Source organism: Lepidochelys kempii, chromosome 13 (assembly GCF_965140285.1).
Source record: "Lepidochelys kempii isolate rLepKem1 chromosome 13, rLepKem1.hap1, whole genome shotgun sequence".
NCBI lineage: Eukaryota > Metazoa > Chordata > Testudines > Cheloniidae > Lepidochelys > Lepidochelys kempii.
Genome location: NC_136392.1, coordinates 400288 through 687113, shown reverse-complemented (window position 1 = coordinate 687113; position 286826 = coordinate 400288). Strand labels below are relative to the sequence as shown.

The window sequence follows — 286826 nt, the reverse complement described above, 5'->3', positions numbered from 1 at the left end:
GAAGCCAGGCAGGACTCTGGGGGAGTCTCCTCTCTCTGAGCAGCCTGTCTGCAGGACACACAGCTCACCTGGCTTCCACCTTCCTGGGTCTGACCTTGGCGCATTCAGCGTCCTCTGCCCCTCCGTGCGCTTCTGACAGAGAGTCCACCCAGGCGGGGTCCTGGGGAAGCCAAAGGGTCCTGCCCCCCAATTCCGCAGTCAGAGGTGACTCTCAGCCAGCCAGTAAAACAGAGGTTTATTAGACGACAGGAACAGGGTCTAACACAGAGCTTGCAGGTGCAGAGAACCGGACCCCTCAGCTGGGTCCATTTTGGGGGGCAGTGAGCCAGACAACCCCGTCTGCCCTTCACTCCATGTCGCTAGCCAGCCCCAAACTGACTCATCCTCCAGCCCCTCCTCCTCTGGGCTTTGTCCCTTTCCTGGGCCAGGAGGTCACCGGATTCCTTTGTTCTCCAACCCTTTAGCTCTCACCTTGCAGGGGGAAGGGCCCAGGCCATCCGTTGCCAGGAAACAGGGTGTCGGCCATTTATGTACCCTGGCCCTTTGCTCTGCAACAATCACACCCCCTTATCCCACCACCTAGAGACTTAAGAAATGCCTAGGGGAAACTGAGGCACCCGTACAGTATTCAGAGGAAACATTAAGAACAGCCCCACTTCTTCACAGCCCACTAGCTCCATTACCGTCAGGGCAGCAGCCATGGCCCTGCAGGGGCTCCCCCCCCCCCGCAAAACGGGCAGGGCAGTGTGCAAAATCTGAGAGTCATAGATTCCAAGGCCAGAAGGGACCATTATGGTCATCTAGTCTGACTGCCTGGACAACACAGACCAGGGAACTGCCCTGAAGTAATTGCTAGAGCAGATCTATGAGAAAAACATCCAGTCTGGATTTAAAATGGTCAGTGATGGAGAATCCACCAGTATCCTTGGTAACTTCTTCCAATGGTAAATTACTCTCACTTAAAAATTTACACCTTATCTCCATTCTGAATGTGTCTAGCTTCAACTTCAAGCCATTGGGTCGTGTTAGACCTTTGTCTGCTAGATTGACAAACCCATTATTAAATATTTGTTCCCCATGTTGGTACTTATAGACTGTGATCAAGCCACCCCTTAACCTTCTCTTTCTTAAATTAAATAGCTTGAGCGTCCTCAGTCTCTTACTATGAGGCAGGTTTTCTAACCCTTTAGTCATTCTCGTGGCTCTTCTCTGCACCCTCTCCAGTTTATCAACGATCCTCCTTGAATTGTGGGCACCTGAATGGGGGACAGGATTCCAGCAGCGGTTGCACCAGGGCCAAATACAGAGGTAAAATCACCTCCGTGCTCCTGCTTGAGATACCTCTGTTTGCTTGTCCCAGGATCGCAGGAGCCCTTTTGGCCCCAGCATCACACAGGGAGCTCACGTTCAGCTGATGATCCAGCACCACCCCTGGATCCTTGTCAAAGTCCCTGCTCCCAGGACAGAGCCCCCCCCACCCTGTCAGGATGGCCGACAGGCGTTGGTCCTGGATGGGTCCATGTACATTTAGCCGTATTAAAACGGTTGGCACCCAGCTTACCAGGCAGTCACAATCGCTCTGTAGCAGTGACCTGTCCCCGGTGTTAATTATCACGCCCTCCAATCATTGTGCCATGTCCAAACGTAACTAGTGGAATCTGTTTTCTCCCAGGTTTCTGATGTAAAATGTTAATGAGCATAGGGCCAAGAAAAGACCCCTGTGGGGCCCACTGGAAACATGCCTGCTCCATGGCCAATCTCAGTTTAGTTACATTTTGAGACCAATGAGCTAGCCAGTTTTTACTGTGTTGTAGCTTTTGGGGCAGCCCCTCTGCGTGGGCAGTGCCCACAGTGCCTGGGGGTGAACGGAGGGGGCAGGGACCAGTGTGGACGTCTCCACCGCATGGGGCGTTAATCCCTGCTGGCTGCTCGCTGCACCGCACACTCTGCTGGGTGGGGCAGAGCGGAGCGAGCTGCTGCCCCCGAAGTACTGAGGTGGAAATAAGGAGTTAGTGAGTGAGCAGACATTCAGTAACTCATGGTTACTGAACTGCGACAGGAACAACGGAAAATAATAATACCAGAAAATGTGGAGACGCCTGAAATCGTTAGGCCAACGGTTCAAGCATGGAGCGAGCACACCGGGGGAGCGGGGCAGCGAGCGTTTCACGGCTAGCTGGACAGGACAATGCGAGCCCTGCTGGAGCTCCCCGCCGCCCCTCCCGTTCACTAGCCCCTAGTACTCCCGGGGCCCTCGCTGCCTGCGGGCAGCTGGTGGCTCCCGTGCTGCATGCATGCACTCCTGGGGCAAGGAGCCGGCTCCGGGGGCACTTGCCAGGCTCCAGCACCTCAGTCCTTCGCCCATGCTGGGCCGGGTCTGCACCATGGGCGCCATTCGCTCCAGAGCCCCCACTGGCCCCCCAGGGGCCGCGTCCGACAGCCTCTGGCACAGCAGCCCCGTCGCCGGTGCCTGCCCGGGCCCTGGGGCGCTGCCGAGCTCTCCTGGCCCCGTGTGGCCCCGGGCCTCGCACGCTGTCAGTGCTTTACCACGCTGCCTTTGCTGTGTGGCTGAAGCCTGATGGATAGCTGCTCCCGCCAGCTGGCACGCAGCGCAGGGCCATGTTCCCCTGGCATGGCACCCTGTGGCGCGTGATGGCTCCAGGCAGCCAGGAACCCTGCCTCACTGCCATTGACTGGGGTGTTGTGACCAGCCCTTCTGCCTCGGGGGCTCGGAGCTTCTCTTGTGTTAATCGGAAGCTTCAGGATTTTATCTGCGTGTGTTCAGGCTAAAGCCCTCCGCCCCCCTTGTGCTACCAACAGCCAGAGCCCCTTTCCCACTGCAAGTTTGCTACTGCCTGAAACCTCCCCACCCTGTGACCCAGAGTTAACCCCTTGGGCGCCCAGCCCTGGAACTGCCTCCCCGCTACACCCAGCTGAGCTCCTGGCAGCTGCAAGGAACGCGTGACTTGTGGGCGCGACGCGGGGCCAGCAGCCAGAGCAAGGGGAAGGGGTACTGAAGCAGGGCTCCCACCTCAGGAGGCAGGGCCAGGCGGAAAGCTGGACCTTGGGGATTAGATCCTGGAGCCTCCCAGCCTGGCAGATCAGCACACGGGCCTTCCCCGCACCAAGCTACACGTGGGTGCATCTGGGGCAGCATCAGGAAAGCTGCTGCCTGTTGGTCCCCTGGGCTGGCAGTAGGGCCCCCGAGGGGTCTGCTCTGGCCCTGCAGGTCGGCCGTCTCCCAGGCACTGACCCAGCAAACAGACAGGAGGGCCCTGGCCAGTGTAGCCTGCTGGTAACGGGGCTAGGGGCTCAAACGTGGTGCAGGCCCGGCCCAGCATGGGCGAAGGACTGAGGTGCTGGAGCCTGGCAAGTGCCCCTGGAGCCGGCTCCTTGCCCCAGAAGTGCATGCACTTCCAGAACAACAGAGACAGGGAGCTGGGGGGCGGCCAAGGGGGCACAGCCATGGAGAAGGAAGCAAATCAGAGCACCCCCCTCCACTGCCTGTGGGGGCATGAGCTCTCGCTCACGTCTGGGGAGCCGCTGTGCCCCCTCAGGGCTCACTTGCGCACTGGCGGACCCCCGGAGGGCAGGCCCGGGGGCCCTCAGCCTGGCGTCAGCACTCTCCGCGGGGAGAGGGAGCTGCAGGGGAAGGCGGCAGCCGCTGGGTTCCCCAGGGCCAAAGGCAGAGGTAGGTGTGAGACGAGCAGTGGTGTGTCGGCAGGGGGCACTGCCCTCGCCCCGGGGCAGCTGTGGGCAGCAGAGCCAAGGAGCGCCAGCTGCAGACACCAAGGCTGTCCCGCTGAGGCCCACGGGTTCACTAGCCCCCCCAGATGCTGGAAGCCAGCGGATGGTGGCAGGTCCATACCTCCGCGGAGCTCAGGTCCCTGCCCCAGGCACGCGGCAAGCTGGGAACTGGGCGCCTGGCTCGAGCAGCCCTCCTGCACACGCCTCATGCTCCACCCAAACTCCCCAGGGCACATGGCCGTGGCTTCACACAGACCCCAGCGCCCAGCTGCCGGCCTCCATTCAGAGGAGGGCCCAGGTACCGGCAGCTGTCCTTGTTGACTGGCACTTGGTCCCTCCGATCTGGCAGCCCCGTCCCACTACGCTGTGGCAGATGGCGAGATCTGCTGATGCCGAGACATTCCTCGCCATCTGTAAGATTTAATTGACTTCCTGCAGAAGTTTGTTTTTCTTAAATTAAACCAGTTGTGAGGATAAAATTGTTAATTAAAAGGCCTTTTGATTAGATAGACAAATATTTACCAATTACGACTGACCCCAGCCATCCTTTTTTGTCTGCAAACTCAACAATCAGCAGTTATCCCGACAATTACATTTGCTCTGATGAGTTTTCCCTTCATAATCTTTCCCCTGTGAGCAGCTCTGCAGCTCTGGGCGAACCAAGCAGGAGTGGGAGCTTGGTGCTGCTGCGTGGATGGGCAATCAGGCAGCGAGGGGCACACAGCCTCCATGCATCAACACAGCCTGCACGCCGACCCAGCGCTCCCGCCTCAGGTAATGCACTCCAGGCCTTTCGCGCTCCAGGCACTGGGACAACGTTTCACTCACTCAGCATATTTGTGCCATCCTGAGTGTGCCTGTGATGAACAGACGTGTGTGTTCAGCATGTGCCCGCCCAGCTGTGCTTGTGAATTGTGTCACTACCGTTCTTGCCAAGGGGATTCGGGGGATTCAGTCAATTTCAGCCCCAGCATCTCACGTTGGGAGGCCGCATTTGTGTCTGGTCTCAGGGCCCAGGATGAGTAAATCTGGCTCACGCTGTTTCCAGGGGCGTGCAACAGAGCCATGGCACCAGGGTGACGTGCAGGCACTACTAACATGGTGGCAATGGCAGGCCCTGACGCCAACCTATTCAGTGTATGGGGTGGCTTTTCCAAGGGCGGGTGCTCAGCACATCCTGGCAGCCAGCCCCCTGCAAGGATTCCCAAGCTGGGCACTTGAGGGCACTAGCTACTGCTGAAGACTTTTGCCCAAAACTCCAACTTGGCCATCAGGATGTATCACCTCCAAGTTCAGGTTACAGGGCTCAAATTGGCTAGTGCAGGGGGACGGGAAGGAACAAATTCCCCACCTCCTCCATGTGCAGCATTGCTCAGCTGGCCACATGCAAATAAATACACTTAGTTTAATGATGCGGGATGCTTCAGTACTGGACAAGGCCTGAGGCAGGATGCTGATTAGGAGCCAAAGGGACTGAGGCTGAAGCCTCATTAAAGTTCCCAGCCACAGGGGTAAATTAAATCAAAACTCAGTGTGTCACCAGGGTCCTTGGCGCATTAGAAGGACGAGGCGACTTCTCATTCAAGGTGCACGGACAGTGTCAACCAGCTAGACAAGTCGGCCCTTCCTGTTAGCCAGTCCGCTGACAAATCCCTTGGCCCTTTGTCAGAGGGCAGCAAAGGCCTTTCCAGTCATTGCCAAACCCTTGCATGGAATCGGTGCCCAGATTGCAAGTGGAGGAGAGTGGCACAGAGAGGAGAAGGGACAGGCCCATGGCAGTACAGCCAGCAGCAGAACCCTGGAGGCCCGCGGCCCAGTCCTTGCTCACTTGGTTCTGGCTGGCTTTGCACGTGACTTTTCCCTTCTCCAGGAGCAGGCAGGCATGTGCGAGAGGATTATGCAGAGAGCTCCCGAACAGGCCCATTTCAACCACTCCTTCCCTACACACCCAAAGAAGCTGCGATCCTCCCCCCGCTGAGGAGCATGCCATTGGATCAGGCCATGTGGACGCAATGGACACGGTAGTGCCATAGTGTAGACACTTCCCATGGTGCCATGGGGGGGGTTTCTGTTGCCATGGGGACTCCACCTCCCCAAGAGGTGGTGGCTAGGTTGATGGAGGAATTCTTCTGGGGGTTGGGCTGGCACAGTGTCCGCACAAAGGGGTGGGAATTTTTCGCACCCAAGTGATGTAGTTAGGTCAATCCAAATTCTAAGTGTAAACCAGGCCCCAGCATTTGAGTCAGATCCTGATTCTTCCAGTAGCTGCTAACATGCTCTGGAGGGGTGTGGTGGCAGGTCAGCCCCTGGGGGCTCCTGTCAAACCACAAACAGCAGGAAATTCCCATTGACTAGAAATGAGAACCCAGTCCTCTTTGGGTAGCCAGCTGTTGACTTATGGTCCCCAGTATAACTAGTGCCCGCAGCTCTCCAAAGCCGGCTGGCTCCCTCTCCCCCAGGGTGGTTTGCATTTGAGTTTTTTTATTTATTTTTGTTGACAATTCTATCCTGTGCTGTCATGTCACATCTGCGGACGGATGTCAGGCGAGGAGACGCCGGGTCTATGGCAGCTTGCTGGGGCGGCTGCAGAAACGCACTCTCCAGGAGCAGCCTGTCGATTTTAATGTGGTAAGAAATTGATGGATGATTCTGAGTGAATGTTCAGTTTAAATTACCCATGTTCGGCTCCAGTCCGTGGCTAATTCATTAGACACACATTTCTACACAAAAATAAAAAGCTTCTGCATTCATTGTGCACGGAACAGGCTGAAAGAAAAGAGCTGGAAAAGCTGCAAACTCGTCTGACAGCTCTGCTTACACAGACAGGCTCTGAATGGTTCTGACGCCAGCTGGGCTGGGCGGGCCGGTCCCCAGTGCATGGAGATGCAGGCTGGTCTCCATAGCCCTGCGGGGCCTGATCCCACACCAGCAGGTGACCTAGCGCAGCCTTTCCCGCTCTTATTGCAGGGGGCTCTGAGGAAAGCTGTGGCCATTACCTGAGCTCATGGGCCATTCTGGTGCCCATCAGAAAGCAGCCAGTGTCTGGCATCTGGGCCAAGGGGTGGCTGGGGAGAGCTGGCACTTACAACCCTCCAATGCACTGCAAATCTCTGTGGTGTCTGGACCCACTGGCCTGCCCCGCTGTGTATGCCCTGTCAGTCCCCTGAGCGATGGGAGCTGAACGCAGCATGGAGCAGGAGCTGGGAGGGGTGTCGGGGAGGGGGGCAGCCACATGCTGCGGAGCGCGGTGGACGTGTGGGCGATGCGGCTCAGACGGCTGCTGTGATTGTCTCGCCGACACACAGAGCCAGAGCAAGCAGGCCCACGGGTGCTGCTGTGGCATCCGCGCTGATGGGGCTTGCATGGGGCGGGGTGGGGTGGGCTGGTGGCCCTGTGCAGAGCTGGCAGCATGAGGATGTGGCCGGATGATGGAGTGGGGGCAAGGAGAGAGGGGCACGCGATGGGGGGAGGTCCGATCATGGGGTAAGGAGAGCGAAAGGCCAGGTGGCAGCGGTAAGGGGGCTGTTCAGGGCTCTGAGGGGAGCCAGGGCACAGGCCGGGGCCAGGTTGGCTTTCTGGGGCTGAAGAATCCTGTAGCACTGGCAGGCCGGGGTGTGGAGAGGAGCCAGAGGAAAGGGGGTCGTGGGCGAAGGGGACGGCGGTGCGGGAGCCGGGGCCAGGGGCCACAGGAGGGGCCGGGCGCGGGAGTCGGGATGGAGCCCTGTGACCAGTTAATGGCACAGCTGCGGAGCAGCCAGCCGGCCCGCCCGCCAGTCTCCTGGCTCGAACGCTGTTCGACGCCTACTAATAGAGCAGAAGAGATGGAGGCGATTCCAGTAACGCTGGCGCTAAACAAAGAATGCCACACTCGGGGCAAAATGGGGTTTGAAAAGTGATTCCAAGGAGCCAGACTCCCCGGTCTCACCACACCCCACTCAGGGAGCAAGGAGCCATTTTGTTGACGACAAATCCTCAGGGAGGGCTGGGCCTGCCTTGCCAGCGCCTTTGCCAGCCTCGCTCCAAACGGCTCGCAGCGTGAGTTGAGCCCATGGCCGGATTGCCATGACAACTGCACTCTCTGCTCAGCGCGAGAGCTACGTCTTGACCAAAGAACTGGCGCTCGGAGAGGTACCAGGTGCCCTGAATATCACCCGCCGCTCTGTGTGCACACCGGGTGGGCGGCCAGCAGTGGGCAGGGCTGGGCATGGGGTCCAACAGCCGTGGGCCCAGTGCCCGCTCTCTGCTCCCCAGCGACGGAGCAGCAGGACATTCAGCACTCAGGCTTGGAGCCCTGGTCCCACTCCCAGTGCTAAAGGAGACGAAGCCACAGAAATATCCGTCCGGAATGACACGGATCCCCAGCGAGCCGCGTTGCAGCTGGGGCCGCCCTGGGAATCACTCGAGGGGTGTCCACACTACCACGTACGTGGGTATAAGTGATGCTGTCACGGGTGTCGGGGGTGAAGAAGCCACCCCATGCAGACACCGACCTACGGGCCAGCGTGCGCAGCGCTATGTCTGTGGGGGAGCGTCTCCCACCAGCACAGCCGCCGCCCTGCGGAGATGGTTTTATTACGCTGATGGTGAGCTCTCTCCTGTCGGCGGCTGAGAGCGTCTTCACCAGACGTGCTGCAGCTGCACTGCGTCTCGCGCTGACTATGGGAGCCAGCAAACTAGCCAAACCTCCCAGCGCCCTCTTCCCGCCTTGACGAACACCCAGGGCTGCCGTGGGCAGCTTGTGTACCAGCCGCGGCAGGGTCTTTCTTTCATGCCTGTGTAAGCGGCGTCTGAATGAGCTCTCCCCTGACATCTACTGATGAGCTGTGGAAGAGGATTTCAGGAGCTGATCTCCTTTGCTTGCCCAAATGGTCACTTTTGGCTGCTGTGGGATCCCCCCGTCTCCTTATTATTGGGGCAGGAGCAATAAAGGGTTGTTATCCTCGTTGTGTGAATTGAGGGCAGCAGACCTGTACCTGGCATAGCCTGATTGAGGGACTCACCCGCAACTAAATGGCACTCACTAGGCAGGGGACATGGGTTCCAAAGCCCAGTGAGTTGAAAGAGGGTGGGGACAGGAACTTGCACCTGGTGGCGTGGGCCCCCTTTAAGGTTTTTAGACACCATTTGACCCTTCTTCTCTCCATGGTGTAATAAAAGAATTAATTTAGACTTAATTGAGAGTCTTGTTACATGCTGCAGAGCTGAAATCACTGATACCTAAGTCCAAGTATTAGACCTGCTTTGGGATGGTGTCTCTATTGCAAGAAACTGCCCAGTGGGTACTAGCAGCGAGGCTCCCCCACGAACAGCTGAAACCACCGAGAGCTGTGTTAAGTGGTGGGCCCTGCACACATCTTGGTGGGCGGCTGGTGGAGAGGTGTCCAGTGGCCAGCAGGGTGGCTGGGGGAGAGGGTCAGAGCAGAGCCCCGCAGAGAGGTGTGGCAAGCGGCCGCTGGGGCGTTGAGTGCCTGAGCAGCGGAGCGAGTGAGGCGCCTCCTCACCCTTCCACCCAGAGCGGGAGGGGAACTCTGCAGATTCACCTCCGCACTCTGGGGCTGCACTGACCAAGCACAGCAACTGCGAGTGGGGTGCACAGAAGGGTCGGGCACATTAAAGGGACGTTTGGGTTGCTGGACTTCAGACCCTGAGGGGAAAAGGACACTGCCCAACATACTTGGGGGTGGGTCTTTTGCTCACGGTTTATGTTTATGAGCCCTGTTTGTGGTGTTTCCCCAAATTAATGCCGAGTTACTTCCCTCCTTTTATTAAAAGTATTTTGCTACACCCAGACTCTGTGCTTGCGAGAGGGGAAGTATTGCCTCGCAGAGGTGCCCCGGGGGTGGTGTGTAATTGTCCCAGGTCACTGGGTGGGGGCTTGAGCTGGTTCTGTGTCGCATTGGTGAAAAGGAAGCCCGAGATACTGAACCTGGTGTGAGAAAGCGGGACTGTTCTTAATATTTCCACTGAATAGTGTGGGGGTGCCTCAGTTTCCCCTATGCAGTTCTTAAGTCTCTAGGTGGTGGGGTAAGAGTGTATGATCATTGCAGAGCCCTAGAGGGCAGGGGTGTGCAGGGGTCTGGACACAGAGAATGGCCGACACCCTGTTACCCGGCCCTTGCTGCTGCTGGCTCCACCTGGCAGAAGGGTCACACCTCAATGGCAGGCTCAAGCTCCATGAAAGGTAGGAGGGAAGACCAGGCATTTCAGGACTGATCCTGACTACAAACAGCCTTTGCTTTGTCTCTTGGTTTAAGGGCTTCCCAAAGGCTGTTTCCTGTTGACAGCTTTGGGAATTTTGCACTCTCAGTGCCTTGGGGGGGGGGTTTGTTCCCCAACAGTCACCCACCCTGCTGTGGATTTTTATTCAACCCTCTTAGATGGTCTAATACTCTTAGAGATCCATCAGAAACCTTCCACTCCAGAGGGATATATATTATCTACATTTGATAAGACAACTTAATTTCTCTCCATGTCTGTTACTGGTGATAAAACCGGGAGACTTTTATGACCCGGAGTCCTCTGTAAGATTGTCAGGAACTTATTATACAAGGTATAACTGGATTTCTCTCCGCAGATGGCTCACAGCCATGAGCTGTAACGCAATTCTGCAGCACATTTGGTGGAATAAATGCAAAGAGCTTGTTCCAGTGAGTCAGATAAGAGAGAAGGGAACACGACTCTTGCAGGCTAATTCGGAATCTGATCTGCCTTTTCCTTGCTGTGAAGGACGAGTTGGGAAAGTGCATTTTCACATTTAGGAAGGGGGAGGGGACCAAGGCCTGTCAGTAGTCATGTGGGAAATCTTGCCGGATCCCCAGGAGGGACCATGCTGAGGAACTGGGCATGAGGGCAGGCTAGTGTGGCATTGCCATGGTTTGGCCCCGGCCTCTGAGGCTCTGTTCAACACCGGGCCTCCCTGCAGTTCCCACTTTCAGCTCCAGTGGAAGGCAGAGGAAGATTTGGAGAGCAGCGTGCACAGAGAGGAGAAAGAGACGCCCCTGAGGCTGTGCGACACACGTGAGACGTTAACAGCAAAACCAGCAGGCTGTGCTCCAGTTCTGCACACACCTTATACCTGGGGCCCGTGACACATTCCTCACGCTCTCCCAGTGCCTTTAGCCAAAGAGCAAAGGGCGTCAGACAAAGGGCCAATGGTTCGGGGCCAGCACCTGCCTTAGACCCGCCCAGCACATCTGGTGGGACAGCAGGAAATGCCTTTTCCTGGAGTTCGCAGGGGCCAGTTCCAAACCTCATCCCTCTCCTGTGGGGATGTCACTGGAAGCTGTGGGGCTTGGTGCCTGGCTGCTCTTTGTGGGGACAGGGTCTAGCAGTGTATTCCCTGGGATCATACGGGGGCGGGGGCAGGGGCACCATGGCGTCCCTCCTGGGGTGCTGTGCTCTGTGCCCAGCCAGTGCCGTCAGCGGGAGCTGGGTGTGCCGACTGCGCCCCAAGCTTTGGGAAGCCTGTGACTGACGCGGGAGTCACGAAGGGGGAAGGGCAGGAAGTGAGTGGAGCTGGGAGTGGGGTCACATGCGGACCCCATAATGAGAATTTGGACCCCCTCAGCCTACACATGGCCACTTGTGGGGCTGTGGGCTCCCAAGGGCCAGATCCTACCGTTGCAGCTCAAACACGAGGATCAGCACAGGACAGCCTGCTCGGAGTCCTTACACGTAGCATGGACCCGTCAGAGGCCAGTAACGCCAGCCCGTAGCCTGTGCGAAGCCTCCTCGTGCACCGCGGGCAGAGCAAGAGAACGCGCGGCTCCTTTGCCCTGCTCAGGGCTCGGGGCTGCGGCCAGACCTGCCCCGTGGGCACTGGCACCAGCTCAGCGCTGCGGCTCCCAGGTGTTCAACCGCAGCAGGGTTCCCCTGCTCAGCGCAGGCCTAGACGCCACGGGGCTTTGAATGCCGGCGGCCACTAGCACCCCCAGGAAGCCCAGCGTAGACCAGGGTAGGTGGGAGTGTCCGGGTGCCGAGTGCCGAGCCCGCTCCGTCCACCACAGCCCTCCTGCCTCACGTGGCCCGACGGGCCACACTGTCACAGGAGCTGGCAGCGCCGGCATCACCGGAGGAGTCTGTGCCAACACCAGGCATCTCCCGGAGGGCCCCAGGGCTGCTCGAAGGGAGACAGAGGGGGGGACCGTCCATATGGAGAGCCGAAACTGCAGCCAGGGGAGTTCCCTGACCGGACGGGAGCACGGGGAGAAACGCAGCTGCCAGAAGTGACTCACGTTCACGCATTCTGCTTTTCCCAGCTGAATCGGAGCGTGGCCGCGGGCCTTCCCGCACCGGAGATGAGGGATGGCAGGTCACTTTCTGAGCCCATTACGTGCCCTGCTCTCATCCTTTACAGTTATCACCGAGCCCGTCCACAGCTGTGCCCAGATAAAAGGTTGGTGATTTTTTATTTACTTATTTTTGATGTTAGCGTCCTGTGGGCGGCGAGCCACGCGGCATGCTCATTTATCTCCATTTGCTCCCACCCGCTGCCTGCCCCTAATTTCCAGCCAGAGCCACGGCGGTGAAACCTTATCTCGCCGGAGTTCGCGCACAACACTCGTGGCCTCGCCTTGTAGAAGTCCTGACAGGGCTATTTAGTGTCAGAGCAGCTGGCTTCGCAGCCTGGCAATGCAGCCAGCCAGCCTCACCTTCCCCGTCACAAAACCTCTCTTCTCTGCCGGGCATCGCTCCCGCACGGCTGCGCAGAGACCCGCACTCAACACCCTTGACTGCACACGCTCCGGGCTGAGGGACTCTTCCCACTGCCACGCCCTGGCTCCCCGGCACTGCGGGGGCGGCCGGGCAGAGCGCGGGAAACACGAACTGTTTGCAAAGGAAACATTTAAAACCAGCCTCAGCCTGTACTGCCACATCTTCACCAGTCTCCCTGGGACTCTCTAAATACCGACCCCAGGGCCCAAACTTCACGACACACACGTGCCCCCCCGCAGAGCCACTCGCCCCCCCCACGCTCCCTCCACGGAGTCATTCGCCCCCCCCACAGAGCCACTCACCCCCCCCCCCACATTCCCTCCACAGAGTCATTCGCCCCCCCCACAGAGCCACTCGCCCCCACCTCCACAGAGCCACTCGCCTCCCTCCAAGGAGTCATTCGCCCTCTCCACAGAGCCACTTGCCCCCACCTCCACAGAGCCACTCGCCCCCCTCCCACGCTCCCTCCACGGAGTCATTCGCCCCCCCCACAGAGCCACTCACACCCCCCCCCCCCACATTCCCTCCACAGAGTCATTCGCCCCCTCCACAGAGCCACTCGCCCCCCTCCCACGCTCCCTCCAAGGAGTCATTCGCCCCCCCCAAAGAGCCACTCGCCCCCCCCCAAAGCCACTCGCCCCCCCCCACGCTCCCTCCACGGAGTCATTCACCCTCCCCACAGAGCCACTTGCCCCCCTCCATGCCCCCTCCACAGAGCCACTTGCCCCCCTCCACGGCCCCCCCACAGAGCCACTCGCCCCCCCTCGGTCCCTCCCTCACCCTTGCATTTGCTTGGTGCTTTGGCATTACCCCGTCAGTTGACGGCACCAGGCTGCTGAAAGCAGCCACCTCTCTCAGCGCGCTGAGGGTCTGCATGCCGAGCACTGCGGGACGGCGCGAAGCGGGGGGCGTGGCGCAGGGAGCTCTGTGTTGGAGGATACGGAGGACAGGTCCCAGGGAAGGTTGGCACCGGAGGGACTGACAGTGCCGTGGCTTTGGGCTCCAAGGTCCACCTGCCCGCGTTGGGCACGCTGGACCAGTGACCCGGCCGGTCCGGCGCGCCGGACAGTTCCCGCGGCTCCCCGGTGTACCTGCAGTCCTGCAGATGGTGTCATCGTACACAGCCCCGTGTTCCTGGTCCAGCCAGGAGCCACCTGCGGGGCGGAAGAGAGTCTCCCTTTGCCTTCCTGAGCAGGAAGTAGGCAACTTCCCCCTGCTCTTTTCAATCCCGAGGGATGCTGGGTGTTCCCCTGGGCCCGCGGCATGGGCAGGGGGCCGGCACGTGTAGCATATGATCACTGGGCAAGCGGCTGTTATGTTGTTATGGGCAGGCAGCAGGTGTCCTTCGGGAACAGGCTTAAAATTCTATAGAGAAAAAGATTAAAAAACAAGTGTCTTATCTAGAGCAGCCCCCAGTGCCAGCGAGGAAATTATGAGTCTTATTGTCCAAGGTTAAGGAGTGAGAGCAGAGGCATGAAAAGGCTGGAGATAAGATGGAATGTTTTCTATTCAAATGAATGGACTCCACGCTCTGTAATAAACGCTCAGTGTCAATCTGACAGATTAATTCTGTGCTGAGATCCATTTAGAGCGCGGGCGGGGCGGGGGAGCGGTGGCCAGCTGGAGTGGCGGCATATCTGCCTTGGCCACTTCACAATCAAAGTAAAGCAAGGGCAGAGATCTGAAATGACCCCCTGCCCCCGCCCCAAGCCCCAGGAGCATTTGCATGACAGTAGGGCCTGGGGAGGACCCCAGCTGGGCCCGGGGAAGGTTTTGTGCATCTTTGCGACAGGAAGCCGTTTGTTCCTTGCGCAGTTAAACGCCAGCCACACAGTGCCCCATGTAGCAGGGGCCACCGGATCCCTCTCAGTCAGTCACAGCAAGAAACAAGCCCATTTCCAGCAAAGCAAACCTCTCGCTGCAGCTCGCCTCTCAGAGACTCCGTCTGCTGCAGAGACTCCTGCCCTCTGGCTGCATGGGCCGGCCTGCACCGTGCACAGCATTTCCTGCACTGCTGCACCAGCTCATCCCTACCTGGCCTTGCTGGGGCAGGGACCAGGGTCAGGCTCCCGAGTGACAAACAGCCCAGCCGTGGGCCTGTGCAGCCCTGGCATTACCCTGCACCTGCCACGCTGGGCAAGTGTGCATGCTGGGACACCGCCAAGCCCGGCCTCTCCCGCCTCCCAGCACAGAGCAGAGCAGGCACGTCCCTCCAGGGGCACTGAGGTCAGCCCAGGGGGTGCAGCCTAGATGACCTGACCAGCAGCAGCTGCCCCGCTCAAAGCCCAATCCGGACCCTGCTGGAGTCAGTGACAATGAACCCAGAGACTTCAATGGGGTCAGGATCGGGCCCTCAGCCACACCCCAGGCAAATAGCATGGCGCTACCAACAGGGATCGAAGCACCGCTGGCTCATGCACTGTGGCGCCTGCCTGAGGCCTTCGCACCGTGGCAGCGGGTGCAATGGTAGCTGCTGGGCCCTGCCGTCTAACGGGGGCACTTGGCTTGGGACCCTGCCCCGGGTGGCCTTGCGACACAATGCCATCTCTCCCCAGCCCTCCCCGAGCCTCAGACCCTGCCCCTGGGAGGAGCTGGGTGAAGTGAGGAATGGAAGACGGGGCACAGAGAGGAAGATTGAGGGGCCGTCAGGTCCTGGACTGGCAGCCATGGACGCTGCAGCCGTGCAGCTGAGTGCGAGGTGAGGGGAGCCATTTGCACAGGCAGCTGGGTGACCAGAGCTGGAGATACTGAACCTTTATAAAGAGACAGAGACAAATGACGTTCCACTGAAAATCAGAGCGAGCATGGGGAGGGAAGGGGGCAGGCGGGAGGCACTTCCTGGGGAGCAGCGTGCGCACATGAAGGTCAAATGGGAGCCAGGTCATGCTGCAGCGAGCGAGGGAAGGACCAGGAGCGAGAGAGCGACCTCCGGCTGCTGCAGCGGTGCTGGGGTGTGTGTTAGAGAAATAGACACATGGAACCGGTGGAGTAGCAAGCAGGGGAAGAAAGCGGCAAACAGAAAAGAGGGAAGGGCAAAGAATTGGAGAAGCGAGCAGGTGTGAGGGAGACGGGCGCTGGCCCCAGCCAGAAGGAGACAGTGCAGGAAGCAGCAAAGGGTCCTGGGAAAACCCATCAGCAAATCGAGCACAGCAGGAAGGTACGAGCCCCTCCCTGGGACCTGCCTTTGCCACACACAGAATGTGCCCCTGCCCTGGAGACCCTGAGCCAGGAGCCAGGCTCCTGGAAGACACGCGGTGGTTAACACAGCACACTGTCCCCTCGCGGTTCTCTCCGTCCCTCGCAGGCTCAGGAGATCCTGCCACCATCTCCCTGTGCCCACGAGAAGCCGCAGCCGCTGGCCTGGCTTATCCCCAATCCTGCACCCATCCTCTGTCCCTCACGTGGCCAGTCTCCCCTCCCCCCAGACAGCGGGGGGCTGGGACAAGGCCACGCGGTACTGGTGTCAGTGCAGAGTTCGACGTGGTGGACCATAAGACAGACAACGTTCATAGGCGACAGCGGGGCTCCCATCCCAGCACTGCAGGCCCCAGCTGTGTACCATGCCAGAGGCTGCCGGAGATCACATGCAGGAGACCACGCAGATGGTGTCCCAGGCTCTGCCCTCGCCCAACGCCATGCTCGGCCACTCAGCCTGTCTGGGCTTTGCCAGAGGAAGAGCCACATTGCTGTGCTGTGCCGCTCCCGGCAGTTGCCATGAAGGGACAGCTGGGAAGGTGGGGGACGTGAGCCCTGTCCCTGGGAGCCCAGTGCGGGAGGCTAGTTCCCACGGGAGCAGAGCACTCCTCAGCGCAGGGGCCTGGCGCATGCTGGGCACGGATTCCCCGCAGGGCGCTTTCAGGGGTCGGTCAGCGCTGCCAGAGGTGAGTTAACAGCCAGCTCTCACTGGGCCTGCTTCGCCAGCTGAGCACGTTAGCAGTCGCGGCAGCCCAGGGCCTCGGCTCTGCACGGAGCCGTGCGTGCAGTCTGGTGCCCGGAGCTGGGTCACTAATGACGCTGCAGCTGGGGAGAAGCCCGGAGGGCCATGCCACGCCAGCAAGGGTTAACAGCCACCCCGAGCTGGTCTCAGAGAGCCCAAAGTACTCTGCCTTAGAAATGCAAACAACATCTCAACTGCTGAGATAAAACAAGAAAATGAGTCTAAAATGCTTTTTTAAAGGGAAGTCGCAAATATAATCCTCAAAGGGCTTTTCCTTTGGACTTTAAAAAAAAACCCTAATATCTTCATTTCCATATCTTTTTTAAGCTAATTTGTGGAAAATTAAAATGGTGAGCCCACAAAGGCTGCATTTTAATTGAATCTTGTATCAGCCCTTGGTGAACGGTCTCTCCTGAATTCCTTGATTAGCTCCCTCCATTAAATCATTTTTGCATCATTTAGCCAAGATACCGTCTTCAGTCGGGCGTGGGACTTGGGGACCTGGATAACTCAGCTCTCCGCTGGAGCAGGACTCCAAATGGCTCGTGATGCTCCTGAAAACAGTTTCCTGGATGTCCAGGTTTGCTGCTCTCCTTCCAAACTGTGTGCCTGCTCCCACGGCCGACATCCCCAATGCCCGAGGACTGTCCCATGTCCCCCACCGGCACATGCTCACCAGTGACGCACACTCAGAGCTCTCTTCACGGGACACGGACCAGTGCCTGCCCAATACTCTCGGGAGGATGGGCAGACACACGCCAGGCCCTATGGAGCAGTTATTAGCAGTCACAGGGTTACTAACATGGGCCTCATTTCCTCCCCTGCCCCAATGCCACAGGGATGGGCTGGCAGCTGCTGTGGAAGAGTGAACTGTTTTTGTGCCTCCATTGTAGCCCAGAGTCCAACAGAGTCCAGCAGCCCCTGGCTTTCCCTTGAGTCACACGACGGTTCCTTCACCCCACGCTTCAAACTGGACCCTGCTGTAACTGGGCCCCTGGTCCCTCTGTGGCTGCAGGAAAGTCGGGGTCTGTGAGAGAGGCAGAAAGGAGCACATGGGAGAGTGGTAAAGGGGGAGAGCAGGAGGGAAGGAGGGAGAAGAGAATCTAATGCAAGAGAGAGAGCAGCTGGTGCAATCCAATGCGAGAGGGGAGAGTGAGGCAGGGCTGGGTGGGCTGCTCAAGGGGGCACCGTGCACAGAGTTTGGGACCCGAGTCACATACATGATGGTGATGGATAAACATAAACGCCAAAGTGGGACAAATAACTTCCCTCTCGTACAAGAGGAAAACCCTGTAATTGCGTGTGTTAAAATTAAGTAAATATGTTTTGGTGAAGTGAAAAACTATTGACTAAAATGGAGTAGGTAAGGGCAGTAACAGAGTGTCAGAGAAAATAAACAGATTTTAAGCAGATTTTATTTATTTTTATTTATCTCTAATTAAAGACAGTGCACAAAGCATCCCATGGGTGTTTCTGATAGCTGTGTGAAAGCTCCGCAACTGATACCTCAAGGGGTGGGATTGGGAACAGCTTGCTGCATTATCTCCTGATCGTTTTAAACTTACGTAGAAGTTAAAATATGGCTGGAATTGGTGGTGGTGTATATTTTTTCCTTCCTTTCTACAGGAATTATGTACAGTGCTCCTGTCAGCTAATTTCTAAGTTATTATCTGAAAAAACCCCCCTGGTAAGTAGCCCCTAGAATCATGGTTAAAATTACCCCTCCCCCAAAATCTGAAATGGTGAAGGGCACAAGAAAGACACAGGGGGTGCTGTGTGGGGAGGGGGAACGGCACGGGGGGAGGCACGGGGGGTTCTGTGTGGGGAGGGGGAATGGCACGGGGGGAGGCACGGGGGGTGCTGTGTGGGGAGGGGGAACGGCACGGGGGGAGGCACAGGGGGTTCTGTGTGGGGAGGGGGAACGGCACGGGGGGAGGCACAGGGGGGTGCTGTGTGGGGAGGGGGAATGGCACGGGGGGAGGCACAGGGGGGTGCTGTGTGGGGAGGGGGAATGGCACGGGGGGAGGCACAGGGGGTGCTCTGTGGGGAGGGGGAACGGCACGGGGGGAGGCACAGGGGGGAGGGGGAACGGCACGGGGGGGAGGCACGGGGGGAGGCACGGGGGGAGGCACAGGGGGTTCTGTGTGGGGAGGGGGAACGGCACGGGGGGAGGCACGGGGGGTGCTGTGTGGGGAGGGGGAACGGCACGGGGGGGAGGCACGGGGGGAGGCACGGGGGGAGGCACAGGGGGTTCTGTGTGGGGAGGGGGAACGGCACGGGGGGGAGGCACAGGGGGTGCTGTGTGGGGAGGGGGAACGGCATGGGGGAGAGGCACGGGGGGAGGCACGGGGGGAGGCACAGGGGGTTCTGTGTGGGGAGGGGGAACGGCACGGGGGGGAGGCACAGGGGGTGCTGTGTGGGGAGGGGGAACGGCATGGGGGGGAGGCACGGGGGGTGCTCTGTGGGGAGGGGGAACGGCACGGGGGGAGGTGGGGGGGTTCTGTGTGGGGAGGGGGAACGGCACGGGGGGGAGGCACGGGGGGTGCTGTGTGGGGAGGGGGAACGGCACGGGGGGAGGCACGGGGGGTGCTGTGTGGGGAGGGGGAACGGCACGGGGGGAGGCACGGGGGGTTCTGTGTGGGGAGGGGGAACGGCACGGGGGGGAGGCACGGGGGGTGCTGTGTGGGGAGGGGGAGTGGCACGGGGGGGAGGCACGGGGGGTTCTGTGTGGGGAGGGGGAACGGCACGGGGGGAGGCACGGGGGGTGCTGTGTGGGGAGGGGGAACGGCACGGGGGGAGGCACGGGGGGTGCTGTGTGGGGAGGGGGAACGGCACGGGGGGAGGCACGGGGGGTGCTGTGTGGGGAGGGGGAACGGCACGGGGGGAGGCACGGGGGGTGCTGTGTGGGGAGGGGGAACGGCACGGGGGGAGGCACGGGGGGGCTCTGTGTGGGGAGGGGGAACGGCACGGGGGGAGGCACGGGGGGGTTCTGTGTGGGGAGGGGGAACGGCACGGGGGGGAGACACGGGGGGGAGGCACGGGGGGTTCTGTGTGGGGAGGGGGAACGGCACGGGGGGGTTCTGTGTGGGGAGGGGGAACGGCACGGGGGGAGGCACAGGGGGTTCTGTGTGGGGAGGGGGAACGGCACGGGGGGAGGCACGGGGGGGTGCTGTGTGGGGAGGGGGAACGGCACGGGGGGAGGCACAGGGGGTTCTGTGTGGGGAGGGGGAACGGCACGGGGGGGAGGCACGGGGGGGAGGCACGGGGGGGTTCTGTGTGGGGAGGGGGAACGGCACGGGGGGAGGCACAGGGGGTTCTGTGTGGGGAGGGGGAACGGCACGGGGGGAGGCACGGGGGGGTGCTGTGTGGGGAGGGGGAACGGCACGGGGGGGAGGCACGGGGGGAGGCACGGGGGGGTGCTGTGTGGGGAGGGGGAACGGCACGGGGGGGAGGCACGGGGGGTGCTGTGTGGGGAGGGGGAACGGCACGGGGGGAGGCACGGGGGGGCTCTGTGTGGGGAGGGGGAACGGCACGGGGGGAGGCACGGGGGGGCTCTGTGTGGGGAGGGGGAACGGCACGGGGGGGTGCTGTGTGGGGAGGGGGAACGGCACGGGGGGGAGGCACGGGGGGGTGCTGTGTGGGGAGGGGGAACGGCACGGGGGGGTTCTGTGTGGGGAGGGGGAACGGCACGGGGGGAGGCACGGGGGGGTGCTGTGTGGGGAGGGGGAACGGCACGGGGGGAGGCAGGGGGGGTTCTGTGTGGGGAGGGGGAACGGCACGGGGGGAGGCACGGGGGGTTCTGTGTGGGGAGGGGGAACGGCACGGGGGGGAGGCACGGGGGGGGTGCTGTGTGGGGAGGGGGAACGGCACGGGGGGGAGGCAGGGGGGGTTCTGTGTGGGGAGGGGGAACGGCACGGGGGGGAGGCACGGGGGGGGTGCTGTGTGGGGAGGGGGAACGGCACGGGGGGGAGGCAGGGGGGGTTCTGTGTGGGGAGGGGGAACGGCACGGGGGGAGGCACGGGGGGTTCTGTGTGGGGAGGGGGGAGGCACGGGGGGAGGCACAGGGGGTTCTGTGTGGGGAGGGGGAATGGCACGGGGGGGAGGCACGGGGGGGCTCTGTGTGGGGAGGGGGAACGGCACGGGGGGAGGCACAGGGGGTTCTGTGTGGGGAGGGGGAACGGCACGGGGGGGAGGCACGGGGGGGCTGTGTGTGGGGAGGGGGAACGGCACGGGGGGAGGCACGGGGGGTTCTGTGTGGGGAGGGGGAACGGCACGGGGGGAGGCACAGGGGGTTCTGTGTGGGGAGGGGGAACGGCACGGGGGGAGGCACGGGGGGTGCTGTGTGGGGAAGGGGAACGGCACGGGGGGAGGCACGGGGGGTGCTGTGTGGGGAAGGGGAACGGCACGGGGGGAGGCACGGGGGGGCTCTGTGTGGGGAGGGGGAACGGCACGGGGGGAGGCACGGGGGGTTCTGTGTGGGGAGGGGGAACGGCACGGGGGGAGGCACGGGGGGGTGCTGTGTGGGGAGGGGGAACGGCACGGGGGGAGGCACGGGGGGTTCTGTGTGGGGAGGGGGAACGGCACGGGGGGAGGCACGGGGGGAGGCACAGGGGGTTCTGTGTGGGGAGGGGGAACGGCACGGGGGGAGGCACAGGGGGTTCTGTGTGGGGAGGGGGAACGGCACGGGGGGGAGGCACGGGGGGTGCTGTGTGGGGAGGGGGAACGGCACGGGGGGGGAGGTGCCAGGGGATTGTGTCTGGTGACAGGCACAGCATGGGGGCCCACCTGCAGGCTGAGCCCCCTCCCTGCCACATGGCACTCAGGTCACCTTGTCCTCCTGCCAACTTATGGCCCAGAGACACGTGTGCTGCTGCTGTCCCTCTCTCTCCTATGTCCACGCTTAATGGGATTGGCTGGCGTTTCATTTCTTTGCGTCAATTCTCCCAGCTCAGAGGGCAGACTCCAGCGTCCCCCCGTCCAGCGGAGGGGCCACGCTGGCCGCCCGGGTGGAGGCAGAGGGACAATGGGAGATTCGATGTGCCCAGAGGTCAGGGAAAGCCCAGCACCGTCAGGGGAAAGCATCTGCAGCCCTGGCCCCGCAGAGCGCCAGCCATGCATCGCCCCCCGGGGACAGCGAGCAATGACCACGGTGAGACAGGTGCTGGAGCCTGGCACCCATCCGCACCCAGCCTGGGCACCATCTCGCCTGGCAGCCCGCCGAAGCCTTTGCGACTGACGCACCAACGGTTCTGGGACGTTGTCACGGAGTCCCCGGGCGATGCTCTGGAGCTGCTCCCTGCGAAGCCAGGCAGGACTCTGGGGAAGTCTCCTCTCTGTGAGCAGCCTGTCTGGAGGGCACACAGCTCACCCAGCTCCCACCTTCCTGGGTCTGACCTCGGAGCCTTCAGCCTCCTCTGCCCCTCCGTGCGCTTCCCACAGCGAGTCCGCCCAGGCGGGGTCCTGGGGAAGCCAGAGGGTCCTGCACCCCAACTTTGCAGTCAGACGTGACTCTCAGCCAGCCAGTAAAACAGAAGGTTTATTAGACGACAGGAACATGGTCTAACACAGAGCTTGTAGGTGCCGAGAACAGGACCCCTCAGCTGGGTCCATTTTGGGGGGCAGGGAGCCAGACAACCACGTCTGCACTTCACTCCATGTCCCAGCCAGCTCCAAACTGAAACTCCCTCCAGCCCCTCCTCCTCTGGGCTTTGTTCCTTTCCCGGGCCAGGTGGTCACCAGATTCCTTTGTTCTCCAACCCTTTAGCTCTCACCTCACAGGGGGGAAGGGCCCAGGCCATCAGTGGCCAGGAAACAGGGTGTCGGCCATTTTCTGTGTCCAGACTCCTGCACACACCTGCCCTCTACGGCTCTGCAACAATCATATGCCCTTACCCCACGCCCTAGATACTTAAGAACTGCCTAGGGGAAACTGAGGCACCGCCACACTATTCAGAGGAAATATTAAGAACAGTCCCGCTTCGTCACATCTCTCCCCCCTTCGAGACCGAACTGAGCCAGGTCACTTTAGCCAGTGATCTGGGGAAGTTCGAAGCCACCAATGTTCCCATGGATGCCCCAGCATCTCTCCCATTCCTTGGTGGGAGTTACAACAGGCCCTTCCAGTTTCACGCCCTCCCTTAGGTCGGGGGTGGTTGATAGCACTCGCAGGCCGCATGTGGGAAGGTTTATGCGGCCCGTGCCCTTTTGCCACCCCAAAACCCCCAGCGGTCAAACTGGGATCGGGTCTTCTCCCAGCGCTCCAGTCTGGAGGGCTGCAATTCAGGCTCTCTTGGTTAAGAGCCCCCATCTTGACCTGAATCACATACTGTTCACTTACAGAACTAGCATGGAGACATCCCTTTCTCAACAACCTTGTCTCCCCAACAAGCTGGCCAAACACAGCCACTTGGTTATAGGACTGTTTAACTTTCTTAACAGCTTTCACTGCATCTGAGACCTTCTGAAAGCTATCCACACTGGATCCTTCAACAGGACAGTCAGTGGATCCATTCACAACAGAAAATTTCTGGCTGTTAGGAACTGAAATTTTCTTGATTAAATCACTTTCACAACCTTCAGTTGCAGTAAACTGCTTGCAAAGACTCCATGAGGATTCCTTTCTTGAGGGGTTTTCTAGGCAACAGTTCACCCTTCACAGAAATTCTGCCCTTACCCTCTTCATCTAGGGCTTGCTCTAGAGGAACACTTGTCCTGAGCAACAACAGACTCTTTCTGGGTCTCCCTTACATCCAGAATCACCTCTAGCCCATCCGGCGGATTCCTACACAATCCCCTTTCAGGCAAACTTACAGACTTCCTAGATAAAAGGTTAGAAGCATTCTCCTTCCCTTTGCCACAAACAAGTTCAGGAATCTTTTCCTTCTTGCGACAGGTTTCCACACCCTCAGTAGGTAACACAATCAAATCACCTTCCTGCTCTCCTTGTGCCCTGGCTAGGATCTCACCCTGATTAGACAGAGTTGCGACACCCTTTCCCAACAACACACTAGCAACTGGCAAAATACAAGCACCAGAATTGTCTGGGCTCTGGGATTTTACATAGACACTAACTGGATGCAACCTAGTTACAGGGCCATTCTCCCGAGCAGACACAAACTTAGGACCCTTCCCTTCCTGGGCTTTAGCTGAATCCAGAACCAACTCTGAGTCAACTACACGACCCTCAACCATCACAGGCTGAAAGGTCCCTTCTGTCTGCTCCACAGACAAATAAGAGCGGACACACTTTCTCCTTTCCCAGACACACAGCTTGGGACCTCTCTCCCCTTGTCCCAGCACACAAGGCTGGTCACAGACAACTGCTTGGAGACCGGGGTAGCTCCCTCCACGGGCAAGTCAATACCCCTGACAGACACAGACACATTTCCTTCACTGTCCCAATTCTCCACCCAGCTAACAGGTAAGGTCCAGGGACACTCCTCTTCCACTCTCCTCTCCTTCCCGCCCTGCTGACTAGACACAGCCATCAGCTCACAAGGCTGCCTAGGCTCATCCAGACTTTCCTTACCTTGCACCTTGCCACTCCCAACAGATCCCCTGCCCTGCCTGTGTCTCCCCCCACTCAGCTGGGGTCTCACCTCCCTCTGTGCTCAGCGCTGCCCTTGCTTTTCCCAGTGGGGTAGGCAGCGAGCTCGCTGCTTTCCTCACTGCATCAGAGCCAGCCTGAGCCCCCTCTCTGGTGTGCAAGGGGGCGGGGAGCATCTCTCTGTCCCACCCAGCCCCAGGGGTCTGGTTACAGGCAGGCAGGTAGCCTGAGCCTAGCAGCTCCTCCCCGCTGCCAGCCAGGTCATCTGCATTCTCACTGACCATTTCCCTCTCCGCCGATTGGTTCCCTGGATTCAAATTCAAACCCTTGGCAGTTACAGGAGCAGGGCCTGGATCCTGTCCCAAAGAGACACAGTCACCCCACAACAGGGTCTGGCAGCTGGTGTCCTGGAGAACCCCAACGGCCAGCCAGCCCCACCCCTCCTGGGTCTGCACAGGTATCTGGGCCATAGGCAGGGCGAGGGGCTTCGTCCCTGGGACCCTCACCCAGCTCACAGAGCCCCTCAGCCTCTGAGGCTGCACCATCCAGGGCCTGACAACAGTTCTCTCTGTCCCAGGATCTCGCCACCCCAGGAATGTCTCCCCATTGACCATCACCTTCCGCTCCCACTGGAGGTCCCAGGGGCCTGATCCCAGGAAACTCCACACAGACATATAGGTTGGGGTCAGGAGTGGGAGCGTGTCCACCTCCCCATCCATCTGGCTGACGGAGTCTATGGCCTTGGGACCCAGGAAGGGAGCTAGACACCGGGGCTTTTCCGCAGGGTCCCCCTGGTTCAAATTTCCAGCCTGCTCAAAGGCAGTGAGGTGGCATCCACATCCCACCCCTCCTTAACCAGGGGCAGCAATTTACTCTCGAGGTTCCCTGTGGAACTGGCCCCCCGGGGTCTATCCCCACTCACCCCTGGGGGGTCCCCTAGGCCTCTCCGCTCCCCCACCGCCAGTTCATGCTGCTGCTGCTTCTGCAGCTCTTTCTCGGGCTCTCGCTGTCTCTCACAGTCCTCTTGCTCTCTTGGACTCAGCTCCAATCCCGTCCATCTCCGATCCCCCGACGGGGAACCCGATCGTGAAGACCCTCGTCTGGTCGGGGACAGGAGTCTTGGCGATGCCTGGCTCCCACTCCAGCTGCTCCCAGATCCTGCTATAGCCCCATTTGGGGTCAGGAATCTGTTCCTTAGAGCGGTCATCCTCCTCCAGCTGCACGATTAACTCTGCTTTGGTGAACTTTCCAATGCGCAACCCTCTCTTTCTGCACAGGGTTACAATGTCCTTCTTAAGGAGATGGTGACAGGCCATCACTCCGCTCTTCCCAAGTTGCTGTGGCCTCACAGGCCTGTGTGCTCTCAGCTCCCCACGGTCTCCAGGGAGAACCCCTAGTGTGCCAGCCCTTCTCGAGGTCACCCCCTCTTTGCTAGGGTTGAGCTGCAGACTCCTGCGACCCGGGATCCCTCGCTGCAATCACCTGGGGAACCCTGTTACTGCAAAAGTCCTTCTCTCTGGTCACACACTCCCAGGGGTTAACCGCCCCCTGAAACCGTCTCTCTCTGAATCTTCAGCGCGCCTGGTCCCCGTCAATCCCCCTTCATTTTACTGCTCCCCAGTCACTTACTGCAGGAAGCGCCGTCCCCGGGGTGCAGTAGATCCCACCTCTGCCACCAGTTGTCATGGAATCCCCGGGCGATGCTCTGGAACTGCTCCCCATGAAGCCAGGCAGGACTCTGGGGAAGTCGCCTTTCTGTGAGCAGCCTGTCTGCAGGACACACAGCTCACCCAGCTTCCACCTTCCTGGGCTCAGAGCATTCAGCATCCTCTGCCCCTCCGTGCGCTTCCCACAGCGAGTCCGCTCAGGCGGGGTCCTGGGGAAGCCAGAGGGTCCTGCACCCCAACTCCGCAGTCAGACGTGACTCTCAGCCAGCCAGTAAAACAGAAGGTTTATTAGATGACAGGAACATGGTCTAACACAGAGCTTGTAGGTACAGAGAACAGGACCCCTCAGCGGGGTCCATTTTGGGGGGCAGTGAGCCAGACAACCACGTCTGCACTTCACTCCTCGTCCCCAGCCAGCCCTAAACTGAAACTCCCTCCAGCCCCTCCTCCTCTGGGCTTTGTCCCTTTCCCGGGCCAGGAGGTCACCAGATTCCTTTGTTCTCCAACCCTTTAGCTCTCACCTTGCAGGGGGGAAGGGCCCAGGCCATCAGTGGCCAGGAAACAGGGTGTTGGCCATTCTCTGTGTCCAGACCCCTGCACACACCTGCCCTCTAGGGCTCTGCAATGATCATACACCCTCATCCCACCCCGTAGATACTTAAGAACTGCCTAGGGGAAACTGAGGCACCTCCACAATATTCAGAGGAAACATTAAGAACAGTCCCGCTTCGTCATAGACGTGCACTGCAGGAAGATGAACCAGTGAGAATTCCTGGCACTTCTCTTTGGGCCCGGATCCTTGGGGACTCACCTGCATGGCTGGGTCTGGCAGTGCTGGAGTCTCCAGGCTGCAGCTGCCAAATGGAAACAGCACAACGGAGCGCTCGGCAGCCAGGCTCCAGCCTGCTCTGTGGTTCAGCCAGTTTCCAGGCCCTGTCCCTCCGGGCCCGTATCCCGCTCCCCCTGCAGATACAGGGCCATCAGCACGACCCGTCACACAGTGCTGCACAGTGCTCGATTGGCTGGGGGCTGGGATCAGCACACAGGATGGTGGGAGCACCCCCAGGCAGGTGGCTGGTGCCAGGCATTTGCACGAGTTACTGGGGATTCAGATACTCGTTTTATGCTAGTTTTGTTTAGAAATAAAAAGGCTTCTTTTGAGAACTCAGAATTTGCCCAAGTTGTCCCAGGCCTTTGGCTTCCTGTGGTTTGAAGGATCCTGGTTTAGACACAACATTTGAAGCATCTGTGCACAGCAAGGGGACCTGCTGAGCCTGCCTGATGCTCCATCTCCCCCTATGGGCAGGCAACCCAGATCACAGCCACCAACTGACCCCTCGGAGCCACCTGGGCCCCTGGCCAGCCACAGGGCCACCACTCACAATAGGTTTTTCTTAAAGCCCAAGCTCCTGGAGTCAGGTGGTTATGGGATACTCCACTTCCATTTAAAAACAAACAAGAAAAAGTCCTCGTGAGTGCAGAGAAAAGCCAAAAAACACAACCCCAATATCATGTCAGGAGGCAAAGGAAGAATACAGTTAAAAATATGACAGGTTTCAGAGTAACAGCCGTGTTAGTCTGTATTCGCAAAAAGAAAAGGAGTACTTGTGGCACCTTAGAGACTAACCAATTTATTTGAGCATGAGCTTTCGTGAGCTACACCTCACTTCATCGGATGCATACTGTGGAAAGTGTAGAAGACATTATATACACAGAGACTATGAAAACTCATTGTAAGGAGAGTGATCACTTTAGATAAGCTATTACCAGCAGGAGAGTGGGGTGGGAGGAGGTATTGTTTCATGGTCTCTGTGTATATAAGGTCTTCTGCAGTTTCCACAGTATGCATCCGATGACAGAACGAGGAGTAATGGACTCAAGTTGCAGTGGGGGAGGTTTAGATTGGATATTAGGAAAAACTTTTTCACTAAGAGGGTGGTGAAACACTGGAATGCGTTACCTAGGGAGGTGGTGGAATCTCCTTCCTTAGAGGTTTTTAAGATCAGGCTTGACAAAGCCCTGGCTGGGATGATTTAACTGGGAATTGGTCCTGCTTTGAGCAGGGGGTTGGACTAGATGACCTTCTGGGGTCCCTTCCAACCCTGATATTCTATGATTCTATGAAGTGAGCTGTAGCTCACGAAAGCTCATGCTCAAATAAATTGGTTAGTCTCTAAGGTGCCACAAGTACTCCTTTTCTTTTTAGTTAAAAATATAAATCTCATGACTTTGAAGCCACTGTCCTGGCCAGCACTGCGGGGCCCTGTCCTGCTGGAGGATGCTCCCAGTCACAGGCCTGGGGATTTGGTGGGAACCAGCATGGATGCACGCATACCACAGTGGTGCCTGGACAAGCCCTCTGCAAAAGCCTCCAGACCGTTTCCAGCATGGCCTTTGATGGGGCCTGGCAAGGGGTCCAGCAAGATCAGCCACATTTCTGGCCTGGCACGCGCAACCTCAACCTTACGGGGTGGCCATGGCACTGCCCATGTCCCCAGAGCATCCGGAACATGGCTCACCCATGTGGGGGGTGCTGGCCTCTCTGCAAAGCAGGCTTGCCCCATGCCTCAGCTAAGTGAGCCCCCTCCTGGCTTCCCGGCCCGGTCCAGTCTCGTGGGCTTTGCCAGCGCCCCTGTCAGGCTCTCACGTCCTGCAGATTAAGACAGATTTATTTAAAGTCCTTTTCACCCCATTAGATTTCTCTGGATTAACCTTGATCTTAGTAATAGATGCTATAAATGTAAGTCCCGCTCAGGGGGATTTTAGCCATATGTTCTTGGAAGGCAGTGAGTAGATAAATTCTTAGAGACGGTCTTACTGAGTGATTAGAAAGATTTAACCTCTTCAGGGCTGAGCATCAAAGCTGTCATGTCTCAGGAACCTGCCTGTCCGGCTGCAGGACTCAACTCTGGGGCTGCCTCAGAGACCCGTGCCCAGCTCAGCAGCCGGGGTTAGCACGCCCAGTCTCCCCTCTTCGGTGTGGGGTCGGATGGTCACCAGGGAGCTGGAGCGTCCAGGCTGGCGCAGTCAGTAGTGCTAGGAGACCCAGGGGAGATGGGCCCATGCTGCTGATCAGAGCAATCCGTTAGCCCTTCCCAAGCCCTGTGCCTGGCGTTCAACAGGGCCCTGCCTGACCCAGGGCTGCTGACGCGCTGAAGAGCATGAGCAGCCCCAGCGTGTGTTTGCTGCAAGCGTACTAGGGTGCTCTACGCTCCCCACCCGAGCCCAGGGACTGCAGCTCTGCTCTCAGCCAGGGGACCTGGCCTGCAGTGGGGCTAGACTGGAAGCTTTTCCCACCCCTGGGAGCAGAGGCACTAGCCCAGGGGTGGGCAAACTTTTTGGCCCCAGGGCCACATCTGAGAATACAAATCGTACGGCGGGCCATGAATGCTCACAAAATTGGGGTTGGGGTGGGGGAGGGAGTGAGGGTTCTGGTTGCGGGTGGGGGCTCCGGGCTGGGGCCAGAAATGAGGAGTTCAGGGTGCGGGAGGGGGCACCGAGCTCGGGAGTGGGGGTTCGGGCTCCGGCTGGGAGTGAGAGCTCTGGAGTGGGGCTGGGGATGAGGAGTTTGGGGTGTAGGAGGGTGCTCTGGGCTGGGAGCGAGGGGTTTGGAGGGCAGGAGGGGGATCAGGGCTGTGGCTAGGGGTTGGGATGTGGAGAGAGGCTCAGTGATGCAGACTCTGGGCGGCACTTACTTCAAGCTGCTCCCGGAAGCAGCGACATGTCCCTTCTCTGGCTCCTACGCGGAGGCGCGGCCAGGCAGCTCCACGTGCTGCCCCATCCTCAGTCACCGCCCCCGCAGCTCCCACTGGCTGTGGTTCCCGGCCAATGGGAGCTGTGGGGGAGGCATTTGCGGCAGGGGCAGTGTGCAGAGCAGAACCCCCTGGTTCTCCCTACACGTAGGAGCTGGAGTGGGGCCATGCCGATGCTTCCGGGAGCTGCATGGAGCGGCCCCCCGACCCTACTCCCTGGCTGGAGTGCCGGAACAGGGCACGCTCCAGATCTCGCTCCTCAGCGGGAGCTTGAGGGCCAGATTAAAATGGCTGGCAGGTTGGATCCAGGCCACGGGCTGTAGTGTGCCCACCTCCGCACGAACCCCACAAGGGTGTCCAGTGTGGGAATGGAGAGAGACGAGCTATGAAACAGGCTCTGCAAGGTCCTACTTACACACAGACCACAGCCCTGCTGATTACACAACCCGCTCCTGGGTCGATCAGCTCAAAGCCAATCACAGCTGTAACTCACAGGGCAGTGAGGACAGGACCCTGGTGTTCTCATCTAACCCTGCTGAGAAGAGGCAGCAAAGAGAGCCGAGTTCTGCTACTCTGCCACTTCCACCAGCCTCTCCGGAGGGAACGTGGTGGGTCCGAATTTTCCTACTGTAATTGCAGCTAAATCACCAGCAACCTCAACAGCGCAGTCCTGCTCAGTCTGCAGCTCACCGGCCGCCTTTGTCCCAGCTGCTGGTGCTGGGCTCCCTCAACTCACATGCGCTGATCCCCCCGAGTCTGAACAGGGCCCAGTCCTGCCCCTGGCTTGGGGTGCCCAGCATCACCATGGAGTGAGATCCGCTGTCTAGCATGGCAACCTGAGCGCAAGCAGGCCACTGGCCAGCCCTAGCCCCAGGGCTGAGCCCTGAATCCCGTCGTAGCCTGAACACACCACCCACGGTGTAACCTTGCTGGGCTCCTGCTTCCCAGGGCCATGTGCTCACGCAGCGCAGCACACCCACAACTCTGACACATCATGACACACCTCTCCCACACTAACAAACCCTGAGCACGTCCCTGGCTCAATCTCCATGTGTTGGGCGGGGGCCAGGGCCCGCGGGACTCCCTGCCCCGGCAGCCGTGAGACTTCTTTCCCAAAACATGGCGCCTCTGTCCCAGGTCAGCTCGTTCCCTTTGGCCTGGCCAGTCAATGCTGATCTCCTTCCCCTGCCCAAACAGCCTCTCCGGGGCCTCCCCATGTCCATCCTATTACAACCTTTTGCTGTGGCTATCTGTCTTTGTCCTGCTTGGGTAACTTCATTTCCACTCTCCCTGCTTCCCCCCCCCTTCCCACAGGAGGAGGAAGCAGCTTCTCTCAGCTCCAGCAAACACTTTGTCCCAGGGTGCTTCCGGCTGAATAGCCAGCGTTGGATTTTAACAATCCCGTTCCATTGTCCTGGCCTGGCAGAGACACTGCCCTGCCCCGCCCCTGGGCGGATACACGCAACTAACAACTTCCTAACATCAACCAGGGAGCATTGTGATCAGCTGGTGTGATGAAGCGGGACTGTTCTTAATGTTTCCTCTGAATAGTGTGGGGGTGCCTCAGTTTCCCCTACGCAGTTCTTAATTATCTAGGTGGTGAGATAAGGGTGTATGATCATTGCAGAGCCCTAGAGGGCAGGTGTGTGCAGGGGTCTGGACACAGAGAATGGCCGACACCCTGTTTCCTGGCAACTGATGGCCTGGCTCTTCCCTCCGCAAGGTGAGAGCTAAAGGGTTGGAGAACAAAGGAATCCGGTGACCTCCTGGCCCGGGAAAGGGACAAAGCCCAGAGGAGGAGAGGCTGGAGGAAGTTTCAGTTTGGGGCTGGCTGGGACATGGAGTGAAGTGCAGATGTGATTGTCTGGTTCACTGCCCCCCAAAATGGACCCAGCTGAGGGGTCCGGTTCTCTGCGCCTACAAGCTCTGTTTTAGACCATGTTCCTGTCGTCTAATAAACTTCTGTTTTACTGGCTGGCTGAGAGGCACATCCGACTGCGGAGTTGGGGGGCAGGACCCTCTGGCTTCCCCAGGACCCCGCCTGAGCAGACTCGCTGTGGGAAGCGCACGGAGGGGCAGAGGAGGCTGAATGCTCCGAGGTCAGACCCAGGAAGGGGGAAGCTGTGTGAGCTGTGTGTCCTGAAGACAGGCTGCTCACAGAAAGGAGACTTCCCTAGAGTCCTGCCTGGCTTCATGGGGAGCAGTCCCAGAGCATCGCCCAGGGACTCCGTGACAGCTGGTCTGACCTCCTGGCTCACACAGGCCAGGGCACTGCCCCACAATGATTCCCGGAGCAGAGCTTTTAGCAAAACTTCCAATAATGATTTACAAATTCCAGTGATGGCGAATCCATCCTGACCTTGGTACACTTCCGACGGGTAATTATTGCTCATCATTAAACCCATACACCTTATTTCCAGTCTGAATTTGCCTAGCTTCAACTTCCAGCCACTGGATGGTGTTAGCCCTTTCGCCGCTAGACTGAAGAGCCTGTTACAAAACATTTGCTAACCACGCAAGTTAGAACCCCAGATCACCCGTTACCAGGGAGCAGTTGTTGAGCCAGACGGAAACCAATGCTCCATGGCTCATCTCCGGCAGCTCCCAGCTCCCTTGGCCCTTTCACAGCAAGGAACTAGGTGAATGTTGCACTAGCCAAAGAGGCCCTGGCTGCTGGCAGGCGATGACCCCCTTGGGCAGGGAGCACTGACAGCTTCCACTCCTCTCTGGAGAAGTTGAGACCATGCCACTCGTGACACTGGACAGGGAGCAGAAACCCAGAAGAAGGGACCTGCCCTGCTAAAACCCTTTCTTCCAGCCCTGCAAGGCTGGAGCAGCCCACACCAAACCAAGGGTCCCATCGGGCCAAGCCTGTCCAAGGGGGGGCCTGCAGACAGGTCACCACCCCCACAGCAGGGGCACGCATGTCAGGGCACTCCCCTGTTGGGAAGGCAGGTTCACCTGGGGAGTGCTGCAGCCAGGGGCTCATTGAAAGGTCAGCTGGTGCTTGGCTGGGGCAGGTTGCTCTGGGAAATGTAGTTCCACAGGGAATGGGCAAGGCACTGGTCCCTGAGAGGGCCGGCTGAGTACTGGCAACCTCCCCACGTGGAGACTGGCTGGCTTGGCTGGGGCTCTGCGCTGCAGTTAATCACTGATTTGTTTCCTGTTTCTCTGGTGCTGACTTTCTGCCATCTGTCTTTGTAACAGAGCCCTGACTCTGCACCTGAGAGTGCGACTTTCACAGCAATTTCCTCACAAATCCCTCAGGATCGTAAGTGCCCCAAACTGGATGATTAGTATCAAGCATCTGAGCTCTGCCTAGTATGTCCTGGACTGACTCTTCAGCGCAGAGAGGCCGTCTGGCTCTGACTGCTGCCCTTGATTTATGGCCATGGTTTGCATGAGAGCTCTCTGCTTTGCCCACCGTCAGGAAGAGCAAAGTCTCTCCGATGGGGCTGGGCTGCTGTTATTCTTTCAGCATTTGATGGCTCCGAAAGAGTTAATGCTCTGAGTGATGAAGTCAAAGAAGGGAAACTCACGGAGCTATGGGGAGGGTAGAAAAGAAGGGGAATATCTAGGATAGCTGCAGCGTGCAAAGCCAGCATCCTCCCCCAAACACACATGCACACACAGAAGGGAGCATGTCAAAGCAGGAGTCGGCTCTTTTCCCCATCCCCTCCTGCTGCTTTAGGGACATGAGTATGTAACCCTTCTGCCCGTCAGAGTTGGCAGCAACAAGGGCCGGGTTCAATATCTAGGGGTTCCATTCCAATAACACAATGCAAACCGGCTCGAGCCCCCACCCAGTGACCTGGGACCAATATATACCACCCCCGCTGGGCGCCTCCAAGAGGCAATACTTCCCCTCTCGCAAGCACATAGTCTGAGTGTAGCAAAAGTCTTTTAATAACAGAGAGTAACAATGTGGCATTATGTTGGGGAAACACCACCAACAGGATTCATAACACAACCCATGAGCAAAAACAACCCCACCCCAGGCAAATTGGGGCATGCCCTTTTCCCTTTGGTTCTTGAGTCCAGCAACCCCAAATCACCCAAAGTCCCAAAAGTCCAATGCCCCAAAAGTCTCTGTCCCTGGTCAGGGCAGCCCCAGAGTTCGAAAGTTTATCGGCGGAGCTTTACCTCCCAATCTGGGTGGAAATGTGACAGGGGTAAGAGGCACCTTACGTGATCTGAAGCTGACCGCCCCATAGCTCCATAGCGGCGCTCCGCTCCGCCAGCCGCCCCACGAACTCCTTCGCTCAGCTGCGCTCCGCTCCGTCAGCCGCCCCACGAACTCCTTCGCTCAGCTGCCCCACGAACTCAGCTCCACGGCCCACAAGCAGCTCCTGCCATCCACACACTGCTCCGCGTCAAACTGCTTCACCAGCCGTCCCGCAAACTGCTCCACACTATATCTTCAGGCTCCCCCACTACTTAACACAACACTCAGTGATTTCAGCTCTTAGGTGAATTCAGCTTATAGTAGGGGAGCCCCAGTGCTGGTGCACTGTCAGCCCAAAGTGAGCTCAGCAGCCTATAACTAGACTTCTAATGAAATCAAAATTAGCTCTGATATTCCACAGTGGAGAGAGGAGGAAGTGCAATCAGCATGTAAGGCCCTCACCAAGGGGCCCATGCCACCAAGTATTAATACTTGTCCCCAGCCTCTCTCCATTCACACAGTTTTGGAACCCATGACCCTTGCCTAGCGAGTGCTACTTAGTTGATGGTGAATCCCTCCATCATAACAAAAGGCCACGTACAGTTCCAAGCACAGTTCCCATAATCAGGGTAATAGCAATTTATTCTTCCTGCCCCAATAACAGAGACACTGGGGATCCCACAGCAGCCAAAGTGACCATTTGGGCAGCTATGGTCTCATTCTAGGCGTGGTGGGTGTGCCTATGCAAATGAGATCGGCCCCTGAAGTTCTTTTCCACAACTTGCCACACCTCACCACCAGATGTCAGGGTGGAGCTCATCCTGACACTGCTTACATCCTCCCCCCAGCCGAGACTTTGTCGTCCCGACAAATCACACTCCCTTTATACCAACTCATTGGTTTCCTCCAAAGGGCCTCAGGAAGCCCACTTTAGCTTCCACAAGCCTGTGTGCTAAATGTATTGGCTCCTCACTAGTCACCCCAGGTGCATCATAAGTTAACCGTTTCACTGGTCTTATCACCCTGTCTCGTCTATTGAGAATCTCTGTTGCCGAAGTAAGGGGAACATCCTCTTGAGTGACGGATGGAGAGGCTTCCCTGGAGGGTCCCTCGGCTACTGGCGTAGGCCCCTGCACTCCTAGTTCTAACGCTGGAGGGTCCAAGGTGCCCAGGACATCCTCTACCTGTCTGTCCCCATTGTCCAATAACCTGTGTTTGTCATCACAGGGGGGTCTCATCAGCAGCACCGGGGTGAGAGCTATTTGCAGTGTGAGTCGCCGAGAGCCAGAGGCCCGTGAAGACTTTCAGGGATGTGTTGCAGAAGCTTTGGGCCTGCCCCCTGAATGCATGCCTTCTGCTTCGGTGAACTATATTGCATTAGACCAATCTCCTTTGCCCATGCTCAATGCGGCTGACTGGCAAGAAGCCCAGCGGCAAGATATTGACATTCGTGATACACTACTTGCCAAAAGGGAGGGGCGAAGCCCAACTGCGGTTGTCCCACCTAACCCGGAGGGTAAACTACTATTGAGAGAATGGACCAAACTAAAACTGATTCAGGGAGTGCTACACCGAATGACCACTGACCCTTTACAAAAACAACGAGCACAACTAGTACTGCCAAAAAAGTACAGAGCCCTGGCCATGAGGGCCCTGCATGATGACTTTGGGCATTTAGGGATGGAGAGGACCCTGGAACTTATTCGTAGTAGGTTCTATTGGCCCCGAATGGCTGAAGATGTTCGCAGGAAATGTGAGACTTGCGCTCGATGTGTTCAAAGGAAAACTCTGCCCACGAGGGCTGCATATCTCAAGAACATCACCAGCAACAAACCTTTGGAGTTGGTATGCATTGATTTCTTGTCTGTAGAGGTAGACAAGAGGAATGTTGGAAACATTCTAGTAGTGACTGACCATTTTACACGGTATGCACAAGCATATCCCACACGTGATCAGAGGGCCACCACCGTTGCTCGAGTATTGTGGGACAAATATTTCTCAGTCTATGGATTCCCGGCTCGGATACACTCTGATCAGGGGCGGGATTTTGAGAGTCACCTTCTGAAGGAGGTGCTGAAGATAGCAGGAATTAAAAAGTCTAGGACAACGCCTTATCACCCCCAAGGTGATCCTCAGCCCGAGAGGTTCAATCGAACCCTATTAGATATGTTGGGAACTTTGCGACCAGAGCAGAAGGCAACCTGGAGCCAGCATGTCGCATTTCTGGTGCATGCCTACAATGCCACAAAGAACGATGCTACGGGAGTCACCCCATATCTCTTGATGTTTGGGCGAGAACCAAGATTACCCATAGACTTGTGCTTTGGTGTATCAGAGGATGGAGATAGCTATGAAACTCATCAGCAATATGTATCCCGACTAAGAGAAAAGCTGCGGGATGCTTATCGCTTAGCTACCGCTGCGGCTCGGAAGAACGCAGACCGCAACAAACATCGATATGATGCTAGAGTGCGTTCGCAGGAGCTCCAGCCGGGGGACAGAGTCCTGCTGCGAAATTTGGGTATTGCTGGCAAACACAAGATAGCTGACAGATGGAAGGCAATACCTTACCTGGTGATGGAAAAGCTGGGAGATCTGTTTTCTCCATGAGACGTTGAAAGGTGGCAGGTGCTCCAGAAATCCCTTGGGGCATGCGTTCAAACTCATAAAACCCTAATGGGCAGATGAAGGCTGTCTTCTCCTTATCTTCTTCTCCCAGAGGGATCTGGTAGTATCCACTTCGAAGATCCAACACAGAGAACCACTGGCTTCCCAGCAAACAGTCTAAGGCGTCTTGCACTCGAGGCATAGTGTACTGGTCGACCACAGTACGGCTGTTTAGGGTGCGGTAGTCAATACACATCCGGATTTTCCCATTCTTTTTGCGGACTACCACAATGGGTGAGGCGTATGGGCTGCGGGACTCTGTAATGATGCCATTCGCAGCCAGCTCCTGAAGATGATGTCGCACATCTTCCATCTCAGAGAGAGCAATCTTCCTAGATCTCTCCCTGAAAGGTCGAGAGTCATGTAGTCTGATATTGTGCTCTACTCCTTTTGCACATCCCACATCCCACTCATGCAGTGAGAACACCTTGGATCTTTCACAAAGTTTCTTCCTCAGGCGATCTTTCCAGTCCTCGGACACTGGTGAATCTCCAAAGTCAAACTTTGCTGGGTCTATTGCCGAAACTGGAGTTTCATACTGGGGTTTTACAATCGACTCAGGCTCAAAGAGGTCTGCTATCTTTTGTCCTTGCTTCACAAAAATATCACGACTCGTTTCATTAGCAATCAATATAGTCACCCTTTCCTGGGCTTCAGCAGGTAGGGTTATGACTCCACTGGGGACCAGCACTCCTTCAGGGAGCTCTCCTCCCATCGGCTGCTCTATCATTGCTAACGTCCCTTTACTGCCTTTCAGACAGGTACTCATGACAAGCACTTCTTGCTCCGTCCTTGCAGGCACTACTAAGGGGGTTGTGCCCGCGTACTTCAGTGCCCCAAGCGGTAGCTCAGATGTGTCCCTTTTAGCGCTCTCAATTTTCCTATAGGCTTCAGCACAAAGCGTATGGATCATCAGGGTATTCAGGTACTGGTCCCCAGCCCGCCTTCTGCAGTAATCCGCGAGTACCTTGAAGAGACTGGAGTTGGTCCCTATCAGCACAGACACATCAGAAGTCCCTTTAGGGTCAGGGCATATTAAGGCAGCTGTGTCTACCTCTTCTCTTACCCCAGCAACCTCCTCTGGGAATTCCAGGTGCACTATGACATACCCTTGATAGGGGTATTCATCCATGCTGAGGCCACATAGGCCAAGGCCAGTCAGTGGCTGTATAGGCAGGTGCCTAAGCATCTGTTGGTAGAATGACTGAAATATAATAGTCACTTGAGATCCAGTGTCAAGCACTGCTTTACACTCCACCCCTTCGATCCTCACCATGACCTCTGCTCGAGGCCCTATCAGTCCTGCAGGGATCCCAGCTGGACAGTCTTTTCTGGGGGAATCTTCAAATCCTGCAGACCTGGGGGGTCCCCGTCCCCAGACCCTCTGGCAGCTACCGGATCTCTCCCAACTGATCCTCAGCTTTCCATACACTAAGGAGGGGTTTTCTTCATTACGGCACTTGGCAGCACTGTGTCCATCCTGACCACATCGGTAGCAGAAGAATTGACCTTTCCCCCTTCGCCTGGGGGGGATGGTGGCTCTAAGTGCGGGCTTCTCAATCGCCACAGTTTGAGGCTTCTTATTCCTAGAAGTCTTAACTCGGTCAACGGTACTTTGCAGCTCAGCTATCCGTTCCGTCAGGACCTGCATTTGTTGGGCAAGTTCCTCTCTGGTGCTCACCATCAGTACACTGGCCATTTGCAGTGGTGTTGTGCTGGCTGGCTTCGATGTTTGGGCTTCCCAAAACTCACTGGCAGCCTGCCTTTCTTCCTCCTCTCGGACCTCTTTTATCAGCTGGGAGTAACTTGGGGGATGTTCCCGTCGTTCTCTTAGCCGGAGATGAAGTAGAATCGGGTTCTGATACTGAGTTCCTCTTACAATTTGAGCCAGTCTGGTCTGATCCATCTGCTCAGCAGTCACTGCTCCCCTCATGACAGCTCTCTGAAGCAGTCTCTCCAGTCTCTGTATGTAGGCTGAAGCCTTCTCGCCCTTTTGTTGTCGGGAATTAAGGAACTTACAGTAGCTGTCTTCAGGGCCCTCTACGCTCCCAAAGTTGTGTTCAAGGGCCTCTAGGCAGTCCTTCACACTGACCCCAGGGTCAATGAGCTTCAGGGTGCGAATCACATCTAATGCTGGGCCGCCAAGGCTCTCTATAAGGCATCTTCGCTTTTCTGCATCTGGTACGGCCCACTCTTGCAGCATTTCAGTGGTATGCTCTAACCAGGGTTCAAACTCCTCCTCCCCAGCAAATAATCTTAACTTACGACAAGAGTCTGACTCAGCATGGGGAAGCACAACCTTTTCCAATATTTGCCCCAGAGCTTTTGTCCAATCATCAGCCGAGGCTGCAGCCTCTGAGCTAGAAGCTGCTGAGCCAGGGCCCAACAAACCTGACATATTAGCCATTATACAAACAGTAATTTCCTCAAAATATAAGCACAAACAAAAAAAAATATAAATTGTTTCCCAATGTAGTGGATCACTCAACAGGTGCTTGCGAGGGGTACTGACCCAGGCGATCCCGGACGAGCCCCCAAAAATGTAACCCTTCTGCCCGTCAGAGTTGGCAGCAACAAGGGCCGGGTTCAATATCTAGGGGTTCCATTCCAATAACACAATGCAAACCGGCTCGAGCCCCCACCCAGTGACCTGGGACCAATATATACCACCCCCGCTGGGCGCCTCCAAGAGGCAATACTTCCCCTCTCGCAAGCACATAGTCTGAGTGTAGCAAAAGTCTTTTAATAACAGAGAGTAACAATGTGGCATTATGTTGGGGAAACACCACCAACAGGATTCATAACACAACCCATGAGCAAAAACAACCCCACCCCAGGCAAATTGGGGCATGCCCTTTTCCCTTTGGTTCTTGAGTCCAGCAACCCCAAATCACCCAAAGTCCCAAAAGTCCAATGCCCCAAAAGTCTCTGTCCCTGGTCAGGGCAGCCCCAGAGTTCGAAAGTTTATCGGCGGAGCTTTACCTCCCAATCTGGGTGGAAATGTGACAGGGGTAAGAGGCACCTTACGTGATCTGAAGCTGACCGCCCCATAGCTCCATAGCGGCGCTCCGCTCCGCCAGCCGCCCCACGAACTCCTTCGCTCAGCTGCGCTCCGCTCCGCCAGCCGCCCCACGAACTCCTTCACTCAGCTCCACGGCCCACAAGCAGCTCCTGCCATCCACACACTGCTCCGCGTCGAACTGCTTCACCAGCCGTCCCGCAAATTGCTCCACAATATATCTTCAGGCTCCCCCACTACTTAACACAACACTCAGTGATTTCAGCTCTTAGGTGAATTCAGCTTATAGTAGGGGAGCCCCAGTGCTGGTGCACTGTCAGCCCAAAGTGAGCTCAGCAGCCTATAACTAGACTTCTAATGAAATCAAAATTAGCTCTGATATTCCACAGTGGAGAGAGGAGGAAGTGCAATCAGCATGTAAGGCCCTCACCAAGGGGCCCATGCCACCAAGTATTAATACTTGTCCCCAGCCTCTCTCCATTCACACAGTTTTGGAACCCATGACCCTTGCCTAGCGAGTGCTACTTAGTTGATGGTGAATCCCTCCATCATAACAAAAGGCCACGTACAGTTCCAAGCACAGTTCCCATAATCAGGGTAATAGCAATTTATTCTTCCTGCCCCAATAACAGAGACACTGGGGATCCCACAGCAGCCAAAGTGACCATTTGGGCAGCTATGGTCTCATTCTAGGCGTGGTGGGTGTGCCTATGCAAATGAGATCGGCCCCTGAAGTTCTTTTCCACAACTTGCCACACCTCACCACCAGATGTCAGGGTGGAGCTCATCCTGACACTGCTTACAAGTAGAAGCTCAGGCCATTGCTAGGGACCAGGTGGCCCTTAGCCCTTGTCCGAGAATCCCCAGCAAGTTCCCCTCCACTCACAGCGAATGTCAGAGAGACAAGGTGGGCCATGGCATTTATTGGAGTAGCAAAGGCTGGGGAGAGAGACGAGCTGCCAGCTAGAGAAAAGTAAGCTAGAAATTTCCTCCCCCCGCAGCAGAACCTGGCCAAGTAACAGCCTCCCCTGCCTTCCCCCCAACCATATCCTGGGACCCACTCTGCGTGCAGCCAATGCAAGAGTCCAATGTGCAGAGCTCAGCTGTCAGGCCAGGCTGGGGAGCGATGGGGGAGTGAGAATCCATTCAGACTACGCTGAACAGTAATGAAAAGAGAAGGCGGCTCGCTGAAGTGATCCGTCCTGGGGAGTCACTGGGTCTGAATGCTCAGGCTCGTTTGTTAACACATGGACACCCGGGAAGCAAACGGGTTTTTTGTGGCCGGTCTGCTGCAGAGATGCTCACAGCTTTGAGTCCATGGTAAGGGCTGGGGCCCCTAGTTTTCCACTCTACTGCTCCTGTTCATCACTGGGTGCTTTTGTGGGGTGCAGGGCTGAGCACAGCATTGCTGCAGCAATGCTTTGACCAGGAACTCAGCTCTGGGAGTCAGCGACATCCAGCCTGTTACAGCTCCCCGCTTTCTCTCCCCAGCCCAGCCTCGTGCCAGGCCAGCATGACGGGGCTCCCGACAGTTCTCCCATTGTTGATTTCGGGGGAATTCCGTGGCACAGTTCCGCACAGCCGCTAGCCTGTGGGTCTCAGGCCAACTCTGAGCTCAGCTGGGTGCTCTGAGCTTTTCTCCCTCGGCACCTGGTCCCCGCGTAGCTGAGGCAGCTCTGTGCCCACATTCCTAGGTTCATTGCAGCATCATTTTACTGCACCGCTGACCTTGCCATTGCTTTGTCCCTTGCTGATTCAGCCTGCTGCGGCCTTGGTTTATTAGCTGCTCCAGTGAGATTAGTATTTGCATTTCCAATTTTTAATCTGGGGCCTGGTGCTTCAGGCTCAGTGAACTTTGCACAGCTTGGCTTTGCATGGCGGGAGCTCCTGGTATCGTAGGTGCAGGAACTAGGGGTGCGGCTGCACCCCTTGGCTTGAAGTGGTTCTTTCATATCCAGAGTTTACAGTTTGGGTCAATGGCTCTCATTGAGGAGAATAGCATAATTAATCAGTGCTGAAGCCAATCTCTGACTATTAGGGGTTAGGGTGAGACCTTCATGGGGAGCAGATTCTCCCTTGTCGGCAGACTGTGGGGCGCTTGCATCGCGCTCTGACACTTCTGGTGTTGGGCCCTGTCGGAGACGGGAGCCCTGGAAAGCTAGACTCAGGGGCTGATCTCATCTGGTGCTCCCCACGTTCCTATGGCAAACATGGACGCGCACCCGGACAGACCTCTGTAAAGAGGCAAAACCAACTGAAATAGAGACAGTCTCCTCGCTCCGGTCTCCCACCAACCAGGCTGCTGCACCATGCGTGTGTCTCTGCTAAACGGCAGGCGCGGAAGCCAGCCTCGTGCTGTTAACGACGTCTGATGAAAATGCGTTTGGTTGGCAGTGCCCTGCAGTCAGTGGGCGCCTGGACCTGCCAGGCAGCAGCACGGGGACCCTGAGCCAATCACACCAACGTCAGGAAGATCATTTTGTCAGGCAGCAGTGGGAGCAGACGGCTGGGACCTGGCGTGAATAATACCAGGATGGCTGCTAGCAGATTCACCACTCTGGAAGTACAGACATCACTGTGTGGCTCAGAAGGGAGGAAGGGTCCCACTGCCTTTCAGCAGGGAAAGGCAGGGAACATGGAGCTCCCTGGAGCAGGCAAGGCTGGCAGGGTGTGCCAGTGGGGGGGGCGTGCTGTCCCAGCTGGGCTGCACCCATGTGGTGCTGGCGACAGGAGGAAAATGGCTGTGGAGCTCCCCCCACCTTGGTCTCCTGCATGACAATAACCCCGGCGAGGCCTGGCACGGTGTCCTGGACCATTTGCAAAACATCCTGCAAGAGCGGATGTGATTTCACTGGGGCTCTCGCTTGCTTTGCTGGGCTGGGTTCAGGCAGAGGAGGCAAGCCAGGCAGCTCAGTGCCACGGGAGCGGAGCTCTCTGGGACGCCCCCCGCAACCAGACCAGAGAGTCGCCAGCTGAACGAAGAGGACGTGGGCGGGAGGCGAGGGCAGCGCAATGCATGTTTCCACGGTTTCGCCAGTGAGCCTCGTTCGGGTCCTGACTGCCCACGCTGGGACCTGTGCAGCAAACCAGGCCTCGCTCTGTGTGCCTGTGACCCAACGGGATTCCTCGTGTGGTGCCAGCAGCTGGATTGGAGGCCGGGAAAGGCGGCCCCAGTCAGCGCTACGCCACACCCCTGTGGGGGAACCTGCACCAGCAGGGGGTGCTCTTGGCAGGCTGGGCTTCTGCAATGCACTGACAGGACAGTGGGGAACGTGGCGCAGAACCAGGAGCGTCAGGCATGGCAATGGCTCGTTGGTGCCAGGCTCCCATGGTGGCACCACCTCAGTTGATCCCATGTGATGTCTAAAGGTCTCTGCTGAGCTCCCCCTGCCCCACGTGAGACCGAGAGATCCTGCAGCGAAATGTACAGAGACTGTTGCCTGCTGCCATGAGCTGTCACCTCTGATTCTGCTGAATATTTAAAACCGCTCTGAATCCAAAGTGACAAATCCATCATTGACCATCTGCCACTCTTCCTGGTCGCCCGCAGCACTTCCTGGCATTTCCAGCTCGGTCCTGACATGAGCCAGGAGCTCCGTGAGGAAGGAATCAGCATCAGCAGCCTGACAGGGCGCCGCAGCTCGCGGCAGCCCCCAGCCCCCTTAGCATCGCTCTCCTAGAAGGGCCAGCCCCCGTCCACAGAGATCTAGGACGTGTCCGGCCCGGCTTGCCTGGCAATGACTCTCAGTCGCATCTCAGCGGGCTGGGAGGAGCTCTCAGGGCACGGGGTGCAATGCACGGAGACACTCTCCGCACTGGGTAGCGCAGGGAGAAGGGTGTTCCCAGGACAGGGCTCTCGCCGTGTCCCAGCACAGGTGGGGCTCAGGGCCAAGAGTGAGGCCAGTGGGACGGTCCCGCTGGCCTCCAGGGCAGTCCGAGGATGGGGAGTCAAGCCGGACTCTTTCCTGATAACCTGCCCCAGCCGCATGAAGGGGGCTGCGCCGCTGGAAGAGGGGCGCACGGGAAGGCCCAGCTCCGAGTGCTGAGGCTGAATGGGGAGCAGCGAGGAGAGGAAGGCCAGGTCTGGGCTATCTGCGCCCCTCGTGGATAAGAGACACCACGAGCAGCAACAGGGTCTGGCCCCCAAGGGAGGTGGGGGACGCCTGGGCAGCGCGTGGGGCCCTGGTGCGCCGCAGAGGTTCTCGTTTGTCTGACAGAAAAGTGCAGCCGAGTCGGTGCCGCTCCGATCACAGCTCAACTTCCACGGCGTCTCCAGCCGCCAGGCTGCCCTGAGCATGGGAGCCGCAGCCCCAGCTCTGCTGCCGCACCAGCCCTCTGGGATGTCGCTGTCACTTCGATTCCCTTGCTTCCCAAATGGACTGGAAGGAGTGAGGCCACTCACCCGGGAGGAGACGTCTGCCGCTCGCCCACTGGGCCCCAGCTTCTCTCCACCGTTAACTGGGTGGGACCGGGGCTCCTTCCCAGGGGATCCATCCCCATTCTCTGGGCCCATGGGCCAGCCGCACTCTGCAGACCCACAGACCCCTCTGCTCCCTGGCTGTTTAGGGTGAGAGAGCAGGGAGGCGGCAGCAGACGGGGTGAGAAGGATTCGCCTTGCGCCAGCAAGTCCTGAGAGTAGAATAAAAAAATACAGACCCAGCCCCTCCCGTCTGAAATCACAGTAAGGAGCGGGGCAGGAGCGCTGGCTGGTGGGTGGGGCTGCCAGCGACTCCAGCCCCAGCTTCTCCCAGCAGGGGGTGCTGTGGGGTGGGGCAGGAGTGCTAGCGAGTGGGGTGGGGGGGAGCTCCCGGCTGGGGAGTCCTGGCCTGGCCCAGCAGGGGGTGCTGTGGGGTGGGGCAGGAGTGCTAGCGAGTGGGGTGGGGGGGAGCTCCCAGCTGGGGAGTCCTGGCCTGGCCCAGCAGGGGGGCTGTGGGGGTGGGGCAGGAGCGCTGGCTGGCGGGGGGGGGGGAGCGCCCGGCTGGTGGGGAGTCCTGGCCTGGCCCAGCAGGGGTGCTGTGGGGGTGGGGCAGGAGCGCTAGCGAGTGGGGTGGGGGGAGCGCCCGGCTGGGGAGTCCTGGCCTGGCCCAGCAGGGGGTGCTGTGGGGTGGGGCAGGAGTGCTAGCGAGTGGGGTGGGGGGGAGCTCCCAGCTGGGGAGTCCTGGCCTGTCCCAGCAGGGGGTGCTGTGGGGGTGGGGCAGGAGTGCTAGCGAGTGGGGTGGGGGGGGAGCTCCCGGCTGGTGGGGAGTCCTGGCCTGGCCCAGCAGGGGGGCTGTGGGGGTGGGGCAGGAGCGCTAGCGAGTGGGGTGGGGGGGAGCTCCCGGCTGGTGGGGAGTCCTGGCCTGGCCCAGCAGGGGGTGCTGTGGGGTGGGGCAGGAGTGCTAGCGAGTGGGGTGGGGGGGAGCTCCCGGCTGGGGAGTCCTGGCCGGGCCCAGCAGGGGGGCTGTGGGGGTGGGGCAGGAGCGCTAGCGAGTGGGGTGGGGGGGAGCTCCCGGCTGGTGGGGAGTCCTGGCCTGGCCCAGCAGGGGGTGCTGTGGGGTGGGGCAGGAGCGCTGGCTGGCGGGGTTGGGGGGGAGCTCCCGGCTGGTGGGGAGTCCTGGCCTGGCCCAGCAGGGGGTGCTGTGGGGTGGGGCAGGAGCGCTGGCTGGCGGGGTTGGGGGGGAGCTCCCGGCTGGTGGGGAGTCCTGGCCTGGCCCAGCAGGGGGTGCTGTGGGGTGGGGCAGGAGCGCGGCTGGTGCAGGGATTCCTGGCTGGTGGGGAGTCCTGGAGACTCAAAGAAGCCGTAGGCTGCTGGGAAATCTGCGCTGTGAGGAGCTGCAGAACCGCAGGTGGGGCGCTGAGCGGCTCCTGCACCGCCCCTGGCAGAGCTCTCCCGGGGAAAGGCCCAGCGTCCTGGTGATCAGGCCCAGGGCAAGGAACACCTGGGCTGCCCCACGTGCTCAGTTGCTGTGGGGTGCCTCTGCCTGCAGAGACCATCGCAGCCGTCCTCTTGCTCTCCGAGTCAGCAGCTCGCAGGTGCTACGTGGGAGCTGGCAGAATCCAGGCACCGCAGTCGCTCCTTGCTCTGTGTCCAGACTCGACTCTGGGGGCAGCGGGGCTCTGCCTGGAGATGGCAGGCGGATGGTGCTGCCAGGCTGGCAGAGGCTCTGTCCCTGTGCCCAGTGGGCTGGGGCTTCCCCTTTCGTGGTGGAGCAGGTCAGGAGGGGAGGGAACCTGGAGGGTCTGTTCTGGCAGCACGGTCCCTCTATCGGTTCACACCTGAAGTTCACACTTCACGAGTATCTGGCATGGATCTGCAATTTCCAGTCAGCCTGCCTCTTTAGCTAATTGTGCTGTAATTGCTGAGCTGAGTTCCCTCCTGTTCCACTGAGAATTAGCGTCCTTTCACATGGTTTTTTGGCCAGGAGAGAAATCCCTCATTGGGACTCGCAGCTCAGTCCCCCACCCCGTCTTGACTAACAAACTCCAGGCAGAGGCAGCATTCATGGCAGTCCCTTTGCTACAGACTCCCATAGACACCCTCTTGCCGCGATCCTCTGTGCTTTAAAGCCACTCGTCCCTCCGGAGGAAAGCCAGAGAGAACTGTTTCCTAGCCCCCATGTGTGTGAGGGGGCTGCTGGGGCAGGGAGACCCTGGGAAATACAGCAACCACCCACAAAAAGCCCTTCCAGGAGCAAAGAGGGGGCGGAGAGGGAGATCCGGGCCCAGAGGAGCCATGCCGGAGGATCTGCTAGCAGCATCCGAGCCCTACTGCGGGCACGTGCAGAGCTTGCCAGGCGCCGGGCATCAGCTTCGTCAGCAGAGCGACAGGCCCAGCCGCCCAAAGCCACCACGAAGGCTGGTGAGGTGACACCTCTCGGCCACATGCACCATTGACTGGGGGAGGCCACATTGCCAAAGCAGGTCGTCGTGCAGACAGACCCCATGTGTAGCGAGGTTGGCTGCACATATTCCCTGGCCAGCATGGGACCTGTTCAGCGGAGTCCAAAGGTGACAGGGCATGTCAAACCCCGGCAGACGAACTGTCAGACGAGCGACGACCAAACCGTTCCAAATGACTTCAGCCGGCCACTCATCATGCCAAGCACTGGCCTCAGCCCATACGGCCAGACTGGAGACAGGAGCCTGCAACCAGAGCAGACACAGATGCAGCAAGCCCAGCCGGGAATGTGACAGGTCCCCTGCTGTGACTCGGGGAGGGACTCAGGTGCATTTACATCGGTTTCCATTTCACTAGAGAAAAATGTTCCCTGTCCCGGAATGAAGGGGTGAATGGATACTCAGGTTCTGCTGAGCTGGGCAGGCCCAGGCAGGCAAGGGCTGGGCTCAGGTGCTCCTCTCCGGGTGGCTCAGTTGCCTCCTTGCTCCTCCTTTGCTCATCTCCTGATTAAAGAGAAACTTGCACAAATGGAGCCCAGAGCAGGGCACTTGGCTCCTGGTGAGCCTGGGGCACAAGCCTCCCGCCGGGAACATGACGCTGATCTGGAAGAGGCGCTGGCGAGCAGAAAGCGAAATAAATGACAATTCTCATTTTAAATCAAAGGAGAAGATGCTAGAGAAGGGGACAGGGCTGGCTCCCAGACAACTTCCTGTCCCTCCAGCATGCTGACGCTGCAGGAGCAGCATGTCCTCAGCACGATTAAACACTGTCAGTCCAAGTCACTTTCCAGCTCCCGGGCCAGGCCTGAACTCCCACAGGACAGGATGTGAAGGGGCATTGGACACAAGGAGGAATCCAGCTTAAAGGGAACCCTACTCTTTAGAGAGGCTGATGCACGGGCTATGCCCAGAGAGAAGAGCCTGCACTCACCCCTCTCCCTGCCCTCCTGGGTCCGACTGGATAGCGATCCCAGGGGCAAGGGGCAAGCCCCGCCCCCAGCAGCACCATGGTGGTCCCAGTGCATCTATTCCATGCTGCCCTGCACTTCTGACGGGAGCAGGTCTCTGCCCCAGCTCTGAGCATCCCAATTGCCTGGAGAATCCCAGCTGGCAACATGCGTGCCTGTGGCCAGGGGAGGAAAGGGGTCGGGGCCAAACCAGGCTGATGCTAGCCACCTCTAGGCAAACCGACGCGGAGATAAATGGAACAGCATGAGTGGCTCCAAAGCGGGGAGCTGTGTGAGCAAAGGCCCATAGGTAGCCACCTGCCTGTGCACTTGCCAGCCCTGTGTGCACAAGCAGAGTCTGTGGGTGCAGTTCAGATGCCTAGTTCCTGGTTTCCTGTTTCTGACAATGTAGTCGAGCCACTGAAGCAGGGACAAGCGCCACTCCCGCACAGGTGCACACACACGGACGCACACACACTCCCGCACAGAGACACACACACGGACGCACACACACTCCCGCACAGAGACACACACACGGATGCACACTCACTCACGCACAGAGACACACACACGGACGCACACACACTCACGCACAGACACACACGGACGCACACACACTCCCGCACAGGTGCACACACACGGACGCACACTCACTCAGACAGATACAATGATGCACATACACACAGACACAGAGACACACCACACACACTGAGACACTCACACGTGAACATGGAGACACAGGCACTCTCCCACCCACCGCCTGGCGGGGGTGCCCAGGGCCCAGGCAGTGCTTGGACTAATGCAGAGAAGGGCAGGCAATCACAAACACAACTTCCTCAGAACTTAAGCCAAACAAATTCTAAAAGAGTGAGGCAGGGAAGGGTCCCCTCAGAACCTTTCTTCCTCCTCACTCCACTTCTGTGACTGGCAGGGGGCATGCAATCAGCACTAATCAGTTAGTTAAATAATTGCTGAGCCCCCCTGCAGGGAAATTATGGCTAAAGTGCACCCAGAGCTGCAGTGTAAGACAGACAGCAGGTGATTTAAACACACTGTTTCCAAGAATGAGGCAGGGGGTAGGACGTGGGGAGCGGCAGCTCACAGGAGACAGACAGATAGATGGATGGATGGGGTTAATGTCGAAAGAGAGAGAGAGAGAGAGATGGGGTTAATGTCGAAAGAGAGAGATAGATAGGGTTAATGTCAAAAGAGATGGATAGATAGATGGATAGACAGATAGAGGGGGTGCATGGGGATGGATAGATGGATAGATAGAGGGGGTGCATGGGGATAGATAGATGGATAGAGAGATAGATAGAGGGGGTGCATGGGGATAGATAGATAGATAGAGGGGGTGCATGGGGATAGATACATGGATAGATAGATAGAGGGGGTGCATGGCAATAGATGGAGGGGAGGCATGGGGATAGATAGATAGCGGGGGTGCATGGCGATAGATGGATGGATAGATAGCGGGGGTGCATGGCAATAGATGGATGGATAGATAGATAGAAGGGGTGCATGGTGATAGATAGACAGGTAGGGAAGTTTTAAACGGTCAAAATCAGAAGGATATGTTTTGACTCCGCTGAAATGAAATGTGTCAATTGACCCAAAATATTTCCCCAGCAATCAGGGAATTTCCCATGAAGCAGAGAAAGCAATCCCTGCCCACCTCCAGACTGGCATGTGTCGGCGTGTGGGTGGGGGTTGCACCCTCACTGCCATGTCTATCGGATTCTTCGGGAGAACGAGTCTGGGAGCGTCACCGCTCAGAGCTGCTGTGTGACACCTTTGGGGTCTAGTGCCACGTGCGGGAGGGCAGGCCAGCTGGAGCTTCTGTGGGGGGCTGGCTGTATCAGCAATTGATCTAGGGCATGGTGTGTAAGGAGTTCCTGGCTCCCGCAGCCCCACCCAGGCCTTCCCAGCAGGATGCTCTGGAAAGCAGCCTTGAAGCCCTGGAAAAATCATGGAGCAGGTCCTCAAAGAATCAATCCTGAAGCACTTGCATGAGAGGAAAGTGATCAGGAACAGCCAGCATGGATTCACCAAGGGAAGGTCATGCCTGACTAATCTAATCGCCTTTTATGATGAGATTACTGGTTCTGTGGATGAAGGGAAAGCAGTGGATGTATTGTTTCTTGACTTTAGCAAAGCTTTTGACACGGTCTCCCACAGTATTCTTGTCAGCAAGTTAAGGAAGTATGGGCTGGATGAATGCACTATAAGGTGGGTAGAAAGCTGGCTAGATTGTCGGGCTCAACGGGTAGTGATCAATGGCTCCATGTCTAGTTGGCAGCCGGTATCAAGTGGAGTACCCCAAGGGTCGGTCCTGGGGCCGGTTTTGTTCAATATCTTCATAAATGATCTGGAGGATGGTGTGGATTGCACTCTCAGCAAATTTGCGGATGATACTAAACTGGGAGGAGTGGTAGATACGCTGGAGGGAAGGGATAGGATACAGAAGGACCTAGACAAATTGGAGGATTGGGCCAAAAGAAATCTGATGAGGTTCAATAAGGATAAGTGCAGGGTCCTGCACTTAGGACGGAAGAACCCAATGCACAGCTACAGACTAGGGACCGAATGGCTAGGGAGCAGTTCTGCGGAAAAGGACCTAGGGGTGACAGTGGACGAGAAGCTGGATATGAGTCAGCAGTGTGCCCTTGTTGCCAAGAAGGCCAATGGCATTTTGGGATATATAAGTAGGGGCATAGCGAGCAGATCGAGGGACGTGATCGTTCCCCTCTATTCGACATTGGTGAGGCCTCATCTGGAGTACTGTGTCCAGTTTTGGGCCCCACACTTCAAGAAAGATGTGGATAAATTGGAGAGAGTCCAGCGAAGGGCAACAAAAATTATTAGGGGACTGGAACGCATGAGTTATGAGGAGAGGCTGAGGGAGCTGGGATTGTTTAGCCTGCAGAAGAGAAGAATGAGGAGGGATTTGATAGCTGCTTTCAACTACCTGAAAGGGGGTTCCAAAGAGGATGGCTCTAGACTGTTCTCAATGGTAGCAGATGACAGAACGAGGAGTAATGGTCTCAAGTTGCAGTGGGGGAGGTTTAGATTGGATATTAGGAAAAACTTTTTCACTAAGAGGGTGGTGAAACACTGGAATGCGTTACCTAGGGAGGTGGTAGAATCTCCTTCCTTAGAGGTTTTTAAGGTCAGGCTTGACAAAGCCCTAGCTGGGATGATTTAACTGGGAATTGGTCCTGCTTCGAGCAGGGGGTTGGACTAGATGACCTTCTGGGGTCCCTTCCAACCCTGATATTCTATGATTCTATGAAGGAGCACCCCAATTTTCAGAGACGTAGATGGGTACTGGCTCATTCCTGCACACCCAAGTTCTCCCCAACAGACCGGAGTCCCGATAAATCCCATGTAATCACACTGACAGCTATCACACTGGAAATAAAATAGCTAACGTGACTCTAGGTACATGCATAAATACTTCAGCTTTGTGCTGTTCCCTATTGCGCTGCTCATCCGCAGCTGTAATGCACATTTAATAAGTACTTATTCATTGCACGGCTCACCGTAATACAGGAGTGCAGAGGTTTTGCTGAGTCAGCAGGAACACAGCTTGGGCTGTGATAGAAAGGGAGAGGAGGGAGTTAAAAGGTACTTAATTATCAGGCTTCGAACAGCCATACTTTTTTATCAAACAAATATGGTTTAAATGGCTGTGTCAGTGTTTGGGTTCTTTTGCTGGATGACAGTTAATCCGTAATAAGGCCATTTGCTTTCCTGCTCTGTGCACATGTGCATGTTTGTGAGCGAGTGGGTCTGTGTGTGTGTGAGTGCAGGTGTGAGGGCACTTCTGAGTGTGAATGCGTGACTGAGTGTGAGTGTGTGGACGTCTCTGTGAGTGCGAGTGTGTACCCGTGAGTGCACATGCATGTCTCTGTTTACAAGCGTGCATGCACCGTATGCTAGTCCCTCACCACTCTGCTGTGCTCAGCTGCTGTCTATCCTTTCCATTGCTTTACTACTCCTACCTATTTGCTGCTCGCGTCGTTTGCCCCGATCATCCGGGGATCAGTGCAATGCTGGGCTGGAGAGGCAGGGCTAGAAGAAGGCTGGACAGATGCTGCCAGTGCCCTGCCAATGCAGCACCCTGCCTCTGAGGCTGGGCAGAGTGACAAGAGCATGTCACACCAATGCTCCGTTCTGGCTGCCAGTCCATATGTCGCCCCTGCCCAGGGATGCTGGGCCTTATATTCCCCTCCCCAACTGGGCAAGGGGCTGAGTGGCTCTCACTCTGTGCTCACCTCCCGAGTGCCCAGCAGAGCCCCCATGGCTGCTAGAGCCCGTGAGGGTCACAGCTTTGGGATTTCCTCTTGCCAGTGTCAGGGCATGATGCAGGACCCCTCCTCCCAAAGAGGAAGGGGAACACCTGTGCTTAATTGCAGCTACTCATATTTGGACTGTGGTAGCACCCAGGACCCCAGCTATGGAGCAGGACCCGTCGCGCAGGGTGCTGTACACAAGCACATGTATAATGGTAACACGGGACCTCACCTGTGAAGCAGGACCTATCGCGCTGGGCGCTGTACACTAGCAGGTGTATAATGGTAACAAGGGACCCCAGCTGCGGAGCAGGACCTGTCGCGCTGGGCGCTGTACACTAGCGGGTGTATAACGGTAACAAGGGACCCCAGCTGCGGAGCAGGACCCGTCGCGCCGGGCGCTGTACACTAGCGGGTGTATAATGGTAACAAGGGACCCCAGCTGCGGAGCAGGACCCGTCATGCCGGGTGCTGTACATTAGCAGGTGTATAATGGTAACAAGGGACCCCAGCTGCAGAGCAGGACCCGTCGCGCTGGGCGCTGTACACTAGCGGGTGTATAATGGTAACAAGGGACCCCAGCTGCGGAGCAGGACCCGTCATGCCGGGTGCTGTACATTAGCAGGTGTATAATGGTAACAAGGGACCCCAGCTGCGGGGCAGGACCCGTCGCGCTGGGCGCTGTACACTAGCGGGTGTATAATGGTAACAAGGGACCCCAGCTGCAGAGCAGGACCCGTCGCGCCGGGCGCTGTACATTAGCGGGTGTATAATGGTAACAAGGGACCCCAGCTGCGGAGCAGGACCCGTCGTGCCGTGTGCTGTGCAGACACAGAGTGCAAAGACGGCCCCTGCCCCAAACAGCTCACAATCCAAGAGACAGCAGGTGGGTACAACAGGCAGCGAGGAACATAAGGACACAGTGGGATAACCCTGGCTAGTGAGGGAGTCGCCCCAGCCCCCGATAGCTCCCGTGCAGTGCTGTGCAGGTGTCAGGGCCAATGGGCATTTTAGGGCAAGATCTGATGGACGAGGAGGTGGCTACGCAGAGGTTTGGGGAAGCTGCTCTCACAGTGAGGGCGGCGAGAGTTAAGGTCCTAGCTGGGTAGCAGGAGACCTGGGCTGGGTTCCTGGCTATGCCACATCTCCCCCGTGAACTTGAGTCAGGCACTGGATCTCTTTGGGCCTCATCTCCCCCCAGTAATCCAGGGAAAATGACCCACCCTCCTCTGCCCTGTCTGTTCGAACTGGCCACCCTGGTGCAGGGCCCTTCTCGTACTGTGCAGCGCCTGGCGGGACAGGGCTCTTCTCGGCTGCTGCCATGATACAAACGATAATGATGGATGGTGGCAGCTGTACCTGAGTGAGGGGAGGAGACTTTGCTTTCTCTAGCTGGAGATGGTGCTGAGACTACGGTGAGGGGCTCCTCTGCAATGCTGAGAAGAAGGAGAATACAAGGTGAGGCTTGAGAACAGCACTTTCCGTGGGGGGCCTAGGCCAATCCCGAGTGGGAAGGGCCCTTCAGTGCTGGCTGAGCAGACACAGGCTCATCTCAGGGGGTCACTGCCCTGGCTGCAGTTAACCTGGGGTTTGCACTATGCCAGGACCAATTTGAAAGCAAACAGAGTGAAAGAAAAGCTACCAGCAGGCTATGCCAGGGCCACAGAAAAACACACAGAGATGCTGGCAGCAGAGAAATCATCTCCCCATTAGCTCTAATTAGCATGTGGTTGAAAGACAACAAGAGTTTAAATTAGGAAGACATCACAATGGTCCCAACTGTGTTACTGCTGTGCTCATAGAACACCCTGACAGTTGCAATTTAATACACATCTAGGATCTGTCAAGGAGCGTGTGCGCTTGTGTGCGTGGTGCACGAGCATGTGGTGTGTGCACGTGCACGTTTGTGTGTGTGTGGTGCGTGTGCGAGCCTCATGGTGCCTACGTGTGTGTGGTGCGTGTGCGGTGCGTGTGCGAATCGTGGGGAGCAGCAAGGAATCCGCACTGATTCCCTGACCTGGCCCAGGAGATCTGGGCTCTCTAGAAGCCGGGCACTGCCAGCCAGGGCAGGGTCCAGGGAGGCAGGCCTGGAGCAGTGCTGTTAGCGCTGAGCTTTCCTGACAGCCAGACACGTGCTAAAGACCCCTGAGCACTGGGGCAGTGGGGAAGCAGTTGCCTGTTGCCATGGGAGGAATGACAGGACTTGCACATGGCTCTGGAGCGAGCCAGCCAGCACTGGCCAGGCTCACCTGCAGGTGTCACGGGTCCCCGCCAGGGCTGTGACGAGATGGGACTCGTGGGCTCCGAAATGACCAGGACTCTGCACTTGTCCTTGTTGAACCTCATCAGATTTCTTTTGGCCCAATCCTCCAATTTGTCTAGGTCCCTCTGTATCCTATCCCTACCCTCCAGCGTGTCTACCTCTCCTCCCAGTTTAGTGTCGTCTGCAAACTTGCTGAGGGTGCAATCCACACCATCCTCCAGATCATTGATGAAGATATTGAACAAAACCGGCCCCAGGACCGACCCCTGGGGCACTCCGCTTGACACCGGCTGCCAGCTAGACATGGAGCCATTGATCACTAGTGGAGCATTTTAATGCTGCCCTACAGCCAGGCCAAACCCTTGGCTCAGTTCCACTACAGACTGAGACTGTGTCATGAGTTGGTATAAAAGGGGAAGGCGAGGAGGAGCTCAGCTGGGCTGGGTGGGCACAGTGACCCATCCAGTCGGCTTCTAGCCCCAGGCCTTGGTAGCAGTCTCCTGCAAGAAGCCTCCAAGCACGACCCGTAGCCCCACAAAAGGCCAGATGCAGAAAAGGGAGAGAAAGGGGTAAAGCGAGCCCCCCTACCCCTGCAGCAGCCACAGCCCCCACCTCCCTGCAGGGACAGCAGTAACAAACACCAAACAGCCTCCCAGGGCATTGTGGGATCACTGCACACTGACAGCCCAGCGGGAACTGCTGCATGCAGCTCACGGGCTTAGCCAGGTGACAAGCGCTGACTGAGCTGACCACGTGCCGTCAGCATCGGCATGAAATACTAATTGTGCGAGAAGTGCCATGCTCCAGGGAGACCCCAGAGTGGCCATGGACTCACCAGGGGAGACTCCCCACGTCCCATCAGCCTCACTGGGCACATCGACACTGCTCATGGGAGCAAGGCCCCAAGTCAGGGCGGCGGAGCACTATCTGCACCATGACGTTCAGCATGCCAGCACAGCCACAGACGATGCGGCCGTTCCGTCTCACGGCTCCCTGGCACCGTCCCCAGGCCCCAGCCGTGTCTCCGCTGTGCAGTCCAGAGCCTGGGTCAGCTGGCGCAGGCTCGCAGAGCTCAGGCTGCAGGGCAGAGGCTCGGCCTGGAGCCTTGGCTCGGAGACCATCCCCCCTCATGGGGTCTGTCACAGCCCCGTCTCCAGCCTGAGTCAGCAAACCTGGACCAGCTGTGGCTCTTTTATTGCAGCGTACACATACCCTGAGGCGCAGGGAGAAGTAACTGGCCCTGGAGGGGCCATGGCCAGGCTGAAAATTGGACTCAGATCTCTGGCATTCCAACCAGAGGTTTAGCCAGTACAGCATCCCCTGCCCACGCCCCCCATTCCTGTGCTCCCCCCCCCCAGTGCTGCAAGGGAACAGAGGGGCCGCAGGCCCTTTGTGGTCACTGATAAGGGTCTCAGGGAATGTGGTGGGGGCCCCTGCTCAGCCCACACTAACTGCCTGGAGACAGCCCTTGGTAAGAGGAGGATGCTGGTCCCTCTGCAGAGGAACCGACATCCAAGAGGGAGGCTGCAATAAACCTTCAGAGAGCGCTTGTGGAAGGGAGGGGGAGCTCTCACCATCCAGGGCTCTGGGAGCAGGAGAGCCAGGGCTATGGATTAAACAGCTTCACACCTGGTGATGCCAGAGCCACATGCAGGACACAAACCCCTGCTCCAGGGAGGGCTGCACTTGCTGGCTTACGAAGGAAACGTGTGGCAGGGGCTTGTTCTGAGGACATGTCTGAGTGTGTTCAGCTCTTAAGGATTTTATTTACTGTGCTCCCAAGGTCAATGTTGCAGCCCCTCTGCTGGCTGGTGCTGAGCACTGGACAGGCGCGGGACGTGAGCTGGGAGCACGCACGGTGAGGGGGGCGCTGTGGGGCAGGCAGGGCCTGGTACTGGAGCCCACGCTGGCCAAGGACACAGACTGCCAGGGCAGGTGCAAGACTGTACACAATACCCCCATTGCTGCTGCCCCCTCCCAGACCAGCCTTTATCGTGCCAGGCTGTGCTCTCCACCCCGCTGGCCAGGACCACCCCCGCCCGGCCCTCACCCCCTCGGGCACATGTGTAGGGACCAGGCCGAGTGCGCCATTATCCGGCTGGCTGCTCTCCCTGGTCAGGCTATGGGACAACCCTGGCATCATTCGGAGACGTGTACGGTATCCCCATGCTGGGGCTGATGGTCCTACCTGTCTCACTGAAGGGAGTGAGCCCAGCCCCCAGGAGCGGGAGGGAGAGACGCTGACCTAAGGGTTCAAGATAACGTGGCAGCCTGGGGCACAGCACTGGGCCCCCTCCCTTCTCTGTGCCTGAGCCTGAGCCTGGTTCGGGACGGGTCAGCCACCTTCGCCCACCTCCCTGGAGAAGGAGAGTGCTGAGCACACAGTCCTGCTGCTTTAATTATTTATAGGTACCATGGGCATAACATGTTCGAATGACATTTGCACTGGAGCCTGGCAGCGCAGATCAGCACTGAGCCAAAAGGAACATGTCAGCGGCTTTATGGCTGGTTAAACCTACGTCAATCACAGCGGCGCACTCCCTTCCTCACCCCCACCCCTCGGCACCCTCTCCCTGCCCTGCAGAGAGCCCGCCCGCAGCACCAGAGTGACAGATTGATAGGCAAACCCACCGACATCCAGTCGTAAGTCATCAGGCTGTTTTATGGGTAAATCACAAGTAATAAGCTTTCCCACTAGAATTAGAATGACATCCCGGAAAATTATGTTCTGGTTTAACAGAGGATGACGGAAAAGCAATGGGCTCCCGCAGAGGGGAGTTGCTGTCCTCTCTGCCTGACAAGATCCTGCCACCTGCAGATTCAGCGCCGGAGCAGCAGCTCTGTGCCAGACTGAGGGCAGTGAGAAGGGACACAGCTACCCTGTCTGTCCATCCAGCCAGCAACACCTACCTTTCAACAGCCCCCGATGCCCAGGCTCCATCAGTGCTGTTAGCGACCTACCGTGTGCAGAAGCTCCATGTTTATGATTCAGCCACAGGGCGATGCAGCCCAGGGTGCATGGAGTGCTGAGTGCACCTCTGTGAGACGGTGAGACTTGCTCTGCTGGGCAAAGGTACAGAGCAGACACCAGGTCAGGAGGTGCTGCACTGACCTGTGCCCTTGCCAGCTCAGCTGGGGTCCCCAGAGCAAACCAGGGAGCTTCCTGCTTTACTGCCTGCCCTAGTCTTGGGAGCCTCGAGCAGCGGGGTGCCGCGCTCACACACACAGACATTCATTCTGTGGGAGCGTGGCCTCGTTTAGGGGCCCTTTCTGCAAACCTTGGAGCCAAGGGGGTGATGCACATGGGTGAAATTCAAGCCCTGTGTGTCCGTGGGGTTTACATGGAGCACAGGCCTTGTCCTTGCTCCTACACAAGAGAGAATTTCACCCTACATAAGACCTACTCATGTGAGTGCAGGATGCAGAACTGGGCCCTAAACTCACAGGCCAGGCTCCCCACTTGGTGCTGTAAAGATGAGAGAGAGCTCTCATCTGAGCCCGTTAGGGTAACTTACCCTGGTGATGCTGGCACAGAGCGACGCCCCTGGTCGTTATCCTCCTGCCCAGCCTGGGGAGGCCAGTGCCTTATGCTTCAGTACCTTCCCAGGCTCCATAGAAGGACTTCTTCCCTACCCTGCCTGACAGCTTCTTATTCAGCCTGGGCAGCCTGCAGCAGGCGCTGGAGTGAGCCGGTTCTGAGCAGCCTGTGGATCAGAGCAAGGTTCATTGTTGCACCTGCAGGAAACACGTGTTATTCGGTCCATCTTATTCCTCTTTCGTAACCTTACAATTTTGTGATCCATCTTCCTCCCAGCTTCTGCTGACGAAGGCTCAGCAGAACATACCTTCCCCTCCCAGCTCCATCTGGAGGCGGCTCAGGCCTCCGAATGAACAGGCAGGAGATACACGATGTCAGTCCTAGCTTTGATAATTCCTGCCACTTTGAGTAGGAGAATCCAGCATACAGAGCCCATGACTCCTGAAATGTCTCCATCTCTCCTGCACATTTGACAGTGCTCGCTGCTCTGGGATTTAAAGCTAATTGATCCTAGTCTGTCTCTTAGCATCCCGGCTTCTAGAATGTCATTTTCTTCAGAAAATGCTCCTTTGCCGTGACTGAGAATTGTGACCACATATTGATTGGAGGCCAGGAAAAGCACTAGGGCCATGGGGACTAGATTAACTTTTTTTGGAAAATGGTTTCACAGTTATTTAGAGAGTCACTCAGTTAATTTCAGGTCATTTATCCCCATTCCTTTCCCTGTGCTCGAGCCAGGCTCCCCCTCCAGAGCATGGCCTGGGATGGATCTCTCTCTGTACTGCTCTTTCTCCTGGTGGGAGCTCTGCAGCTGATGGGAGTCCAGAAAAAGGGAATAAAGCCCTGTTTACGTGGAATAGCAGTGTCCCCGCCCTGGATCCCACCTGTTACGAGGTATAGCTGCCTGGCCTGGCTGGAAGCGTGTTGCACTCAAATGAGGAGGTTACAACACATTTCTCACCACTCAGAAGAAAGACTTGTGACTAACCTGAAGGGTAAGTGGCCCCCATTGCGTGCACACAGCTTTGACATGCCTTTTGGGGCACTAAGAGCTGCAAGCACAGGTGACAGAATTCACCCCCCAAACCTAGCTGGGACATGTCAATTCTAGCACATGGGCCTGCAGGTCTATTGATGGGAACGGGGCTGGAGGGGCGGCTGGGTGGATGTGGCAGCCCACATCACACCCACCTCCTTGGCCAATGATGCTTTGAGATCCAGTGCCACTATAGCCTTCATGTTGGCGTGAGCACCATGCTCACTGTCTTCACCACACAGGAGCGAGGCTGGGGGCATATTTACCAGGTGAGTCTCCCTGGGCCATGCACTGAGGATGACCTTGTTTCTCAGCACAATGGCACTGCACTTACACTGTGTAAATCCAGTATCAAAAGACTCCATGGCCAACTTCCCTCTAGAAATTCCTTCTTTGTGCTTTACAAGAGCATGCCCAGAACGTTTAGTGCTTTCCATCTCAGGTGGTGGTCACCATAGCCTGCCTGGCCAGTCGCCTCCCATCGTGCTGGGGTCCATGGGACAATGGACCAGGGCGGCACCACGATCTGGCTTGCCGCAGAACAACGATTTCTTTCTGAAATATTTCAAAGCATTTTTTTCTTTGGGGAGAAAGTGTAGAAGTCAAATAGCTCCTGAGGTGGAATATATTCCAAATGTCAACACAATCTGTGCTACAGTACGGCTAAATGTGATAATCTTAACGCCTGGCTTCTTACTGTCAGTGGCACTGAAGTCTGATGGATTGACAAACAGCCAGAACGACATGCAGTCCTAGATGATAAGGGCTCTCCAGGGAAATCATAGCTCTTTAAAGATGTTGGCAGCTACAAGCAACCACCTTTTATATTTAAAAGGATTACAAGCACTGATTGCACTTCCTGGGGTGAGATTGTTGGGGGTTTTCTGGTCACCTTTCTTCACCAAAGTGAAGCCTGTGTAGCTAACCGAGCCTTTCCAACAATTATTTTGAAATAATGATGGTGTGTCATGTTGGCTGCAATGAGTATTTTTAATGCCTAATTTGTGTGCAGTCTGAAGGGATTTCAAGTCAGAGGTGAGTGCCTCCTGACTAGAAATGAAGCTACAATTGGCTGATTCAATGGGGGATAAGTCAGGGTGGATCGTTCTGTTAGGGACGCGTGCTTCCTCTGGCGGAGGTGGGATTAGAACCTCGCCGGTTGCCATGGTTAAAGGGATGTGTTCTACTGAGAAGGGTTTGGTGTCTTCTCCCTGAAATGAACATCTGGATGAAGTGGAGCTCACCAGCATAGGTTTGCTACAGCAGTGAGACAGGGCAAAGGAAAAATACACATCTGTGTAAAGCCAAGTGCAGCTTGAGTAATTAACAATTCCTGTGCCATGAGCCATTAGTTCTGCTTAGTGATGAATGGAAAACGTCAGAAGACAGCAGCTGGATGTGCTAACCAGTATCTGGGAACAACTGGCGAGAACATGGAACATGTTTGCCACGTAGTATGGGCCAGCAGATGAGGCTGAGGGCGGGGAGTCAAGAGCCATGGACCGTCACCAGCTCTGTCCCAGACTTGCTGTCTGGCCTTGCGGGAGTTGCTTCCCCTCTCTTGGCCGCAGGTTGCAGTGCGAGGATGCTGAACTCACTCTCCTCTGTATGCGCCCAGTGATCTCTGCGGGAATGACCCTAGCACTGGATGCTACGTTTACCAGAGGCATGTCGTTACTTACCTGCAACAGATGCATAACCCTGATCATCTCGCACTCTAGTGGCTTTTCCAGTCTCCTGGAAGCTGTAACAGCTCTGCCAGCCCTAAACATTTCCCTCAAAGGCTCATGGAGGGTCAATAAACTCTTGATTCTAGAAAGCAGCTTCCTGTCAGGAGCTGGGTGAGACTCTTTGGGACAACAGAGTGAGGAAGCTGGAGACACAATTACTTTCTCACTGCAAGAGTTGGGGGCTTTGCTGTGGGAGCCAGGTGCAGAATGGCTGCCTATGCCTCCTCAGTCTCTCTGTAGGGGTGGTGGGTCCCCGCAGGTTAGACAGGCAGCTGTTTGCATTCCTGTCTCTGCAATATCGTCTGCTTTTCAGCTCTGGTTCTTCCAAAAGTTCCTCAACAGCATCAATGAGCTAATTAGCTGCAGGGTGAACAGCAGAATGCTGTTCATTTAACTCCCGCAGAATGAACATAAGAACGGCCAGGCTGGGTCAGACCAAAGGTCCAGAGGGAGTGAACCTAACAGGTAATGATCAAGTGATCTCTCTCCTTCGATCCATCTCCACCCTCCGACAAACAGAGGCTAGGGACACCATTCCTTACCCATCCTGGCTAATAGCCATTAGCGGGCTTAACCTCCATGAACTTATCCAGTTCTCTTTTAAACCCTGTTATAATCCTAGCCTTCACAACCTCCTCAGGCAAGGAGTTCCACAGCTTGACTGTGCACTGAGTGAAGAAGAACTTCCTTTTATTTGTTTTAAACCTGCTACCCATTAATTTCATTTGGTGGCCCCTAGTTCCTATATTATGGGAAAAAGTAAATAACTTTTCCTTATTCACTTTCTCCACACCACTCATGATTTTATAGACCTCTATCATATCCCCCCTGAGTCTCCTCTTTTCCAAGCTGAAAAGTCCTAGCCTCTTTAATCTCTCCTCATATGAGACCCATTCCAAACCCCTAATAGTTTTAGTTGCCCTTCTCTGAACCTTTTCTAATGCCAGTCTATCTTTTTTGAGATGAGGGGACCACATCTGTACGCAGTGTTCAAGATGTGGGTGCACCATGGATTTATATAAGGGCAATAAGATATTCTCCGTCTTATTCTCTATCCCTTTTTTAATGATTCCTAACAACCCGTTTGCTTTTTTGACTCCTGCTGCACACTGCGTGGAGGTCTTCAGAGAACTATCCACGATGACTCCAAGATCTTTCTCCTGAGTAGTTGTAGCTAAATTAGCCCTCATCATATTGTATGTACAGTTGGGGTTATTTTTTCCAATGTGCATTACTTTACATTTATCCACATTAAATTTCATTTGCTATTTTGTTGCCCAATCACTTAGTTTTGTGAGATCTTTTTTAAATTCTTCACAGTCTGCTTTGGTCTTAACTATCTTGAGCAGTTTAGTATCATCTGCAAACTTTGCCACCTCACTGTTTACCCCTATCTCCAGATCATTTATGAATAGGTTGAATAGGATTGGTCCTAGGACTGACCCTCGGGGAACATCACTAGTTACCCCTCTCCACTCCAAAAATTTACCATTTATTCCTACCCTTTGTTCCCTGTCTTTTAACCAGTTCTCAATCCATGAAAGGATCTCCCCTCTTATCCCATGGCAACTTAATTTACGTAAGAGCCTTTGGTGAAGGACCTTGTCAAAGGCTTTCTGGAAATCTTAAGTACACTACACCCACTGGATCCCCCTTGTCCACATGCTTGTTTATCCCCTGAAAGAACTCTAACAGGTTAGTAAGACATGATCTCCCTTTACAGAAACCGTGTTGACTTTTGCGCAACATTTTGCTGGGAGCTTGGCTTGCCTGTCTGTCTGACTGGCCTGTCGGTCTGTGAATTCCAACTGCAGCCACCATCACAGCCCCCAGGCAGCAGACCAAGAATGAGCAGAAGCATTGTTCAACGAGGACTGTTCTCTAGGCTGCTCTCCAGGATCTACCGCGTAGAGCCCTTTGGCATATTGGGGGTTAAACCCCCCAGGTGCAGAGAGGACACAAGAATGGCGGTGACGAGAAGACTAATGATAGCGACGCACTCCTTGCGCAGTAACATTTCAGCATAGCCTGTGCAGCAGACGAGGCGCGCTCAGCAGATGCAGGTCCACCCCATGGCCACTTTCCATTGCCATTCTGCTGCAGGACTGACTCCCTTTGCCACCAGGCTCGCAGCACGGCAGCGTGTGCAGGTGATGTCCTTGTGGAGCAGCGGCTGGAAGTGGGAAGAGGCTGACTTCCCAGCATTGCACAGCCCAGCCCAGAGCCTGTTTTCCCAGGCAGGAGGCCCATACCAGCCGGTAACAGGAAGCTGTGACTTCTAGTCCTGATGGCACTGCTATTAATGAGTATTCAGCAAGGCGCAGGATGGAGTTTAGTGGCAGTGCCCAGGAGCAAGGTTTCAAGGCCAAGTTAAAATTAATGATTTTGTTTCTCTCTGTGAATTCTGTGGGTATGGCGGTTCCTGGAGTGGTACCAGCTGTCTGGGACCTTCCCTGGAACTCAGCTTCAGAGGTTTCTGCTTCGGAATCCTAGCTCTGTATGGTGCAGACAAATGGACACGGATGCCTTCTACTGCCCAGAGTCAGACTAGTGTGCATAAAGAGAACGGCAGATAGGCCTCCTTGTTAGCCAGTCCCTGGTGGTCCCAAGGTCTGAAATGTGGAAGCTGCACTGAGGAAAAGTCATAAATAAAATCCATTTGGAATGTTATGTCTAAATGTTCTCTGCCTAGACCATCTCACCAGCCCAAGGCTGCAGCCTGCAGTCTCAGCGCTAGCAGCCTAGATGCTAAACTGAACATATGCAAGGCAATAAGATAAGAGCCTGGATGCTGCATGAAACAGCTATTCAGCAGCTGAAGGACGCATGGGGCCTGGACAGTAACTGAAGTGGTTATGGCTGAAAAACTGTAGGGAGCCCAGATATTAGCGGGGGACAGGACAGGTAGCGCCGGGAGACTCAGACGGCGGCGCACAAGCCGCACACGGCTCTTTGATGCGCCTCCCGCAGCTCTTTGCAGCACACCCTGTTAAAGCGCTGTGTGAGTTAATTATTAACCAGTCAGGAAGCTTTTACTGGGTTAACCGCCAATTACAGTTCAGCTAAGTTCTCTCTAAGCTGCGCGGCAGCTTATTAAACACTGCGCAGGCACTCAGGGCTCCGGCGGGGAGAAATGCCCCTTCCCCAGCCCCAGGGCCTCTCCCCTGGCTGCGGCAGGTCCGGGGCTGGGCTGGGTCAGGGCTGGGGGACAGGTGTCCCTCCCCCGACTGGCCCCGGGACAGGTGCCCCGACCCAGCCCGGCCCCAGACCTGCCGCGGTCAGGGGACAGGAGCCCTGGACCTGCTGTGGGAAGAGAGAGCTGAGGGGAGTCCTCTCTCCCCGCTGCAGCCCCAGGGCAGCCTGTACCCCAAACCCCTCATCCCTGGCCCCACGCCAGAGCCCGCACCTGCAGCTGGAGCCCTCACCCCCACTCCAACCCTCTGCCCCAGCCCTGAACCCCCTCCCACACTCCAAACCCCTCAGCCCCACCCCCACCACATGAATTTTGTTATGTGCACCAATACGGAAGTGATCGCATCACAAAATTAATTCCACACATGAGTGGGAAAAATTAGAGGGAACACTGCTGGTCAATCATTCTGCTGTGGGAATTTTATATATAAATAGTAAATGAAACAAGGAATTCACATGCCTGTGGCTCTGTTGATCCCCTGAGGTCTGAGTGTCACTGAGTTAAAGGACTCTTAGGCCTGGAAGCAGCTCCGCTGGAGGCTACAGGGAGAAAGGGGGTGTGGTTTTTCTGAGCAGCTGATTACCAGACCTATCATTTCCTTCCCCATTTGTAAGGCCCGGCTCACACTCTGGTTACCAGAGATGTATTTTTCTCCTGGGGTGTATAGACATCACACTCTTTTTTTCATTTTCCCTTAATGATCCCGGCAGATCGCATCCATCTTTTGTAAATAACTCTCCAGAGGAAGTTTGGACATCTTGCCTTCTGGAATTCAACATGGCACCAACATTATGCACAATGTGTGATTGTTACAGGTGATTCTGCGGCAGCATCTCTGCGTGGATGGCTGGGGCAGGGAGCTGGGTGGTGCTGCCGCAGTGCCCTGACTTTACTGGACATCTGGAACACAAAGACAATGAACGTTGCAGGGCTGGTGTCCCGATGAGTTAGCTGCAAACGCTACAGTTCTCCAGACCTGCAAACCTCCTCTGTGCTTCACCTACACGGAGCAGGCAGGGCTCGATTCACTGCCCAGAGGGTCACCGTGTCTCCTTAGCCCCTGCCTTGGTTGTGGTCAGTGACTGAGCGTCGGAGAAATCTGTACTTAGCTGTCTGGAGCCCACCGCATTAAACAAAGGGAAAAGGGACAGAGCCCCAACTGGGGCAAGTCGGCTGCAGCTCCACGGTAGCCAATGGGGCTGGATCCCCAGCTGGTGTCAATCAGCAGTAGATCTACTGCAGCAGCCAATGCAGCAGCACGTCTACCAATCTTTGACAAAACAGCTTTCAGATAAAGTCGGGATCAGTGGAGCTGCGAGGAGTCACCCCAGCCAAGAAGCGGGGCTGTCCCAGGCTTCCTTCAAGTCAGGTCAATAAACGAGTGTGTCAGAGTTACAGGAATGGTGACAACAGCAGCTGGATTTTCAAACAGCCTTCAGATTATGAGCGTGCAGAGGTACTTGCATCTTCAGAGAGACCCACACGTGTGCACACACACACACACACACAATTCCCCACTCTACACACACCATGCCCTACTCTGTGCACACACACATGCGATGCCCCGCTCTGCACGCACACACAATTCCCTGCTCTACACACACACACACAATGCCCCACTCTGCAGTCACTCACGGGATTTGCAGAAACTCACATTTTTGGCTATTTTAGGGGGCAGCATGGGCCCAGTCTGACACTGGCCCTGGGTGTTCTCTGTGCACTAGAGACTGACTGGCCCTTCGTGGGGGTGCTGCCCTCTGACATCTATAAAACACTGCAGAGTTTGAGGAGAACTCACACTCCCAGTTTTCAGCAAAGCCAGCTGCCTCGCTAGCCCTGGAGGAGGGGCAGGTTTGGGCCCTCATGAACTGTCTATGAAAACAGTCAAATGAGAAGGAAATGAGGCTTCTCTTGAACCTGAGCTACTGAAGCTGCACGGACCCTCCCCTGCCGGGAGCCTCACTGCTGTTGAATTGTCCAAGCAAGGAGAAATAATAAAAAAGGGGAGAGGAAATCAATGTAGAAAACACTCTTCCAAGCCTGGCCTGTACTGTGGGAGGAGGGCTGGCGTGAGAGTCCAGGGTGCACCTCAGGTGTGGTGTTGGAATCACAGCTCCTCCTTTTGCTAGCAGGGGGTCTGGTTTCTTGTTGGGAATTTGATGTTCTGCTTATTCATCCACAGTGTCAAAAAGCAAAATCTGTGTCTTGGCCTGGGCCTATTTCTGTGCTGGCAGCTTCAGCTGGCTTCTGGGAGTCCTGCATCCAGGATGGGAAGCCTCTTACAGCTAAGCACATGGTTAAACACGGGAGACAGGATGGCATGTAGGAAACATCCATAGCTCTGCGCAAGACTTGTACACGTGCAGCTGGGAGCCTAATGTGCTCCAACGTTTGGTGCGACTGCGCCATTATCGGCGCTGCATGCCCAGTACAGCCTGATTGCTGCACACGCAATCACCATAGCAGCAAGCGCAAATTTGGGATGCGTCCACTGGGGCCATCCCGACCTCCTAAGGTGACCAAGGTGCATGTTCCTGTTCCTGGAACATCCTGGAATCCCTTCTCTGGTTATGTCTCGTACTATCTGCTGTCATTAAAGGTCCTTCAGGAAGTGGATGATCTTGGGAACAAGATGGTGGGGGATGACTGGAGGATAAAAGGGTCACATGAACGGGGTCCTACCAGATCCAATGAGAGATTGTTTCAGAGCAAGGACTCAGGGGATTGAGTCTGCCAGGCACCTGGTATGTTTGAGGCCAAACTGAATTCCTGAGAATGAACCTTGCAGATTGCACCTGGCTCCTGCCAGGCAAGGGGTAACTCCAGAAAAAATCAGGCCAGAATGGAAGGACTCAAACTACAAACCGTTCTGATGGCCCCCTCCCTTAAAGGGTTTCCTGGGGAAGGCAGATTAGCATTGTATATTGCTAATACTGTTGCAAGCATTTCAGGGTATTTTGGAAAATGTTAAAGGTGTAAGTGAGTATGGAATAAAGAATTTCTTTGCAGGTTGCGAGAGGCCAAGGGGGGAAGATGGAAAAAAGCAAAGAACGGGTTAACTTTAGACTTCTGGTAGGCCCGAAGATAAAAAGCTAACTTTAGGCTTAAGGTCATGGCACACATCTAACTCTCGGCTGCCTGCCAAGAAAGAGGGGGGCCCCGGAATCCACCAATTAGCCGTAAGAAAGGAAAATTTAACTAAACAAATCTGCAGAGCCAGCCCCTAACAAGCGAGGCAAGCGAGGCCAGCAAAAAAAAAAACCCCCAAGGTCTAAGACTGCAAAGGTTGAAAACACCGATGAGATGGCAAGAGGGGGAGCCGAGCCTTGTGTTCCTGGAGACAGTTTTGAGAAAACTGAAGACACCATGGAAAGCTGGTTTGGACTGGCACAGAGGCACCAGGAGCAGAGGTTCCTGAATGAAGCACTCCCAGGGAGCCCAGGACTTAAAATCCTCCTGAGAGCTGAAGCAACTTCGAGATCACAGCGGATCCTTGGATGACCTGGGCCCAGGACAGAACTCCGTCCACCCTTCCCCCTCTTCTGCTTACGTTACACCCAGGCCTGGCCAGCCTCGGGTAAAGCGTGTGTGAGTATGAAACGGGTAGTGATCAATGGCTCCATGTCTAGTTGGCAGCCAGTGTCAAATGGAGTGCCCCAGGGGTCGGTCCTGGGGCCGGTTCTGTTCAATATCTTCATAGATGATCCGGAGGATGGTGTGGATTGCACTCTCAGCAAATTTGCGGATGATACTAAACTGGGAGTGGTTGATACGCTGGAGGGCAGGGATAGAATACAGAGGGACCTAGACAAATTGAAGGATTGGGCCAAAAGAAATCTGATGAGGTTCAATAAGGATAAGTGCAGGGTCCTGCACTTATGACAAAAGAACCCAATGCACAGCTACAGACTAGGGACCGAATGGCTAGGCAGCAGTTCTGCGGAAAAGGACCTAGGGGTGACAGTGGACGAGAAGCTGGATATGAGTCGACAGTGTGCCCTTGTTGCCAAGAAGGCCAATGGCATTTTGGGATGTATAAGTAAGGGCATAGCGAGCAGATCGAGGGACGTGATCGTTCCCCTCTATTCGACATTGGTGAGGCCTCATCTGGAGTACTGTGTCCAGTTTTGGGCCCCACACTACAAGAAGGATGTGGATAAATTGGAGAGAGTCCAGCGAAGGGCAACAAAAATGATTAGGGGTCTGGAACACATGACTTATGAGGAGAGGCTGAGGGAACTGGGATTGTTTAGTCTGCGGAAGAGAAGAATGAGGGGGGATTTGATAGCTGCTTTCAACTACCTGAGAGGTGGTTCCAGAGAGGATGGTTCTAGACTATTCTCAGTGGTAGAAGAGGACAGAACGAGGAGTAATGGTCTCAAGTTGCAGTGGGGGAGGTTTAGGTTGGATATTAGGAAAAACTTCTTCACTAGGAGGGTGGTGAAACACTGAAATGGGTTATCTAGGGAGGTGGTAGAATCTCCTTCCTTAGAAGTTTTTAAGGTCAGGCTTGACAAAGCCCTGGCTGGGATGATTTAATTGGGGATTGGTCCTGCTTTGAGCAGGGGGTTGGACTAGAACCTCCTGAGGTCCCTTCCAACCCTGATATTCTATGATTCTATGAAAGTGGGTTAGGGCTTGAGGCTCTAATGCTTTCTTCCTTCCTCTGAGTGATGTGGGGAGCACCCATCACTCTCCGCTGTTATTTTATTATTTATAAATAAAGTTTTAAAACTCAGTTACGTGGTGTGTTCCGTCATCTCCTCCCTAAAGATCCTGCAGCCTCAGCCTGATCACCTGACACCTCATGCAGACTGATAACAAAAGTCTGTCACACTGGACTATGTTCAGGAGAAATGGGTCTCTCTCCAGTGCCCTGTGCCTGGGCTGTGGTGGGGCTCTGCTCTGGGCTGGAGTCTGGTCAGACCTACTTGCACTGGAGGGGAAGATACATCTCTCTTGTAGCATCAGAGCGAGCTGTAACCTCCCTGCGGGTCTGGGTATGCTGGCACTGGAGGAATTGGCCAGTCAGGGATGCTGGCCTGTGCTTCACTTCAGGGGGGTCTCAGAAAAAGTACCAAGTTCTCACTGGACTCATGTATCAGTCACTATGGAAGCCAGGGCATATTTCTCTCCTTGCAGCCCCTGACTGAGATCAGGGCCCCCTCATGCTGGGCACTGCACAGACCCTGACCGAGATCAGGGCCCATCATGCTGGGCACTGCAGACACACATGAGAGTGCTTGACACAGAGATTACTACCAAAACAGACAAAGGCAGGAGATTTACACCCCATAGTACAGACAGGTGCTATGGTCCAGTGAGAATCAATGACTGGCAAAGTCACACAGCAATTCATTGGCCAGGAACTGAACCCCACTCTCCTAAGTCTCAGCCCAGTGCCTTAACCACCAGGGCGTCCTGCATGATCTTCCCTCTTTGGATTCCAGTTTCATTAACAGACATGACACTTGTTTGTGCTTGTATTTCCTACTTGTTCCATCTTTGGTTCGGATCAGCTTGAAATGCTTAGCTGCAGCTGTACACAGACAGGGGCTTTTCCCCTACGGTGTCTTTAAAGGGGAGTCATTTTATGGGGAGATTTAATTTCTACCCATGTTATCTGGTGACCTATATAGATGCCACCACAGAATTTAATGCATTATTCTCTTCTCTCTCTGTGCTGTCCAGCTGCTGTGTGTTGATTCAGACTTTTTATGAAAATCTGACTGTTGCATCCCCTCACTGCAGGCAGGTGTTCCCTTTCAAGTAGTTTCCTGGACGTAGTGCGAAAAGGTCATGCTCACCTGCCACCAACTTGCTCCTCACTCCCTAATCTGTGGTGCTAATAAAAGCACTGCTGTTGGATTTATCCCAAACCAAAATGAAAAATCATCTCTTTGCACCATTTTAATGTAAAAGCACCCGGACAGTTTTGCCCCAGCTAATAAATGAATACAGCAGCATTTCTATGACACCCTGTGGGGGTGTACGTGTGTGTGAGATGGGGTGAAAAACCCCACACTGGAGAACAAGGGGTTAGGAAACAGCTCTGGGCCCAGGTGGCCCCACACCTGCAAAGCCTGCAGAAGATGGAAGTAGGGCTTAAAGGGCCCTGGAAGGGAGCGGTTTGTTGCTCTGACCTGGGCGGGGGTGGGGCAGAGGGCTGCCCATGAGCTCATTGCCTGAGTTCGGACCACGAAGGCCTTAGAAAACCTACAAGGAGAGGCAGGCAACTGTGCAGATCAGAACCTTGATTTGAGAGTCTTTGATTTACTCTGTGGGGAAAAAGGAGACTTGGGTAGGAAGTGGTCCCGGGGAGCAGCGGCTTAGCACCCCATGGTGCAGAGCGTATCTGCTCACCATTGGGCCGGTGGAGAGGGTGGGGGCCTGGGCTTCCCTCCCCCCTCCAAGAAGATGTGATAACAACAGGAGGGCTTCACCTTCGTGGAGAACCCAGTGGGGGAAGACCCTGATTGGTCAAGGGCCCAGGCCCCAAAGTCCCCCTGCGAAAGGGAAGGACTAGAAAGCCGGGGCTGGGGAGTGCTGAAGAACAATACTATACTGTATTTCAGGGGTGGGCAAACTATGGCCTGTGGGCCACATCCGGCTTATAAGACCATTTAATGTGGCCCTCAGCTCCCGCCATGGAGTGGGGTTGGGGGTTTGCCCCGCTCCAGCTGGGGAGCAGGGTTGGGGGCTTGCCCTGCTCTGGGTGGCTCCCAGGAAGCAGCCAGCATGACCTCCTCCCGGCTCCTACCTAGTACACAGACCTGTGGCCAGGCAGCTCTGTGCGCTGCCCTGACCGCAGGTGCTGCCCCCAGTCTCCATTGGCCACAGGTCCCAGACAATGGGAGCTGCAGGGGGGGCGCCTGCGGACGGGGCAGTGTGCAGAGCCGCCTGGTTGCGCCTTGGAGCCGGAGGGGGGACTTGCTTCCGGTAGCTGCTTGCGGTAAGCACCGCCTGAACCCTGCACCCCTGAGGCCCCCCCATGCCACAGCCCTGATTCCCCTTCCGCCCTCTGAATCCCTTGGTCCCAGCCCGGAGCACCCTCCTGCACCCCAAACCCCTCATCCCCAGCCCCACCCCAGAGCCCGCATCACCAGCCAGAGCCCTCACCCCCTTCCCCTTGTCTCAACAGCCTGTCCCATCCCTGATTCCCCTCCCGCCCACCGAACCCCTTGGTCCCAGCCCGGAGCACCCTCCTGCATCCCAAACCCCTCATCCGCAGCCCCACCCCAGACATTTTTAGGTTCTGATCTTACAGAGATCCTCTGCTTGGACCCGTCTGTCTCTGTCAAATCTCACTGGGACTCTGCACAGGTGGATCCCTTCGCAAGGTCAGCGGCCAAGGGTGGAATTTTCACACATTCAGCATTTTAGGGATGTCCCTCCTGCGCCAGTGCAGGGCACACTGTGTTGTCGTCATTTGTTCAAATTAAGACAGAAAACTCAACCGTTTTCTGAGGAACACTGTTATAAAAAACAATGTTTTTTCATGCCAAGTGCCAGCGTGAGGGGGCAGGAACCTGTGGCGGCAGACACAGTGAGGTGCTTCGTTTACACGCTCTCTCATTGCTCAGGCACAGGGGAAGGATTTTGCTCAAACCTTCCAAACTCACCTCTGGATCGAGCCTGAGAAGCTCATCCACTAAGCTCTGATGGTGAAAATGATACATGTGTCTCCACGGCTGCACAGATCCACCCTGCTCCAATTCCTCGGGTGTGATGTAGTAATAGTACCTAGAACTTCTGTAAAAAGAACAGGAGGACTTGTGGCACCTTAGAGACTAACCAATTTATTTGAGCATGAGCTTTCGTGAGCTACAGCTCACGACTGAAGGCATCCGATGAAGTGAGCTGTAGCTCACGAAAGCTCATGTTCAAACAAATTGGTTAGTCTCTAAGGTGCCACAAGTCCTCCTTTTCTGTTTGCGGATACAGACTAACACGGCTGCTACTCTGAAACCTAGAACTTCTGTGGCACTTTTCACCCCCCAAGTGGCTCATGCACATGGCCAGGCTAGCAAAGGAGGCCTAGGGCAGTCCACAGAACAGAGGGGAAACGGTCCACACACTCCATTGCGGGCATAACTGGCAACTTCAAAACGCGGGTACCCTTGGGTGCACTCACAAAACGAACTGCAGGGGGAAATCAATTTGCACTCAATTGCTGGCTTGCGCCCACAGCCAGCTCAGAAGTACAAATATGCACATTTGTCTCTGAGGCTCAAAAAGTGAAGGAATAAATTACTCCAAGGACAGGCAGGCGGCCTGGTGGAAATGCACTTCATGAAGCAACAGACCATCCATTGTCTCCCGGTGTTACAGTGGCTCCCGTGGAGCAACATGCCTGGCAGACGTGTGCTATCGACTACTCACAACTGACGCTGACTACCCGCTGTCACTCCAGGGCAACAGGGCTTCTTCCTCCCAAAGAGCTGGAGTGAGACAGGCGCTTTTTGTTGTCATCACTCGACCTTTTTCTGGGAGAAGTTTTTTCTGAGGAGCATTTTAATAAAAAGCTGGAAATATCCAGTCAAGCAATGGCCTGTCGCTGGAAATCTGTACAGAGAGCAAACTGATTCTGCAGACTGCTCTCTGCTGGAGCATGGCCTGGGCTTGGTGTGTCCATAGCTTGCATGACAGGATTCTTCTCCTGCTTGCTGGGTGCCCTGCCCCCCTTGGTGAGCTGTTGAAGACCACATTAAAAATACCATGCAAGAAAAGGAAATGAAACAAGATAAACTAAATCAGACTCAGGCTAGACGACAAGGAAATAATTTATTTCCAGGTCCTAAAAAGACCTTGACAAAATAACAAGGATGAGAAAATCAACCTCCTGATTTTGTTTGGATAGAGGGAAAAAAGCAATGTGACGCCATCAAACATCCAAACAGTCTGCCAGCTCCTTCCTGTAGGGGGTGCTCATGGGCACAGTGTGGTGTGGGAGTGAAGCCAGCAATGTTGCCTAGGCACCTCTGCAGCCTGATCCCAGAGAGAAGCTGAGCTGGGCTGTTCCAGACCATTGCATTTACAGATGGAATTAAAAATAAAAATGCAGAAGAGGTTGTGTATGTTGGGGAAGGATTGGCTGGTCCAGGATGCACAATTGGAAGCCAGTTTGGTAATTCAGAATACATACCCTGTTAGACTGCATCCTCTGCTAGACAATCCCTGGCAATTGCATGAGGCCCTTCCTAGAGCAAAGGCCAGTTCAGCAGGGGATTGGGTAGAGTGGTTCATTGTCTCAAAGGGAAAACACAAAAAAGTTCCTGAGGAAAGAGAGGCCTTTCTCCATCCTCTTACTCCTGGATTGGTGGCATTGTCTGGGAGTGACTGAGCATGCTCAAAGGCAGTGCTTTGGGGGCAGGAAGAACAGCTACCGAGTAAAGCCTTTCTGATTGCCTGGTAAACGAAACAGGCCATTTATCTGGCTGCTTCTCTAACATCAGTAGGGGAAAATCATAGTAAAGGTCTAACAAGACAACATGTGGCATCCACGACATGAGAGACTTGCACAGATACCAAGATAGGGGCTGCTCCCCCAGCCTTTGCAGCCATACTGAGACCCAGAGAGACGAGCAACTCTGCTTGTTCAAAGTTTAAATGCTGAATTCTGGCTGGCTTGGGAGAGTCTCCCAAAAACACCTGAGCTGGGGAGACAGATGCTCAAGAGTATGTGAGCCTTGAGTGGCTGCAGCAGGGGAGGGGGAACCTGTTGTCGCAGGAACAACAGGCAGAGAGTATTATTTTTCTAACATGTCCTTTTAGCCTGTCCCCAAACCACAGCATGGGGCTTCCTCTGCAGCTCAGGGCAATACAAACTGCAGGAAAACAGAACACAGTATAAAATGAACATGCACATACATTTATATCAAACACAGTCTCCAAGGAACTGGCAACTGGGATAGAAAACACTGACTGTGGCTAGGCTATGAGGACAAACCCAATGACTATGACAAACCTTGGGAGGCCTTATCAGTTATGTATCAATTACGACATTGATTTTTCCCACATCAGCCGATAAGAAGCTGCTGTAGCCAGAGCTGCACAAGAAGCTGCTTGTGTGCCCTGCTGAACAGGACTCCGAAACGTTAGCTGGGATTTACTCTGAGAATGTCACCGATCTGAAGACGTCCCTGGGATACTCAGCATGTCCCTCAAATGCCATTTCGTGGACCACGGCATTTGGACAGCCTGTGCTTTCCCACCTCATTGACCCCAGTTCTCACGGTCCAGCACTGCTCTTTGCCAGGCAGCTCCGAATTAACCGTACTATGTTTCCTGGTACTACACTGTGCTGGTACTCGGGGGACCGGTGGCTCACATTCTCTGGTGATTTTTCCTAAAGCCCCCTGCTCTCGCCCTGAAATATAAACAGAATCCTTCTGTCAGCCACTTCTGTGGAAACCTGAAGGGACTTTCACTCTAGGGCAAACTTGCCAAAAAAACAAAACAAAACAAAACAAAAAACAAATGCTGGGTTTAGGGGATTGCATGGCTTGGCTTTGCTGATGATGCGTGGTGTCTGGCACCTCCACAAGGCCTGATCCCAGAGCTGGGGTGGACTTGTCATCAAAGGCTGTGATCAGCTGACCGATATTCAGTGGCTGAGGTGAAATGAGTTGTTGGTGTTGTCAGGCCTGTGCCTGCTGGGGAGCGCATCCACCTCCCACACCCACAAATGCAGCTGGCACTACTTGCCACTCTTGTTGGTTGCAGAATGTGGCTCAAGAACTGAACAGGCCGAAGAGGCTCACTCCCTTCTCAGCCATCCAGGCTACCTCCTTTGGGGATGCTGCAGCAAGCTGGCTGAAGTGCTGTGCCTGTGAGAGTGTACACTGTAACCCATACGAACCCGAGACATCAGGCCCCGGGCTGGCTGAGAACTTCCCACAGAAAGCGCTGTCTTTAAGGATGCTCTGCATTCCCTCTACAACACAGGCTCAGAGAGTTTCCTCCTTCACAATTCAGCTTCACTGCCCACAGTCCAGCTACATAGTCATAATCCTGTATTAGTGACATCACAGTTTGTTACCATAGGGATCATTGGGATGCCAGAACCTCAGAACAATGACTTCATTGTTGATTAAGCAGGAGGGGTGGATGTTGGCATAAACATAAGTATCTGTGATACATGGCAAAAATGGACAGGAAAATTCTAATAAAAACCATGAGGTGAAACTCAAGCCCAGTTCGGAAGCAAAGTATGTTTGACCCTAGTGTAAAAATCCCTCTTTAAAGGACCTGACCTAGGAACTAGCACCCAGGACCTCCAAAACTCAGCAAATGTAAACTGCTCCACTGATTGTAAGCAGCTGGGATTCTGCACAGAAACACCAGCTCGCCACAACTAGAGGAACTGAAATACAAGGAAAGAAGAAAGAGACTCAGAAAAGTCAGTAAATATAAGGGGGAGAAAAACAGAACAAAAGTTAAAAGCTTGTTTCACTCGCCAAGGAAAGCTCTTAAAAAAATCAAAGCACATCAAATGCTCTGAATCAAGTGACAAAAACAATTTACAAAAAGAAAAGGAGTACTTGTGGCACCTTAGAGACTAACCAATTTATATGAGCATGAGCTTTCGTGAGCTACAGCTCACTTCATCGGATGCATACCGTGGAAACTGCAGCAGACTTTATATACACACAGAGAATATGAAACAATACCTCCTCCCACCCCACTGTCCTGCTGGTAATAGCTTATCTAAAGTGATCATCAGGTTGGGCCATTTCCAGCACAAATCCAGGTTTTCTCACCCTCCACCCCCCCACACAAATTCACCTGCTGGTGATAGCCCATCCAAAGTGACAACTCTTTACACAATGTGCATGATAATCAAGTTGGGCCATTTCCTGCACAAATCCAGGTTCTCTCACCCCCTCACGGCTAACCTGGTGGCTGAACTTTGTGACTTTGTCCTTACCCATAACTATTTCACATTTGGGGACAATGTATACCTTCAGATCAGCGGCACTGCTATGGGTACCCGCATGGCCCCACAGTATGCCAACATTTTTATGGCTGATTTAGAACAACGCTTCCTCAGCTCTCGTCCCCTAAAGCCCCTACTCTACTTGCGCTATATTGATGACATCTTCATCATCTGGACCCATGGAAAAGAAGCCCTTGAGGAATTCCACCATGATTTCAACAATTTCCATCCCACCACCAACCTCAGCCTGGTCCAGTCCACACAAGAGATCCACTTCCTGGACACTACAGTGCTAATAAACAATGGTCACATAAACACCACCCTATACCGGAAACCTACTGACCGCTATTCCTACCTGCATGCCTCCAGCTTTCACCCTGACCACACCACACGATCCATCGTCTACAGCCAAGCTCTGCGATACAACCGCATTTGCTCCAACCCCTCAGACAGAGACAAACACCTACAAGATCTCTGTCAAGCTTTCTTACAACTACAATACCCACCTGCGGAAGTAAAGAAACAGATTGATAGAGCCAGAAGAGTTCCCAGAAGTTACCTACTACAGGACAGGCCTAACAAAGAAAATAACAGAACGCCACTAGCCGTCACCTTCAGCCCCCAACTAAAACTCCTCCAACGCATTATTAAGGATCTACAACCTATCCTAAAGGATGACCCAACACTCTCACAAATCTTGGGAGACAGGCCAGTCCTTGCCTACAGACAGCCCCGCAACCTGAAGCAAATACTCACCAACAACCACATACCACACAACAGAACCACTAACCCAGGAACTTATCCTTGCAACAAAGCCCGTTGCCAATTGTGCCCACATATCTATTCAGGGGACACCATCACAGGGCCTAATAACATCAGCCACACTATCAGAGGCTTGTTCACCTGCACATCCACCAATGTGATATATGCCATCATGTGCCAGCAATGCCCCTCTGCCATTTACATTGGTCAAACTGGACAGTCTCTACGTAAAACAATAAATGGACACAAATCAGATGTCAAGAATTATAACATTCATAAACCAGTCGGAGAACACTTCTATCTCTCTGGTCACGCAATCACAGACATGAAGGTCGCTATCTTAAAACAAAAAAACTTCAAATCCAGACTCCAGCGAGAAACTGCTGAATTGGAATTCATTTGCAAATTGGATACTATTAATTTAGGCTTAAATAGAGACTGGGAGTGGCTAAGTCATTATGCAAGGTAGCCTATTTCCCCTTGTTTTTTCCTACCCCCCCCCCCCCCGATGTTCTGGTTTAACTTGGATTTAAACTTGGAGAGTGGTCAGTTTGGATGAGCTATTACCAGCAGGAGAGTGAGTTTGTGTGTGTATGGGGGTGGGGTGTGTGTGAGAAAATCTGGATTTGTGCTGGAAATGGCCCACCTTGATTATCATGCACATTGTAGGGAGAATGCTCACTTTGGATGAGCTATTACCAGCAGGATAGTGAGTTTGTGTGTGTGGTTTTTGGGAGGGGGGTGAGGGGGTGAGAGAACCTGGATTTGTGCAGGAAATGGCCCAACTTGATTGTCATGCACATTGTGTAAAGAGTTGTCACTTTGGATGGGCTATCACCAGCAGGAGAGTGAATTTGTGTAGGGGGGTGGAGGGTGAGAAAACCTGGATTTGTGCTGGAAATGGCCCAACCTGATGATCACTTTAGATAAGCTATTACCAGCAGGACAGTGGGGTGGGAGGAGGTATTGTTTCATATTCTCTGTGTATATATAAAGTCTGCTGCAGTTTCCACGGTATGCATCCGATGAAGTGAGCTGTAGCTCACGAAAGCTCATGCTCAAATAAATGGGTTAGTCTCTAAGGTGCCACAAGTACTCCTTTTCTTTTTGCGAATACAGACTAACACGGCTGTTACTCTAAAAACAATTTAGACAACAAAAGGCTCCTCTTTCTTCCTTCCTCTCTTTAACTGGGCTCATTGAACAGATCGATTTAAATGATAATTTGTGGAGGAAAACCCTGTCCGAATTTTCTTGCATTAGATTTTCTCTTTCTTAAATTAACATGGAGTGCTTTAATGGACATTGGTATGGAAGTGATTAGGATGGTAACAACAGCTCCTTTGGGCACTTCAGCCTTGTTATGTGTGTGCTACAGAGCCTCTAATAAGAGGCGGCTAACAAAGAGCACATCATAAAGCCATCACTCGCCCTGTCCAAAATGGTCCTTGATGCCTCTCCTTCCATACCAGGGTGGGTAGTGGAGGGACTCTTATCTGGATGACATATTGTCCTTATTGTTTGACCTGAGCTTACTTCCGCAGCAGCCCCCGAAGACATGGGAAGCCTGGAGAATCCCCAAGTTCGGAAATCGTTCTCTCCGTCCCGTTGTGGGTTTTTGGTTAATTGTGGCTAGGATTCTTCGCTCTCCTCCTCACCTTTATGCCCGGCATAGAGAGCTGCCAGCTGCCGGAAGCGTGGCCCCCAGCTGCTCAGATAGGAGAAGTCCTGTTCTGAGCTGGTGGACCAGGTGTTGATGGAGCTCAAGGATGGGATGGGGGAGTCTGAGCCCTCAAAGGCGTAGGTTTGGAATGAGTCATATGGTGGGACAGACAGATCCTCGTCTGCCTGATCCACCTTCCTGCTGATGTAGCCTCTGAACATGGAGAAGTCCAGGTCTGGATTCTGGAACCATTGTGGGAGGGCATGGAGCTCGGAGGGCAGGTTACTAGTCATGCCCCCGTCTCCCGGCCCTCCCCCGCCGTCGCTGCCTTTGAGCTCACTGAAGTCATAGAGGCTGCGTAGGGCTGACATGTCGTAGGCCTCTGTGTCCTGTTCCCCACCCCCCTCATCATTGTACTTGATGACATTGTCCCTCATGTCCTCATCCTCCTCTGAGGTCAGGTGGCTCTTGTGGTGTCGCTTCAGAGTGAGGATTAGGAGAACCAGCACTGGAGAGGGAAAGAGCCGTCAGTGGGGCAGTACGCCAGGGAGACGAGCTAGGGGAAAGGGCAGAGAGTGAGCGTGAATGGCTCCCTCCCTAGCAGTGGAGAGGCTGCCTGCATTCAGGTCTGGTGTGCAGGGCAAGGGGCATGGCGCCCAAATGACCCATTCATGGCAGGAGAACGTGCCCCCAGGGAGGGAAGACCAGAGCTGCAGCCCTCTTGGCTGGTGTGAATTGGCATCACTGGCCAGTTTGCCAACTGAGGGCCAGGCCCATAGTGACGACATTCTGCTGTCGCTGTCCCTGGGTCCCCGGTGGGGGACAGTGCAGGCTGGAGCTAGTGCTGGTCTCTGCGCTGTGTCCCAGAGAACTGGGGCAGCTGCATTCTCCATGCTGCATAGCCACCAGGGCACTCACCCCCCCGGAGGGGAAAGTGCAACAGAGATGGAAGGATGGGTTCTGTGAGAGACAAGGAGAAAAGGGGGAGCAGGGCATGGCAGCAGCAGAATGGCTGGAGGGTGATGCTGGAGTGGATGGCACAGAGTGGGAGCAGCAAGATGCAGATGAGTCCTGGATTATCAGCTATTCATCCCTTCACCTTTAGCGCACTGATGTGCACTTTATTGTTTGTGGGCAATTCAGCAGAAATTTGTTTGCAATGCATTGGAAAATGAAAGCGAAGTAAAGTGCACCCTGTAGAAAGGGTTTTCCAAAGAGAGACTTCCCCAGCAATGCCCGGGGTCCTGCATGTTCCCTGACCATGCTCAGCCGGCAGCGACACCGCAGGGTGGGAAGTGGCTCTGTTGATCATCTCCGTTATTTTAAACATGAGCTCCTCACTTGACACATGCAAACAGGCCTGTGTGTGCAGGCCTCCCTCTGCCTGTGACCCAGTCTGTGCCTGCCCAGACCCAGGAGCCTGCCCAAACAAGGGAGGAGGCACTCTGGGTGGAGGGATCTTTCGGCCCGACGTAACCACTGCCAAACCCAGAACCAGTCTCAGCCAGACCCAGTATCACAGCAGCCGATGACACGCTCAGGCACGGAACCTAACGCTCAGGGAACAATTGATCCATCAGACCAACGGGAGAGGTGGGGGCTCCTATGTATCAGAGTCATGACAGGGACTCGGACAACAATTATATTTCTTGTTTATTTAGATCTTAATGCTGACCCACCCCCACAAGGCTGTCACTAGACAACGTCTTGCTGTGTCCAAGTCTCCTGTCACTGTTATCTTCCCTGGCTTCCTCTGTGTGCTTGGGACCCTGCTTGTCTTCAGTTAGACTATGAGCAACCCAGCGCAGGGCTCAGCTCTGGGCACCACTGCAACAGAAATACTGTCCCTCCTCCACATAAGGAGCTCTCTGAGATGCCAGCACAAGGGGTGTTAAAAACCAGCTAGCACAAGCCTCCAGCTTTTGCCTGTGTATCATGTGATGATGCAGGTGGCTGATCCATCTGCAGGTGGCTTGGGACACTTCCATAAACCAAGTCCTGGAGGGTCTCAGCGTGTTCCCTGGCAGAGGCCAGCCTGGGACTTGGCATGAAATGGGCTCCATGCACGGAGGCTTCTCTGGATAGAGGGGTTCCTGCCTGAACTTAGCTCTGTCGGGCTTCTCCCTGCGGAACGGGTGAATTTACTGCCTCTCCCGCTCTGCAGAAAACCATCAAGGAGTCAGGTGGCAAAGGTGAGAAGCTGCTGTTGGGCTGGTGCCAAATAGCTGCACTCGCTGACGTGCAGGAGAGAGGATGGGAGAAAGAGAAGAGAGAGATGTAGGGGCGGGATGAGAGGAAGCGCAAGGCTGAAGAGAAGCAGGCTGGGACACTCACCGATCAGGATGAGGATGCAAACCAAGAGTGCGATGAGAGCTCCAGGGCTCAGTGCTGCAGACATGACGTAGGCTGTGCTGTTACAGGACTGGATGGCCCCTGTGCTGTCGCAGCTACACACCCGGATGGTCAGAGTCCCCGTGCTGCTCAGGGCAGGAGGCCCACTGTCCACCACCAGAATGGGAAGGAAGTAAACGTCCTGCTCCTGGCGGTTAAAGCCCACTCTCTGCGTGTGCACTGCGGCCGTGTTGTCTGGAGAGAGCAAGAAACCCACGGGCAGGGTTACTGCCAGTGCCCACAGAGCTTCACCAAACTGCCCCGGCCCCTTACTGCCAGCATGAGACAAACATACCACCCCAACCGCCCTCCTCACCAGGCTGCTCCTCCCACGCTTCCTCTGGCTCTGCCACTGGAAAAAGCAGCATGCCCCGCATCCACCAGTGGGCCTGGTGTGCGTTCTCACACATGTATAACAGGTGCCTATGCACCCAGCTGGCATGAAAACTCCCTGCAGGGGCAGGCTTCTTCAGACTGCACTGAAAACATGGCCCAGGAGTCTGGTTTGCCTGAATTCCCACACAAGCCCAATGGCCTGTGGCAGTCTGGCACCATGAGCAGGGGCAGCCCCTAAACCAAGTGCATGGCACAAAAGTGAGACTAATGGGGACAGAGGGAGATGGGAGCCAGCAGCAGCACATGGGTATCAAACACTCGGATAAATAGCAAAAGGAAAGCAGAGGAAGCACAAACATTTTCAGAAAATCTTCTGATCACTCCAGTGTCCCTGACGAGGTTCTCATGGAGCAAGCTACAAGGCCTCAGACACTGAGAGGGGATCAAAGACAGTCATAGGACCAGAGACGCAGCTCCTGGGCCAACTAGCTCAGCCCCTTCGCCAGGCAGGACTCAGGGAAGGATAGCTGCAGTTTGAAACAATGTTTTCCTTGTCTCCATGTGTCGACATGCACCTGGAGCCATGGGCCAGGGCTATTCAGAGATTCCAAGGCCAGAAGAGGCCATTGTGATTGTCTAGTCTGACCTTCCGCATAACACAGGCCAAAGAAACTTCCCCAGAACAATTTTAGAGCAGACCTAGGTCTTAGTCTGAGGTTCAGAAGTGCTTCGGGGCCCCCTCTGAACTTCCTAAGGGGCAGGAGAAACTCTCTGTAAGCTTCCAGCCTGTCATCTCTTCTGCCACCCCAGCCTCAAGGTGCTTTAACAATATTTAAAAAATACAATCCATACCGAGAAGAAGAGAGAGTGACAACCAACCCCCAGGCGAAGAGCAGCCAGATGCTGTAACACCAGCTGCATACTGGGCACGGACACTGGCCTGGAAACTGGGAGAGTGACTCTGGCCCATAAGCCAAGCTATCTGAAGCAATAGGACTGGGGGAAGGGGATGAGGGACCGCTTGGCTGCCTTTCCCCACTCCTGGACAGTCCTCACCATGGGAAAGCAGCAGAGAGGAAATACCGGAGGAGGACCAGCACTATCAATGGAAGAATGGTAAACAAATCTCAGAAGCGGCTGCTGAATCTACCTGCCCTCTTCACTAAAATGTAAAAGGCCCACTGACAGCGGGGTGGCCTGCTGCACGCGAACTCCCTCCCTATTCCAGCTGATGTATGCTGGCCTGGCCCCTTTCTGTATCAATCAGCTTTTTGATCGGCAAAGACATCTGGTCTAACTGTGGCTGTCATGCCACCTGCCATTATGGAAACTGGCATGTGGACTGGGAGCCGCGTGGGCTGAGACGTCGCTGATGGGGCAGCATGCTGTGCATGTCAGGGACCATGTGCTGGCCATGCAAAGACCAGGAAGTCAGGAGTCCATGGAGCTGTGGGCATGGGAAAGGCCTATAACCAGGATATCAGGACAGGCCTTAGAGAAGTTGTGAAAGAGCAAGAGGAGCACAATGGAAACAAACCAATGGGCAGAGAACATTATGGCGAGGGCAGAACCCACCAGCAGCCAAGGGCCGATTTCCATCCTGATCCAGCGGTGCAATGGGGCCAGAAACGAGAGAATCTGGCCCCGTGGGAACTGCCCCAGCGTAGCGGGAATTCTTGGGTTGCATAGAGCTGGTCTAGTGGCAGTGGGAGTAGTTGGGGAAAATGAGGCATGGCAGGGCTGCCTCAATGCACCAGCTATTCTTGGGATGCTGGAATAGCTCCTTGCTTAGATAGAGGCTGGAGAAGCCAAGGCTGCTCTAACTTACACCAGGGACTATCGGAGCCACAAAGGTGGAGCAAGGTCCTGTGCTGAGCAGTTCGGTCACACCCAAGAACTGGGGTCACGGAATTTACAGTTAGGCTCCTGATGTGTCACAGCCATCACTTAGTCACACACACTTTGCGCAAGGCCCCTGTTTTCCAGCCTCAGGTACATTATGAGGTTTTTATTGACTAAATACACCAATGCTGGAAGCAGTCAGTACAGCTTCCCTTCTGGCACTTCTTGGGATATTCTGCTCCTCTCTCGTCACTTCCCTGTTGAGGGCGGGTGACTTTTGTAGCCTTTTTCCACAACTCACACTCATACTGCTGGTTGTTGTGCAGCCTGGTCGCCCCCGTGGTCGTCTTCCATTCACAATAACTGCAAGAGCCAGCTCACCGATCGCGTCTCATAGCCTAGCCTCACATCCCCCAACTTGTCCTAACGGAAGCAACCTGCGCTAGGCCCCTAACAGCCTCATTTCATTTCCTGTCACAGTGTCCAACTACTCGACCATGTCAACATCTTAATTTTCATTGTGGAGACACACTGATTGCCTTTCCTGGGGGTGCCCAAGTCTCTGTTCAGTACATTACGATGGGCTGAATTACAGGTTTATACACTCTGCCTTTTAACTTTCTTGGTATCTTTTTGCCACAGAGAACTGGGGTCAGCTCCCACCACTCCGCTTTGGTTTTGTTCTGAGTATCATTCAGGAGGACACCATCAGCAGCAACCATTGACCCCAGTATTTAAATACTTTCATGCTTCTAGGCAATCGGCCTGTGCTGTCCTTTATGGTGAGTCCTCCTCCTGCAGTTAGCACGGCCTCAGTCTTACCAGCCTTCACTCTAAGCCCAGCCCACTCACAACTACATTGCCACTGTTCAAAGTTGGCTTGTAGGGTCTCACAATCTTCCGCACACATAGAATCATAGAATATCAGGGTTGGAAGGGACCCCAGAAGGTCATCTAGTCCAACCCCCTGCTCGAAGCAGGACCAATTCCCAGTTAAATCCCAGCACATCTCTGAGTCCTCAGAGAACAGCATGTTCCCAAGCAGCTAGCTCCCTTCCTTATCTTCTCATTGAACACGTCCATGACAGGCACAAACTAAAAGGGGTGTAACGCTGACCCCTGAGCTCCAGTATTTACTGGACATTCTCTGCTGTGGCCCCTGTTCGTTTGGACCAGGCCAGTCCCACCACTGTACATACCTGGGGTAAGACACAAGTAGCCTTCTGGCACACTGGCTCTTGCGAACTCCACCAGGCTAGTTTTGTTGGTACACAATCACATGCCTTTTCCAGGTTCACAAAGACCATACCCAGCTGCTGTCTCTTTTCTCTGAACTTCTCCATGAGTATTTGTAGCACAAATTTGAAATTAGATGTGCTCCTTCCCGACATGAATCCATATGGACTGTTCCAAATTTAAACCATTCCACAGAGTTGCTTTTCAAAAGCCTTCTACCACACCTTCATAGCATGTGACATCAGCTTAAGTGGGGGATAATAAGCACATTGTGTATATCTCCTTTATGTTTAAAAACAGCCAACACAAAGCTTTGATGCCATTCACCTGGCATTTTCCCTTTCTTCAGGGAGATTGCCCCCCTGTTATCAGTTTGCCACAGGTTTCTGTATTACCAGCGGATAACTGCACTGCAGACGTTGTCAGGGGAGCCAGAGGCTTTGGCACCTGGGTAGTCCAGCACTTGGGAAACAGGAAAAAATGCATCTCCTCGTCGCCTTAGGACACAGAACCTGCTTTAAAGAGCTTGCTCACACTCAGAATGCGAAACACAGGGCAACAGATTAGCGAGTTGCCCCATACAGCACATGCTATAATGCTGCCGATATTCTGAACTCAGGCAGGGCCAGCATTCAAAAGGATTCCTTTGAATAGACACCACACAAACAAAAAGAAGAGGAGTACTTGTGGCACCTTAGAGACTAACCAATTTATTTGAGCATGAGCTTTCGTGAGCTACAGCTCACTTCATCGGATGCAAGTGAGGTGTAGCTCACGAAAGCTTATGCTCAAATAAATTGGTTAGTCTCTAAGGTGCCACAAGTACCCCTTTTCTTTTTGCGAATACAGACTAACACGGCTGCTACTCTGAAACCTGATCAGGTGAGGTGAGCTATTACCAGCAGGAGGGTGGGGGGGGAATCCTTTTGTAGTGATAATCAAGGTGGGCCATTTCCAGCAGTTGACAAGAATGTCTGAGGAACAGGGGTGGGGGGAGAATAAACATGGGGAAATAGTTTTACTTTGTGTAAACCCCCCCCACACACACACACTGTTCCTCAGACGTTCTTGTCAACTGCTGGAAATGGCCCACCTCGATTATCACTACAGAAGGTCCCGTCCTCTCCCACCACTCTCCTGCTGGCCACAAGTCCTCCTGTTCTTTTTGCGGATACAGACTAACCGGCTACGCTGAAACCTGATCAGGTAATAAGATCTTTAGCTCGCTGCTGCTGCTGCCTCAGCTCACTGTGGTGTAGTAGGGCAAAGGGGGCTATAAACAATATTAACAGCGTTGTAATAGCGGGGGGCTAGGACTCCATCTCTGCCCGCGTTTGCTAGACACCAAGTTAGGTACTTGGACACTGTGAAGTAACAGGATGGAGAAGCACGCTGTTATATTAATTTTAACAGGACACTTGCCAGTCCATGGGAAACTCAGCAGTTCTGCCCATCTGGACCCAGGGGACATTATCAGGGGTTTGGGACATACCAGCAGGGAATATGCACAAGTCTACTAATAAGCCTGAGAACTTGGGGCAGAGAAATCTTGGCTCAATGGTTCTGACCCTGACACTGGACCCTGTCTGGGGCTTTGAGCTCACCGCCAGATCTGGGTGAGGGACTGGTGCCAGGCCACCTCTCACTCCAAGTTGTTTCATGGATAGGAGTTTTGTACTTTGGAGCTGTTCCAGTGTCTCAGACAGACACCTATTTAGCTCTTTGTAAATGTGTACTTAGCACCAGTTCCTAGTGTTGTTTGGGAAGCATATCAGAATGCTGGCAACTCCCATTTTATTTACAGTCAGCTCCAGCTCACATTAGAGAAAGACCTGCTACAACACACCGATTTCAAAATGATTTGTATAAATACAGAATACTCACTAGAAATATGCGTGAGTCCCTCAGGGAAAGGCAGCTACTAACTTCAGCTCTGATATTGATGGAACGACACATGCAGCGCCCATCCAAACCCCCAGTGAAGGAAAGAGGAAGAATTTTGATTGTCCTGTCCACAAAGTCAAAACAAAAGCAGCCAACAACACTGAAATATCACACCGACTGTTGGCAGCTGCCTGACCGAGCTCCACTTTCAGAAAGGCACAGCTCATAGAAGGGTCGGAGAACTTCCACAGACATACGTAACTCAATGGCAGAGAGAGAGACAAAATTAAAAGAATACAAAACTCTTTATTTCAAACTGCCTAACAACGTTTTCTCTCCCTGAGCAGGGCTAAGCAAGCACCGGATCCAGAGCGGAGACCCACAGATCCTCATGGCTATAACAAAAGAAGAAAAGGCCTGGTAGTTCATTTAGCTCATCACCAAGCCAATGCCGGACTACTGGTTAGACAGTCTGAGAGCTTCAGCATTAGGCACTTTTCCCAGATATTCAGCCTACATTTCCCTTTGCTCAGTTTAATCCCATAATTAGCCCCACATCCCCTCCTTCTTTCCTTGCTTGATGTTTACATCCTTCAGTAATTTGTAGACTGTTCTCCTGGCCCCTCTCCTTAAGCTGTTGCATAGCCAAATAGTCAGATGTATCCTGCTGTCTTCGCAGGTCAGTCCTCTCCTCTGGCCCCATTGTCATCATATTTGTAATGGCTCTTCTCTGAACATCTCATATTTGCTAATTCCTTTGCAGAATTGAGATGCCTGGAGCAGAAGGCAGGTACTGTCCCACCAGTGTTGTGGTGCAGATAATCGTTGTGAACGTAGTCCCAAAGCCACCACAAGGGTCAGAATTATCTTCTTGGTCCACAGCTTTTCAACTTTGAGGTGACAGTGGGGTTATCTATATGGTGAAGTATTTGGGGCTCTTCCATGCTTGCACAGGTTTGCTGCCTCGCACGTGCTAGGCAGTACTCTTGCATGCATCATCCTCTGCTTGTGAAGCCCACAAACCATCTTTTTTTTCTGCTACCATCTTACATTTCAAGCACTTCCCTTCTGTGCTGCCCCCAGATTGCCACATTCTGCCCTCCTACTAATCACCTGGGCGATTTCTTCCCACATACGCCACATCACTTTTCCAGAGAGAGTCCCCTGTTATTTCCTGTCCATGTCTCAGCCACCTTGAGGACCAGACTAACAAAACAGGACCAAAACCTGCATGAACAAAGTGTCCAGAACCCAGCCCTTGGTACTGGTACAGAACAGGAAAGTTCGGGAACACAAGCTATTCACAGGGATGCCTATGTCATAACCAGGTATAGTGAAACAGTCCCGCCTCTCAGAGTCTTTCTGCAAACAGACTCTGCTGATGGCAGCGATAGCTCTTTTTACCTAAGTCAATCTAAAATAGGAGAAAAAAGAAAGCGGATGAGAGCAATCAAATCTCCGGGTTGGATTTTCATATCCTCGCTCCTCCTGCACTCGCTGAGCCAGAATAAGCATCTGTCCTCCCCTTCTCCAACAGCTGTTTCACAGCTTTAGCATCCCAGGACACGCAGACTCTTTACTGTATATAACTCCCAGTTCAGTGGGCAGCCATACTGCAGTTGTAGCTTCCCTCTTCCTTAAAGGTTTCTCTGAAAGGAATAAAATTCCCTTCTCTAACTTCTGTGGCAGGACTTGGGTCTGGTGGGAAAGAATTCTTGATTATTTGCATTTTACTTCTTCCTAACACAAAATTCTCTGAGCTTCAGGCATCATTACTGCTCTGGTCCCATTGCCTTTTTCTTTGCCTGGGTGGGGATGAAGTGCTCCCTTTCCCTCTCTGTCAGATCAGAGTGTCGTGCAGAGTGGGTAACAGAATCTCCACTGGACCTGGAGTATCTGTTACTTCTATCTTCAGGCACTCCTAGAATCCTGATTGTTAAGATTTCCAAGTCTTCCATCATTCCATCCATTATGTTGCTCTTAATTAGACCTTTAGAGAGTTGAGACATCTGCTTGTCTAGCCCCCAAGCTTTGGAGTCGGTAGGCTCCATGTATCACTCTGTATTATCTACCAGACTTTCTAGGCTGCTGAGATGAGATTCCCTCTACTCTCCCTTCCAGTGCAGTTAGTATTTCTTGGGGAATATGATTTTTGGCCATAATTGTCTCAAATGCTTCTCTAATCAATTTGCTCAGGCCAGGCAGAGCCAGCAGAGACAAGGCAGGAGTCCTAGGATGACGACAACATTTGGAAGGCCACAGACGGGGGAGAAAGTCAGCTTTTTCCATTCTATATCTGCCTTTAGGTGCCTCGATTGTTGTTCTGCTTTCTTCTGGACATGGCCATCCACTGGCTGTGATGGTGCGAGGAGTGTAGAACAATGCTGCACAGCTGGAAAGGTTCACTTCAAAACTTCATCTTTCAACATAGCGCTAGCAGATGATGCTATGGGTGAAGCAGGCTCACTCTGCCGTGTTAGAAGAACAGGGCCCATGTCGCTTTGTCAGGAGGGACTCAAAGTCTCGTGGGATAGGAGCTTGTATGGGGACTGGGTAACAACAACACAACGAAGAAGCATCTGTGAAACTGGCACAGAATGTGAGTAAGCGCTCAATGAGCTTCGCCCCGACTCACGGTTTTGCAGCTCAGCAGTAAAGATGCAAAAAGTGAGTAAGTGAACACTCAGGAAAAGCGACAGCAAAGCAGGGTGAGCCCTACGGACACAAACGAGGGAACCATTACCAAAGCCCCAGGCTCTCTCAGACAGGATGAGCTGTAAGTCAGCCAAAGCAAATGGTCCCCTACTGGCTCTCTCTTTACGCCCTTTCTTTTTCTGATCAAGAGGAGCATCAGCATTTCTGGAAGGCAACCAGGGCTCAGTCAAGGAAGCTGGGTTGATCTTCGCAACAGAGTGGGAGTGGCAGAGTGGTGCGTATGAAGCAGTGAGTGTGGAGAGGGCAGGGGAAGTGGAAATATTAATCAGGGTCCTTATTTAAAAGGCCCCTTGGTGGGTCGTTGTCTGGGGGTAGGGCCACACGCCTCGGGGAGGGGGAGAAGGGACATGTCCCATGGCAAGTCCTCACCCCTGGGTGGGGCAGGCTGTGTCTGTGGGGACATGGCTCTTCTCTCACTTTTTTATTCACATTCTCATAGATCAAGCTCATGGCTGGCTGGGCCTCTGTGAGATTCCAGACCAGCCCTAGCATCTGTGTCCCAAGCAAGGAGCCCCTCGGTGACTTCTTCAGTCTCCCTGGGCTGAAGCATGGATGGCATGCTATTAGTGCCCTCCAGCGGGGCCCAACAGCCTGGAGCCTCCAGGGAGGGTGGCAGAGGGGGGGCTTTGCCCGCTGTTCCAGCTGGAGGTGGATTATCGGCCCAGATTCAGCGCTAGGGATTCAGTGAATGCTGGCTCTGGAGCATGGGATGGTGGGGCTGACTGAGCTCATTTACCATATGAAAGTGGGGCCTGATGGTAAAATGTTGGAACTTCTGCGCTTTCTGGCTTGTGTTTCTGGTGTTGCAGAACAAGGACAGCGGGTCCTGTCAGTGGCTGCCCTGCAATGATGAAGTCCAAGGGCCGGTTTCAGACTCCTTCTAGCACAGCATGGCTCAGAGTGGCCTCTTCTCTCCAGTCTGCTGTCATCCCACTGCACTTGCTCCATACGTTGGGAGGTGCAGGTGGTTACTGTGGGCAAGGTGGGGCTGCACACGCAGAGGTATCTCATCTCAGCAGGGAGAGGATTGTCCCTCTCTGTGAAGGGTTAGCGAGACGGCTCCAGGATCTCGTGTTCAGGGCTGGGCACCTCAGTTCCAGAATGATGCTGATTAATTGGAACATTCAGAGAAAGGCAACAAAAATACCAAGAGGGCTGGAGGGGCCGAATAAGGATGAAAGAGGAACATTGCTGAGCGTGCCTCACAGAGCCGGTAATGAGAACCGGCAGCTCTGCTAAGAGAGTAAACGAGCCTGCCGGGGAGCGGCGTGGGGAACTGATCAGAGTGGGACAAAGGGGTGTAAACTAGGAGCAAAGGGCGACAGCAGCAAAGGAAAATGGAGCCCGAGGCGATGTGATGTCTACACTGCACGGCTGCCCCACAGCACGGACGACAGGGGGGGAGTCAATTACACAGCACAACAAAGCGCTGAGCTCTAACTGGGCCGTGTGGATGCTGCAGACACAAACTAAACAATACCTTCTTCATGTTAACGGCGCCCTTGTCCCAACAGCGTCACGCTGTGGCGTGCCCCGCAATTCACACCCCTGTAGGCGCACTGTGGCGCAGCACAGACGTAGCCAGACTCAGACTCCATTTTCCTTTGCTTTATGTCAGCCCTTTGCTCCTGGTTCACACCCTCTTGGCCCACTGGCTCCGTAGGCCACGCTGCGGCACAGTGCAGACAAGCTGTGTGTGTCAGAGAACCCCAAGAGCGAATGCCATCACTTGGGCCATTGAATGCAATGCTGGAGAGAGCCCTAGAGAATGGACTGCAGAGGGCAGCTCTGCTGGCCCCCGGGGGACAGGATGGCAGGGACAGACCCTGGCCTCTGAGGGATGGGCTGGGCCCTGACAAGGCTTTTGTCATTCTGACTCTATTGAGTCCTGCCTGGTCGGGCACTCTCCCATCCATGGCCACTGGCCGCAATGTCTCCTGCATGCCCTCTCTTTTCTGCTGGATGTTGTCTGGGGTCACTGATCATTAGCCATGCCCATTTGGGGACTATGGCCAAATCACGGTCCTGGCTAACTACAGAGAGCAACCTCCTGCCTGAACGCCCAAGGGTGAGCTGGCTCTGGGGATGGCAGGAGGCAGCCCAGGAGCCATTGTGCTGCCACAGGCAAGACGGCTTGGGGAGCCTGGAGACACCACGTCTTGCAGCACTCCGGCTCCCAAAAGCCTGCTGACAATTGTGGCATGTATGTAAAAGGACAGGCTGTGCCATGAGCTCATCTCCGCGGGAGGCATGGTGACCGACTCCCCTTAAGCACTCAAGGGAGTGCAGGAGTATGTCTGGTCCACTCCGGGGGGCGGCAGGGGGGGAGGGGTGTCTAGGCTGGGGAAGGGACTCCCCACCCTCACAACACAGGGCAGGAGCTGGCTATGCTGCTTCCTCTCCTGGCTAGTGTGCAGTGGTTGTGAAATAAGCAAAGCTATTAGTTCAGCCCCACGCCCCTCTGCAAAGCCCCTGTAAATAGTCCCGTGGGGGTGAGGTCTGGATAGGAGGGCAGAGTCACCCCTCCAGAGCCCACCCATGCAGGGGGTGGGGCAAGGGAGATGCCTAAGTGGACCCGAAGGGCAGACTGTCCCATCTCCCTGGGCCTGCCCCAAGGACCGCTGCCCATGGAGCCTCCACAGGGTGCACTCTGGGTGGTCGGAACCCGTCTGCATGAACTCACAGCATCCTGCCCCTCTCTGCACAGTGGGTCCTCGGCTGTTCAGCTGCCATGCCTGCCTGCAGAAGAGGGGGCAGGATCTAGGCCATTAATTTTTAAAAGGAAATAATTTTCACTCTGGGCCCTTACATTCTCCCTGGTATTTAGCCATCTTCTGCGGAGCGTAATTTTAACTGGGTTAGATGCTACGGCCCAGTGGCCTCCTTCCATCCTTCCCCTACCCTATGAGGTGTCGGCATATCCCAGCAGTTCTCAGCTCTAGCACATCTCTGTAGGATCCTGGAAGCATCTCTCAGCTATTAGAATAGAGGCATGCCGATCCCCACTTGCAGCTAGGGACAACACCTTTGCATTCTGCTGCCAGTGGGACAATTTGGCATTTGGTGTGTGCAAACAAATGTCACTTTCTAATAGCTGAAAATCTAATGCTCTGCTGACCACAGCCTCCTAATCCCATCCAGTCCCTCATCAAAATCCCACTGTCTCTGCCAGGAGCCTTTCTGCTCAGCCTGACAAACTCTTATACAGGGTCAAAGATGGAGAACATTTCCTGAGAGGATTTTGGTCCCTGTCATGCTGAGAGGATGAGTTACGCTCCTGATGTTGCTTTCTGCTGCCTAACAGGAAGTGAGAGAAGTAGGTGCAAAAAGATTTAACCAAGAGTTTAGTGAATCCATCTGTGATGACATCCATCAGTGTCACTCCTTGGCTGCAGGAGCAATATTTATAAATCACGTTTCAAAACGGGCTACAAATTTGTACAAAGAAACAGATGGGCTGGTGGGTAGCAGTTTGTCACCACTGATATTTATATAGAGAAGGAGACAGAGTGCAAGAGGGGCCGAGCCCGGGAGAGAGAGACGGCAAGAAGGGCGAGAGAGAAACTGAAGGAGGCTTTAGCAAGGGAATGAGCAGGCCTGGAAGGGAACCAAAGGAGAGAGTGCTGGGGAAATTAGATTGTGTGGGGGTGGGAGGGGGGGGAATTGGACAGGAGCAAAGGAGGGGAGACAGAGTGAAAGACTGCAGTAATAATACGCCCACCAGCTGATTCCTGTTCTTATTCTCTAATAAGCCGTTGTTCAGCGACGCGTATGCCGGGGTCTCCAGCAGCCCTTGGAACAAGCCCTGCAATTAAAGCTTGTTTCCAGCCAAGGCTTAGGTGTGCTGGGTGATGCTGGCTTTTACTCCTTGTTTAGTGAGTTGCCACAAGGAAAGTTTTGGGGATCACTCAGCATGGAAGATTAATTTGCTCCTGCAGAGTGAGCCTCACCGTGCTCTCTGAGGAATCAGCAATCCCTTGCAGTATCAGAGCATAGAGTCTGGAGAAGGGGCCGTGTGCAAGCATGTCCAGGGCTGCCTGAATTCCCGGGTTCCTCTTGGTTTGAAGCCTGTTGGTGGAGAAGCCCAGAGCAGCATGAACATGGAGCACAAACGCCCACACACTGTCTGGGGTAAGAGGGTGGCTTTTGCCAAGCTCTGATCATCTGAAATGTTTATACCCATGAAAATGAGGTTGGAAAATCACTAATGCAGCACAGGGCCACGGCGGATGCTGAGAGCTACAGAGCAACCTCCCATCAGGGAATGCGCTTGGATAAGTGTAACCTGACTGGGTCAAACAGCCCTGGCTCCAGTGGGGGGAATCCTGCCTCTCAGACCCATCAGAACATTTGGAAGACATTAATGAAGTAAAAGACACAGGTGGATATAATTTACTTGGAGTTCAAAAAGTTTTTGATAAGGTCCCTCATAAGAGGCTATGAAGGAAAATAACATAAGGCATGGGGCAAAATCTTGTGGAGGATTAAAACCTGGTTAGATGATAAAAAAACAGAGACTCCATGAATAGCTGCCCCAAGAGTGGAGAGAGGTTAATTGAGGGTCACCTTGGATCAGTAATTGGACCAGTTGTTATTTAACATACAGTGACGAGACATTAGTTTCTCCACAGTTAAGAGTGAAGCTTTTAATTGCAACCGGGATTTTGATGCTCTGAACTAGGCCAAAACCAAACCAACCTGCCTGAAATGTCAGACAGGATTTTAGGAGGGGATAGAGTTCTTCTGGAAGGCAAATTGGATCAAGTTATGGGGAGATGAAGGCTGCAAAAATGGAGGTGGCTTCACTTTCTGAAAACTTCCTTTACCTTTTGTTTTGTCACCCTCCAACATGGTGCCTTTGGCTAGTAGGCGACCTTCAGGGGGTAAATGGAAGGTAAATGTTTAGTAGAAGGGTTTTAAGATGCCCCCAGACACTTGGGTTCCTAGCTGAGCCAGCAATGTGGCAGGTATCCCTCAGATCCACCTACAATTCGCAGTTGGACTCTCAGAAATGTCAGTCAACCAATAGGAAACTTGATCTCATACCAGGCAGCACCCTCCACCACTCCAGAGTGCATCTCCCCAGGCATATACAGGGATGTGATGCTCATAGTGTTTAATGCCAAATCAACAGTAAATAAGACCATGATGATCAACAAGATCCCAGATTTGCTGAGACCAGGTCCAACAACATTACAGCTCTGCTGGCCCTGGCCCATCCCATCCCCACGCTACTCAGTGCATGAGAACCAGAAATAAACACAGAATGGCAGAAGGCAGGACATGTATCCAGGGTTGTGAATTCAATCCTTGAGGGGGCCATTTAGGGATCTGGGGCAAAAATTGGGGACTGGTCCTGCTTTGAGCAGGGGGTGGGACTAGATGACCTCCTGAGGTCCCTTCCAACCCCGATATTCTAGGATTCTATGATCTGAGTCCTGAGAAAGGCAGTGGAGGGTTAGCCAAATGGCAAGATTGAATAGGTGGCAAGGAGCATGAGTGCCACAGTTATTGGGCCTGCAGGAGAGAAGAGTTAGCAGGGACTGACAGAGAGATTCTGAATCATCAACTGACCAAGATCTCCGAAGAGATGCTCGCTGAGATGAAGTGACAGAGCAGCACAGTCAGACCCAATGGAAGAAAATGCTCCTCAGGGCATGGCTACGCTGGAAACTTCCAAGCGCGGCTGCAGGAACGCTCCCGCGGCAGCGCTTTGAAGTGCGAGTGTGGTCACGCACGAGCGCCGGGATAGAGCTCTCCCAGTGCTCCTGGTAATCCACCTCCACCAGGGGATTAGCCCCAAGCGCTGGGAGCGCGGCTCCCAGTGCTCGCAGCCTGTCTACACAAGCGCTTTGAAGTGCTCAGACTTGCCGCACTCAGGGGGGTGATTTTTCACCCCCCAACCCAGCAAGTTAGAGCGCTATAAAATGTAAGTGTAGACAAGCCCTTCGTGCATCGCAGGGGGAGTGGGTGGAACCCAAGCCACAGGAGGCCCCTTGAGTCAGTTACTCTGGCAGACTATTAACAGTGCTGGGAGGTTTGCAGGCTAAGACCAGGTTGACACGAGCTTTGCCAGTGTGTAGCTATTCTGATTCCCAGTGTGGACAGAGCTGCCCTTTTGCCCGTGTAGCAATTCCAGCCCCCCGAGCGAAATAAGCTACACTGGTAAAAGCACAGTTTGCTAGTATAACTGCAAGAGGCTTTGCCAGCACCACTCCGTCGATCAGGGATCACATCTCTTCACACCCCAGCCGACAGAGCTAAGCCAGCAGAAGTTTGTAGTGTAGACCTGGCTGTAGACTAAGGCTTTGTCTACACTACACAGCTGTGTTGCTAAAAGTCAGGAAGTGTAAACACTGTTTGTCGGCACTTTTGCCAACAAAATACTTCCACCCTGTACGAGCTGGGTTCACCTTGTCGGCAGGAGAGCCCTCCCGCCGACAACAGCCCTTTACACGGCCACTTGCTGAGGCAAGACTTTTGTCTTGGGGGGAGGGCGGGGGGGACTTTTTTTAAGCACCCGTGAACGACAAAAGTTTTCAGAGTAACAGCCGTGTTAGTCTGTATTCGCAAAAAGAAAAGGAGGACTTGTGGCACCTTGGAGACTAACCAATTTATTTGAGCATGAGCTTTCGTGAGCTACAGCTCACTTCATCGGATGCATGCCGTGGAAACTGCAGCAGACATTATTTATACACAGAGAATATGAAAAAATACCTCCTCCCACCCCACTGTCCTGCTGGTAATAGCTTATCTAAAGTGATGGCCCACCTGATGATCACTTTAGATAAGCTATTACCAGCAGGACAGTGGGGTGGGAGGAGGTATTGTTTCATATTCTCTGTGTATAAATAAAGTCTGCTGCAGTTTCCACGGCATGCATCCGATGAAGTGAGCTGTAGCTCACGAACGCTCATGCTCAAATAAATTGGTTAGTCTCTAAGGTGCCACAAGTCCTGCTTTTCTTTTTGACAAAAGTTTTGTTGTGCAATTGGCAGTGTAGACAAAGACTCAGTGTGAAAAGGCCTCCTGTTTCAGGGCACACCCTGACAAGCTGCAGGCAAAAGCAGGGTTTTTTCCTGCCAGCTCTGAACAATTGGCCAGGCATGTTGTGGTTGTTTCCACCTCCCCCTTGAAGCATTAACAATAGTAGCCAGTGCCAGAGGTGCTATAAAAGACTGGACAGACCGGCAGAGTAATGTGAGCTAGTAACTCCTTACGCTCCAAAAAGCAATAGACTGACAAGCCTTAGGCCGTATTTACACAAGCGAGCTTACAGCAGCACAGCTGTACCGCTGCAAGATCGCTTGTGTAGCCGCTCCATGCTGATGGGAGAGCGTCTCCCAATGACGCAGCACTGTCCTCACCAGTGCTTCTGTCGGTGTCACACGTGTGGTTTCTCCTAGGGCTGCCGATTAATCGCAGTTAACTCATGGGATTAACTCAAAAAAATGAATCACGATTAATCACAGTTTTAATCGCACTGTTAAACAGCACTATACCAATTGAAATTTATTTAATATTTTGGATATTTTTTCTACATTTTCATATATACTGTATTCTGCGTTGTAATTGAAATCAAAATATATATTATTTTTATTACAACTATTTGCACTGTAAAAATGATAAACAAAATAGTATTTTTCAATTCACCGCATACAAGTACTGTGGTGCCATCTCTTTGTCGTGAAAGTACAATTTACAAATGTAGATTTTTTTGTTACATAACTGCACTCAAAAACAAAACAATGTAAAACTTTAGAACCTGCAAGTCCACTCAGTCCTACTTCTTGTTCCACCAATTGCTAAGACAAACAAATTTGTTTACATTTACAGGAGATAATGCTGCCTGTTTTTTATTTACAATGTCACCAGAAAGTGAGAACAGATGTTCGCATGGCACTGTTGTAGCTGGCATTGAAAGGTATTTACATGCCAGATATGCTAAACATTCGTATGCCCCTTCATGCTACGGCCACCATTCCAGAGAACATGCTTCTATGCTGATGACGGTCGTTAAAAAAATAATGCGTTAATTAAATTAGTGACTGAACTCCTTGGGGGAGAACTGTATGTCCCCTGCTCTGTTTTACCCGCATTCTGCCATATAGTTCATGTTATAGCAGTCTCAGATGCTGACCCACCACATATTGTTCTTTTTAAGAACACTTTCACAGCAGATTTGACAAAACCCAAAGAAGGTATCAATGTGAGATTTCTAAAGATAGCTACAGCACTCAACCTAAGGTTTAAGAATCTGAAGTGCCTTCCAAAATCTGAGAGGGAAGAGGTGTGGAGCATGCTTTCAGAAGTCTTAAGAGAGCAATACTCCAATGCGGAAACTACCGAACCCACACCACCAAAAAAGAAAATCAACCTTCTGCTGGTGGCATCTGACTCAGAAAATGAAAATGAACACGCGTCAGTCTGGACTGCTTTGGATGGTTATCGAGCAGAACCTGTCATCAGCATGGACGCATGTCCCCTGGAATGGTGGTTGAAGCATGAAGGGACATATGAATCTTTAATGCATCTGGCACATAAATACCTTGCAATGCCGGCTACAAAAGGGCCATGCAAATACCTGTTCTTACTTTCAGGTGACATTGTAAACAAGAACCAGGCAGCATTATCTCCTGCAAATGTAAACAAATTTGTTTGTCTGAGCAATTGGCTGAACAAGAAATAGGACTGAGTGGACTTGCAGGCTCTAAAATTCTACATTGTTTTATTTTTGAATGCAGGTTTTTTTTTTTTTTTTTACATAATTCTACATTTGTAAGGTCAACTTTCATGATAAAAAGCTTGCACTGCAGTACATGTATTACGTGAACTGAAAAATACTATTTCCTTTGTTTTTTTACAGTGCAAATACTTGTAATAAAAAATAAATACAAAGTGAGCACTGTACACTTTGTATTCTGTGTTGTAACTGAAATCAATATATTTGAAAATGTAGAAAACATCCAAAAATATTTAAATAAATGGTATTCTATTATTGTTTTACAATGTGATTAATCACTATTAATTTTTTTAATCGCTTGACATCCCTAGTTTTTTCACATCCCTGAGTGACATAAGTTATACCGACAAAAGTGTTAGTGTGGATACAGCCTAGACCCGGTGTGTGAGTGAAGCCCCCAGCCTCCCAGTGCATCTTTTCCAGGGGCATGGCCTACTATTCTGCTCAGCGTGTCTCTGCTCTAGGTGGGGACTGCTTCACTGCTTGTGTGGGAAATCACACATACATAATGGGAAGGTTGTGCCCCTCTGCAGGACAGAAAGGAAAACAGGCCCCCCCAACGTCAGAGCCACAGAGCACCTAACAGGAGCTGAGACTCTGCTAGCTAGGAAGGAGCGAGGTGAAGCCTGCAGCAGCCAGACACAGAGGCTCGTGAAAGCTCCGGCTATTTGCCAGCCAAGAATTCTGGGACAGGCTCCTAAGAAGGGCCTGTGTGGCTCAGGCAGCTGCTCGAGAAGGGCTGGATCCGTATCTGTCGGAGATGAACGGTCTGGGGGGTGGAACAGTCCGGGGGGCCTGCTGCATCACATAGCACTTCCCATGGTGACCAGCCTTTCCTGCTCCCCGTTCTTGGCACAGGCCCCAGGCCATGCAGCTGCCAACTGGAGAGGAAGGGAGAATAGGGCAGAAGGGAATTGACGAGGGGGAAGGAGGATGACTCACCCTGGATATCCAGCAGAGAAAAGTGGTGGTTGTTGGTGGCTTCTGGGGCCAGCGTGAAGTAGAAGCGATGGCCACTCTGAGGCTCGTCACGGTCCACGACACTTATTGTCTGAATTAGCTACAAGAAGAAACCAGAGGTCAGAGCTGCTTCCCTGGGGCGGATGTAGAGGTCTCAGCCTGGGGGCTCCTCGCAGCACTGGGAATGGGCAGCGTCTCCCCCAAGAGAGATGGAAAACCTTTGCCAGTGCCATCAGATTCAGCTACTTCCACAACGCCTCCTCCACGCACCTGCAGCTGGGCAGGAAGGGAATGGCATTGCTCCCCCCGGGCACACAGCACCCTTCTCTTCCTGAAGGGTCAGCTCTCCTGGAAGGAGAGGCAGTTGCAGCTCCACACGCAGTGGCTACCAGAGTAGTTCTGAGAAGAAAGTTGCCCCCCCCAGTCATACTCCAGCAGTGTGAACAGTCAGAGAACAGTGCCGACTCCTTAACCCTGAGGCAGGCCTCACCATGGGCCTCACAGCAGGAGGAAGATTGTAGAACCCTTCCCAGATACACAGACACCCAGTCAGGATGTGCCACCCCCAGTGCAGACATTTCACACACAAATACTGCGCGTGGCACAATGCTGACGGGGAGCCGGGCGTTCTGATTACCTGGCCGGGCTTGGCATCTTCACATACCGCAGCCTCGTACGGCGTCGCCAGCTCGGGTGGGTTGTCATTCACGTCCAGGATTCGGATACGCAGAGATGCTCTAGACACCTGAGAATGATTGTCTGAAACAGAACAAACACAGGACGACATCGGTGAGCGTCCTCAGCCAGCAGCATCTCATCCCATCTCTTTGTTGTCTGTCAGCAGCCCCTGTGGTCAGTGCAGGTGCATCCCCAGATGTGGAGAGACACGCCCTAAGTATTTATTCCATTTCTAACACAACCATCAACACACCTTCCAGCTGCCTGGCACACAGATTAGCTCAAGTGTGATGCAAACATTTCCCCCACAACTCAGCAGCCTCTGTACAGTGTCCCTCAGCAGCACCTGCCGCATTTCCACGTGTGAAACTCGGCTGCTGGGGGCTGCAGCACTGCAGCCAACAAGGTCCTCTCTCAGCAAGCACTAGCTTTTATGGTACACGTGAATTCCAGTGGCAAGAACCTGCCACTGATCCCATGGTGAAGATCTCCCCCGGCCAGCTTCCACCAGCTTCACTCTGGAGACTGACAGATATGGGCAGAGGGGATCTGTGAGGCTAGACCATCAGGGGCTGAAGGCATCACCTCAGTGAAACGTCAATAAAGCTGAAATGAAAGTACAGTTGGAACGGGAGAGAGAGAGTTACTAATCAATACAAAAACAAACGCCGTTCTACGTGTCACATTCAGTCCCTTCCCTTCCTGCGGCTCCCCACTCCCTGGCCCGTGCCTGGACATTCTCTAGAATGCCAGGTCCTTGGCCCCAGGGCTCCTGTGTTCATTGCCGGTGAAGCATCCAGTTCACTTTGAGCTCTACAGGAAGGATGGGTTTGTAGATAATCGCTGGCCCCTGGAATCTTCCCTGGGTGTGACCTGGCAGCCAGTGCAGAGCATGGGGCACAGGTAATGTGTCTGCAGGAGTGTGCCCTGCTCAAAAGGATGGGGGAGGGGGGTGGAAGAGGGGAAAGTGCACTTCCAGATGGTGTCCAGGGACTAAACCTAGCTCTCAGAGATAACCTCTGTCTCAGATCATGACCTCCATGACAGTTACGTCCCACTGGAACCAGAAAGCTGTTAATTGTTAAGGCGAGGCTTGTGAGTGCAGAAGGTATGTCCTTTATGGGAGCCAGACTTGGACTATGGAACTCGCTGCCACAAGAGATAAAAGTCTCACCAGGTCCGGAACTAAATGCAAAACTAAGCTTTGAGAGTCGGTTTTCCTGCAATAAGCTCTTCCCATAGATACACACACACACACATTATTAAAATCAATGCTGGTCAATCTAAACTAGTCAAGCTGTGCTCCCAACAGACTGGCAAGTGGGAGACAGAGAGAGGTTGCCAACATTAATTCTATTTTTAAATCTTTGGGAGGCCCCAGATGCAATGATGATGGGAGCTATGTACGTCCTGGATAGAGAGATTCTAAGGCAGCCCAAGGGCCAGCACGCTGCTGTCATCTAGCACTGGGATTTGAGGCACTGATGGCTGGGGCAAAGTCTGAGAGAAGAGAATGGAAACTCCTGGCAGAGGCATTTCTCCCCACTACATTCTGTGAATCCTGGATCAGGCTGGGCAGAGCCTGGGGTGGCGAACCCCTTTGGCAATAGCTGAGCAGATGAACTCACTCACAGATTTCACCAGTTCTTCAGGCAGTTCTCCCCCTGCCAAAAAGCATCACACCTCTGCCTTATCTGGCTGGTATTTAAGCCAACTGGCTTTCATCCAGGGCCCTCTTTCAGGCTGGCGGTGGGGAAGGAGAGGGGGTGGAGAATTGGAGGAAACAGCATTGCCCAGCTCTAGGGAAAGGGACCCCCAGTGTGCAGCGGACACCGCAGCCCATAGCGGCTCACAGCTGTTCCAAGTGGTTGCAAATAAATGCTGAACCAGAGGGGCAGAAAAGGCCTTTCTACTCCCCACTCACTCAGCACTGGGGTCTCCAGGGCATGCCAGGTTGTGTGTGTGTGTGGGGGGGGGGCGGGGGGGAGCAGCAGTGCTCAATCTCTCTCTCCCAGAGGCATCACTCTTCCTCTCAAGGAAAGAAGGGAAGTGTTATGTAAAAATTCTTCCAGAGCAACTAAACATTGGGGCAATTCCCATCTTACAAAGAGAAACCCAGATGCACAAGTGGGAAGATCTGTCAGTTCAGCTTCAGTCGACCCTGGTCAGCGTCAGTCATTGCAAGAGCCGGTGTTCCAGCCCCTGAGGCTGTAATGCCCATGTCAGAACAGGGGTGCGTGGACAGGGAAAAGGGCTCAGCTTTATTTCAGGCTGGCGATAAGTCTCCAGGGGTTCTTTGGTTCTGCCCCCTCAGGGACCTGCCCAGTGTTTGACCCTGGTGTGTTGAATACTGCGCGCAGATGTGGTCGCCCCATCTCAAAAAAGATATATTGGAATTGGAAAGGTTCAGAAAAGGGCAACAAAAATGATTACGGGTATGGAACAGCTTCTGTAAGAGGAGAGATTAATAAGACTGGGACTTTTCACCTTGGAAAAGAGACGACTAAGGGGGGATATGATTGAGGTCTATACAATCATGACTAGCGCAGAGAAAGTAAATAAGGAAGTGTTATTTACTCCTTCTCATAACACAAGAACCAGGGGTCACCAAATGAAATTAACAGGCAGCAGGTTTAAAACAAACAAAAGGAAGTTTTTTTCACACAATACACAGTCAGTCTGTGGAACTGTTTGCCAGAGGATGTTATGAAGGTCAAGACCATGACAGGGTTCAGAAAAGAACTAGAGTTCATGGAGGACAGGTCCATCAATGGCTATCAGCAAGGATGTGCAGGGATGGTGTCCCTAGCCTCTGTCTGCCGGAGGCTGGGAATGGGCGACAGGGGATGGGTTACTTGATGATTACTAGTTCTGTTCATTCCCTCTGAAGCACCTAGCATCATCCACTATCAGAAGACAGGACACTCGGCTAGATGGACCTTTGGTCTGACCCAGTATGGCCGTTCTTAGGTTGCTGCTCTGAGCCCCTCCCCAGCCAGGGTTGGCTGAGCTTGTGCAGCCATGCAGCACTCCTCGAATGCCACGTTGAACTCTTTCCAGCTGTGCCGCTGTGCCTCCGGAGCACAAGTGCCAACCCCAGGGCACTGCTAGGAAGCAGGGCACAGACTCCAAAACTGGCTGTGAGTTCTGCACATAGATTTCCCCAACCAATTATCAAGCGTACACTGCTCAGGGACTGTAACAGCCTAAACATGGAGTCACAGGCAGGCCCCTGGGGTTCTCCAGTCTTATCCCTTAGGCAGCATACTTTTGTGATAGCTGGTTGCTTGCACCATGCATCACAGCAATATGCAGGTTGCTTTTAGCCCCAAAGGGCCAGTCACTTACCCCAGGTCAACTGCACACCACAAGCTCATAGCCAATCCTCTAATAAACTAGACACAGATTTATTATATAGCAAAAGGAAATAGGAGTTATTTCCAAGGGTAAAGCAGGTCAACACACACACACAAATGAGTTACAACCTCATGTTTCCAAAGATAATAGAAGCTTCTATAATTAGCAGGCTCTAGATGTCCTTTAGGGCTAACCCAGGCTGAGCACTGGGGATCTCTTGCTAATGCCTTAGAAACCTTGTCTGCAGAGTCCAAGAAGCAATGAGATCCAGTTCCTCCCTGTCAGGGGTTTTTATTCCCTTCCCCCCTCTGTTCTGAGCTGCAAACTCAGCTGATGGGAGGAATTCACATGCAAGACTCGTCTTCATGAGATGGGGGGCAGGGTGAGAGTAAACAGCAAACTCTCGAGTCCTCTCTAACGTTCCACTTCAGTCCATCTGGTGTTGCTGGGCCTTCCCTTTTGGACATGACATCTGTTGGAGACCAGCATTTCACACTGGTTCATGTCCCCTCCTGCCTGGAGAGTTACAGTTACAACGGCTCACAATGCAAATGCTCCAGTGAGATTAACGCAGGCAGCAACGCCCCAGCGTTCAATACAGTCTAAACACTGAACTCATTCTTATACTTCCAACCCCTATTTTAACATTACTAGCACCCAGGTGAGCTGGACTGACTCCACCCATGTATTTGTCAGGGTTCAGTTGAAACATGGGGACCTTGGCATGAGCTGGCACCTGGTCTGCCAGCATCATAAGCCGATCTCATCTGGGTGTCCACCTGCTTCTGCTGAGACTATATAAATATTCTAATAGAACTGCGTTATCCATGGGTTTGTAAGCCTGAGCCAACCCTCTCAGGGCAGTGGCAGAACTGGCTTGGCTCCCTGGGAGCCCAAACAGCAGCTCTGTGTCTTGCTGCACCACGCAGCTCCTGCACTTACCTCTGCCTGATAAGCTGCGTGAGCTTTATGCACATGGGATGTGCTAGTTTGTAGGTAGCTTGGAGCTCTGATTTGCTCCTGCTTGTTTCTGTCTCATGGCACGCACCTTAAAGGTACATTAATCCCTCTTTATCATATTATAAACCACTCCGGAGGGCCTAATGCCTTCCAAAGCGCCTCACATGCTTCCAGAAATGAAAAACCCTAATTCTCTGGCTCCTTTGTTCCCCCAGAAGTTATAACTCTGGAGAGGCCCAGCAAGGGAGGGAGCACTACTTGTTATAGCAGGAGCCTGCTGCCTGTTTGTTGATAAAGTTAAGTCTGGTCTGTGAGTCAGACGGAGTTGTACCCGGGGGAGAGAAGTATGAGCACAGCTCCATAATTAGCCGAGAACCCAAACCCCCTCCCCAGAGCCCACCTTCGCCCCCCTCTCTGCTCTCCTGTTATCACTTCCGCTCACCCAGACCTGCTGCTTTGGTGATTAGATGGGTGTTCTGGGGGAAAGGAGGCAGAAGTCGTGACTAAAAGCCTGGAACAACATGTTATTTTTAAGAGCATGTTAGTGCAGCAAAATAAACTGCAACTGCTTTTAGGAAGAAAGGAAGCTAAAGGCAGCAGGGCAGGGAGGAAGCTGGGAGGTGGAAAATCTGAGGGGGTGGTAAAGAGGTGTGTCCGGTTCCAGCTGAAGGGGTAAATGAGCGAGCGGGGTTTGATTCCAGCAAGTGATATGGTAAGAGCGTTTTATCTCCTTCCCCAGCAGCCTGGCTCCTCTTGCAGAAAGATGGATAACCTTTCCCTGCAGTTTGATTCTAAAGTGAGCTGGCATTGCCCTGAAGGTGATATACAGAGAAGGAGATGAGAAAAGGCAGAAAGAAAGGATGAGAGGAGGAGGAAGAGAAAGACTCAGATCTCTCCTCGTCTCCCTCCTAACCTTACCCTGACTCCCATCACCCATTCAGAGCGCAAACAATTAGTGGGCAATAGAGCATTCATTATCATGACTATTCTTAATGACTCTTATGTATTTCTACAGGGTTAGCGATACCATGTGCTTGGCACTGCACAGACATGTTTAAGAAAAAGACAGCTGTGTGCCCCAAGGAGCCAGATCCTAACCCAGGATATTTAAATCTTTCCAAACCAGTCAGAAGACAGCCTGTTTCCTACCGTGCCATCCTTATGGAACTAGCTTGCGGCCCTTTAGCTGAGGTTGCAATCAGCGTATGCTGATATTTAGAGTCAGAGAGAACAGCACAAACCCCTCCTATCCTCACAGCATCAAAGTCAAGGAGTCTGAAGAAATATACTGTATGTGGATAGTGGAGATATCCATGTACTAAGATACATTTATTGAGCACCTGTGACGGTCTCACCTGCGCTTTGCTGGCCGACTCGTCTCCCCCAGAGCTATCAATAACATTCCACGCCTGTGAGCAGCTTCCAAGACATGCCATTAAAAAATAAAATCACCTGCCACACAAAGGTCTCCTCCCCGCCCGCACCACACCCCACCTCCCGAAAAAATCACCCTAAATCACTGATGCTTGAGGCCCATATTTATTCCAGGGTCTGATACCTCAAGAAACACTGGGGCTAGAAATGAGAGCATCATCTTTGGAGACCCTTCCATAGGACACATGGTATTTTTCTTTTCTTTTTGGCCCTGCTGCATCGCTACGTGCTGGACCTTTGAATAGAACATTGTTGTGTATTTTTTAAAAAGCTGTTTAAGGGGTTACTAAAATGTATTCTTTACAAAACTCTCTTCTCCCTCTGAGGCACTGGGTTTTACAGGGGGAAGAATACAAAAAGCTGCCTCAAAAGATTTTTTAAAAACTCTTCTGAGATGTGTTTTCTGTAACTTATGGGGTATAAGTAGAATCAACAATAGTCTGGGGTAGGCGGGATCAAGATGCATTGCAGTGCATGTGTAATGAACTGCAAGATTTACTCCTCCTAAGTACCCCAAACCTCACATGCCAGTGCCCAAAAGAGCTTTGTAGCACCCCTGACTCCCATATAGTGTCTCTATACGTGTGAAATGACACACACACAGAGACATGTGCAGACATGCCTACGAATGCATAGCCACGTGCTAATGTGTATACAGCTGCATGCATGCACAGACCCATGGGCAGAAAAAAACACATTTTCATAATATTAGCCAGACTGTCAACCTGAGCAAGAGACGGCAGAGAAGTATGACATCATCAGACAGAGCCTGCCAGGACTGAGGGGGCGGAACATGCCAAGGAAGAGTGTGATCAGTTTAAAGAGAGCATCATCTTTCACTGCAACTCTACTCTGTATTCCAGCTCAGCTGACTGACATGCAAATTAGTTTAATTATTTCTTCTTCTCAAATAAATTATATTTTGCAGTGGCTGCAATATGTTGTGTCAGGCAAAATTACATTCAATATTTTTAAACTAATTGATGTCAGCCTTGAGAAAACCTGACTGACAAGCAGCAAGGAAACTAGGCTGCTACCTAACCAGTTTCCGAAATTAAAATTAAACATGCCAGTTTTCTGCATTTCCTCCAGGATTCTGAATGCCATTAATCTGAAAAGACTGAGGAAGGAGACTGAAAAACACACAGAGCAAGAGCGAGATGATGGAAACACAGCAGTGCAGTGAAGGGGCTGTGGACCTGTGATTGGCAGTTGCCTTCGCCAACCTGAGCAGAAGTATTTGCAGATCCATTTGAGCCCATCACAGTTCCAGCAGAAGTGCTCTGCAACAATATTTGCCTTCAGCAGAAGTGCACTGAAAGGAAAAACTAATCTCTAATTTCTTCCCTGCCCCAGATAAATCTTTAGAAGCCCAGGATAGGCAGGATATTACTTTGCTCTGTGCACTTTTAACATGGGTTGCAGTCTTCCATGGCCCCATTGAGATCCAATGCTCCTGCAATGGAAAAGTCCTGGCTGGAACATACATTAAACAGGGACTGTCTGTCACACTGACTGAGGCACATGGAACCCAGTTCTAAGGCGTGGGCCCAATTCCTCCAGCACAACGGTGCTGAATTCTGAGGCACATTCTGACATTTCTTCTCAGCTTCAAATAAATTCCAAAATAAAGAGTTTTTTCAATGATGAAAATAACCCAATCAGAGCAGTTTTCCTGGTGTTATTTATTTAGATACTAAATTCTAATTATTCCATGCTGTCCCTGGTTTTCAGTGTGCAGCAGATTCTTATACTGACGGTGAGTAACTCTGCAGGCTGTTGTTGACGGAAGCTGGAAGTTTTGGTAACAGAGGCTTTTGGCAGTGATGAGAAGATGCATCTCCTCTTTTCTTATCTGCTGGCAGGAGAGGAAGTGATATGAGGTTTTTTGTTGATGTGGCTTCAACTCTTAGTTCTACAGCCCAGAGATCCTGGACAGCAACGAGCTGCCCCACAGGACCCACCACACCCAGCAGCAGTGGATAAACATGCTAGTTGGACTTTTCTAATTAAAATGATCCCCATTAACAAAATTTTTTACACCAAAACTGCCACGATTAGGCTTCAGATTCAACCCGCCAATGAACTGAATTATTTAATATTCGCACTGCTAAGGGAACTTGAGGAACCGCTCTGCTTGGCACTGGTCAGACCTCAGCTGGAGTACTGCGTCCAGTTTTGGTCACCGCTGTTTTCAAAGGCTGTAGACAAACTGGAAAGGATCCAGAGGCGAGCGACAAAGATGATCAATGGGAAGGAATGCCAGTCACAGGAGCAAAGGCTGAAGGACCTGGGTATGTTTAGTTTGGAAAAGAGGAGAGCAAGGGCGGGGGGGGGGGGGGGACAGGATAGTGGTCTTCAACAGACAGAAGACCAACAAATTCTGAAGTGTGTTTCCGAGGGAATGCCACTACATGACCAATGGTCACTTGGTTGCCAAAGAGCTTCAGTGGCGTGAGAGGACATGGACTCAGTGTACAGCCAGGCCACCTTAAGGATCGAGCTAGAGCTTCATGCAGGCAGCGCCAAGTCTGCAAGGAGGCTACGTCCCTGTGGGATTTGCCATTATCCAGATGATGAATGGTGTTTTAGAATCCTTTGCAAAGTCTGTACATGTCACTATCGCATGCCCCATACGAGGAATTCTGTGTACCAGAAGGTTCACAGCTTTGGTGGAATTCTGGGGAACGTGCAAGAGCTGTTGGGGAGGCTTGGGGCAGACAGCATTAGTTTCAGGGCAGAGGCAACTGGTTGCAGGGTCCCGACCACCAAAGGGGTGTCAGTACCTGGAGATGTGCTGAGAGGCCCAGAGCTTGGAACAGTGTCTAAACTCTGCCTTGCCCCAGCAAAGTAGGAGCTTGTGGGATTTAGCAGTCGGATCCCTCTGAGCAGTCTAGTGAGTGTCCAATGGGGGAAGCTCAGCTCGATCTGTGATAACTTCCACCTGAAGACTTAGGCATTGGTTGTTACAGTCAGGTCATGCTCTGAACGTTTCTCTGCAACCGTTTGTCCTTGTTCTTTTACAGGAAGTTCCGCTCCTGCGGCATATCTCTGGAGACGCAGATTCTGCAGCCAAATCTGTCACCCCTGAATCTCAGGAAACACTGGGCCTATCATCATGCTGAGTAGACTGGATGATCGAATATGTCTTTTCTGCAACAATGCTGAAATGGTGACATCACTATCATTTCCATAGCAACTGATTTTGAAATAAACCCAGGATTATTGTGTCACCGCAGAAGCCAGATACACAAGGGAGCAACTCTTGTTCCACCCATATCTCAGTGGATTAGAAAGAGCAAAATGACATACAGTAGAATATTGGGCTTGAATATTTGGCCTGCCAGTGTGTGCACAAGAGGGGTGCTAGAACAAGTGAGTGCATACCCATTTTTCACAAGTGCAGACATGAGTGCAACTGCCTGACCGTGCAGGCAAATGGCTGCTTGCACATTCACATTTGCAGGTACAAGCAAATGCATCTGTACTAAACATGGGCACCTAAAATCAGAACCTGGAGCTGAAAACACGGCTCCTGAGTGAGTGGAAGCAGCATGTAAGACCAAGTAATGTATAAACGGCTCTTACCTCCCCTGAGTCCTGCCCTAGCTCAGCGGCATGAGAGTAATTAAATTGCATCCAAACACAATGCTCTGATTAAAGCCAGTCTCCAGCAGAAAGATTTATCATCTCAATTACCAGCAGTGGACACAGCAGTCAAGTCCTCCTCATTTTACATGAGCAAAGAGGAAAGCAGGAAGAGAATCACAAATATTAGCCTAAGGAAGGTAAACAGCTTGTGTGTGAAATGAAGATTTATCTCAGCAAACACTCAGCCAGATTTGCTGAACAATCCCCAGGTTTGCTGGTTGGCTGCGCAGTTACCAGGGCCCAAATATTCTGCCCGTTGCCAATTGGCACAGACAGGCCACCCTGGAACAGGGGCTTTTTGCTTGTTTCTGGAAGAGGGAATCTGACCCTGTTGTCTTCACCTCAAATAGCCCATATTAACAGCCACACTTGGAGAGTTATGGGTGTGGCCTTAGGCCCTGTCCCTGCTATTCCTCTGATGTGAATGTACCGTTGGTGAAGAACTGTAACTGAGGTGTGGCCCCAGCCACACAGAGTGCTCAGGGAATCCCACAGGTGAACATGTATGGTGGTTCATTTATAGTGCCTCAAAGTCCCAGTCAGGATCAGGACCCCATATCAATGCATGGAGAGTTCCTGCCTCAAGTTACTCGCACTCTAAACAGACAAGCCAGACAAGGGGTCAGGGTTAGGGAGCTGGCCGGGGGGGGGGGGGGGGGGAGAAGAGGGCCTAGCATGACTAGTGACTAGCATGGGGAGCTATGGACCTGACTCAGGGCAGGAGGAGGAGCTGTATGGATTTGTCTCCTCTTTTTGGAAGTCTTGTGATGTGTTTAGTACAAGGCAATTGCCTGTGAAAAATGGGGAAATACTCTGCCACCTGTTTGTACTGAGCCCCAGCACTGGGCAGCCATGGCCCCCTCCCCTCAGCGCCAAGCCCCAGCGCCGGGCGGCCACGGCCCCCTCCCCGCAGCGCCAAGCCCCAGCACTGCTCTGGGTTCAGCCTGACATCTGTTATAAGGCCGCATGCTGAAATCCCTTCTGTCACTTTGAAGGCCTTACCTTTACAACTGCCCTTTCCACCAGAGAATTCAGACATAAATTGTACTTTAAATTCAATATCGGCCATTAATATTTCATGATTACAAACCGTTAAGGGTAATGTCACTGGCAGGAACGTCTGGACAGTTAAAATGGATGAGTCAGAACTTACTGACGGGGAGAAGTCAGAATACTAAAGAATCTCCCCAGCTTTTGAAGTAATCCAGTCTGACAGGCCTCCCTGCTGGAGGGGAACTGCAGCATTTACTGACTTGTTCTGAAATCCTAGCTGCTGTGTATAAATATTTTCCTTCTGATTCTTGTCACCTCATGTTTGCTGTAAAAGCTGAGTTGTTCTGCACCACCAGCATCCCCTGTGCTGGCCACCGCTACCACAGCTTCATTTCCATGCCCTCAGGAGGCGCGTGCCCCTGCTTTGGTAACAATCTGTACAAGCTGAATGCATTAAAGGTGTCTAGACACACAGGGGTGCAGGGCCGGGAAGACCAGCCTGGGCCTAGCCAGTGCTCACCACAAGGCCACAGCGGTGCAGCTTTCCCAGGAACATACAGCTCACAACAGCCAGTGGAAATAAAACCTCACTGTAACTAGAGCCAAACCCCTAGGTTCAGATGTCCCAGGACCATGAGGCTGTTCCAATCTGGGTCCAGTCTTTGTAGCTCTGGACCCCTCTCATTGCAATGGCTGAAGCAGAGGTGGGGGTGGAAACAACCCAAGTGATACATGTTCCAGGCTGCACACTGAGTCCCCCTGTGTCCAGGCATCTCAGCACCGGAGCCAGAAAGGCAGGGCAAGGACAGGATTAGCGCTAAGTGAAGTCCTGGCCCTGCGTCAGACCCATCAATGCGTCACCATGCGGCTTGGCGAGCGTGTGCATATCTTCCTGGACAAAAAACAACCCACAAAGACATCCCCAAGCTGTCCCCTAAGCAAGACCTAGGCAAACTCCCCTGCACAGAGGCAGATCTAGGTAGGTGCCCTTACCTGTACACACTGAGTGCAGAGAGGAAAAATCCTTTACCAAGACCTCTCTCTCATTTCAAAGGCACCCAGCGGATTGGACTGGAGCCTGGTGCTAACTGTGATGCTGGAAAGTGGGGCATGACTGGGTCTGTGCCTGGCCTGGCGATGCTGGTGCCTGTTACCATTCTGAGACATTAGACAAGTGAGCGGAAAGGTTTGAAGACTGTGTTCGTGTTCTCTGTATTCCCCACTGTTCTGCTTCTTCTTGAAGCCTCTATCGTTCTCGATGTTTGTGTGGAAGGGAACAAGAATGTGGAGGGAACCCAAGCCCTCTCACTGGAGTCAAAAGGGTCAGATCCATTGTCTTACAGGGAACAACCTGCTTAGCTCCACACAATGAGACAAGGGCCTGAACATGCATTACAGAGAGTGGCAGGGCGCTGAGGATAATCTTGCCACCTTCCTACCCAGCAGCAGAACACCTGTCGTTTATCAAAGCTCTTTTTGCTATTATTTATATTCTTTTCATTCCCCATGAGGAGTTTGTTCAAAGCCTTTACAAGCCAGGACCAAGAGTTTGTTCTTTTCTGTCTTTAACTGAAGTAAAAAAGATGAACAGAACTTCTGCTGGGAAATTATTTTGCCTGAGTCCGGGCTTTGGCTGCTCAGCAATGCGCCAGGCAGTCGTTCCATGTCACTGTGTTTTGGCAGAAGTGCCATTATGAGAAAAATCCTCACAGAGAAACGAACATGAAACCTGCACGTCTGCGAATGCGTTTCCTCCTCGCTCTCCCCAGCCGGATGAGAGAGGGCTCCTCAGCAACTGCAAATGAAGGCTGGAAGGGCATCACTGCCCTACAGAAAGGAAAGGCTATCACATGAGGATTTGTTAGTCTCTAAGGTGCCACAAGGACTCCTCGTTCTTTTTGCTGATACAGACTAACACGGCTACCACTCTGAAACCTGTCACATGAGGACTGTATGTCAAGGTTCCAAAAGAAGCTTATTGAAAGAGAGGACAATGGAGTATGGCGAACAGGCAGGCTCCATCTCCTGTCACAGGCCCTTCCTGTTAGCCTCCCAGGTCACCGCTACCGTCTGGCCATCAGCTCAGAATTCCCAGGCAGACGGAGTTCTCAGGCACAAGCTCCCTTTTCCACAGTAGCCTTTAGGGAATGCAGTAGCTCCCTATCTCACAGCTACTTGGTTCTGCAAACCTCTGCCCTTTAGGTGTCTCTGTTTCTTTTCCTTCTTCCGCTCAATCTTTCAATCCCCGCCCTGCATCTGGCTCTCACAATTCATCTGTATTCACACATAAGGCAGGTGCTCCCTTTCTACCTGCCGTAGTGCTGAATATTTATTTCACCAAAAAACCGCCTTTCACTTAGAAGAACAGCATGTGCTGGCCCTCTTGGGGAGAAGCAGGAGAGGAACGTCAAGGGGAACATTCAGAAATCCACTCTGTCAGCTATTGGCTCTTCCCTATTTTGTCTGCAGCCCTCCCAGCCCCGGTGAGGGAGCTCAAAGATTCACCAGAAGCAGAAGCTAACGTGACTGCTTGGGCTTTTGTTTTCTCGTTGTCTTCTTGAAGTTTAGAAGAGCAGTTTTATAACATCATTTTCATCCTTCTGGGAAACTGCACAGAATGGAAAGGGCAGAACCAGGCAAACAGTAGGAAAGGGAATTAGCAGAGTGCAGGAAACATGGGCAGAAACAAGTGAAAAACCATTAGTAACAACCCCCCACAGGCCCCTTTAGAAAGATAAAAGCAAATTTAGTGGTGTCTTCAAACTTCCAAGTCCTTGAAGTTTGTCCATCATCCACCCATCCGTCTACCCACGTACTCAGATGTCCCACATTATTTGGCACTTCCCAAGTACTTACAAAACAGAAATTACAACGAGAACTTCTCTTGCTTCCTTCCCAGCCCACAGGAGAGAGAGCCCGATCAGTTAATGGGTTTCTTTATACATGTGAGTAAGGGATACGGTGGTCTGTGTGTGCAGAAATTATTGAGGGAAAAACAGTCACGTAGCTGAGTTTTGCATTTAGTGAAGCTTTTCTGCTGCTCTGGAGCTGGAGGCAAGCGTTCTCCCTGTGAGCAAGGCCAGCCCAGCCTCGGGAAGGGCAATTCTCTGAGCTCATTGAAGCTGCCTTAGCCTCCTTGCTGCTTACTCCCTGTGTTTAATGAAGTCTTTGGAATCACCAAGGCTCTCACCCAGTGGCATTAGGCAGAGAAATAACCTTGATGAAGCACAGACAGCACGGCTGCTGCATCACCACAGCTGAGAGCAGGTGCCGACGACAGCACAGAGAGCTGGGCCGAGACAGCCTGCACAACTGTCTGGAGAAAAGGAAGAAGAGCGCAAGTGATGGGCCTTTCTGTCCATCTGTTGTATTTCATCTGTCAATCTGTCCCTCACTGTCATGGCCCTTTCTAGACACAATGCCCCAAATCTATTTGTTTTTATAAAATCACTGTTTGATGTAACACAGGACAAGCTGCTTCTGCTACTGGCCCAACGCCGGTGCAAGGCGTGTGTGTGTGAATGGGAAGTAGGAGGCGTCCTTCAGAAAATACTCGCAGTGCAGGTGCCGGGGCCGGAGGGAATTTTAAGTTACTGCAGAGTCCCCACAATATAATTTCCTGCCCCGTGGGGGACTGCGAGCACTGCACATGTCTGAGGAGAGAGGCAGAGGCGCCAGGACCCAGGCAGCAAATCCAGAAACAGGTTGGCATCAGAACTGAGGAGGAAACACGCTATCTAAACATGGGCTCTTGGGAGCCCCAGAGGTGTCTCATCAGGGGTGAAAGCAGCAAATGAGCAGCGTAGGGATGGCTGGTGGAGCTGCTGGGTAGATAACATGGGTTTTGATTAGTGTTCATCAAAGGTACCATCCGACCACAGCTCCCCTTCTCAACACATGAGACAGGAGGAGTATTTTTAGATTGTCTGGGGAGATGTTAGATTCCCCTTCCTGCATCTTCTCTTACATCACCACTATTTAATGCCTGCTTCCTTGAGGCTGGTCACTTCTGCGCCAGTGAGTGAGACCCACCCCTCTCCAGAACCCTCCTCCTCACCTGCTTCCATTGCCAGGACCGTGATGTTGTGCCACCCTGCCGTCTCCCGATCCAGGACTTTGCCTGTCACAACGGCGCCTGTGTTTGCATCAATGTCAAAGATCCTCTCCAGGTCAGTGTTGCGATCGATGGCGTATCTGAGCACAAAGCAGGAGAGAGCCATGAGTGACTGGGGAGGGGCTAGCAAGGCCTGTACTGACTCCCAGACAGGTTGGGTTAGGCCCTATTACAATCACTTCCAATGTGACACTAACCTGTTCTCTGTCTGGCCCCTATCTCCAGGGACATAGGTGGCCCCATCACTATCTGACTGGAGGCCTTAGAGTTAAGGTCTATAGAGGGTATACTGGGGAAGCTTGTACCAAGAGTGCAAACTCCTTCCTTGGGAGAAGCAGGGACTATGGACAAGGGGAAACGTCTGTTCTGATTGTAATGCATCAGCTCAGCACATTCATAGAATCATAGAAATGCAGGACTGGGAAGGACCTCAATAGGTCACCAAGTCCAGTCCCCTGGCTATGGAGAAAGGACTAAATATTACCTAGACCACCCCTGACGAGTCTGTCTAACCTGCTCTTAAACACCTCCAGTGACGGAGATTCCACAACCTCCCTGGGCAATTTGTTCCAGCACTTAACCACCCTGACAGTTAGGAAGTTTTTCCTAATGTCCAACCTAAACAGCCCCTGCTGCAATATAAACCCATTGCTTCTTGTCCTGCCCTCAGTGGATAAGGAGAACAATTTATCACCCTCCTGTTTATAACAATCTTCGAGGTACTTGAAGACTGTTATCATGACCCCCCTCAGTCGTCTCTTCTCCAGACTAAACAAACCCAATTTTTTCAATCTTCCCTCATAGGTCATGTTTTCTAGACCTTTAATCATTTTTGTTGCTCTCCTCTGGACTTTCTCCAATTTGCCCACATCTTTCCTGAAGTCTGGTGCCCAGAACTGGACACAATACTCCAGCTGAGGCTTTATCAGTGCTGAGTAGAACAGAAGAATTACTTCTCGTGTCTCGCTTACAACACTCCTGCTAATACAGCTCAGAATGATGTTCACTTTTTTTGCAACAGTGTTACAAATTTTTATATTTGTAATTCATATTTAGTTTGTGATCCACTATAACCCCCAGATCCTTTTCTGCAGTACTACTTCCTAGGTAGTCCTTTCCCATTCTATATTTGTGCAATTGATTGTTCCTTCCCAAATGGAGTACTTTGCTTTTGTCCTTATTGAATTTCATCCTATTTATTTCAGACCATTTCTCCAGGTTGTCAAGATCATTTTGAATTCTAATCCTGCCCTCCAACGTGCTCGTGACCCCTCCCAGCTTGGTGTCACCCACAAACTTTATAAGTGTACTCTCTATGCCATTAGTCAAATCACTAATAAAGATACTGACTAGAACCGGACCCAGGACAGATCCGTGTGGGATACCACTCGATATGCCCTTCCAGTTTGATTGTGAACCATTGATAACTACCCTCTGAGTATGTTTTTCCAACCAGTTGTGCACCCACCTTATAGTAGCTCCATCTAGGCCAGGGGTCTCAAGCAGCCAGTGGAGTTATTTCCTGTGGCCTGCCATAGGCGCCGACTCCACCGGCAGCCAAGCTCCCCTTACCCCCTGCCCCCCCTCCACCTACCTCCCAGCGCTTCCTGCCACCAAACAGCTGTTTGGCTGCGCGTAGGACTTTCCAGGAGGAAGGGGGGAGGAGCGGGGATGCAGCGTGCTTGGGGGGGGAGGGAGTTGGGGCAGGGACTTTGGGAAAGGGTTTGGAATGGGGATGGGGAAGGGGTGGGAAGAGGCAGGGCAGGGGCGGGGCCTCATCGACTAGACGAGCAGTCTGAGGTATGAAGTTCAGCATGTATGATTCTTTGCTGTGAGTAGCTGGGAAGAATGTTTGTTAAAAGTGGCAAAGTATTTTGTATGAATATTTACTTTAAAAAGTTCCTGCCATTACAGCTATGTTGATAGATTGTTAGTGTAGATCATCATCAGTGTTACTGACCACATAAGGAATAGTTACAAGTGTTTATATTTTATTAAAACCCCTCTTCACATTACAGTTTTTAAAAAGTTAATATGTTGACTTTTAATATCATACTATATTACTCTTCATATTTTTCATTTTTGACTACACTTTTGTATCGTTGTATGAAAAGGTTTCAGTGATGCGGCCTTCGGGCCAATGTACTAGTCCTCATGTGGCCCTCGTGGTGATTTGAGTTTGAGATCCCTGATCTAGGCTGTATTTCCCTAGTTGGTTTCTGAAAAGGCCGTGAGACACTAACAAAAGCCTTACTAAAATCAAGATATATGACATCTACTGCTGCCCTCCTCCCCCATCCACAAGGCTTGTTACCCTATCAAAGAAAGATATTAGGTTAGTTTGACATGATTTGTTCTTGACAAATCCATGTGGACTGTTACTTATCACCTTATTTTCTTCTAGGTGCTTTCAAACATTGATTATTATCTTTCTTGGTACTGAAGTTAAGCTGTCTGGTCTATAATCCCCTGGCTTGTCCTTATTCCCTTTTTTATAGCTAGGTACTATAACTGCCCTTTTCCAGTCCTCTGGTATCTCTCCCCTCCTCCACGAGTTCGCAAAGATAATCGCTAATGGCTCAGAGATCTATTCAGATTCAAGGCAATAAAGGAGCCATGAGTAACTCCCAGACCAGCACAATGGCACAGGAATGGGGCATCCCCCGGTTAGCAGTTCTCACCACTCGGGAACCTCTCTTTGGCTGCACCCGTCTACGTCAGGGTTACTGGATGTCCGGAGCATGGTGCAGTAGCAGAGCTGTGTGGGGATGGGAGCCAAGGACAGCAACAGTGTAAATATAAGTGCAGTCATAAAAATTAAAGGTGGCAAGGTCCAATTTGATCCCAGACCATGCATCCCTGAGGTCTACAAGCAAAGACCACAACCACCATGAATGGTGCTAATGCAAACACCTAAGCAGACAGACAAACAGCAGATTGTCCTTTGACATTCCCTGTATTTTCCTACTTTGTGCTATCTAGTTTTAAATAACTCAAATGAAAACTCCTCTGGTTTCCTGCAGGTGTCTATCCCACCATTTCACAGGCTGCTGGCTGTCAGGAAGGGTTTTTACTTTTCCATCTAACTTTCCCTTTTATTTCCGTCTTCTTCTGTTTCTGAGAGTCCCATCCCCTGACAGCGCCCCAATCGATCTTGCTCTGGTTCTGTAGGTAGGTGGATCGACCCCTGTGTTTCAACTGCACAGCCAGCTCCTGAACAAAGCCTTCCAGCACCCTGAGCGCTCAGTTGTCCCTGTGAATCTTTTACAGGGACCTTCACAGAGCACAAGCTAGGGGAGCAGTAGGATGGGGTAGGGTTGGGATCCCGCCTCTTCCAAATTCCTCCCTTTCCCTGCAAGCGGCCAAAGGGGCTGGGGAAGGAAGAGGCTGCTGAGGCAATAGCACTGTCCGATCAGAGGCAGGACCTGCTGAGCAGCTCCGTGTAAGCGAGAGGAAAGAGCAGCCGAGCAGCGCGGCTGCATCCGGGACCCGGCGGGGCGGGCGCCAGGGCCATGAAGCAGCCCAGTGCCATGTGCCTGATGGTTACAAAAAGCAAGAGAGACGGTATCACAGACACAGCTGCTCCAAAGGCCAAAAGGGACCCACAAACCGTCTCCTCACCAAGCAAGCCCCAGAGAGCCACTCCCCAAAACTCTCCCAGTTGGGAGCTTCCCGCACAGGCCACTTCCACAGGGCAGGAGCCAGCACAGAGCCATGGTCAAACCACACAGTGTAGAGGACAGCACCCACAAGCAGGGCTCCCCTGCCAGGCAGAGTCCCGCTGCAACTATTCAGCGTGTTGGGGGGGGGCACCTCCTGCCAGCCTAGCCCCTGGGCTAGGTGCCCCCTGCCCAGAGCCTCAGCACAATAAAAAATAGGACCATTCGAACAGGAATCCTTCTAATTTCCCTACCACCTTCCATCCGAGCAGCCTCGTGTGCTTTAACAAACGGGGAGTTTAGCCTCACAACCCCCCTCTACGCCCCCCAGGCAATAGAGAAACAGCAGGTATGGTTATCCCCATTCTTACAGGGGTTACATGTCCTGCCCCAGGTCACAAAGTCAGTCTGTGGTTGAGCAGGGGGAGAATCCAGCCCTCCACTTTAACCACATCATGATGACTGGGATCTATGCCCCCAGTGCTCCAGCACAGTACAATATTTCCAGTAACCATACACTCACAACCAAGCATGTTAGCATTAAATCACAGCACAATTGGACTGCAAGCTCTTCGCAGGCAGGGGCTGGTTCTGCTGTGCCCAGCACGGCACAGCCCCATCTGATTGAGCTCTCAGAGCACAGACACAACACAAATAATAAACTACAACACCACCACCATGATAAGAATTAGAAGTCCAGGAGGCCAGCGAATCATCGGCAATACAATATAATTGTATTGTCTACAGCATCTTTCATACGCAAGGCATCCCAAAGCCTTTTACAGAATTAAATAATCCAAGACAACAAAAAGTAAAATGGGATAAATTACCAAAAGGAGGGTGGTGAATAAATTAAAGCGTTCAGGCCAATGACAGAGGGAGAGATAAACTGAGGGGCAGAGGCAAGGGAGCTGAGAGAGGAACCGAGCGGGAGAGCTGATGAAGTAGGAAGGCACAGGAAGGCCACAACAGATGGCAGAGGCTGCATGCAGAAGGCTCCCAGTGACCGTGTGTGGATGAAGTGTGGGGAGAGGATTCCTAGACCATGAGCTCTTTAGGGCAGGGATCGTTTTCCTATTTGTTTGTGCCCCGCCCAACACAATTGGGCCCTGATGCAGCCGGGGGCCTCCAGGCAGCAATATCAATATTAGTAACGACACAGAGACAAGACCCAAGATCTCCACCAGAGAGTGTTCAGACAAGGAGGGTGGCTCCCAATGTGATCTCAAGGCCACAGATTCCGCCACTCACATCCCAGCCTTGTTTAGCCACAGCTTAGCCATGGGACTGACTTCCTCCCGGCTCATCAATGAACTTGCAGGTGACACTGCTGCATACCTGTCAGGCTAAGGTGCTTACAGAGCAGCCTCCCACACAAGGTTTTAGCTGCGTGGTTCTCATTAAAACCAACACCCGCCCTTGGCTAAACCACTATCCTGGTGCACAAATACCATAGGAAACAGCAAAATACAGGGAGGCAGACACAGACAGACAGACACTAGCTTGAAAATTAAAGGACAAAACTGTCCAAAATCATCACCATATAGATGCACATGCAAATATATGTTCTGCCCACGCAGTTACCTCCCCCACCCCTTTGCCCCAGCAGAACGTAGTATGTGTTAGGAGACTGTGACCCAAAGCTGGCATGTAAAATTAAAAAGGTTGCAGAGGAGGTTTTAAACTAAGGGCTGGGGGAAAGGCAACACATGCAGAGGAGCACACGGTTCGGACAAAGATGTTCCTTAGGGGAGCGTCTATTAATGGGGAGTCTCCATATCCTAGTAAAAAGGAGAAGATAGAAGTTGATAAAGTACAGGTAGGAACTGAAGAGAAACAGTCAAATGAAAAAGAGTCCCATTCAGTTACCTCACATGAAGGCAGACAACTAAATACTGACAAATTTGCTAAGTGCTTGTATACAAATGCTAGAAGTCTAGGTAATAACATGGGTGAATTTGAGTCTCTGGTATTCAATGAAGGTCTAACAGGCATCACAGAAACTTGGTGGAACGATGATAATCAATGGGACACAGGAATATCAGGGTACAAAATATACAGGAATGACAAGCAGGTCATGCTGGTGCGGGAGTGGCACTAGATGCAAAAGAAAGCATAGTGCCAAATACAGTAAAAATCTAAATTACTCAAACTGTGCCATAGACTCTCTAAGAATAGAAATTCCCTGCTTGACTAATAAAAGTAGAGAGGGATATACTACCGCTCACCTGACCTTGATGGTGATGATGACTGTGAAATGCTCAGGGAGATTAGAGAGCCTATAAAACTAGAAAACTCGGTAATAATGGGAGATTTCAACTATCCCCATATAGACTGGGTACATGTCACCTCATGATAGGATCCAGAAATAAACTTTCTAGACACAATTAATGACTGGTTCTTGGAGTGGAGCACAGGATCAGGTCCAAGGAGTGAACATACCTGAACTACTGAATAATACCATAATGCAATTAAATTTAACATCTGTGGCCGGGGGGCGGGGGAGAAACCAAAGAAACCCACCACAGTAGCATTCAACTTTAAGAAGGGGAACCACACAAAAATGAGGAAGCTAGTTAAACAGAAATTAAAAGGAGTAGTCACGAAAGTGAAATCCCTGCAAGCTGCATTGAAACTTAAAAAAAAAAACCATACTAGAGGCTCAAACTAAATGTATACCCCAAATTAAAAAAAAATAATACCAAGACCACAAAAATGCCACCATGGCTAAACAACAGCGTAAAAGAAGCGGTTAGAGGCAAAAAGGCATACTTTAAAAACTGGATGTCAAATCCTACTGAAAAAAATAGAAAGGAGCATAAACGTTGGCAAATCAAGTGTACAAATGTAATTAGGCAGGGCAAAAAAGAATCTGAAGAACAACTAGCAAAAGACATAAAAACTAACAGAAAAAACAAAAAGAAAAAAAAAAGAAAAAGTTAAGTACATTTGAAGCAGGAATAGTCCAAACAATGGGTGGGGCCACTGGATGATCAAGGTGCTAAAGGATCACTCTAAAGTCATTGCAGAGAATCTAAATGAATTATTTGCATTGGTCTTCACTGCAGAGGATGTGAGGAGATTCCCACACCTGAGCCATTCTTTTTAGGTGACAAATCTGAGGAACTGTCCCAGCTTGAGGTGTCAATAGAGGAGGTTTTGGAACAAAATGATAAATTAAACAGTAATAAGTTACCAGATGGTATTCACCAAAGAGATCTGAAGGAACTCAAATATAAAATTGAAGAATTACTAAGTGTGCTATGTTTCAGAGCAGCAGCCGTGTTAGTCTGTATCCGCAAAAAGAACAGGAGGACTTGTGGCACCTTAGAGACTAACAAATTTATTTGAGCATAAGCTTTCGTGAGCTACAGCTCACTTCATCGGATGCATGCAATGGAAGACACAGTAGGGGGATTTTATATACACAGAGAACATGAAACAATGGGTGTTACCATACACACTGTAACAAGAGTGATCAGGTAAGGTGAGCTATTACCAGCAGGAGAGAAAAAAACCCGTTTGTAGTGATAATCAAGGTGGGCCATTTCCAGCAGTTGGCAAGAACGTGTGAGGAACAGTAGCGGGGGGGGGGGGGGGGAGGGAGGGATAAACATGGAGCAATAGTTTTACTTTGTGTAATGACACATCCACTCCCAGTCTTTATTCAAGCCTAATTTAATGGTGTCCAGTTTTCAAATTAATTCCAATTTAGCAGTCTCTCGATGGAGTCTGTTTTTGAAGAAACTCCCTGAAAAAGCAGAAGAACAATCCGCACAGACACACCCTGAAAACCCTGACCTGGGATACTCTATCTGCTACCCAAGATCCATAAACCTGGAAATCCTGGGCGCCCCATCATCTCAGGCATTGGCACCTTGACAGCAAGACTGTCTGGCTATGTAGACTCCCTCCTCAGGCCCTACGCTACCAGCACTCCCAGCTACCTTCGAGACACCACTGACTTCCTGAGGAAACTACAATCCATCGGTGATCTTCCTGATAACACCATCCTGGCCACTATGGATGTAGAAGCCCTCTACACCAACATTCCACACAAAGATGGACTACAAGCCGTCAAGAACACTATCCCCGATAATGTCACGGCTAACCTGGTGGCTGAACTTTGTGACTTTGTCCTCACCCACAACTATTTCACATTTGGGGACAATGTATACCTTCAAATCAGCAGCACTGCTATGGGTACCCGCATGGTCCCACAGTATGCCAACATTTTTATGGCTGACTTAATGCTTCCTCAGCGCTCGTCCCCTAATGCCCCTACTCTACTTGCGCTATATTGATGACATCTTCATCATCTGGACTCATGGAAAAGAAGCCCTTAAGGAATTCCACCATGATTTCAACAATTTCCATCCCAACATCAACCTCAGCTTGGACCAGTCCACACAAGAGATCCACTTCCTGGACACAATAGTGCTAATAAGCGATGGTCACATAAACACTATCCTATACCGGAAACCTACTGACCGCTATGTTTACCCACATGCCTCCAGCTTTCACCTTGACCACACCACACGATCCATTGTCTACAGCCAAGCTCTGCGATACAACCGCATTTGCTCCAACCCCTCAGACAGAGACAAACACCTACAAGATCTCTATCAAGCATTCTTACAACTACAATACCCACCTGCTGAAGTGAAGAAACACATTGACAGAGCCAGAAGAGTACCCAGAAGTCACCTACTACAGGACAGGCCTAACAAAGAAAATAACAGAACGCCACTAGCCGTCACCTTCAGCCCCCAACTAAAACCCCTCCAGCGCATCATCAAGAATCTACAACCTATCCTGAAGGACGACCCATCACTCCCACAGATCTTGGGAGACAGGCCAGTCCTTGCCTACAGACAGCCCCCCAATCTGAAGCAAATACTCCCCAACAACCACATACCACACAACAGAACCACTAACCCAGGAACCTATCCTTGCAACAAAGCCCGTTGCCAACTGTGTCCACATATCTATTCAGGGGACACCATCATAAGGCCTAATCACATCAGCCACACTATCAGAGGCTTGTTCACTTGCGCATCTACGAATGTGATATATGCCATCATGTGCCAGCAATGCCCCTCTGCCGTGTATTTTGGTCAAACTGGACAGTCTCTACGTAAAAGAATAAATGGACACCAATCAGACTTCAAGAATTATAACATTCAAAAACCAGTTGGAGAACACTTCAATCTCTTTGGTTACTCGATTACAGACCTAAAAGTGGCAATTCTTCAACAAAAAAACTTCAAAAACAGACTCCAACGAGAGACTGCTGAATTGGAATTAATTTGCGAACTGGACACCATTAAATTAGGCTTGAATAAAGACTGGGAGTGGATGTGTCATTACACAAAGTAAAACTATTTCCCCTTGTTTATTTTTCCCCCTTACTGTTCCTCACACGTTCTTGCCTACTGCTGGAAATGGCCCACCTTGACTATCACTACAAAAGGTTTTTTTCTCTCCTGCTGGTAATAGCTCACCTTACCTGATCACTCTTGTTACAGTGTATATGGTAACACCCATCGTTTCATGTTCTCTGTGTATATAATATCTCCCCACTGTATTTTCCACTGTATGCATCCGATGAAGTGAGCTGTAGCTCACGAAAGCTTATGCTCAGCTAAATTTGTTAGTCTCTAAGGTGCCACAAGTCCTTTTCTTTTTAAGTGTGGTATGTAACCTATCATCTAAATTAGCCTTTGTATCGGATGACTGGTGGATAGCTAATGTGATGCCAATTTTTAAAAACGGCTCCAGAGGCAATCCTGGGAATTACAGGCCAGTAAGCCTAACTTCAGTACCAGACAAACTGGTTGACTCTATAGTAAAGAACAGAATTATCAGACACATAGATGAACACAGTACGTTGGGGAAGAGACAACGTGGTTTTTGTAATGGGAAATCATGCTTCGACAATTTATTATAATTCTTTGAAGGTGTCAACAAGCATGTGGACAAGGGTGATCCAGTGGATATAGTGTATTTGGACTTTCAGAAAGCCTTTGACAAAGTCCCTCACCAAAGGCTCTGAAGCAAACTAAGCAGTCATGGGATAAGGGGGTAGGTCCTCTCATGGATCAGTAACTAGTTAAAAGACAAGAAGCAAAGGATAAGAATAAATGGTCAGTTTTCAGAATGGAGAAAAGTAAATAGTAGGGTCCCCCAGGGGTCTGTACTGTTCAACATGTTCATAAATGATCTGGGAAAAGGGGTAAACAGTGAGGTGGCAAAATTTGCAGATGTACAAAATTACCCCGAATAGTTAAGTCCAAAGCAGACTGTCAAGAATTACAAAGGGATCTCACTAACGTGGGTGACTGGGCAACAAAATAGCAGATGAAATTCAATGGTGGTAAGTGCAAAGTGAGGAACATTGGAAAACATTATCCCAACTATACATACAAAATGATGGGGTCTAAATTAGCTGTTACCACATAAGAAAGAGTCATTGTGGATAGTTTTCACATCCACTCAACGTGCAGCAGCAGTCAAAAAACCTAACAGAACGTTAGGAACACTGGGACAGGGATAGACAATCAGACAGTAAATATCCTAATACCACTATATAAATCTATGGTAGGCCGACACCTTGAATACTGAGTGCTGTTCTGGTCGCCCCATCTCAAAAAAGCTTTAGAAATGGAAAAAGTACAGAAAAGGGCAACGAAAACTATAAGGGGTATGGAACAGCTTCTGTATGAGGAGAGATTAATAAGACTGGGACTGTTCAACTTGGAAAAGAGACGACTAAGGGGGTATATGATACAGGTCTGTACAATCATGATGGTGTGGAGAAGGTGAATAAGGAAGTGTTATTTACCCTTTCACATAACACAGGAACCAGGGGTCACGCAATGAAACAAATAGGCAGCAGGTTTAAAACAAACAAAAGGAAGTATTTCTTCACACAGCACACAGTCAACCTGTGGAACTCATTGCCAGGGGATTTTGTGGAGGCAAAAGTATAATGGGGTTAAAAAAAAAAAACTAGATAAATTCCTGGAGGATAGGTTCATGAATGGCTATTAGCCAAGATGGTCAAGGATGCAACCCCATGGTCTGGGATTCCCTGAGCCTCTGACTGCCAGAAGCTGGGACTGGATGACAGGGGATGGATCATGCAAGAATCATAGAATATCAGAGATGGAAGGGACCTCTGGAGGTCATCTGGTCCAACCCCCTGCCCAGAGCAGGACCAATCCCCAACTAAGTCATCCCAGCCAGGGCTTTGTCAAGCCTGACCTTAAAAACTTCTAAGGAAGGGGATTCTACCACCTCCCTAGGTAACGCATTCCAGTGTTTCACCACCCTCCTAGTGAAAAAGTTTTTCCTAATATCCAACCTAAATCTCCCCCACTGCAACTTGAGACCATTACTCCTTGTCCTGTCCTCTTCTACCACTGAGAACAGTCTAGAACCATCCTCTTTGGATCCACCTTTCAGGTAGTTAAAAGCAGCTATCAAATCCCCCCTCATTCTTCTCTTCCGTAGACTAAACAATCCCAGTTCCCTCAGCCTCTCCTCATAACTCATGTGTTCCAGACCCCTAATCATTTTTGTTGCCCTTCGCTGGACTCTTTCCAATTTTTCCACATCCTTCTTGTAGTGTGGGGCCCAAAACTGGACACAGTACTCCAGATGAGGCCTCACCAATGTCGAATAGAGGGGAACGATCACGTCCCTCGATCTGCTGGCAATACCCCTACTTATACAGCCCAAAATGCCATTGGCCTTCTTGGCAACAAGGGCACACTGTTGACTCATATCCAGCTTCTCGTCCACTGTCACCCCTACGTCTTTCTCTGCAGAACTGCTGCCTAGCCATTCGGTCCCTAGTCTGTAGCGGTGCATGGGATTCTTCCGTCCTAAGTGCAGGACTCTGCACTTGTCCTTGTTCATCAGTTTTCTTTTGGCTCAATCCTCCAATTTGTCTAGGTCCCTCTGTATCCTATCCCTACCCTCCAGAGTATCTACCTCTCCTCCCAGTTTAGTGTCATCTGCAAACTTGCAGAGGGTGCAATCCACACCATCCTCCAGATCATTAATGAAGATATTGAACAAAACCGGCCCCAGGACCGACCCTTGGGGCACTCCGCTAGATACCGGCTGCCAACTAGATATGGAGCCATTGATCACTACCTGTTGAGCCCGACAATCTAGCCAACTTTCTACCTACCTTGTAGTGCATCCATCCAGCCCATACTTCTTTAACTTGCTGACAAGAATACTGTGGGAGACCGTGTCAAAGAACTGCCTGTTCTATTCACTCCCTCTGAAGTATCTGATACTGGCCACTGTCAGAAGACAGGATACTGGGCTAGTTGGATCATTGGTCTGGCCCAGTATGGCCATTCTTATGTTCATAGACAGATGCTGATAATCTCCAAGAGCCATCACAGCAAGTGAGCAGGACCCCGGCATGTCCTCATGTGTGATATACCCCCATTTTCTGCCTTAGTTCCCAATGGAAGCACAGAGCATGCCAAGGGCATTACCTTTCCTTTGATCCTCAGATTTCTTCAGAGAGGCCTCTAACACCAGCCTGGCCTGGATCGCAGTCTCCAGTACTCATCTGCTGCTCTGTGCTTATCAGTTGCCAAAAATGCAATTGCAAGGAAATGGGAAAACCTCTGGGTGTCCAAATCAGCAAAAATCTCTCAGATGGAGACTAAACTGCTGGAAGAAATAATAGAAACTGGTGCAACAAAATCTCAGATACTTCTGATGGGTTAATCAAGATATTTACATAAGCGTTCCCATTATTCTTCCACGTCCCCTGACCTTGAGCACCTCTCTCTCTTCTTCTCCATTGCATATGTAGTTAGAGATGGAGATGGTACTTCATTCTCTTCTCCATGTCTGCCTATTTCTGTGGTAGACATGAGATGCACGCATCTGTTTTGTTTGTCCTCTTGTCTTTGCTGCATAAATAAAGAAACTTATTCAATAAAAATAATTGGGGAGAAAGATACAATCACCAAGGAGAGAGAGACCCTTGGGTTTAGAAGCATCTGACATCCACTGATTCTGTGCGAAGCCAGGGCCAGGGTGCAGGTGTGAGTATAACTCTGTGCTGGAGCCTCTCTTCTCACACTTGTAACTGCTTTGCTTGTGAGCGTATTTTAAATCATGTTTACTTTGTCTTTTAAGGATTGATTGTCCTTATCGAGCTCTGTAATAATTCCAGACCCTTTACCGTTTTGCTCTTCTCCCACAGTGAGGAGGAGCTGGATTTCTGAGAAGCCTGCGTGTCCAGCTCTCTACAGTATAGTAGGGTTGAGTTTATTTTCCTGGGTCCCAGCCTTGGATCTCTCCAGTCCTGGTAATTCTACAAAACACCCTCAGCAACTTGTTCTACTGCCTTAAATACCCTGGGAGCTCTCGGATACCCTGATTGTCGCTGCAGAGTTCTGGGATGAGTCACTTAATGTCTGTACAGCACATTGAAGACAAAAAGCCCCATTATTGCTATTTAACCTAAATTCTCCTCCCTTCTTGCAGCTTGAACCCACTCCATCTCATCCTGTCCTTGTTCGTTAGATAGAGCTACTGATCTCTCTCGTCTTCATACCATTCCTTTCTCTAGTTGGAGACAATGAGTCTCCCCTCAGAGCACCCCCACTGAACTCCCAACGCCACTTTCTGCAGTACCTGAGTTTTCCTTCGGGCTCTTCTTCCAAATAGCAGCAAGTCCTGATCCTGCTTCACTTGTGGGAACTGGCCACTCACAGCCTGAAGTGAGCTGGCTGGAGATGTAGCAAAAGGGAGGCCAGGCAAGGTGCTGGGCGGACTGCTCACGGCTAGAGAAAAGAAGGCTTCACACTGCAGTCAGTGCTGAATCCAGCGCATCTGCGTGGTGCTAAGTGGCCTCCGCTGCTGGAGGGTGAGATGTGAAGTTGAGGCCGGGGCCGTTAATGATCCCGCAGCATGTTTTCAATAGATGGCGGGATGTTAACCCAGCACGGGGGGCAATTTTCAATTGAAGTACATGCTAGGGATGGGTGAACTGAACAGCAGGGACTTGGTGTAAACAAGAGAGGCATGCACTGGAAAGGTACTGTGGTCAGGTAAACTACACACAAATACACCTCGCTGGCTGCATCGCCACCACACAAGAGCTATAACATAGACACACGTAGCTCCTTACTTGCCCATGCACACATCGCTAACCTGGCGTCCGTGCTCCTCCCACAGTGAGGTGCCAGAGTGTTTAGGGGCAACTCGCCCCACTGGGACATGCCGTGGGGACTGTGGTTCTGCCGTGATCATGCTGAATCGAGGTCAGATAGCGACAGGATGTGAGGTTCTCTCTTCGCTCCCCAGGGCCACGTCCATTCAGAAGCTGCTTGCCCCATGCTGTTCCTACATGTCCAGAACCGAGATCAGCAGGAAGAAACAGTTCGGGCCCACCCAGCTCAGCCCAGGAGGGCTAATGCCCAGAAATGGCCAATCATGCTGAATCGATGCAGTATTTTTGGGTCATGTGGATCTTTGTCAACTGGGCACTGAGCTCTCGCCACCAGACTCACCTGCCATTACAAGCAGAACATGAGCCCTGCCTTCCAGTGTCTGTGATGTGATGTCATGTGATGCTGCAGCCCAACCCCACCGAGCTGATTGGGCCCACGTTCTCCAGATTTCCTGGACTATGGGATGTTCCTTGCTCCTCTGCCTGAAGCCTGCACAGTGATTGATATCCGGGACTTTATGCTGTCGCAGTCCCTGGTTCTGATTGGAATGCAGCCCTTGTCATCCATTTTCCTCTCTTCCTGCTGGCATCGCCTGTTGTTTGGATGTTACAAGTGGCTGTTTCATTTAGGCAGCTTTCTTGGTGCTCATCTTTCTGCATTTCTCAAGCAGGTTGTTTCATTCCTCCCGTGACCACGATGAGGAGCACATTTGCTGCCATGTCCGTTGGCTTTTGTTAATGGTGGTTTTGTTAATGGGAAGCTTTTCGAACCCTATGAAAAGCTTTTTGTGATGTTTGTTTTTTTCTCTTCTCTCTTTTGTGCTGTGGCAGATTGTAGTTCTTGCTGTGTTGTTGAAGTATATAAAATGCCCGTGTCCAACACATGTCTCTGGATTTGGTGAATGCCAAACAAGAATATCTCTGAGAACCTTAAATCCCAAGCAACATCTTCCCAGTGCTGATAAAGCCTGGAACGCAGGCAATCAGAACTCAGGCTCTCGCTGCAGAGAGAGAAACAAAAGGCTCCCATACAAACAAGCTCACGTACACAGGCAGTCTATCAATGTATTACGTAACACAATGGCGCGGCTGAGAAAAATCACACTGTGCAGAAGAAATACAGCAGGAGCCGAAAAGCCAACTGGAAACAGAAAATTCCCATCTAAAAATGTCCCAGCCCCTGCCTTTGTCAGACAGTGAATAAGAGCTGGAATGAAATTAAAAGCTCTTTCCCTTTAGATAAAGATTCCCTGCCATGTCCTGACGGGGTTTATGCTGCTTTTTCACCCTCCTCTCTGGACACACACAGGTTGCGGCTGTTTTTCACTGAGTGATGCAAGCCAAGCTGCCTGGGCTCCCATCTCTTATTGACATGAGAGGGGATGGCTGAGCCCAGGACTTGGTGTGCTGTGGTGACCCACCCAGATGGCTGTGGAATCTAAAGATCCTCTTGGGCATCAGAATCCTGACATTGTTTCAGGGCTTCGTGGAAGAGTGACCGCCCTCGTGGGAGTGGCACTGAACTAGCAGCTTGGAACCACAGACTTACCATGGTACCGATACAGAGATCCAATCTCAGCCTGCTACGGAGAGTGCTATGGGACCGCTCTCCTGCTGCAGCCAGCTCTCTAGGGATGGGGGTTGTTTAGCACTAGCCCTCTGGGAAGCAGAACCTGTCTAAATCCCAGGTCAGTGCAGGGTGAGTGCTCAGTCACCGGGATCACCTGAAGGTGCCTTGCCTGGAGCCATCGGCTGGGGGTGAGGCAGGTATTCCATGGAGGATGGGGACCTGTTGGGTTGCTAATTCTGTCTGTAGAGGTAGGGCCTCGGCAGAGTCCAGAGTCACCCTGGCAGAGCTGGAAGGGAAGGATTAATTAACTCTCCAAGGGAATGACAAAACTCCTCTCTCCATGCAGCTCTGGCACAGCCTCCACCAGCAAACTCTGTTTGCCTGGGAAAGCCCAGACTGCAGCTCCTTCCCTCCACCCTCTCTGTCCCCTGGCCTCTGCATGGGCAAGGAGTTCCAGTACTTGGGCCAGGCTGCTGGCTTTTGAGGAGGTAGCGTTTGGATGGATGTCAGCAGGTGTTGGGGTCTGAAGTCATCCTAAAGCCTGACTTCAAATGTAGCATGAAAAAGCAGAGTTTGCTGGGCTCCATCCTGTACAAACCATCTGAGGGAAGCTCTTGGGCTTGGGGAATGGGTTTGTTCCAGGGTGAAATGGGCACGTCCAGGAGCATGACTGACCTTCTTTGGGATGGCTCATGGAAAGGAGGGCAGCGTGTACCCAGGCTGCCTCCATGTTGTGTCTGACTTGGACAATGTTCCATGTACCAGATGGCGTCTCCCAGGAGGCTGGAGGAAACCTCACAGCCCAGGCACAAAGGCTGCTGCATGCACGTTGGGTTTATGGAATTGTGCTAGATATCCGTGCGTGCCGCTGCTCATTCCCATTGTCATCGGAGGCATGAGCTGCCACGAGAAAGCGCTTCAGGAGTTATTCAGCCAGCCTGATGGAGGTGGAAAATGATAGGGCTCCACTCTGGGACTCTCTCCCTTCTTGTGCCTTTAATGCATGAGGTTCTTTGTGAGAGTGACACACGGACAGAGGGTCACATGCATTTTGGCAGAGGACAGGAAGCCACGGAGATGGCCAGCCCTGTTAGAGGCTATGAACTGGCCAACCGGGGGAAAAAAGGGCCTTCCCCTGTCTCTCCCAGGAGCATGGAGTAGAGCTGGAGTCCTGTCAGCTTTTCACAGGTAGGCGTATGTACAGGGTCTCACATCAGCTGCCCTGCGCTGCCCCAAAAGGGGGGAATAGAATCCACACATCTGTGTAACCAAACCTGCCACGTTCATGAGCCAAACCCACAACCCACCCAGAGAACATCATGGCATTCCCTGGCAGAGCAGCTCTTCACACAAGCAATGGGTGGGAGCAGCGCAGTCTAGGGGCACGTTCAGCGGGTGGAGGGGACCACCTGGGACTGAGGGCACTCGTGCCAGACCTGCTCTGGCTCTTTCTTTACTGGTCCTCAAAGCTCAGCACTGGGAGCTTGGTACTAGTGGGAACTGGAAATGCTGATGAGGCCAATCTCAGCTCAGTTGTCTCCGGGGCTCCTTGGGATTCCTCACCTGAAGGGCAGAGTGCTTGTTCCTCGCCATTGCAAGGTGAGACTGCAGCTCCTCTGACACGTACATGGCACCAGGCAAGTCCAGCACACAAAGCGGAGTCAGGGGCTGGGGAGCCACCATGGAAACACAGCTACAGAAGGGACTGCCTCTTTCCTCCTCCTTTCTAGTAGCAAAGGATCAGACAGGTAAAGGGGATCCACCCAACTGCAGTGCCAGCAGAGAGGACTCAGCACAGACTTCAATGGGCCTGGGATCGAACCCTGGAGTGCTGTCAGGACAAGTTGCTCTCCTCTGTGCCCCAGATGAAGAAGAGATGCTGTGAGTCTAGCTGGGAGTTAATGCGAGGTGACTTCCTGCCGAGGAGCATGTCACCTCCCTGTGGGGCCCCGGGAGGGTTCCTGTGTTAATGTCTGTGCAGCACTTGGAAGCTGTGAAGAACTAAGTAAGTGCTGAGGATTGTTATGTTACCCGGGCGGCCAGAGGATGGGAGAGCAACAGAGGTCTGACAAAAAGTCTCTTCTTCCTCACCTTGGTGCTGTGAGGGAGATTTGGTGTTCCGGCAGGGAAGGGAGTGGTGAGGGGGCCTCTCATTCACACCTGATTACATGGAGTTGCTGCAAGGCAGAGCTCGGGGCAGGGGGAGGGGTGTGGTGGAATGGGAAGCGGGAGCTCGCCCTCACGTTACAGGAAGGGGACGTGCCATCTCTTATGCTGCTAGGCACTGAAAAACCACAGCCAGTGGACAGTCAGGTATGTAGGCGGGCAGAGTGCCCCAAGGGAGCGCGACAGGACTCGGAGGAGCTGTCTGCCTAGGGGTTGCTGGAGGGAGGATTCATAACTGAATGCATCAGCCATGACAGGAGAAAACACATTCCGATTCGTGGGGCTGAGGCCAGGGGGTCTGGGTACCTCGGAGTGCCACTGGCCAGGCTCTCGAGGCTGGACATGTGAGATGTGGCTCTGTCTGGAGCGCACGGTGCTGCTGCAACAACAGAGACACGCTCCTGCTTCTCTCTGCTCCAAGCGCCCCGTCCCAAACATCACCATCTCTCTCAACGGTCAGAAAGGCTCCTTCCTCTGTATGCACGGGTCCTTTCTGCAAGTAATGCATCACCCCTCCCCCGCCCCCAGGGAAGCGGCACAAGAAGCAAGCGAGAAAGAGCAATTCTATCCCCAAGGCCCCTTTCCTACCACTGAAGACGGGAAAATAAAACCTACAGCCTGCAGCAGTGCTAGCAAAGTCCCAGGAAGGCAGCGGCTGTGCACACGCAGTATGTGAAGAGGGAACGCGCACAGTATGCATGTCAACACTGCAATCAGAGCTGCGACTGCAGCTCGTTCAGCACACCCATGCTAACGTCAGTCTAGCTAGTGTGGCTACACAGCAGTGGAGACATGCATGACCCCTGGTACGGGCCAGCAATGTAAATATGTCCCCAGTGTTCTGGCCTGGCTTGTTCAGCCCACCCGGGGGTCCACACTGCCCCACCTTCACTGCTCTTTTTAGCCATGCCAGTTCAATTAAAGCGAGCATGGGTGTGCCTACATGAGCTGCAGTCATACCTCTGACCGCAGCATAGACACACCCCGTGCCTACAGCGTACCTGAGCTGCGGCTGAGCGCGCCCGGCCCAGCGTGTACGTGTCTGAGGCACAGTACGTACTTCATGCACACACAGGGTCCATGCAGAGCTTGTTTGTGTGTGAATGTGCAGCTGTGTGCCTGTACTCTGGGGTCTGGGTCATGTACCCTCTATAACAATAACTGTTCCCAATAACTCACCCCAGCAGGGCTCTCTCACCGGCTGCCTTCCTAGCACAACACCCTGTGCTGACTGACGGGAACGGGGCGGGCAGAGAGGGGGTTGTGGCTGTACACGTTAAGTCAGCTTAACTTCTGTACCCAGAAAGATAATGGAGCAAATAATTAAGCGATCAATTTACAAAGATCTAGAAGATAACAAGGTGATAGGTAACAGTCAGCCTGGATTTGTCAAAAACAAATATAGTGTCAAACCAACCTGATAGCTTTCTTTGACAGGGTAACAAGCCTTGTGGATGGGGGGAAGGGGTAGATGTGGCATATCTTGACTTTAGTAAAGCTTTTGATACTGTCTCGCATGACCTTCTCATAAACAAACTAGGGAAATCAAATGCAACCTAGATGGAGCTACTATAAGGTGAGTGCAAAACTGGTTGGAAAACTGTTCCCAGAGAGTAATCATCAGTGATTCATAGTCATGCTGGAAGGGCATAATGAGTGGGATCCCGCAGGGATCAGTTCTGGGTCCTGTTCTGTTCAATATTTTCATCAATGATTTAGATAATAGCATACAGAGTACACTTATAAAGTTTGTGGACGATAAGTGGGAGGGGTTGCAAGTGCTCTGGAGGATAGGATTATAATTCAAAATGATCTGGACAAACTGGAGAAATGGTCTGAAGTAAATAGGAAGAAGTTCAATACAGCAAATGCAAAGTACTCCATTTAGGAAGGAACAATCTGTTGCACACATACAAAATGGGAAATGACTGCCTAGGAAGGAGTACTGCGGAAAGGGATCTGGGGATCGTAGTGGATCACAAGCTAAATATGAGTCAACAGTGTAACACTGTTGCAAAAAAAGCGAATATCTTTCTGGGATGTATTAGCAGGAGTGTTGTAAGCAAGACACAAGAAGTAATTCTTCTGCTCTACTCTGCGCTGATTAGGCCTCAACTGGAGTATTGTGTCCAGTTCTGGGCGCCACATTTCAGGATGTGGACAAATTGGAGACAGTCCAGAAAAAAGCAACAAAAAATGATTAAAGGTCTAGAAAACATGACCTATGAGGGAAGATTGAAAAAATTGGGTTTGTTTAGTCTGGAAAAGAGAGGACTGAGAGGGGACATGATAACAGTTTTCAAGTATGTAAAAGGTTGTTACAAGGAGGAGGAAGAAAAATTGTTTTTCTTAACCTCTGAGGATAGGACAAGAAGCAATGGGCTTAAATTGCAGAAAGGGAGGTTTAGGTTGGACATTAGGAAAAACTTCTTAACTGTCAGGGTGGTTAAATACTGGAATAAATTGCCTAGGGAGGTTGTGGAATCTCTATCATTGGCGACTTTTAAGGGGAGGCTAGACAAACATGTCAGGAATGGTCTAGATAATTAGCCCTGTCACAAGTGCAGGGACTGGATTTGATGGCCTCTCAAGGTCCCTTCCAGTTCTATGATTCTATGTTTAAAGTTTCCCGTAGGGATTCCTACATGGTTCTATGTTAATTCGAAGGTCCCGTGCGAGACTTTGGGATGCTCCCTCCCCACCAAACAGCCAGGCGCTGTGCATTCCCCAGTGCCTTGCTGTGGCCCTGAGCAGGCCTGTTAGAACATTATCTCTGTGTGTCATTTGCCGATTATATTCACAGGCTGTCATCAGCTGTTTCCCCTTCCATAGTGTGTGCTCCTCTCTGGAGTCCCTGCTCCTACCCTCTGCCCTGTTCTCTGTCATCAGGAACAGCTCCAGGATAAAGCTCTTGAATCCAAGGCCACAATGCGCTGGCTCCAGGCTACTCCTGGGTCAGCTACACAGGTCTCCTTTCCAGCACACAGCAATGCTCCATTTCCAGTGAGCAGCTGTGTACAGAGACCTGCAGCACAAATTCCCGGCACCATAAAAACCAGCCTTCCAAGGGAATTTTTCACAAGTCCAGGATGTTTTCTGTACATCAGCTTTTCATTGCCACCGCTCACCACTCAGGCCACCTGGCAGAGCCATAAGGCTGCTTTTGTGCTGAAGATAATGAGAGTTTAATTCTCAATTTCCTTAGCCACAAATGAATGGAAGTGGGAAACGTTCTGTGCAGATCAGCTGCTGCCCAAAGTGTGCCCTGCCCAAACATCAACTCCATGGGTCTCTGATCCCTCCCATGACCCCGACCCCAACCCCTGCCCCTGGCTCCAATGGCATGCCCCACAGCACATGCCATACTGTACATCTGTCAGTCTTCTTCACTACCTATCTGTCATCTCTGGTCACTCACCAGCCTGTTCCCTGAGGCTGCCCTACTGTCAGTCACACGTATGTATGAACATTGCCCATTCCCCTTTTCGGGTACTCCTTTGCCAATGACGAATCTGTCATTCACACGGCTTGTGCCCTCACCTGTCTGCTACTCGCACACTGGTTCTGTCACTCACCTGCCAGATGCCTGCCCTATGTCTCCCATTCGCCTGCCTGTCCTCTCTCACCCGGTGCTGTCACTCTCTGCTGCATGCCCCTCTCCAGTCACTCACCCACCCACCCAAATCCCTTCTCAGGCACCCGCTGGGCCCTGTGTCACTCGCAGGCCCATCACCTGGCAGAAGAGAACGTGAAGCTAGGAAGGTTGATTTTACCGGACAGGGTTGTTTGCAGCATCGGGGTCCAGAGCGGTGACCACTCCTACCACAGAGCCAACATACGCATCCTCCTGGACTTCCATCAGGTCAGAGGGGGGCTGGAACTCCGGGGGCTCATCCACATCCAGCACAGAGACCCGCACAATGGTTTGGTCTCGGAACGTGCCCAGATCTACAAACCTTGGGTCCACAAACTTGTTCAGGGCCTCCACCACCACCGTGTGAACCGTCTTGGCCTCGTAGTCAAGGGGCTGAGACAACAGGACAGGGTTAGCGATTCACCATCTGACAGTTCCTTCCCAATTCTGGTGCATTCACTACTGCTGCTTTGGGTTAAACCCCACCAGGGCTCTTGGGAGAGGCCAGGACTGGAGAAGCCCAGAGCCTGAGCTCCTGCCATGCCCCCTGCAACGTCTCCTGCTGGGCAGGGTACTCGTAGCTGGGAGTGCTCCTGCCCCACTCCCTACAGGGCTGCTGCTAGGAACAACGTTTCCTGCCCTCCCCCACTCCACATTCAGATAAGACATGATGCAGGAACTCAGAATGCACTGAGAAGGCAGTGCGCACCGTGGGGGCGAGTGAGTGATTTTCAATGGTGTAGTGATCATTAATCACCCTGTGATTATTTCTACAGCAGAGGTGACTGGAATGCAATGGTCTTGGTGAGCACTCATTCTTTCCTGCCCGCACCAAGTGTTTTTGCCACAAAAAGCAGACTGGCTCCACGTGTGGTTGGTCAGGCTCAGGCATTCCGTGGGAATATTGCTCTCTAATAGGTGCTATCAATAACGGGGATTAGTGTTAGCCCCCTACGCTGCACACCTCGCTTCTGCGCATGGCAGCATTCACCCCTTCATTATGGATTTGTCTGAAAGTCTCTCTCTGTAAATTCTGCACTCACAACTGTCTGTGTCCCTTAGCATCTGTGGCCAGCGACTTCATCAGCTGGCACCCTGCCTGCCTTGCCTTTCTTTGGCCCTTTCTTTCCAGTCTTTGCTTCTCTCTTTCTCTCTCCTGACACTTCTCCAGCTCCCTGCTAGCTGCGGGGGTGGGTCTGAGGCTTCCAACTTCTCTAAGATGCTATTAAACCAGCTCTCGGAGGAGTGATTCCCCAGCCTCTGAAATACAGCAGCAGCAGCAGGTATCATCAAAAGGGAAGGGCTCTGTCCTGCTCTGAGAGTCCTGCTCTGCCCTCCCCCACCTACCGCCTCTGCCTCCACCTCACACCTCCTCCTGGTGCGTTCCTCTGGGTTTACCTTCTGCACGGTGATGATCGCCTCCTGGGTGTTGCTGTCTGTGGTGACTTTAAACATCTGCACCCCGTCCTCATCTTTGATCTGGTACGTCATGTCTGTGTTCTCCCCCACATCCGAATCCTCCGCCTTCACTCTCCCAATCGCAGAGCCCACAAGGGCAGTCTCCACAACGCTGAACTGGTACATCTCTGCCAAGGGAAAGGAGAGGTGCATCACAGTGCGGCCTTCGCTGACCCTGATCCCCAGGTTCCCTTCAGGTAGTGCACAGACACGCCCTGGGGGCACCTCCACTAGGTTAGTGCACCAGCCTACAGGCAGAATGCCAGCAACCCTATTGGGTACACCTGGCTGGTCCCTGGTCCGGTGCAACTCAGCTCCCGCATGCACAGATAGCAGAGTTTTGTCCTGTCCTGTCTAGTCTGCAATGTCCCATTTATCCTTGGCAGCCATGCCAGAGTCTGGGCTTCATTGGGGGCACACGTGGGACCCGGCTGGAACCACAGAGGATGCCCCATTTCCTATACTCCTGTGCAAGGCGTGTTGGCTTTTCCTGCGAGAGGAAAACAAATAAGCCCACTCTGGGTGAAAGCAGCTGGTGAAAGGCATTAGGGAGCATCCCAGTCACTATAAGTCTGGTAACCTTACCAACCTGTCTCAGAACCAGCTGCACGGATGTCGGCCAGTCCAGGGCCAGTGCCGAGGTCTCTGTGGGCACAGCATTCTCACAGCCCCATTTCCCCCTGCTAGCGTCCGGAATACAAATGTGCTCATCGGGCAGAGCTCCCTCCAGCTGCAGCTTGGAACCCTTCGTAGCTCTGCCCCAGGCTGCCAGCCAAGTGCTACAGAGCTCTGCAGCTGGTGTGCGAGGCAGAGCCCAGTCCGGCAGCTCTTCAGTGACAGGATTTCTGTCCCTGTGGTGGGACTCAAATGCAGGTCACAGAGCTTTGGCAATGGCTTGGGATCTAGAGACCAGCTCACAGTCACACCCCACATGCTCATGGTGTGCAAGCAGGGTCTAGTGACTGCCAGGTAGCAAGGAAGGGCCTGGGGCTCATTCAAACCAGCGCCTGAGGTCTGGATTGGCCCTGAAAGATGGCGGGAAGAGACCGGCTGACCTGCCAATGGAGTTTGGGGGTTACTCTCCCTCCTCCAGCGCCTACAGGCCCAGGGAGGGAGACAGAGACAGACAGCTAAGCCTACTCCTTGCAGCTAAAGTCCTGCAGCCCCACTGACTCCCCCGGGGTTTGCTGGCTGTCACTGGGACACCCCTCCTGCTTCAGTTAATGGGCTGGGATCTGCAGAGCGCTTGGAGTAATAAACCCACTACACAACGACCACAGGCAGGAGCAGGAGCAGCCAAGACTCCTGCACGTATCACCGGTCAGATCCCCCTCTGCCACCAGCACTGCCCTGTGGAATAAGGGAAACCTGCACAGACCTGACCATGCACTGGCCCGCAGCACCGCGACCTGCCTTCTTGTACACCCAGAGCCACCAGTGTCAAAGAGTGTCTCTGCACTGCCAGCCTGTCCAAGGTGGGCAAGTTGAGGGCCAATGGGGAGAGATGACACTGACTCCCGAAGAATTCTAATAAACAAATGGGTCTGCATTGAAATTCAGCATTGATTGGGTCCCCCACTCCTCATGTCACTTGCCCTCTTAGACTGCAAGCTCTCAGGACAGGTTCCAGATCTCTGGGTCTGTTTAAACACCTAGCACAACGGGGCTATGTCCCTGACTGGGTGTCTGGCTGCTACCCCAATGCAAAGTCAGCAACAACAATCCTGCACAGCAGTGGCTGGCTCAGCACCAGACTGCCTGCAAGACCCCCGGGACAGGGAACAGCGACTCTTACTCTGTGGGAATCGTGGAGGGTTGTCGTTGACGTCTGTGATCACAATTGTGACCGTGGTGGATCCAGAGAGGCCACCCAGCTGCCCTGCCATGTCCGTGGCTTGGATCACCACTTCATACCGGTCCTGAGTTTCTCTGTCCAGATTTGCCACTGCCGTCCGGATCACACCTGGAAAAGACCAAAGGGGAAGCAGTGAGTGTGAATGCAAGGGTGGCCCATCAGCCCACGGAGCACCCTTCTCACTTCCACCCTCCCCTGGGAGCAGGTCATGGAATCCTGTAGGCCAGGCTCAAGGCCAGAGCATGGTCACAAGGCACGAGCCCTTCACCTTCTCTTGCCAGCAGGACTCAGCTGAGGGAGGAGCATTAGCAGTGCAACGACTTAGGCTGGGCCCAGAAAAGCAGGGGGGACATGGGCATTGCCCTGCAGAAAACCTGACAACTCCGCAAGCAAACAGCCCCAACCACCCGGGGCAGCGGTGGGAGGGCCGGGATGGAGCCAGGTCATTTAGTAGGAAACAAGAGGTTTCATGTGCCTGCATCAGGATCTATGGGCAAACTTGGGCAGGGGCTTAGCCACACCAGCTGGGTTTGTCATTGCTTGTTTCACCAGGAGAAGCTAAGTACCAGCTGTCTTGTTATAACGCACAAAAATAAAGATGTTTAATATGAAACAGCGAAAGGCCCCAAGAACAGGCTCAGAACCCAGCTAAACAAACACCCCCAAAACATTCACAGAAAGGGGTGTGTGAATGGTACTGCCCGACCAAGCACAGATCTGTCCCGGGCCCAGGACAGCATTACCACAATCCACCTGTTGTCTCTCATACTTGGAGTGTAAGCTGTATGGGGCAGAGCCCAGATTTGTGTTCCGGGCTTGTCCAGTGCCTCGCGCCATGGGGCTCCTAGACACTACCACAGAGTCATAGAATCGTAGAATATCGGGGTTGGAAGGGACCTCAGGAGGTTCTAGTCCAACCCCCTGCTCAAAGCAGGACCAATCGCCAATCAAATCATCCCAGCCAGGGCTTTGTCAAGCCTGACCTTAAAAACTTCTAGGGAAGGAGATTCCACCACCTCCCTAGGTAACACATTCCAGTGCTTCACCACCCTCCTAGTGAAAAAGTTTTTCCTAATATCCAACCTAAACCTCCCCCACTGCAACTTGAGACCATTACTCATCGTTCTGTCATTTGATACCACTGAGAACAGTCTAGATCAATCCTCTCTGGAACCCCCCTTCAGGTAGTTGAAAGCAGCTATCAAATCCCCCCTCATTCTTCTCTTCCGTAGACTAAACAATCCCAGTTCCCTCAGCCTCTCCTCATAACTCATGTGTTCCAGTCCCCTAATCATTTTGGTTGCCCTTTGCTGGACTCTTTCCAATTTTTCCACATCCTTCTTGTAGCGTGGGGCCCAAAACTGGACACAGTACTCCAGATGAGGCCTCACCAATGTCTAATAGAGGGGAATGATCACATCTCTCGATCTGCTGGCAATGCCCCTATGTAGACATCCCAAAATGCCATTGGCCTTCTTGGCAACAAGGGCACACCGTTGACTCATATCCAGCTTCTTGTCCACTGTAACCCCTAGGCCCTTTTCTGCAGAACTGCTGCCGAGCCATTTGGTCCCTAGTCTGTAGCAGTGCATGGGATTCTTCTGTCCTAAGTGCAGGACTCTGCACTTGTCCTTGTTGAACTTCATCAGATCTTTTGGCCCAATCCTCTAATTTGTCTAGGTCCCTCTGTATCCTATCCCTACCCTCCAGCGTATCTACCATTCCTCCCAGTTTAGTGTCATCTGCAAACTTGCTGAGGGTGCAATCCACACCATCCTCCAGATCATTAATGAAGATATTGAACAAAACCGGTCCCAGGACCGACCCTTGGAGCACTCCCCTTGATACTGGCTGCCAACTAGACCTGGAGCCATTGATCACTACCCGTTGAGCCTGACGATCTAGCCAGCTTTCTATCCACTATATACTCCATTCATCCAGCTCATACGTCTTTAACTTGCTGGCAAGAATACTGTGGGAGACCATGTCAAAAGCTTTGCTAAAATCAAAGAATAACACGTCCACTGCTTTCCCCTCATCCACAGAGCCAGTTATCTCGTCATAGAAGGCAATTAGATTAGTCAGGCATGACTTGCCCTTAGTGAATCCATGCTGGCTGTTCCTGATCACTTTCGTCTCCTCTAAGTGCTTCAGAATTGATTCCTTGAGGACCTGCTCTATGATTTTTCCAGGGACTGAGGTGAGGCTGACTGGCCTGTAGTTCCCAGGATCCTCTTTCTTCCCTTTTTTAAAGTTGGGCACTACATTAGCCTTTTTCCAGTCGTCCGGGACTTCCCCCGATCACCGTTAGTTTTCAGAGATAATGGCCAATGGCTCTGCAATCTGCAAAACGCCTTTAGCACTCTCGGATGCACCGTATCCAGCCCCATGGACTTGTGCTCGTCCAGCTTTCCTAAATAGTCCCGAACCACTTCTTTCTCCACGGAGGGCCGGTCACCTCCTCCCCATGCTGTGCTGCCCAGTGCAGTAGTCTGGGAGCTGACCTTGTTCGTGAAGACAGAGGCAAAAAAGCACTGAGTACATTAGCTTTTTCCACATCCTCTGTCACTCGTTTGCCTCCCTCATTCAGTAAGGGGCCCACACTTTCCTTGACTTTCTTCTTGTTGCTAACATACCTGAAGAAACCCTTCTTGTTACTATTAACATCTCTTGATAGCTGCAACTCCAAGCATGATTTGGCCTTCCTGATTTCACTCCTGCATGCCTGAGCAATATTTTTATACTCTTCCCTGGTCATTTGTCCAAGCTTCCACTTCTTGTAAGCTTCTTTTTTGTGTTTAAGATCAGCAAGGATTTCACTGTTAAGCCAAGCTGATCACCTGCCATATTTACCATTCTTTCTACACATCGGGATGGTTTGTCCCTGTAACCTCAATAAGGATTCTTTAAAATATAGCCAGCTCTCCTGGACTCCTTTCCCCCTCATGTTATTCTCCCAGGGGATCCTGCCCATCAGTTCCCTGAGGTAGTCAAAGTCTGCTTTTCTGAAGTCCAGGGTCCGTATTCTCTTTTCTTCCCTGTGTCAGGATCCTGAACTCGACCATCTCATGGTCACTGCCTCCCAGGTTCCCATCCACTTTTGCTTCCCCTACTAATTCTTCCCGGTTTGTGAGCAGCAGGTCAAGAAGAGCTCTGCCCCTAGTTGGTTGCTCCAGCACTTGCACCAGGAAATTGTCCCCTACATTTTCCAAAAACGTCCTGGCTTGTCTGTGCTCCGCTGTATTGCTCTCCCAGCAGATATCAGGGTGATTGAAGTCTCTCATGAGAACCAGGGCCTGCGATCTAGTAACTTCCGTGAGTTGCCAGAAGAAAGCCTTGTCCACCTCATCCCCCTGGTCCGGTGGTCTATAGCAGACTCGCACCACGACATCACCCTTGTTGCTCACGCTTCTAAACTTAATCCAGAGACTCTCAGGTTTTTCTGCAGTTTCGTACCAGAGCTCTGAGCAGTCATACTGCTCTCTTACATACAGTGCAACTCCCCCACCTTTTCTGCCCTGCCTGTTCTTCCTGAACAGTTTATATCCATCCATGACAGTACTTCAGTCATGTGAGTTATCCCACCAAGTCTCTGTTATTCCAATCACATCATAATTCCTTGACTGTGCCAGGACTTCCAGTTCTCCCTGCTTGTTTCCCAGGCTTCTTGCATTTGTGTATAGTCACAAATACCTAGTGCTGCCAGGGATGTGGCAAGCCCAGAGTAGTCGCCAAGGGCACTCTGAGACCATCAGGAGTAACTCCCATGAAGTCAATGCCAGCCTGAACCTGGTTTGAGGGAGGGGAGAATCAAGCCTAGAGCCCTGTGTCTGCACGACAGACCTATCTATGTTGGTGTAACTACATTGCTCGGGGTGTGAAAAATCCACAGCCCTGAGCAATGCAGTTATACCGACCTAGCCCCCCACCAGTGTAAACAGTGCTGTGTCGGCAGGAGGGCTTCTCCTGGTAGGAGGTGCAGGAATGTCCTCACTCTAGCGGCGCAGCAGTGTTTTAAGTGTAGACTTGCCCTTACTCAGGAGCCTGCAGTGAGAGACCTGCAGGGGACCAGGCTATTTAGCCCTGTCTGTTCCCTGTCTGGCCCTGACCTGCTCACACGGTCCACTCCTGAACAGGCACTGGGCTCCAGCCCCTCACATGCCCTTGTTCACCTCTCCCCAGAGGCCAGGCTTGAGAGGTGGGGAGCCCATGGGAGCAAAGAAGCAGAGTCCTGGGGAGCCAGAAATGTTCCAGGACAATACTCAGAACCTCAAGTTGAAGGAAGCCAGGAGGAGCCACTGAACAGCGAGGAACAGACATTTCTCTCTCTCTCTCTCTGATGACATTTGCAGGCACTAAAGGAGCTGGCGATGCTTTCTGAAACTAGCAATTATTCCAGTGATTATCATCATTAGGATTTATTACGAAGACATCACCATTGTCTCCGATCCCTGCAGGTCCCTCACTCTCGTGGACAGGCACAATTTCACCCATCCCACCTCCCCCTGGACTCTGTCATTTCGGTTCTGTAATTACCCCGGACTCTCCAAGCAGCACTTTCGCTGCCTTCGGTCCGATGAATCAAAGGGAGGATCCATTTCGCCTACCTTACCTCAAGCAGGTTCCCACGCACTCCCATCAATCCAGCACCTGCTTTCCTGTGCACTCAAAAGTGACTCATGGACCGCTCTGTATGCTCCTTCCCTTCCCTGGGGTCCATGCCTCCTGGCAGCTGCACGGGGTGGGGTGGAGGACAGGGCGCTGAGGTCAGTTCCAGAAAGACCTTTCTACAGAGGACTGGGAATAGCTCCAGGTGAACTGGATGTGGCGCCCTCTGCATTGCAGATAAATTTAGATTTCTGCCACCGCTACACCCAAGGGGCTCAGTCTCTCCCCATGACTCCCTGGACAGCTCCCCGTGTCAGCCCCATGGCTGCAGACTCCCTTTCTTGCTTTGTGTCTGTTTGGATAGAATTGTTTCCCTGTGAGAGACGCTGCCAATGCAGTCTGTATTGGCTGCTGCCATTCCCACTGCCAGAGGGCGTGGATGCAGGAGGGTGGAGACCTTTAGCTGATGCTCTTCCCCACATCTTGTCACGCCCCCTCAGGGAGGTTTGGGGTTTGCATTTTTAAAGAGCACTGGAAGAAACAAGGCCCTAGTGGGAGGGACCCCTCTCGGTGAGCCCTTGGCCCCATGGGACTAAGCTACATAGCAGGCTGATCCCTGGGAGCTGTGGGGCGAGCAGGCTGGTTGGCAGCATTTACAGTCAGACCCAGTCATCCGGCTCTGAATATTAAACTGTTATTTCTGGGGAAGCACCATTGCATTCACATTTCAGCAATTCTGTTAATTAAAGGGGTATGAAGTGTTTTATAATGAAAACGATTCTTGTCAGCACAATAGCGCTGAATTGCGATGAGACAGAAAAGCTCCTGCATTCAGCATAGTTGTAATGGTTTAACTGAGCCACTTAATGAAACATGCCACGATGCCCCCTTGCAGCGCGGTACCCGGTCCAGCCGCACCCTCCAAGGTCCCCACACAGCACAGTACTTGGCTCAGCCGCACCCCACGACAGCCCCTTCAGCGCGGTACCCGTCCCAGCCACACCCCCCGACGCTCCCACACAGCACGGTACCCGACCCAGCCACACCCCCCGACGCCCCCTTGCAGCGCAGTACCTGGCCCAACTGTGCCCCCCAATGCCCCACACAGCTCAGTACCCGACCCAGCCGCACCCCCGATGCCCCCACACAGCATGGTACCCATCCCAGCCACACCCCCCAATGTCCCCTTGTAGTGCGGTACCTGGCCCAGTCGTGCCCCCCAATGCCCCCACACAGCTCAGTACCTGACCCAGCCGCATCCCACGGCGCCCCCTTGCAGCACAGTACCCAGCCCAGCCACATCCCACAACAACTCCATACCGCATGGGATGGGAGCATCACATCAATACCCTGCCACACCCCATGATGCCCCCACACAGCACATTACCCAGCCCAGCCGCACCCCCGACACCCCTAAACAGTGCGGTATCTGGCCCAGCCACACACTCCAATGCCCCCACACAGCGCAATACCCGGTCCAGCTGCACCCCACGATATCCCCATGGGACCAACTACATCCTAGTAGAAAGTAAACCCCAAAAGGCCCAGGGCTGTGCTGGCCAGGGATATGACTTGTCAGTGCATCCCAGCTCTCCAGGCTGGTGCAGGACCATTCTGTGGCTTTGGTGGGCCTGTGCAGACCCCATCCTGTGGAATGCTAGTGCTGCTACTTCTGGCCCAATTCACCCATTTCCATGAACCTCCAGAATGTTTCTTTCTAAGATCTGCTTTAGCTCAGTCAGAAGCTACGGGCTGGCTGCAGGAATCCCTGGGCGAGGGTCTGTGGCCTGTGTGGTTCCAGAAGTCAGACGGGATGATCAGAATGGTCTTTCTAGCCTTAAATTCTATGAATCTCTGAGAAGTTTCAGGTCTGGGTTTGATTTTTTTGGGGTCATGGTCCCACTTAGCTGTGGCTTGAGACAAACCCACCTGCTACTCACCAGCTCCCCCATGGCCACATGGGGGAGTGAGACTTTATTCCAGCCCGTAAAGTGCTCTGAGAGCCTCAGCTGAATGGTGCTGGGGAAGTACAGAGGGTCATTAAACACACACATGTCTCACAACTGGGAAAGGACCGGTCCCTCTCAGAGAGAGTGGGAAGCTCCTACTTCTGATTCCATTCTGCTGAGGCTTGGTAGAAGGACCTAACATGGTCCCCCTCCCCCAGCCCCATCCTGAGGAACCCACCTTCCTGGGGACTAGACACAGCACAGCCAAGGATATAAAGAAAAGGATAAAACCAGCAGCCAGGGTTCAGCTGCATGGGGCTGGCCCCAGCAGCTTCCTCCCCAGGCCCACAGATCTGCTGCTTTCCCAAACAAGGAGAACAGCAAGACAATCTGTCCTGCCCAAAGACTTCCAGCCACGCCACTCTCTGACAAGAACCCCCTTACATCCAGCTGTGTCTTTTCAGTTTTTGTCAGTGTCTATTATAGCTGTATAATGCAGCCATGTAACGACATACCCTCCAGTGCCTGCTGTGCATGGCTTTCCAGCAGGAGCCAGATTAATCACAGAGAATAATTACAACGCTACGGGACACTTACATAGTCACACAAACGCCATCAAACTGGCTCAATGGCAGACACTCTTTGGGCGATAAAACCAAAGCAGGACAAGTTCTCAGCTGGGTAAATGCCTCCCAGAAATCCAAACACCCTGCAGGTTACTCGCTCTCGATGCTTCCAGCTCAGGGGGCTACGAGTCCACATCCTGGGGCTCCTACCCCAAGGAAACAAGACAGACCACCCCACACCCACCACAATGCCCTGCCAGAGAGGAGAGCGTGGGCAGGACCCACCCCAGTGACTCGGCCAGGGTTTTAGCAAGCTGGTCCAGGGGGCTGCCAAACTCACCTGAACAGACTTTGATGGGCAGGTCCCTTCCAGGTGCACATACCTGCCTGTGCAGGACATGGAAATGCCATGTTATTTGCCAGCTTTCATTATGTCCCCTTCTGGGAAGGCATGAGGCGCCGTCAGATTTCTGTGTCCCAAGCCTGATGCATTGTGTGGGAGCATCAGAGCCATCCATCCTCAGCCCTTCAGCACTCATCACTGCTTCCCGAGCCTCCCAGTCCATCAGCACCTCCCCGCTGCTGCCCCATGCCTGGTGGGCACTGGGTGAGCATGGTGCCTGCCTGCTCCCCACATGCAGGCTGCGCCTCAGTGGAGACAGGCTGGGGTTACTGAGCAAGCGGCATGGTTCTCTCCCGGTGATGCCACTCGGCAGCGGGGCTGACCCGTCGTGTTGCAAAGCTGAGGTGCCATTTTTACACACTCAGAGCCAGTGTGCGGGGCTGCCGTGGCTGGGGCGGGAACTCCCAGTGACACAGCATTGCCCTGGAACCCAGCCTCACCACAGGCAGGAGCCTGAGAGAAGAGAGGTGAGGCAGCCTGCTGCTCGCCTGATTCTGGCCTCTCCCAGCTCTGACAGCGACATGGCTGGCCCTGGGATCTCCTTTGATCACAGTGACAGTGTCCTACTCCGCCCCCAGCTGAGGCCAACGGACTGGCTCGCAGCAACATCCCATGCTCAGGAATAACGCTTGGAAAATGCAACCGCCTTGACAGGGTGGCTTTTCTCTTCACGTGGGGTTCCAACACCCTAGCAGGGCACCCCCGCGGGGCTACTCCCCCCTCAGCCCTGACAGGTTTCCCCAGAATCCACTCCCAGCAGGTCACTCCCTCTCCCTCACACTCCTCACTGACACAAGCCCTGCGCTCCCCTGACACACCTGCATTCTGAACTCTGCCTTCCAGCGACTCATTCTGCCCTCTGCATGGGGGGGGTCACACTCACCCGCCCCAGCTCAAGAACGGCCAGGCCAGGGCCCGGCTGCACTTTTTTGTGCCCTCGGCCAAGGCCTGCTCCAAGGGAGGTCACTGAGACTTTGCCAAGGGGGCCTTTCCTGTCCTGCTCTTCCTACGCCCTTTGAGCGCAGGAGCCAAGATGCAAAGACCACCACTGAGGAGGGGCAGGTTGCCCTGGTGCATCCAGTGGCCTCTGCTGTGGGTCCTTTATCTGTTTCAATGAGCAACCAGGATGAAGGGCCTGTGCTCCCAGGCTGTGGGCACACGGCCGCAATTCAAACTTCAGGCACATAATGGTGAAGCCACACTCATCCGCCAACTCCAAGCCAGGAAACAAGGAAATAATCAGCCAGAGGTTATATCAAATCCAAGCCTTGCTCCAACTCCCCCTCCTAGCCCAGCCCACCACTCCCCCCTAGCCAAAGCCTGGGGAAGGAGGTGGGCCCTGAAACTCCACGGGTCTGGGCTATCTAGGGCTCAGGGGGAGTAAATCCAGCAGAACTGAAGCAGCCCTACAGTAACACAGCAGCGAGGGCAGCCCAGGGCTCGGGAGCAGCCCTACAATGACACAGCAGCGAGGGCAGCCCAGGGCTCGGGAGCAGCCCTACAATGACACAGCAGCGAGGGCAGCCCAGGGCTCGGGAGCAGCCCTACAGTAACACAGCAGCGAGGGCAGCCCAGGGCTCGGGAGCAGCCCTACAATGAGACAGCAGCGAGGGCAGCCCAGGGCTTGGGAGCAGCCCTACAATGAGACAGCAGCGAGGGCAGCCCAGGGCTCGGGAGCAGCCCTACAATGAGACAGCAGCGAGGGCAGCCCAGGGCTCGGGAGCAGCCCTACAGTAACACAGCAGCGAGGGCAGCCCAGGGCTCGGGAGCAGCCCTACAATGACACAGCAGCGAGGGCAGCCCAGGGCTCGGGAGCAGCCCTACAGTAACACAGCAGCGAGGGCAGCCCAGGGCTCGGGAGCAGCCCTACAGTAACACAGCAGCGAGGGCAGCCCAGGGCTCGGGAGCAGCCCTACAATGACACAGCAGCGAGGGCAGCCCAGGGCTCGGGAGCAGCCCTACAGTAACACAGCAGCGAGGGCAGCCCAGGGCTCGGGAGCAGCCCTACAATGAGACAGCAGCGAGGGCAGCCCAGGGCTCGGGAGCAGCCCTACAGTAACACAGCAGCGAGGGCAGCCCAGGGCTCGGGAGCAGCCCTACAATGACACAGCAGCGAGGGCAGCCCAGGGCTCGGGAGCAGCCCTACAGTAACACAGCAGCGAGGGCAGCCCAGGGCTCGGGAGCAGCCCTACAATGACACAGCAGCGAGGGCAGCCCAGGGCTCGGGAGCAGCCCTACAATGACACAGCAGCGAGGGCAGCCCAGGGCTCGGGAGCAGCCCTACAGTAACACAGCAGCGAGGGCAGCCCAGGGCTCGGGAGCAGCCCTACAATGACACAGCAGCGAGGGCAGCCCAGGGCTCGGGAGCAGCCCTACAGTAACACAGCAGCGAGGGCAGCCCAGGGCTCGGGAGCAGCCCTACAATGAGACAGCAGCGAGGGCAGCCCAGGGCTCGGGAGCAGCCCTACAATGAGACAGCAGCGAGGGCAGCCCAGGGCTCGGGAGCAGCCCTACAATGAGACAGCAGCGAGGGCAGCCCAGGGCTCGGGAGCAGCCCTACAATGAGACAGCAGCGAGGGCAGCCCAGGGCTCGGGAGCAGCCCTACAATGAGACAGCAGCGAGGGCAGCCCAGGGCTCGGGAGCAGCCCTACAATGAGACGGCAGCGAGGGCAGCCCAGGGCTCGGGAGCAGCCCTACAATGAGACAGCAGCGAGGGCAGCCCAGGGCTCGGGAGCAGCCCTACAATGACACAGCAGCGAGGGCAGCCCAGGGTTCGGGAGCAGCCCTACAATGAGACAGCAGCGAGGGCAGCCCAGGGCTCGGGAGCAGCCCTACAATGACACAGCAGCGAGGGCAGCCCAGGGCTCGGGAGCAGCCCTACAGTGACACAGCAGCGAGGGCAGCCCAGGGCTCGGGAGCAGCCCTACAATGACACAGCAGCGAGGGCAGCCCAGGGCTCGGGAGCAGCCCTACAATGACACAGCAGCGAGGGCAGCCCAGGGCTCGGGAGCAGCCCTACAGTAACACAGCAGCGAGGGCAGCCCAGGGCTCGGGAGCAGCCCTACAATGAGACAGCAGCGAGGGCAGCCCAGGGCTCGGGAGCAGCCCTACAGTAACACAGCAGCGAGGGCAGCCCAGGGCTCGGGAGCAGCCCTACAATGACACAGCAGCGAGGGCAGCCCAGGGCTCGGGAGCAGCCCTACAATGACACAGCAGCGAGGGCAGCCCAGGGCTCGGGAGCAGCCCTACAGTAACACAGCAGCGAGGGCAGCCCAGGGCTCGGGAGCAGCCCTACAGTAACACAGCAGCGAGGGCAGCCCAGGGCTCGGGAGCAGCCCTACAATGACACAGCAGCGAGGGCAGCCCAGGGCTCGGGAGCAGCCCTACAATGACACAGCAGCGAGGGCAGCCCAGGGCTCGGGAGCAGCCCTACAGTAACACAGCAGCGAGGGCAGCCCAGGGCTCGGGAGCAGCCCTACAATGAGACAGCAGCGAGGGCAGCCCAGGGCTCGGGAGCAGCCCTACAGTAACACAGCAGCGAGGGCAGCCCAGGGCTCGGGAGCAGCCCTACAATGACACAGCAGCAAGGGCAGCCCAGGGCTCGGGAGCAGCCCTACAATGACACAGCAGCGAGGGCAGCCCAGGGCTCGGGAGCAGCCCTACAGTAACACAGCAGCGAGGGCAGCCCAGGGCTCGGGAGCAGCCCTACAATGACACAGCCGTGTGCACAGCTGATGGAGGAAATACACTTCAGGATCAGACTTTCAAGGGTTAATAGCAACAAGACAAAACATGTCTTCAAATGATGGAAAATACCTGGAGAGCAGAATCTTTATCTATGGAAGGAAAATGATGCAATTGCTGAGAGAGACTCGGTAGTTTCATTTCCTGTCCATGTTGCTGGATATTCCCCCACCCCCAAAGAGATAAAAATCACTGTAACGTATCCAGAGGGCAGGTGAGAAACAGTGACAAGGAGCAGAGAGGAGGCAGGAGCAGGGGACAAAATAGCGTGTGGGAGATATGTGGGGCCGGTGGCCAGCAGGGCACAGGGACGTGTGCACACACAGACATGCCAGTCTCTCTACACAGGGCCCAGGATCACCTACATTTCACTAGTTCATCAGGCTTGGACCCATCCCCCAACCCTTGGCTCAGGAGACCTGTGGGGTAGGGGGGCGAACGGGACAGGCTCAGGGAACCTGGGCAAGGTGCCACTAAGGACTTGTTCAAACTACCACTTCTACCTGTGCAACTTATATCGCTCAGGGGTGTGAATAAGCCACCCCCAAACGACATAAGTTACACCGACCTGAGCACGCAGCGGGGGCCGTGGGGATGCAGGATGGCACTCAGAGCAGTGGGAGCTGCCGGGACACAGGATGGCTGCTGCTGCCGATGAAGGGATAAGGCGATTCAGAAGGGAGAGCTATGCATGGTGTGGATTTACTGCAGCCAGGAAATGGCCACTCTTCCTGCCAGCTGCTTAGGAGCCTGTGCCCCAAGAGGCCATCTAGCAGCCAAGCTGTAACAGACAGGCCCAGAGGACTTAGTCCCGGGGGAGGGCAGTGGACTAGGGTGGGGTGGGAAAGGGAGGGGCAGCCTATGACAGCACAAAATGAAGCTAAATCCCAAATCTCTCTCGACATCAAATACTAATTTCCACTTTACACGAGTAAATAGGCCCTCACTCTCCGCACACCAAACACACAATTTGTCCCAAACCAACTGACCTTCCTTAAAGGCCCAGTGTGTCTTAAAGGAGAGAGAATCACAGAAACACAAAACAGAGGAATCTCCTTGGAAGCAGCTCACGCCTGGGGACATGGGATCGTCCCAGTTCAAAGCTGCCTGTCCCTGCCCAGGGCTCAGGCGGATAATCCCGAGACAGCAGGGGCTGTTTGGGGCTGATAGAGAAAGTCCCCACGTAGGTCAATGCAACCCCGTGAGTGCAGCCAAACACGCACCCGACACATTTATGCGCACACTCAGATGCGCTGCCAGCACAGGGTCCCAAGAGGAATTCAAAAGGAGCTCTGTTTAGCGGTCTCCCCATCCCAAGGGGCACAAATCCTGTGACTGGTTTGCATCCGTATGGTTCAGAGACAGACAAAACAAGTGTCAGTGTAAACTGCTCCTTGTCGGCAGGAGTAGGGGGTGGAAGTATTTTGTCCGCAAAAGTGCCGAAAAACAGCGTTTACACTGCCTGACTTCTTGCGACGGCTGTGTCCCTAAAAGCTGTGTAGTGTAGACAAAGACAAAGTCTGCGGAAGAGAAGAATGAGGAGGGATTTGATGGCTGCTTTCAACTAGCTGAAAGGGGGTTCTAAAGAGGGTGGATCTAGACTGTTCTCAGTGGTAGCAGATGAGAGAACGAGGAGTAATGGTCTCAAGTTGCAGCGGGGGAGGTCTAGGTTGGATATTAGGAAAAACTATTTCACTAGGAGGATGGTGAAGCACTGGAATCGGTTATCTAGGGCAGTGGATTTCAAACTTTTTTTCTGGCGACTCAAGTGTGACAAAGTGGGACTGTTCTTAATGTTTCCTCTGAATAGTGTGGAGGTGCCTAAGTTTCCCCTATGCAGTTCTTAAGTCTCTAGGTGGTGGGGTAAGCGTGTATGATCCTTGCAGAGCCCTAGAGGGTAGGTGTGTGCAGGGGTCTGGACATAGAGAATGGCCGACACCCTGTTTCCTGGAAACTGATGGCCTGGGCCCTTCCCCCCTGCAAGATGAGAGCTAAAGGGTTGGAGATCAAAGGAATCAGGTGACCTCCTGGCCCAGGAAAGGGACAAAGCCCAGAGGAGTGGGGGCTGGAGGGAGTTTCAGTTTGGGGCTGGCTGGGACTTGGAGTGAAGGGCAGACGGGTAGTCTGGCTCGCTGCCCCCCTAAAATGGACCCAGCTGAGGGGTCCTGTTCTCTGCACCTGCAAGCTCTGTGTTAGACCGTGTTCCTGTCGTCTAATAAACCTCTGTTTTACTGGCTGGCTGAGAGTCACGTCTGACTGCGGAGTTGGGGGGCAGGACCCTCTGGCTTCCCCAGGAGCCCCGCCTGGGCGGACTCGCTGTGGGAAGCGCATGGAGGGGCAGAGGATGCTGAATGCTCCGAGGTCAGACCCAGGAAGGTGGAAGCTGTGTGAGCTGTGTGTCCTGAAGACAGGCTGCTCACAGAAAGGTGACTGCCCCAGAGTCCTGACTGGCTTCATGGGGAGCAGTTCCAGACCATCGCCCAGGGACTCCATGACATCAAGTTAAAGAAAATTGTTGAGGCCCACGACCCAGTGGAGCTGGGGATGAGGGTTTTGGGGTGTGGGAGGGGCTCAGGGCTGGGGCAGAGAGTTGGGGTGCGGAGGTGAGGGCTGCGGGGTGGGGCCAGGAATGAGGGGTTCAGCATGTAGGAGGGGGCTCTGGGCTGGGACAGGGAGTTGGGGTGTGGAAGGGGTCAGGGCTCTGGGCTGGGGGTGCAGGCTCTGGAGTGGGGCCGGGGATGAGGGGTTTGGGGTGCAGGAAGGGGCTCCGAGTTTGGGGGTGGGCTTAGGGTTGGAGCAGGGGATTGGGGCGCAGTCTTAACTCAGGCAGCTCCCAGTCAGCAGCGCAGTGGGAGCGCTAAGGCAGGCTTCCTGCCTGTCCTGGCACTGCGTATCGTGCTGCGCCCTGGAAGCAGCCAGCAGCAGGTCCAGCTCTTAGGCAGAGGCGCTCAAGAGGTTCCATGTGGTTCTCACCTGCAGACACACACACCCAGCACCCATTGGCCAGAAACTGGCCAATGGGAGTGCAGAGTCAGTGGTTGGGGTGGGGGCAACGCACGGAGCCCCATGGAGCTAGGTGCTGCCTAGGAGCCGGACCTGCTGCTGGACGCTTCCGGGGAGCAGCACAGTATCAGAACAGGTAGGAACTAGCCTGCCTTAGCCAGGCAGCACTGTCGGCGGGACTTTTAACAGCCTGGTCGGTGGTGCTGACCAGAGCCACCACGACCCAGTGCCTTATATTCCGCGACCCAGTACTGGATCATGACCCGCAGTTTGAAACCAACTGACTAGGGAGGTGGTGAAATCTCCATCCTTAGAGGTTTTTAAGGCCTGGCTGGACAAAGCCTTGGCTGGGATGATTTAGTTGGGGTTGGTCCTGCTTTGAGCAGGGGGTTGGACTAGATGACCTCCTGAGGTCTCTTTGAACCCTAATCGTCTATGATTCTATGATTAGAGAGACAAGGTGGGTGAGGTCCTATCTTGCTGGCTTTTATCTTTCCCCCACTTCACGAGGTACACCACATGTTGTAATCGGCATGTGTAGACCTATGGGTCTTGAAAGGTGGATTGTGGGGAGTGTTGATCATTGCAGAGCCAGCTAGATCAACAGATGCAAAACCTACACACATCTCCACGGCTACAATGATCAACCCCCCACAACACACCTTGGGGACCCATGGGTCCCACACATGCTGATCACAACATCTGATATTCCTCATCCAGTGCACTGAACGCCCCTACGACCACCATGCCAGTGAAACCAGCCACTGCGCACTCGAATTAACTCTCACAGGAAAATGACAAGACAGAAACACCCTATCACCTGTGGGGGAACACTTCTTGCAAAGGGATCACTATCTGACCTCTCAGTCCCTGTCCTCAAAGGATACCTGCATGACGCAAGGAGCCTGGGAGCTTAAATTCATAACTTAGCTAGCCACTAAAAATCCCGGACTGAACATTGACACTGGATTTATGGCTATTACAACAATATATAACCCACTAACACCACCACCCCCCTCCTTTCCCCTCTGACTGGAAGGGTTTTGACAGGCAACTTCACTCTGAATGGTCCCTGGAAATGTGTGTTAACTACTTATGCTAAACAATCTGTTTCCCCCTTGTGTTTAGCTGTGATGCTGGAGTCCCTGTCCCAGACCTGCAGAAGAGTTCCATGCAGCATTACTGGGTGTCTCTCTCACCAATAAAAGTTGTCCAATCAAAGATATTACCTCCCCACCCTTGTCCCCCAGCAGCAGGAAAACACTCGTTGGGGTGTCTGTACTGCTGTCAGGTGGGGGCAGGGTGCATGAAGCTGGGATAGGGAAAGACCAATCTGCACTGGCCTCTGTGTCCAGATTTCAGAGTAGCAGCCGTGTTAGTCTGTATCCGCAAAAAGAAAAGGAGGACTTGTGGCACCTTAGAGACTAACAAATTTAATCTCTAAGGTGCCTCAAGTACTCCTTTTCTTTTTGTGTCCAGCTAGACAGAGCCCGGGTTCATCCCTGGCACCAGCCCTTTCATTCCTCAGCCTGTTCCTCTCACTCTATGGCCAGCCTGCAGCTCCCCATCCCCTCTCCGTTTGCAGGGAAATGTTCCCTCCTGGCACTAAGAATGACAAGAACCCAGAGCCTGGGCCTCAGCGACAGAAGGTGCTAAAACCTCACTGCCAATGGCTGAAATTACTGTTTACAAACAGCTACAACAGAATAAAAGGCTCCCTGAGCACCTGCTAGGGAAGCGATTCTAGGCAGGGCTAGTGCTGTACAGACGTGCTGTTAAACAGTGTTTCCTTGTGCTGCTCCTGCTCCATTGTGCCTTGCTATTACTAGGTCCCCTGGCTATTCACCACCCAGCACAGCACAACATCCCGGGTCACTGAGCTGGCAGAGACGTGCAGTGGCCGTGACGAGGAGAAAAGACACCCCTGACGCTGCACCAGAAAGCCACTCTCAGAACCCAGATGGAATGGCCAATGGGCCTGGCTCTTTATACGCTAATTGCTCAGACTCATGTTCATGTCTTATCACCCAAAGCCTCCTAGAAAGCTTCACTCGCTCTACAGAGTCACCACTTCAGCCACTACCAAAATGGGATGTTTTCAAAGCTGTCAGTGGAAATGGCACCTGCAAGTTTTGTGCATGCAGAACACCAGCTCTGTGCCTTTTTAACTGGCCTTACAGTCCTTGCCCATGCAGGGTGGAGACCTGGTCCAAGCACACAAAACTTGCAGGCTTAGTTTCAACGTGTGGATGAAATTTGGCTCCTACAAGACACAAGTGGTGGGTTGTTCTTGTAAAACTGAGTGGCGTTCTAAACATCAATTACGCTCTGTCTACCTCCAGCTAACAGCACAGAAACCAGGGCCTGCTCTCAGGTGTGGCACAGAGCTCCCTCCCTTACTCACCATTCCACAAGCCCTGCATTCCAGTGGAAACCAGGGGGACATTCTGGGAACTCAGCAGGAACCAGGTGTATACCATGCTCCACAATGCCCTTGCCCTCAGCGTTGGCTGTTGCCGCTTGTTCCCAGAACAGACTTCAGAAGGCAGCAGGTCGCTAATATCCTTGCACACTGGTGATGCAGCATTCAGCTTGGTTAGCAAGTAATGCCCAGGAAGTGGTATTATTCGTAGTGTCAGGACACAGTGTGCTGGGGACAACCACGCACACAGGGCACATCTACACTGCAGCTGGGATGTATAATTTCCAGGTCAGATAGACGGACACCTGCTAACAATGGGAGGGTGGCTGCCGTGGCTCCAGCTGGCGGCCCAAGCGCAATCCCGTTGGAGACCCCAGCCACTGTGGCCACACTGCTCTTTCCCACTCAGAGCTAGGGCTTGTGCATCCACCCGGGCTGGGAATTACCATACTTCTCCCAGCTTCAGTGCAGCCATACCCACAACAAGACCCATTCTCTGCCCCGCGGTGCTCTCAGTCTGATCAGCTGCTGAATGCTTCAGCTGGAAATGGGCAGGAACACCAAGCACACCCAGAAACCACCATGCACTTTTTACATCCCGTACCTGAATGGGCAGGCCAAACCCGCCCACGTGCACACTGGCTCGGATATCTCCAAATACCCTCACGAGACATTCTCACACGGGGGGAGAGGAAGAGCCACTTGTGACGAGCAACAAGGAAGAGACAGGGAATCTGAACAACATGTGTGAGCGTGTTCGTTTGTGGGGTGTGCCAGCGTGTTGGCTCCAGTGGGTGCATGAGAGCAACAAACAGCAGAGAAGCAGGTCAAAGCAAAAAGGGGTTCTTCGCTATCGTGTACTGTAGGAACGATAACAAGCCACAGTGTATGAAGTGAGCTGTAGCTCACGAAAGCTCATGCTCAAATAAATGGGTTAGTCTCTAAGGTGCCACAAGTGCTCCTTTTCTTTTTGCGAATACAGACTAACACGGCTGTTACTCTGAAACTTTTTAGTGTATGAACTGCAGCTGCCCAGGGCACTAGCCTTCTATTATCATTTGCTGGATTCCCGGCACTTGATTACAGGGTTTGTACCTTAAAATCTGCTATTGCCAATGAAGCCTCGCCCCTCCTCCATGACCATTAACACTAATGGGACTTCCACCATCAGGAGGAGATGCCAATACACACCCCATTAGCTCCTGGGGACAACGCACTTTATACCAGCTTGTCACAGCACCACCTGCTAGGGGTTTATTACAGGTGCGTTTTATAACAGGCTTTATTCTAAGTTAAGAAATGGAGCAGCTTCCACTGTTCACTCATTAAATATTAATAGAACATTTGTAAACTGATCCTTAATTTAAAGTGTTACCTTTAATCAAAGCCAGGGTGACAGCAACGCAGCCGTTGGTAAAGCCCCTCTGGTAGGATTTAAACCTCGCACACTGAGATTTTTTGGCACCTAAGGGTGCATTACTGCCCGGGATACAGTGCACAGACGCTGCTCCTGCCGCCAGCGAGTACAAGCCAGAAAGACAACCGCAGTCTGCCCTGAACAACGTGGACCTGTTACAGGGTGGCACGTGGCTCTCTCCAGCTCAGTGGTTCACTCGGCCTCACTTGCTCTGATAGCGAGGAGGTGAGCGGGTACAAATGCTTGTCTTGATAGGCAGCCTCTACCCTTCATCCTGGCTCCAATATTCCAAGCTCGTGTCAGAACTGCTGACAGCGGCCTGATGACTGGCATGACGGTCTCTTCCTCCCCGCCTAGCAGATGGGCACTCACCTGTTTTACTGTCCACTGTGAAGTGCTGCTCCCCTTCCAGTACACTGTACACCACCCTGGCACTGCTGCCGTACGTGGGGTCATCGGCATCTGATGCCATCACCTTCATCACGGACGTGCCTGCACAACAGGACAGGGCAGAAACAACAACAAAAACAAGCCTGAACCAGCTGGGCCTCAGACCTTCAAGCCTGGGTTCCCCTGGGGCTGACCGGGCACGGGTTGGTAACAGAGCACAGAGGCTGATACAGCCAAGGACTAGGAGCAGAGAACCTATGCTGGGATGATAACCCCCACCCCCAGTAGGACAGGTTACAGGGGAGATGGCTGGCTATGCCTTTCTCTAGGAGCCTTTGGCAGATTGTGCCCCGTTCTGGTGTCCACGACTAAAGGCTGCTGATAAACTGGAGAGGGTGCAGAGAAGAGCCATGAGAATGATAAAGGATTAGAAAACCTGTCTCATAGTGAGAGACTCAAGGAGCTCAATCTGTTTTGCTGATCAAAGAGAAGGTTACTGGATGACTTGATTACAGCCTATAAGGACCTAACTGGGGAACAAAAATTTGATAAGAGGCGGGAGGGTCTCCCTCTAGCAGACAAAGGCCTAACATGATCCAGAGGCTGGAAGTTGACTCTAGACAAATTTGAACTGGAAATGAGGCATAAATACTTAAAATGAAGGTAATTAACCATTGGAACAACTTCTCAAAAGTCCTGGTGGATTCTCCCATCACTGACTATTTTTAAATCCAGACTGGATGTGTTTCTAAGAAATCTGCTCTAGTTCACACAGGAATTAACTCAGGACCGCTCCGCGGCCCGTTATCCCAGGGCCCCTGTGCCAGGACAGTGTTCCTATTTGGCCAATTAGGAGGGTGGGGCAGCACCTGGGGGCTATAAAGGACCAGGGCAAAGCAGAGACAGGGAGAGAGCTGCCAGACTGGGAGTCAGGAACTGGCAGAGACTGTCAGGGACCTGGGGGAGACCGAACTGAAGGAGGAGAACAGCAAGAAGGGTTTGCTGACTGCTGTCCGTAAACCAGACACCCAGGGTGGAGAAGGAGCATCAGAGAGAGATGCCTGCTGGCTCTAAGCCAGAGTCAAAGCCAAGGGCCAGAAAGGGCCAAAGGCAGGGGAGCAGCAGAGCTGACCTGCTGACGTCTCCAGGGTGAGAGAGTTGGACCTAGAACAACCCTGAGGGGGGCGGGGGAGTGAGGGATGCTCCCCTGGTTCAGATGAGCTGCCAGCAGAGTGGGGATTCCGCTAGGGAGAGCAGGATGCCACTCTTGCTCGCAGGGCTGGGGTGGCTGTCCTGGCAGAAGGACAGGAGAGCCGTGGCCTACAGAGAGACGCCAGGGCTGCATGTTGCATGTGCTGTTTGGACGGTGCCAAGGGAATTCTGGGCTATAGTTGAGACTTTTGTTATGATTTATATGCACGGGTGACCCCTTAGTGGCTATATTTATACTTGGAAGGTACTTCCGACTATTTCTGGGGACTTCAAAGGAGGGAACCTGAGGCAGGCAGGGGCTGTGTCTGCAGGAGGTCCCCTCTGGCCTTGCAATCTCTGATCCTAGGCAATGCTCTCCTCTGCCTGTGTAAGGCTGAGAGGGGCTGGGCTGTGGGAGGGCTCTGAGACTGGTAATGGGATGCAGTACCTTTCACCACTAGGCCCCTGGGCTAAGCCCAGCAGAAGGTGGGAGCTGCTGGATGCTCTTCCCAGATGGGGTGACTGTTCTGTGTGGGTCTCCCCCTGGTTTCTAGGGGAACAGGCATCACCATCCCAACTGCCCCCTTCTTGGCAATACTGCCAGGATCGAAGGGGTCATGGAGGCTGGGCCCCTCCCTCAGCCTAAGGGGGTCCCCCAGAGCAAAGGTGAGGAGAACATGGCTGCTGCCTGGGCTGTGTCCTGGGGCTAAGTAGGGGCTTCAGACCCTAGGGCTGCTGCTCCAGCATCTTCCACAGCAGGCAGCATGCTTTAGCACAGAGACATGCGGGGGGGACAGAACTGCCATCCCGCCGGCTCCCCGCCTCTCTCCGATCCAGACACGTCAGTGGCGTCCTCATGCACCACACGTAGCAGGGCCGGAGAAGTGTAAATTGGATAAAAGTCCATCAAATGGTTGCAATTACGTTATTGATTTCCAGCGCTGTCTCATTAACCAGGGTGCTTCACTCTGACTGTCCCTGTGATGGCTCTAATTTGACATCATGTTCAATTTGACAAAAGCAGGACCCCAGGACGTGAGAACCGGGTGCCAGGGAGGGAAGGGTGGGAGGGCGATGGAGGCGAGCACAGAGAGGGAGGGAAGGAGATGTTCCTCCTGCCTGAAGAAACCCTTGGGGGAAGGCAATACTTGATACAGCATCCTGCTATGGCTGCGCGAGGCCACCCAGCATATCTACAGCAGAGAACGCGGGGATCAACATACACCCACACAGAAACCAAGGCGCTTCCACGCTGGACCAGACCAGTGCTACAGTGCTAACCCCCTACTCCCACAGGCGGACTGGAGCCCAGACCAGGATGGGGAAAAAATATGAACTGATCACAGACATTGTGACGGGTTCAGTCACAGGGATCCCCTTGGGACTGTCACCTGATGTGCTGAAATTACCTCTGAGACCCTTTTCCCTGCCAGCTTGGGACTCCAGAACTCTGCCTTGTTGAGCCAGACACGCCAGCCTGCTGCAACACAGACTCAGGGTCTAGGCTACGTCCCCAAAGCTGCAGACTTTATCAAAACACTGCTCAGCACTTCTCCAGCACCCTGACACCCAGTTTCCAACGGGATCCAAACCCCAAATAAATCCGTTTTACTCTGTATAAAGCTTATACAGGGTAAATTAGTAAATTGTTCACCCTCTATAACATTGATATAGAGATATGCACAGTTGTTTGCTCTCCCAGGTATTAATCACTTACTCTGGATTTACTAATAAACAAAAGTGATTTTATTAAGTATAAAAAGTAGGATTTAAGTGGTTCCAAGTAATAACAGACAGAACAAAGTAAGTGACCAAGCCAAATAAAGCAAAAACACGCAAGTCTAAGCCTAATACATTAAGGGACTGATTACAGGTAAATCTCACTCTCAGAGATGTTCCAATAAGCTTCTTTCACAGACTAGGAAAATCCTCCTTTCCTAGTCTGGTCCCAATCCTTTCCCCTGGTACAATCCTTGTTAGTTCCAGCAGACATCTCCGGTGGAAAGCAGGGATTTTCTCATGACTGGCTGCCTCCTTTGTCCTGCTCCACCCCTTTTATAGCTTTGGCACAAGGCAGGAATCTTTTGTCTCCCTGGGTCCCCACTGCTCCTTCTAAATGGAAAAGTACCAGATTTAAGATGGATTCCAGCATCAGGTGACATGGTCACATGTCACTGTAAGACCCCTAGCCTCCATTCCCCGTGGGCTGGCCCACACGTACACAGGAAGGCTTTCAAGTAACTAAGGCCATTTACAACTAATTGTTTCTGGAGCACCCTTAATGGCCTCTGTGACAGCATAATCAGACAGCATAATCATAACCAGCAAACTACAGTCTTTCCATAGACACCCCACTTGACCTCCTCTGTACAAGACCTGGTGCAACCATAGGACCCCAGCTGCAACAATGATCTATATGGTCACAGTTCACGTCAATAACGTCACAGCCTCCACTTAATATGTTTACATCAGTGATACAAGTTTATATCTTATTCTCTTAACTCCAGATATAGAAATAATACATGCAAACAAATAGGATGAACTCACTTAGTAGATCACAAGCTTTCTAATCACACCATACAAGGGGTATTCAGCATAAAGCATATTCCAGTTATGTCATATTCACAAGCATATTTCCATAAAGCATATGGAATGCAATGTCACAGGCATAAGGTACCTAATGAACCTGGGGGACTCTCTGCCACTGTTGGGGCTAAAGGCTATGCCGGGCTCACAGAGGACTGACCATTCATATGGATAATGAGGACATCTAGTTGAGAAGGGTTAAAGAAAAGAGAGGAATCTAACCTCTCCTGCTCCAAGGCCTCAGGGCAAGGTAGAGACACCCCACACCTTCCATTACAGCCTGCTCCACGGACTCCAACTGACTTCCCTGGGCACTGGGTTGGGGTTTTCTTCCCCACAAGGCAGTTTCACTTCCTGTGATGGATCTGGAGCTGGCTGATGTCAGGGACAGGAGACTGGATTAAATGGGCCATGGTTCTGATCTGGCAATCCTTACATTCCCATGATGTCACATGCTTTGCTATGTTAACAATAACCACAAAACGTTGGCTCTAGCTACACCTATGTGAGGAATATACGTACCCAGATCTCCTGGCTATTCAGTATGCAATCGCTGCTTGTCCAGGCAGTGTAGAGAACCAGATTCCAAATACTGTTACCTGGCAAAATACCCAAATCCCTATAAATACTTCATCCAACACCCTGGAGCAACATCAGTTCTGGCTAAGAAAAAGCCTGAATGGGTGAAACACATCAGTCAGGTACACCCTGGTTGTAACAGAGCAAAGTGAATGGAAAGCCACCCAGGTGCGAGGTAACTCACTGGCAGAAACGCCCACCCAACTGGTGACATTGCCAAAATCCAAGCCCCTGGGGGCAGAGCCCAGAGGCCATTCCAGCCTTGATCCTGCCAGGAGTCATAAGCCCATGGAGTTAGCAGGGCAGCTTTCACTCCTATTTACATGGATCTGCCCCTTCCTGCTGTCCCTGGAGGAAATGAACAGTTATGTAGCCACTTTGATCGGTCTCAGGCCTCCTCCTCAGAGCCATAGCAATGCCACTAACCCAGGAATTCCCATCATCAGCTCTCAGAGATGGGCTGGTTTGAGCCAGCTTATTTATGCTTTGCTGTGTGCAGTAGTTACTGTGTATCCCTGCCAGGCATGTCCAGGCTACCCCGAGGTGATACTAGTTCACTGCCTAGCTTAACGAATGAGTGTTCAGAAACACTGCAATAACATTTCCATGACAGGCTCTCTCTGTGCCTCCCATTCACCCTCCCTCTCCGTCTGGCTCTCCCCTGCCCATCACCCAAACGCTCTGCGTAATATTCGCTCCCTCCTCCTCTTTCCACCCACCCCTGCAGTGAGCCTCCCGCGCCACACTCCTGCACCTTCCCACGATAAAACCTGACCCTGCCAACGACATGCATAAAAACACCAGAACAGCAATTGTGTGGGATGGAGAGAAATTCAGATCATAACTGGGAAATGTCCCGTTTAATGAGGGTCCATTACAGGCCCTGCGGAGTACAGCACACAGCATCAAGCCCTCCAGCTGCCCCACCATGCTGCATTCAGGAGACATGCTGGAGTCTGCGGCAAAGACGCGATGATCCCCAAGAGTGCCACTGGCCCACACATGGCGGTGCTGCCCCACGGGAAGACACCACCCATGGCAGCAGCATCCCGTCACTCACCCACAGGAACACATTGCCCAGGCAGTGCCACCCGGACACGGACCAGCAACGACGCTGCTCACACGCGGCACCATGCTGATCCTCTGAAAGAACAGAGCTGGCTGGGCGCACGCAGCTTGGTCTGGCCAAGGAGACCGCTTTACAAGCTGGAGGGAGGTTAGAAAAGCCACAACTCCCTGGCAGCAGGGCTTGGAGCAGAGCAGAGTCATTTGCTCCCGTTATCCCTGCTCATGACATCACAGGGCCGGACGGTCATGACAGAGCAGGCCAGTGTCTAATAAACCCCCTGCGTGCGCACGTAGCTCTCCTCCCATTAATGGCTATGAGCCAGGATGGGGAAGGAACGGTGTCTCTAGCCTCTGTTTGTCAGCGGGTGGGGAAGGATGGCAGGACAGAGATCACTTGATCATTACCTGTTAGGTTCACTCCCTCTGGGGCACCTGCCATTGGCCAGTCGGCAGAGAGGATACCGGGCTGGATGGACCTTTGGTCTGACCCAGCGTGGCCGTTCTTACGTTCTCCCATGGCCCCGGCTATATGTCCAGCTAAGTAGCACTTGCAACCAGGCTGCAGTACAGAGGCCAGGGGCCACTGGGCAGCAGAAGCAGCCGTTAAACGCTTCTGTCCCTGCTTCTTGGAACCCAGAGACACTTTTCATCCAGGACGAAACCCTGCTGCATGTGCCCTGTGAGTGAGAGCTGCACATGCCCCAGACCCAGGCCTTCTGCACGATGACTCTCATGAGTCTGTCCATCTGCCTGTCTACCCAGACGTTTATGTGAGTGCCTTGCCCAACAGGTCAGCCCCAGCATGTGATGTAACAGTGACCTCTGCCCCTGAAGACAGGCTGCTTTGCACGTCCTTGGTTTTAAGTCTCAGTAAACCAACAGGTCTGGTCTTTGGCCCTGGTGACCCAGGTTTGTGGCCATGCCTAGCTCTCCTGGGAGCCTGATATGAAGACTCATGCTCTACCAGTCACCCACTGCTGCTGAGAATTCAACTGCTGCGAACACTCACAGCTGCCTCTTGGTCAGAGGAGAGACACTCCTGCAGCTACTAGTCTGGGCCCGGCCCATTGAGAGCTTGGAGATCAAGACCAGGACCTGCAACGGATGCAATGGCGAAGCTGTGCTGTGCTGAGAGCCCCATGGCGATGCGCCCCTGACAGCCCCATGCTGCCAGCATACACAGAGCAGGAGCAGCTCACAGAACCAGCTGTCAGTGCGCACAATACCACTGCTGGGAGCAGCTGTCCTGAGGAGGACAAACCTGCTGCTCGTCTCTGCAATGCGCAGGGTGTTTCACAGAGTCCTAAATGGCCCCCACACCACCAGCCAGGTAGAGAGCACGAAACCCATGTCACAGATGGGGAAACTGAGACAACCATGTAATGCTGCTGCTCAAGATCACACCCACCAAGTCAGGAACAGAGCCCAGGAGTCCCGACTCCGACCCCTCTGCTCTAACCACTGCACCCACTCCCCTCCCACAGCCAGGACTAGGGCCCAGGAGTCCTGACTCCGACCCCTCTGCTCTAACCACTACATCCACTGCCCTCTAACCACTATACCCACTGTCCTCTTCTAAGCATTAGCGCTCAATTCCAAAGCAGAGCAGCACCTGCTGTAAGTACATCTTGTCCTCCTACTTTTAGTTCATTTCTGGCATCTGCCTTTGCCATAAAAATACAATAAATAAAAACTAAACATCCATCATGTGCTGCATAACCCACATCCCATCTCCAGGAACCCTGAACTCATAGCCAGAGTGATCATTAGACACGTAAAATGAGATAAAGACCCAAGTTCCTCCCCTGGCCAGCTCACACTGGGGAATCAGAGGATACCAACAACTATACATAAAAATTAATGAGTCAGACAGGATGTGTGTCTCTTGCTCTCCTGGCTGCAAAGGTGCAAATCTGCCACTGCAGGCTGGAGAGACTGTGTGCTTCCCCTTCAGAGCCTGGGCTGGGGGCCCAGGCCCATTCTAGAATAGCATTCTTCTACTAGATCTTTTCACCCTGGTTCTGTTCTGGAACAACAGGCCCCGCAATGGCACCAGAGGAAAAAACACCCTCCCCACACAACGCCTTCACAAAGCAAGCGCTTGCCCAGGTGGCCGTGCTCCCTGGAGGCTGGCTGGGGAAGGGTGCCCAGCAGCGTGCTGGCTGCCAGGTGCTCCCAGAAGGTGCTGTTGGGGTCACTGTCCCCAGCCCCGAGAGCAATCTCTGGAGAGCTGTGTGGGGAGATAATGCAGCCCTTAATTCTGAAGCCATGAAATGCTGCAGCACGTTAATCTCTGCTCTGGCCTGCAGGAAGCCAGGATTAGCAACTTGGGGAGGGTCTCCTCTTAGGCACCCAGCTGGCAGAGGAATTGTGTCCAGCTCTGGCTTGAGGAAATCAGTGCAGATTAACGAAGCGTCTCTAGCAAACGGATTCTCAGGGCTGTTCCAGCCGAGCCCCGCGAGCGAAGGGTCAGCTACCAAGACCCTTCTCCAGGGAGCCACATGCAACCACGTCCCATCTAGACCACGTCCCACTCTGGAGCTGACGCCACCGACTGTGCCACTTGCTCTGGTAGCTACAGCGAACGTCAACAGACAGCGGAAAGCAAACAGGCCCCGCTCAGAACCCACCAGGACCTGGCAGGGACCTGCACACGCCGGTCCAGATGCCAGCCGAGGGTGAATGCTTCAGACCCATGCAGAATGCAGAGCGCCCCACGCACACGGCCCCGAGCCCTTCCCTCCCAGCCCCGCCCTGACTATGACGAGCTCAAAGGGATGCACTCACCATAGCCCAGCTCCTGGCACAGGCTCACTCCCATCACCACAGGAGCGTTGCTCCTTGCTCCTGCCACGACAGAGTGGGAAGGAAGGCCCCGGGCAGATGAGAACAGGCTCCAGCACAAGGAATCCCTGCAGGACTCTGCCCCAGCCATGCAAGAGGCCAGGGAGTCCCCCTCCCCATCCCCCTTTCCCACTGTAGTAGCTGCTGTGTCCCACTCAGAAGTGACATGTAGGGGTGACATGGGGGTGCAAGTGCCTCTGCAGATTGGCCTTCTCTCCGTGCGCCCCCCTCCACCACCACCCTGGCAGTCAGTCAGGGAACAGGACGGAGCTGCTTCTACCTGAGAAAACCTGGCTGGGAGGCAGCAGCGACCCGCTCCCTGACCAGGCTCGGCTGCCAGGGACAGGGGCAGAGCATGATGGGCCCAGGCAGGGAGCAGCCCGCTGACCCCCAGCTGCTGGGGACAGAGACCCAGCAAGCTGGAAACATGCTGGGGTGGGTGGGGAGAGAGGCGGCTCCATCAGGAGGGTCCTGCCCTTGGATGGCCTGTTTGGGCACCAACCACTGAACATGGAGCCACACAGCACACAATGTCCTTCTCCCAGCTTGGACCATTCAAGCTCTCTAAACTCTTGGCCACTGTGGGCAACCTGAACCTAGCCCCTGAGTACCACTGGCACAGATCTAACAGAGCTTGCTCACACCACCCAGCACTCAGGGAGCCATCACCCGACACATCCTGCCTTGCAAACCAGCACCTAGCCTCCCATCTTCCATTTCTCAGCACGCTAGCCACAAAGCTAGCAGAGCCGCCTCAGACACAGCTACCCCCTGCCATCGGCAGACAGCGCTGCTCGTGCTGACGGACGGCAGCTGATCCCACAGGCCCTGGCATTCTTTCGACCCATTAAAGACCTGGCAGGGGCCAGAGCAACCACATTCAGCTGGTTTAGTTCTTCCTGCCAGGCTGATCCCAGGGGGGCAGCACGGGCCAGTGCTCGCAGATCTCCACACTATGGAGTCCCTTCAGAGTCAGCCCCCAGCTCCTCATCCTCATCCTTTTATTGCCACCCACACCATGTCTCAGCTGGCCCGATACCTGGCATAGAACAGCCCCCACAAGGAGCACCTGCCTAGGCAAGACGACAGCTGAGCTGGTAGAAGGGGGAGCACACCTGCATGACGGCTGTGAGGTCAGTTTCAGCCCCTTGCTGATTCTGGATGCCCAAGTAGCTAAAGCTGATATAAATGCTCCCTAGCCCGGCTTAGGGCATGCCCAGCATGAAAACATGGACTTCAGAACACCACCAGCTGATCAAGAATGGCAGCGCACCTCAGCAACACAGTCCCCCCCAAGCAATGAGCGCCTGTCCCTGCCCATCTCAGCAGTGCAGCCCCCCCACCCCCCATGCCCTGCCCACCCCAGAACACAGCCACCCCCATGCCCCGAGCACCTGGCGCTTGCTCCCTGCCCATCTCAGCAATGCAGACCCCCCGGCCCAGTGCCCGGCACCCATGCCCTGCCCATCTCAGCAATGCAGACCCCCCGGCCCAGTGCCCGGCACCCACGCCCTGCCCATCTCAGCAATACAGCCCCCCCGGCCCAGTGCCCGGCACCCACGCCCTGCCCATCTCAGCAATACAGCCCCCCCGCCCCGAGTGCCCAGCACCCACTCCCTGCCCATCTCAGCAATGCAGAGCCCCCAGCCCCAGCGCCCGGCACCCACGCCCTGCCCATCTCAGCAATACAGCCCCCCCGCCCCGAGTGCCCAGCACCCACACCCTGCCCATCTCAACAATACAGCCCCTCTGCCCCGAGTGCCCAGCACCCACACCCTGCCCATCTCAGCAATGCAGCCCCCCCCGCCCCGAGTGTCCAGCACCCACTCCCTGCCCATCTCAGCAATGCAGCCCCCCCGCCCCGAGTGCCCAGCACCCACTCCCTGCCCATCTCAGCAATGCAGACCCCTCTCCCGCTCCCCACTCCGAAGGACCAGCACCCGCTACCTTGCTGCAGAATTTCGTCTCGCAGCCTCAGAGACAACATGATCATCACAGCTCTGTGCGGAAAAGGCCCACGCTACCTGAGTGGCCTCCCTTTTCTACCTACCTACCTCCCATACCAACCTCAGGAACCATCCGCCCCAAGTGGGAAACTCCTGGGACCGACCTACAGCAGGGTCTCAACTGCTGGCCCAGCCTGCTGTGTCGGGAGATGAAATCTACATCCTGATTCAGGGAGCAGAAGGGAGCCTGAGCCAGGAGCAGGGCTGGCACTGGCCTGACAGAGCTGTGAGGTGCTCAGGTGCATAGAAGGAAGAGACACACAGAGAGCATCTCCTGAATCACAGCAGGGATTTCTCACAAACAGTCCTGGCACCTTATATAGAAGGAAGAAAGGAAGAAAGAAAGCCCTGTAACGCTGGTGACAAAGTGCCCCTTCCCTGGCAGGGACCTCTTGGCTAGTCTCAAGGCCCGCTGCTGAACTCCATGGTCCCAGGAGCAACAGGCAGGACAGACACTCCATCCATCCCCACACTGCATCCCCACACTGCATCCATCCACAAGCTACAATTCTGGCCCCGAAGAGCGGACGAGGCCTCTGGCTCTCCACTCTGGTCACACAGGCATGTACCAGGGCAGAGAGGAAGGCACAGACGGGGTCTGGCCCCTTTAACTGCTTGCAGAGCTGCACTTTGTTTTTTCATGTGAAATTCTTTGGTCAGCCCCAGAACAGCTGTGAGCTACTCGCACTCTCTAAGACAGAAAGAGAGACTGTGCCAATGGCAGAATTTACTGGGCAGAGCTGTCCGCAGACGTGGCAGTCGCAGGGCCCAGGCCTGGACACAGCAGTAGCAGCAGCCACCAAGACTTTTTAAATGATAAAATTTTCAACGTTCCCTCTGCTTGCTCCAACAGGTGAAGCACCTGGTGCCTCCCAGGAGCAAGTGGGCTGCATGTCAGGGAAGGAAACAAACCCCAGTGCTGAAAGATTATGGGAGCAGAAACAAGCCTCCTGCATCCCCAAGAATGGCCTGTTTTGGTAGAATGCTGAGCCCGGCCCAGAGGGAATTTCATTGCAGACTCAGAGTTCTTGCTCCTGCGGCCACACACAGGCAAGAACTAACCCAGCTGCAGATGGATCTTGCAAAAATGTGACTAATGAAATGCTACAAAACAGAGCAGCATACGGAGGGCTCTTAGACAAAGAATTCTACAGGACAGATCCATGGGGGTGGGGACAGCCTCCAGACAGGCATGGTTAAAAACATGCCAGCAAGTTTAAAAAGTATGGATTTGATGAATGGACTATAAGGTGGTGTCACGGAGTGTGGGGGAGTCCAGGCCCTGCACCCCTCTTCCTGGGATCCACTGAGACTCTCAGCCAGCCAGTAAAACAGAAGGTTTATTGGACAACAGGAACAGTCCCAAACAGAGCTTGTGGGTACAACCAGGACCCCTCAATCACGTCCTTCTGGGGGAGCAGGGAGCTTAGACCCCAGCCCTGGGGTTCCCTGTGTTCCTCCACCCAGCCCCAAACTGAAACTAAACCCACCCAGCAGGTTCCCTGCTGCAGCCTCTGTTCACATTCCTGGGCGGAGGTGTCACCTCCCCCTCCCCCTCCTGGCTCAGGTGACAGGCTCTCAGGTCTCCCATCCCCAGGGCACATTCCCAGGTCAACACTCCCCCCTCCCTGCTGAGTCACATCGTCACATCTCTCCCCCCTTCGAGACTGAACTGAGCGGGGTCACGCTGACCAGTGACCTGGGGAAGTTCGGGGCCCCCTCTCCGGGACAGCGCATCCGCTATCAGGTTGGCACTTCCCTTCACGTGGACCACGTCCATGTCGTAATCCTGCAGGAGCAGGCTCCATCTCAGGAGCTTGGCGTTGGCTCCTTTCATCTGGTGCAGCCAGGTCAGGGGAGAGTGGTCGGTGTAGACAGTGAAGTGTCGCCCGAAGAGATAGGGCTCTAGTTTCTTGAGGGCCCACACCATGGCCAGGCACTCCTTCTCGATGGCCGCGTAGTGTTGCTCCCGGGGTAGCAACTTCTTGCTCAGGTACACGATGGGGTGTCTCTCCCCCTTTTCATCCTCCTGCATTAAGACCGCCCCCAGTCCCGTGTCTGAGGCGTCGGTGAACACCACAAAGGGCTTGTCAAAGTCTGGGTTTGCCAGAACTGGGCCACTGACCAGAGCCTCCTTCAGCGCCCGGAAAGCCTCCTGGCACTGCTCGGTCCAGACCACCTTGTCTGGCTTCCCCTTCTTGCATAGCTCCGTGATGGGGGTGGCGATGGCGCTAAAGTGGGGCACAAATCTTCGGTAGTATCCTGCCATCCCAATAAAGGCTTGGACCTGCTTTTTGGTGTGGGGAGCGGGCCAGTCTCTGATCACCTCCACCTTGGCTGGTTCCGGCTTTAGGCGGCCGCTCCCCACCCGATGGCCCAGGTAAGATACTTCCGCCATCCCCACCTTGCACTTCTCCGCTTTTACAGTCAGCCCAGCCCCCTGGAGTCGGTCCAGCACTTGTCTAACCTGGGACACGTGGTCCTCCCAGGTCTGGCTAAAGACACAGATGTCATCAATATACGCCACGGCAAAACTCTCCATCCCCCTCAGGAGCTGGTCCACTAGGCGCTGGAAGGTGGCCGGCGCTCCCTTGAGGCCGAAAGGCAGGGTCAGGAACTCATAGAGCCCCAGAGGGGTGATAAAGGCCGATTTCAGTCGGGCATCTGCATCCAGCGGCACTTGCCAGTAGCCCTTTGTAAGGTCCATGGTGGTGAGGTACCGAGCTCCTCCCAGCTTGTCTAGGAGCTCGTCCGGCCTGGGCATGGGGTAGGCATCAGATACAGTGATGGCACTGAGCTTCCGATAGTCCACACAGAACCGGACCGACCCGTCCTTTTTGGGGACCAGCACCACCGGCGAGGCCCAAGGGCTGGCAGATGGCTGGATCACCCCCAAAGCCAGCATGTCCCGGACCTCTCTTTCCAGGTCCTGAGCAGTTTTCCCTGTGACTCGGAAGGGGGAGCATCTTATCGGCGGGTGTGACCCTGTCTGCACCCGGTGGACAGTCAGATTAGTGCGTCCAGACTGGTTGAAAAACAGCTGTCGGTACGGACGCAGCACCCCCCTGACCTCAGCTTGCTGGGCAGGGGTTAGCTGATCCGAGAGGGGAATTGTTTCCAGGGGGAAACCAGCTCTGGTCCCAGGGAATAGATCTACTAAAGGGTCATCTCCCTGCTCTTCCCACTGTCCACACACGGCCAACACCACATTCCCCCTGGCATAATATGGCTTCATCATATTCACATGGTACACCCGGCGGTGGTGCGCCCGGTTCGACAGCTCCACCACATAGTTTACCTCATTGAGCTGCTTGACGACCTTGAAAGGGCCCTCCCAGGTGGCCTGTAGTTTGTTCTTTCTCACTGGGATGAGAACCATCACCTGATCCCCGGTGGCGTAGGCACGGGCCCGTGCCGTGCGGTCATACCAGACCTTCTGCTTCCTCTGGGCTCTGGCCAGATTCTCCCTGGCCAGGCCCATGAGTTCAGCCAGTCTCTCTCGGAAGATCAGGACATACTCCACCACTGACTCTCCATCGGGAGTGGCCTTCCCCTCCCATTCGTCTCTCATCAGGTACAGGGGGCCCCTCACCCTCCTGCCATATAACAGTTCGAAAGGCGAAAATCCGGTAGACTCCTGGGGCACCTCCCTGTACGCGAACAGCAGGTGAGGTAAGTACTTGTCCCAGTCCTGCGGGTGCTGGTTCATAAAGGTTTTCAGCATCATCTTTAGCGTCCCGTTAAACCTCTCCACCAGCCCATTGGACTGGGGGTGATACGCTGAGGCCCAGTCGTGCCGGACCCCACATTTCTCCCACAAGCACCGGAGCAGGGCCGACATGAAGTTGGACCCTTGGTCTGTCAAGACTTCCTTGGGGAACCCCACTCGGCTGAAAATGGTCAGGAGCGCATCGGCCACGGTGTCTGCTTCAATGGAAGCTAAGGGCACTGCCTCGGGGTAGCGGGTGGCAAAATCTACCACCACCAGAATGTATTTCTTCCCCGACCGGGTCGTCTTGCTGAGAGGCCCCACGATGTCCATGGCCACCTTCTGGAAAGGCTCCTCTATGATGGGCAAAGGTCTCAAAGCCGCTTTCCCCTTGTCCCGGGCCTTCCCCACCCTCTGACAGGGGTCACAGGATCGGCAATACTGCCGGACCGTGGTAAAGACCCCGGGCCAGTAAAAGTTCTGTAGCAACCTCTGCCGGGTGCGCCGGATTCCCTGGTGCCCTGCGAGGGGGATGTCATGGGCCAGGTGCAGGAGCCTGCGGCGATACTTCTGGGGGACCACCAGCTGCCTCCTGATCCCACAGGACTCTACTTCCCTTGTGGGAGCCCATTCTCGGTACAGGAACCCCTTCTCCCACAGGAACCTCTCCTGGCAGCCTCTCCTCATGGTCCGTACCACCCTGAGGTCGGCCAGGTCCCTGAGCTTCCGCAAGGAGGGGTCTTTCCTCAACTCGGCCTGGAACTCAGCAGCTGGGGCAGGGACGGGGCCCGGTTCCCTCTCGCTGGCCAGGTCTGAGGCCTCCGCCTCTCTAAGCCGTGCCCCTCGGCCCTCCCTCCCCACCAGGGTAGGGTCCTGCGCCTCCGGTGTGATACCCTCCCCGAGGTCAGGGCGCAGTGCCCCTCGCCGGCTCTGGCTACGCGTCACAACCAGGGCGGCCTGGGGCTTGCTTGGCCAGTCCTCTAGGTCTCCCCCCATCAAAACTTCAGTGGGCAAATGGTGGTGTACCCCCACATCCTTGGGGCCCTCCTTGGCCCCCCATTTCAGGTGTACCCTTGCCACGGGCACCTTAAATGGGGTCCCGCCCACCCCTGTCAGGGTCAGATAGGTGTTGGGCACCACCCGATCTGGGGCCACCACCTCGGGCCGGGCCAGCGTCACCTCCGCGCCCGTATCCCAGTATCCATTGACCTTCCTCCCATCCACCTCCAGGGGAACAAGGCACTCTCTCCGGAGGGACAGCCCCGCGCCCACCCTGTAAACTGAGCACCCTGAGTCCAGAGCCTCCAGCCCTCTGGTGGAGCTGGCCTGGGGTACTCTTCCCTCCGGGGCAGGTGGTAAACTGGTAGGCCCCCTTTCCTGGGTCGTCTGCCCCTCGTCCAGCTGGGTCCCTACCCAGTTAACCCTGGGTAGGTTGGGTCTGCTCAGTCTGTCCCTGAGCCCGGGGCACTGGGACCGTACGTGGCCTCTCTGGCCACAGTGATAGCAGCTCAGGTCACGTTGGTCCCCTCGAGCAGGTCGGAGGGGCCCGACGCCAGGCGTTCCCCTTGGGAGGGGGTTCTCCCTATTTCCCCGCTGGGAGGCCCCCTGGTGACTCTCTCTCTGCATCGGGGGGGGCCTGTTCTTTTGGGGCTCCTCCCGGCTACCCCCTGACCGACTGTTCACAAACTCGTCGGCCAGCTGCCCTGCGTGCTGGGGGTTCTCGAGCTTTTTGTCCACCAACCACAGCCTCAGGTCGGAAGGGCACTGTTCATACAGCTGCTCCAGTACGATTAGGTCCAGCAGGTCCTCTTTAGCTCGGGCCCCAGCTGTCCACTTGCGGGCATACCCCTGCATCCGGTTGGCCAGTTGTAGGTAGGTGACCTCAGGCGTTTTACGCTGACTCCGGAACCTTCTCCGGTACATCTCGGGGGTCAGCCCAAACTCACGGAGCAGGGCCTGCTTGAACAGTTCATAGTCCCCTGCCTCCGGCCCTGTCATTCGGCTGTACACCTCCACGGCTTTGGGGTCCAGTAAGGGGGTGAGAAACTGGAGCCTGTCTGCAGGGTCAACCCTGTGCAGCTCACAGGCATTCTCAAAGGCCGTCAGGAAGCTATCTATGTCCTCCCCCTCCTTCCGCTGGGCCAGGAAGCACTTATCAAAGTTCCTTGCCGTCTTGGGTCCCCCCTCACTCACCGCAGCCGGGGTCCCACTGCTCCTCAGCCTGGCCAGCTCCAGTTCATGCTGTCTTTGTTTCTCCTTCTCCTGACGCTCCCTCTCCTTCTCCTGACGCTCCCTCTCCTTCTCCTCCTGCTCATGTTGACGTTGTTTCTCCTTCTCCTCCTGGTCATGTTGACGTTGTTTCTCCTTCTCCTCCTGCTCATGTTGACGTTGTTTCTCCTCATGTTGACGTTGTTTTTCATGATCCTCCAGCTCCCTCATTTTCATCTCCCTCTCCCATTCCAGCCGCCTCCGCTCCAGGGATGGGGAGCTCCGCTGGGAGGATCCCCTGCTGGGTGCCGGGGTCAGGGTGCCCTCGGTATTCGCTGGGCTTCCCCCAACCCCTCCCCCGGACATAGGTAGGAAGGGTCTCGGGATGTCCTCAGCAGCAGTCTGACCCCTCCCAGCCCGGTCAGGCCCCAGGGCCCACGCTGCGTCCCCCGGGCAGCTTCCCTCAGGGACAGGGATCGGGTCATCCAAGCGATCCCTCTCCTCCAGCTGGGCAATCAGCTGTTCCTTGGTGGACCTCCCGATGCGCAGCCCCCTCTGCCTGCACAGCTCCACCAGGTCGCTCTTCAGGCGTTTAGCGTACATCTCCCTGCTGGCCACTCGCAGGCCGGGCAGCTTCCCACGGTTTCCAGGAAAAGCCCCTCGTGTGCCCGTCCTTCTTGAGGTCACCGACTCTTTGCCAGGGTCGAGCTGCAGACTCCTCCGCCCCTGGGACCGCTCGCTGCAATCCCCTGGGGGACCCTGTTACTGCAAAAGTCTTTCTCTCTGGTCACACATTCCCAGGGGTTAACCGCCCCCCGAAACCGTCTCTCTCTGAATCTTCAGCACGCCTGGTCCCCGTCAATTCCCCTTCGTTTTACTGCTCCCCAGTCACTTACTGCAGGAAGCGCCGTTCACGGGGTGCAGTACATCCCACCGCTGCCACCAGTTGTCACGGAGTGTGGGGGAGTCCAGGCCCTGCACCCCTCTTCCTGGGATCCACTGAGACTCTCAGCCAGCCAGTAAAACAGAAGGTTTATTGGACAACAGGAACAGTCCCAAACAGAGCTTGTGGGTACAACCAGGACCCCTCAATCACGTCCTTCTGGGGGAGCAGGGAGCTTAGACCCCAGCCCTGGGGTTCCCTGTGTTCCTCCACCCAGCCCCAAACTGAAACTAAACCCACCCAGCAGGTTCCCTGCTGCAGCCTCTGTTCACATTCCTGGGCGGAGGTGTCACCTCCCCCTCCCCCTCCTGGCTCAGGTGACAGGCTCTCAGGTCTCCCATCCCCAGGGCACATTCCCAGGTCAACGCTCCCCCCTCCCTGCTGAGTCACATCGTCACAGGTGGATAGAAAGCTGGCTAGATTGTCAGGCTCAACAGGTAGTGATCAACGGCTCAATGTCTAGTTGGCAGCCGGTATCAAGTTGAGTGCCCCAGGGGTCGGTCCTGGGGCCGGTTTTGTTCAACATCTTTATTAATGATCTGGATGATGGGATTAATTATGCCCTCAGCAAGATCGCAGATGACACTAAACTGGGGGGAGAGGTAGATATGCTGGAGAGTAAGGACAGGGTCCAGAGTGACCTAGACAAATTGGAGGATTGGGCCAAAAGAAATCTGATGAGGTTCAACAAGGAAAAGTGCAGAGTCCTGCACTTAGGAAGGAAGAATCCCATTCACTGCTACAGACCAGGGATTGAATGGCTAGGCAGCAGTTCTGCAGAAAAGGACCTTGGATTACAGTGGACGAGAAGCTGGATATGAGTCAGCAGTGTGCCCTTGTTGCCAAGAAGGCCAACGGCATATTGGGCTGTGTTAATGGGAGTATTGCCAGCAGATCGACGGACATGATTATTCCCCTCTATTCGGCACTGGTGAGGCCACACCTGGAGTATTGCGTCCCGTTTTGGTCTCCCCACTACAGAAGGGATGTGGACAAATTGGAGAGAGTCCAGTGGAGAAAACCATTAGGGGACTGGGGCACATGACTTACAAGGAGAGGCTGAGGGAACTGGGGTTATTTAGTCTGCAGAAGAGAAGAGTGAGGGGGGATTTGATAGTAGCCTTCAAGGGGTTCCAAAGAGGATGGAGCTCGGCTGTTCTTCTTAGAGTGCCTGCTCATATCGATTCCAATTAGGTGTGCGCGCTGCGTGCACGATCGTCAGAGAATTTTTACTCTAGCAACACCCCTGGTTCATGGCGCTGGATATATACCCCAGCCGACCGAGCGCCCCCTCAGTTCCTTCTTGCTGCCCGTGACGGTCATTGGAACCATAGAGCATGGCATAGCTGTCCTCCACTCTCCCTAGCTTTTCACTTCCCATTGTTAGATAGTTGTCATAGTTAGTATAGTTGCAGTAGTTGTTACAGAGATAGTGATAAGTTTAGACTTAATTTAATGGGTTGGAAGGGGTCCTTCCCCTCTTCCCTGCCTGCCGCTTGGGCTCATGCCCAAGGCTCCGGATTTCAAACCTAGCTCAGCCTGCCAACGGGAGACCCCCAAGACTCCTGTCTGAAGTGCCTTGGGGAGTCTCACCATGCTGACAAGTGTAGGATCTGTACGGCGTTCAGACCTCGGACCAAAAAAGAGCGGGACTTTAGACTCAAGCAGCTCCTTATGGACGCGGCCCTTAGCCCGGGCCCTCCATCGGCGCGCCAAGTCCCGGCACCGGGCGCTTCGGTGCGCAGCGCCCCGGCGGCAGCATCAGGTACTGCACCGCGGTTGGACTCTGAGAGAGGCCCGCGGCACCGGACCTCTCCGGCAGCACAGCCGGTACAAGTGACCCGGCGCCGTTCTCTGCCTCCGGGCTAGAAGAGACAGCGCAAGCCGGAGACGACTGTCCCACCTCAGCAGTCGCCGGCACCTCCTATACCAGCCTCAGAGTCGCGTCCAGCGCCGGAGCGACCGATATCGGCGCCGTTGACTCTGGCACCGAGAGAGGAGCCACTGAGTCCGGTGCGCACAGGCTCCCCGACCCGGACCGTGGTTGAGCGCCGGCTTCCGTCAAAGCCGGAGACGTTCACAGCGGTGCAAGACCTCATCGTCCTCATAGGGCCGGCATCATCACAGACTGCAGCACCACATCCAACTTGTATGGTACCGTCTAGGGGCAAGCCAACCCTAAAACATCCGCCATCTCTGCACGTGCAAACACGGCACCGCTCCTGGTCCCGGATCCGGTCCCGATCCCAACGCCATTCGCAGTCCTGATGCCGCTCCCTCTCGTGGCGCCGGGCCTACTGGCACCATCAGTCATACTCACGGCACCAATCCGGCTCTCGGCACAGCTCTGGACCAAGATACCGTTCAGGCTCCCGACACTGATCAGAGAGCCGATCTCCTTCCCGGAGCTGATCCTGTCACGAAGTCCCCGGGCGATGCTCTGGAACTGCTCCCTACAAAGCCAGGCAGGACTCTGGGGAAGTCTCCTCTCTGGGAGCAGACTGTCTGCAGGACACACAGCTCACATAACTTCCACCTTCCTGGGTCTGACCTCGGACCATTCAGCCTCCTCTGCCCCTCCGTGCGCTTCCCACAGCGAGTCCGCTCAGGCGGGCTCCTGGGGAAGCCAGAGGGTCCTGAACCCCAACTCCGCAGGCAGACGGGACTCTCAGCCAGCCAGTAAAACAGAGGTTTATTAGATGACAGGAACATGGTCTAAAACAGAACTTGTAGGTGCAGAGAACAGGACCCCTCAGCTGGGTCCATTTTGGGGGGCAGTGAGCCAGACAAACACCTCTGCACTTCACTCCACGTCTCCAGCCAGCCCCAAACTGAAACTCCCTCCAGCCCCTCCTCCTCTGGGCTTTGTCCCTTTCCCAGGCCAGGAGGTCACCGGATTCCTTTGTTCTCCAACCCTTTAGCTCTCACCTTGCAGGGGGGAAGGGCCCAGGCCATCAGTTGCCAGGAAACAGGGTGTCGGCCATTCTCTGTGTCCAGACTCCTGCACACACCTGCCCTCTAGGGCTCTGCAATGATCATACACCCTTACCACACCACCTAGATACTTAAGAACTGCAGAGGGGAAACTGAGGCACCCCCACAATATTCAGAGGAAACATTAAGAACAGTCCCGCTTTGTCACATCTGTCCCCCCTTCGACACCGAACTGAGCAGGATCACTTTATCCGTTGACCTGGGGAAGTTCGAAGCCACCAACGTTCCCATGGATGCCCCAGCATCTCTCCCATTCCTTGGTAGGAGTTACACCAGGCCCTTCCAGTTTCACGCCCTCCCTTAGGTCGGGGGTGGTCGATAGCACTCGCAGGCCGCATGTGGGAAGGTTTATGTGGCCCGTGCCCTTTGGCCACCCCCAAAACCCCAGGGGGTCAAACTGGGATTGGGTCTTCTCCCCAACAAGCTGGCCAAACACAGCCACTTGGTTATAGGACTGTTTAACTTTCTTAATAGCTTTCACTGCATCTGAGACCTTCTCTAAGCTATCCATACTGGATCCTTCAACAGGAAAGTCAGTGAATCCATTCACAACAGAAAATTTCTGGCTGTTAGGAACTGAAACTTTCTTGATTAAATCACTTTCACAACCTTCAGTTGCAGTAAACTGCTTGCAAAGACTCCATGAGGATTCCTTTCCCGAGGGGCTTTTCTATGCAACAATTCAACCCTCACAGAAATTCTGCTCTTACCCTCTTTACTGAGGGCTTGCTCTAGAGGAACACTTTCCTGAGCAACAACAGACTCTTTCTGGGTCTCCCTTACATCCAGAATTACCTCTGGCCCATCCGGCGCATTCCTACACAATCCCCTTTCAGGCAAACTTACAGACTTCCTAGATAAAAGGTCAGAAGCATTCTCCTTCCCTTTGCCACACACAAGTTCAGGAATCTTTTCCTTCTTGCTACAGGTTTCCACACCCTCCGTAGGTAACACAATCACATTACCTTCCTGCTCTCCTTGTGCCCTGGCTAGGATCTCACCCTGATTAGACAGAGTTGCGACACCCTTTCCCAGCCACACACTAGCAACAGGCAAAATACAAGCACCAGAATTGTCTGGGCTCTGGGATTTTACATAGACACTAACTGGATGAGACCTAGTTACAGGGCCATTCTCCCGAGCAGACACAAACTTAGGACCCTTCTCTTCCTGGGCTTTAGCTGAATCCAGAACCAACTCTGAGTCAACTACACTACCCTCAACCATCACAGGCTGAAAGGCCCCTTCTGTCTGCTCCACAAAGAAGAGCCGGACACACTTTCTCCTTTCCCAGACACTCAGCTTGGGATCTCTTTCCCCTGGTCCCAGCACACAAGGCTGGTCACAGACAACTGCTTGGAGATCAGGGTAGCTCCCTCCATAGGCAAGTCAATACCCCTGACAGACACAAGCACATTTCCTTCACTGTTACAATTCTCCACACAGCTAACAGGTAAGGTCCAGGGACACTCAGGTTGCACTCTCCTCACCTTCCCGCCCTGTTGACTAGACACAGCCATCAGCGCACAAGGCTGCCTTGGCTCATCCAAAAACTTTCCTTACCTTGCACCTTGCCACTCCCAACAGATCCCCTGCCCTGCCTGTGTCTCCCCCCACTCAGCTGGGGTCTCAGCTCCCACTGTGCTCAGCGCTGCCCTTGCTGTCCCATTGGGGGTAGGCAGCGAGCTCGCTGCTTTCCTCACTTCATCAGAGCCAGGCTGAGCCCCCTCTCCGGTGTGCAAGGGGGCGGGGAGCCCCAGGAGTCTGGTCACAGGCAGGCAGGTAGCCTGAGCCTAGCAGCTCCTCCCCCTGCCAGCCAGGTCATCTGCATTTTCACTGACCATTTCCCTCTCCGCCGATTGGTTCCCTGGATTCAAATTCAAACCCTTGGCCGTTACAGGAGCAGGGCCTGGATCCTGTCCCAAAGAGACACAGTCACCCCACAACAGGATCTCACAGCTGGTGTCCTGGAGCACCCCAACGGCCAGCCAGCCCCACCCCTCCTGGGTCTGCACAGGGATCTGGCCATAGGCAGGGCGAGGGGCTTCGTCCCTGGGACCCTCACCCAGCTCACACAGCCCCTCAGCATCTGAGGCTGCACCTCACAGTCCTCTTGCTCTCTCGGACTCAGCTCCAATCCCGTCCGTCTCCGATCCCCCGATGGGGAACCCGATTGAAGACTCTCGTCTGGTCGGGGACAGGAGTCTTGGCGATGCCTGGCTACCACTCCAGCTGCTCCCAGATCTTGCTATAGCCCCATTTGGGGTCAGGAATCTGTTCCTTAGAGCGGTCATCCTCCTCCAGCTGCACGATTAACTGTGCTTTTGTGAACTTTCCAATGCGCAACCCTCTCTTTCTGCACAGGGTTACAGTGTCCTTCTTAAGGAGACGGTGACAGGCCATCACTGCGCTGTTCCCAAGTTGTTGTGGACTCATAGGCCTGTGTGCTCTCAGCTCCCCACGGTTTCCAGGGAGAACCCCCAGTGTGCCAGCCCTTCTCCAGGTCACCACCTCTTTGCCAGGGTCGAGCTGCAGACTCCTCCGCCCCTTGGACTGCTCGCTGCAATCCCCAGGGGGACCCTGTTACTGCAAAAGTCCTTCTCTCTCCCAGGGCCAAGCCGCAGGCTCCTCCGCCCCTGAGACTGCTCACCACAGTCCCCAGGGAAGCCCCAAGACAGTCCTTCTTGCTGGTCACACACTCCCAGGGGTTAACCACCCCCCGAAACCATCTCTCTCTGAATCTTCAGCACGCCAGGTCCCCGTCAATCCCCCTACACTTTACTGCTTCCCAGTCACTTATTGCAGGAAGTGCCATCCACGGGGTGCAGTACATCCCACTGCTGCCACCAGTTGTCACGGAGTCCCCGGGCGATGCTCTGGAACTGCTCCCTATGAAGCCAGGCAGGACTCTGGGGAAGTCTACTTTCTGTGAGCAGCCTGTCTTCAGGACACACAGCTCACCCAGCTTCCACCTTCCTGGGTCTGACCTCGGAGCATTCAGCATCCTCTGCCCCTCCGTGCGCTTCCCACAGCAAGTCCGCTCAGGTGGGGCTCCTGGGGAAGCCAGAGGGTCCTGCCCCCCAACTCCGCAGGCAGACGGGACTCTCAGCCAGCCAGTAAAACAGAGGTTTATTAGATGACAGGAACATGGTCTAACACAGAACTTATAGGTGCAGAGAACAGGACCCCTCAACTGGGTCCATTTTGGGGGGCAGTGAGCCAGACAACCATGTCTGCAGTTCGCTCCACGTCTCCAGCCAGCCCCAAACTGAAACTCCCTCCAGCCCCCCCTCTTCTGGGCTTTGTCCCTTTTCCGGGCCAGGAGGTCACCGGATTCCTTTGTTCTCCAACCCTTTAGCTCTCACCTTGCAGGGGGGAAGGGCCCAGGCCATCAGTTGCCAGGAAACAGGGTGTCGGCCATTCTCTGTGTCCAGACCCCTGCACACACCTGCCCTCTAGGGCTCTCCAATGATCATACACCCTTACCCCACCACCTAGATACTTAAGAACTGCATAGGGGAAACTGAGGCACCTCCACACTATTCAGAGGAAATATTAAGAACAGTCCTGCTTCGTCACAGATCCCGACACTGCTCCCGCAGGCGGTCGTCGTCACGGTCCAGATCTGGATCCAGGTACCGGCCCGGTCATCGGCACCAATCTCAATCCCAGTACCGCTCCCCAGCGACCTGGTACCGATCCGCACCGCGCCCTGGAGAGTCGACGCAAGCATGCTGAGGAGGTAGTGGAGTTGGAGGACCCAGTGCTGGACATCCTTTCAGCGGAGGCCCCGTCCTGAGTAGCTTTGCCCATTAACCACACCATCCAGACCAATGCCAAGACAATCTGGGAAACCCCTGCCTCCATCCCATCGACGGCCAGAGGAGTGGAGAGGAAATACTTTGTCCCCTCCAAGGAGTTCGAGTACCTTTACACTCACCCTCAGCCGTGTTCACTAGTGGTTGCCTCAGTGACCAAAAGGGAGCGGCACGGTCAACAGGCTCCGGCGCCCAAATCGAAAGACACCAGGCGTCTCGATTTGTTTGGGTGCAAGATTTACTCCACAGGGGGGCTACAGCTAAGGGTCATGAACCAACAGGTGCTCCTGAGCCGTTATGACTATAACTCGTGGAGCTCCATGTTGAAATTTAAGGAGTTAGTTCCTCAGGAGTCCAGGGATGAGTTTGGGGTCTTAGTGGAAAAGGGCAAAAAAGTGGCTAGTACCTCCTTGCAGGCCTCCTTAGACGTGGCAGACTCTGCGGCTAGGACCCTTGCATCGGGCACAGCCATGCGACACATCCCGTGGCTGCAGGTATCTGGCCTGCCACCAGAGCTACAACAAACCCTGCAGGACCTTCCATTTGATGGACAGGGCCTGTTTTCGGACAAAACAGACTCTAGACTACAGAGCCTGAAAGATTCCAAGGCTATCATGTGCTCCCTGGGAATGCACACACCAGTTACCCAGCACAGACCCTTTAAGCCGCAGCCTCAATGGTCCCACCCCCCATCCTCAACGGAGGCAGGACTTTTATAGAAGGCACGGGCGAGGAGGTAGGAAGAGATCTGCCGGCCACCAACCCGGTCAGAATCGGGGCCCTCCCAAACCACCGGCGGGGCCTAAGCAAAACTTTTGAAGGTGCACCCGAGGACGGCGTGCCAGTCACCATCCAGGATCCTTCCCCTCCATTTCAAAATCATCTCTCCCATTTCCACCGTGCGTGGTCCCGTATAACTTCAGACCATTGGGTTCTTCGCACGGTGGAAAAGGGATATTCTCTTCAGTTTTGTTTCTCTCCTCCCTCCCAATCCCTCTTCAGGGACCCTTCTCATGAGCAACTCCTTACACAGGAGGTGCAAATGCTCCTGACCATGTTTCCGTATCTCGACAACTGGCTTATTCGGGGCCACAAGTACAATCACACGTTCGACTCACCATAGACATGTTCTGCCAGCTGGGCCTCCTGCTCAACACCAAAAAGTCGACTCTGGAACCAACCCAGAGAATAGAGTTTATCGGGGCAATTGGTATTCCAGACTTGCCTGAGCTCTCCTACCGGACACCCGCTTTCAGTCGCTGGTGAACATTGTCTGCAGCCTTCAAAACTTCCCAACTTCAACAGTAAAGACATACCTGAGCCTTCTGGGGCACATGGCTTTGTGCACGTACGTAACCAGGCATGCCAGACTTCGGCTTCGCCCGCTTCAGGCCTGGCTGTCAACAGTATATCAGCCAGGTTGAGACAGCCTGAGCATGATGGTCACTGTCCCAGAAGCGGTTTTAACCTCCCTCCGCTGGTGGTTGGACCTCAGGTCGGTGTGCAAAGGGGTACCATTTCACGCCCACAACCCTCCTTGTCACAGACGCGCCATCTCTGGGATGGGGCGCCCACCTCAGGGACCGCCGAATGCAGGGTCTATGGACCGCATCTGAGCTATCTCTTCACATCAATGTGAGAGTGCTGATGGCAGTGTGGCTGGAGTGTCAGGATTTTCGTGGGCACCTACATGGCTGTTGTGTGCCGGTCCTCACAGACAACACCACGGCCATGTTCTACATTAACAAGCAAGGGGGAGCCCGGTCGTCCCCCCTCTGTCAGGAAGCCATTCGCCTGTGGAAGTTCTGCATAGCCCACTCAATCCATTTCGTGGCGTCGTTTCTCCCGGGGGTTCAGAACACGGTGGCAGATCGCCTCAGCAGGTCCTTCCAGTCTCATGAGTGGTCGATTCGCCCAGATGTCATCCACTCCATCTTCCTGAGGTGGGGGTTTCCCCAGATCGACCTGTTGGCCTCGAGCAACAATCAGAAGTGGCAAGTGTTCTGTTCTCTCCAGAGACGTTCCCCGGGTTCCCTACCAGACGCCTTCCTACTTCCGTGGAAAGACCAGCTGTTCTACGCCTTCCCTCCGTTCCCGCTAGTCCACAGGGTCCTGCTCAAGTTATGCAGGGACAGAGCACGTCTGATTCTGGTCGCCCCGGCATGGCCCAGGCAGCACTGGTATACCACGCTCCTGGAGTTATCGGTAGACGCTCCGATCACACTCCCGCTGTGGCCGAACCTGATCTCACAAGACCATGGCTGCCTCTGTCACCCCGACCTGCAATCTCTCCACCTCACGGCGTGGATGCTGCATGGCTAACTCAGTCGGAGCTGCTCTGCTCACCCTTGGTGCAGCAGATACTGTTAGGTAGCAGAAAACCCTCCACCTGAGCCACGTACCTGGCCAAATGGAAATAGTTTTCCTGCTGGTGTGCTCCGAACGGCATGCCCCCCCTGCAGACTTTGGTGCCTTTCATCCTGGATTACTTCCTGTCCTTAAAACAACAAGGTTTGGCTGTATCGTCTATCAGGGTGCACCTGGCAGCCATTTCGGCTTTCCACCCAGGGGAACATGATCAGTCGGTTTTCTCCAACCCTATCGTCGGCAGATTCCTTAAGAGACTGGACCGTGTATACCCGCAGGTGCGACAACCGGTTCCCACGTGGGACCTTAACTTGGTCATCTCCAGGCTTATGGGGGCCCGGTTCAAGCCGATGGCCACCTGCTTGCTCCTGTAGCTCTCCTGGAAGACAGCCTTCCTTGTGGCTATCACCTCTGTGAGATGTGTATCCGAGCTCAGAGCCCTCATGTCGGAACCACCGTATACGGTGTTCCATAGAGACAAGGTACAGCTGCGACCTCACCCTGCCTTCCTTCCTAAGGTAGCGTCAGCCTTTCACATCAACCAGGACCTCTTCCTTCTGATCTTCTACCCGAAACCACACGCTATTCGATGGGAGCAACAGCTGCACTCCCTCGATGTTCATAGGACTCTCGCCTTCTATATTGAGCGCACAAAGCAGTTTAGAAAAAAGACCCAGCTCTTCGTTGCTGTGGCCGACTGGATGAAAGGCCTCCCGGTCTCCTCACAGCGCATCTCTTCCTGGACCATGGCCTGTATCTGTGCTTGCTACGACTTGGCCAGTGTCCAGACCACGCACCTCACCACCCACTCCACAAGGGCTCAAGCCTCATCGGCCGCTTTCCTGGCCCAGGTTCCAACACAGGAGATCTGTAGAGCTGCCACTTGGTCATCGGTACGTACCTTTGCCGCTCACTACGCGATAATTCAGCAGTCCAGGGGCAATGCTGCATTTGGTTCAGCGGTTCTGCACTCCGCAGTATCTCACTCCCACCCCACCGCCTGGGTAAGGCTTGGGAGTCACCTAATTGGAATCAATATGAGCAAGCACTCGAAGAAGAAAAGACGCTTACTCACCTTTGTAACTGCTGTTCTTCAAGACATGTTGCTCACGTCCATTCCAAACCCGCCCTCCTTCCCCTCTGTCGGAGTAGCCGGCAAGAAGGACCTGAGGGGGCGCTGGGTCAGCTGGGGCATATATCTGGTGCCACGCCAGGGGGCTCCACAGCCCACCCACGGGGTGTTGCTAGGGTAAAAATTCTCCAACGATCGTTCACGCGGTGCGCACACATCTAATTGGAATGGAGATGAACAACACATCTCAAAGAACAACAGTTACAAAAGTGAGTAACTGTCTTTTCTCAGTGGCGGCAGATGACAGAAGCAATGGTCGCAAGTGCTAGGGAGGGGGTGGAATCTCCATCCTTAGAGGTTTTTAAGGCCCGGCTTGACAAACCCCTGCCTGGGATGACTTAGTTGGGGTTGGTCCTGCTTTGAGCAGGGGGTTGGACTAGAACCTCCTGAGGTCCCTTCCAACCCTGACATTCTATGACTCTATGGTGTCCAGGGGCACACAGATAAGCATAGTGCCCTGGGGGTATGGTCTGCAGACAGGTACGGTGCCCCAGGACACTGGAGCACATGGATGAGCACAGCACCCTGGGGCACTGGGCATGCAGACAGGCACAGAAGAGGGGAAAGTTTGCCCCAAGGCAGCAGGGAGCCCCATCAACATGCCCCAGCCCCAGGAGCAGAGAGCACTCAGGACACTCACTCTCTGAAAAGGATTCCAGAGTTTGTAATGTGTCCCCAGCCCAGAGATCCCAGCGCTGAACTAGGGTCTGTGTTCGCTCCTGGTCACTCCCAGTCCAAGAGCTTCCAGACAAGCTCCGATGTTCTGAGCACTTTCTATTAAAAATTCAGAGCCACCTGTTAGATGGCCTGTAAACACTGATTGCACCCTGAACAAATCCCTTTTCTCTGCTTCCAGTGGGGAGATTAAACAATTTCTCTTGGCAATAATCACTTTTGCAGCCAGCTGACTTTGGGCTAAAGGCAGGGCCTGATCCCAAGCTTTGTCTGCACAGCCAAATCGTCTCTAATCTGGCCTGATGAGACTTGCTGCTACCCAGGGAAATGGGGGAGGGAAGCGAAACGGGGGAGGGAAACATGGTCCCTGAGTCACAGGCTGCCTATTTCACCAGGGTCTCTTTGCCAAGGGCTGATCCTGCAAGGTGCTGCGCACATGTGCACAGCCCGTGACGATGCCAGGATCAGGCCCTTGGACTCTGACTCTGTGGGATTTGTCTTTGGCCTGGTGGCAGCAGGCAGCTGTTAATCAGCCCTAGGGGAGCTTGGAAAGGGAGCCCAAAACTCAGCTGATTTTATCATTTGCTAATATCAGGGAATTCCCGTGGTTCCCAGACACCTGGCTGGTTCCCCACAGGGTCTGTCCTGCCTTCTCAGCACACCCCACGCCTCTTCACCAGGGATTTGCCTCCAGCCAAAGTGCAGAGCTGCCCCTGCAGTAAGGCCTTGCTCCCAGGCTGGGGCTAGAGGTGCTGAGGGGTTTGAGCCAGTGCAGAGCGGCCCTTCCATCCCCTGTTCTCAAGAGCATCTCAGCAGAGTTTCTCTGTAAGAGGCATAGCATGGTAGTGTGGCTGCTGCAGGTTTGTCCCCAGGGCACTGGAGACTGGTCAGGAATGGGATCCATTTGCACTGACCCCTGGTGTGCAGGTCTCAGCCCCCTGTCCCTGAGATGGCAGGGAAAGCAGCAGAAGTAACAACGCTCCGCACCACGCCATCTGCCTTACCCTCCTCTGCCCATGATGTGATGACTGCAGCTGCTGCTCGCCCCAACGGGGCGCAGGCACTCAGGCCCGCCAGCCAGCAGTGTTCCCTCTCATTTTTTCCATCCATGTGCGGAATGAATTTTGTTATGTGCACCATACTGAGGTAATGTGCGAATGTGCACCACCAGTAGAAACAAAAAACCTAGATATAATATACATTTTTAAAAAGTTACCAGAGGGATAATTACTCCAGCCAGGACAAATTAGGCATTTTAGAACTCACTACTCAAATAATTAAATTTAAGTGTAAGAGAGAAATCAAAATTTTGAAATGCATAGACCAGTCAAAAAACTAAAACAACACACTTTGAAAGAAGTATCAAGTAACAACAACAATAATACAAGTATGTGTTGGGAGGTGAGTGTGAAAGACTGAGTGAGTGAGTGAGACAGAGAGCGACACGCGCTGCCCCCTTAAGTAGATCGGCACTCAGCAGTCTGAAGCCTGTGTGTTCAGATACAACTACAGCTGCCAGCAAGCTCCCTCCATCCTGAGCCCTGTCTTGTGTCCTCCCCACTGCTCTAAGGGGATGGGGTGCGGGGCAGGGGACACCGACATCAGTGTGCGCGCGCACACACACGCACACAGACACACACACGCACAGCAAGCAGGAGGTCCTGGGAGCAGCTGGCCAGGGGCTCCAAGGCAGAGGGCAGGAGCAGTGTGGGGAGGGACACCTGAAGTGCATGGCACTTGATGGCCTGCTGGGTGGCTGCCCGGCCTCGCAGCTTAGAGGGAACTAATGCTCCAAGCAGAGACAGCAAGTGCCCCTGTTCAGAGCTGCCAGAGCTCAGCACACCCTTAGCAGCAGCAGCCTCAGCACTCACCCAGCTACGCAGCATCTTCCCTGAGAAGACCCTGTATCCCCCGCCTCTGGGTGCTTGCAGGACCCTGAGCACAATGCCACCCGGAGCCCAGTGGGTAAGTTCTGTGCTCCATCCCCTCTAACCCAGCTCCCTGCAGAAGTCCCTGGCTGCCCCACACAGCTGAACTCTAACCTCCCAGGCAGTGTGGTGTGGTGGGAACCCAGAGGGCCTTGGCCTGGTGGGTGAATCCTCGCAGCTCCCCATGTCTCAGGCACCCCAGTGAAACGGCTGGATGACAAGCTGGTGGCTTGCAAAGAGTCAGCTCCCTCTGGAAAGCCTCCGCTGTCCGGTGCCTGTGGCCAGTCCAGGGGGTGCTGGGCACGACTGTAAGGTAATTTCCACCTGCGATGGCAGCTCAGTGTTCCAACACCCTGTGCCCAGCACTGGCCAAGACACTTCCCATATGCCTGGAAGGAGCCCTGGGTCCAGAGTGCGTACAGCCTGGCTCCGACGGCTGAGCTCCAGCGAGCTTCTGATTCGGGGGGGACACTCCCGCTCCCCTGCCCTTTATGTCTCTCAACCCCTACTGCCGCCAGACTCTCCTTCCCCCACCCCAGGGTCCGTCTGGCACATTCTCTTGGGCAGCAGACCATGCTGGCCCCTTTCCCAGCCTCTCAGCCCCTTCATACTCCTGCTGCCTGAGCCTGGGCCGGGAGCAAAGCTGGCTTTGTGTAACTGCCCTCAGCTCCTCAGAAATAGTTTGCTTAAATCTCCAATGTTTGCAATTCCCTTAGATGCTGGGAAATCAGATGTCTTTCCCTCCCAATCAGTTCTCTTCCTTTACGCAAATACTGTCCCTTGATCTGCTCCTAGGGTTGCAGGAGCCCATCTGACCATGTTCGCTTAACTGCTTTCTGTGCACCAGGAACACGCCCCATCCCTAGGAGAGTGCTGGGCTGGGGCTGCAGCTTGGGACCTGGCAGGGAGTGTGAGGATTTCTTGGATGGTCGACCCTGGCTTGGCTGGCAGGAGGACCCGGTAAGAGCACAGTTAGGCCAGGTCACGTTTGGAAAGGAGCTGTCGATCCCACACTTTTCTGCTGGCTGAGGGAGCAAAGTCTAGGAAATCTTGCCAAATGACAGCCCTGGTCGCCAGCCTGGAGGGCCCCTTCATAACAGTTGGGTCCTGGACCTTTCCAGAGCAGTCTCGGACAGATGGCTGGGCCCCAGCTGCTGTGGGGGGCTGGGTAAACCCCTGTCACCGGGGCTTGAGTAGAGACCGTCAAACTCATTCCGTGCAGTGCCTGGGCTGAGCTGCCCCCCCACCCATATAAACACCACCCCAGGGAAGTGCCTAGGCTGAGCTGCCCCCCACGCAGTGCCCAGGGCAGAGCTGCACCCCACACTGCATATACTCGGCAGTGCAGTGCCCGGTTTGAGCTGCCCCCCCCCACACACACACACTATACACCACACCCCTGTGCAGTGCCCAGGCAGAGCTGCACCCCACACTGCATATACTCAGCAGTGCAGTGCCCGGTTTGAGCTGCCCCCCGCCCCCCCCACACACACTATACACCACACCCCTGTGCAGTGCCCAGTCTGAGCTGCCCCCCGCCCCCCCACACACACACTATTCACCACACCCCTGTGCAGTGCCCAGTCTGAGCTGCCCCCCGCCCCCCCCACACACACACTATACACCACACCCCTGTGCAGTGCCCAGGCAGAGCTGCACCCCACACTGCATATACTCGGCAGTGCAGTGCCCGGTTTGAGCTGCCCCCCGCCCCCCCACACACACACTATACACCACACCCCTGTGCAGTGCCCAGTCTGAGCTGCCCCCCGCCCCCCCCCCCCACACACTATACACAACACCCCTGTGCAGTGCCCAGGCAGAGCTGCACCCCACACTGCATATACTCGGCAGTGCAGTGCCCGGTTTGAGCTGCCCCCCGCCCCCCCCCACACACACTATACACCACACCCCTGTGCAGTGCCCAGTCTGAGCTGCCCCCCGCCCCCCCACACACACACACTATACACCACACCCCTGTGCAGTGCCCAGGCAGAGCTGCCCCCCACACTCCAGTTACCCCCCCCACACACACACACACTCCAGTTACCTGGCCCCCATGCACTGGGCAGAGCTGCTCTCCCATAAACACCTGCCCCCTCTCCCCCACCCCCAAGCGCAGTGTCCTGGCGGAGCTGCTTCCCAGTGTCACTGGCTTGGCAGAAGCAGGACCCACCACTGTTGCCGGCGGTGTAGCACACGGGACAGTTGTCTCTCCAGCACCTGAGCCCTGTGTACAGCTCTGCGAAGGAAGCCAGGGTGCTGGATGGCCTGGGGCCTCGGGGCATTGTCAGCAGACTCTGTGGGTGTCTGGATGGACTCTCCAGATCTCTGCCCAGCTGCTTCGGGGGACTTTGTGCAGCTGCGCTGGCTGCCTCTGCTGCACAAGGAGCTCTCCCCTCTCCTGGTAGCTGGGATCAGCTGGGCCATAAGGCCAACACTGGTGCAGCAGAGCTCCGTTCTGCTCTCCAGCGCAGGGTGGCTGCAGGCAAGGAGGAAGCATCTGCCGGTGGCTGCAGGCAAGGAGGAAGCATCTGCCCTGATATTTCAGAGTTTTGGCCTTGGGCCCCAAAGCAGTTTCCCCACAGTCTTTGCTTCCCTTTGGGGCTGGGCAGGCTGCTGGAGGCCGCCCGCTCACACTCGCTAATTTGGGGCTGCCTTGGGTCAGCAGGACAGAGGCTGTCGGTCAGCGCGGGCTGTCAGGTCCCCCGCTCCGGAGTGACACAGCAGAGGCACGTCCAACGCTGCTCCAAACACTTCTCTTTACTTTTCACTTCTGAGGATTTTAATTTGCAGGAATTGCCTCCTTTCATGTACTGAAACCAAGTTTCTTTCTCCCTCTGATCTCCAATTTTGCACAGACACTGTCTCCTTTGATATGTCTTGTTCACATCAGCCTGTGATCAGGCAGCTCCGTAATTGTTAGTGATTTTCAAAGCACGGGGCTCCTGGTCTAACACCCAGAGTCGAGAATTCTGCCCTTTTTAAACAATGCTCAGGCAAACTACGTTAATTTCGTGGCTTCCCCCTTTTCGGAAGGGGGGTGCGTCTCCCCCTCGCTGCCTGCATCCTGCCTTCCATTTGTACAGGAGTCCTGGTCCGTGGCTGATGGCGTTCTTGGCCAGAGGAGGAAAGGGTTCCTGACAGAGGCTGAAACTGCATGTCAGGAGGAATTCAGTCAGCAGCAGCCCCTCTGGTGTAATGATTTCTGTACGTCCTGGAGGCCATCACAGGGCTCTGAATGAGCAGAGCATCCAGGAAACACAGCAAGAGACAGACCTTCTGGCTTCCTGCCAGGCCCCAAGGAGAGCCCTTCCCTTGCTGCACTTAACTCCTTGGGTGCTCATAGGAACCAAGCCTGGGCCCCTTTCCAGGGCGCTGCCTGTCACACCCCCAGATGGGAAAACCAGCTATTTGTCCTCCTGCTGGAGCCTGACCTGTGCCACATGATCCCCGCGCTGCCGTCCTCCTTGGGGGCTCTTCCCGCTCTCCTGCCTTCTCCTCCTCCTCAGTTCTGCTCACTTCTGGTCCTCTCGCTCTCTCCTTCCTTTGCACCTGTCACTCTCCACCTTTCATCCCCTGCGGCTGTCAAGCGGGACCTGCCTTAACATTTGACGTCAGGCAGGCTTGTGCAGACTCTGTCTTTCGCCTTGAGGCAGCCTTTGGAGAGCAACGATTTGCAGTGACACTGCCTGGACTGCCTCCCCTCTTGCAGCCTGCCAACCCCAGGCCCACTGCCCACCTCAGTCAACACACGCCCCTGGCCCGACACAGACAGGGAGCAGCAAGACACCCAGAAATAGGGAAAACGGTGAATGGATCTGCGGCTCGGCCAGAAAGCGCTGCCAGCGTGAAGTAGGGACAAAGGGCAGAGGCCCCGCTGCTGCCCCACTGCATGTCCCCGCCCCCACCTTACCTTCAACACTCAGTGAAGCACAATAACCCCCTGCCAGTGTAACCCTGTCCTGCCCTTCCCCCGTGTGGCTAGCACGCTCGGTGAAACTCCCCCGCACAGACCCTGCTCTGGTGCACAGCATTCCAGACCCGACAACCTCCTACCACAGGAGCAAGGGCGGTGTGGTGTGTGAGGTAGACCTCACTCAGGAAACGAGAGGGATGAGTTTACACGTCTGAGCCAAGCAGCTGAAGTTTTCTCCCATTACGGAACAATTGTACTCAGTTCAACACCACTGCCGGCCTCTGCTCAGTGGGCGCTTGTGACCAGAGCTGCAGGGCAGGGTTCATAGAATCATAGAATATCGGGGTTGGGAGGGACCTCAGGAGGTCGTCTAGTCCAACCCCCTGCTCAAAGCAGGACCCATCCCCAATTAAATCATCCCAGCCAGGGCTTTGTCAAGCCTGACCCTAAAAACTTCTAAGGAAGGAGATTCCACCCCCCCGCTAGGCAACGCAATCCAGTGCGTCACCCCCCTCCTAGGGAAGAAGTTTTCCCTAAGGAGTTGAGGAGTATTGGCAGAGCTGTGGGGCAGGTACGAATGGAACAGGACGGGGGCTTGGATCAGGACTGACATGCGGCAGCAGAGCTCGGGGAGGGGAGCCAGGGAAGCACAGATATAGCAGGAGGGGCTCCAGGACCTGCACAGCTGGGGGATGGGACTTGGCGCTGAAAAGGCAGGGGGGCTGCAGATCAGGACTGTGTGGGGAGCCCAGAATGGAAAAGCAGGAGGATCATGGGTTGGGACAGAGGGACATGAACAGACCAACAAAGGAGAAATTTGCACTAGTGAACATACTAGTGCACAATGAACAGGCCCTGAGCAACAGAGTGGTTCAGGGGGACAAACGCTATGGGCCCATTTCTGTGTTCCACAGGCATCCGTGGGAGTTCTGCCCGAGTGAGGCGTGCAGGATGGGGCCCTACAGAGGAAATAACCAATGATTCTGCCCTCTCCTGGCTTTGTTCTAAGTCCCCAGGGTACATGGCCTCCCAGGTGGGGAGGCCACGCACACACAATGCCAAACGCAGGCTCTACCCCCATACGCCAGCGTGAGGTGGAGCCTCCTGCTCACCAGATACCTGCACCAGGGCACCCAGACCTGCCAGGCCAGCAGCACCAGGGAGCAGCTGGCCATACAGCTGCCAGACAGGACCAGAGAGAGCAAGCGAACAATCTGCAAGGTGCTGGGCAGAGGTGAGGAAGAGATGCCCTAGTCTCCACCAGCAGCACCTTCCAGGGGCTGGGCCATGGCGGGGGGTCATTACATTCTCTTCTTGGAGCCCGGGAACAGCCAGGTTCGTGGAAGCTAAACACAGCAGGGGCTGAGCCTGCAACGGAAGGTGGGCACCTAACCTGGTACCAGCAGCCCCTGCCCAGTGAGCCTGTAGATACAGCGGGCAGTAATGATCCCACAGGCCTCCAGGCTGTAAGACAATAGCTTAGCTAAACTAATCATGTCACAAGGCACAAGACTTAGCATACGTAGGTAACCAAGAGTAACCCTAGAACATAGGGTATCGCAAGGTAACGTGCTGCAAGGACTATGCTGCTGACAGGTACCCGCAAGGGGCAGGTTTATCCCAGCCTGAGGTAGCTTTAGTTAGAGACATCGGCAGATGTCCAACAATGTGAGTGTCGTGGTACCTCATGGGTATATATGCTAATGAACTTGAGGTAAGGGGATTAATAACTTATGGGAGAAGAACACCCCAGCATCAGTACAGTGAGGAACTACAAATACGGGGAAGGGGCTGAGCCCCTCCTGAATATGTATTAGGCCTGGCCGCGTCACAAAGACATATTGTAACAGATGTATCCCACCCACGCGCCTGGGATGCCAGGATGATGACCACTGGGGATGGTGCTGATAGTGAGGAGAGCTAACATGTTAGCTTGTTCTGCAAGGGGCGGCTCAGCTCGTTTTGTGCTCTCTCTGCCTTTCTGGCTGGGCTGGGGAGCTTGTAACTTTGCTAACGATGTTAATAAAAGTGTGAGTGTTGTGACCATGTACGTCCGGGTTCCCAATTAAATAGGAATTCTGATAATACTGCGCCTGATCTTGGGACGAGAACCAATCAAACCTCTGAATGTTAACTGGGAATTTTTAAGTAATCAATATAATTAATAGACCAGGCAACAGCAGCCAGGCACTGACAGATGGGGGAGGTGGAATCCCAGGGGTGGGGAGAGCTGGGAACGTACGTGCCGCAAACACAGCCAGAGGCAAGGAGACAAGAAATATGGCAAGAAATATCAGTCTCAGTATGATCCTAAGCAGCAGCAGACCCTACCTCCAGCAAGGCCTGGGGCCTCCTCCCCAGTGCCTGAGAGCAGCAGAGACCGGCATGTATGGAGGATAGCTGGGGCAGAACTGGGCAAACCTCAGATGGGGGCAGGGGGTTGGCACCCAGCTCAGCCCACTCCCATTGCACAGGCTCATGGGCGAGCCCACGTGCTTCTCCAGCTGGCCATCAGCGCTGAGGATTTACTCAATTGTTTCCCTAAACTGCTTTATTTATTTTCCCCCTTGGCTCCTTGGCTCTAGTTGCTGGAATCCCTGGATTTATGACAAGTGATTTTGTGCTGGACAAGACCCTAATTTGACAGCTCAGAGTAATGGAAGGGAGCAGGGGCTGCCAGCTCCTCACCCCCATCCCCTTGTACTCAGTGCGGGTGCAGGGCACCTACCTATGGGGGACAGCTCGGCCACGCTGCCTATGTAGGGCCCCTCCAGGAAACGGGGCTCGCTGTCGTTTATGTCCTGCACCTTGATGATGAACTCGGACTCAGGCTCCAGCAGCTGATTGGTCTGGCGGTCCCGGGCCTGTGCCCGCAGTGTGTAGAACGTCTTCTGCTCCCGGTCCAGGCGCTCGGTGGCATGGATGTCGCCTGTGACCTCATCAATGAGGAAGATGGTTCCTGCGCCCTCCCCGGAGATGGTGTACTTGATGGACCCGTCCCCCTCATCTGAGTCCGAGTGGATCTGCAGAGGAAGGACAGAGGGTGAGGGCTGGTGCTGAGAGAGGGCAACTGAGCCAGCTGGAGCAACAGCTGCCACTCCTGCTGCGAGAGCCAAGACATTGAGGAGACCCCTGGCAAGAGAGGGCCCATGGAGTGGGAGGGGCTAAAGCAGGGGTCTGGGGTGGGGAGGGCAGGCAGAGCAGGGGCCCGGTGCTGCATGGTTTTCACTGCCAAGAGTTAGTCCAGATCGGCCTGTCCCTCTTGGAAGGGAAGAGCAAGCGATGCGCTCGTCCTGGGCTGGGACCTGGAAGACCTGGGTTCAATTCCTGGCTCTGCCACTGCTTTGCTGTGTGACCTTAGGCCTGTCACCAGATCTCTGCCCCACTCCCTTCTAACATGAAGCTGAGAATAATTCTGTGCAGCTCAGACCACCCCCATCACACGGGCCAGAGCAGCCCTCAAAGACAGAGTGATTGACAGTACAGGAGACACAACGTGAACAAAGCCAATGCGTGTGAGGCTTCAACATCCACAAGGCCAGCATCGAGTTACTGCATGCAGCACTGTGAAACCCGCTCTGTGATGTGTGTAAACACCAGCTCACTGCCCTTCCAAACCCGAGCCAGCTGCCCCACTACTCTGGTGTGCATGCTCTGGCCCTCGATACCAGCGGCTGCCAGCCCTTCCACATGGTGACAGCTTCATGCCCACCCAGCATCCTGGCAGGGATATGAGCCCTGAATTCAGCACCAGAAACAGCCCCTCAGGAAAGCAGCTTTTGTAGCCAACAATTTCCTCTTCGTTTTCTAATTAAGATGCTATTTAGAATGAGGGAGCGAAAGGGTAAACAGCAGCTCCCTTTGCCCTGCAGCCACCTGGAATCCAGGCCAGGCGTCCGGAGATAATTTTATTGGTGGCATTAAACTGAGTTATGAGGTTTTTACAATCCAGCCACTTATGAGAAATCTATTAACAGTAACTGGACAGGCAGAATGCATCTCTGAGGAGAGCAGCCCGGGCATTAATTGGGGCAATCCATAATGGACAGGCCCCCAGAAAGGTTTCATCAGACGCATTCATTTACTCCCCACAATTTCTGCTGAGAATCAGCAAAGTTGCCAAAAAAAGAGCTGTCCATTAATCGGCTAATGAAATATGAAAATGTTTATGGGCCATTCAATCTTCCAAACTGCAGTTCTATAATCCACCTTAAAGACATTCAGTTCCACCAGCAAGAATTTATACCAGGACCTGCCTCTTTTTATGATGCCTTCATTATATTTATCTTGTTAGATACAGTTTATATATTTATTTCGTGAGTAAGATGCCCACACATTGGACAATTCAATGTTCTTTCCATGCTAGTCATATATTATTGTCTATGTCAAATATACACTCCCACCCTGCATTGCCAGGAAATATACTAACCTGCCCAGCATCACCCAGAAAATATACCCACCTGCCCAGCATTGCCTGGGAAATACACCTGACCAAACAACATCATGCAGGAAATACAGCCACCTGCCTGGTATCACCTAGGAATTACCCCTGCGTGACTGGCAATACCTGGAAAATACACCCCTGCCAAGCCATCCTAGGAAACACCGACTCACCTGGCCCCACTTGAGAAACACACCCAGACACCCCTTTGCAGCTGGCTACCCTAACAGCAGGGTTCTGGCCCCACATCCCTTCTCAGGCCCCTAATGGCTCCACACCAGGTTTGCTTGACTCAGTAACACCCATTCTTGGGGCTGGTTCATTACAAAACTCTGGTGCAAACAGTCCCAAACGGAAATCCCCAGACAGCCCACTGATCACTCCAGTGCACATTGTCCTTACAATCCCATGACAGCCAGTCCATCGACATAGCACATACCACACTCCAGCACCTTCCACCCCACCCGGGGTCTTCGTCGGTCCTCTTCTGTCCTGCCACGACAGCCACCCCAAAGCCCCTCCAGCTGAAGCGCAACCCCGCTCTTCCTAACAGGAGCCCCCACAGCCTCTCCACAGAGAGGGCATACTCACTTTCCCTCACTTCATAGAATCTTACAATATCAGGGATGGAAGGGACCTCAGGAGGTCATTGAGTCCAACCCCCTGCTCAAACCAGGACCAATGCCCAACTAACTCATCCCAGACAGGGCTTTCTCAAGCCTGACCTTAAAAACCTCTAAGGAAGAAGATTCCACGACCTCCCTAGGTAACCCATTCCAGTACTTCACCACCCTCCTAGTGAAAAAGTTTTTCCTAATATCCAACCTAAACCTCTCCCCCACTGCAACTTGAGACCACTACTCCTTGTTCTGTCATCTGCTGCCACTGAAAACAGTCCAGATCCATCCTCTTTGGAACTCCCCTTCAGGTAGTTGAAAGCAGCTATCAAATCTCCCCTCATTCTTCTCTTCCGCAGACTAAACAATCCCAGTTCCCTCAGCCTCTCCTCATAACTCATGTATTCCAGTCCCCTGATCATTTTTGTTGCCCTCCGCTGAACTTTTTCCAATTTTTCCACATCCTTCTTGTAGTGTGGGGCCCAAAACTGGACACAGTACTCCAGATGAAGCCTCACCAATGTCTAATAGAGGGAAATGATCACGTCCCTCGATCTGCTGACAATGCCCCTACTTATACAGCCCAAAATGCCATTAGCCTTCTTGGCAACAAGGGCACACTGGTGACTCATATCCAGCTTCTCGTCCACTGTAACCCCTAGGTCCTTTTCTGCAGAACTGCTGCCGAGCCATTCGGTCCCTAGTCTGTAGCGGTGCATGGGATTCTTCCATCCGAAGTGCAGGACTCTGCATTTGTCCTTGTTGAACCTCATCAGATTTCTTTTGCTCCAATCCTCTAATTTGTCTAGGTCCCTCTGTATCCCATGCCTACCCTCCAGCATATCTACCTCTCCTCCCAGTTTAGTGTCATCTGCAAACTTGCTGAGGGTGCAATCCACACCATCCTCCAGATCATTAATGAAGATATTGAACAAACCCAGCCCCAGGACCAACCCTTGGGGCACTCCACTTGATACTGGCTGCCAACTAGACATGGAGCCATTGATCACTACCCATTGAGCCTGACGATCTAGCCAGCTTTCTATCCACCTTATAGTCCATTCATCCAGCCCATACTTCTTTAAACTTAAACTTTTTCCTTTGAGGTTTTTAAGGTCAGGCTTGACAAATCCCTGGCTGGGATTATTTAGTTGGGGATTGGTCCTGCTTTGAGCAGGGGGTTGAACTCGATGACCTCCTGAGGTCCCTTCCAACCCTGATATTCTATGATTCTACAAACTTGCTGGCAAGAATACTGTGGGAGACCATATCAAAAGCTTTGCTAAGGTCAAGGAACAACACGTCCACTGCTTTCCCGTCATCCACAGAGCCAGTTATCTCATCATAGAAGGCAATTAGATTAGTCAGGCACGACTTGCCCTTGGTGAATCCATGCTGGCTGTTCCTGATCACTTTCTTCTCCTCTAAGTGCTTCAGAATTGATTCCTTGAGGACCTGCTCCATGATTTTTCCAGGGACTGAGGTGAGGCTGACTGGCCTGTAGTTCCCAGGATCCTCCTCCTTCCCTTTTTAAAAGATGGGCACTACATTAGTCTTTTTGCAGTCATCTAGGACCTCCCCCGATCGCCATGAGTTTTCAAAGATAATGGCCAATGGCTCTGCAATCACATCCGCCAACTCCTTTAGCACTCTCGGATGCAGCGCATCCGGCCCCATGGACTTGTGCTCGTCCAGCTTTCCTAAATAGTCCCGAACCCCTTCTTTCTCCACAGAGGGCTGGTCAACTCCTCCCCATGAGGTGCCCAGTGCAGCAGTCTGGGAGCTGACCTTGCTCGTGAAGACAGAGGCAAAAAAGCATTGAGTACATTAGCTTTTTCCACATCCTCTGTCACTTCCCCAGTTCTGCTATATTCTCACCTCACACCAGCCAGAGGTGGGCCCTCCCACTGTTCTCTTGGACCTCAGCCCTCTTTGGCCCTCTGGCTCCAGCTCTCCTTCATAGAGACCTCGGAGGGTTAACCCATCCACTGTTCCTGTCTACAGCCCTCTCCAGCCCCAGACTCCCCAGCTTGGATGTCAGTAGGCAACTCCCTCTGCTGACCTTCAGCCCCCTCCAGCCCTAGCACTCCAGTGTGGGAAGGTTAGCCAGCAAACCCCTCTGCTGCTCTTCAGCTTTCTCCACAGAACATCAGCGTCCGTCCCTCCTCCCTCTGACTCTCCCTGATCCTTTCTAGCCCCAGGTGCTTCACACCCTCTCAACTGGCCAAGCGGGAGTGCCTGCTCTGACACAGGGCACAGGACCTGCTTCATTTAAAGAGGCCAGCCACCCTGGACATACCCTTCCTGTTGCCTGGGCAATATCCCAGCCCTGCAGAGATTGCAGCCGTAAGGTTGTCATCCAGCTGGTTTGCACAGGAATGACCCTGCCTGCTCTGCATCACATCCTTCTGCCCCATGTCAACTCTTGCCAGAGACTGAAACACCACGGCAGAGACTGTATCCGTTCCATAAAGTGCAGAGGCCACATACACAAATGCATTTCTCTGCTCATAACAACAGCGACAAGACTCATGATTAATTATCAGCCAGGAGATAAACCTGCCCGTCCAGCCCCTTTGCCCAGCAAACAGTCCAAACTCGCAGCATATCCCTCCTCCACATTTGCTTAACACTGACTCCATGCTCAGAGCAGATGCCAGCAGCCCTGTAACCTGGAAAACCAGGAAGGAAAACGGAACCCTCACTCTGGGGGCTGGAAAGACAGATTTACAAGGGAAGATTAATGAGCTAAATCTGCATCACTTGGCTAAACAACAACTAACGGGGGAGTAGGATAACCGTCTGCAGATGTCTGAGGGGATACAGCAAGGAGGGTTGGAGAAGGAGCAGGGGGTGCTTTGGGTGTGAAAGTGAGTCTGCATTTACACCCCTAACCTGGTGTACAATCACCAATATTGCATGCACCAGCACAGGGTTTGGGCACACACATGGCCAGTCGGACCTCAGAGCAGTTCTGAAACCTGGGCCACAATATGGATATGCAGGTTTTTAAAGCACAAAAATGCAACAGTCTGATTTCTCGGGCTCTCTCTCTGAGAGTCAGTGAACTTGGCACACAGCACTAACCTGAGCTCTGACACCTGCAGCAGCTGCCCCCGGATCATTTGCCCCATGGGGCATGTCTACACTGCAAATAAACACTTGCGCCTGGCCCATGTCAGCTGACTCAGGCCCGGGGCTCTTGCAGTGTAGATGTTTGGTCCTAAGCTGGAGCCAGGGCTCTGGGACCGATTAAACAGCCCTGCGGCCCGAACCCCGCAAGCTCATGTTAGCTGACGGGCCAGGCAAGGGTGTTTAATTGCAGTGTTGACGTACCCATGCTGCATTTGGCTCCTTACCGTCCATTTAAATGTTGGGATGGATTTTGGTGATCCGTCCTGTTCACAGGGGTGAGAGGTGAATGGCATCAGCGTGGAGGCAGGTTTGGGTTAGCATCTTCTGCACAGCTCAACCAGTGCAGCCTAGCCCTACCGCTGGCTCCTACGGCATTCCCAGAGCCCCTCACATCCCGCAAATCCCTCCAGATTGAGCTGCAGCACCCCCAGCTGTTGCAGGGTGGTCCCCCACCCACCCAGAGTTCTGCCAAGGCACCACAGTCCCGGTCTTTGCCCCCATCCCCACCCCAGTCTGCCAATACATCCGGTTCTGAAGTGAAACACACTATTGCTCGTTCCTGGCCTGCCTCCCCCTGCCACCACAGACCCACCAGCACAGAAACTAAATACGGTGACAAGCTGCAGGGTGGCTCTGGTGAGTGGTGTCACAGAGACAAACGCCTTGCCCTGTGCTGTGGCCACTGCACACCTGCCCCAAACGTCCCCAAGGCCTCTCCAGGAGTGCATGACCAATGGGCAAAGCCAGCCTCTCCCAAGCCAATCTGGAGAACAAACCTTGTACTGGTTTTGCTTTGTAGATGGCTCAAGAGAGGCTGCGGCAGTGCAGACAGCCAGAGGGTGCAGAGTTTGACAGTGCTAAGAGCCAAAGGAGCAGAGACAGCAGCCATCCCACAGCGCAGATAGCCACAGGGACAGCCACCATTTCCCTCCTATGTCCAGTCCTCCAGAGACCCCACTAGCCTGGATCCCATCTCAGCTGTGCCAGGCTAAATCAGGAGTCAATGGAGTTACTCCAGACTTACACCGGGGTGAGATCAGAATATGCATCTGCATCATTAACCCCTGAAACCTGCCCCTTCCTCGGACAACAGGCCTCTCCGTGCTTCGTCCCAACTTCTTGGCACACCAGGAGCAGGTGAATCCAGGGCAAACATAATCCCAGCATCTCCAGAGCACAGCTGGGAGGCTCTCTCTCACCATCCCATAATTTAAAATAAAGCAGCAGCTCCGGAGCAGGGTGCAATGACCCCTTCCCTCCTGGGCATGCTCTTCACCCAGGATGGGGGAAGGAAGCCCCACATTCAGCCACGGAGTCACTCCTTATTCCTGGTGATGAGGTATGTCTGGGCAATGCTGGGAAAAGGGCCTCTTAGAAAAGATGAAAATCTTTCAACTGTTCAGTTTGTTAAAAAGGGAAATTATTTCCCTGCTCTAAAGGGCTAACACTGGGATTTTACAAGGCCATTAATTACTGCCTGCTAATTAAATCAAAATTAAATGTGAATAGAGGTGCATTTTCCTTATTAAAATGATTAAAAAGCAAGCACAGATACATAAATAAAAACTACTTTGGGATTGAAAAATAAAGAAAATCAAATAAAAACTGGCCATAATGAAGGCATGCTCTGTGTTTGCTCCAGCTCATAAAGCCTTAGTTCATCAATTTTCTTTAAATATTAGCAACTTAATTAAATCTGCTTTTTTCCCTTTAATCCCCTTTTATCTAAAATAGATCTGTCCACATGCAGAAGTTTGTAACTAGCGCTGACCCCATAATTCTCCTTAAAAAACCCAAAGAAATCCACATCAAACTGACAGCAGCCTCGGGGGAAATTACAGTTCCGAAAAAGGATTAGCAAGAGAATCCATCTTGTACAGAAATGTTATTGGCCCTCAGACGAGCACATGTAGGGGTGTGGGAGGCTAGCCAAGCCTTTCCCAGCTGGTGGCACTGCTGGGAAGTGTGTAGGTGCCTCCTAGAGAGAGCTACCAGCAGTTCCCATACCTGCCTGTCCCCGCCACACGTTCTCCAGGGAGAAGTGCAGGAACACTGACCATGGGAGGCTCATAGCTGCTCCATAACGGAGCCGCGCTATGGAGCAGTTAAAACACCAGCAGCAGGAAGAGACTGTAACTGGTTTCATTCTCCCCAGCCTCTCCTGGCAGGGGCACTGTCGGGAGCAGGGCAGGAGCGCAGGCTGCGGGAGCAGCTCCTGGCTACTCCAGCCCCAGCCTGGACAGCAGCTGTAGGGGAGAGCAGGCCTTTGAGAGGGATATTTACAGGGAACTGTTCTCTGTGTGGCCTGGCTGTTCACTCAGGGCTGGCAGGTGATGTGGAAAGGGGATGTAAAATGGGCCAGTTTTAGGTTCCTGAGTTCATTTTGGAAATGAGGCTGTTGCTAGGCTACCTCTGGAATTCGACAAGGCCTGATGCTTCAAGTCGCTCCCCAGGGGAGCTGTCAATTAACTGTAACCGTATCCAGCATCTTCATGGAGGAGCAAGGCTTCCTGAGCGTCTGCAAAAACGGGCACAGAGGATTGTTTAAAATTCAACTGGAGCCTCACCCATGATCCTGTCCACGTGGCATCCCCCCAGACTCACAGCCCTGAAGCATACGTGCCCCAAGCACAGCCAAGCCATTAGAACCGACTCACAGCACACACCTCTGCCCCAGCTGACACAGGGGATCACCCCCAACACAGTCCACACTGCGCCTGCATCAGGGCATGCTGGGCAATGGAGATGCTTGCTCACTGTGCTGGAACGGGAAGGAGAAGGTGCCCTGGAATGGCCTAATCACAGAGCCCTGAGGAAAGCACCAGCCAAATACGTCACATGGGCAGGGCTGGGGGGCCATCCACACTGCACAAACACTGAGTGCCAACCTGGGTGCTGGAGGACAAGCACATGCCAGCCCCAGCTGCTGGCAGGGGCAACATGCAGTTAGCTACCATAGTTGCTGTCTCTCTGGGCTTTCACACCACCAGAGGTTCGGAGCATCTCCATGGTACCAGGTCTAACAGCAGTATTCATCAGCTAGCAGAGAGGGAAACGCTAAGGGAAAGAGAAGATATAAATGGCATGAACTGAGTCGCCTCTGAAGTTAGCACACTGTCACTCCCCTGGTCAACAGCCACTGTGCCAGGCCCTGCACTCAGCTCTCACGGGGACACAGGACTGGCTCTGTGGAGCCTACGCACCCACACCAGCTTATCCCACCACCCCCGGTTGTCCCGCCTCCCACCCCACCATCAGTCTCAAACCCAACGGCAGGGTTTGGCACCGGCTGAGTCTCCCAGGGTGCTGCCCAGAGCCCAGTGCAACGCAGCCTGATCTGGACTGGGCACAAGCGTAATATCAATACTGCCACGAGGAAGGCCAACTCCACTCCCCTGGGTGCCCCAGTAATTCCCACAACCCCGGACTCCTGCCCAGGCACTAGCCCATCCCCCATGTACCACCCAGGACTGGGACGTAGGAGCCAGACCCCAGTCCTTGGCCTAAAGCAAAGCGACTCTGCGCCTGTAATATTAGCAGGTTTCAGAGCAGCAGCCGTGTTAGTCTGTATCCGCAAAAAGAAAAGGAGTACTTGTGGCACCTTAGAGACTAACCCATTTATTAGAGCATGAGCTTTCGTGAGCTACAGCTCACTTCATCGGATGCATATCGTGGAAACTGCAGCAGGCTTTATATAAAGCTGTAGCTCACGAAAGCTTATGCTCTAATAAATTGGTTAGTCTCTAAGGTGCCACAAGTCCTCCTTTTCTTTTTGTAATATTAGCCTTTGCCTGAAGAACAACCCCCCCCCCCGCATCCCGCCTGGCACATTCATATGCAAATAGAGGCATATTAAGTGCATTCCATGCAAATCTTTTATGCAAATTGGAATCACATTATGTAAATACAGCAACACCTTTACTCTGGGGTAACTAATTGGGCAGAGGAACAGGGAGGGAGGAATTTGCACATGGAGGCCTGAAGGGGCTGTTTTCTGAGCCAGCCCCAGTCTGCATGGACCAGGAACCAGAAAACAGCCAGCACAGTCCTCAGGGGAGATCTGGCGGGTAAGTTTGAGCTCATTCCTCCCAGGACTGGAAGCAAGCCAATGGTGAGAGTCTGAAACCCAACACAACCACCCCTGCAAGAGGACGACTTGGGGAACGCAGTGCCATGGAGCTATCCTGTCGGGGAGGGGATGCAGTGCCATGGAGCTACCCCTGGAGAGGAATGCAGTGGTGGGGGAAGGGGAGGGGTGCAAGGCCCATGTGCCTGTTGCTGGGAAGGAAGAGGGAACCCCTGGCTGAAGTGATGATGATGCTCCCTTCAGGGCAGAGCCGTTGCCGCTCCCACCTTGGCGTTCCCAGGGAGGAGGGTTCTGGATGGGATGGTAACTGGCCCTCTGGCTGCCCCCCATGCACACACCCAGCAGGAGCAGCTCTGCCCAGGTGTGAATCCCAGGGCCCAGTCTGGCCCTGCTGTGCAAAATCCCTGTGTCCACAGAGCCCATCCGCCACCCCACCCCCAGCTCCCTGGCCCTGCTCATCCAGCTTCGCAGCAAGGGTCACGTCTCCACCAGAGTCCAGCACCATCACTGGACAGTCACTGCACTGTGTGTGTCGGGGCGCTCCCCAGGGCACTGCCCACCGCCTCCCCTTCCCCTCCCACCGAGGGGACCGCCATCCCGCTTCCCATCGCCCACCCCCCCTTCCCATAGCCCCCCACAGCACCGCCAGCCCCCCCGACTTCCCATCACCCCCCACAGCACCATCACTGGACAGTCACTGCACTGTGTGTGTCGGGGCGCTCCCCAGGGCAGTGCCCACCGCCTCCCCTTCCCCTCCCACCGGGGGCACTGCCATCCCGCTTCCCATCGCCCACCCCCCCTTCCCATCGCCCCCAACAGCACCGCCAGCCCCCCCGACTTCCCATCACCCCCCACAGCACCATCACTGGACAGTCACTGCACTGTGTGTGTCGGGGCACTGCCCACCACCTCCCCTTCCCCTCCCACCGGGGGCACCGCCATCCCGCTTCCCATCGCCCACCCCCCCTTCCCATAGCCCCCCACAGCACCGCCAGCCCCCCCCAACTTCCCACCGGGGCACTGCCACCCCAACTTCCCATCACCCCCCCCAGACACCAGCAGCTCCCCCAACTTCCCAACACCCCACCAGGGCACTGACAGCCCCCCTTCCCATCACCCCCAAGGACACCGCCAGCCCCCACCACTTCCCATCACCCCACTGGAGGCACTGCCAGCCCCCACCACTTCCCATGGCCGCCCCTCCAGACACCGCCAGCCCCCACCACTTCCCATGGCCGCCCCTCCAGACACCGCCAGCCCCCCTTCCCATGGCCGCTCCCCACAGACACCGCCAGCCCCCCCACACTTCCCATCACCCCCTGGGACACCGCCAGCCCCCCTTCTCCATGTACCCCCAGGGCATTGCCCACAACTTCCCTTCATCCCCTCCCATTGAGGGCATCGTCAGCCCCCGACACCGCCAGCCCCCCTTCCCATCGCGCCCCTGGGACACCTCCAGCCTGCCCTTCCCCCAGTGCCCCCGGGTGCTGCCAGTTTGCCTCCTCCCCTCCCCCTGTGCCCACACAGCACTGGAGGTGGCAGCTGTCCATCTAGGGGGTATTCCCTGCTCTGGATTTTCTCTGAACCTACTGGCCCTGCTGAAGCCCCATCAAACAATGACTGTGTCTAAAACTGCCCGGCCCTGAGGGCTCCTAATCCACTCGAGCAGCCTTCCCACCCCACTCAGGGATGCTCCTTGCCTTCAGTGCAGCCCCCCCCGCAGCAGGGCCTTTCCTCCCGTGCGGCAGGGGCACCCGCTGTGCCTGGCCATGCTCCTGGCCTAGCTCCAGCCCCCTCCCCTCCCGGCAACAGGCCTGGGCCCTGCAGAGACATACCAAGGTCACTTTACCTTTCCCACGTACAGCGGCTCCGTGCCCGTGTACTCCTCAACCACAAAGAACTGGTTCCACACCCAGCCGCGCTTCACACGTCCGCCTGCCAGCAGCATGCTGTCCCCTGACTGCTCCAGGCCCGGCCTCCCAGCCTCCATGTGAATGGCCAGGGCCCCCAGCTGCTCCAGGGTGCAGAGTAGCAGAAATATGGTCCACGAGAAGCCTGGCAGAGCCATCACTACTGCGCACCGGGAGGCTGCATGGAGAGTGGCTTTCAGAGAGGACGCTGACATCCTTTGGGGAGCAGGAAGGGGCCTGACACCACCACTGTGGGGCTCACCAGCCCGGATGGGGCAGCTTCCCCATCCCCGCCGAGACCTCACTCCAGGCAGTCAGGCTCCTCAGGGTGCCTGTGGGCTAGGAGTTACGTCTGCCAAGGCCCCAGGCATGCTGCTGACAGCAACAAGCAACCAGCATCCTCGGCTCCTGGCATTGGGCTGAGCAAGGAGAGAACAGTCAAGCTTTCTGCCTTGAAGAGGCTACAGCCTGGGCCCGCTCAGAGACTCTGTGTGGCCAGACAACTAGTGCTTTCCCATCAGCGCTCGCATGCCACATTCGCCAGCGACCCAGGGCTGCGCTGCTCCGTGGCTGGGCTGGTGGCTGCAGTTCCTTGGGAGCCAGGGGTCAAAAGACCATTTATCCCCCCCTCTGCTCTCCCCATATGCCACCCTGGGGACACTTCAGCAAGCAGAGAGGGGGGTTCTGCTGCCTGTGGCAGGGCTCTCCCTGTGGGGGCAGAGAAGGCTGCACTTGCAGTTTGCAGGACAGCAGAGCGAGCACCTTTGCATTAAGTTTCATGAGAGATCTTAACAGGAGTGGCCTGTTGTGGCCAAGACGGGCGCTCGCCCACTCCGGAAACAGGCCCTGTGCTATCAGGCTACAGATCCACGTGTGGCAGGCCCTGGCACAGGGCTGCTCAGGCTGAGGGCATTTGTATTCTCCATCTTTGCGGCTGTTGCACTCCAGTTTCCAGAGGAGAACCCTTCACCAAGCTGCTGCCAGCCACTTCCATCCTCTGCCAGTTCACTCGGGTGAGCACAGGGCAACTGCCAGCGTCTCTGGGAACCTGAAAGAGGCCAAGATGTTAGTGACGACCCCTGGGCTGAGCACTGCACTACCCGCTCTGAGTGCCTCCCCTCGCCTGGCTACCCCTCATGCTCCCTTCATCTCCTGTGCTTGCTGCCCGGCTCTTTTTCTCCCCGGCTTTCTCTCCTTCTTTGTGGTGCTGCTGTCCCCTCCCTTGATGCCACGTGTGGGAGCCTGGCATTGCAGGAGCTGCGAGAGCCAGGGACATCGGGAGGAGGAGGAGGAGGAGGAGGGTAGCAGAGAAGTGGAGCTTTCATCTCTATGGAAATTCCTGTATTTAGCAAGGATCCGGAGAACAGCGACGGCTCAAACCAGCGCGCCTCCCCCTCACACTGCTTCTGGGATCCAAGTGAGAGTAAGTACAGTTACTCGGGGTGATCAGATGGCGCCGGGAGGGCCTCACAGGCTAAGGCTCCCAACAGTGGCTGTTGGTGTGGGGCTGAGGGACACAGGTTTTGCGTGACACCCTGTGTGTGCAGCTGAGCACCCTAATGAGCGCGTGCTTTGGACAACACCACCAGCCTGAACCAGGACTGGAGCTCAGGGGAGACTGGCTCCCCAATTCTGGCCTCCACCCATTAGCCTGTCCAGCCCCTCTACCAGCCTCACCCTTTGATATTCTCAGACTGGGAAGGAGCTGCCAGCCCCGAATTTGGGTCTATGGGAGCCAGAGTGACCTTCATTGAGCTCCAGGTCAACATCAGTTGAGAAGATGAGTCCAGAGAATACTCAATACCAACTTCCTAGACAGCTCTGGCCTTGTCCCAGACACAGACAAACAAGCCTGGGCAAGAGATTTGTGACCTGCCACCAGGATGGAAACATGCTCTGTGCAACAGGGACCATTTCAGATGGTTTGCAATAAGCCTCGCCTTGCTCTTGGGAGGATGGACAGGCACCTCTCTGTCCCCCTTGCAGCTGGAGCTTCCCACAGAGGCCAGCCAGAGCCACGCACTCTGCTCCTCAAACATTCCGCTGAAATGGACTTGCCAAGTTCATCTCCCGCTATCTGTTACTGGAGACAACAGAGTGGAGGGGCAGGGCAAGGGGCATCCTGAACCGTGTCCCTTACAAATCAGACTAGGATCTGCCCGGAGCACAGGAGTCACACAGCAGCCTGGAGAAGGGCTCCTCAAAGCCCAGCCGCTGACAGATGCTACAAACCCAAGTTCGGCGGCAGCTGACAAGTCCCTCGCATGCACTCGGCTCCCTGCCCTCCTAGGACAGGCACACGGGCCCGACGGGCTTGATGCACACAGCACGCCAGCTCGCTGCAGCATTGCTTCGGTATTTCCCTGCCCCCCCACACCCACAGCATGCAGGGCTTTCACGTGGCAAAGACAATGAGCATCACTCAGTTCCTGATTCCTACACAGCACACAGGTGTCATGCACACGCCAGCACACACACACCAGCCAGCTCGTGTGCACACGCGCACACATGCCTGCTACAGCATATACACGTATGCCCTGTATAACATGCACAGGGGCCAGTCCACTCGCACACACTGAACTGTGGGCACCTGATGCTCTGAGGAACACAGGGTCTCTGGTGCACCTTGAGGAGTCAGGAATTATTGTTCAGCCTCATTAATGCTTCCTTCCCAAATGCATCGCCCAGAGGTCCTGCTGCCTGGGCCCGCTCTTCAGCGGACAGGGCTGTAGCAAGGCCTCTTGTCACTGAAATATTGCCCCTCTCACTGCATGTGCTACCGGATACTCACTAGTAAATGCAAAGAGCGATGACCCATGCACTAGGCCCAACAGAGCATGAGTAAAGGGCATCCCCCAGCCATCCTGGCGCACTCATTTCTAGTGTGAGGCAGAGGGTCTTGGAGTCACTTTTGCCAATTAGGCAGCTTGCCCTGTGATCAAACCATATGAAAGACATTTTAAAGCAGGAAACTGTTTCTAGGAGGCAGGGAGGGATGAGTGGGCAGAACTGCCGGAGGGTGCAGAGCTGACAATGTCGGCCACCAGTCCACAATCACTTGGGCTGAATCCTCCACCCCTTGGCATCAGAAGCATTGCTGTGCGAAGTCAGTGGGATGCATCTAGCCCAGGGGTGGGCAAATTTTTGGCCTGAGGCCGCATCCACTTTCGGAAATTGTATGGAGGGCTGGTTAGGGGAGGCTGTGCCTCCCCAAACAGCCAGGCGTGGCCCAGCCCCCGCCCCCTATCTGAGCCCCCCTGCTTCTTACCCCGACAGCCCCTCTGGGACCCTTGCCCCATCCACCCACCCACCCCTTCTCCCTGTCCCCTGACCATCCCCGGAACCCCCACCCACCCCTTCTCCCTGTCCCCTGACCGCCCCCGGAACCCCCACCCCTGACTGCCCCCTGCCACCCCATCCACCCCCTCCTCTCCTGACTGCCCCATCCACCTCCCCTGCTCCCTGACCACCCCCAGAGCCCCTGCCCCCATTCAACCCCCCTGTTCCCTGCCCTCTGACCGCCCACACCCCTATCCACACCCCCGGCCACTGACCACCCCCCAAACTCCCTTGCCCCCATCCAACCCCCCTCCCCTGCTCCCTGCCCCCTTACCGCGCTGCCTGGAGGGCGGGTGGCTGGCAGCGCAGCTGCACCAGGACAGGCCGCCGGGCCGCCCAGCTGGAGCCAGCCACGCCGCGCAGGGCAGAGGGCACCGGGTCGGGCCGCGCAGGGCAGAGGGCACCGGGTCGGGCCGCCGGGCTGCGCTGCCCCAGGAGCTCACAGCCCTGCTGCCCAGAACATTGTCCCGGCCGTGTACTGAGAAGAGGCTGCGAGGGAGGGGGTACAGCAGGGGAGGGGCCGGGGGCGAGCCTCCCGGGCCAGGAGCTCAGGGGTAGGGCAGAACGGTCCTGCGGGCTGGATGTGGCCCACAGTTTGCCCACCTCTGATCTAGCCCCATCTCCAGATGGCCAGAGACAGCTGCTCCCGGGGAGCAAAATGCCCTGTAACAAACAATAATGGCACGCACAAAACCACAAGTAATGCACAGGCGTGTACATAAACATGCTGTACAAAGCATCAGTGACAATGGCCAGTGTAACACAGTCACGCCTGACCGGAAAGTCTCTGGCTATTGTGGAGCTTTCATCTCCAGGTCAGACCACTCTAGTCCGGCTCTGCTGGACAATGACCGGGCCTGACAAATCTCACTAGGTCTAGGGTTTTACAGACTCTGCAAACCTGCCTGAGCGCCTGACAACAAATTCCTCCCAGCAGCGATCCAGCTAAAGCAGGTTTTCTAGCTAGAGGTCGGCCTCAGCTCTGCCCTGGGGAGAGAAGAGCCCCCAGGCCAAGGGTGGGGCCTTGTGACAAAGTGGGACTGTGCTTAATGTTTCCTCTGAATACTGTAGGGGTGTCTCAGTTTGCCCTAGGCATTTCTTAAGTATCCCACCACCTAGATAAGGGTGTATGATCCTTGCAGAGCCCGAGAGGGCAGGTGTGTGCAGGGGTCTGGACACAGAGAATGGCCGACACCCTGTTTCTGGCAACTGATGGCCTGGCCCTTCCCCCCTGCAAGGTGAGAACTAAAGGGTTGGAGAACAAAGGACTCAGGCGACCTCCTGGCCCGGGAAAGGGACAAAGCCCAAAGGAGGAGGGGCTGGAGGGAGCTTCAGTTTAGGGCTGGCTGGGACATGGAGTGAAGTGCAGACGTGGTTGTCTGGCTCACGGCCCCCCAAAATGGACCCAGCTGAGGGGTCCTGTTCTCTGCACCTACAAGCTCTGTGTTAGACCATGTTCCTGTCGTCTAATAAACCTCTGTTTTACTGGCTGGCTGAGAGTCACATCTGACTGTGGAGTTGGGGTGCAGGATCCTCTGGCTTCCCCAGGAGCCCCGCCTGAGCAGACTCGCTGTGGGAAGCGCACGGAGGGGCAGAGGATGCTGAATGCTCCGAGGTCAGACCCAGGAAGGTGGAAGCTGTGTGTCCTGCAGACAGGCTGCTCACAGAAAGGAGACTTCCCCAGAGCCCTGCTTGGCTTTATGGGGAGCAGTTCCAGAGCATCGCCCAGGGACTCCGTGACAACTGGTGGTCATGGTGGGATGTACTGCACCCCGTGGACGGCACTTCCTGCAGTAAGTGACTGGGGAGCAGTAAAATGAAGGGGGACTGACAGGGACCAGGTGTGCTAAAGATTCAGAGAGAGTGCTTCAGGGGACGGTTAACCCCTAGGAGTGTGTGATAAGAGAGAAGGACTTTTGCAGTAACAGGGTCCCCCGGGGGATTACAGCAAGCGGTCCCGGGGCGGAAGAGTCTGCAGCTTGACCCTGACAAAGAGGGGGTGACCTCGAGAAGGGCTGGTACACTAGGGGTTCTCCCTGGAAACCGTGGGGAGCTAAGAGCACACAGGCCTTTGAGTCCACAGCAACTTGGAAACAGCGGAGTGATGGCCTGTCACCGTCTCCTTAAGAAGGACACTGTAACCCTGTGCAGAAAGAGAGGGTTGCGCATTGGAAAGTTCACAAAAGCACAGTTAATCGTGCAGCTGGAGGAGGATGACCGCTCTAAGGAACAGATTCCTGACCCCAAATGGGGCTATAGCAAGATCTGGGAGCAGCTGGAGTGGTAGCCAGGCATCGCCAAGACTCCTGTCCCCGACCAGACGAGAGTCTTCAATCGGGTTCCCCATCGGGGGATCGGAGACGGACGGGATTGGAGCTGAGTCCGAGAGAGCAAGAGGACTGTGAGGTGCAGCCTCAGATGCTGAGGGGCTGTGTGAGCCGGAGTGGGAGCCAGGCATCCCCAAGACTCCTGTCCCCGACCAGACGGGGGTCTTCACGATCGGGTTCCCCATTGGGGGATCGGAGATGGACGGGATTGGAGCTGAGTCCAAGAGAGCAAGAGGACTGTGAGAGACAGTGAGAGCCCGAGAAAGAGCTGCAGAAGCAGCAGCAGCATGAACTGGCGGTGGGGGAGCAGAGAGGCCTAGGGGACCTACCCGGGGTGAGTGGGGATAGATCCCGGGGTGCCAGTTCCGCAGGGAACCTCGAGACTACATTGCTGCCCCTGGTTAAGGAGGGGGATGTGGATGCCACCTCACTGCCTTTGAGCAGGCTGGAGATTTGAACCAGGGGGACCCTGTGGAAAAGCCCCGGTGTCTAGCTCCCTTCCTGGGTCCCAAGGCCATAGACTCCGTCAGCCAGATGGATGGGGAGGTGGACAGGCTCCCACTCCTGACCCCAACCTATATGTCTGTGTGGAGTTTCCTGGGATCAGGCCCCTGGGACCTCCAGTGGGAGCGGAAGGTGATGGTCAATGGGGAGACATTCCTGGGAGGGCGAGATCCTGGGACAGAGGGAACTGTTGTCAGGCCCTGGGTGGTGCAGCCTCAGATGTTGAGGGGCTGTGTGAACTGGGTGAGGGTCCCAGGGACGAAGCCCCTCGCCCTGCCTATGGCCCAGATCCCTGTGCAGACCCAGGAGGGGTCGGGCTGGCTGGTCGTTGGGGTTCTCCAGGACACCAGCTGTGAGACCCTGTTGTGGGGTGACTGTGTCTCTTTGGGACAGGATCCAGACCCTGCTCCGGTAACTGCCAAGGGTTTGAATCTGAATCCAGGGAACCAATCGGTGGGGAGGGGCCTCACGCTGGCTCTGATGCAGTGAGGAAAGCAGCGAGCAAGGGCAGCGCTGAGCACAGTGGGAGCTGAGACCCCAGCTGAGTGGCGGGAGACACAGGCAGGGCAGGGGATCTATTGGGAGTGGCAAGGTGCTTGGTAAGGAAAGTTTGGATGAGCCGAGGCAGCCTTGTGAGCTTATTGCTTTGTCTAGTCAGCAGGGCGGGAAGGAGAGGAGAGTCGAAGATGAGTGTCCCTGGACCCTACCTATTACCTGGGTGGAGAATTGGGACAGTGAAGGAAATCTGCCTGTGTCTGTCAGGGGTATTGACTTGCTTATGGAGGGAGCCACCCTGATCTCCAAGCAGTTGTCTGTGACCAGCCTTGTGTGCTGGGACAAGGAGAAAGAGATCCCAAGCTGTGTGTCTGGTAAAGGAGAAAGTGCGTCCAGCTCTTCTTTGTCTGTGGAGCAGACAGAAGGGGCCTTTCAGCCTGTGATGGTTGAGGATAGTGCAGTTGTCTCAGAGCTGGTTCTGGATTCAGCTAAAGCCCAGGAACGGAAGGGCCCTAAGTTTGGGTCTGCTCGGGAGAATGGCCCTGTAACTAGGTCTCATCCAGTTAGTGTCTATGTAAAATCCCCGAGACCAGACAATTCTGGTGCTTGTATTTTGCCTGGAACTTGTGTGTGGCAAAGGGAAGGAGAATGCTTCTGACCTTTCATCTAGGAAGTCTGTAAGTTTGCCTGAAAGGGGATTGTGTAGGAATCCGCCTGATGGGCCAGAGGTAATTCTGGATGTAAGGGAGACCCAGAAAGAGTCTGTTGTTGTTCAGGAAAGTGTTCCTCTAGAGCAAGCCCTAGGTAAAGAGGGTAAGAGCAGAATTTCTGTGAGGGGTGAATTGTTGCATAGAAAAGGGCTCTCTGTGCGTTGAAGGAGGCTCTAATCCAGGGACTGGTAAATCTGGTAAACCCAGACTTTGCCAAGGCCTTTATAGTGTTCACCGACGCCTCAGACACAGGGCTCGGTGAGAGGCTGATGCCAAGCGGCGGATGACAGAGACACCTGGTCAGAGGGGGGCCAAGATCAGGATGGGGGCTCTTAACCAAGAGAGCCTGAATTGCAGCCTTCCAGACTGCAGCGCTGGGAGAAGACCCAATCCCAGTTTGACCCCCTGGGGTTTTGGGGTGGCAAAAGGGCATGGGCCACATAAACCTTCCCACATGCGGCATGCAAGTGCCATCAAGCACACCCGACCTAAGGGAGGGCGTGAAACTGGTAGGGCGTAAAACTGGAAGGGCCTGGTGTAACTCCCACCAAGGAATGGGAGAGATGCTGGGGCATCCATGGGAACATTGGTGGCTTCCAACTTCCCCAGGTCACCGGATAAAGTGACCTCACTCAGTTCGGTCTCCAATGGGGGAGAGATGTGACGAAGTGGGAATGTTCTTAATGTTTCCTCTGAATACTGTAGGGGTGCCTCAGCTTCCCCTATGCAGTTCTTAAGTATCTAGGTGGTGGGGTAAGGGTGTATGATCATTGCAGAGCCCTAGAGGGCAGGTGTGCGCAGGGGTCTGGACACAGAGAATGGCTGACACCCTGTTTCATGGCAACTGATGGCCTGGGCCCTTCCCCCCTGCAAGGTGAGAGCTAAAGGATTGGAAAACAAAGGAATCCGGTGACCTCCTGGCCCGGGAAAGGGACAAAGCCCAGAGGAGGAGGGGCTGGAGGGAGTTTCCGTTTGGGGCTGGCTGTGGATGAGGAGTGAAGTGCAGATGGGGTTGTCTGGCTCACTGCCCCGAAAATGGACCCAGCTGAGGGGTCCTGTTCTCTATATATACAAGCTCTGTTTTAGACCATGTTCCTTTCGTCTAATAAACCTTCTGTGTTCCCAGCTGGCTGAGAGTCCCGTCTGACTGTGGAATTGGGGTGCAGGACCCTCTGGCTTCCCCAGGACCCCACCTGGGCGGACTCGCCGTGGGAAGCGCACGGAGGGGCAGAGGATGCTGAATGCTCCGAGGTCAGACCCAAGAAGGTGGAAGCTGTGTGAGCTTCTTGCCCTGAAGACAGTCTGTTCACAGGAAGGAGACTTCACCAGAGTCCTGCCTGGCTTCGTAGGGAGCAGTTCCAGAGCATTGCCCGGGAACTCCGTGACAGGCCTTTCCATGGGAATAACAACCCATCCCTGCTCTGTTTTCTCCTCAGCCCAACGTGAACCCAAGGATGTTCCAGCCCCACTGAAAAAGTTAAAACCCACCATGCTGAAGCGGACTGGCGCTTCGGGAAGTTGGTCCCATAGCACTGGCCAGAAATGGCTCCCATCCCGTGGCTGCTCTGGGTGGGCGTGAAATCAGCTGGTGGATCTCAGGCCAGCTGCTAGCAAACATGCACTCACCCCTTGTGCCCCAGAGCCTGTCCTGCTCCTTGGCTCTCAGCCCCAAGGTGGGGCGAAGCTCACACTATTTCCGCCCGTGCTGAGGCTGCCTGGGGACAAGCAAAGGGCATCCACCTCTTGAGCTGTCAGTGCTAAGTTGTTATTACACAACACTTCTGCGCTGCAGTGAGACCTGTAGCTATAACAGAGATGGGCTGCACTCAGGAAACGCAACTGGTAGAATCAGAACTTAACAAAGGGACCATTCTGGTCCTGTGTCCAGGCCTGTGCCAATACCAAGTACACTGTGGAAGCAACAACCAGAGCCCTGCCCATTCTCACCCTTTGCCCATCACCAGAGCCTTGCCCACTCAGCCACGCTCAGATTCACCAGAAGTCTCCACAGGGAACATACACACAGCCCCCCGGGTCTGGGAAATGCCTAGAGGTGGCAGAGAAAGGGCATTAGCCCAAGCTGAAATAGCCAATTTCACCTGACAGGCACATTTGTGTGTTCCTACAGGACATATGTGTGTCCAAGAAACAAGGGATGGCCCTTGCAGCAGGAGCACACACGGCATCCACAGCAGGTTCAGACTGGTGCATGGCAAGGGGCGGAGCACCAAAGAGTGGAGGAAAAGTCTCCCATGGTGGGAGACGGGAAAGGAGGAAACACACACACCCTCAACTCACTGCTAATTTAAAACCAAATATTGGCCTACCTAGAGCACAGATCTGCAGCCCCTCCTCATGCTCCTACGTCAGTAGACTCGGGTCCCAACATGCAGCCTGGGCCAGGTGATGCTTACACACTGAAGACAGACAGAGGGATGGTTTTCCTCTTTTATTCTGTTTATGTTTTAACTTAAAAACAAGGCAATTCAATCGAACAAACTGTTACTACAGCGTATGGGTGAGACAAACCCTCAGGAAGGGCCTGAGCTGGGCCAGCGTCACTCCCCTGGAGTCTGTGGAGTTCTTCTGATTTACGTCTTCTGAGGATCTGGCCCATAGTTCCCATGGCAGCTAACTCAACACCACTGCACCTCAAGACCCTGTACAACTGCTAACACCAGACTTAGTATGGAGTCCCGAGTACCCAGGGGCTGGGTCACCGCTGCTGTGGGAACCATACCCTTGTGTTTATGCTCTCAGCCATCACAGTGCTTTCTACACTCAATAGCTCCCCATTTTACCACTGTATTTGAATGAATGTGATTTATCAGGGGTTCTCTCACAAGGTCAAAGTTCAGCTGCATTCTGTCACCCTTGGCATGGGCTGTTGCGGCTAGAGACAGAGGGACAGGAGTTTACACGTCCTCACCTGGCCAGCGCTATACATTTGGCAGCAAGATCCCAAAGCGCCAGGGCTTGCTCAGCCTCCATTTGCTCAGCCCCACTGGACACTGCCAGTCTGATCCACTTGCAGCCCTTGACCTTGTGGCTACAGAAACACAGAGAGCTGGAGCAATGTGGGAGCTGAAGCTAAACTGCAGAGTGAGGCCATCCCAAGTCCTCAGACTCCATCCCATTGCTCTCACCCTTACAGTCACACATTTGGATTGTGCTATACAGAGCCGTCGTTAGGCATCAGCAGACTGAACAATTGTTTAGGGCCCCAAGCAGCTCAAGGGGTCCCTATTTGCTTTTTATTAGGTGTTGTGGGAGGAATATTCCTGCTTAGGGCCCCCAGTGAGTAGCACTGCGTCCAGTGCTATATAAGGGCTGGGGTCAATGGTCTGTTATCTGCATACGTCCACCACACCTTATCCCTTGCCTCGCAGGCTCCCCCAGCCTCCTCCAGGGGCAGCTACTTTCTCTTCCTCTCCCCTTCCTGTAGCCTCTTGGTGCTGCATCCGAAGTGGCTGTGCCAGGACACAAAGTCCTCTGCTGCGGGCAGGGCCCAGGAGCCCAGCACACAAGGGGCAGAGGCTGGCCACAGCACTGATTTCCCAGTGATATTGGCGACCTTTCAGAACAGACTTGGGGCACCACTCCTCTCTGCCACACACGAGCTATGGGCCGTAAATAACTGATGGGAGCTGCTGCTGCCAGAACCAGCACGCAGTGCAGTGTCCTGATATGACGGCCTACGGGGGCTCACAGGCAGACGTTGTCACAGAGTGTGGGGGAGTCCGGGCCCTGCACCCCTCTTCCTGGGATTCACTGAGACTCTCAGCCAGCCAGTAAAACAGGAGGTTTATTGGACAACAGGAACACAGTCCAAAACAGAGCTTGTGGGTACACCCAGGACCCCTCAGTCAAGTCCTTCTGGGGGAGCAGGGAGCTTAGACCCCAGCCCTGGGGTTCCCTGCGTTCCTCCACCCAGCCCCAAACTGAAACTAACCCCCCCCAGCCGGCTCTCTCCTGCAGCCTTTGTCCAGTTTTCTGGGCAGAGGTGTTACCTCCCCCTCCTGGCTCAGGTTACAGGCTCTCAGGTCTCCCATTGAAACTCCCCTGCCACATTCCCAGGTCAACACTCCCCCCTCCCTGCTGCGTCACAGACACACAAGGTGGCTGGCTCTAGCTCATGCTCACACACCCCCTGCACCCCCAGATCAGAATCCAAGTGAAACGCCACCTTTGCTGATGTTCCTCAGTCCCAGCTTCCCAATTATCAGCGTGACTTGTACCCTCCCCGAGAGGGCTTGCTCAGCTTGTCGGTATGTATTTGGCAGAGCCATACTGTACATCATGTTGACAGTGGAAATTACATCCTGAGCTTATGTTTTACACTCTGCCCTGTCAGAACTCACTGCAGCCCAGTGATCAGGACAAATTGAATAGCATCCCGCCCGTGTCAATATTTATTTCATTTTACAAATGCAGCCGATGCAGGGGAAGGGGAGGGGGGGCAAGACCAGCACACAAAAAGGAACAGCCTAACCGCTAATACATCATGCAGCCTGACAAAGCCCTACATAACACAGACTTGCGCTCAGGTGCTGCAAAATGGACAGCTATGACTGCAGTCCTCCAGAGACCTGTGCAGGGGCCCCCGCCAAGAGAGAACAGAAAGGGGAAGGCTTTGCCTCCAGGCTGCTAGGAAACTGTAAATAGATTCCTGTAGGAATCCACACTCCAAATTCTCTCATGATATACACACACACACCACTGATACATGCACACATCTACACACACGCAAATGTCTACACAGACTCACAACTGCATTCAGACATTCCACACAGACCGTACACAAAACCTACATGCACAAACTTGCAGCACTACCTGCATATATACACTTGGGGATGAGTTCTGCAGTTGGGGGTCTCGTCACACCAAACATCCATCTTCCAGCTCTCAGAAGCATCACCTGGGGCCTCACGAGCTCCATCTTCCCTGACAAGCAGGATACGAATGGTCTCTACACACCCACACCCCTTCCTGACAGCTGGAAATCAATTACTAGTGCCCCATTAGGCTGCCAATGGATTACTCAGCCTGCCCTGTTCAGAATCACACTCCTCTCCACCAGGACCATCTGGCAAGTGGAGCACCCTGCAGAGGCGAGCTTGCACTGGAGAAGGCTTAGGGGAACTGCATGGCAGGTGTCTGAGCTCCAGGGTCTCTTCCTAGCCCTTGCCTATTGGGTGTCCTGCATTTTCATCCTGCAGGTCCCAAGTAGCCACGGAACTCCCTGCCAGCCTCAACACTGAGCATGGAAGGCATACAGTAGGGAGAGAAGAGAAGACAGCAGCCTGGGAGCAAAACAAGCATCCAGAGTGGGAAGAGGGACAGAGTGGGGAGAGGGGTCAGGAAGACAGAGAGATGGAGGCAGGGAATAGAAAAACCCACCCAGCCAGACGCAGCACTTCCCGCTGGTGACAGGCAGTTAGGGCTGCCTACGTCATCCAGGGCCAGATGGAGCCACCTGCAAATGTGCAAGTATGAATTGCAGAGGAAGAGGGTAGGCCCTGTGGTGGTGTGACGAAGTGGGACTGTTCTTAATGTTTCCTCTGAGTGGTGTGGGGGTGCCTCGGTTTCCCCTGGGCAGTTCTTGGGTATCTGGGGGGTGGAGTAGGGGTGTATGATCATTGCAGAGCCCTAGAGGGCATGTGTGTGCAGGAGTCTGGACACAGAGAATGGCCAACACCCTGTTTCCTGGCAACTGATGGCCTGGGCCCTTCCCCCCTGCAAGGTGAGAGCTGAAGGGTTGGAGAACAAAGGAATCAGGTGACCACCTGGCCCGGGAAAGGAACAAAGCCCAGAGGAGGAGGGGCTGGAGGGAGTTTTCAGTTTGGGGCTGGCTGGGACATGGAGTGAAGTGCAGACGTGGTTGTCTGGCTCACTGCCCCCCAAAATGGACCCAGCTGAGGGGTCCCGTTCTCTGCACCTGCAAGCTCTGTGTTAGACCATGTTCCTGTCGTCTAATAAACCTTCTGTTTTACTGGCTGGCTGAGAGTCATGTCTGACTGCGAAGTTGGGGTGCAGGACCCTCTGGCTTCCCCAGGAGCCCCGCCTGAGCGGACTCACTGGGGGGAAGCGCACGGAGGGGCAGAGGATGCTGAATGCTCCGAGGTCAGACCCAGGAAGGGGGAAGCTGTGTGAGCTGTGTGTCCTGAAGACAGGCTGCTCACAGAAAGGCGACTGCCCCAGAGTCCTGACTGGCTTCATGGGGAGCAGTTCCAGAGCATCGCCCAGGGACTCCGTGACAGGTGGGTCCCTGAGGGGAGGACCTGAGTGGATAGGGCCAGTCTGTGGGGGGCCCAGAAAAGGCGGGTAGGGCAGGCCAGTCCCCAAAAGGGGTGACGCAGGTGCCCTGCTAGGCTCCCCTGCCACTAGGCTCTGGGCCTGCCCAGGAAACCGCCAGCAAGAGCTTAGCTCAGAGCCTCACCCCTCTGGCAGCCTCAGGGCAGGTCCATTGCCAGGCAACCAGCACTGCCTGGTGCCCAGGTTGGTGTCCCAGCTGCCAGACTGGGCTCTGCTCCAGACCTCTCCCTCCCTAGGTCCGTGGGAGAGGTGGAGTGCCTTGCTCAGGAGCAGGAGGGAATAGCTACCTCCATGGGACACCCAAGGCTGGGGAGTCAGGGCAGAGTGTCAGCAGGGTCCCACTTGCCTCCGCTTTGATGTGGACAATGGAGAGTGACAGAGCACAAGGAGCAGCAGGACGTGGATTTCATGGCTGGGCAGGGGCATGAGCCCACCCGAGATCTGCAGCTCGCCACACGAGAAGAGTCAAAGCCAGGGGACCCCGCAGTTCAGAGAAGGGGGGGCTCAGAGAGGGTGAGCAGGGGCTGTTAAAATGTTCCCAAATTCCCCATCATCACCCCAGCTGAGACAGTTCCCCATGGCCTACCGCTGCCATTCACCACTGACACATAAGAGAAGATCCAGGCTGGGTAGGCTACTCCTGGCCTAGCCCTGGCCGGGTCCCAGAAAGCTGATATTAAAGCAAATGCCTGTTTATTTCAAGAGACGCCTCAGCCCCTCTCATGGGGCCCGCACCTGCAGAGACACTGAGCTCTTCCCCCAAGGGATAGCGGTCTCATTCTGCCCTGTGGTTTCATTCCGTACTCAAGCCAGCCAGGTGCTCCCGCTGCTCAGCCCACAGTCCCAGGGCACCAGCTGCCTGCCCCAGGCAGTAGGGATTTCGCACCAGGCTCCCACTTTGTTCTAATGCCCCGCATCTCCCATCATTCCCAGGCAGGGGGCTCCTTCTGCAGCTGGATGCAGAGGCAGCTGACACCCGGGGTCCTAGTCTCAGAGTACCCAGCGAGCTGAGCAGCTGTCAGGATGTGTGCCAAAACAGCACAGTCCACCCAAGGAAGAATTCTGCAGCTGCCTGCAGCGCCTGTGCATAACAGGATCTGCCCCCACAGGGTGAAGCTCACACCCAGGGCTCGTGGAAGCTGCAGTCTGCTCCCCTCCATGCAGCTAACACTGAACACCACCAAACCAGGGGTCCAGGCCGGACCTGCGGGGGGGCACATTGGGCTTATCTGGGGCAGGGGTGGATCATGACCCTGGGAGGCCCAAAGGAAGGCGTGTCAGGATTTAGGGAGAGCCCAGCGCCATGCTGCACTGCCCCTGCCGAGCCCCCCGCCCCTCCACATGGAAAGCCGGTGGTGAGTTTGTGGCCTGAGCCACACATGTCACACTAGATAGGCACAATGGTCCCTCCTGTCCCGAATCTCGTCATAGCCCACACTGAGCACTCTCTGAGGCAGTGGCTGCCTCTCCCTTAGTGTCTGTGCAGCACCCACCTCCCTACTTGGGGCCTCTGGGTACTACCAACAAATAACCCACCCCGCCCTGCCCAGCCTGGAGCCAGGGCCTGCCCAGCCTTGCCGGCTGTGTCAGTGCCGAAGCAACGGGGAAACTGCCGAAGCAGTGCTCCCAACCACAGCGGAAACCCGGCTTCTCCTGAACTGCGTTCCTGACGCGTGCATTAGTGCAGGATCAGAGCTCGATATCCCACTTCATACCTCAGTGAGACCACCTGCCTAGCATCTCATCTCAGCGAGTCAGCACAGCACAGAGATCCTAGCCTCAGAGATCCCACTGAGATGGGCCAAAAAGCTTGTGATTATTTCACCAACAAATTCATCTTTCTTATTGTCAACAGTGCAGTAAATTACAGTGGCATGTAACTGTCTCCGCTTCTTAAACAGGATTCAATTCCATTTAACTCTCCCCTTCCTGGGGAAAGGAGTAGACTAGCTAGAATTTGTTTCCCGGTGTCTGTCGTAAACAGACTGTGTAACCGTGGCAAGGTTCTCAGGAAACTTTATTATGGCACATCACCTCCAAGCACCTCCATTGGCTGGGAACCCAGAGTCTTAATTGCTCCAGAATTCAATTTATCTCCTGCCTATTGCAAGACAAGCAGGAGCGACTCATGTGTCACTGCCTGCAATTCTGAGGCGGGGGTGGGCTGGGAGGGAGAAGAGAACTTGTTGAATGCAAGATACTATCAGCACCAGGCTAGGGCCACACACAGTGCAAGAAAACTGCATGCAAGCTTCCTACACACAGCTCCGACAAGACCCCTCAACTCCGATCTGCTGCGTCCCCGCTAGGCCACTTCTCAGCAACAGCTGCTGCCTGGGCAAACCTGTGGGGTCCTTTTGTGCTAAGGAGAAATGGCCACTAGGGACTGGGAGGAGGCATGCAACTCATTCCTGTGTGTCCCCTGGGACTGCAGCCTGAAGAGGCGAAAGACCAATAGTGAGCGCACTGGCTAAGCACACTCACTCTTTGGCCCCCAGAAGAGCTGCTGCTCCAGAATGCCTGTGGTGAGCACGACACTCTCCCTGTCGCAGCCTGGAAGAATGGCTGTCCCCAGCAAGGAGCATGCACACATGCTGCACCCTATCATTTCTTTAAGGGCCGTGAGAACACCAGGCCCCTGTTGGCCCTAAGTGAGCCAAGGCCCTCCTCTGAAATCAATGGAGTTGCACTTTGTCATACCAGGGCTGCGTTTGACCCAAAGACTCCAGAGCTGCAAGTGCTCAACCCACAGCAAATCACACCCGTGATGTGCTATTTAGGGTTCAGCTCCAACTCCCAGATCACAGACCTCTCTGGGGAAACTAGGCTGGACAAAGCACTAGAAAGTATATGGTACAATACATTGTGCAGTTGTGGCCTAGCTGTGCCTGATGACAACCCCCCACCCTCGATCTCTCCTTGCTGTGCCAGGTGAGCGCTGGCCACTCAAGCCAGCACTGCAGCCCAGGTAAGACCCTCTCTCATGAGATGCATTCGTTCAGCAACCACTCTCTGATTCACAGCATCTTTTGTAGAACCTGGACGTAGTCTAGCAATCAAGCAATAAGAAAGGCTGAAGATATTGATCTGGATAAGAGATAGTGCAGCAGAGTATACAAATGCTGGGGATAAATGGCCAAGAGATGTGGAGCTGCATCCTTTTTTAAAGGCATATTTAATTGATTTTTAATTTTATTTACCCAATGAAAGCCCTTTTATATCCAGACGGGCATCCTCCTGAACACTGCTCCCACCTGCAATAATGTTAACGTATCACGGCAAAGCACCAGGCGCCACTGGCTTCCAACAAGAGCACCACCTCTCAGGAACAGGCTGAGACAGTACAAGGCAAAGGCAGGAGGTTCCTTGTGGTCTAGAGAATGCCCAGCCCTGATCCATAGCACACGACACAGGCAGAGGGTGATGATAAAAGGAAGTTCCCTCGCTAATCTCCCCCAAGCTCTTGCTTTAATAACATGGGGACAGAAAGCCCATTACACTTATTAGAAGTTTAATCTTTCTTGTCCTTGAAGTAAATCTGTGAGTTTCCTCTTTCTGGTTTCTTGGAATTACTCTCCCAGCAGGGGACTTCCGCCTCTGCCAGTCTTCCTAGCTGGACTGGAAAGCAGGGTTCAGGTAAAGCTGCTTTTCCAAAAGAACCTTCCAACAACTTGCGCTCAGGCCAGTGTGACTAGGAATCTATTTTCCTTCTTCGTTTCAGGCTGCCTTAATTTGAAGGTTTAATTATTGTCACCTTTGATGTTTTCGGGAGAAATTCCAATAAAAAGGGCATAGCGATTGCAGAGATGAGAGCTCTTCAGCCCTTTCCAGCAATTCTTCTTCAGTGCCACCTTCTGCTTTCCAGCCATGTTGGGAGGAAGTGCTATTTGTTAAAACCTTCACATAATCACCGGTTAGGAAAAGTATGTTCAAAGTTTAGAGATTTTCTCCTCCAAATCTTCTCTGGTCCAAGTTTCAAAGAAATTTTAATTGCAAAGAAAATCTTAAAGTCTCCCTTAGGGGAGAGGATTTTACAGCCATAACGGTCTCGCTCTGCAGTAATTCTTTTCCAAATATGGAATTTTCATGCTTTGCCTACGTGGATACAATGCTTTAATTGGCCTTTAAAAATGTAAGTTCTGATGGGAGGTGAAATAATGTGACTTCCTGCAGATCTGGATATTTTCATGGTGCCACCAAACCCAGAACTTGGAGAAACTTCCTCCTAATCCCACAGAGCCCGTGGATGACACAAAGACCTTGCAGCACCTGGTGCTACAGGAAGTCAGAAGAACGCCGTGGTTAGCAGCCTCACTGTGAATGGTTCCTAAACAGATAAGCCAAGTCCTAGTCCCAGCTGAGTGAATGGGAGCTCTGCCACTGACTTCTCAGGTACCAGGATTTGGCCCATAGACATGATAGATAGCAAGGACCCATCCCCCTGGGTAGGCAATGGCATATCCTCCATTACCCAGGGTTTGTGCAGCCTAGTTTTAGGTCCTCAGTGCCGGGGCTCCCAGTCCTGCTCTGGAACAACTCTGCCACCATCCAAGAGGTCAAACAGCCAGGACAGCTGTTCTGCTATGCAACCTCCATTCTGCCTCTCTCAGTCTCATCACGTTCGGATGGCTCCTCTTCCCCTCACTGCTCACTCAGCGCAGTACAGATTTAGCTCTGCTCATCTCCTCCTGGTCTTTAATCATTGTTGTTGCTCTTCCCGGAACGCCTCTTGTCCAGACAGTAATGAGCACGACATCCCACACACGTCATCCCAAGGGAGCAGCACAGAGGGACTCCGGCTCCTGTTTTCCAGCGCTGGTGCCTATGTCTCTCATGCACCCATGTCCATGGTTGTGCTGAGCCAGTTGCTCCAGCTCCAGTTCATCTCTACCAGCGCAAGCTCTCCCAAAAAGGTGCTGGCAGGCACTGGAGTTTCCACCATTGTCTCGTCGAACCCAGCTCAAAGCAAAGCAGACAGCATGGAGCCTTAAACATCCGCAGCACCAGTGCCTTGCCTGCACTAGAGCTCACACCGTCAGAGCCCGACCGTGCTAGTGCGATGGTGCGAAGCCCGGACAAGGCCAAAGAACCTAGTTTACGTCCCAGCTGGTGCCTCAGTGGGTCCCTTGGGAAGTGACTTCAGGCCCTGGCGGCCAGCACTCATTGGCTGCAACGTCGATAGCATCTCTTTGTGAGGGCCTGTGGAATCAGCAGGCAGGGCTGGATGGGCAGAGTGCCAAGCAGGGGCAGGAGCGTCCCTGAGTTCTAGTGGTGAGCTGGGGAGTAACAGATCAGTCAGCCATACATCCATACCTGACAAATTGGTTGGAACAATAATTAAAACCAGAACAAAAGACCTGGCAGATTGTGAGCGGATAGGGTCTCACCAGCACAGATTGCTCGAATCTGTTAAGAGTTCTTTGAACATGTCAGTGAAGTAGTGGATCAAGGAGAACCAAGTGACAATGTTTTTACTTGCAAAAGACCTTTTACAATGTCCCACACAAGAGGCTACTGACGCTAAGTTGTCATAGGGGAGAGGCAAAGTATTGGCATAAACCAATCCATCTAGAAGACAGAGAGCAAACAGCAGGGAGAAATGGCCACTTTTCACCATGTCACAAGGTTAAAGCAGAGCTGCAAGGTGCTGTGCTAAGACCTGTGTTGTTTAACATATTTATAAGTGATCTGGAAAGAAGGTGAGCAGGGAAGGGCCAAATTCCACAGATGACACAAACTTAACGCAGTCAGGACTAGAGAGACCTGTGAAGAACTTAGAGACACCAAACATAGCCAAAGGAATGGACAACACGGTGGCAAATGGAATTCTGTGTCAATAAATACAAAGTAATGAACATTGGAGGGGACAGGGAGCCGGGTGCCACTGCAGACAGCAATGGAGACCTCTGCTCAATGCGCAGCTGCAGGCAAAAGGGTGTACCAGGAACGAGGTGCAGAATAATGCAGAGAACGGTTTGGATCCTGCAGGCAGCACTGGGCCCCGCATCGCACACAAAGTGGCGCAGACTTCAGGGAGGTCAGAGAAGGGTGACAAGAAAAAACAAGGGTGGGAAATATCTGCTATGGGGAGAGCTGGCAGAGATTGGGATTGGTACCTTCCAGACAGGACAGATGAAAAAGGGCAGGATAGAAGTCCATGCAATCCTGCATGGGGCAGAGCAGTGATAAAGGGCGCATTTGTTTTCCCTGTCCCAGAGCACAGGCACCAAGGAACAGTCAGAGAAACTGACAGGTGGGAAATTCAAAACTGAAAAAATATTTCCTTTATCACACATCATGCAATTAGCCTGGGGAACTCACTGCCACTGTATGCTGCTGAAGCTGAGAATTTAGCTAGATTTCAAAAGGGATTCGATGTTAAATGGATTACAATACCCAGAGTTTGCATAATTAACAGCACCACAAATTCTGGCAAGGATATTAAACCTCATGCTTCATGGCTTACACCCATCTAACTATTAGAAACCAGGGCGAGACCCTATATGGGAGCAGATTACCCCACATCTGCTACTGTGGGGTTCTTACACCTTCTTCTGCAGCACTTGATGATGCCACTGACAGAGACTGGACATTAGGCTAGACGGACTTGGGATCTGAGTCACTCTGTCCATGCCTACCTACGTTGACCTTGCTGCCCTGATTCAGCCCAAAGAGGTTTCAGGTGTTTATCTACACAGCAATGGGCAGCTCACAGCAACAGTCACATGCATGGGTCAGGGCTTCCTGTTCCTCCCTGTCCTCCCCCTTGTCCATCCCACTGCTCCAGCTTCTGCGCAGAGGCTGCAGGAATTAAACAAGAACTTGCACGATCACAGAATTCTGATTTAAAAGGTGAAAACTGGCCAGCAAGGCCCTGTCACGGAGTCCCTGGGCGATGCTCTGGAACTGCTCCCCATGAAGCCAGGCAGGACTCTGGGGCAGTCTCCTCTCTGGGAGCAGCCTGTCTTCAGGACACACAGCTCACACAGCTTCCACCTTCCTGGGTCTGACCTCGGAGCGTTCAGCATCGTCTGCCCCTCCGTGTGCTTCCCACAGCGAGTCCGCTCAGGCGGGGTCCTGGGGAAGCCAGAGGGTCCTGCACCCCAGCTTCGCAGTCAGACGTGACTCTCAGCCAGCCAGTAAAACAGAGGTTTATTAGATGACAGGAACATGGTCTAAAACAGAGCTTGCAGGTGCAGAGAACAGGACCCCTCAGCTGGGTCCATTTTGGGGGGCAGTGAGCCAGACAACCCCGTCTGCCCTTCACTCCATGTCCCGGCCAGCCCCCAAACTGAAACTCCCTCCAGCCCCTCCTCCTCTGGGCTTTGTCCCTTTCCCCGGGCCAGGAGGTCACCGGATTCCTTTGTTCTCCAACCCTTTAGCTCTCACCTTGCAGGGGGGAAGGGCCCAGGCCATCAGTTGCCAGGAAACAGGGTGTCGGCCATTCTCTGTGTCCAGACCCCTGCACACACCTGCCCTCTAGGGCTCTGCAATGATCATTCACCCTCATCCCACGCCCTAGATACTTAAGAACTGCCTAGGGGAAACTGAGGCACCTCCACAATATTCAGAGGAAACATTAAGAACAGTCCCGCTTCGTCACAGGCCCCACCTGCTCTGACCCCTCTGGGGGATCAAAGGCAGCCCAGCAGCTAAGAGCGAGAGACTCCATTTGCATCCCTGCCTGTGCAGGGGCCTCACTCACAGCAAGTTCTCTCTGCTCAAGGTTCCCGGGCTTTAAAGATTTCTCTGTTACGGATGAAGGTGGCTTCAGGTTCCCAAAAGGAGCCAATGAGATCCCAGGGAGTGATCAGTGCTGCCCCATAACCTCAGCCGTGCAGAACACAATGCCATCCACAGCCTCAGAAACAACTCTGACATCATAATCAAAAAGGCTGACAAAGGAGGTGCTGTTGTCATCATGAATAGGTCGGAATATGAACAAGAGGCTGCTCGGCAGCTCTCCAACACGAGTTTCTACAAGCCATTACCCTATGATCCCACTGAGAGTTACCAAAAGCAACTACAGCATTTGCTCAAGAAACTTCCTGAAAAAGCACAAGATCAAATCCGCACAGACACACCCCTGGAACCCCGACCTGGGATATTCTATCTACTACCCAAGATCCATAAACCTGGAAATCCTGGGCGCCCCATCATCTCAGGCATTGGCACCCTGACAGCAGGATTGTCTGGCTATGTAGACTCCCTCCTCAGGCCCTACGCTACCAGCACTCCCAGCTACCTTTGAGACACCACTGACTTCCTGAGGAAACTACAATCCATCGGTGATCTTCCTGATAACACCATCCTGGCCACTATGGATGTAGAAGCCCTCTACACCAACATTCCACACAAAGATGGACTACAAGCCGTCAAGAACACTATCCCCGATAATGTCACGGCTAACCTGGTGGCTGAACTTAGTTATGGGTGAGGACAAAGTCACAATTTCACATTTGGGGACAATGTATACCGTCAAATCAGCAGCACTGCTATGGGTACCCGCATGGCCCCACAGTATGCCAACATTTTTATGGCTGATTTAGAACAACGCTTCCTCAGCTCTCGTCCCCTAATGCCCCTACTCTACTTGCGCTATACTGATGACATCTTCATCATCTGGACCCATGGAAAAGAAGCCCTTGAGGAATTCCACCATGATTTCGACAATTTCCATCCCACCATCAACCTCAGCCTGGTCCAGTCCACACAAGAGATCCACTTCCTGGACACTACAGTGCTAATAAACAATGGTCACATAAACACCACCCTATACCGGAAACCTACTGACCGCTATTCCTACCTACATGCCTCCAGCTTTCACCCTGACCACACCACACAATCCATCGTCTACAGCCAAGCTCTGCGATACAACCGCATTTGCTCCAACTCCTCAGACAGAGACAAACACCTACAAGATCTCTGTCAAGCTTTCTTACAACTACAATACCCACCTGCTGAAGTAAAGAAACAGATTGATAGAGCCAGAAGAGTTCCCAGAAGTTACCTACTACAGGACAGGCCTAACAAAGAAAATAACAGAACGCCACTAGCCGTCACCTTCAGCCCCCAACTAAAACCCCTCCAACGCATTATTAAGGATCTACAACCTATCCTAAAGGATGACCCAACACTCTCACAAATCTTGGGAGACAGGCCAGTCCTTGCCTACAGACAGCCCCGCAACCTGAAGCAAATACTCCCCAACAACCACATACCACACAACAGAACCACTAACCCAGGAACTTATCCTTGCAACAAAGCCCGTTGCCAATTGTGCCCACATATCTATTCAGGGGACACCATCACAGGGCCTAATAACATCAGCCACACTATCAGAGACTCGTATACCTGCACATCCACCAATGTGATATATGCCATCATGTGCCAGCAATGCCCCTCTGCCATGTACATTGGTCAAACTGGACAGTCTCTACGTAAAAGAATAAATGGACACAAATCAGATGTCAAGAATTATAACATTCATAAACCAGTCGGAGAACACTTCAATCTCTCTGGTCACGCAATCACAGACATGAAGGTCGCTATCTTAAAACAAAAAAACTTCAAATCCAGACTCCAGCGAGAAACTGCTGAATTGGAATTCATTTGCAAATTGGATACTATTAATTTAGGCTTAAATAGAGACTGGGAGTGGCTAAGTCATTATGCAAGGTAGCCTATTTCCTCTTGTTTTTTCCTACCCCCCCCCCCCCCCCGATGTTCTGGTTTAACTTGGATTTAAACTTAGAGAGTGGTCACTTTGGATGAGCTATTACCAGCAGGAGAGTGAGTTTGTGTGTGTGGTTTTTGGGAGGGGGGTGAGGGGGTGAGAGAACCTGGATTTGTGCAGGAAATGGCCCAACTTTATTATCATGCACATTGTGTAAAAGAGTTGTCACTTTGGATGGGAAAAAGAAAAGGAGTACTTGTGGCACCTTAGAGACTAACCAATTTATTTGAGCATGAGCTTTCGTGAGCTACAGCTCACTTCATCGGATGCATGCCGTGGAAACTGCAGCAGACTTTATATATACACAGAGAATATGAAAAAATACCTCCTCCCACCCCACTGTCCTGCTGGTAATAGCTTATCTAAAGTGATCATCAGGTGGGCCATTTCCAGCACAAATCCAGGTTTTCTCACCCTCCACCCCCCCACACAAATTCACTCTCCTGCTGGTGATAGCCCATCCAAAGTGACAACTCTTTACACAATGTGCATGATAATCAAGTTGGGCCATTTCCTGCACAAATCCAGGTTCTCTCACCCCCTCACTTTGGATGGGCTATCACCAGCAGGAGAGTGAATTTGTGTGGGGGGGTGGAGGGTGAGAAAACCTGGATTGCAGCTGGAAATGGCCCACCTGATGATCACTTTAGATAAGCTATTACCAGCAGGACAGTGGGTGGGAGGAGGTATTTTTTCATATTCTCTGTGTATAAATAAAGTCTGCTGCAGTTTCCACGGCATGCATCCGATGAAGTGAGCTGTAGCTCACGAAAGCTCATGCTCAAATAAATTGGTTAGTCTCTAAGGTGCCACAAGTACTCCTTTTCTTTTTGCGAATACAGACTAACACGGCTGTTACTCTGAAACCTGATCTCTGTGACTTGCTTCCCCAATCCCATAATTCAATAGGGCTGCTCCATTCTCCCAGCCAGTGGCACACAGAATGCAAAGGAGGACAAGCTCCTGGAGTGCTAAAGAAGAGCTAGGCGTGACGCAGCCCTATCCCACCCCTTCCTGCCATCTAGCACACTGCTGTCAGGCCTGGAAAATGGCAAGTGAAGGTCAGAGAAGGGCAGAAGAGCTAGAGGGCCATGCCTTGCCAGGGCATCGGAGGAGAAAGGCGCTGCTTTCTCGGGGCTTCCAGGGAGCGCATGCCCCTGCTACAGCCCTGGGCCTGCAGAGAGCACGTGGGGCAGAAGGCACCTGCATGCCGGGACAGGGTCGGGCGTCCATTCCTCAACGCCCCGATGCCGGGACAGGGTCGGGCGTCCATTCCTCAACGCCCCGATGCCGGGACAGGGTCGGGCGTCCATTCCTCAACGCCCCGATGCCGGGACAGGGTCGGGCGTCCATTCCTCAACGCCCAGCACTCCCTCCCCGCTCCCCGGAGGTATGGGGATGGCTCGCACAGAAACCAAGGGAGAAATCTGGCCTTTCAGCAGCAGCAGACCTTCTAGCTGTCACCGCCATGGACTGCGTGTTCGGCACCACACTCTCGCATTCAGCATCACTCGCGAGGAGCCGGCTCTCTTTGGGCCACTGCGGTTCCTGCCCTTCAGCCACTCGGCCTTCCCCTCGCGGGCGTCACTCCCAGCCCCGTACTAAGAGAAGGAGCAATTACATGGGGTGCCACCACTGGGCGCTGCCATTAACTTCACAAGGAGGCTGAGAGGTGGGGAGGGGCCGGGGAGCTGACACCGCGGCAGACTAAGGGCTTGTCTGCGCGGGTGCTTTACAGCGCGGCGACTTTCTCGCTCGGGGCTCCGAGCACGGCAAGTTTCATCGCTGTAAAGCGCCCGCACAGACAGTGCCCTGGCGCGGGGGCTGCGCCCAGGGGAGGTGGGTTCTGGGGAGGGCTCCCTCCCCGCGCTGAGCCGCGACCGCACAAGCCACAGCAGTGCATTAGCGTTGCCCGTGTCGGCTAACCCTAAGGCGTCGGCGCCCCCGGGATCGGGCTGGGCTGCTACCTGGCTGTCACTAGGCTGGCGAACAGCCTCCTGGCCCAGTCCCAGCAGCCTCCTCCCTCCGCTGTTGCCAGTTCCCTCCCATGCACAGCGCCCCTGGGTGACTCAGCCCCAGGCCCGACAGCAGTGGTATCAGAGCCGCTCCTGCCTCCAGGCTGCAGAATTCCTCCGGTGACTATCCCCCCGCTGGAGGGACGGGACGCCCAGAGCCAAGAGATGGGGGCACAGACACTGATGGAGGCATTGGAACAGATGCAAACTGCTGTGGGAACACGGAGGGACCCACTGCAATCAGGAAGGAGACCCCGGGGCTCAGCAGCTAAAGCTTTATTCAGGGGCTGAAGGACAGACCTTCCTTCAGAGCCAACCGATTCCACCAGCCCAAGGCACACAGAGCTCAGGATCACGAGCTGCGCTCCTCCCAGCCCATATGCCCGCCCCTCGCTAAAGGGGTGGCCAGGGGATCCCACAACAGGGCAAGGAAGTGGACGAGAGCCTGCACCCTGAGCTGTCTTAAGCATGATCCGGCAGTGGAACTGGGGCAGCCCCACCTCCTGCTACCCACAATCCTTTGCTGCCTGGGGATGCTTTCCTTCTCAACCTTTCCCCCCTCCACACAAAGCCATTTCCCAGACGGTCTGGGTGTAATGGCAGAAATAAGTAAGCAGAAAGAAAACATGCCAGCTCTGGGCTGACTGGAATCAGGGCAAGCAGAATAAAGACCGACGGCCAGGATAAATAAATATCCTCACAGGAGTTAAAGGACAGATTAAAATAAAAACATGAAATGGAATTCTTACCCCTTGACAAATGCAGAGGGAATTGGGTTCTTTTAATCAAATGTTTGGCAGATGTATGAATTATTTATAATTCAATATTGTGTGGTTAAATGGAAAATTGAAGATGTTCACAGCTTTCTTGTCCTCAGCTCCCCACCTCCCATGAAAATTCCCCCAAATTCCTATGGAGAACAACAGGTGGGTATTACAAAGCTGGCTGGGTTCAAAGCAAGTTCCCTCAATCTACTGCTCAGGTTTCAAGGTCAGACTCACTCAATCCTCTGTTTTAAATAAATATTACAGCAGGCACATAGCACTCCTGAAGAGGTCTTTCTGCTGCTGACTCTTCTTCCCCATACATTTCAGTGCTCTCGGAAAATTTGCTCCTGGAAATCTCTCTCAATCCCTATGACAGGAGATAAGTGACCTCTCTTTCTACTGCGTAGGATACCAGAGAGCCCTCTATGGTGATGCTCTGTCATGGGGAGCAAATGAGATTCGGAGTGGGCATTGGGTTACCCATGTTAAAGCAAAATACACACCACGGAAAACTCAGTCAAACTACATTGGCTAAGGGAAGACCGGAGGCAAGAACCAGAGGATGGACCTAGACACTGTAAGTTGCAAAATGTGGTTGAGGCCCCCCTGGGCAATGCCCCAGGCCCAGCCTGGCACCAGGGCCTAGAAGCCCAACCACATGGGATTCACCCTTGCAGCTTTGAGGACACACCTTTTCAATTTAACACAATATACAAGCCCAACAAGCTTGCTCTGTGTGGTCCTGAGCCAGGAGAAGGCACTGATTTTCTGACGTCCTGTTACTGAAAGGGAAAGAAAAAGGAGCAGAGCCAGGCAGAGGCAAGTGACTTCCTCAACACAGCTCAATTAGCAATCTGCAATAGCAAACAGCCATCAGAATGGTGGAAGAATGGAGGTAATTAGTCCCTTTAATGCCGATTTCAGTCTAATCTTTCACACTTAAGAAAATTGTTCCAATGATTTTCTTATTTTCAGGGGAACTCATTAAATAAGAATTAGAAACGAGATAGGATAACAGATAGGAAAATTAGTTCTGCAATGATATTATGCCAGAACATACCATCCCTGGGCTTATCAAATCCCTCACCACAACCTGCCCCCGTGGAACATCAGCACCGGAGCCGGTCACCCTGAGGATCTGAACAGCAGGTCCCAGGGCTCAGTATCAAGCCAATCCATCAGGTGTGAACGTCACCTAAGAGAGCCCGACCTTAACAGAGGGGCTGCTGGGCCTGCTCCCTCACTACTGCCAGCGGCTCTATGAACAACCGCCTCAGGGATGGGACCCTTGGAGTACAGACTACGTGAACTTGGATGCACTTTGCTGAACTCTGTAACAGTTTCACACCTAGAACGGGAACGAAATGTGGATTCTCTGAGAGATGCTAAAACTAACAGGATGCTCCCTGGCAGCAGCTCCAGCCATGCTCTGTTTCCAACTCTGCAGTAAGAAAAGGAGTACTTGTGGCACCTTAGAGACTAACCAATTTATTTGAGCATAAGCTTTCGTGAGCTACAGCTCACTTCCTCAGATGCATATCGTGGAAACTGCAGCAGGCTTTATATATACACAGAGAATATGAAACAATACCTATTCCCACCCCACTGTCCTGCTGGTAATAGCTTATCTAAAGTGATCATCAGGTGGGCCATTTCCAGCACAAATCCAGGTTTTCTCACCCTCCACCCCCCGACACAAATTCACCTGCTGGTGATACGTGGAAGAGCTGTTCTCCTGGCAACGACGAAAACTCCTCATGACACTAAGCAACAAGGAGGCTGCTCCATGCTTTATCTGGGCTGCTCAATCCTCACACATACCACTGGACTGACCCAGTAGATCACAAACTTCACCAGTCCCCTCCTTGGCTTCACGGTGCCAAAGCTGTAAGCAGAGTTGGGCCAACATTGCATAAGCATTTTCATGAACATGAATTTCACCCCACTCAGCAAGGGGCTGGCAACACTGCAACAGCAAACAAAAGGAAGTATTTCTTCACACAACGCACAGTCAACCTGTGGAACTCTTTGCTGGAGGATGTTGTGAAGGCCAAGATTATAACAGGGTTCAATAAAGAACTAGATAAACTCATGGAGGATAGGTCCATCAATGGCTATTAGCCAGGATGGGCCGGGATGGTGCCCCTAGCCTCTGTTTGCCAGAAGTTGGGAATGGGCAACAGGGGATGGATCACTTGATGATTACCTGTTAGGTTCATTCCCTCTGGGGCACCTGGCATTGGCCATTGTCGGAAGACAGGATACTGGGCTAGATGGACCTTTGGTCTGACCCAGTACGGCTGTTATGATGTTCTTAAGCTTGGCAGAACTGTTCAAGGTAGATGAATTCCAGCCTTCTCCTCATTAAACCAGATCCTGAGTTCTGCTCATCCAGTCAGGTAACAGACCAGATACCATGTGACCTGGGGTCCAATCAGTTACCAAACTAATTACCAAATATGGAACTCTTGTACTGCTCACAAATGAGCTACAGACCAAGAAATTATTCAGCCAATAATTACCTAAAAAAAATATAACCTGTTTGCAGGCAACATGCAGGAGGAGCCAATACGCCTGGAATGCATACAGCCTTTAATTCTAATTATGCATTTATTATTGACAAGACTCACTGGCCTTGTTCTCACAATTATTGTTATTACTAGGTGTGGGTGGCACACACAAGATGCTGCCCCTGCCCACAGAGCCTGCCCCTGCCTTGACGAGCTTACACTTGAAAACTGGCAACTCTAGATACACCTCTCACTGACCGGCAGTCGTATCACAGGGCTTCTCACTTCACTGCAGTAAATGGAGAGGCAGCAGTAATCGCTGGGGACTGGTCAGCACCTTCCACCCCACTGCACACGTACTCGAACAGCTGGAGCTCAGAATCTGCACCCAAACGTGAATCTTCCCCACAGGGGCCCGCTCAGAACGGTGCAGAAAAAGCACTGCCATGGGCCTCTCCCTTCAGCAGCCCCGGGGACGGGCCGTCTGCCCTGGTGCCACGGGCCTCTCCCTTCAGCAGCCCCGGGGACGGGCCGTCTGCCCTGGTGCCACGGGCCTCTCCCTTCAGCAGCCCCGGGGACGGGCCGTCTGCCCTGGTGCCACGGGCCTCTCCCTTCAGCAGCCCCGGGGACGGGCCGTCTGCCCTGGTGCCACGGGCCTCTCCCTTCAGCAGCCCCGGGGACGGGCCGTCTGCCCTGGTGCCACGGGCCTCTCCCTTCAGCAGCCCCGGGGACGGGCCGTCTGCCCTGGTGCCACGGGCCTCACCCCTCAGCAGTCCCCGGGGACGGGCCGTCTGCCCTGGTGCCACGGGCCTCACCCCTCAGCAGTCCCCGGGGACGGGCCGTCTGCCCTGGTGCCACGGGCCTCACCCCTCAGCAGTCCCCGGGGACGGGCCGTCTGCCCTGGTGCCACGGGCCTCACCCCTCAGCAGTCCCCGGGGACGGGCCGTCTGCCCTGGTGCCACGGGCCTCACCCCTCAGCAGTCCCCGGGGACGGGCCGTCTGCCCTGGTGCCACGGGCCTCACCCCTCAGCAGTCCCCGGGGACGGGCCGTCTGCCCTGGTGCCACGGGCCTCACCCCTCAGCAGTCCCCGGGGACGGGCCGTCTGCCCTGGTGCCACGGGCCTCACCCCTCAGCAGTCCCCGGGGACGGGCCGTCTGCCCTGGTGCCACGGGCCTCACCCCTCAGCAGTCCCCGGGGACGGGCCGTCTGCCCTGGTGCCACGGGCCTCTCCCCTCAGCAGTCCCCGGGGACGGGCCGTCTGCCCTGGTGCCACGGGCCTCTCCCCTCAGCAGTCCCCGGGGACGGGCCGTCTGCCCTGGTGCCACGGGCCTCTCCCCTCAGCAGTCCCCGGGGACGGGCCGTCTGCCCTGGTGCCACGGGCCTCTCCCCTCAGCAGTCCCCGGGGACGGGCCGTCTGCCCTGGTGCCACGGGCCTCACCCCTCAGCAGTCCCCGGGGACGGGCCGTCTGCCCTGGTGCCACGGGCCTCACCCCTCAGCAGTCCCCGGGGACGGGCCGTCTGCCCTGGTGCCACGGGCCTCTCCCCTCAGCAGTCCCCGGGGACGGGCCGTCTGCCCTGGTGCCACGGGCCTCTCCCCTCAGCAGTCCCCGGGGACGGGCCGTCTGCCCTGGTGCCACGGGCCTCTCCCCTCAGCAGTCCCCGGGGACGGGCCGTCTGCCCTGGTGCCACGGGCCTCTCCCCTCAGCAGTCCCCGGGGACGGGCCGTCTGCCCTGGTGCCACGGGCCTCTCCCCTCAGCAGTCCCCGGGGACGGGCCGTCTGCCCTGGTGCCACGGGCCTCTCCCCTCAGCAGTCCCCGGGGACGGGCCGTCTGCCCTGGTGCCACGGGCCTCTCCCCTCAGCAGTCCCCGGGGACGGGCCGTCTGCCCTGGTGCCACGGGCCTCTCCCCTCAGCAGTCCCCGGGGACGGGCCGTCTGCCCTGGTGCCACGGGCCTCACCCCTCAGCAGTCCCCGGGGACGGGCCGTCTGCCCTGGTGCCACGGGCCTCACCCCTCAGCAGTCCCCGGGGACGGGCCGTCTGCCCTGGTGCCACGGGCCTCACCCCTCAGCAGTCCCCGGGGACGGGCCGTCTGCCCTGGTGCCACGGGCCTCACCCCTCAGCAGTCCCCGGGGACGGGCCGTCTGCCCTGGTGCCACGGGCCTCTCCCCTCAGCAGTCCCCGGGGACGGGCCGTCTGCCCTGGTGCCACGGGCCTCACCCCTCAGCAGTCCCCGGGGACGGGCCGTCTGCCCTGGTGCCACGGGCCTCACCCCTCAGCAGTCCCCGGGGACGGGCCGTCTGCCCTGGTGCCACGGGCCTCACCCCTCAGCAGTCCCCGGGGACGGGCCGTCTGCCCTGGTGCCACGGGCCTCACCCCTCAGCAGTCCCCGGGGACGGGCCGTCTGCCCTGGTGCCACGGGCCTCACCCCTCAGCAGTCCCCGGGGACGGGCCGTCTGCCCTGGTGCCACGGGCCTCACCCCTCAGCAGTCCCCGGGGACGGGCCGTCTGCCCTGGTGCCACGGGCCTCACCCCTCAGCAGTCCCCGGGGACGGGCCGTCTGCCCTGGTGCCACGGGCCTCACCCCTCAGCAGTCCCCGGGGACGGGCCGTCTGCCCTGGTGCCACGGGCCTCACCCCTCAGCAGTCCCCGGGGACGGGCCGTCTGCCCTGGTGCCACGGGCCTCACCCCTCAGCAGTCCCCGGGGACGGGCCGTCTGCCCTGGTGCCACGGGCCTCACCCCTCAGCAGTCCCCGGGGACGGGCCGTCTGCCCTGGTGCCACGGGCCTCACCCCTCAGCAGTCCCCGGGGACGGGCCGTCTGCCCTGGTGCCACGGGCCTCACCCCTCAGCAGTCCCCGGGGACGGGCCGTCTGCCCTGGTGCCACGGGCCTCACCCCTCAGCAGTCCCCGGGGACGGGCCGTCTGCCCTGGTGCCACGGGCCTCACCCCTCAGCAGTCCCCGGGGACGGGCCGTCTGCCCTGGTGCCACGGGCCTCACCCCTCAGCAGTCCCCGGGGACGGGCCGTCTGCCCTGGTGCCACGGGCCTCACCCCTCAGCAGTCCCCGGGGACGGGCCGTCTGCCCTGGTGCCACGGGCCTCACCCCTCAGCAGTCCCCGGGGACGGGCCGTCTGCCCTGGTGCCACGGGCCTCACCCCTCAGCAGTCCCCGGGGACGGGCCGTCTGCCCTGGTGCCACGGGCCTCACCCCTCAGCAGTCCCCGGGGACGGGCCGTCTGCCCTGGTGCCACGGGCCTCACCCCTCAGCAGTCCCCGGGGACGGGCCGTCTGCCCTGGTGCCACGGGCCTCACCCCTCAGCAGTCCCCGGGGACGGGCCGTCTGCCCTGGTGCCACGGGCCTCACCCCTCAGCAGCCCCGGGGACGGGCCGTCTGCCCTGCTGCCACGGGCCTCACCCCTCAGCAGCCCCGGGGATGGGCCGTCTGGCCTGGTGCCACGGGCCTCTCCCCTCAGCCCTGCCACTGGGGTGGGAGAAGCTCCACTGGATTTTCCAAATCCTGTGAGATTAAGACCAACCCCAGTGGCATAGGGTTGGCTGCTGAACTATCTACCCTCTCAGTCTTCGCAGAGCAGGGAGTTCCCTCTGTCCGTGTTGAGCTCCATTAGTGAAGAGAGAACCATGATGGCAAGTGAATTCTTCTCTCAGCCAGAACAGAGAGCTCACCTGTCCCTCCGTCTAGCCATTCAGGCAGTTCCTGCCCTCAGCACCCCAGCGCTAGGTTGATGGAGCACAGACCAAACTCTCACCTCCATTGGCGGGGGACGGTAATCTCCCCCAGTCCACTGGCAGAGAAAGCACACAACAGTGCACAAACCAGGCAGAGGAAGATCTGAATGAAGCTAAAGGGATTCTGGCCCCCCGCCCCACAAACAGGGGCTGGCCCCTGGGGCAGCAAGGGGAAGGCCAGGTCCACAAGGACGCGCAAAGGCTCTGCATGTCAGTGTAACAGTTACACACGTTCAAACCTGCAGACCAGAGAAATACCACGCTAATGTGAAAAGAGAAGCTGTTAGCGTCCAACCCGGAAAAAATCACATTTTTATCTCCTTCCATGGAAAATAAATTCGTGGGCTTGAAAAGAAAAGGAAAAAAGGAAGTAAAGGCCCTAATAAATGCTCGAGGAGCAGGGCGCACATGCTGGCTCCCAAATAATCTAGGCAATAGTTTATTTCTCTCTCCAGTATCATTTTCCCAGCGTGATCTCTAGTGTCGCAGTACGATGGTTTCACCCCATTAGCCTTGCTTAAAACAGTGATCCCAGGACTGAGAGTCTTATTGCCCACATAAATCAGGAGGCTTTGAATCCGGAGCACCTTTAAATAAACAGCTGATGGAAGTAAAGTTCCGGGATCATTATTAATAGCTTTTCATTTCTGTGTCCGCTGTGCTGTGACATTCTTTCCCAGCAGAAAGCCTCCGCTTCCAACCCCCAGTACATCTGATCCCACGAGTCCTCCAGTCAGAATGAATGACTGTACCTTTGTGTTAATTGCATAGCCCGTTCCACAAACTGAATACTAATATTAACTAGCAAGAGGAGAAGAGTTCGCAGAGCGAGAGCCAGGGGACAGTTTGAAGTGACTCGCACCGTTTCCATTCCTGCCCTCTCCTGCACCTGCCACGGAGTGTGCAGCCAGCATGAAGGGAAGCAGCATTTATCCATCTGCCTGCTTCTAAGGAAGGGGAGATTCCCACTGTTCCAGAGTAAGCAGGTGCTTCAGTGCACCCAGCTCCCCCCACGTGGCTCTCAGTGCAGCCTGCCCCAGGGAGAGCGCTGCCACGTTGCTCTTTCCTCCATCTCACCTGCCCCTGCCCAGAAGATTCATGGGAGAGAAACTGAGGTTCTCTTTAATTCACACCCACCCTGGCTGTGCCTGAAAGGATGCTCAGCCTGGGAGAGCCAGCAGCTCCAGAACGGCCCTGCGGTGTTTGCCTGGCACTGTTCAGTCACTTTACCTGACCGGATCCAATTAATTTTTACCAGAGAGCCTCAGCCAGGGAAGGAATCGATCCCCTCAGCGGTAATTAGCAGGCTCCCCGGGAGTCACAGGCAGGCACACTGTAACCCAAAGGAGCTGAGAGCTATTAGGAACCACCATCCAAGGGCCTGCAGGCAGCAGTTACAAGCTCCACAGGAAAGAGGCCAAGCAGCTGCCCTCCTACTCCTTCCAAGATGGCCAAGGTCCCCACAGAGCCTGGGCACATGCCAGCACCACATGGAGGCGGCACTGAAGTGGAGAAGCTTCACTGTCAAACAGGCACAACCCGCCCCTTCTCCTCCTCCCCATCGCACCTCAGAATCAGAGTCCTGGAGCCAAATGCGGAGAGGTGCCATGTTGTCAGAATGTCCCCTTCCTGCCACATCCCCATGGACTGTGGCTCAGAGCAGAAACCGCTGCTGTCCTTGGAGTGTGTGTCTGAGCCCCCGCCCCAGCCTGGATGGAGCACAAGGGGGTCTGCATTTGGCTGGCAGCTCCATGACCCCAAATAGATGCAGCGACGCTCAGCTACCCAGGACTGACAGGCCGAGATCAGTGGCCCTCGGTGCCAGTAACTAACAGATCATCTAGGGGAGACCTCCCCAACAGAACTGACTGTACCCTCTGCTACAAACTCAAGGCAAAGAGTCTTCTCAGGACAGGTACTTATTGCAGCTCTGCAGGGACACTGACCACACTGTGTGCAGTTCTGGTCTCCCATGTTTAAGAAGGATGAATTCAAACTGGAACAGGTACAGAGAAGGGCTACTAGGATGATCCGAGGAATGGAAAACTTGTCTTATGAAAGGAGACTCAGGGAGCTTGGCTTGTTTAGCCTAACTAAAAGAAGGTTGAGGGGAGATATGATTGCTCTCTATAAATATATCAGAGGGATAAATACCAGAGAGGGAGAGGAATTATTTAAACTCAATACCAATGTGGACACAAGAACAAATGGATATAAACTGGCCACTAGGAAATTTAGATTAGAAATTAGACGAAGGTTTCTAACCATCAGAGGAGTGAAGTTTTGGAATAGCCTTCCGAGGGAAGTAGTGGGGGCAAAAGATCTATCTTGCTTTAAGATTAAACTCGATAAGTTTATGGAGGAGATGGTATGATGGGATAACATGGTTTTGGTAATTAAATATTCATGGTAAAGAGGCCCAATGGCCTGTGATGGGTTTTTAGATGGGGTAAGATCCAAGTTACCCGGGAAAGAATTTTCTGTAGTATCTGGCTGATGAATCTTGCCCATATGCTCAGGGTTTAGCTGATCGCCATATTTGGGGTCGGGAAGGAATTTTCCTCCAGGGCAGATTGGAAGGCCCTGGAGGTTTTTCGCCTTCCTCTGTAGCATGGGGCACGGGTCACTTGCTGGAGGATTCTCTGCTCCTTGAGGTCTTCAAACTACAATTTGAGGACTTCAATAGCACAGATATAGGTGTGAGGTCTTTTTTAGGAGTGGTGGGTGAAATTCTGTGGCCTGCATTGTGCAGGAGGTCAGACTAGATGATCATAATGGTCCCTTCTGACCTAAATATCTATGAATCTATGAGAGGGGACCCGAGGCAGCACACTCCAACCCCCAAGCCCACCAGCACCATTGTGATGTCACGTTACAACATTGTGAGATCACATCAGCCCAAAGAGGAGAGCCAGGCAGTTTCAAGTACAGTTGCCAAAGTGACGCATGAGCCCCCTCACATGAGCTCTGGTCTGTGCAGGACTCGAGAGGTCTGCAGGGAGCAGGCAGCAACTCTGAGTTTATGGCTTCGCTGCTTGTTCTCTACCAGGCCCAGCTCGCATCAAGACGCTCTGTAACGAAGCACTGATGGGGTGTAACAGGCCGACACAGTAGGAAGAGCCAACACGTCATCATCAGAGTAACCTCCCCCATGCAGCATGGAGACTGCGATTCTGGCCCAGCTGCCTCCAGGCAAGCCCCACGTAGATCAACACAGATGGAGCACAAAATTCGGGGAGGACTTTAGGAGAGAAGAAAGGATTAAACTTTTTAATTTCTCTGCTGATTTCCTCAAGCTCTACCCCAGCTGCAGGGTCAGAATCCCGGGCCGCTCAATGAACTAGCAGTGCACAGTGGCATCCGTGTGACTAGCTGACCCAGCACCAGGGGTCTGTGTGCATTATCCTGCAGTCCAGCACACAGTGTCAGAGCACCACTGACCAGGGCCTCCCTACCAAAGGGTGCAGCTTCTCCCTCCACTCCCTCCCCAGCTCTGTTTGCAGACTGGTTACTGTTCAGTGGCCACCTAAGACTTTCTAGCTGAGAAAGTACAGTTGAGCTCTACGCATGCAAGCTCAGACCCAACCTTGTACAGCAGGAAATGCTGCTTTCCTCCCTTCCAGGTGCTCAACAGTCCAGCAAAACACCAGCTCTTAGCTGAGATCAAAGGTGCAACACTGCAGGTGAAAGGAGAATGTTTCTGAAGGTTCAGAGCTGGTGAACAAAGCATTAGAACAGATCCCCTACGCTACGGGGACATCCCTGCAAGGGAAGATGTGATTGTAGCATAGATAGGCCTGTTTGTGCTAGCTGTAATCTGGCTAGCACAGGTGAGATAGCAGTGTAGACGTGGCTAGTAGATTTCTGCACAGGCTAGCAACCCAAGTGCGTACCAAGGGTACGTCGTCTACACAGCAATAAAGACCTGGGGTAGAGAGTCTCAGTGCCTGGGTCAACTGACTCAGGCTCATGGGACTTTGCACTGCAGGGCTAAAAACGGAGAGACCGTTTGGGCTCTGAAACCTGACGAGGGGGGCAGGGTCTCCGCCCCTAGACTCCAGCCCAAGCTTGACATCTGCCCTGCAGCATAAGCCCCACAAGCCCACGTCAGCTGACCAAAGCTCTGAGCTTTGCTGTGGTAGGGTGTTTGCTGTGTAGACGTGGCAGGCTTGTGCTCAGGTGGCTAGCCTGTGACACGACATCCACACTACTCGGTACTTGGGTGACCTAGATGTAAACTAGCACAGACAGGCCTATCTCTGCTACACACACGCTTTTGTTGCGAAGAAAAGGAGCATCCTACGTGGCTTTAGCTTAACACTTGCTACCAGGCCACCAGTATGATGAGAAAGGGAGACTGGGAGCTCTGGGAACAGCCACTGCGCCCTGCGCACGTGGCAGGAAACCAGTTCATGAGTCCTTAACCACGCACAAATATTTGGAGCTTTGGTGCGGACTCTGCCACAGAGGATGCCAGGATAGCCATAGGACACAGAGCTAGGCCTAGTGCAGCTCCTGCTGGACAGTGGGTAACAAATCCCTCCGCTGCACTGTCCAGATGCCAGCGAAGCATGTGGCTCTGCTCCCTCCAATCCACAAGCTTTGAAGGGCCTTTGCTGGCGCAGCTGCACAGAGCTGAAACTTCAGGGTTTTGTCTGCAATTCTAACCTTATCAAACAGCTAGAGAGGGACACCGGGAGGGAAAAGCCAGTGGAGCAGCCCAGGGATCAAAGGCAAGAATGAGCAAGACAGACTGTGATGTAGTGAGACGGAGAGCAGGGAAGCAAACAAAATGTGAGAGAGAGAACAAAGCCAGGGAGAGTCATGCATGTATGTTGATGAGTGGGACTGTGTACCATAGAATCATAGAACTGGAAGGGACCTCGAGAGTTCATCTAGTCCAGTCCCCTGCACTCAAGGCAGGCCTAGATCACCCCTAACAGGTGTCTGTCCAATCTGCTCTTAAAAAATCCCCAATGATGGAAATTCCACCACCTCCCTAGGCAATTTATTCCAGTGCTTAACCACTCTGACAGTTAGGAAGTTTTTCCTAATGTCCAACCTAAACAGCCCCTGCTGCAATTTAAGTCCATTGTTTCTTGTCCTGTCCTCAGAGGTTAAGAACAGTTTTTCTCCCTCTCCTTGTAACAACCTTTTATGTACTTGAAAACTGTTCTCATGTCCCCTCTCAGTCTTCTCTTCTCCAGACTAAACAAACCCAGTTTTTTCAATCTTCCCTCATAGATCATGTTTTCTAGATCTTTAATCATTTTTGTTGCTCTCCTTTGGACTTTCAGGAAACACGTGGACAAATTGGAGAAATGTGGCGCCCAGAACTGGACACAATACTCCAGTTGAGGCCTAATTATAGAATCATAAAATATTAGGGTTGGAAGAGACCTCAGGGGGCTATCTAGTCCAATCCCCTGCTCAAAGCAGGACCAACACCAATGAAATCATCCCAGCCAGGGCTTTGTCAAGCCAGGCCTTAAAAATCTCTAAGGATGGAGATTCCACCACCTCCCTAGGTAACCCATTCCAGTGCTTTACCACCCTCCTAGTGAAATAGTTTTTCCGAATATCCAACCTAGACCTCTCCACTGCAACTTGAGACCATTACTTCTTGTTCTGTCATCTGCCATCACTTAGAACAGCCGAGCTCCATCCTCTTTGGAACCCCCCTTCAAGTAATTGAAGGCTGCTATCAAATCCCCCCTCATTCTTCTCTTCTGCAGACTAAATAACCCCAGTTCCCTCAGCCTCTCCTCGTAAGTCATGTGCCCCAGCCCCCTAATCATTTTCGTTGCCCTCCTCTGGACTCTCTCCAATTTGTCCACACCCTTTCTGTAGTGGGGGGACCAAAATTGAACGCAATACTCCAGGTGTGGCCTCACCAGTGCCGAATAGAGGGGAATAATCACGTCCCTCGATCTGCTGGCAATACTCCCACTAATACAGCCCAATATGCCGTTGGCCTTCTTGGCAACAAGGGCACACTGCTGACTCATATCCAGCTTCTCGTCCACTGTAATCCAAGGTCCTTTTCTGCAGAACTGCTGCTTAGCCAGTCAGTCCCTAGCCTGAAGTGGTGCACGGGATTCTTCCTTCCTAAGTGCAGAACTCTGCACTTGTCCTTGTTGAACCTCATCAGATTTCTTTTGGCCCAATCCTCCAATTTGTCTAGGTCACTCTGGACCCTATCCCTACCCTCCACCATATCTACCTCTCCCCCCAGTTTAGTGTCATCTGCGAACTTGCTGAGGGCGCAATTAACCCCATCATCCAGATTATTAATAAAGATGTTGAACAAAACTGGCCCCAGGACCAACCCCTGGGGCACTCCGCTTGATACCAGCTGCCAACTAGACATTGAGCCATTGATCACTACCCGTTGAGCCCAACAATCTAGCCAGCTTTCTATCCACCTTACAGTCCATTCATCCAGCCCATACTTTTTTTAATTTGCTGGCAAGAATACTGTGGGAGACTGTACCAAAAGCTTTGCTAAAGTCAAGATATATCACATCCACTGCTTTCCCTTCATCCACAGAACCAGTTATCTCATCATAGAAGATCAATCAGGTTAGTCAGGCATGACTTGCCCTTGGTGAATCCATGCTGACTGTTCCTGATCACCTTCCTCTCCTCCAAGTGCTTCAAAATAGATTCCTTGAGGACCTGCTCCATGATTTTGCTGAGGACTGAAGTGAGGATGACTGGTCTGTATTTCCCCGGGTTCTCTTTTTTCCCTTTTCTAAATATGGGCACTATATTTGCCTTTTTCCAATCATCCGGGACCTTCCCCAATTGCCACGAATTTTCAAAGATAATGGCCAATGGCTCTGCAATCACATCAGCCAACTAATCAGTGCAGAGTAGAGCGGAAGAATTACTTCTCATGTCTTGCTTACAATACTCCCGTTAATACATCCCAGAATGATGTTTTCTTTTTTTGCAACAGTGTTACGCTGTTGACTCATATTTAGCTTATGGTCCACTATGATCCCCAGATCCCTTTCCGCAGTACTCCTTCCTAGGCAGTCATTTCCCATTTTGTATGTGTGCAACTGATTGTTCCTTCTTAAGTGGAGTAATTTCCATTTGTCCTTATTGAATTTCATCTTATTTACTTCAGACCATTTCTCCAGTTTGTCCGGATCATTTTGAATTTTAATCCTATTCTCCAAAGCACTTACAACCCCTCCCAGCTTGGTATCATCCACAAACTTTATAAGTGCACTCTCTATGCCATTATCTAAATCATTGATAAAGATATTAAACAGAACCGGATGCAGAACTGATCCCTGCGGGACCCCACTCGTTATGTCCTTCCAGCATGACTGTGAACCACTGATAACTACTCTCTAGGAATGATTTTTCAACCAGTTCTGCACCCACCTGATAGTAGCTCCATCTAGGCTGCATTTCCCTAGATTGTTTATGAGAAGGTCATACGAGACAGTACCAAAAGCCTTACTAAAGTCAAGATAGACCACATCTACTGCTTCCCCCTTATCTACAAGGCTTTCATGTGTGTGCGCGCATGTGTACATGTGTGTGAAGAGAGAGCGTGCGAGTGTTGTGACTGGCATATGCACAGCCTCCCCGGTTGTGACACAGCCCTGCCACAGCCAGACCCGCTTGCAGCCCTACATTGCTTAACACAGGAGGCTGCTGGGGACGGAGGGTGGTACCAATATCCTCAGTATCCGTTAACACTCCTAGGTTTTATCTACACCAGGACTTTCTGGCAAAGCTCTCCCCACCATTACTAGCTCCAGCACAGGGCTGAAGGGAGGATGGCCAGGCAGGGCTCCAGCTGCGTAACCCAGCTCTCCGAGCACTGTCAGAGACCTGGTGGCAGAAAGGTCGGACGCTGCATCTGTGTTAGCGATGCTTCTGCCAAAATCACCAGGTAGAGCCAGCATTGACACACCAGGCCGGGAGCCCAGCACCAGCGGGACCAGGGTGGGTGGGGGACAGCTCCACACAGAGTCTCCAGCTGAACCAGAGACTTGTGCACTATACCCTAACCACTCAGGAAGATTTAAAACCTAACCACACGCACCTGCGAATAGTCACTTTCGCACTGAACCAGCCATCCCAAAACCTCCATCCTTCTGAACCACTTTTGGCCCCAACGAACGGCATTCCTGCACAGCCCCACGTCATTTACCTACACGAACTCAAGGCTGCCCATGCTGTCGAACTGGTGCGGTCCGTGTGCACGCTCGCATACGTCTGCACATGGGATTCTCAGCTCCAGGCAACACCCATCCTAGCGCTCATCCAGCTAGCACGACAAACAGAACGCAGCCACGGCACCGCAAGCATCGGGAGGGGCTAGCTCCCCTGAGGGGATGCCCATCAGAGACCCCAGGTACACGCTCGGGGCGGTTAGCCCCTCCTGCCTCCTGCACTGTCGTGGCTACAGTCTATTTGAAGCACGCTGGCTGGATGAGCACTGGTACTCCCAGCTGCGAGCGTACACTTCCCACACACGCTCCCAGCGTCCCACTTGCCCATGCACACAGGCTCGCCTAGCTTTGTTCTCTCTCGCATACTTCCTTTGCTTCCCTGCTCTCCCTGTCGCTACATCACTGTCTCCTTTGCACACCCTTCCCCGGGCTGCTTTGGTGATACCCTTAGAACTCACACACAAAACGCCAAGACCTCTGCTCTGTGCAAATGCACCAGCCCCAGCCCTTCAAAGCCCTGTGCACCAGAGGGAGCAGCCCCGTGCACACTCTGCCGGAGACATAGGACTGTCCCCAGAGGCTTGTTTCAGGCCCCCGCCAGTCCCCAACACCATCAAGAGGCTCAGTCCTCTCCTCCGGATTGCTCAGCATCGCCGACAGCGCTAGAGTTGCCTCATTCTCCAGCGAGCAGCCCCTGGACGCGGAGCAGCTGGCTTCAGCGGGGCCTGGGCAAGCCCGGGACAGGCTGCAGCGGGTGTTCTCCTGGATGGCATCTCCAGCTGGTCAGCACCTTGGGCTCCTGCAGGAGAGCTGGGGTGCTGCTGCCAACCGCAACTGGCCAAAAGGTCACGTGCCTCCTCCCGAGCCACGTCTGTGACCCCACACGTGACTACCCAAGTCAGGCTACCGAGCAGCAAAGCCATCCGCCCCAAAAATGCTGCAGCAGGTACAAAACACAGCAGTGCATCTGCTCAGCGCCACAGGTCACTGCGAGCGCAGAGCCACCATGCTCCACTCCCAGCACTGGCTGCCCACTAGGGAGGATTCTAGTTCAAGGTCTGTGTCTTGATTTTCACAGATCTCTGTGGGCTCAGCCCTAACTCACCGAGTGACCACCTCTCCCTCTCCAGCCATGACCCCTCCATGCCAGCTGTGTTCCATCAGAGCAATGAGACTGTCACCAGGCAGGGGAGGCTTAAATGCAAAGCTCAGCTCTGAGCCACAGCTTTCCTCAGTAGGGTCTGTGCGGACAGACAGCCCCCCCACACGCACACAAATCCTAGAAATTAAACAAACCATTTCCCCCATAGGCTGGGAGAGAGAGAGAGAGACAGAGACTGTCATTATTATTTCTATTTATAAACACTTGGGAGGTGCCAGATAGCACAGTGATGGGGCCAGACAAGAACAAGAAGAGAGAACTGCAGTACAGCCTCGGAGCATGCACGTGGCCAATGCATGAACTTCCTTGGAGCGTGGGGATAGGCCCTGAGCCCCCACCCCACCTCCACAGGCCCGGGCTTTCCTCAGAGTGCCTGGAGGCTGCTGAGGTCTGCATCATATGGTCCCAGCCTTCCCATCACTTTCATTTAGCAGCGAGCATGGCTCTCCACAGCGAGGGCAGCACCTGTCCAAACCCAAACTCAGCTCTCCGAGGCCTGTCCGGGAAACCCAGAGGAGATTTTCTGGATCGCAAGGCAGCCCAGGGACTGGAACAGCCATGCCATGCAGTGTGTCCATGGAGCTCTGCGTTTGGCTGCAGACTGGATGCATGGGCCAGCAGAGAATAAAAGATCCAATTATATGGGTAAGCAGCCACAGCCAATTCCAAATAAATGCAGGGATTTGTCTGGTGATCCTGGGTCAGATCCTCAGCTAGGGTCAATGGGTGCAGCTCCCCCAGAGACACCAGACTGACGCTAATACCCATTGTGTCTATGTGTAGCCCGGACCCCACCTCACTAACCCATCTGGAAAGACTCTGGCAATGAGACTGGCTGCTCTCCCGGACACAGGCACTGCCTGCCCCAGGGCAGTCTGGGAGCACTCTGTGCTGACATGCTCTGCACCGTCCTCTTGTGTTGATAGCGTGTCACAGAGTGTGGGGGAGTCCAGGCCCTGCACCCCTCTTCCTGGGATTCACTGAGACTCTCAGTCAGCCAGTAAAACAGAAGGTTTATTGGACAAACAGCAACACAGTCCAAAACAGAGCTTGTGGATACAACCAGGACCCCTCAGTCAAGTCCTTCTGGGGGAGCAGGGAGCTTAGACCCCAGCCCTGGGGTTCCCTGCGTTCCTCCACCCAGCCCAAAACTGAAACCAAAACCCTGCCAGCAGGCTCCCTCCTGCAGCCTTTGTCCAGTTTCCTGGGCAGAGGTGTTACCTCTCCCTCCCCCTCCCAGCTCAGGTTACAGGCTCTCAGGTCTCCCATTGAAACTTCCCTGCCACATTCCCAGGTCAACACTCCCCCATCCCTGCTGCGCCACATCTCTCCCCCCCTTTGAGACTGAACTGAGCGGGGTCACTCTGACCAGTGACCTGTGGAAGTTCGGGGCCCCCTCTCCGGGACAGAGCATCCACTGTCAGGTTGGCACTTTCCTTCACGTGGACCACGTCCATGTCGTAATCCTGCAGGAGCAGGCTCCATCTCAGGAGCTTGGCGTTGGCTCCTTTCATCTGGTGCAGCCAGGTCAGGGGAGAGTGGTCGGTGTACACAGTGAAGTGTCGCCCGAAGAGATAGGGCTCTAGTTTCTTGAGGGCCCACACCATGGCCAGGCACTCCTTCTCGATGGCCGCATAGTGTCGCTCCCAGGGTAGCAACTTCTTGCTCAGGTACACGATGGGGTGTCTCTCCCCCTTTTCATCCTCCTGCATTAACACCGCCCCCAGTCCCGTGTCGGAGGCGTCGGTGAACACCACAAAGGGCTTGTCAAAGTCTGGGTTTGCCAGAACTGGGCCACTGACCAGAGCCTCCTTCAGCGCCCGGAAAGCCTCCTGGCACTGCTCGGTCCAGACCACCTTGTCTGGCTTCCCCTTCTTGCATAGCTCAGTGACGGGGGTGGCTATGGCGCTAAAGTGGGACACAAATCTTCGGTAGTATCCTGCCATCCCAATAAAGGCTTGGACGTGCTTTTTGGTGTGGGGAGCGGGCCAGTCTCTGATCACCTCCACCTTGGCTGGTTCCGGCTTTAGGTGGCCGCTCCCCACCCGATAGCCCAGGTAAGATACTTCAGTCATCCCCACCTTGCCCTTCTCCGCTTTTACAGTCAGCCCAGCCCAGCCCCCTGGAGTCGGTCCAGCACTTGTCTAACCTGGGACACGTGGTCCTCCCAGGTCTGGCTAAAGACACAGATGTCATCAATATATGCCACTGCAAAACTCTCCATCCCCCTCAGGAGCTGGTCCACCAGGCGCTGGAAGGTGGCCGGCGCTCCCTTGAGGTCAAAAGGCAGGGTCAGGAACTCAGAGCCCCAGAGGGGTGATAAAGGCCGATTTCAGCCAGGCATCTGCGTCCAGTGGCACTTGCCAGTAGCCCTTTGTAAGGTCCATGGCGGTAAGGTACCGAGCTCCTCCCAGCTTGTCTAGGAGCTCGTCTGGCCTGGGCATGGGGTAGGCATCAGATACAGCGATGGCATTGAGCTTCCGATAGTCCACACAGAACCGGACCGACCCATCCTTTTTGGGGACCAGCACCACCAGCGAGGCCCAAGGGCTGGCCGATGGTTGGATCACCCCCAAAGCCAGCATGTCCTGGACCTCTCTCTCCAGGTCCTGAGCAGTTTTCCCTGTGACTCGGAAGGGGGAGCATCTTATCAGCGGGTGCGACCCTGTCTGCACCCGGTGGACAGTCAGATTAGTGCGTCCAGGCTGGTTGGAAAACAGCTGTCCGTACGGATGCAGCACCCCCCTGACCTCAGCTTGCTGGGCAGGGGTTAGCTGATCCGAGAGGGGGGAACCAGCTCTGGTCCCAGGGAATAGATCTACGAAAGGGTCATCTCCCTGCTCCTCCCACTGTCCACACACGGCCAATACCACATTCCCCCTGGCATAATATGGCTTCATCATATTCACATGGTACACCCGGCGGAGGTGCGCCCGGTTAGACAGCTCCACCACATAGTTTACCTCATTGAGCTGCTTGACGACCTGGAAAGGCCTCCCAGGCGGCCTGTAGTTTGTTCTTTCTCACGGGGATGAGAACCATCACCTGATCCCCGGCACGCGCCCGCGCCGTGCGGTCATACCAGACCTTCTGCTTCTTCTGGGCTCTGGCCAGGTTCTCCCTGGCCAGGCCCATGAGTTCCGCCAGTCTCTCTCGGAAGATCGGACATACTCCACCACTGACTCTCCATCGGGAGTGGCCTTCCCCTCCCACTCGTCTCTCATCAGGTCCAGGGGGCCCCTCACCCTCCTGCCATATAACAGTTCGAAAGGCGAAAATCCGGTAGACTCCTGGGGCACCTCCCTGTACGCGAACAGCAGGTGAGGTAAGTACTTGTCCCAGTCCTGCGGGTGCTGGTTCATAAAGGTTTTCAGCATCATCTTTAGCGTCCCATTGAACCTCTCCACCAGCCCATTGGACTGGGGGTGATAAGCTGAGGCCCAGTTGTGCCGGACCCCACATTTCTCCCACAAGCACCGGAGCAGGACCGACATGAAGTTGGACCCTTGGTCTGTCAAGACTTCCTTGGGGAACCCCACTCGGCTGAAAATGGTCAGGAGCGCATCGGCCACGGTGTCTGCTTCAATGGAAGCTAAGGGCACTGCCTCGGGGTAGCGGGTGGCAAAATCTACCACCACAAGAATGTATTTCTTCCCCGACCGGGTCGTCTTGCTCAGAGGCCCCATGATGTCCATGGCCACCTTCTGGAAAGGCTCCTCTATGATGGGCAAAGGTCTCAAAGCCGCTTTCCCCTTGTCCCAGGCCTTCCCCACCCTCTGACAGGGGTCACAGGATCGGCAATACTGCCGGACCGTGGTAAACACCCCGGGCCAGTAAAAGTTCTGTAGCAATCTCTGCCGGGTGCGCCGGATTCCCTGGTGCCCTGCGAGGGGGATGTCATGGGCCAGGTATAGTAGCTTGCGGCGATACTTCTGGGGGACCACCAGCTGCCTCCTGATCCCACAGGACTCCACTTCCCCTGGGGGAGCCCATTCTCAGTACAGGAACCCCTTCTCCCACAGGAACCTCTCCTGGCAGCCTCTCCTCATGGTCCGTCCCACCCTGAGGTCAGCCAGGTCCCTGAGCTTCCGCAAGGAGGGATCTTTCCTCAACTCGGCCTGGAACTCAGCGGCTGGGGAAGGGATGGGGACCGGTTCCCTCTCACTGGCCGGGTCTGAGGCCATAGCATCTCTGAGCCATGCCCCTCGGCATTCCCTCCCCACCAGGGTAGGGTCCTGTGCCTCCGGTGTGGTACCCTCCCCGAGGTCAGGGTGCAGTGCCCCTCGCCGGCTCTGGGTCACAACCAGGGCAATCTGGGGGTTGCTTGGCCAGTCCTCTAGGTCTCCCCCCATCAAAACCTCAGTGGGCAAATGGTGGTGCACCCCCACATCCTTTGGGCCCTCCTTAGCCCCCCATTTCAGCTGTACCCTTGCCACGGGCACCCTAAATGGGGTCCCGCCCACCCCCATCAGGGTCAGGTAGGTGTTGGGCACCACCCAATCCGGGGCCACCACCTCGGGCCGGGCCAGCGTCATCTCCGCGCCCGTATCCTAGTATCCATTGACCTTCCTCCCATCCACCTCCAGGGGAACAAGGCACTCTCTCTGTAGGGACAGGGATCGGGTCACCCAAGCGATCCCTCTCCTCCAACTGGGCAATCAGCTGTTCCTTGGTGGACCTCCCAATGCGCAGCCCCCTCTGCCTGCACAGTTCCACCAGGTCACTCTTAAGGCGTTTAGCGTACATCTCCCTGCTGGCCACTCGCAGGCCGGGCAGCTTTCCACCGTTTCCAGGAAGAACCGCTCGTGTGCCAGTCCTTCTTGAGGTCACCACCTCTTTGCCAGGGTCGAGCTGCAGACTCCTCCGCCCCTGGGACCGCTCACTGCAATCCCCCGGGGGACCCTGTTACTGCAAAAGTCCTTGTCGCTGGTCAGACACTCCCAGGGGTTAACCGCCCCCTGAAACCGTCTCTCTCTGAATCTTCAGCACGCCTGGTCCCCGTCAATCCCCCTTCATTTTACTGTTCCCCAGTCACTTACTGCAGGAAGTGCTGTTCACGGGGTGCAGTACATCCCACCGCTGCCACCAGTTGTCACAGAGTGTGGGGGAGTCCAGGCCCTGCACCCCTCTTCCTGGGATTCACTGAGACTCTCAGCCAGCCAGTAAAACAGAAGGTTTATTGGACAACAGGAACACAGTCCAAAAGTGGATGGGAATCCCATCCAAAAGTGGATGGGAATCTGGGAGGCAGTGACCATGAGTTGGTTGAGTTCAGGATCCTGACGCAGGGAAGAAAGGTAAGCAGCAGGATATGGACCCTGGACTTCAGGAAAGCAGACTTCGACTCCCTCAGGGAACGGATGGCCAGGATCCCCTGGGGGACTAACTTGAAGGGGAAAGGAGTCCAGGAGAGCTGGCTGTATTTCAAGGAATCCCTGTTGAGGTTACAGGGACAAACCATCCCGATGAGTCGAAAGAATAGTAAATATGGCAGGCGACCAGCTTGGCTTAATGGTGAAATCCTAGCGGATCTTAAACATAAAAAAGAAGCTTACAAGAAGTGGAAGGTTGGACATATGACCAGGGAAGAGTATAAAAATATTGCTCGGGCATGTAGGAATGTTATCAGGAGGGCCAAATCGCACCTGGAGCTGCAGCTAGCCAGAGATGTCAAGAGTAACAAGAAGGGTTTCTTCAGGTATGTTGGCAACAAGAAGAAAGCCAAGGAATGTGTGGGCCCCTTACTGAATGAGGGAGGCAACCTAGTGACAGAGGATGTGGAAAAAGCTAATGTACTCAATGCTTTTTTTGCCTCTGTTTTCACTAACAAGGTCAGCTCCCAGACTGCTGCGCTGGGCATCACAAAATGCGGAAGAGATGGCCAGCCCTCTGTGGAGATAGAGGCGGTTAGGGACTATTTAGAAAAGCTGGACGTGCACAAGTCCATGGGGCCGGACGAGTTGCATCCGAGAGTGCTGAAGGAATTGGCGGCTGTGATTGCAGAGCCACTGGCCATTATCTTTGAAAACTCGTGGCGAACCGGGGAAGTCCCGGATGACTGGAAAAAGGCTAATGTAGTGCCAATCTTTAAAAAAGGGAAGAAGGAAGATCCTGGGAACTACAGGCCAGTCAGCCTCACCTCAGTCCCTGGAAAAATCATGGAGCAGGTCCTCAAAGAATCAATCCTGAAGCACTTGCATGAGAGGAAAGTGATCAGGAACAGCCAGCATGGATTCACCAAGGGAAGGTCATGCCTGACTAATCTAATTGCCTTTTATGATGAGATTACTGGTTCTGTGGATGAAGGGAAAGCAGTGGATGTATTGTTTCTTGACTTTAGCAAAGCTTTTGACACGGTCTCCCATAGTATTCTTGTCAGCAAGTTAAGGAAGTATGGGCTGGATGAATGCACTATAAGGTGGGTAGAAAGCTGGCTAGATTGTCGGGCTCAACGGGTAGTGATCAATGGCTCCATGTCTAGTTGGCAGCCGGTGTCAAGTGGAGTGCCCCAAGGGTCGGTCCTGGGGCCGGTTTTATTCAATATCTTCATAAATGATCTGGAGGATGGTGTGGATTGCACTCTCAGCAAATTTGCGGATGATACTAAACTGGGAGGAGTGGTAGATACACTGGAGGGGAGGGATAGGATACAGAAGGACCTAGACCAATTGGAAGATTGGGCCAAAAGGAATCTGATGAGGTTCAATAAGGATAAGTGCAGGGTCCTGCACTTAGGACGGAAGAACCCAATGCACAGCTACAGACTAGGGACCGAATGGCTAGGCAGCAGTTCTGCGGAAAAGGACCTAGGGGTGACAGTGGACGAGAAGCTGGATATGAGTCAGCAGTGTGCCCTTGTTGCCAAGAAGGCCAATGGCATTTTGGGATGTATAAGTAGGGGCATAGCGAGCAGATCGAGGGACGTGATCGTTCCCCTCTATTCGACATTGGTGAGGCCTCATCTGGAGTACTGTGTCCAGTTTTGGGCCCCACACTTCAAGAAGGATGTGGATAAATTGGAGAGAGTCCAGCGAAGGGCAACAAAAATGATTAGGGGACTGGAACACATGAGTTATGAGGAGATGCTGAGGGAGCTGGGATTGTTAAGCCTGCAGAAGAGAAGAATGAGGGGGGATTTGATAGCTGCTTTCAACTACCTGAAAGCGGGTTCCAAAGAGGATGGCTCTAGACTGTTCTCAATGGTAGCAGATGACAGAACGAGGAGTAATGGTCTCAAGTTGCAGTGGGGGAGGTTTAGATTGGATATTAGGAAAAACTTTTTCACTAAGAGGGTGGTGAAACACTGGAATGCGTTACCTAGGGAGGTGGTAGAATCTCCTTCCTTAGAGGTATTTAAGGTCAGGCTTGACAAAGCCCTGGCTGGGATGATTTAACTGGGAATTGGTCCTGCTTTGAGCAGGGGGTTGGACTAGATGACCTTCTGGGGTCCCTTCCAACCCTGATATTCTATGATTCTATGAAACAGAGCTTGTGGATACAATCAGGATTCCTCAGTCAAGTCCTTCTGGGGGAGCAGGGAGTTTAGACCCCAGCCCTGGGGTTCCCTGTGTTCCTCCATCCAGCCCCAAACTGAAAACTAAACCCCCCAGCAGGCTCCCTGCTGCAGCCTCTGTCCACATTCCTGGGCAGAGGTGTTACCTCCCCCTCTCCCTCCTGGCTCAGGTGACAGGCTCTCAGGTCTCCCATCCCCAGGGCACATTCCCAGGTCAACACTCCCCCCTTCCTGCTGCGTCACACCGAGCCTACCACACAAAAACACTAACTGCAGCCAGGGCCACAAACACTGTCCCACAATGCAGAGTCAGGGCTGGAAGTCACCTAGAAGCCCATGCTCCCAGGACCAGCAGTAGGCAGGTTCCAGGAGTCCTGGAAAGTGCGGGTGCAGCAATGGCTGTCGGGCACTGTGCTGGCAGAACTGTGAGGGGTGCCCGGATGCCAGAGCAGGGCAGGAGGTGCGAGACAAGGACTGCAGGGAGAATGCTGACCATGTCCACAAGGATATTTACTGGAAAGAGACAGCAGTAGGCTGTGGATAATTCCCATCCCCTCTTGCTCAGCATTCTGAGAAGCAGAGTCTTTGGATCTTGGGATGTGAGCTGATGTCTCCTGTCTTGCAATGGCCCCAATGTCGTCAGCTCTAACGAAAGCACACTGGCACATGGACCCAAACCCTGTTCGCCAGTTCTGAATTGTCTCTGCCGGACACCAGCCTCTCTCCAAACGAGCCTGTCAGTGGCTTATTAGGACAGAGTTCTTAAGTGCTCCTCTGTCACTGCTCTGCAGTTTGAGCCCGTTCAGAGAGCTTGCACTCAGCTTTCTGTGCCTCAGAAATGCCGAGCAATGCCAAGGGCTGGACATCGCAGCATGGTCTGCCAGCACAGCGGCTAGCTCTCTAGTCAGAGCTGCAGTGCCAGACGCCACAACTTTGGCTCCAAACTATGTAATCCATCCTGCCTCAACTAATCCTTCTTCTGGGCCTGGGCAAAGCAAAAGCCTGCTCCATATGCTCCCCAGAGAGGCGCTCACATCCCATGCACACCACACCACACCCACGGGGAGCGCTCACACCCCATGCACACCCACAGGCAGCACTCACACCCCATGCACATCTGCACCACGCCCACAAGTAGTGCTCACACCCTATGCATACCCATGAAGAGCACTCACACCCCATGCACACCACTCCCCATGCACGGCCACGGGGAGTGCTCACACCCCATGCACATTACACACATCCACAGCCCCAGGAAGCCAGGATGCACCAGAGCCAGCCTGAAGGACCAGCCCAAGTCCAGGCTGTGGTGATAGCAGGGAAGGGGCACTGGGGAGAGGTGCACACACAGCTTAGTGGGACTGGCACAACCTTCACCTGGCCTGTTTGAGGACCAGAGTTCAAGTCTCACCTCTGACTGTCCCTTGCAAATTAATACATTAATTGGCATGTCAGCCTGTGTATGAAATGAGGAAAAGCAGCTCCCTCTGCTGGTGCATGAGATGCAAGGAAAGGGCCCATGGCCTCCTTGAAAAGTCCAAAACTCACAGCTCCTCAGCAAGAGATTGGGGTGAAGAAATGCAAGAACCTGCCCTGTCAGCTGCAGGTGTGGGGTGCCCCCTGGGGCCAAATGGCAAGGCCTGGAGCAAGGAGTCGCTCTGTGCCCATGTGCCTGATGGGTACTCAGTTTCCTAAAGCACACTTGGCCAAGCAGCAGACGGCTGCTGCTGCTGTGCAGGGCAACATGGGGCAGATCTGGGAGCACGAACACAGCACAGAAGGGCCTTTTATTATGAATGTCCTGGCTGCAGAAGGGGAGACACAGCAGAGGAGCAGGGAGATCATGCCCTGGCTCTTCCATCAGCAACGCTGGAAGAGAAATTTTGCCCAGAAAGGCACCATGACCCAACAGAAGCGTCAGAGTCACAGAAAGGATTTTATAAACACTTCCCAAACCTGGAGCAGAGAGGTCATTCCCAACATTCTATGGCATCTGTTTAACTACGATGGAACCCAACCTGTTATTTCCCTATGAAATCCAACAGGACATTTTGACAAGGGAGAAGGCCCCCACAAGGGGTTAAAGGGACATGCTCAACATAACCCCCCAGTGCTTCCCTGCTACTGCTACAACCAACCCCCAGACTCTGACAACAGGAGAGGAAAGAGAAACCTCTCCCCCACTACTCACTTTTGTGCACATGGCAGGCGTGGCTGGAGCCAGCATCACTGGGGCCCTGCACGCCAGACGAAGTGTCTCCCTGTTTGTCTGGAAGTCTCACACAGCAACAAGGCAGAGAAAGCATTTCTAGATGACTGGAAAACCAGGAAAACTGGCAGGGGGTCCAGGAGCATGGGGGCCTGGGAGGAAGCTCAGCAGGGCCAGTTGGAGGAATAGGATCTGACGCTATTTTTAACTCATGTTCTGAAACTGGCTCCCTTCCAAGTGCTGCTGGTTTAGGTGTGACAGGCGCACTGGCCTGGGGGAGGTGAGCATGGGAAGCAGGAGAGTTGGGCTGCAAGACGTCCCCCGGGGGAGGGACACACTCACAGTTGGGGTGCAATCGCCAGTGACAGGGATCACTGAAAACCAGTGGTGGGGATTTGGGACTCCAGGAAGCAGCTGCCACAGGAATGGGGGCAGATAATCCCCAATGCCATCTCTCAGATGGCTGAAAACACTTGCTGGGGAATGCATGCTGCACAAGAGGAAGGGAAATAGGGGTGAAGGACAAGAGAGCCCCCCCAAGCCCAGCTGCTCTGGAGCTTACCCACAAGCAGGGGCATTCGCTTCCACGCTCAGGCCCCCTCAGAATATCAAGGAGCCTCCCTCCCAGTCTGTCATGGGGAAGAGGCATGACAGGCCAAGGGCCCGGTCCACAGGGGTGGCAGTCTCCCCAGGGGTAAAGCAAGGGAAGGGAGAGACCCTCGAGTCAGCATGCTCTTCTGGGCCGGTGATAGACTCAACCCTTGGGCCTGCCTGTCACTATTCACTCAGACCTCCCAAGGGCCAGACAAACGGACTCAAACCACCAGAGAGAAGCCAGCTGCCTCCTGCATCCTGGAACGAGTCTGGAGCCAGGGGCTGCAGGTGGCAGGGGACATGGGGGCCTCTCTCTTCACAGGCTTCAGTTGCTTCTGCCTCCCCTGCTCCCACTGCACTCCTGGGATCATTCTCCTCTCCACAAGTCTGAGGCCTCCCTTCCAGGCTCCTGTCTCCCAGGGCCACCCCTGGCCCGCTGCCCGCGCCCCCAGCTGTGGAACCCAGTTTCTGCAGGCTGTGGCTCACTTGCCCAGGCCATGCTTATCACAGCCCAGTAGAGGAGGGAGGGGAAGAGGGACCAGTGGGCTGGAACAAGCTGCTTGCCTCTGCAGGGGGGCTGACGCTGCTCAAGCACACAGTGAGAGCCCAGGCTGCATGCTCACCCAGAGCAGGGCTCTGGTGGTTTCTGGCTGATAGAGGTTTATCCCTAGAAGAGAACTACCAGGCCACTCTCAGTGCCAAGGGTGCACAGGACCCGCGCTGGGCTCCCTGCTTATCACCCTGGGGTCGTATTGTAAGCCGAGCCTCGGGGAAGCTCCACGGTGGTTCATTTTCTCCTCCAGCTGCTGCTGCTGCCATGCTGGGGTACGTGTGTCTGTCTGCGTAGGTCTGTCTGTGCACCTCAGTCCACCTGGATCTGCATGCGTGTCTCTGCCCACGTCTACACGCTCCTCTGCTAAAGTCGGTTTGGTTATTTGGACACTGCTGTTACTGGCTGAGCCGTTTCTATGGTGACACCCTTCACTTCATGTGATTGGCTGGTTTTCGAAGTGCTGAAGGCATGTGGTCATCAGCAACTTCAGGTGAGTTGAGGCCCCCAGGTTCCCAGTCACCTACCGTCATTAACTTTGCCAGCTGCAGTTAATTAGGGTGAGATTAACGAAGAGCTCCCAGCACTGACAGTGGAGCTGGCAATGGAGCGAGGCAAAACTAACCAGAGAAGAGAGCTGGGGGTAGGGGCACAAAATCCCTTTCCTTAAACTCTGTGGATGTGTCTGGGGCTGGAGGGGAAACGACAACAGAACAACAGTGAGGGGGCCGTGCAGAAAGAGACCAAGCACGTGCAACAGCGATCACCTGGCTCTGCAGCGACGAACAACCTCGCACACAGCGAGTCCATTTTGGAGTCCATTTTGGAGGGCAGTGAGCCAGACAACCCCATCTGCACTTCACTCCATGTCCCCAGCCAGACCCAAACTGAAACCCTCTCCAGCCTCTCCTCCTCTGGGCTTTGTCCCTTTCCGGGCCAGGAGGTCACCTGATTCCTTTGTTCTCCAACCCTTTAGCTCTCACCTTGCAGGGGGGAAGGGCCCAGGCCATCAGGTGCCAGGAAACAGGGTGTCGGCCATTCTCTGTGTCCAGACCCCTGCACACACCTGCCCTCTCAGGCGCTGCAATTATCATACACCCTTATCCCACTACCTAGATACTTAAGAACTGCACAGGGGAAACTGAGGCACCCCCACACTATTCAGAGGAAACATTAAGAACAGTCCCGCTTCGTCACATAATGATCAAGTCCCAAGTACTTGTGCTCCGGGGCCCCAGAGACACCCTTCCAGCTATGCAAGCAGGAGGCTCTCAGCTCTGCCCAGCAGGTGCACAGCCGGCAGGCACTCCCCCAGGCTCCATCCCATCGCCCACACACACTCTGCTTCCCCAGCAGCAACACTGCTCAGCAGAGACTGAGCCCAGCTACTGGAATGGGATCCTCACCTGGACCCCTGGCCAACCTCCGGGGCCAGACACTGGAGTACACTCTCCCACTGAGCGCCAAACCTGTCTGTCCACACCTGTTAGACTTTAGAGATACTTTTGGGCAAAGTGCCTAACTAACGGCTTCGCTGGAGAGGAGCTAAAGTGGAGTCTACCCAGAGACTGGGTTCCTATTGGCTAGAAATTCCTGGGAAGGGGACAAACTGACATGATGTTGCAATTAATGTTGTAGCCTGCACCTGAGCACCGGCTCCATTTGCAACAGCCCTCCCTCTGGCTGCAAGGCCAGGCCTGCAGGATAAGAGCACTTCATCCAGCACTTCCGCCTTCAGCCTTTGCTTCATGTACGTGGCCCAGGCCAGCTGTAGGCGAGGCTGTGCAACTGGGACATAGCAGCACCACCCTGCTACGAGCTGATGACAGGGACAGGAATTCCAAGACCAAGTGTAACACGTTTTCCTGACAGCGACTCCTGCAGGGTCTGCGGGGCAGTGCTCACCTGTCACCGCCAGGTCTGACCGGCTAAACTCTGGCAATCGGCATGATATGAATCAAGTACAGGGAATCTGGATCCAGGCAGCTTAGGGTGCAGGTGGCTTCCCTTGTGTGTTTGTCTTTCTCATGGATGCTTCTATAGCCCCTGTCACTGCAGGATCTGAGCACCTTGCTGTCTTCAATGTACGTATCCCCACAACCCTATGCGGCCAGGTATCCCCATTGTACAGTCGGGGCTGGGGCACAGAGGCTAAGGGATGGGCCCAAGGTCTCATAGGCCGTCTGTGGCAGAGAAGGGAGACCTGGGTTCAATTCCCAGGTCCTAGGTTAGTGCCCTGACCACTAGTTCATCCCCATCATTGTGACACCCCAAGGGGCGGGGGAACGATGCTGGCTCACAGTTACGCAGGGGGCGAGACACAGGGAGGAGTGGCGCTGGCTCACAGATACCCAGGGGTGGGGGGTCAGAGGCGAGGGGACAGCGCTGGTTCACAGATACGGGGGGGGGAGGGGTCAGAGGCAAGGGGACAGCACTGGCTCACAGATACACTGGGGACTTGTGGGAGGGGGGCCAAGCTAGCTCACAGATACAAGGGGGCTTGTGGGAGGGGGGCCGCGCTGGCTGATAGATGCAACAATCATACACTGTAAAAATTGACAGTTGAAACTAAAATTCAGCCTGCGTGTAAGTGCTCTCACTTGGGTGAAAGTCACCCCAAGTCTCGTCCCTGCATGCAGGGAATCCCCCCTCACTCAGGTGCTTCTCCCGCTCTAGGTGATGCCCCTGCCTGGAGTTGCTCCCAGCGATGCGAGCTCCGCAGTAACAGCACCTCCCCCATGCCGTGCAGCCAGCTCCTGAATGCTGCTCCCCGTAATGGTAGAGTCTCGCAAGGGCCCATGTGAGACCTACCCTGGGGCTCTCCAGTACCTTTGAGGAGCACCTATGGCTTCAGCAGAGGAGGTGGGAGACCCCTCGCCTCCTTCTATGGGGTCCCAGCCAGGCTCGGGAAAGGTCAAACCTCCCATAGGCAAATTCCCCACCTTTGCTGCCCACCGTGAAATTCCCCGACCAGAGGGAGAACACTGGGCACTTCGCTCCCCTGACATGGAACAGGTGGAAAAACAAAGCTCAGGAGAACCTGGAGGCAGCAGAGAGCCCCCCATGTGGCTGCCCAACCCACAGGCTTGGGGCGTATTAACCAGGATAAATTCCAGCACCGCACAGGGCCACTCCGCAACCAGCCTGCTCCCTGCACCTCAGCACAGCACGGGGCAGAGACTGACAGAAAGAAACAGACAAGGAAGGAGACACAAAGACAGCCCAGGGAGAATCTGGAACAGTCCCTGTAATCCAGACCCCTGCAAAGGAGAAGATAAAACAACTGGAACGTGATGTCCCTGCACATTTCCCTGGCTCTTTTTACAGGCTTTGCAAATAATAAAAAGTCATGATTAAATGTAATAAAGAATCTAAATCCTGGAGCAAGGGATCCCTGTGGTGACTGCCGATGGGATCAGTGTCTTTGGCTTTACATGCCCCAGCCCAGCCCTCAGCACAGAACGCCAGCAAACAAATCCAAAGCCTCAGAAGATGTAAAATCCCTGAAGGGGTGAGCAGGCAGTAGGCACCCGCACTGCATTAATGTTAACAAGCACCTAGCACCCCGCAAACCAACCTCCCTGCACCCGAGCCGAGACTGGCTGATGGACGCTCCTTGCAGCTGAACCAAGCAGGCAAAACACAGACTATCTGTGCTGAGGCAGAGCCAGGGCTGATACAGTCACTAACCCCAAACAAAGTCCAACTGCACAAGAAAACGAAGGGAAACAAAGCCTTCCTGGGGACAGCTGCCTTGGGTGAAAAATCAAATGCTGCAGGAAGATCCAGAAAGCAAAGGAAGTCACCGACCCCCATCTCCCTCCCACCTCCAGTTTCCTGAGGAGATACCTGGGGCACAGCCTGTGCTGGTCCGTCAGTCATCCTCGGGAAAGGAAGCAGACCAAGTGCTCCTGTCTCCCCTCCTGGCTGGAGAGGCACAGTCACAATGCCTGGCTGAGCTGCCACCGCCAGCTCAGAGCACAGCACAGGACAATGCCATCTAAACCTGGGAAGCAAAGAACATTCCAAGTCTAGGACCAAGGACATAAGGCTGGTCCACCAACCACCCTTCCCCCAGAAGCCACACAACAAACCGATCCCAGAGACGGAGCAGAGATCCAGGGAACAGCAAGCCAGTCACACACACTATATAGATTGTACACCCAATGCAAGGAATCCTATAGGTACATGTACGGTGCCACAAGTACTCCTTTTCTTCCTTGAAACATTATTCCTTATAAACCGACATAATTAAACTATAGGTCAGCACACGCACAGACATTTATTTGGTGACATTTTTATATAGATACATAAAATACACTTGCATATATATACACACACACACACACACACGATGAGAACTACCCAGGTATAAAACTTACTTATGCTCGCACACTCCGTACGATATGTACATGTACAAATATGTAAAGGCCAACACAGGAGAAAAGCAAGTATGGCCACAACACTCCATCCTTAGACCAGTGTCTCTACACATTTCAAACACGGGCTTTCAGAATGCAGAAAGTATTATTTGAAAAGGCGAGAGTATTTGTAAGGAGAGTGATCACTTTAGATAAGCTATTACCAGCAGGAGAGTGGAGTGGGGGGAGAGAAAACCTTTTGAAGTGATAAACACCCATTTTTTCATGGTCTGTGTGTATAAAAACATCCTCACTGCATTTTCCACTTTTATGCATCCGATGAAGGGAGCTGTAGCTCACGAAAGCTTATGCTCAAATAAATTGGTTAGTCTCTGAGGTGCCACAAGTCCTCCTGTTCTTTTTGAAAATTCTGTAATTATAATTTAAAGGGACAATGGCAAGTCAAATTTGACCTAAAACTTGGGTTTTCTTCAGAGAGGCTTGAAAAACACTTAATACCTCCATGCAAATAAAAATAAAGAGTCAATGGACATGAAATGGTTTTTCAAACAAACAAAGATTTCCTCTGGCTCCTTTGCAACCCAAATCCTGCTGCTTTGGACTAGTGCCTAAGATGATGAAAGTGAAATATACTAGAAACTGATTTTAAATAAAAGTAAAACAAAACTAGTCTGTTTTCATTGTCCAAGTGCAAATAAATCCCCAAATAACAAAACAGCATACATGGTAAATAGTCAATTAAACCCTGATCCTGAAAATCCTTATTCGGCTGAGTGACGATTTGCAGGATTGGGACTGTAGATGTTTTAAATACTCAGTTTTAATAGCCTCAGGTGTTGTTTGAAACAGAGGTAGGGAATTTTATTTTTATACATTCTCTTTCACCTGACAAAGGCCCTTTGACATAGTTTCTGTGACATTTGCTAATTTCACGTAAAAGGAAGTTTTAAAATTGGCCTGATTTCACTGGTGACTCCGCAGTCTGGAGTTTAAAATCCACGTCTCCCACTGCACAGTATCAGGCACCAAAAGCAAAGGGCAAGTGTTTGATTTGTATTGCAGGGGCAAAGCTGGTATTTACTGTATATCAAACTGTGATTTTTTTTCTTAAACCCAACAATTCCTGCAAGGAACCCAGTCTGGATCACTCTGTTCTCAATCTCACTGAGCCCAACGGAGTGGCACAGCTTGTAAATCGGGGCAGAATTTGGTCTACCTTGTTCAGCTTTCAGTGGACTCTCTGCTTCATGCTATAGTCATCAACTCGAGACCCTGTCAGCATTTCCAGGGGTTTGTCACAGAGACAGAAAAACACCATTGCAGCTGGAACACAGCCAGCAAAATCTCAGCCCAGAAAGAAACATGCAAGACTCTCTCGTTCCCTGCTTTTACTGTATAAAACTCTAAAATCAGCCAGTCTGGAGGAACAGCTTATTGGGGGACTTTGAAAATGTATGCAAAATGGCCAAAATCTGTAACTCTGAGAAGGGCCTGCTGCACTTGCTCTCTAGATAAAGGAGGTAGGGGAGCATCTGCAGGTTTTATGAGAGAAAACTCAGCACAACCTGATGCTGCATCTAAGCTGAGCTTCCTGGAAAACAGAGTCCACAATCTATTAAACTAGAGTCTGCAGGTTTCAAACACTCTGTAAATATCAGGCTCTCATGAGCGACTGAAACGGGTCCTGGGGAAATAGTTTGCATTTGAAATTTCCCCAGGAGAACAGAAATGACAGTTCAGGCTGTACCTGCAAGGCACGCAGAGAGCCGAGTGTTGCTGCTCTCATTCCCCAGGCCATCCAAGTACCATCAGAGCACGAGGGAGCAGCTCACTTCACCCCGAACAGTCTCATACTCTGTCCTGACTCTCACACTGCACTGCCTTGTGGTTCATTGGTTTGAACATCACACGAGCGCTTAGCCCATGCTTGCTGCTATTCACATAACTGGTTCTGTAACCGGCGTTAATTTAAAAACACATTAAAAAGGAGAAAAAAATTAACTTTAAGGAACATTCAGAAGGACACAAGCGAACAAGAGGCAGCGTTGGGCTGCCACCCCGTCCCCTTGTGGCATCTGGGGGTACTGCCTGGGTCTCCCACGGTTAGGGCTCCGGGCGGAGGCATGCTACATGGGAGGCACTCAGCGCTGTACAGTATTGGGCCCCAAACGAGTGGCAGGAGCTGGACACAAAGGACAAGCAAAACCTTTCCCAGGTGTTTGCTGGTTACAGCACATGCTCCCAGACTGTCTGGGCAGAGATGCCTACTGGGCATTTGGGAGCCACATTTTAAAGGAGGAGAGCGCCTGTTTTAATACAGTTATTTTTAGTTTATGATAGAACGCGGCTCCACTGAGGGCGAGCGCGCGCGAGCGAGCCCTGGCTCTGCCGAAAGGCAGCAGGGGAGACCCCGGTGCATACAGCAGCCTGCGGTTAGCAGGGGCTCCTTGAGAAAGGGCAAATGTACCAATCTCCTGGAGGCTGCTGGCAGGGGCTGGCCTGATCCTGGTCATGTGAATAAATAGGTCATTTAACTCTCCACGTTTAGACAAGAGCGAAGAACAAACATGACTAAAGGAATCTCGAATGGTTTCTTTTAAGGGTAACATTGGCGTGGGGTGAGCTGCAGCGAGGGGTGCTCCAGGAATCCCTAGGACTGACAGAGACACTTGTGACGATCTCCGTCGTCATGTACATATTGTACATGGCAAGTACCTGGAGAGGGGCCCCTGCCCAGTCACAGGACAGAGAACGGCTGATCTGCTTTACAGTCACTCCAGCTTCCCGAAGTCACTGCCACAGCCCCGGCTCCAGCTGGACCCCCAGGAGGCCTCGTTCCCTGAGTCCAGGGCTGCAACGGAGCCTGGACAGCCTAGGAAGGTGGCAAGGGTCACTGGGCTTTCCAGTACCACCCAGCTCGGATCCCAGGGTGTGCAGAGTGACAGCCCTTTGCCAAGCCGCGCCGGGGCACAGACCCTAACCCACCATGACCCTGCCAAGCCCAGGCTGGGGCGTCAGGGCCCTGCCGCCTGCTGTAACCGTGGCATCAGCCCAGTGACTCGAGCGGGAGGATGTAAAGCAGATGAGTTTGTGCCCAGTTCTTTGCCCAGTGAGGCCCCTCTGATCACTGCAGCTGGGGGAAAGAGCCCAGCCCCACAGCCCCTCCAGCACGGCTCAGGGGAGTCACCAAAGGGCTTTAAACCACATTCAGCCCAAGATTCACGGCAACGGCCCCAGGCCCCCAAACCTCACGGCTCGGCCCCGCCCAAGGAGCCCCCAGGACCCGAGCCCTGGTCCGCAGCCCCGGCTCTGCCCGGAGCGGGGGGGACCCAGCCTGGAGCGGCAGGAAAGTTTGCAGCGAGGGGCGAGCCGCGGAAGTTGGGCTTCTCCTCGCCCCTCTGCTCAGGGGGGCCTGGCAGGGGGCGACCCGCCGCCCCGGACCCCGCCGCCTGCCCGGGCTGCAGCCGCAGGAGCCGGCGGCAGCGCTCGCTCCGTCCCCGTCCCCGTCCCCGTCCCCGGCCCCGGCCGCGGCTCTCACCTCGGGCGGCGGCTCCTGCCGGCGGCTCCGGCGCGGGCTGGGGGAAGGGGCATGGTCCGCAGCCGGCAGGGGACCGGCCGGAGCCGCTCGCGGCCAGCGCAGCCCGGCTCCCGGAGCCGAGCCGGCAGAGCGAGCGGCGCGGCTGGAGTGTGACTGGGGCGCCGGGGCGGGGAGAGCCGCCTCCCGCCCCGCCCCGCCCCGCCCCGCCCGGCTCGGCTCGGCTCGGCTCGGCCCGGCCCGGCCCGGCCCCTGCTGGAGACGCGCAGCGCGGCCGGGGCGCTCGCGGGGCTCCAGCCGGGGCCGGCCGGCGGCGCAGGGAACGGGGGGCTTTGTGCCACGCCCCACACCCGCATCCGGGGATCCCACACACACGGCCCCCCATGCACCCCCATCCTCCATCCCCACACCCCATCCAGGGATCCCCCCACGGCCCCCATGCACCCCCATCCTCCACCCCCACACGGCCCCCCATGCACCCCCATCCTCCACCCCCACACGGCCCCCCATGCACCCCCATCCTCCATCCCTCACACCCATCCGGGGATCCCACACACACGGCCCCCATGCACCCCCATCCTCCACCCCCACACGGCCCCCCATGCACCCCCATCCTCCATCCCTCACACCCATCCGGGGATCCCACACACACGGCCCCCATGCACCCCCATCCTCCCTCCCCACACATCCTCCCTCCCCACACCCCATCCAGGGATCCCCCCATGGCCCCCATGCACCCCCATCCTCCACCCCCACACGGCCCCCCATGTACCCCCATCCCTCACACAGCCCCCCTATGCACCCCCATCCTCCCTCCCCACACCCATCCGGAGATCCCCCCCACACGGCCCCCATGCACCCCCATCCTCCCCACACCCATCCAGGGATTCCCCCCACGGCCACCATGCGCCCCCATCCTCCATCCCTCACACAGCCCCCCATACATCCGCATCCTTCCTCCCCACACCCCATCCGGGGATCCATCCCCCACACAGCCCCCCCACACCCCATCCTGGAGATCCATCCCCCACATGGCCCCCCTTTGCACCCGCATCCGCCCTCCCCCACACCCCATCCTGGTGTTCCCCTCCCCCACACTGCCTCCCTCAGCACCCCCATCCAGTGCCAGCCTGTCGCGTTCTGCCCCACTGTCCCATCGCTCAGAAGGCTCCATACAGGCCAAGGGCAATCGGGCAGCCCTACAGCCAGTACTAGACAGTGGCAGCCCTCCACGGGCAGCCCCAGTGCTGAGACGGCTGTAGTCCCAGCCAAGCTGCGCGTGGGGGTGAACTAACTCCTCAGAAGGCGCGCCAACGCCGAGCGGGAGTCAAAGTAACAATTGCAAAACTCAGGGACTTCTCTGGGCGCTGTTTCCCTCCGCCCCCGCCCAGCCCAGCAGAAGTCACGCCGCCGAGTTTCTACCAGGCTGCACAGAGCCAGGGCACTGACAAACAGGAATCATTCGTTTTTACGCTGAAAAGCTGCCACCCCTGAGGCGAGCATGGTGCCGTTGAACCGCAGACAGTTACACGACCCAACAGTTTACAAGAAAAACCTGGGTCCAGCTGAAACTGCCTATGAACTGTAGGGAGCTCAGTGTAACCACCCGTCAGGATCTGGCCAGGACACAGCCGGCAGGGGATCTTGACTGATCTCAAATGGTCGGGAGCTGAGGGTCCTCCAGGATCACAGCCCTCCTGGCCCGGTGCTGGGTCCAGCAGGGCACCAATGGAGTCCATGCCTCTTGCAGCACCAGCTTCTGAGCAGGGTCAGTGCTGCTAACTACAGGGGGTCTGAGCATCTCAGAGCCAAAGGGAGAGGGGCGGGGATGATTTGGGAGCCATAACCTTTGCGGGAGTTCAGGAAGCCAGAGAGAGGCTTCCTGGCATGCAGGGCACAGGCCGTGAGCAAGGCTCAGGAAGGGCGTGCCACAACAGAACAGTCTGGAGCTCTGTGCTGCCTCTGGGGTCTGCCAGCAGGGACCTGCCTCCCTGAGGGGGGCTGTGAAGTTTGTGTCCCAACAAACACTAACTCCCAAGCCAGAGTGCCCAGGCCACAGCCCGAGGGATGTCCACCCCCTCCCATGGTGCCTGGAATCAGCCTGTCCTCACCCCTGCCTGCTGTACAGACAGCTGGGCCCACTGGTCTCATCGAAGTGCCTGACAAATGCTGAGGTCTGCACAACACGTGTCATGCATGGAGGGAGCTCTCATAATACCCCCTCACCACCCGTCAGGGGGTAGGAAGCCTCCTCTCGGGGCCAGGGGCACCCTCCATCTGGACAGTGGGCACAGGGGAGGGGCAGCGCAAGCCCATGTCCAGTGGCCAGCAGGCTAGGTGAGAGGTGGAAGCCCATGGGCATTTGCCTGCAGGTGTTCTGCCCCATTTCTGCAGTGCTTGGACCTCCAGCCCCACCTTTGCTCACTCTCTGCAGCAGGGTGATGTTTATTTCTATTCCACAGACCCATCCCCACCGAGTATGGGGTGACAAGTGCTGCTGTTGGGGCGGCTGGACTCCTCTCTCTTTGACTCTCTACAGGAACTTGGCACAGCTAGCCAGGGCCCTGTCCCAGGTCTTCTCTACACAGCCAAGGGCTGGTCGGCCTGAGGCCAGGCTCATCTGACCCCAGACACCGAGCAGGGGTTTTATTACAGCCCCTTCCAGGATGGCTGGAATTTCCAACACTCAGGAGAGATGTACAGACAATGGCCTGAGATCAGAGATGAACAGCTCAGACTGGAGAGCAGGCCAGGACCACCCGGAGCGCCATGGGAGAAAGGCACAAGAAGGGAAAGGGATAGGAAGAGCAGAACCCAGCCCCAGGACTCTGCTTTCCAGGGTGAACTGGCCTTCCACATGCTACTCCCTCGGTGGGGTTCCTGCAGGCTCCCTCTGTCTTTGAATTCCTCTCTCCCTCTTCCATCTGCAGCCTGTCCACATTCCCTTCCCTTGCTGGCATTTCCCTTCCACTTTCATGCCACCTCTTTAATTCTCAGAATGGCTGAAACCCTCCTCAGTCTGCCTCGGAATCTGCTGCCTTCCCCTTTAGCTCTAAGGGGATTTCATCCCCATCTGGCTTCTCTCTCACTGTTTATCCCCCTCATTGATCCATACTACCCTTCGAATAGCTAGCTGCCTTTGTATTTTCTCACTCTTCCCAGTCTGCAGTGCTCTCCCTTCATTCTAGCCCTCCTTCCCCACTCCCTGGGCTCCACGCCCGTCTCTTTATTCTCTTCATCTCGGTCTCTTTTCTCTCTTTCTACCATTCACCTGTTGTCTTTCTGTCTCGGTTTTGTTGTGATTTGTCTTCTCTGCTCTGCCTCTTTCACGTGTCTATTCTCCCTTCTCTCTTTTTACTCCTTCTCTCTGTCTCTTCCCAATCCCCATGTTCTCCCTCTCTCTGGGTGCCTTTGTCTGTAGCAGTTGAAAGTTAAAAGCTTTCCCAACATGATCTTGAGCAGCTTTCCCTGGCGTTTCATCTCCACAGCACATTTGAAAAACTGCTCAGACTGAAGGGCCATGACATGAACAACTAAAGAAATATCAGAAAAGAAACAGGGCCTCCCGACACGGGATGGAAATTTGCCATTTTCTCTGAGAAAATCTCCCTGCTTCACAAACACTGAGATTATCTCCCTCCACTGCTCTTGTTAACACAACAAGATAAAAACACTTTACTGGGATTTCCTCCTCTGGTTCTCAGACCTCCAACCTCAAGGAGGCTGCTGCTGGGAAAAGAGACTGGAGCCGTTGGGAGCGCCCCAGCCATCCCTGCTGCCCTGGTCCCCGCTGGGAGCGCCCCAGCCATCCCTGCTGCCCTGGTCCCTGCTGGGAAAGTCCAGAGTAGCTAGGAGCTCCCCGGAGGCAGTACTCCTGCCCCATTCCTGCTGAGCTTTCTGCCAGGAGAGGCCGTTCCTGGAGTAGCAGGGAGTTTCCCCTGTGGCTAGAGCCTCTGCTCTCATCCCCACATTACCTCCTGCTGGCCAGAAGACGCTGAGCCCTCCCCTGACAGCCAGTGCCTCCTGGTCTTCTGCAGTTTCCACAGTATGCATCTGATGAAGTGAGCTGTAGCTCACGAAAGCTTATGCTCAAATAAATTGGTTAGTCTCTAAGGTGCCACAAGTACTCCTTTTCTTTTTGCGAATACAGACTAACACGGCTGTTACTCTGAAACCTGCCTCCTGGTGGGTTTGTCTTTCCTAGGCTGTCTGCCAACGGCCAGAAGTTGCTCTCTGCTCCATTAGGGCTGGAGTCACTCCAGAGAGGGACTTCAGGAGAATGCACAGCAGAGAGCTGTGCTGCTTTCAGGCCACTCCTTGCTGGGCTCTCTCGCTGCAGCCTTTGCTTTACAGGGTTTCTTTCACCTGTGAGCGGGGAGAGGGAGACACTGAGCTTAGCTGAGGTTAGTGGGAGCAAGAGTGTGGGGGGGCTCTGAGCTGCCTGACACTGCCAAGCTCTGTAATAGGGAGCAGGTGTTTTTGTGGGAATGCCTCGCTGAGAAGCCCGTGCCGCCTGCTCTCTCTACGCTCTGAACCCTGCTGCCGCACCCCCGCTGGAGCAATGGATCCAGCTGCAGAAGAGTGGGACGAGCTCTTGACTCCCCACTCTGGTGACAGAGCCAGCGCCCATTAATTGAACCCTCCATCCACTGTCCATGGCTGGCTGGCTGGCTGGCTGGCTAGCTAGCTATCCATCTCCCCGTCCAGCCAGCCAGCCAGCCAGCCCTCCCTCCACTGTCATGCATACTCAGCCGACCCTTGTATCCACGTGCAGCCTTTCTGAGGGAGCAGCAGGGCCAGCAGCCAAGTGCTCAGAACACGGCCGGGGCAATACGGCAAAGCCGTTCACCACATCAGGGGCAGGCCAGTCTCCACGCACGAGGCCGAAGGGTCCCCGAGATGCAGGCTAGGCTCAGCGCCATGCAGAGGGGGAGCTCCAAGGGGCACCCTCCTGGGCTCCCGCCTCCCCTTGCTCTGGGCTCGGTGCGGGTGGGCGGCCAACACCCACCACTCCCAGGGCCCAGGATCCACCCTGGGCAGCCGGGCCCTGCAGCACCCAGCTGGGGAGTGGCAGCCTCTGCTGGTGGCAGCCGGAACTGCAGGACGCCGCCGTCTGCTCGTCAGGGAGCAGCAGCGTCTCACCAGAGACCGATTTCGATCCTGTACAACCGCAGCTTTCAAGACAAGATCACGAGAGTTGGCAGCTCTCCAAACCTGCCCCAAGCCAAGCCAGCTTTCCTCAGCGTAGCCTGGCCGGATGGGCCCAGGCCTGGCCTGCCCCTTTAGCCTACCGTGACCACCCCCGTTCCCCCTCGTCCCCCGCGGACGGGTACACTGCCCACCCCGCCCCCTTGCCTCCCCACCCCTGGGGCCAGGCACACAGACCCCTGAGTGGGTGAGGTGGGGCCAAACTCAGTACTGCCAACTCCAGATGTTCAAAACACACGAGTCAGGCTCACCAAAATCATGAGATTGGCGTTAAAATAATGAGATTGTATGAAAACAATAGATGTGGGGTTCTTTTTATTTGCCTTCTGCTTTTTGAGCCTGTATGTGCACTGGGAATCACAGTCTGAATTAACCTCCCCAACCACGAGGGCTAGAAACTTACTTTTTCGTAAAGAATGAAGGCTGAAATCATCACAGATCCACTTGACTCTAGGAGCTGGGGCTTTAAGAACACAGTAATTATCATGAGACTCATGACAAAATCGTGAGAGTTTGCCACACTGCAAACACCCCACCCTGCTGCCCCACAGCCACTCCCCACATGGTGGCACCTTGCACTGCTGCTGGGGCATCGGGCTGGACGCTCCCTGTCATGCTTGGGGCCATACTGAACTGTCCTCAGAGGTTGGGAGCCAGCAATTGGTTCTGAGGCAGCCCCAGCATCCAGGTCCCTGCCCCCGTCCCATGTAGCTGGGCGAGGCTGGCAGTTCTCCCCAGTCTTTATTCTCCCCGAGTACTGTGTCATTTGCAGACTCCATCGTGTCAGCCCAGTGATTAGATTCTGATGGCTTTATGAATAATTTGTTGCGCAATTATAAAGCAAATATTTAATTGAACTTTATGTAAAATGTGCTGGTGCATTTGTGTGCCAAGCCTCCTGCTTTGGGACAGGGCTTGCAGGACTCCACGGTAGGCCCCAAGAACCACAGAGGAGTCTGAAACCACACCACCAAATAGCTCCCTCTCTGCCCCCCAGGAGCCCGCAGCCTGCACACAGTGAGACAGCAGGGGCCCTGAGCCTCTCTGCTGGCAAGCTCCTGGGCTGGGAGACATGGGGGGGAACGACCCTGCACGGGCCCCAGTGGATAAACAAGATGTGACCTCCTACAGTCACTTCCCACAGTGAGCCTGGCCCCAGCCAGCTCTATGCGACTGCATCTTTATCAGAACAAAATGTGGGGATCTGGCTGGCATAGGTCAGAGCATTTTACTGGTTCCAGGTCAGCTGTGTGACTGTGGTTACTATGCAAACACCACGGGACGTCTCCATAAAGCTCCTAGGTGTTGTCCCTGCAGAAGGCCCCTCCATGGTTGGCCCTTTGCGGACAGTCTTTCCAGAGAGGACTGACTGGGCCATGGAGCCTGAATTGCCTTCTCCTGCCAGGGCAGGGCAGGAGCACACTGACCGGGAAACTTATACTTCCGCTGCCAGTGCGGGAAGAGGGGCCTAGCCTCCAGACCTGCCAGTCCAACACATTTCACCCAGCTCTAAATTCATGCTGAGAAAGGACTGCAGGCAGCAGGATGCCTGGCCCAGGCAGAGGGGAAAGGGCCATTCCAGGATAACATACTGGGGTCGACGGCCTATCTGAAAACACTCCGTGCACCATTAGTGCTGCCTGACATCATCCAGGAGGCCGGGGCGGGAAGGGCCCCGGTGGAAGAGTCTGGAAACAGCTTGGATTGTCCATGGCATCATCTGTGTAGGAAAAAGCCCATATCAGCAAAACCAAAGGAACGGGATGAAATCCTCATTTACTATGGTCTGTAAAAGGTTGGAGTTATTTCCAGCAGTGGAGAATTTGAAACGGAAAGAGGAAAATGAGCAAGTTGAAAAGATCAGAGGTTCCTTTTCAAACCAGTATCTAGTGCAGGTAATTGGTAACTGACCTAGGGGGCTGTTGAAATTGACCTAATCCCACAGTTTCCATTGCACTGAGTAGTTCCAGAGGCAGAGGAAGGAGAAGCAGTGGTGTGTCGCAGCTCTGGCATGATAAGGTGGGCTGCGGGGGTTGACAGCAGGGTCTGCAGGCAGCCAGCCAAGGAAATTCTGTAAATTGGAGACACTGAGTGCAGCAGGGGGCATTAGTGAGGCCGAGGAAAGAGGGAGCTTTGTGCAGGGCTGGCCCTGCCCTATGAGGTGGCATTCACATGAGTAAACGATCTGTGCCTAGGATGTACAGCCCTGCACAGCTATCTCTGGCCTGTCTGTTCCCCCTCATAGAATACAGTTCTCCCTGACTAACAGGTTCCAAACTTCCCATTGGTTTCAAAGGGAACAGAATGCAGCCCTGGGTGATCTTGAACAAGGAGCCTTGTAAGCTGTGCCAGGCAGGCACCCGGCCTGTACTTGTCTCTTGCACAGCATTGAGCACCCTGAGCCTGTTTGCACTGATAAGGGAGGTTTCGGAGCCTCTGAGGCATCTGGAGCCGCTGCTGAGGATGTGAGGATGGGGAGCCATTGCAGATCCAGCTGACGGGGAAGCTCTGCCTGGATCAGCCCAGCAGGTCAGGCACCATCCTGCTCACATGTGCTGGGAGCCAGAGTCCCAGCTCAGTGGGGAGGGCTGGGGGAAGTGCAGCCGCCTGTCTGGAGTGGGTTTCACCGTACAAGCAGCAGCGTGTGCATGGTTATCCATTTCTCCGGACATGCCACAGTTAAGAGCCACTCCTCATGGGGTATCCGGAGAGAGCCCAAAGTTGCCCCCCTCTCCTGGGACATCTCCTGTGCGCACTTCCTTGCCCCTGCTCTCACTTGGTATCTGCTCTCTGTCAGTCCCTCTCACTCTGCTTTTTCAGGTCTATTCCCAGCTGCTCTCCTGCTGCATCACGCACCCCCATCGATTCCCATTCACAGGCTTGCTCACTGCCGCGCACTCCAGGAGCAGTCCCATTAGCAGTCCGCCCATGCAGTCCCCTTTGGACACTCCCCCTGCTTCCCAGCCCTTGATGGTTTTTTCACTCACAGGCATTAAGGTATCTTTCAAGTGGCACCTTTCCACTTAGCCTGCATTCCAGGCGGCTCTTTCATAAACAAGTGCTTGGCAGGCTCTGTACTGTTTGCTCGGCTTCATGCTTTCGTCTCCTATGTGAGCTGTGCCTGGCTTGAAAGCTGCCACTCAGCCTAAAGAACACAAGGCAAAGGTGGCGTTAGAGACTTGAAATCAGTGTAGGCGACGCCCAGACTGGTTTTCAGAGAGTCCAATGGAGTGCACTTAGATCAGCCCAGAGGAGCGTGGATGATGCACTATGGAGAGGCCTGGACTAAAGGACACAGGGTGTCTTGCGCTGTAGTGTGTCTACACAAAGACCTTGATGCAGGCTCAGCGCACTGCATGTCCTTCTAACATACCCGTTAGTTCAGGCAAATCACAGGCTGCATGCAGGAATCTCAGGGCTGGAACTCAGGCCCAGGTTTACACAGGAGGACAGACAGACTGGATGATCAGAATGGTCCCTGCTGATCTAACCCTCGTTAGATGCATTGTGTAAACACAAGATATCACAGCCCAGTGCAGAGCAAGGGAATGGGCATGATCCCCTTTCACGTGGGGTGTGAGCTGTAGTCCAAGGATGACCCAACGCAGATGGAGGGTGAGTGCTGACTGAAGGGCTTTGTCAACGGAGCTCATCGATCTCCAACACGGCCTGCCCTTGGAAATGCCAAACACCCCAAACTGTGGGCCTGGGAGTCCCTGGATCATCTCAGCCTTGTCAGGGGATCTGTGCTGAGCCATGGGCTTGGGGATCCCTAGCTTGGCCCAGCCCTGTCAGATCTACTCTGTGAGCCCTGGGCCTGGGGGTCCCTGGCTCATCTCAGCCTTGTCAGGGGATCTGCGCTGAGCCATGGGCTTGGGTGTCCCTAGCCCACCCCACCCTGCACCCTGCCCACACAGTACCACACCCCATCCTATGCTGCAACCTACTTCTATCCCAGGAGTTCCTGTCCCCCAGGCACTCCTGCACTCTCTATCCCCCAGGAAGCGCCTGCCTCCAGCAGACCACCAGCCCTACTCCCAGCTTCCCACTCCAACTCCCCACCAACATCCTTGAGCACCTTCCCCAGCCAGAGCTGCCAAGTTTGGCTCAGCTCCAAGTCCTACCCCTCCACTGCTAGGGGCAGGCAGCATGGATTACAAGTTTAAGCTTATGATCCTGCAAATTATTTGCAAATATGCAAATTAGCTAAAACATTTGCAAAAAAAATGTCAGACATGGCCCAAAACAAAACTCGTCCTCTCTGTCCCCGCCTCTGGGAATCTGGCAGCACACAGCTCCATGGCTGAGGCCAGGACGCTACTGGGGGTGAGCGGGAATTAGAACCACAAAACCACATTCTTCAAAACTCTCAGGGACCAACCCCAATCCCCACTCTCATCATCTGCTCCTAGAGATCTTGTAAAAACTCACCTCATGGTGCTCATCTTATCACCCCCCCTCTCTCTGAGTCGCTCACAGACAGACAGCAGCATGAATTGTTTGCCATGTACTGCACCGCTCCAGAGAAGAGCTCACTCGCACTCTGCCATCTCACGCATCTTTGCCACCTGCTTCCCTGTTGGTCCGATAGCAACTTTAGAAACCCCTCAGATGTTTCCATTAGGCCATTTAATCTCTAATGTAGGTCCTCAGCTAAACAGATTTCACTCCCTCATATGCTCTTTTTTATCCCTCTTCTATCAAATGTTGACAAAAACGCCGCAAATTCATGTGCATCAGAGTTCATATCTGCAGGCTCCAGGCTGTGGGTCCCTTGCTGGATGAGCTTGGATCTAGTTGTGCTTGATTGCACCTCTCTGGCACCACCTGCTGGGGATGCAGCCATGGAGCCACTCTAAACTGCCGGCTTTAAGGGATGGAGATTATTATCCAAATCAAGTTTTTCAGATTTAATCTTCTGATTTCCTTCTGAATTAGAAGCCTTACTTTGCTCTTCCTTGGCAGCCCCTTAGACTGGATTCCTCTTCAATAAGCAGCTGAGCTGGGGACTTCCAGTCTCCCACTGGAGCAGTGCAGGAGACTAGAATGCTTTTGTAGGTACTGGAGCAGATCCCCAACTGGTATAAACGGCTAGCTCCATTGAAGTCTCTCCCCCACTGGACTCCATGGAGCTCTGCTGATTTCTAGCTCGATCTAGCTCAATATCCTTCCTGTCCACTGACTTTTCCATCTGATTCTTAATCGTCTGGGCCAATGCCCCCGCAAGGCCATTTGTTTGAAGATCATTAGGATTCAAAGTCGTGTGCTCAAAATCCCAGTTACTTGCTAACTCTCTACATTCTGAGTGGTCAAATTGTGGCCCATTATCTCTCAGTGTGTATGGAATCCCATGCTTTGCAAAAAGAGATTTCAGGTTCTGTTCAACTGTTTTACTGTTGGTGTCTTCCAATTTCAGGATACAGAGAATAATAAGTATCAAAGATCCTATCAAATTTCCTTGCCAGGTAAACAAGTCAGAATCTTCTACAGCCCCCACTTGAGGTCGGGTCTTACTCCTGTGAGAGCTGTAGCATGGTCAGCGCATAGTTCTCTGTGCCGAGATACAGTGTTTCCTAAAGTAGAAATCAACAAATTTATTAGTTAGTCTCTAAGGTGCCACAAGCACTCCTTTTCTTTTTGCGAATACGGACTAACACGGCTGCTACTCTGAAACCTGACATGAATGGGTGACCTAGGAATAACCCTATGCCAGTAAAGTCACAAGATTACTGTAAAAGATGTGCCAATAGGTGATATTAAAGAAAACTAGATTGCAATAAACTACCATGTATTGTCCAAGACCACAAGACACCTGATTGTAATATGGAATGTCCTGTCCTGACTAAAAGAAAAGGAGTACTTGTGGCACCTTAGAGACTAACAAATTTATTTGAGCATAAGCTTTTGTGAGCTACAGCTCACCTGTAGCTCATGAAAACTTATGCTCAAATAAATTTGTTAGTCTCTAAGATGCCACAAGTACTCCTTTTCTTATTGTAACTTCTGTTCACTGTTTGCCATTCCTTACACTTGTCCATAGAATCATAGAATATCAGGGTTGGAAGAGACCTCAGGAGGTCATCTAGTCCAACCCCCTGCTCAAAAGCAGGACCAATCCCCAACTAAATCTTGTAACTCAAACTCCATTTTAACTTGTCCCAAACTCCATTTTAAAATCCTGATTCCATTTTGTAAATCCTGCTGCAACCTTCATTTTGCAAAACCCTGATGTAATCTGATTAGTGTAGTTTAGATGTGTGCATGAGGTATGTATGGATAATGGAATCAACCTCCAGCCTCAGCCTGTCCTGATGAAATAAAGTGTAAACACCAACGGCTGAAGATGCAGATAACAGCCCTGACAAAGTAAGAGGAGTCCACCCTCAAAAGAAAAGAACAAAAGTACAACTGAAGAAACATCAAAGTCAGGTCCTAGGCTGAAAGTCATGTCCGCAATTGACGGGTGATCAATCACACGGAACCCAGAGGCAGCCTGACACAGCAAGACCTATAGACTCTGGATTCAAACTAAAGCCTACAAAAAGGATGGATGAGATGGAAGACTTTGGAGGGTAACATTCTGCTGCCAACATGGAAAGGCATCGGTGCATGCCCAACAGAGACCCAGCTCTTCCTTGTGCCCGGCTTTCCTGGCCAGTGAGCCGCCACAAGCTACGAACCCAAGCCATGAACTCAAGCTACATTCAGGACTGGTAACTATACGGCAGCTGAAGAACATTTGATGTGTGTGTGTGTGTGTGTATACATAGGTATTAGATATTAGTTATTGGTCATAAATCAAATTGTGTTATAATAAACGTGACATCTTGTCTTGTCCCCTGAAATGATCCTGTGTAGTTTTGTCTGCATAACACTTTCCCTTCACCCACGGTGCCTTTCCCTGGGAAAGCTCTTCAAGTTCTCGCCTGTCCTGATACCACATGACCATGCTCATTGGGTGCTCCGATAACCTAACAGGGACTGAGATGCACAGCCACGAGTTCCACAAACAGCAGGAGCAGGCAGGAGGGTCCAGCCCATTGCGTCTCCCTCAGCGGCTCTCCGGGACAATCACTCAGTTCTCCAGTGCATTTACCATGTTGGCATGAGGCTCAGATCGGAGGCAACAAGCCATTCACTGAGATTCCCCCAAGCTTGCAAAGCCAGCAGCAGGCCTCCTCCTGCCTCACACAACAGCCAGCCCAGGCCTGCTACAAGTACTGATGGCACTGGCTGGCTGTTCCCTTGTAGTCAGGGGCGCCGGAACAGTTTGTACTGTGGGGGTGCTGAGAGCCATTGAACCTAACTGTAAACTCTGTGTGTGATGGAAACAGCTTCCAGCCAGGGGGTGTGGCAGCCCCCAGTTCCAGTACCTATGCCTGGAATCAGTGTTCCAGCTCAGTCCAGCTGAACAGATGCCATCTGCATGGGCAGGAACCCACAAGGGAGGCAGCTGCCCCAGTTCCACCAGATCTCCTGAGAAGCCCCTTTTCCCAGCAGCAGTGCTAGGCACTATGGGATTGCTTCAGGAGCCCCAGCATGCACAGGGCTGGAAGGACTGCTGGCAGAAATTATGCTGCTGGGGTGAGACGGCCCAGGCCTTTCCAGGCAGCCAAATCCCCAGCCACCATTTCCTTACCTAGTGCGGACACAGAGAGGGGAGTGGTATTTCAGGGATCCTCTCCCTAATCAACAGGGTAGCACCAGGGAGCCCCAAGCCAGCCCTGCTGCCCCCAAAACTTTGCTCTCTCCTCAGTTCCTGGCTCTGTTAGAGGCACTGGCAGAAGTCCACCCCCAGCTATGCCATGGGGTGCCCACTATCTGCCAGGACTGACTGGTTCAGCCACACATGGAGCTGCCCACGAGGCTACCTGATAACAGGTCTTTTGTCCTGGCTGAGCCGGTCCCTACAAGTGCAGTGCAGGGAGTTGTGACTCAGGATTTGTCTACACTTAAAATGGTCCAGAAGCACGGCTGCACCGCTGTAGCGTTTCAGTGTAGGCACTAACTACGCCGACAGGAGGGGCTCTCCCATCGGCATAGGGAATCTGCCTCCCAAGAGGTGGTAGCTTGGCTGATGGCGAATTCTTCCATTGCCCTAGCACTGTTTACATGGGCACTTCTGGAAGCTTAACTATGCCGCATGGGGGTGCGTTTTAATCGCCCTGAGCGATGTAGTTACGCTGACCTAATTCTCTAGTGTAGACCAGGCCTCACCTGGTAGGATTTGCAGCAGCACAGTACATTCCTCAATGTGGCTCACAGCACTGCGGAGTCTCTCTCTTCAGCCAGGCCGTCTCTCCCCTGCCCAGAGCTCTCTCTCTCTCACCCCCGACCCTAAGAGTCTGTCAGGAATTCCTGTCTGAAAATCCCCCTTCAGAACCTTTGATAATAGGTCACTTCTGGACCATTTGTCTCCTCCTTTTGGCTTCAAAACTGCTTGAGCTCATCGTCCTGGTTCCATTCTTACCTCGGCTTTGGATCAGGGCACTCAGCCGGCCTCACTGCTAGGGGTGGCAGCTATTTTGCTGAGGCTAAGTGGAGCAGGCTCTTCCCTCCCCTGCTCTGAGAGGATCCACTGGCGACACACAGCCTGGTAGGGTAGTATTATCTCAATTAGCCTCCATTTTGTATACACAGGGCATTGTTCTCTTGCACAACTGCTTCTGGAGTGTTCTTTTCACAAGGCTTATGGTTGTCACTCTCCAGCTGGGAGTGCTCCAGGAGCTGTGTTAGGCCGGCTGCCTTCCTCTCTAGACCTTCAACCACACGCCAAGTCTGAACCAGACGCATGCTGGCAATACACGCAGAGATCTCACCTGTGCGTCTCTACTTCCACAGATTCTTAGTCTTCTCATTTCTCACTGTCCGAGCAGTGTCTCCAGCTGGGGACATGCTGATCTGTTACCATTAAACAGGGATAAGAGCTAAATCCATTTTCTTGTCCCATTAGACTCCTTTGTCTTCAGAGTCTCTGTATTTGGAGTGAACTCTCCCTGCTTCTCTCCAGTCCCTGTGCCATGGGATCCAGCCTTATCATTCCCTCTGAGCTGTAGTTCCACCTTCCCCTCTGTATTGATGCTATTCCATAGTCAAGTCTTGTTGATGTCATCACCTAAGCATCTTAGAATCTGCCTGCTTGATGACTGGTGCACTCAAATCTCCATCTCTGTCCTGTGCCTTTCCAAGTCTGACTCTCATAATAGGCTCTTTGGTGGCCTGCCAGCACCTGCCCTCTCCTCTGGTTCAAAATCATGCCGTTCCTTTAAGCTTTCATTATGCCAGTTTTTTCCTTGTGACTCCATTACTTCAAGGCCTTCATTGGCTTCCTGTTTTTTTTATGCCTCCAATTTCTGGTTCGGACCTTAGCATTTCAAGTCCTTCTCTCCGCATGCCTTCTCGCCTGCAGCACGTACAGCCATCTGCAATCTCAGTTCCATTGCTGCTTTTTCTTTGCTACCTGTAGTTTTACCATTTCCCACTTCTATGTACTGAGCCCTTTTGCCCCATGCTGGGAAAGGCTGTGCCTCATTTTTCGCTCGTTGCTTCCACTCAAGGCTTCCGACTAATTATTTACTTATTCCTAATTTGTTCCTTCAGGTCGTATTTTTGTAGAGCACACTAGTGCTTAGAAAAAAGTGCTTTAAATATGCAAGAGAGAAATATTTGACTGAGTGCAATCGAGGGAGACCTCCAACAGAGGCAGAGCCAGGCCTGGAGCTAGCTGAGCAGAGTTCTGATGGAAACAAGCTGTTTGTTCCCAGCTAGAAATGGATCCCCTTTCAGAAAGGCAATAAGTTGATGGACAGCCGAATTTTCAGAGTTGGTTGCCAGGTGCCCAGGTCCTGCATGTGAGCTCCAGTTGGCATTTTGGCATCTAATATAGTTCTCTGGGCCCCAAAATGCCCCTTTGAGTGTTGGGCTCTTCCATACCCCTCTTCACCCCCCACCCCACCCCATGTCTGTTCTCCTTTTATTACATCATTATCTTTGGTCCAACTGCAGAGACCTCCTCCTTCTGTGTGCCCCAGCCCAGCCTGTGGCATTCGAGAGAGCTCCCCAGTGGGGCTCAGCGGAAGTTATGTCTTATGCAATAGTGGCCTATGGGGTGGAGGGATGATAGCTATATAGACTCCCCTACACAGTCTGTAAGCCTTACCCTCTGAGCTCCAGGCTCAGGTGTCTCGGAATAAGGCTAAGGTGTCTTCAGAGCTCAGCTTCCGAGGTTTAACTTAAATCTGCCTTTGGCTTCACAGCAGCAGCCTGCCCCAGAGCCCCAGGCTGGGGAGGGAAAGCACGTTACACAGGCCACTTCCTTCCCTTAAACTTCAAACACACCATCAGCCCTAAATTATTCACCTGTAATCCCTGGAGCTGGCAGCAGCTCAGAGAGGCTCCCGCATAGGTGCTGAGAAGGCGATGAGGAAAAAGAACACATTTAAAAACATCTGAGAATTGTAACATGTAAAAATATATTCAGGGCTGAGTTGGGTGGGGGGAGCAGAAAGGGGGAGAGAGTTGACACTGTGGGAGAGGAGAGGTTCAGAGAGAGAGAGAGGACAGAGAGTGGGAGCTAGGGAGCTCAAAGATGCAGGGTTCAGAGGTGGAGTCAGGCTTTAAACACACCCTGCTGCTCAGTGCCAGAGTTTTGATGGCCCAGCCACGCTGGCTCCGTTCTCCCCCTCAGGTCCTATTTTGTTAACTGGGCCTAACTGTGAGCATAACTGTGAAACGTGAGTGAACATTTGTAAACTGACACAATAACCTGTAACAACCACCATGGATGGGGATGGTTGCAGAAGGGAGACAGAAAGACTGGATTAGTCCATGTCTGCGCTACCACTTACAGCCGTACAACTTACCTCGTCCAGAGGTCTGAGTACCCCGCCCCCACCCTCCCGAGCAACGTAAGTTATACCGAGCTAAGCGCAACATCAATGGGGAGCTTCTCCCGCTGACAGAGCTACCGCTGCCCTGGGAGAGCTCTCTCCCCTCGGCTTAGAGCGGCTCCATGAGAGAGTTTATAGCGGCGCAGCTGCATCGGGACAGCCATGAGCAGTCTCGTGCAGCCAGAGCCCAGGCCAAACGAACAGGTCTCCTGACAGAACTCCCTGACTGGGTTAGGCTCCTGTCTGGCAAACACAACAGTGTGAAACCGAAAATCAATGAACCAAAATTGGTGTGTTAGAAACTAGGCCTAACTGATGGCTAAAATAATGACGGGAGGGGCTCTTCCACCCAGCCCTCCCTTTGGTTCTTAGAGAGACTTCGGGGAGAAAAATTGGCTACTGGAGCAAGCTGCACCATCATGGCTGCCACCTCCACTGTCTCCTGGGCCTCCATTGTCCTGACTGTGAGAGACGGAGCCACGTGACATCACCACCTGCACCGCGTCGGCTAAATCCTGAACACCACCTGGATGTGAGACTTTATCACAAGCACCAGCCCCCGTTTGTGTTCTTTCCCTTCCCCACCTTATTTCTTCTCTTTCCTTTTCCCTCCTGTCTAACAGTCTGGCTCAGCCAGTCAAGACGACCTGTATCTTTTGCAACACTGCTGTGAGGCTGTGGCCAGAAAGAGGCAGCAAAAGCAGTACCCTGAACAGCCCAATGCTGGGACAATTTGCCTGGCTGAGAAGACTGTGTGCTGTGCCCGTGTTTCTCCAGCGGTGAGGGCACAAGTAGGAATCAACACCAAGGACAGAAGCTGCATTTTCTAACTTGGCTGCTGTTTTGTCTTCCCCTTTGTCTTCTTAGGAAATGGGCTCAGACTTTAACAGCAACAGCAGCTCCCAACCCATCTCAGCTGACTTCTCTGTCCCGCCTCAGGACAGTTAGTGCCAGTTTTAATCCCAGCTAAGAGACTGTCAAATAAAGGGGATTTTCCCGCCAAAAGCTCTCTCCAGCTAAAGGGGCAGGGAACAGGGGATGCTGTTAAAATGAAGCCTTATCCAATACTTGACATTTCAGACGCTTTAACTGTGTTTCTTTCTTTTCTGTATCACTAAGGAAAGGCGTTTAGTGGAGCATTTGCCATGTACTAAGCAGGGTGAGGTCTCTATATACCTTGTTTAACGCTGGACAGTTTCAGGGCCATGGTAACCCCTTTGACTCTCTTGCCCTTTATTCCATCCAAATTTCTACAACAGTCCTACGGTCACCAGGTCCCCTTCCCCCAATGCAGACAGAGATGGAGAAGGACAGGGCCTCGCAGAAAGGAGAACTGGGCAAACATCAGGCTCTGGGCTGTGCAGAGCAAACAGGGCCAAGGGGACATCCCAGAGCCAGGCAAACTTGAATTTCCCTTCTCCTCTCCACTAATCAGTCAGAAACCCCAGGGCTGCAAGGTCCCTTCTTCCAGGCCTGATTAAAGTTACAATCACTGGCAGCATCTTAGAGCTGGTATTGGACCAAGACTATGGAGTGAACACGCCCCCTGGCCTCAGTCGGGAGTGCTCCCACGGCAGGCCCAGGCCGGGGAAGAGGAGCGGACTGAATATGGGGGAGTGTCCCTGTCCCCAGCTAGGGGACTTCTCCCTGTGCGGGGGTGGGGGAGTGCTGGCAGCACAGGGGAGAGGTGGGCATGTCTCCCAGGCAGAGGGTTCTGTGGTGTGAAAGCCGTCCTGGCACTCATGCCATGCTCTGAGAAGCTCCCAGACTCTTGCTTACCAAACTGTAATGGAATAACAAAAGCTAAATAAAAATGGACAGCGGCTCTTGGTGGGGTGCAGGCTGCAGAGAGAGCTGAAAATGAAAAACATTTAGAATTTCTTGCTTCACTTGCCTGGCTGACTCTGCAGCGTGAGTTGCAGCCAATCTCCATGCGCTCCTGGAGACGGGCGCTCCATCACTCTGGAAATGAATTCCCTGGCTTGGAGAGTATCGATCAGGAAGCAGTGCTCTCAGTCGGGAGCTGCTGAAGAAATGCCATGGATCTGCTCAGCAGGGAGTCCACGCCCCTTCTCACCTCCACGACACCAAGCCAGCAAGCACAGAGCTGGTCTCACTCACTGCTGTCCTGCAGAATGCACTGAGGCCCTGCCCTGCCCACACCCATTGGCCCCAGTCTAATCACTCAGCTCACAGAGCGGGGGAGAGTGAGCCTGCCTGGGTCTGCACAGGACCCTGCACAGTGGGGTCCCAATCCTGCAGGCTCATTATGACTTAATTAGCTAGTTGTCTTGGAGTGGGTTGGGGTGAGAGAGCGGGCTCCCTGAGCACTGACTTCCCCCTGGGCTGGGAGAAGGACCCGGCTGGGCCACGGCCATAGTTCGAGGGGAGCTGCAGAGTGTGTCTTGGTGACACCAGAGAGGAAAGTTTCTGAATCACAGCTCAAGTCCCAGCCAAGTGAATAAAGTTTTCCTGTCACTGCTGCTGACAGCACAATGCAAAGGGCAGTAGCAGAGGGGCTACCTGGGGAGGCAGGCCTGGCCACAGATGCCCACCCTCCCTGACCACTTGGCCAGCAGCCTTTCCTGCCCGAGTCAAGAGGAAAGACACCAAACCGGCCTGCTAGCCAGCAGAGAGCACCGACCAACACTGGTGCACACAGTGGCCAGGAGCCTGCAGTGCAATCTCCAGCACAGGGGGAGCAGAAAGGAGCCCGGCAGATGATTTGAGGGCTGGAGGAAATGTCTGACAGAGTGACTGTCAGGGTTCCCTCACCACTCTGAACTCTACGGTACAGATGTGGGGACCTGCATGAAAGACCCCCTACGCTTATTTCTACCAGTTTAGGTTAAAACTTCCCCAAGGCACAAATTCTTTCCCCTTGGAGGGTACACTGTCACCACCAAGTGATTTAACAAAGAATCAGGGAAAGGACCACTTGGAGTTCCTGTTACCCCCAAATATCCCCCCAAGCCCTTACACCCCCTTTCCTGGGGAGGCTTGAGAATAATCTCTTAACTAATTGGTTACAAAGTGATCACAGACCCAAACCCTTGGGTCTTAGGGCAATAGAGAAATCAGTCAGGTTCTATTTAAAAAATAAAAATAAAAATCACTTCTGTAAAATCAGGATGGAAAATAACTTTACAGGGTAACAAAAGGTTCAAAAGCACAGCCAAACTTCCTCTAGGCTTAGTTTAAAAGTTACAAAAAACAGGAATAAACCTCCCTCCAGCAAAGGAAAAATTCACAAGCTAAAACAAAAGATAATCTAACCATGCTCAGACACATCTGAGGTTACTAGGAAAGGTTTGTCAAAGTCTGGGGCCCTTAGCACAGGATCAGACATGAGTGTTGCTTTAAGCTGGTTAAAGGCCTTCTGACACTCTTCAGTTCACTGAACTGCATTTGACTGTTTCTTTTTGGTTAGGTCTGTCAGTGGGGCGGCGATTTGGCTGTATTGCGGTACAAATCGCCTGTAATATCCATCCAAGCCTAAGAAGGATTGGAGCTGTTTCTTTGACTTTGGGATAGGCCTCTTTTGGATAGCATCCACCTTGGCCTGTAGCGGGTTGATAGTTCCTTTACCCACATGGTGTCCAAGGTAAGTCACTCTGTTTAGGCCTATTTAACGCTTTGTAGCCTTAACAGTTGGTCCTGCCTCCCTTATGCGCTCAAAGACTTTTTGCAGATGCTCCAGGTGTTCTGCCCATGAATCAGAAAAGATGGCTACATCATCAAGGTAGGAGACTGCAGATTCTCCCAATCCTGCTAGGAGACCATCTACAAGTTTTTGGAAAGTGGCAGGGGCATTTTGCAGCCCGATAGGGATCACATTAAATTCATACGGCCCTACATGGGTGATGAAGGCTGACCTTTCCTTGGCGGATTCATCCAGTGGTACCTGCCAGTACCCCTTGGTTAAGTCAATGCTTTTTTTGCCTCTGTCTTCACGAACAAGGTCAGCTCCCAGACTGCTGCGTTGGGCATCACAACATGGGGAATAGACGGCCAGCCCTCTGTGGAGAAAGAGGTGGTTAGGGACTATTTAGAAAAGCTGGACGTGCACAAGTCCATGGGGCCGGATGAGTTGCATCCGAGAGTGCTAAAGGAATTGGCGGCTGTGATTGCAGAGCCATTGGCCATTATCTTTGAAAACTCATGGCGAACGGGGGAAGTCCCGGATGACTGGAAAAAGGCTAATGTAATGCCAATCTTTAAAAAAGGGAAGAAGGAGGATCCTGGGAACTACAGGCCAGTCAGCCTCACTTCAGTCCCCGGAAAAATCATGGAGCAGGTCCTCAAAGAATCAATCCTGAAGCACTTACATGAGAGGAAAGTGATCAGGAACAGTCAGCATGGATTCACCAAGGGAAGGTCATGCCTGACTAATCTAATCACCTTCTATGATGAGATTACTGGTTCTGTGGATGAAGGGAAAGCAGTGGATGTATTGTTTCTTGACTTTAGCAAAGCTTTTGACACGGTCTTCCACAGTATTCTTGTCAGCAAGTTAAGGAAGTATGGGCTGGATGAATGCACTATAAGGTGGGTAGAAAGTTGGCTAGATTGTCGGGCTCAACGGGTAGTGATCAATGGCTCCATGTCTAGTTGGCAGCCGGTATCAAGTGGAGTGCCCCAGGGGTCGGTCCTGGGGCCGGTTTTGTTCAATATCTTCATAAATGATCTGGAGGATGGTGTGGATTGCACTCTCAGCAAATTTGCGGATGATACTAAACTGGGAGGAGTTGTAGATACGCTGGAGGGCAGGGATAGAATACAGAGGGACCTAGACAAATTGGAAGATTGGGCCAAAAGAAATCTGATGAGGTTCAATAAGGATAAGTGCAGGGTCCTGCACTTAGGACGGAAGAACCCAATGCACAGCTACAGACTAGGGACCGAATGGCTAGGCAGCAGTTCTGCGGAAAAGGACCTAGGGGTGACAGTGGACGAGAAGCTGGATATGAGTCAGCAGTGTGCCCTTGTTGCCAAGAAGGCCAATGGCATTTTGGGATGTATAAGTAGGGGCATAGCGAGCAGATCGAGGGACGTGATCGTTCCCCTCTATTCGACATTGGTGAGGCCTCATCTGGAGTACTGTGTCCAGTTTTGGGCCCCACACTACAAGAATCATAGAATATCAGGGTTGGAAGGGACCTCAGGAGGTCATCTAGTCCAACCCCCTGCTCAAAGCAGGACCAATCCCCAATTTTTGCCCCAGATCCCTAAATGGCCCCCTCAAGGATTGAACTCACAACCCTGGGTTTAGCAGGCCAATGCTCAATCCACTGAGCTATCCCTCCCCCCAAGAAGGATGTGGATAAATTGGAAAGAGTCCAGCGAAGGGCAACAAAAATGATTAGGGGTCTGGAACACATGACTTATGAGGAGAGGCTGAGGGAACTGGGATTGTTTAGTCTGCGGAAGAGAAGAATGAGGGGGGATTTGATAGCTGCTTTCAACTACCTGAGAGGTGGTTCCAGAGAGGATGGTTCTAGACTGTTCTCAGTGGTGGAAGAGGACAGGACAAGGAGTAATGGTCTCAAGTTGCAGTGGGGGAGGTTTAGGTTGGATATTAGGAAAAACTTTTTCACTAGGAGGGTGGTGAAACACTGGAATGCGTTGCCTAGGGAGGTGGTGGAATCTCCTTCCTTAGAAGTTTTTAAGGTCAGGCTTGACAAAGCCCTGGCTGGGATGATTTAATTGGGGATTGGTCCTGCTTTTGAGCAGGGGGTTGGACTAGATGACCTCCTGAGGTCCCTTCCAACCCTGATATTCTATGATTCTAAGTCCAAGGTAGAGATGAACTGGGCCTGTCCCAGTTTCTCCAATAGCTCATCTGTGTGTGGCTTTGGGTAGTTGTCTGGGCGAGTTACAGCATTTCGCTTACGGTAGTCCACGCAAAAACGTATCTCCCCATCTGGTTTGGGAACTAGAACCACTGGAGATGCCCATGCACTGTTAGAGGGCGGATTACACCCATCTGTAGCATGTCCTGGATCTCCCGTTCTATAGCAGTTTTGGCTTGAGGAGACACCCGGTAAGGTTGAGCTCTAATTGGGCAAGCATTACCTGTGTCAATAGAGTGGTATGCCCATTTGGTCCGTCCTGGGGTGGCTGAGAACATTGGCGCGAAGCTACTCGCACAGCTCCT

The 286826-nt window shown here is 54.1% G+C and overlaps 1 protein-coding gene across 3 annotated transcripts; it reads right to left on the bottom strand.

Moving 5' to 3' along the window:
* Window positions 1–76873: 76873 nt before the first annotated feature.
* On the bottom strand, window positions 76874–264678 carry CDH22 (cadherin 22). Of its 3 annotated transcripts, none has more exons than XM_073308961.2 (12): window positions 264576–264678; window positions 203905–205013; window positions 192504–192798; window positions 155791–155910; window positions 137246–137413; window positions 135391–135578; window positions 134132–134385; window positions 112694–112830; window positions 98201–98322; window positions 97546–97663; window positions 79791–80042; window positions 76874–77964 (listed from the first exon to the last, which is right to left on the bottom strand). In XM_073308961.2, exons 2-12 carry the CDS (start codon window positions 204178–204180, stop codon window positions 77426–77428), a joined length of 2469 nt encoding a protein of 822 aa, XP_073165062.1. In that variant the 5' UTR covers window positions 204181–205013; window positions 264576–264678; the 3' UTR covers window positions 76874–77425. The 3 variants fall into 3 exon arrangements, with proteins under 3 accessions (XP_073165062.1, XP_073165064.1, XP_073165063.1); XM_073308963.2 differs by lacking the exon at window positions 264576–264678 and adding an exon at window positions 200923–201025 and having other exon boundaries at window positions 203905–203975; XM_073308962.2 differs by lacking the exon at window positions 155791–155910.
* Between the last annotated feature and the right edge of the window lie 22148 nt (window positions 264679–286826).

What these genes read in the sequence shown, in the direction of transcription:
- CDH22 (XM_073308961.2), bottom strand. Translation starts at nt 204,180, where the DNA reads ATGTCAGCGTCCTCTCTGAAAGCCACTCTCCATGCAGCCTCCCGGTGC. An exon ending in GGCCGAGCTGTCCCCCATAG is followed by an intron (nt 155,911 to 192,503) that starts GTAGGTGCCCTG and finishes CCTGTTGTGCAG; the next exon opens with GCACGTCCGTGATGAAGGTG. An exon ending in AAGATGCCAAGCCCGGCCAG is followed by an intron (nt 97,664 to 98,200) that starts GTAATCAGAACG and finishes TTCTTCTTGTAG; the next exon opens with CTAATTCAGACAATAAGTGT.